At 38.5% G+C, this 265,044-nt stretch overlaps 1 protein-coding gene and 1 pseudogene across 3 annotated transcripts; both read left to right on the forward strand.

The window, feature by feature from the left end:
• The first annotated feature begins 18,257 nt into the window (after positions 1-18,257).
• LOC127633597 (pro-neuregulin-3, membrane-bound isoform-like) lies at positions 18,258-226,197 on the forward strand. Of its 3 annotated transcripts, XM_052112814.1 has the most exons (12): positions 18,258-20,084; positions 129,656-129,788; positions 191,010-191,083; positions 205,957-205,986; positions 208,974-209,076; positions 209,854-209,977; positions 215,623-215,735; positions 216,937-217,116; positions 220,941-221,011; positions 221,098-221,404; positions 221,483-221,545; positions 221,639-221,650. In XM_052112814.1, exons 1-11 carry the CDS (start codon positions 19,235-19,237, stop codon positions 221,526-221,528), a joined length of 2,031 nt encoding a protein of 676 aa, XP_051968774.1. In that variant the 5' UTR covers positions 18,258-19,234; the 3' UTR covers positions 221,529-221,545; positions 221,639-221,650. The 3 variants fall into 3 exon arrangements, with proteins under 3 accessions (XP_051968774.1, XP_051968772.1, XP_051968773.1); XM_052112812.1 differs by lacking the exons at positions 220,941-221,011; positions 221,098-221,404; positions 221,483-221,545; positions 221,639-221,650 and adding an exon at positions 225,100-226,197; XM_052112813.1 differs by lacking the exons at positions 220,941-221,011; positions 221,098-221,404; positions 221,483-221,545; positions 221,639-221,650 and adding an exon at positions 225,100-226,197 and having other exon boundaries at positions 205,960-205,986.
• Positions 226,198-245,367: 19,170 nt separating this feature from the next.
• LOC127633165 (SH2 domain-containing protein 4B-like) lies at positions 245,368-263,404 on the forward strand (annotated as a pseudogene).
• The last annotated feature ends 1,640 nt before the right edge of the window (positions 263,405-265,044 follow it).

A 265,044-nucleotide genomic window follows, 5' to 3' on the forward strand; every position in this document is an offset into this window, starting at 1 on the left:
TTACAGTATGAGGAATAAGGGAATTTTTCTTATTTTTGCTAATATGTGTAAGATTCCAATTAAGCCCAACAAGTGCTTTAGTAGAAAATTGTAAAAACATAATTTGTTTAGATACCATGAGCAAATAACTAAAATAATTCATTAAAATGAATAACTATACAAATAATACTCTTTGGCATGTCCAGCGCACCGGCAGCAGTCTCCCCGCCCCTGCACACCTTGGCACAAACATACTCAAACCCGGATGATTTCGACAGACCACGGGGACAAAACACCTCCCCCCCCTCCTCGACTGATCCGCCGGTGAGTATCAGGAGTCAGGTAAGTGCTTCGATGTTTCTCGACTCAGCACCGCCACAGGGCTCAAACACCATCAATGTGGCCTTCCTGGCTCTCCCCCGTCGCGATGCCCCACCCGCCAGTTCGTCTAACGAAATTGTTCCCCTGGTCCCCCTCATCCAGAGCTTGGACGTGTGGCTTGCACATTCAACCCATTACGATGGCTGACCCGGACTGTCCGACTTGGCTACACGATTCAGTACGACCTCAACACCACAGCAGATGCGCTGTCATGACAGGTCACCCGCAAAGGAGAGTGGAGACTCCACCCTCAGGTGGTTCAGCTAATCTGGAATCAATACGGGCAGGCACAGGTAGACCTGTTCGCCTCCCCGGAATCCTCCCATTGCCCGCTCTGGTACACCCTGACCAAGTCTCCCCTCGGAATAGACGCATTGGCACACAGCTGGCTCCCTGGACTACGCAAGTATGCGTTCCCCCCAGTGAACCTGCTTGCACAGACCCTGTGCGAGGGCAGGGAGGATGAGGAGCAGGTCACCCTAGTGGCGCCCTACTGGCCCACCCAGATTTGGTTCTCGGACCTCACGCTCTTCGCGTCAACCCTCCCTGGCAAATTCCCCTAAGGAAGGGCCTTCTTTCTCAGTGACGGGGCACCATCTGGCACCCGTGATCAGACCAAGGTGCCTGTATGCCTTGAAGTGCTGTTTGTTTGCTAAGTGGTGTTCTTCCTGACACAAAGATCCCCAGAGATGCGCAGTCGGCTCAGTGCTTTCCTTTCTGCAGGAGAGGTTGGAGGAATGGCAAGTGGTGAACCTGCAAGCGCAGCCCCAGGAGGAGGTAGACCCAGCCTTAGCGTTGCTGTGTCCGGTGTGTGCTTTACACATCTATTTGGATCGCACACATAGCTTTAGGATCTCCGAGCATCACTTTGTCTGCTTTGGTGGACAGCAGAAAGGAAGCACTGTCTCCAAACAGAGGATCGCCCACTGGATCATAGACGCCATAGCTGTTGCCTACCAGGCTCAGCATGTGCCGCCCCCTGCAGGGCTACAAGCCATTCCACCAGCAGTGTGGCAGCCTCCTGGGCTCTAACCTGATCTAGCTGACATTTGTAGAGCAGCGGGCTGGGCTACACACAACACATTTGTGAGATTCTACAATCTTCAGGTTGAGCCGGTCTCGTCCCGTGTCTTAGCAGGAACGAACAGGTAAGTCGCTTGCGCCTAGCACCTTTCACCTCCCTTGAGCTGAAGATGTGCGTTGTTGATTCCAGTAGTGTTCACAAATGTGTTCCCTGGTTGATATCCTCCTAGCCCTGCAGCAGATGAGTTGCTGGCAAACTGCATTTTCCTTTGGCAGAGTCCCTCTGCCCCAGTCTCCATGCTCGTAGAGCCTCCTCCCCCATTGGGCAGGACCTACCATGGGACTTCTCCATATAACATACTTCCGACTAGACTCGGCAAGACCATGTGATGTATTTCTACTTAATACCCCCCCACCCCCTCTCTCGGGGTGTGGTCTCCGTGGTGTCTTCCCCTTTGGGAGTGACACCCCCGACGTGGACACTGGTGTCCTGGTCGGTTAGAGAATGCTCTCTTTTTCTGGGGAGAAAAAGAAAAAAAGAGAGAAAAGAGGCACGACTAGGATAAGCCTGTCCCTATCCTTTGGGTAGTTGACTCATCCCCAAAAGAGCTGTTCTGCACTCACACTAGCGTCAGGGGAGGTTACGTGCCAGACCGGTGCACTGGCTATGCAGCACACAGCAGTCTGCCCGTCTCGCTCCGCCGATCAACGTAACCCAGTTCAGCTAGTTGTGGCGTTTTTGTAGGGGACCCTAGTGTCACTACATCAACAAAACGTTGAGTGAGTGACAGATTCTCTTTCAGATGAATTACTGCGCAAGCGAATCATGTTGGAATAAGTGTGTTAATGTTGGTTATACAATGTTGGTGTCTATAATACAAGCATTAAAATGTGTCGTTTTTCAAATGCTGAAGTAGAAGTGTTTTTATATCATAACATAGCAGTGTGTGAGTTATAGAGTGAAACATTTTTGTGATTTGTTTGACAGTGAATAAAACATACACTTTTTTGTAGTGTTCATTTCACCAGGAAGCTGCCGCGAAACGTAGAACACTGTGTGTAATGCTCAGTTAGCAAAACTGTATAGCAAAACTGTCATATTAACGCTCATTCAATGAGAATAGGTTTTATGTTAAGCTGGGATAGGAGACATTTTTTAAATTGTATATAATATTTTATAATATGTTTACAATAAAAACTGTTAATCATGAAACTGCCAAAACTGTTAATCATGACAACTTTTGTCTATTTCTATGTCAGACCCTTGGATGCAATTGATGCTGCTCAGCACAACTGTTCTTCCTGCTTCATTACTGGTGACAGATTTCACAGACACCACTCTCAGCACTCAGCATTGCCTTTTATTCATTTATAAAGTCCTAGTTCACAGACTACTGCATTATTTAACACATCTGTCTCATGGTGATACAAATTGTATCACTCTCACCCAGGAGCGGCAGCCTCTCAAGGTAATGTTTGGTGTCATTTTGGCAAACGTTTTTGCAGTCTTCATCTGCCACAGCTGTAAACTGAAGAGTGGCAAAAAAATTTAATAAAAATAAAAAGGATATATATAATTTCACAGTTACTTGTGTGTTACTGTCTCTCATTTTGTCCAATTCATAGTGGAGGTTGATGTCATTAGTTCACCCAAAATGAAAATTTTGTCATTATTTACTGGCCCTAATGTTGTTTCAAATCCGTATGATTTTTCTTCCCTAGAACACAGTGACAAGGTTATTTTAACCCTTTGAAGGAGGAAGCAGGAACTGCTGGTTCTCACACAAATTTAAAGAATGCTTTTCCGCTTCAACACAGTGCACGTACACGAACACACTGCTGCGTGCAACTCTCTCTCCCCTCCGGGGTCTGGATTGCCCTTTTAAATCTCTCTCTGCTCTTGCTGCAAACACAAAACAGCTCTTAGAGGTGATTTCTCACAGGTGACAATTCTTACCATACTCACTCTCTCTGCCTCGCTCTCCACAGATGCCGCGCAGCCATGCCCCCATCACCACAAACACAAAATTCAATATTACTCAGAATGTTAACCTTAGTCACCATTCACATTCAATTAATAAAAAATTAAAAAAACATACAAGGAAAGTGAATGGAGAATGAGGTAAACATTCAGCCTAACATCTCCTTTGGTGTTCCAGGAGAGAAAGAAAGTCATTCAAGTTTGGAATAAAAAGAGGGTGAGCAAATGGTGACAGAATTTTTATTTTTGAACGAACTATTCCTTTAACTTATAGTAGATCACAGATAAAGAAGTAACAATGGTCCGTTGAATTTAAGGGTTTCAGATTTTTTACATATGCTTGTGTGTGTGTTTGTGTGCTATGGCTCCCCTGGTATTTGTGTGTGTGGATGTTAGTAGAGGCGTGACACACACCAGGGATGCCCACTCTTGCGGTTTTGTTGTGGGCCTGCAGACACATGCATGTGTGAAATGTCTCTTTCCAATCTAATAATGCCAGCATGTTCAGTAACTGGGAGGCCTGCAAAGACAGACAGACAGACAGACAGACAGACAGACAGAGAGAGAGAGAGAGAGAGAGAGAGAGAGAGAAAGGTAGAGATAGGAGATGTGAGAAGTAAAAGCAGTGTTTTTTTTGTGTGTGTTCTAACAGGCTTTATGTGTTGGTGTGTATGCCTGTGTATTTTGGGACTGTGTACTCTGTCTCTGAGTTTGGGCTTGGGTTTTGTACATATATATCTTAACTTGTTTGTCAGGGTTTTATACACATTCTTGCCAGTCTAAATGGATCAGGGCACAGAGCATCCTCACCTGTAGTACAACCACTGAGCCATTAAATTAGTCTTTATGAAGCCACACTTTTAACTATCAAGCAGCCAAGAACCACCAACTGAATGTCTGTCTGACTGACATGTAATATAGCTTGCTTGGTTTTTATGTGCCATTTAGGGGCAGATTCATCTAGAAAAAATAAATGTATACTAAAATAATATATTGGTGTGAAAAACTGAAAAAAAAAAATAAAATAAATACATAAATAGTTGCACAGCAGTTTGGATCCGTGACCGGGTCAAAACACCAAATAAATTAGTGGTAAATTTGTGTTATAAATTAGATATACATTATTTAGCAAAAAGAGGAATTCAGTAAGGATGACTTAAACCCGGTAAAAGAGGCATTTATTAGAATGCACTGACAGTGCTGGTTCAGCACGCAATTCACTAAAGAATTTTGCAGATCAGGCAATGTCGCAAACACAATTTGCATGATGCAATTCTGATCTTTCGAGTCGGTTGTGAGTGATATATTGTGGAGGGTGCAGCAGACCCCCACGATCTGACTGTACAGCATAAATATTTTTATCATACTTAACGTGTGCTTGACTACACTATGCCTCTGGGTATGCCAGGTTACAACATTTGATCATTAATAGATTAATTATTGCTGCCATAAAAAATACAAAATGTATACAAAAATCTCTTTAAATGCTTTTTTTTTTTTACTTTACCGCCTTCTTTACTCAGGCAGTAAGAGTATGATGCTTATTGAACTGTTTATGTGTCTATTGTTTTGTGAATGATGCAGAATCTATAATTAGTCTAATTTATGTAGAATGGAGCGGTGTTTGAGCTCAAAAGAATGACAATGACTTTATTATTTAAGTCACCATTAATGAAATCAGTGCTATTGCAGCACTGATTGCAACTGATTAAACTAGATTGGGGGTGGTTAGTGAATAAGATGCACGTTTTTGTGCTGAAATACTACACGCAAAAGGGGCACATCAGTTTAGTGAATTCACTCCTTTGTATCTCTAAAAAATTTGAAGTACTAACCTGGCAAACCCAGTGACTATTTATTTCTCAGAACTGCTCATTATTTCAGCCCAATACATTGTAAACACCACTTTGCAGGCGGACTGCTGCACCCCCCTGCAAAGCAGCCAACCAATCAGATTAGAGGTGCTTATTTTTAGCCAGCTCTTGCCAGCTTTGTTTGTAGCATCAGATGCTCAGTGAATGGACAGAGACTTTTTATAATTTGTAATTGACAGCCTAAACACAAAAATCCATTAACACCACATATGAAAAAAATAAACCTCCCCATAAAACAAACAAACAAAAAAACAGAACAGCTTAAGCATATCTGAAGTTGTTTTCTCATTTACTGTTTACTGTGACAGTGCTGGTTTCTCAGGTCCATCAAGCTGTGTTTGATCAGTTGTGGATGTCTGCTCAGTATGCAGACACATACTGCTGTCTTCTTTCATAAATCTGTGCTTTCTAGCATTGCGGAACACCTTCTGGGAGAGAGATAATTTTTTGTTTCAGCTTTGATTTCATGAGGATAATCAGTCACTCCTCTTCCAGAATGTGTTTTCTTGTTGGTGTATATTTCAGTGTATACAACAGCAGTTGATATATATTTGCAATCTAAATTATTCAACCCCCCCTGACCAACAATACATTCTGGTGATGTGAATTAAAGCACATCAACTAAAACCTCATTAAACAGTCAAAGTAAGTTTTTAATACACATTTGAGTGGTTTTGAGTACAAACAGTTCAATTTACCCAAATTTTAAAATAAAAAATAAAAAATTCTCTCCACAAATGACATGTCAAAAATATTCAACCCCCAAAGTCAATAATTGTTGGAGCATCCTTTATCCTTAATAACAGCAAATAAATGTTTCAGATAAGTGTTCTCAGGCTTCTGACACCTCTCTATTAGAAGTTTTACACATTTCTCATGATCAAAAGCTTCCAGCTCATTGATATTCTTTGGTTTCTGTGCTGCCACTGCTTCCTTGAAATCCCAACAAAGGTTTGCAATGGGATTTTAATGATGGACTGAACGGGCCATTCAAGGACATTCCACGACCTAACCCTGAACCAGATTTAGGACAACTTGGATGTATCCTTGGTGTTATTGTCTTGCTGGAAAGTCCGGTGATCACTGAGCTTCAGTTTACACACTGAAGGCATTCTTCATGCCAAAATGGCCTGATACTTGAAATAATCCATGGAGTCAGTCACATAAGTAAGGATATCCGTTACCTGCAGCCACAAATCACCCCATAACAGGACAGACCCACCTCCATGCTTGACGGTGGGGATGGTGTCGTTCTTGTCATCACCTTGTCATCTTACTCCAGATGTACTGCTAACCCATGGGTCTAAAACTAATTTTCAACCTTCTTCCAGGACTCCACAGGTCTTTCCTAATTACTTCTTGAATATTCAGTCAACTGGAGTCAACATTTCCCTTGGTGAAGTTTTGCTTTCTTTCACACCCCAAGAAGGTTGCTGTTGTACCATATTTAAAAAAATTATGAATGGTGCTGCCAACTTTGTCTATTGGAAATTGAAGTGCCTTGGAAATGTACTTTTAGCCATGACCTTTCTTGTGTAATGAAATAATCTCCTCTATTAGCTTTTGAGTCAGCTTATATTGGAAACTTAATAAGTGCCATTGCAGATTGATGACTTCATTTTGTTTTATATAGTATACAGTATATAGATACATATATATATACTGTATATGTAAAGGACCATCTACTGACTTGCCAATTAACCTCTGAGCTAAAACATGAGGTTTCAAATTCGTTTGTTATGTGCAACTTTAAAATAAAACAAAGAAACACAATAACAAGTGAGCAAAGAAGATGTGTTTGAGATGTATGTTATTACCAGGTGTAAACAAAAATGTAACTTGACAACTTGTAATCAGATCCAAGTCAGGTCTTTTTACCAGTAGTAAAGAAGGCCTATGTATGTTTGGTCTCCTCTTTTTTTATATCCCTTCTATCTAAACTTTAATCTCTTTCTAGTAAAAGTGGGCATGCAGCAATCTTGTTTGTAGACTCTAGCCGGTGGACTGTACAATCATGATGCATTTGTAGTGTCCAGAACTGCCGGTTCAGTACCCAACAGGTCTACTTTCAAAATAATACAAATTCCACCTCATCTCTGCCAGACGTCCAGTGTCATGCCTCTGTGACCAGTTGGCTGGCGCAAGTGAGAGAGAGAAATAATCACACATTCAATACACTGCTAGTTATTAAAACGGCCTATTTGCATGAGGCTTTATTCCACTCAGGGAGAAAAAAAGTAATGCAGTGTAGAATAGCAATGATAAGATAATTCGTACTCAACATGCAGCCATATGAAAAAGTCATACCCACGAAGCAACCTTAAGCCAAATCTGAACTAAGAACCCTTTTCAGTAATGATGAATATATAATGATATCTCTTTGAACATTAAATAGCACTAATATTGAAGCACACTGCTCTGAGTATTACAGCGGCTTTAGTCGACGATCACAAATTTACCAGCTTCGCAGAGAAATAACTAAATCAAAACAAGGCACACAGAAATATTTACAAAAGTTAACAATGGTCATTAGATTGCAAAACTGTCTTCATGTTCATGAAATGATTCTCAAATGCATCTCATGAATAAAATTCTTCCTTGTTGTAGCTTTTTGAAAGATTGAATTATATTATGTCTCCTTTCAGATGTAAGGTTAATTTATACAAACATAACTGTTGCACACATCTGTTGTTTTGAAGAGTCATTTAACTTTCATGAACACCAGACAGAGTTGAGTGTTTATTTATGAATTTTATTATACCATTGTTACAATGTTGTGACAATGTCATTAAGTATAATTAGATTCTCTAAAGAAGTCTGCTGTTTGCACTCACACTTTCTGTCCCATTTCAAAGCCTACATATTGTCATGCACGCATGAGTGCAAACACGCACAGAAGTGCTAGGGCGGTACAGGGCATTTGCATTTCATAAATCCTGCATCTGAGTCACAATTAATTATACATTTAATTGTCTTCGTCGGGACCTCTCTGTTAAACTGTCTAATGTAGCAACACATCCTTTATTTCTCTTCTGTTTTTATTAAAATTGGCAGGGTCTGCAAATAGAGTAGGAGTCATCTTTGGGGCGCAAACAAAGGAACCAAATAGATGAGTAAATTGTACATACCTAAAGCTTCAGAGGATACAGCCTTAGAGATTCAATTGCTTTCTTTCTCATACAGCTTGCAATTTTTCTCCCAACCAAGATCTATAAGACTTGAAACAAAATTTCAATAGCTGAGTTGTTTGGCACAGTAGGGTAATAAACGTGGGTCACACTTTATATTTGGTGGCCTTACCTGCTATGTACAAATATTAAATACATACAAAACTATGCATTTACTGTGCAACTACATGTTGTTCTGCAAAATGTCCACATACTTGTAGATTTTGGGGTTAGGGTTATGGATAAAGTTAACCGTGTAAATACAAATGTACAGTAATTAAATGCAGGTATTTTAAGTGTAATTACAATGCAACAACATGTATGTATATAATAAGTACATTGTATCAAATGGTTAAGAACAAAGTAGTTAAGGCCACCTAATATAAAGTGATACTGTAAAAGATCCCAGTGTCATAAAGTGGAAGTTTTGGAGTAACACCGGATGTATTACAGCGAAATCAAAGAGAATTCTGCAGGATTATATGGCCAACCGAGTCAACTGCATCTAAATGAAAATCAGTGTTGTTGAGGCAGACAGAGCGAGAGAGAGAGAGAGAGAGAGAGAGAGAGAGAGAGAGAGAGAGAGGGGAAGAGAGAAAGAATGAAAGAGAATGGAGGGGCCAAGGGAGTGAGAGAAGAATGGGGGTTGGGGTCGACAATAGACTTTCTCAACTTGAAAGAAAAAATAGAGCTGCCTTTCAGTGTAATGTTTTCTGGGGAGGATCCATCCCTACAACTGTGGCCCCCAAAAAAAGTCAGGTCAGCTGAGCATTGATAAGTCAAACAGGGCCAGAACCGTGTGTGGGTAGCTGCTGGTCAAAGTAAAGAAAAGAAAAATGCTTTTTGTATTCTAATGGCAAAACCATGCATTATGTGTAACACAAAGCTGTCCACTCAAAATAATCTATCTATCTATCTATCTATCTATCTATCTATCTATCTATCTATCTATCTATCTATCTATCTATCTATCTATCTATCTATCTATCTATCTATCTATCTATCTATCTATCTATCTATCTATCTATCTATCTATCTGTCTGTCTGTCTGTCTGTCTGTCTGTCACAAATTTGCATATGAAAATGCCTGACCCCTGGTGGCGGAGTATTGTCAAAGCATGAAATGGCCCTGCAGCAGATTGTGTCCCCTCCTCCCTAATGTTTTCACTGGACATCTTTGCCTCACACAGCTCTCGCCAACACCAGCTGGGTCTCTCAGACTCTCCGAAGACCACAATCTGAGAGAGCCCATATCTGTTTCTGTTTGCTTCTCTGAATGCTCTGTACATCTGATTGTGTACACATTTTGGTGTGTTTATTTTGGACTGTGAGACACTCATTTGGAATAGCCAGGCTTTTCAAGTCTTAGGTCTTGTTTCGAACCTGGCATGGAGAGTTACCTCCTATATTTCACTCTCTCTCACTTGTTGTCTGATGCTGCAGTTGGAAAGCCCTTATTCAAAAGGGCTCCACTTCCTAAATTCAGTAGAGAGGTAATTCTTAGTGACAGATATCTATTACCAATGCTGTGGCAATCTGTCACTCAAAGCCGCCATGGTAACTGCACTCTCTGAAGATGCATTAGAGGTCCTCCCTGCCCGAACATGCTTTTGTGACATCATTAAGGAAAAGGGCTCTTGATTAAGAGGTTTGAAAGCAAATGGGAATCAGTGAACTTGTGAGAGAGCTCCAATCAGGGGTTATTCTTCCATTTAGCTAATAGAAAATCAAGACAATCTGATGCAAACTGTACATCAAAATATATGTATATGTTAATATATGGCCAGGGTCAGAAAAGTGACAATAGTGCCCCAGATATTTAAAGAAATCGTTCACCCAAAAATAAAATTTGACCATCATTAACTCAACTGCATGTGGTTCCAAAGGCATTTGACTTTCTTCTGTGGAACACAAAAGATGATGTTTGGCAGAATGATAGCCTCAGTCTGAGACTGACCAACATGCTGCTTCATATGTCCTTTTATGTTCTACAGAAGAAAGAAAATCATGAGAGTTTGGAGCATCATGAAGGTGAGTAAATTATGAAAAAAAAATAAATAAAAAAAATTTAAGTTAACTATCCCTTTAAAATGTGATGGTAATTATTGAATTCCTTAGTTGTTGTTTTTTAATCTGTTATATATAATGATTTTATGAGTTTATTTAGGGGTTTAGACACTGTAATTGCCTGTAATTAACTGATTAAGCTGACATAAATGGACAATACACTGTGTGTTATTCAGTATTTTAGAAAAAATGTCTTCATGAAGGAAAAACAAAAATGTCTCAATAAATAAAATATCGCCCCTTAATTAATTACAGGTTAAAGTTCATTTAAAGTTAATTTCTAAAATATCATTCATGTACTGTATTTAAAATTGCTTGTAACAATTAGGCATTAACAATAGTTTGAACCTACCAGAAGACTCCTTAACACAGAAATGAGAAACACATACTGTATGCACAAAAAAAGTATTGTTTCCTAGACTGTGCATTTTAAAACCTGTGCATTGTGTGGTGGTATTGAAACTTTATGGCTTCTAAAGCTTTTACAATGCTGTTCTCACCAACATGTTACTGAAAATATATTCTCTTTTTTTGTTGTGCATATGTAAATGTGTGGATATGTGCGAATGTGAGTGGATCTCAGTTCAATCTCGAGAATGATTGCAAAAAAGATTCTTCCTTTTAAGCAGATGGGATCAATTCCAATCTTCCTCCAGCAATAATGTTATCCTGGGAAGGCCCAACACAGTTATTTTTACACTGCGCTCTGTCGTTTTATATTGTATTTGTATTTTTTTTTTTTGAGTGCATTGATCCATTTCGTTTACATAATACAATGAGGAGATGATCCGCACTCTGATAGTAAACTGTTAATGTTTTTATTACGTGACTTAAAAGGGGAAATGGACACAGACGTTTTGGCGCACAGGCCTTCCTCAATGTGTAAAACGATCATTATATTCACCCTCTTTTTATATATACCACACCACATCTTTGTAGATTCATTACATGACTTTATGTGTTCAATCATGATTTGTCATATAGTATCAATTAAACAATCACCAGGTGCTAACAATAAAAGACACACAACTAACTCTCAATTCAATTTACAGACTCAAGATATAAGATGTATACAGATACATCCACAATATCACAACGTCAACACACAATGTTTGAGCGCTATTTCTATCGCCTAAATGATCAAATACACATAATAATTCCACAATGCCTGTCTTGATGAAGCATTAATGTAAACGCAGTCGGTTTGGTCTAAAGTGAACGTATGTTGTTGGACATATCAAACGTTGGACTTGAAGTGTACATGTAACCGAATTGAGAAATGTCTAGTAGGCTATGTCATATAAAGGATATTTATCAAATCACAATAACAAGGAAATGAGAAAACCACTCACTACTTTTGAATGAATAACTTGAGTAGCTTTAAAAGTATTAATGTAATATAATAAATGTAATAATATTATTTGTAATAATGTTGGTAGTTTTTTTTATAAAACCGACCCCTGATGTAGAGATTGTGTTAATTTGTATAATAAATTACCACTAAAGTAGAGATGATAAAATAATTTCTAATTATGCTTTGCCTTTATCATGTTTTTAATGCCTGATAGAAAAGTATCAACATTTGCAGAGCAATACTTCAGCAGCATATTTGTTTTGAACATGTTTTATGCACAACAATAACTCTCTCAGTCGGCAATACAGGAAATTTAGACCCTGCACTTAAACTGATTTTAATGTAATTGCTTCATGCATTATGATATTGTAAATAACTTTTTTTTTAAATTTCTGTAATCGTGTTGCCCTTTTATTTATATATTTTTTAAAATCAGATTAATGTAGTGTTTACAGTTTCATAGATAAGTGATGTCTTTTAAAAACTGTCAACCACAAACACCTATAAAATACCTATATTTTGTATTATTTCTGGCAAACAGCAGAAAGGGAATGTAAATTACGGTATGCGTGCTACATTTTTAAATTGCAGCATCGAGTTTTATTATAAAGGGGCATAGCTTTTGCAACTCAGTACTCATTACTCACTACTCATGAGTACTTTTAAATGAGATAAGTAAGAGTAAAAGATTGAGTAGTTTTTAGGACAGGTACTTTTACTCTACACAAACTACATTTTTTTATGAAAATACATTGTTTAATGATACGTTGGATGATAATATTTGCCAATGTTTATATATTACAGAGTTAATTGTATCGCTATTATCATTGTATGTTAATGTACAGTTTACTGACATTTTTGTCTTCTGTTTGGGGGTAGGTTTTTGTGCAAATAAAAGAGTGTTTCTATGTAATTTAATAATTGTATCTAAAGCATACCTTAACTGAGTTTCCGGATATCCCTGAATCTCTGAATCATTGTATAAGTAAATTGGCTTGCTCATTAAACTCACTGTTGGTATTACGAATGCATTGAAGTCTGTGAAGCTTTTCTTAAGGGGAGTTGGATGGTAACTACAGGTATCTGCTGTCAATATTGTATTTTTATCTGTTGCCTTACGATAGACGGTTGTATGTGATGACAAAAATTTTCATGCATTGTTATGGCCTGGCCACGCCCTCCTCCTTGTCACAGTAGTTTTTTTGGGAAGGCCCTTCCTGGGAATGCCTGCCATCAAGGTCATTGAATCCAAAGATAACTAAAAAAAATGACCAGTAAAAAGAGATTACACACTTGCAAAGAGTAATAAGATATTAACTCAACAGAGGAATGCATTTCTTTAATAGCTCACTCTTTGAATGTATTTTTCAAGAATTATAAGGAGCAATTCACTATTAAATATATATGAGATACCTCACAAATAAATGTTTAGATATAGAGTTTTCTGACACTGCTGTCTTTTACAATGATTATTCTAGTGGTGTTGGTTTTATTTACTTTGTAGAGGGGTAGAGAGATCCAATACATTGGAAATATTTTCTCATGCTGTTACACAGTCCATGTTGCTTTTACTGAGACACAAAAGGGTTCAATGTTGTTCTGTAAATAATGCCAGCTCTAAAGTAATGCTTCTTTAGGAGAATGGAGAATTTCTGTGCTATTGAATGCCTTATTGTCATGCTGTCATCTAGTGTTGAGGATAACACTGTGTTGCGTTATGTAAGATGTAAATATTTGCATCTTGCACATAAGAATCTGCTCCATTTGTGGAATTTTTGTCTCTCCTGATGTACCTGCCTTTTTCTTTCTGGCTTTTTCTAGCCCCATCAATCACTCTTTTGTTTTCCCTCGGTACTCTAGTTGAGAAAGATAAAGGCATCTATGTCTCTTTTAATCTTAGTTTCGCACTATATTCTATCTCACCCTCACCATTTCATCTTACCTTATTAGAAGAGGTGCTATATGAGGTCACCGCGCATTTAATTGTCCCTTGGCTGCAGAGTTGTTGTCCTCCCATGTCAATCTAGTGCTGTCAATCAGAGCATGAGAGTGTCCAAATACGCCCTAGGTAAGGCTCACGTTTGGTGTGTGTTTACAGTCTAGTGCCCCTCAGAGGAAAGGGCCTGATAAAGGCTATTATTGATTGTTTACAGAGGGATCTGCTTGAATGAGGGCTTTAACCTTTTGTGGGGCAAATGATAGGTGTCTGTGGTTGTGTGTACTTTATGTACTTTGTGGTATTCTCTTGTAGGGCGACCAGACATCCCAGTTTTCGAGGCGCATCCCAGTATAACAGCAATTTGCAATTTTTTTTAGATATGTCCCTGTTTTAGGATTTAGGGTTATTGACTTAAAGTTAAGGATCCTCAATGCCCTTCTAGTGACTATCTCTGTTGTTTGTGGTTTTGACAAGGATGATAATGGAGAGAAGGAATGCTATTGTAAAGTTTCTTTACAATAGAGGATTAAAGTGCCACCCACTTTTTCAGTCGTCTTGGTTACTGATTTTGTTTTTTACTTTATTCAATTTAGATTTAGATTACATAAAATTAAATAAATAAATAAATAAAAAACTGGAATAAAAATATGCTACTTATAACGAGAGTGAAAATATACATCATAAAACAGTATAATGTAAGCATACATTAATGGCAATATATGAAGCATGTTTGTTCACATTTGCTTACAGTTATAGAGCATGACCACACTGATTTTCTTTAAGAAAGTTATAAACATAACAAAATTATATCTATCAAATTTAGATTATATTAGAGATTGTGAGTCTGTTCCAAAACTTAGTGAGCTGCCTCCCTGTCTCCTGCCTACATAGGCAGCTCTCTTCTATGGCAGCATCCTTACTGAAATTATGCCTTATAAGAGACTTTGATTTGGAACACCCTACATATAGATGGCAGCTCCTTGCATCATTTAAAGTGCTCTCCTCACGAGCAGCACACAAGAGACTTGTGATTATAACATCTGATTTCAATACAGGTGACACAACAGAAACAACAAAATCTTCTATTGAGCATAAATATGCACAGCACGCACACATTTTTGGTAAAATAGTTGGTTTTGTGTTATTTTAAACTGTTATTATAGATACTTTTCAGTAGTTAATGAATTATAAGTATATCGATTATCCAAATTTATCTCGCTTTTTTCTGCCATCTTGGATTAATTTTTCCACGAGCTCATCGCGTTTCATTCTGGGATCGCCTACACAGGGAAGAATACATATTACGATACCTTAGAATTTGGCCAAAACAAGATATCTTAGAAGGTAGCAGAATTAAGATACCTAGCTTTTGGAACAGCCTTCACATCGGGAGCGTACCTATGATGTCTTAAAGTGCTGCCTCTGGAAGTTGCTAACTAGGTTTTTGAACAGACCCTGTTCGACTACAAAGGCAGCAACATTGTATTTCAACAATGTAATGTAATGATTATTCCATACTTGACATATTGTTTAACAAGCAGGGCTCAAGACCTGTGTGTAACTCTTAATACTCTATAGGGTTGTCAAGGTGCTTGACGAGAAGCTATAGATATCATCATTGTCACTCTTCTCATAATCTATTGAGATGGGCTAAATTAATTATATTTACAGATTCTCAACTTGTATTTAATTTATTTCACTGTCTAGGTCATCTCTAGACAGTTCAGTTTATCAGTGAGAGCAAGTTAGTCCTGGAATATGCTGCCTATTCACATAAGGGATTGTAAAACTTATCACTCATTCACTGGTACCTTAAAATCATGGTTAACATGCATTTTGAATGTAAGGTTAAAATCCACAGTAATACTAAGGTACGTGAAACCACTTTCAACTTTTTTCCCAAGACATAAATACTTGGTTTAGTATCATCAGTTTGTCTCTTATAAAAATACAAACTATCAGCTATACACTGTATATTGAAGTGAAGAAAGGAATCACTGAGCCATTGTGTAATACATGCCATCACTGCAGTTTTTTTTAAAGGTGGCATGTTGTTTAGTCTTTGCTTATACCATACATAAACCACAGTATATTGTGAAACATCTGCACCTAACATTCACTGCAAACAGTGGGCAAGTCATTGATATATAGAATGAACAAGAGAGGTCCGAAAATGGATCCCTGGGGTACATTGAAAGGCCGGTGATAGCTCTCTATTAACTTTACTTTCTGAACACTTGTGTCCAGGTATGATCCACTTATTTGCCTTGGGTAAAAAGTTGAACATTTACAGCTTCGTAAGAAGGACATTTGAACAACAATGTCTAAGGCCTTCCTTGATCTAGAAATCTGGCTCCAGCAAGTCTACCCTTATCCAATTTAGAAATAAAGGGTTAGTTCACCCAAAAATGAAAATGATCTCATGATTCAGAAGACATTAATTGATCGTCTGGAGTCATGTGGATTACTTTTATGCCATCTAAATGTGACTTTTGGACCATCAAACAGCCAGCTGCCTGATGGCACCCGTTTACTTGCATCGTAAGGACAAACAGAGCTGAAATGAACTTATAAAAATCTTATTTTTGGTTCTGCTTAAGAAGGAAAGTCATACATATCTGGGATGGCTTAAAGGTAAGTAAATCATGAGAAAATTTAGATTTTTGGGTGAACTAACAGTTTCTGTTGAGTGACTGACTCTAAAGCCACAATACTTGGGATGTAATCTAAAAGGGCTGCTGCTAAAATGATCGGTAAGTAGCTTTTCGATAACCTTCAAGACAACAGGCAATATACTGATTGTGCTACAGTTAATAGTTAGTTAATCTCTAATGGATGTCAATTTTAAAAAATTGGTAGGGATGTCTTCCATTCCTTTAGGAAAATTCCTCAATTTATAGACCTATTAATAATATTTTTATTTGGAACAAACAAACTTTTGCTAAATGTTTTTAGGAACATTGTATCTAGACATGATCCTGTCAATCTGTCAGTCTGGCTTTTTGTGTTACAGAGTCGAGGCATCATTGTTCTGTGTCTGTCTTGTGCCTCATTTCTGTCTTTGTGTAAGCACATGGCTTTGGTTGTTAGTTCCCTGTCATGCACTCCTTGGTTTGTCTAATGTTTCATGCTCAGAGCATGGTGTCTGGATCCTGACTTGTCCGGATTTGGACGCTCATGTTCTGTCTGTTATTGGTGCGATGTCATCTTATGTCACGTTTGTTTCTGTATTGTTGCATGTCTCTCATTCTTGCGTCATAGCCCCCTTCTTGTTTGCCCATTATTAGTTTATTTGTCTCACCTTCCCTGCTTGTTAACCTGTTTGTTTTCCTTCCCCATTTTAGTCTCCTTTTGTGTGCTGTCCAGTGACAGTTCGTCTTGTTTTATGTCCATTTTAGTGTTGAGTCTTATCGCTGTTTCTGTCGGTTCCAGACGGTTCTGGTCCTTTTTCATCTGCCCCAGTCCCGCTGCAGAGAGAGCCTGCATTGGACTGCTTTTTTTTTATTTTATATATATATATATATATTGGTTTTTGCCTTTTTGGTGCAATAAATCCTTTTTGTTTTTTCACTCTGCATTTGGGTCCTGCCTCTACTGATTCCTGACACAACATATATCTTTAGCATTTGATTGCCTGAGAAAACTTATTACCATCCCATCCTTGGTCTCAGATACATCCCAATCTCAAATACTTGTTGGCTGTAGGTAAAACATATTTTTTATCATAGTATTTTTCCCATTTATTCATTAAATCTGGTCACCCTACTCTTGCACCAATACACTGCAAGACTGAACTCCTCACTACATACCTGTCTTCACACTGTCCCTGGGGCACCTACAGATGTTTCTGTAAGACGTGGAGTCTATGGGTATTTTAACTACATTGCAAGAAATGCTCTTTTTTTTATAACTCCTGCTGGCAGAACTACTGCAGGAAATCTCTTGTTCTTTCTCTCTGCTCCTCCTTCCCTAGTTCTTTCTTCATTTTTCTTTTCATTACTTCCCCAGCCTCCCCCAAAATCGAGCCAGATCATTCATCATCAAAAACTCTTCCTTCTCTTCCCTGTCTTTTCACATGCAAGCACATGTAGAAGCACAGAAAAGTGGCTGTTTGTCAGTCTGGACTTATGTAGACAAAGAAGACAAAAAAGAAAAAAGTTGCTGCTCAAGAAATTTTAAGCTAGCATTAAAGCTAGCATCAGTCATACAATATCTCTGATACACACACTGCAGCCTCTAAGAAAGCAGAGATATCCATTTTCAGAGCAGCGTTCTCTCTCCTCCACCCCTCCCCTCTCTTTCTCTCTCTCCCCATCTCATGCTCACCCACTCACCTTCACTCTTCCTCCATCGCGCATTCTATCGCTTGCTCTCTCTCTCTCTCTCTCTCTCTCTCTCTCTCTCTCTCTCTCTCTCTCTCTCCTGCCTCACTTGTACTCTGTATGCCTGTTTTTCTGCCAAGGTCTGAGTCTTTCAGTGTGGGAATGCAGCAAGCTCGGAGACAGAACTGCCATTGAATTCTGCTGCACTGACGGATGTGAAGTAGAGGCTCGGATGTGCACTGACTGAAAGGGAGAACTAAGGGCAGGGAATGTGAAAAGGGATCAGATGGATTTAACCCTCGCAGCCATCTCTGCCTGATCACTGTGCATCATTCTCTTCTCGCCCAGCTGTTCTTTCCTGCAGTGTGGATTACCGGCTGCTTGAGTCAACTGAAGCACCGCTGGAGAAACAGTACGGAAGATCCGAGCTGCGTAGTTAGAGACAAAGTGCCGTGTCTGGGGAGAGAGAAAGACACAGTGCTGTCCCTTGAGTGGAGCTGTGCTTCTGCCGCTACCTGAGCTCCCCCCCACACACACACTCACACGCACATATACAGAGGCAGGGCTGCGCCAGACGCGACGACCGATGCGTTAATGCAGCTGTGAGAGAAGAAGATCTGCAGCAGGGAGCTGTCCTCGGTCCTCAAACATTCAAGGATTAACAAAAAATTATTTTGACTCCAGACAAATAACCGACGGATCTGCATCTCTGTTCGTAAACTTTGTTTTTGCTCTTTTTTTCCCCCCACCCTATATGGAGCATCTTGGGAATTACTATTGTTTTTATAGAAGCTGAACTAATCAGAGGCTTTTTTCCCAGAACATGCCTACCCCCCTAAACCCAGTCTTCTTTGGTTCCTGACTGAGTGCGTGTGTTTATGTGTAGGTGTGTGTGTGTGTGCGTGGACGTGACTATTTGTTTCTTTGGGCTTGGGTTTGTTGTACCATATTCTATAGAATTAATACTTACGTGTTCATGTAAAAGCTGATGTTTGCCATGCTATTTGTATGAGCAGTCCGTATTGCATGTATCTGTAGCTGTGGATGAGCGTTAAATGAATATTAATGAGATGCCTAGTCTTGGCTCCTTCCCCAGCCCCCTCCTCTGCTTGTGCTGCTTCCTGGCTGGGCCCTGAACTCCAGAAGCATGAGTGAGAGAACGGCACTAGGGGCCACCATGGAGACCATGATCCTGGAGGAGCCCGGGGCTGAACAAGCCTCCCCCCGGGCCCCAGGGCCCCTCCGCTGTGGTCCCTGTGCGGTGTGGCCCCGCCAGCAGACATGGCTTTGCGTAGTGCCCCTGATGATGGGCTTTGTAGGCCTGGGCCTCAGCCTGATGCTTCTTAAATGGATTGTAGTGGGCTCAGTGCAGGATTACATCCCAACTGACCTGGTGGATGCCAATCGCATCGGACAAGACCCCATTTTCCTATCTAAACCCAGTGCCCTTCCCAAAGGTCCCAATGGCTCCACATCTGCAATTTCCGTTGCACCCTCAGCGGCTCCTAGTTTGGCAACACGAGCAGCTGAGGGCACAGGTACAGTGCAAAGGACTCGGTTTGGGCAGTCCTCAAACCACACGGCCAGTAGCAGTAGCAGCAGTGGAGGAGGGGGTGGGGCACTAGGGGGAAGCTCGGGAAACAGAGCCCCACACCTGCATAACAGAGTGGGAACACGAGTGACCAACACCACCACAAGAGCCACCAGTCTTGACCCACCAGGTGGCAAGGAGGTAACGCCACGCAGTACCACTGTCCAAAAACCCAACGGGGAGGGTGGGAGCCGAAATGCATCTCCATCTGCACGGGCCGGGCCGCCAAGTATGACCACGAGTAAAACAATGACCATCTCGACAACAGGCACAACCACTACCCAAGCAGCCCAGCCAACCTCCACCATTGCATCTCCCTCCAAGCCCAGTCAGCGCTGGAATCATGGACGCTCCTCCAAAAGCCCTTCCACAAAGCCTACTCGTCCACATCATCGCTTCAGGACCCGTAAGTGTGATCATCTCAACATTTTGATTGTACACATGCATGGATGTGGGTCTGCATATATGCTAACGTGTAAGTGCTGTTCCAGTTTGTCTTTTTGTTTGTTATTAGCCTAAATTAAAATGACATGGTTTTACAGAACGTATTTATGCATTTTTTTTTGTAGTCTAAACCACTTGATGTAAGGGTAATAACACCCTTCACAAATTTTATGTGCATCAAGGAAGATACACATTCTAGCTCTTTGCTCAGTGTTACAAAAGAGGCAGTCAGGCAGTGTAATAGAGCTCGTGCTGCTGAGTTCATTAGTTCTGCATGGTAATGAGAAAGAACATAGGAGACAGTTTTCTATCTCTGCCTTTATCTGCTCTGGGTCATGTGGACAAAGGTCTGCTCACTTGCTTTATGTATTTCATATCGGTTTTCAGGAGAAATTACTCCCAGTGTTGCATCTTATTTTCTTCCTGTGGCATTAGCATGTTCTCCCATTTTAAGCAGGTCTAGGGTATTGTTAGAAAGAGAGATTGTGTTTGATACAGAGTTGGCCCACAGTTAACAGATGCACAAGGTGAGTGGGAAATAGAGATAGACAAATAGAAGGCAAAAGAGGAAGTGTAGAGCTAGAGAGGTTGCTGCTCTCGTCTTGTCAGTGGAGATCAGGTCGCAGGGTGGAGATTCCATTTAGATAAGTACAGATATGAGTACTGCTAAAGGTAAGACAGGTAGACTTGAGACAGTGGCTACACACTAAGACAATCACACTGAGAGTGTGTACACATAGATACACACACATGCACACTAGAGAAAAATGAAAATGAGAGAAAAAGAGAAGTGAACCTTGTTTGGGTAAGCCTTTTCCCAGATTATAAATATGTGAGCATTGCAATGTATGTGTTTGCGAGTATGTCAATGTACATCTTTATAATAATAATCTCTCTTAGTTCATTCATGAATCCTGTGAATTCATCTGAAACAGTGATACCCAGACAAAATCCTGGTTTGATTCATGTTAAATCAATGAGTGTAAAAATATACTTGTACTTTTTCTCAAAAATAGAACTAGGCCTTTATTTATGTGAGCTGCAGTGAGGAATTAGAATTAGTCTGCATGCTAATTTGATTTATTTTCTAATCAAATCCGTCAGCATCAATTAGACAGCGTGGAGTTTGAATGTCATCCAGTCCAGCGACTTTAAACAGCCCCTCAGAATGAGAAGACACTTACAGCGATAGCTTAAATGCATTTTCACATTACTGCTCCCACAGCTTTCCCAATAATTGTGTTTTGGAGATCACTGCAAGGTTTATGGCATAAGAATCATTGCAGTTAACCTTCCTTTGTGTGTTTTATGATGAAAACAGTCATAATCTGTGTATTTATGCCCTAGGGCAGCAATGTCATCACGGCTGACTTTTATTGAATTTAAAAAATGTTTTTACAGTTATGTGTGAATGTGTATACTTGATCCAACACCATAGTCAACAGTAAGAAAATAGCTTGTTTAAAGAGAAGCTAATTTATAATTTAATACCCCACGTTTTCTCTTTCTCGGTGTAGTCAATGTTCTGTAGCGCAGAGAAAAAGTTACCTGGTTCGAATGCGGATGAGGGGCAAAGATTGCCTTGAACCTAGGGCAAGAGAAGCAGAAGGCATGCATACTTTCAGAGTTCATGCAGACCACATGGCTGCATTTCTCATTTATTAATGTGTTGGCAGTGTCTGTGCTCCATCCTGTGACATGCCAATCAGAGATCACTGGACAGAGAGCTGAAGTCTTTATGACATTCCTGCATTAATGTGCTTCTGAACTGTGTACAGGGCTCTGCAAGGGTGTTGCATGCATTATTTTGTTCAAATTTAAATAACATAATATGAGACATTGATGAGATGGTTGAAGGTTAGATTTGGTTCTGCATCAAAGAAATAAGCCAGTTCAGTGTTGAAAAGACCAGCATATGTTGTGATTTGAATGCTGGTGAACTGGTGTCCCAACCAGGCTTTTTTAACTAGCTTAACCAACAAGACATCATTGGCAAACCATAATTTCTTGTGAGAAACATGGTTATACCTGTCCAGCTATGCTAGAACCAAACCAGCACCTGGAACAGCATGGAAATCCTAGCCTAAGCTGATCTTAACTGCATAAATAATTTTCTTACTCAGTATTTTGTCTTATTTTCCATTAAAAATATATAAACATCCATAGAACAAGATACATTTACTTGAGAAGCAAAATGGCATAATATATATATATATATATATATATATATATATATATATATATATATATATATATATACTTAAGTCTTGTTTTCAGAGAAATCTAATCAAATATAGTGTTGTTTTTCCTTAAAACATGGGAACAAATGTTTTCCCTTTGAATTAATAAATTTTTTCTTACCCCATTTAATTTTTTTTTCTTCTTCTTGTTTTAAGTGCAAAAAACTCAAAGCATTTTCTTAGATTTCTATGAAAACAAGCTCTACTATTCCCATTAATTTAACATTATTACCCACTAGACCAATAGAATGTGAATAGTTTGCTATTCACAGTAGCGCCAACAATGCAATATGGTACAACTGTGAATAAGGTCCATTTACAAAATGTTTTTAGCATTAAAACCTCACTATAATTTTTTTGATTTCTCTAAAACAAGACCTAAAATATTATGTCATTTAAATCTCAAGTAAATTGATTTTGTTGTAGAAGGATGTTTAGATATTTTTACTGGAAAATTAGAAAATGTTCAGTGTTTTTTATTTTTTTTATATCAGGATGTCATTGCTAAACCAAGCTGAATTAATTTTTCTGAAAATAAATGACCAATGGAAAAGAGTATTTGGCTGTAAGTTGGATTTTGAATATGCTCTGCAATGTTGTGTCGGGTAATGCATCACTGCATAATATAATACATGTCCGTTCCACCCCTGCTTGGACTTTTCTCTGAGGATATACAGGGTGAGCACATGATGAAATGCACTGGTAGTGGTCATGTGCAAACGCATTCATCTTTACAAATGCAAAATGATCTAATGTTTTGGTGGGATTTGTATGGTAATGCATTGGGAGAGACACTGTTGTATATTCCATAGGAACCCAATTGAATCAGCAAGACACTAACATAATTTTAAAATCACCCCAATGAGAGAGTATCTCTCATTCATATTGTATTCGCATTATTATCCCATTGTTCTGAAGGATGACATGCAGCCATCCATTAGCAGCAGCACTGAAATCTGAGCTGCTCATCTCTCTACCTTCTGAATGCATTTCTTCACCCTGACGCATAGCATCCTCCGCCTTTGCATTTCATACTCTAATATTATCCTTTATTTTCTTTCCTCCTCCATCTCATTCACTTGTTTCTCCTTCCTTCTCTTCCACTCTCTCTTTACTCTGTTCTCTTCTATCTCTGTCTTGCTCCATTCCTTTTCTCTCTCATTTTCTCTTCATGCCTGGTTTTTCTGGTTGTTATGATTGTCTCTGTCGGTGGGGGGGTTCTCAGGGGTCAAGCCTCATTAATTCCTGTGTGGCAGTGGGTGGCTGGGGCTCTAAATGCAGCTGGCTATCTGCCTTTGGGGGTGGGGAAGCTTCTTCTGTGACACGTCATTATGATTCCATGCAAACCTTTTGTGGCACAGACATAAGCCTGCATGGTTGAGCAGATTCTGTTAGGTATGAAACCAGGGGTGGATTGAGAAGAGAAACTGCTGTCCTTTTCTGCATATTGCTGCCCCCTTCGGCACATCGCGGCGCTGTTTTGTGGCCCGTTCTGCATAACGCTGCAGCTCATTTCAGCTTATCGTGGCTCAGGGTTCAGGGTTTCGTGGCCGGCGCAGTTCTCCCGATGGCCAGTCCACCCCTGATTGGACCCAAAGTGCGTCAGTCCACCGGGAAAATGCCCGGTATGCCAGATTACCAATCCAACCCTGTATGAAACAACAGCTGCATTGGGAGAGAGACAGGAAACAAGTCAGGCAAAAGCCAGGCAAAAGAAATAGCCAGAAAATCACCATCTAGCTGCTAAAATAGAAGGCTTTTCAGATCAAGGCAGAGACAGCACTGATGTGGTGATTAATCATTTTGAAATACTTACATGTAGTATACACTCAAGTGCTGTGCATGCCTCAACTCCTGCAGCTCCAGTGGGGAAGGTGTACCATAAAATCAAACACCGGGATTAATGGTAAAGAGACAGAAATCCATTTAGTGCCATCTCTAGGGAGGTCAGCCGGGCTTTAGCCTGGGTCAAGAGGAGCTTGTTCCAGCTGCTGCTGCCACACTGCTCTCCCCTGATACCAGCAACAGGATAGTCACACAATCTCAACCACCAATCACAAACCAGGAGATTTGGAGAGTGAGAGACAAACCTTCAGGAGAAACTTTTCACACTTCTTGGGTAGCTAATGATATCTCCCATGCCATTTTAAAATAAAGTACCATACTTAGTAGCTTTTATCTTCTAGATTGGATGACTTTTTATTCACAAGATGTGGCATGACATTTTCAATGCCATGATGTGTAGTTGCAGTAAGCAGCAGTGAAGGCCATCTTAGACTTCTTTAATGTCACTGTGTGAGTTACAGTATGTGGACAAAATGTCTGCTGGGAAGTGGGAAGAGTTTGGGGGACGGATGTTGTAGCAAAGAATGAAATATTAATGCATAGAAAGAAAAACATGTAGAACATATGAGGCAGGAAGTGTGAATAATTGATGAGGCCTCTTTTAAAAAGTGAAAGGAATTTAAAGGGAGCACCTTAATTGTATGGAAATATATGCCATTTTTAGTTACAATTATGCTAGGTAAAAAAAAAGCTCCACAACACTAGCTGAAGGACCATCAAGCCACTTTCTTTTTGTTTTTCTTCTTTTTTTTTGCCAGCAGAACACTGGTTTGGTTGACTTGTAGACTGAATTTTTAATTTTTTTTTCTAACTAACATCTCACCAAATTGATTTACCAAATAACCATTTTCTAATGGCTAATTATCTTATGAAAGTTTGGTACTCAAGTAAACTCATTTTGTTTTAAGGATGATGAGATATTCTTTCCCTGAAAAACAAGAATCAAAAATACTTTTTTCCCCTTTTTTTCTTTTGTTTTGCTGATCATGGTATGTGTAATGATGCAAGTTGACCAAGGAATTATTGCAGGTTAAGCACCCTGGTGGGGGCACCAGCAAATGCACAAGCATCCCATTATTAGGACTAGTTCCCAAAACACAACACATGCTGGTGACCAGCCATTTTGTTCTATTCAAGACAGTTAATGTGGAAATCAGATTGTTGTGAAGTAAACCCAGGCTGCAGCAAGCTATAATTAGTTCAGTACAGTGTCAATGCTCTGGCTCTTCCTGAAATCCTGTGCTGCACAATCATGACAACAGCATACGTCACACCAGCCCAAATTAATCTCATCCCATGAATCCACACATCTTATGTTGATCTTGTCATCTTTGGTCTCTTATTGCCTTTCCCACCATGATTCATCCATTCATCCATGGGCTGGAACATCTTGTTCTCTGACAAGTTATGACATGATCAGTGTTTTGGTAAGTTACTTTAAAAAAGTTATTAATTACTAACTACTAATTACATCTTCTACAGTGTAATAAGATTACTGTACTAATTACTCTGTCTGAAAAGTTATTACATTACTTATTACTAATTACTTTCTAAAACCCTTATCAACCTCGACCAGATGAAAAATACAAAGATATACATGAAACTGTTCTTTAAATTATTTCAAATAAATCATATAATTTAAAATAATTTATTCATGAACTGGCCAAATAATTTAAGGGGGCTGCATTAAATTAGAAAACATGTATTTTTACATTAGACGTTAAATTTAAATTTTAAATTCACTTTGTTTTATATACAATTGTTCTATAGTCTATACAGTATTTAAAACAATTACATCAGAAGTAACTGTCATTAAATTACTGAAAAATTAAGAGTAATCCCATACTTTACTTTTTACAATGAAAAAGTAATTTAATTACAGTAATTAATTACTTGGTAATGCATTACACCCAACACTGGACATGATATTATTGCATACTGCAATGGCAATGTAAAGGGGATTACAGCTCAGTTATTGCACATATCCTCTGCATTCAATGACGCTTATGCAAAGCAGAATGCAAGTTATCAGTTTGCCCTGGAATGGATAGATTAGCATAGATTTAAGTGAGATTTAGGGTTTCTCCAACTGCTGTTTTGGAACTCCCATGATATAGGAGGGTGAAAGTACTTAGAGAAGAATGTTGCCTGATGTGTTTATAGCTGGAGATTCCCCTTAATCCGGAACTCCTCTCCAGCTAGGTTTGGTGCGCTGGCCTGCTGGGAGTGCAGGTGCTGTCAGATGACTGCATTTTGATGGAGCTTTGCAGGCTCACTCTAGTGCTCTGCTTCACCCACCTAGACTGGAGAAAAATGGCTTGACCATTGCCAGGGCCATAGAAAGGACTTATGGGCCCCCTGACTGTAAATGCTCTTGGTCTGTTACCTCTTTTTAAGTAAAGTTCACACATGGGATTGGCCTGTTGGACTGTACATACTGGTGCTTCTGTGTGAGCGACCTGAGTCTGAACCCCGCTCAAGTCATTTTCTTATCCCAGCAATATTGCAATTTTAATTTTTCAATATTTCTCATCAATATTCTCTTATATATATTATTTTGTCTCTTCATTTCTGTTCTTCAGTGTTATTACTATACTTTTATCTTTATAATTGGTTTCAAGTGGCTTCTTTCTCTTTATTTTAGTTGCATTACATAAACTGATGTGCTCATGTTGTAGCTTTAGTATGTCAAATGTAATTTTAGCCAATGTTTTATTAATTGATTATAACATTTTAGCATGTTGCAGTTAACCTAAGTTTGACTAAATTGTTGTCACGGGATTGAGTAATGTAAAGGTTGTATCTTTCTTCCAGATTAGGATGTGGATCATAGAATTGGTAATCATTTCATCTTAAAACCAAAAATGCTTCTAAATTGCTTTAAAGATATGACACGATCAGTGCTTGGTAAATTACTCTAAAAACATTAGTAATTACTAACTACTCAAAAAACAAAACAAAAAAAAAAAACAACTAAAAAGTAATAAAAATAACGAAGTGGTCATTAAATCATATACATTTACAAACTTGAACTCAACTCGCCAGCCCCTATTGCTGTGACATACTGTATAATAATGTATAATAGCACAGTCCACACCAACAGGTGCAGAATTACAGATACAAGTTAATTACGAACATCAATACAACCATATATTTAAACATAAAACATAGCAATAATAATTTAAATTATTTAAATGACCTCTAGAGGGTTTGACATTTTTAAAATGGTTTGTTTAGTTAAACAGCTACGAAACACTTATCTCTTTTTTAACTAAATGCATTTTTCCATTAAAGTAAAAAGCTAGCTCTCATAAACAGTTTTTTTTTTTTTTTTTTTTTCATGTGATGTGAGAAAAAAAATCAAGGATTTGGAGGAGTGTTAAACCATCATTTTTCTTGACCTGGATTTTTCTTAACTTCTTTGTTACTGTGAACATAACTTGTTTAATTACAGATCTTTCTTAGAAACAAGGTTATACATTGTGCCTCTACAATGCTTCTGGCCTCCTCATTCTTTCTTCCTTTTCTTTGTTGGTGAACAGATTTGTGTATCTTTCTTGTATACGAAACTCACTCACCGCATGAACTTGCTTCACCAGTTCAGTCTCCGAATGGGCAGCAGAAATAGAACAATTTGTGGATGAGTTGTTTTTTTAGTGATGTAACATACATTAAATTAATTTTAATGGATTTTCAACAATCCTACTGGAATTGTTGTGTGCCCTTAGAATCGTTCCCATGTTTCATCTCGTTAGGGATGGCCTCTGACCGTTGCTTTGAAAATAGAATTTTCATCTGCTCAACCATGAATGTCTCTAACCTTGAGCTTATATCAAGTTATTCACTGAAGCCTCAAAAGGTCTTGCTTTTAACCAATTACAAATGATACGCAATCCAGATGGGGCGGCTCAGGTGGTAGAGTGGGTTGTCCACTAATCGCAGGGTTGGTGGTTTGATTCCCGGTCCACATGACTCCACATGCCGAAGTGTCCTTGGGCAAACACTAAACCCCAAGTTGCTCCCAATGACAGGCTAGTGCCTAGCATGGCAGCTCTGCCGTCATTGATATGTGTGTGTGTGTGTGTGTGCGTGAGTGGGTGAATGAGATGCAGTGTAAAGGGCTTTGAATACCTCTAAGGTTAAAAAGGCTCTATATAAGTGCAGACCATTTACCGGACTAAACTAAAAAGGGCATATGGAATATTCTCATCAATACTTTAAGCAGATATTTTTAATGAAGGATAATACATTCCCTCATATCCCTCATTTGCTTATAATTCAAAAAGGCTGGTAATTCTAAGCATTCATTTATGAATGGGCTTAATTTGTGTGGAAATAACTTTAGAATGTTTTTAAAAACACTAAAAATCACTCCTTTCTAGTCTCCCATCTGCCATGTTTACATCCCTCATCCTCATTCACTCCTTTCTCCCAGTAACAATCCATAACCCCAGCACACTGCGTTACGCCCCAAAACAAAGTTTGTACAACTCTTGAATAATGAGAGTGTGAAATATGATTCTCTGGGACTCGTAGTCGACTCAATCTTCAAGGCGGGCTCCTCAACCTGTCAGGCAACACTATAAACTAGGATACTCTGCTGAGGATCTTCTCCCACACCATCTCTCTCTTTCCATTTGATGTGAAATATTAAATCATTGATAGTTGAGTTACACACCAACAATCTCTTAAAGCACCTGTCAAAGGCAGACAGAAAGGAACGCCTGAACAGGGAAGGTGTTTGATCTTTTCAACATGCAACAAAGTGAATAAAAATAGCTCTGTAAAAATGCAGGATGATACGCTTTGATGCCAACACACTCCGAAGTGATGATGCTTTACCTGCAATCATTTGCTTGAGTATGACATGCAGTTTGTTCCTTTACCTGAATATACTGTACTTGTTGTTCAAATCACACTCAGTTACAAATTCATGTGTCTAGTATAATTTGTTCTTCCAGGTATGCAAAACAATCCTTGATTTATTCTCTACTGTATTGTTATTTTGGGTGCTTTAAAACAGTCAGCTTTTCTGTTCTTGAGCCAGTGTGCCCCCCCACCCCCAATTCTGTTCATCTTTTAAAGTGAAGTGAAATGTTTGCTCACAGTGGCATGGGTTTGGGGTTATTTAGGCTCGTTAATTCAGCGCACTTACTAACCTTTACTAGGCAGCCTACTGCAAAAATCTCTGCAAATGCATTTCCCTTCCCTTGTGGCACTGACGCAGATGTCATTACTTGATTTTAGACAGCAGATTTATTCTGCGGCCATTAGGTTCTTGCAAGCAGTGTACAGTATATGCAGATGTGTGTTTTAGTAGTGCCTATGTGTAGTTCATCGAAGTCCCTGAGGTATCAGATGCATCTGAATGTGATGTCCAGTATTATTTTCTACTAGATAAGCCTTTGCATAGACACTAACATATGCAAGAAGCAAACTCATATGCTTGCTCACCCTTTTAATGCATCTTGCAAAAATACATAAAAAAGTAGTTACATGGGAGATAAAATACAATTCTTTGTTCAAATTAAATTAAACAAAGTTCTAATTTTTCTTCTTAAAGGGATAGTTTATCACAAAATTAAAATCCTGTCATTATTTACTTACACTGCCATGTTGTTTTAAACCCCTATGACTTATTTCTTCCATGGAGCATGAACGATTTTGCAAGGGTATGATGCAAAATGATAATTTCAGTCACCATTTACTTTCACTTCTTGTTTTTCCATACAATTACAGACTATGGTGACTTAAGATGTCATTCTGCCTAAATTATTTTATTGCAATGCTTCTTTCATTTGACCTTGGTCAAGCATTAACACTTTGCATAAAACGTCTGACGTAGGTTGCATGGCCGAAATGTTGCAATAAAATACTGACTGTTTTTGCAAGCTATGGTAGTTTTTTCTTTCCCTTTCATAACAGTTCATGCTTAATGCACCATCCAGTCCCTTTAGCTATGGTTTATTAATTTACTTAAGCGTAATTCCAATTATTTTTAACCGTCACAAGAACACAGGAAACGTCTTTACCTTTGCCTAATTCCAAACGTATTAGGTCATTATAGGTTTGGTAACCGTTACATAGCTGAACCAGAGTTCATAAAGTACTACTTTTATAAGTGATGGCAGAATTCAAAGACTTCCCCTTTCACCTCGTCAAACATGCACATCTCTGTAAATATTTTGCTCTTTCCAACTCTCTCTGTGGCGTGGCTTAAGGCACGCTGTGCATACAGGCCCTTCAACATTAAATATGAGCACTTTGATCCCAGCGTGGCATACTGCTCTGTAGGAATATGATAAGATGCGCTCTAGCATGCAGTCTGAAGAAAAATTAAGGCTGGTGGCCTTTTCCACACTTGCCCTACCTCAGTGTGTGGGTTGGTGTGTGTGTGTGTGTGTTCCCTCCGGAACTCATTCAGCCATCTGGATGGGAGGACTGTTAATGTATCCTTTGTGAGTGGCACCCCTCCCTCCTTAGTGATGGAAAACACCACAGTGCAATTTGCCATCCATCCAACCCGGTCAGGCCAGTGAGCTTCAGAAGGGAATAATAAAGATTAAGGAGAGATATGGCTTGGAGATTTGAGTCACGCAAAAATGGATGATTTCCTCTCCTGGACTATGGCCTCCCTATTCAAAAGCAGTATCTATTTTTTTTATTAGACTGATAATTCAACTGAACGTTAAAAATCATTTACTCACCCTGATGTTATTCCAAACCTTTTTGACTTTCTTTCTTCCATGGAACACAAAAGGAGATCAGTCACCATTCACTTTCATTGCATCTTTTATTTAAAAAAATTAATTATTCATATAATGAAAGTGAATGGTGACCGAGGCTCTTCTGTGTTCCACAGAAGAAATACATTTACGGGTTTAGAACAACATCATGGTGTGTAAATGATGATTTTGATTTTGGATGAAATTTCCCCCTTAACCCTCATATTCTGTTGAGATTTACTTTACTATTGTAACGTCACTCTACTTTCTGATCCCAGAAACCTCAATACAAATAATAATTTCAAAATTAATTTCTCATTTTCTTAAACTTCTAATTTTCCATTCAAATTCTATTTCTAGATTTTACTTAGAATCAGTTCTCATAAGACTAGGAAACATCATGAAGCATCAATCCTTTTCTTAAATGTTAAGAATATATTTTTAGCTATCAAAAAGTCCTTGGGGTCTCTAGGAGCCCAAATAGAACATGAGGGTTTAAAAAATATTCTATTTCCTGTTCAGGAGCAGTACACATCTCTTCAAGGTGTGCTGTGATAGCTATACTCTAGATGTATGCGTGATATGATGTTTTCAGCATGGCAGTCACCACACTCTTTCAGCTGAGAGTGATCTGTGCAACACAGGTTGTGCGATGGATGATTTTGATCTGTCAGGGAGCTCGGTTTGTCCTGAGAGCAAAACAGCTTCAAGGTAGTGTGTTTATAATAGAGCAGTGGAGAGGTAAGGGCTCTGATGCCTGCCTATCCATGCTTAATGACAAAGGCCAGGCAAAGACATTTGTTTTAGAGTATTGTTAGAAGATTGGTTAGACTGCCTATACTTTTGTGTAGGACTGAGGGGAGTGAGATTTTGTGTGAAGAAAAGAGACTGTGTGTGTTTTACATGTTTAGCCAGGTAATATTGCTCAACATGTAATATTTTTAGCCAGCTGGAAATTACTTCAGAAGTTCAGAAAGTAAAAAAAAAAAGAAGAAAATACTGTTACACTATAGTTACAAATATTTTTCCACACTGTTTGTCACTAAATTAACACAGGCAATAATGATCATTTATTATTTTTATTTATATGCACCAACATAGCAATGCATAGTTATTAAAATCAATGATTATCTTCATATATTTTTCCTAAATCATAAAAAATGCTCCATAAGGACTTCAGTGAACATTCCTTAAGAGTGACGAAAATTAATCGTTGAATCAGAATTTTGATTCAGTTCATTGAAATGGTTCTATTTTACTTCCAAATAAAAAAATTATAATTGAAGTACCTCAGTAGATGGATGTAAAACTATATTAATATATAATGTAAAATAAAGTATTATTAAATAAATATAAAATTAAAAAAAAAATCTATTTTCTTTTCTCTCTACATTGTTATAACTCCCCTAAAGTTTACCTCAGAGATTCCCTTCTCACTCAGAGCACTCTTGCAGGTAGAGAGCGATGTGTGCTTTCATAGCAAGCATAACACTTTCTGTACCGTTTGTCCTATGGAGGGCATCTCATTTAAATAAAGCTAATTCTAAATTAAGGACACTCGGTCTCCACCATTTTCCTGTGGGTCTTACTGGGGAAATTAATGTGGGTGGGACTTCCGCCGGAAGCAATTCTATAGCATTCCGTAGCTCTGGCTGTAGTCATTTTAGACCTTGTTTACAGCTAGTAATAAGACGCGTTTCGGATTATCCAATCACAGAGTTAAGCGCTAAATATAGTTGTAAACGGGGTGCAAAATATTTTGTTATTGGATCACAAAACACATACAGAGGTAGTTAAAAACCACAAAGCATTTGAGGTTTAAAACGCCATCCTGATGCATCCTGGACAGGAGCAAAGCACCACCTCTCACCAGTCAATCACCCGCCGAACAAAAGTTTAAACTTATGTGGGGATTTAAAAGGAAATAACCATCCGATTGGGAAAACTTGAAAAAGCGATTACATACCCAAGTTTGACAACTTCCCGGCTCTTCCTCAGTGTGTCTGTCTGATTTGAACATGCAGGGTGACAAGTACAAGCACACATATCGGAAGCTGAACTAATACTGTACTCCACTAAAACAACTGATCATTTTCCTCGAAATGTTGCTTTTGCGCTTAGAATAAATCTCAACTGCATCTGGGAGAAACAGTGCACATTTGTTCCGCTACATATTTTGCACCATTTTGTGGCACATACTGCGTTCTGCTGCCTATAAAGGATGCCTAGCAACCAACCTAGCAACTGACTTTGTGATGAGACATACCTAATTTGTTAGCGCTTGGCATGTGGCAAATCAATTTAAATTGTTTCCCTAGGGTACAAAGCTTCCACAGTTGAAGATTTACCTGTTTGTTGCCTTTCAGGGCATGTACCTGCCATTTGCCATGATATCTGTTTATATGGGATATTGGCTAGCTCCATCAACCTAGAATCCAAAACTTTGCTTCTTTTGCTCTTTTCCTAAAACTCAAAAAATATCCACAATAGCCTAACATTATCCACAATGAAACACTATGCGAAACAGCAGCTGCAAAAATGTAGGGGTGACTGAGGCATTGATAAACATACATAGATGCCTCTTTGTCTAGTTCAGATATGTCAACCATGGCGCCATCTTGGAGCGGTCAACAAGAAGAAAATATATTAAATGCAAGTGAATGGAGAAGAAGCCTCAGTGCGCTGCATAAACTTATTTTGTGTGGAAACAGTTCATCTTGTAATAAAATGACTATGTATAGATTTCTATGGACAGAGGTGACAATAACTTGGTTTTAAGTAAAGTAAATGCTATATCAGCCGATTGTGGTCTCCCAAAGGTATTATGGCAGACTTCATTAAATGGAAGTCCAACTGACTATTAATGAGAAGTTAATATATTGATGCCTCAAAAATGTATAGAGTCGAAAAGCTGTTGTGTGTGTGTGTGTGTGTGTGTGTGTGTGTGTGCTTGTGTGTGTATAATGCATGTGTGTGTGAGTGTGTTTTTTGTCCAGATGCGGACAGCTGTGGATCTGGTGTCCTAGATAAGCCAGCACTCGACTCCTCCAGGGCTACAAGCAGTATGCCCTGCTTTAGGCCATGGCTTTGGGCTCTCTGTATCATCCCGCATTACAGATGCAGAGGAGCTTTAATCAGCGGGTATAAACTTAAAGTACACACGTGAGATGACCATGCTTACTGTTTATTAATCAGACAAACAGAGCAGACAATTCGCTTGTGATAAGACCATTGTTCCACCTTCTGCCCTCTCATTCAGTCACAAAAGCAATTGGGGAAGGCCTGGCCTAGAGGGAGACTCTGATAGGCAAACCCGACCTCTGAAGAGGAGCTCTGTGTGAGATTCCCGCTTTGTGTTCTCTGTCAGGACTATACGGTCAAAACATTGCTCTCAGGGCCTGCGGGAAAGGCAGATTAATGAAGGGGGCTTGAATATTTCATATAAAACGTATTAAAGCCTCACACTGCCTCCCTCTTTTTGCATCACTCTCGATGACTGCTACTGCAGGGTTTTGCCGACACAACCGTTGGAAGGGATGCCCCATTTCAAGACTCACACTTTTATTTGTCACATTCTCTTAACACTTCATTTGATCTCTCTGTTTTTTGTGCTGGACACCTTCTGCTTGATTTGTTTGTGTTTTAGCAAATGTATAATATAAAATAGCTATCTGACAGTGTGACACTCTTTTTCATCAGCATGAATTTCAGATTCATAAGCTGACAGTAAATACATGAAGGGATATTCATCTGTTTTGTTTCAATTTTACTTTGGACTGTTTCATCTACTCCAGTGGCTTAAGACTTGGCTACACAATAGACATGTGTGGAATCTGTGCTATATGATATGTTTACACCATGCCTGCAGTTTGTGAATCTAGTTTAAGAGGATTATGCCTGACAGCGCCCCTCCACATGCCTGCTTCTGTGAGGTCTGCTTAGCAGCGGATGACGCCTGAATGATGCATGTCGGGGAGGTGATGGCAATGTGGTGATATTAGACTGCTCGATTTCACCCCCTGCTGGCTAGGAGGAAAGTTTTAAGTGTTCTGATTGACACAGAGTGCACTGATAGAAATAGTTTAATTCACAAACTGTGCATATGCATGAATTTGTTTGTAAAACCTGTGCTTGATTTTTTTTTACATACTGTAGAAAAAAATGTATTGATCAATAAGTTAGAATTAAAGGAATAGTTCAACCAAAAATTTTAATTCTCTCATGATTTACTCACTCTCATGCCATCCCAGATATGTATGACTTTCTTTCTTCTGCAAACTTTCTTCAAATAGTTTTAGAAGAATATTTCAGAACTGTAGGACCTCACAATGCAAGTGAATATGTGCCAAAACTCCAAAAGCCACATAAGGGCAACATAAAAGCACTACAGACGACTCTGGTGGTTAAACCCATATCTTCTGAAGTTATATGATGGGTGTGGATGAGAAACAGATACATATTTAAGTCCTTTTGCCTTCACTTTCTTGTTCTTCTGTTTTTGGTTATTCAAATTCATCATTCATATCGCCCCCTATTGGGCAATGAGGTGAATTTATGTTTAAAAAATTACTTAAATATTGATCTGTTTCTCACCCACACTTATCATATCGTGATTGAATATATGGATTTAACCACTGGAGTTGTGTGTATTACTTTTATACTCCCATTATGTGAATTTTGGAGCTTCATAATGTTGGCACCCATTCACTTGCATTGTATGGACCCACAGAGCTAAAATATTCTTCTAAAAATCTTTTTTGTGTTTCGCAGAAGAAAGAAAGTCATGACAGAATTCAAATTTGTGGGTGAACTATCCCTTTAAGTTTAATAATTTTGAATGAACTGAAACTAAACACACTCAAATATGTCTCCAGTATACTGTATATATTATAAATAGAAAAATAATTAGAATTTGAAGAATTAAGTGAACCAACAATAAGTCTTATTTTAAATTCACAAAAATTAAGTGCATCATAATCTTGATCTGGCATAGATTGTGTATAGAAATGCAGCCGATCACGTGTAGTCTAGGTCCTTATAAAAGATGTTTATAGTCTATCAATTGGTTTCGAGAATAGCACACATGGATTTACTTGAAGATTGTGCTGCTTGTGTTCTCAAGCAAAGTTGCATCTTTAGAGATAGTAAGAATATGTTTGCAGAGAGTGACAAATGGCTGTACAGCAGAGGATGTACTGAAAGCTCTTATATGGAGATTGTTGCATGTTTAATGCAAAGTACTAACTGCAGGCACACTCTCCTTAATTTAAAATAATATGGAGTCATCAACATTAATAGAATGAGAAAAAATTTATTTATTTTTTGGCCTAAAAATGTGCGAGGACACATAAGTATGTACGCAAATTGAACACAATGTACATAATTTATGTCATGTTCTCTGTTGTCTTTTGTTTTTGTGCTTTTATGTTGAAGTTTAGTTTAGTTCCTGTTTCCTGTTTGGTTTTTGTAGTTTCATTTTATGATTTGTTCTGTGACGAAGGCAGGCAGAGAATGCGGATCTAAGTGCAGCTTTTATTAATAAAAACAGGAAAACTCAGGACAAAGAAAAACAAAGGAAACCTAGCACAGAGCATAACACATGCAAGAACTAACACTGCAAAAAGGGAAACCAAGGACTTAAATACATAAAGGAACAAACAAGGGAATGAGGAACACCTGGGGAAACAATCAGGGGATGAGAACTAATCAGGGGAAACCAATCATAAAATGAAACTACAAAGGACTACAAAAACCAAACAGGAAACAGGAACTAAACTACAACCTAAAAGCACAAAAACAAAAGACAACAGAGAACATGACAATTTATTCCAGTTAATCTTAATGATTCTGGTTCCTTTGCAGTTTGATTAACGATTCTATGAATACTTTTAAAGATATTTCTAAAATAAATATTTCTAAACAAAAAAATTCCATTCTTATTGAATTTACTGCCATCAGCAGTCTGTACCGTAACAAAATGATGATATAATCTTATATTTTCACACAGCAGATTCTTGCGAAAGTTGTTTACTCAGACTTTTGTTGAAAATACATTTTAATAATTTAGTCATTTTTATAAAATCCAAGTCAAATATGCGGATTGCGGATGGTCTACTGTGGCGAACTCTAATGGGAGCAGCCAAAAGAAGAACTCATTTTTATAAACATTTTATAAAATGACACTAATAATGTGTATCTTTACTCATTATCAGAAGTGGAAAGTAATGAATTACAACAACTCTCTTACATTTTTCACATTTTCTACCTTTTTTTAAGTATAAAAAAAAATAAAAGACATTCTTATGATTAAATATTAAGTATTCAACTTTGCTACAGTTATTTTTCACCACAATTACAACGTACAAACAAATACATAATTATTCAGAATTTTTGGGAGAGAAGAAATTTATAAGCACTAAATCAATTTATAAACTAAAACCCAGTGACGGAAGCCCGCAGGGCACAGCATCATGAACACAGCTTCTTGTATAAACTGACGCTGGTGTCCTCTCTTCTCTAGCGTCTCCAAGTCTTTCTGCCCTGTCACTATACAAGAACAGGTATACTGTGATCTTATGCATATTTCATTTTAATCTGTAAAGGTGCCATTCATGCAGGTAAGAATAAACCGTATGAACACGTTTAACCACTGATCAAATTTCACATTGTTTTAACTGTGCTAAACATTAAAACATTGTAGTTTGACATACAATATATGTGGGTAGCTCTTGTTTATTTGCTACTATATGACTAAAACAAACTTTTTAAATACCTTAGAAAGATACAATGCCAATAGTGTCAGAAATGAACGGGGGACTTGGGGCAAAAATGTCACCGAAATTAACAAAATTATTCAGAAATGTGAAATATGGAGACAAAAAATGCCCATGCAATGAGGTCCCCTGTTTTATTAATAATATCTGATATAGTTACAATTACATACAGTTCAATCTTTTGACACTTCACTGAACATAATTGTTTTTCCTGCTGTCCTGTACCTTACACATCACATGCACTGATGGGCTGTCCGTTTTTATTAATCCGCATCAGTTCGGTATTGTACTCCCGCATTAAATTCCGTAAACGTTCGCTCTTCTTGTTCGAAATAAACTGTCCTTGCGGGTAACACATGGTGCTCATGGTGCTGTACTGTACTTCCCTGCTCTGTGCTGCTGTTTATCTGTCTGAAAGCCTCACCCGCTAGAGGCCAAAGGTGCACAAAGGATGGATGTTATGTAAAGAAGCTATGAGACATCACAAAACATAATGTAACCAAATGCTACAATTTAATTAATAATAATATCTCAATATGTTAAATAACCATAATTTTAATTAAGACTTTATTATTACAACTGTAATTCAATAATAAATATGTAGAACTTTGAATTTTTGTGTTTGAAGAGGATACATTTCCTCCTCTATGATATTGCATTAAATTAGTTTTGTACAGTATGTTAACTTAATAGCCAAAATACTTGGACAAACATGAATGAGAATAAACCTGAAATTGGAATGTTTCAGTCACAATGCACATTATGAAGTTTAGTGACGATTTAGAGACATTTAAATGTTACAAATGGCTATTTCTATTTAAAGAAATGTTGTATTCTTAAAATGTTCTGTTTGTCCAAGAATCCTCTTGCAGCAATGCAGGTCTTTGGCATTTATAAGCAGCTAGTTTAGGACCTGTGTGGAGTCTGTTTCTCAATCTAGAGACTGTGATTTACTTGTTTTTTTGTTGTGCATCTGGTCGTCCACTTCCTTCTCTATCCTGGTTAGAGATTATTTTATCAATACAGTAATGCATGGAATGGAATAGCCTTAATTTATCTAAAACAATAGACTTTAGTACAAAATAGAATTTCAGGAGAAATGTGTAATTGCCTATTTTTAAAACCAAAACTTGACTTGCAAGTGTAAATCAACTTGTAAGAGATCTCAATACCTCAGCAAATGGGGAAAGCCCCCTCGGTATTGTGATTTCCGCATGGTAGCGCAACCATTTTTAATTGTTCTAATAATAAGAATATGTTCTTGAGTACCAAATTAGCACTTTAGAATGCTTACAGATACCACTTAAAACAATTATTTCCAAAGCGTAATAATAATTAGCAATTAATGATTTTGGCAGTAATTTTGATCAGTTTAATGCATCCTTGGCGAAAAGAAGCATGAATTTCTTTCACGAACAAAAATGTCTTTGTGTTCTAAAAATGGAAGCGTATATACTCTATATAATATAATTTTCATATAGTAACTTGTAACGTAATTACTTTAGTAGTTTTTTGGCAAACTACTTATTTACTCTTACTTGGGTCATAATATTTCTCAGTACATCTACTTGTACTCAAGTGAATTATTTCTTAAGTAGCAGTACTTTTACTTAAGTAAAAACAACCAGTACTCTTTCCACAACTGCTTTGTCATATTAACAACCATCAAGTAACTGTGGGATTTATGCTTCACAAGCCTTGTTAACATGTAGTGTTAACACACTAACAGTAAATGGTTAATTTCAAGTCTGACATGATGAAATAAATGGCTTGTGGTTCAGTAAATATTTCATTCAAGAACCGGCTGAAAAGAGTAATTATTTCAGGAAGTAGTGCTGTATGTTTTGCAGTGTAGATTCAAAGGAAATGGTTTATAAGAGTCATTAGTTCAAGAATCAGACTACACTGGCCACGCTGTTCTGCTCTGCCACAGAATGGTAGTTCAGGAAACACTGTCAGAGGATTTTAGTAAAGTTTTGTATCCATATTAGAGGAAGAAGGCATGTTCCTGATCCCCAACCCTAATTAATAGGTAGTGAGACCTAAAGTGATAACAGACCGGTCACTTTCACCCCCTGCAGGCTGGGAGGTACATTTGTATTGCTGTGATTCACACTCAGTACACTCATAGACAATAAGAGAATCAAAGAGTCCCAATCACAAAATGCACTCTCCCACTCATGTGTAATCTGGAGAGCACTTGTGCCATTTTGACCAGCACTCTTTTTTAGACATAAAGAAATGGCAGAGTCCACAGCATTCCTCTTAGTGCTGAGATCAAAGTGATATCTTCTCTCTAACACAGTGAATTAAATCACTCTTCACACTGCAAAGAATACCTTGCCAGCGTTAAAAGTGTTTTTAAGTCACGCTCATTCGATCTCTGGCAGGGGTAGCAGCTGCAGAGCTATGCCTTGGTTATGTTTTTCTCCTTGTTTGGGCTTATTCTTTATGCATACTGTTTAAAATGTCACTCTCCATTTACTGCTGGTCCTAAAAACTGGGGCTTTGTGCTGAGTAAAGTGTATCTTCTATCTTCCCATGTGTCTGCTGTTTTCGCTGTGTCCCTCTCAGTTACTCTTTTAGAGGGGATGTATCAGACCTCTTTCCACTCTGTATTCTGTCCTGTCTTGTATGACTTGCTCTTTTTATTCATCCCCCTCCACTTCATATGTCTGCCAGTGTCTCTTTCCTTGTCTCAGTGGTGTTACTGGTTTTATTAAGTTATTTCTCTTGCTCTTCATCTGCTCCCTATCTCTCACTCATTCCCTTGCTGCTCACTTCTGTAGGTAGGAACATCAGCCCAGTCTGAAACTACTGGCTCTTGTCTCTGGTTTAGGGGTTTTAAATGTATTTGATTTTTTGGTATTTGTCAAGGTTGCATGTAGTTAGTTGGGATGCAACAAATATTCAACTAGGTAAACTAAGCATTTGAACCCTCTGAGATCTTCCAAGCAAGTATTCGTAGTGGACAATAAGAACTCATTCCAAAGCTCTTTCATCCACTACAGGGGATTAATCTTCAGGTTGATTTGATCAGGTTCCTTATGTGATCAAGCCTAAAGTAAGCAAATGTCTTTTTTGGAAGGCAAAAGAGCCCTGCACAGCAGCTGACCTCATCACTGGATACCCTTTTGTTCACTTCCTGACTCTCAACCCTAAGACCTTGGTGTGAACGGCCACCGAATGTCTCAGGACCATCAAACTGGTTCTCTGGAGCAACTTAAACAAAGAAAGTGGTTGGGAAAATGAACAGTGCATATGTAAAACCATAAAGACACTTTTCTAACTGTGAACTTTAAACTATGCAAATGAGAGCAAGAAGGTTGGGCCACTCTGGGTCAAAAAGGTATAAAGCATCCTTACAACAGCCACAAATTTGTCTTGTTCTGAGTCTCTGAAGGAGGCAGGAACAGATTAGTTCTGCTCCACAAGAAACGATAGCAAGGGCAAGTTCGTAGTTGCCATACCAGAGAGAAACAACAGAGACAACCAACTAAAAGGTTAAGCTCTGGTGAGCAAACCTTTTCTCCAAGTTTCCTATGTCTGCGTATTCCAGATTGTTGAGGAAATTCTGTGCCAGAATCAGGGTTACCAGTCTGCGTGTTCCAGAGTGCAAAGGACCCTCGCGGTGCTTTGCTGTCCAGGGACCTTGTTATTAATTTATGTCAGTTTATTCTTTTCTAATGTTCTTTACGTTGCATAATATTATACCAAATGTTTTACAAATAACCTTAGAGTAATTTGTTTAATCAGAGATAAGGTCTTCACCTTATTAGTTTACAGAGAAACAGCAGTTTATCTGTCCAGATGATAATCCTCTGCCATAGATTTATCCATCTCAACCACTTGCATCTTTCCATCTTTATGGGGATAAAGGCTGACTGTGGAAGGTGGTGCGACGAGAGAGAGATCGTTTACGGTCATTTGACCACCATGTGTGTGTATAATCATGACCCGGCCCCGCCCTCCACCCTGCCACATAGATGTAGCTGGAATTTCTGAATGTGCTGCCAGGGACAAAATGCTCACTTCAGTGTCAGCTAAAAAGTGTGCAGAATATGATGCCAATGTCCTGTGGCCTACCCTCTCAGCTCAGTGGTTTACACAAAATACAAGAACTGTGCAGCTGGAGTAGTCAATGAAATCTGTTCTGACCCACTATATTCATGTGTCACTCTCTCACTCTGACCTGTTCTCCCTTACCACAGAATGTAAACATCGGGCCTGTTAGAAATTGAAAAGAAGACAAAGAGGAAGAAATCATCTTTTCCAATAGTTGTTAACATGAGGAGAGCTGTCTAATGGTGGTGGAGCTGAAACAATAGAACTCTGGAGTGCTTTGGCAGACAGGGAGCTGTCCAGTGCTGAAATCTGAGGCTTAGAATGGAGTGGTACTGCAGAAACTGCAGTGTTTGTGCTTTTGTATGTGTGTTTGTGTGGGTGAGAGAGAGAGATGAAGGGTGCAGAAGAGAGGTCAATGAGTTACATTGTTTCACATGGCCGAGTTCTACTTTAGAAGCCAATTATGCTGTTATTCCACAGACCGAGCAAGTGATTTTTCCTCCCTCTTCCGTCTGTGATAGCTGTACTGAAGAGTCGGTCCACTGTGAACAGTTCCAAAAAGCGTTCCACCATTCTATCAGAGCAAAAGCAGCCAGGGGACTGCTGCCAGGCGGTATGTTTGCGTGCTGTGTAAAAATGAACAAGTGTGAGCTCAGAACGAGACTCGGGTGTTCTCTGTTTGCAAGGACCATTTGTTACAATATCTGTGATATATATATTACAATCTTTGTGAGGTTGAAAGTTCATGATGGCGATAGCACTTTCAAACAGTGTCCTTGCAGTTTGTTCAGTGTACTGAACTTCTTGACAGGTTAAAATAATTGAAATTTATAAAGGAAATTGTTCCTGATTAATTAGGTTTCAACTTTGCGACTAATGCAATAGAAATATTTAGTCACACATGACTTCATCAAAATGTCATACTTATAGGGCAAATCTCACAAAACCCCAATTTTTCACAAATAATTTTCAGGACAGTTAGACAGTTACTCATATTTTACCCCCAAAATCACTGCACTGTGACAATAGGTGGTCATTATTATATTCTCATTACTGCATCATGAAGCAGTGGGTCTGTTCCAAACTTAGTGAGCTGCCTCACTGTCTCCTGCTACTTAGGCAGCTGTGTTCTATGACAGCATCCTAACTGAAATGCAGATTTATAAGAGACCGATTTGAAATGCTCCTCATTGGCAGCAATTCTACGCATCACTCAAATAGCACTGCTCATGCGCATGGAGACTCTGATATGATGCAATACTCTAATCAGCATAGATATACATAGCACACACATTTTGGGTAAAATAGTCAGTGTCTCTCTTATAATACTTTTCAGTATTAAATGGATTATAAGTATATTTACTGTATAATCCAAATGTATCATCATCTGCCATCTTTGATTATGGGAAGGATACATATGATGCTTCCTTAAAATGTAGCCAAAATTAGATATTTTAGGAGGCAGCATAACTAAAATACCTACCTTTTGGAACACTTTGATGTCTTATATTGCTACATCTGCAGGTAGCTCACTAGGTTTTGGAACAGACCCAAAGATATGTATTATTTAAATTGTAAAGTATTTATAAATCGTAACAGTACACCCTTAGTACTGCCTTTCGCAGATTTGAATAAAAAAATCTGTAACAGATCAAATAAATAATTATATAATGTGAAACAGTAAAGATAATCATCATTTAAAACTATGGTTAAAGTAAAAGTAAAACATCCAGATGTGATATGGTAATGATAAAAGTTTTAGTTAAAGATTACAGAAGTTTTATATTTGGGTGAACTACAGTACCCGTTTAACTTTTTTAAGATAATGAGCAGCATTGTAGACTAATTTTTCTCATAAAATGGCCTCACCAAGTATAACAGTACAAATGCTTGTGAAAGCTAATGGCTGTTCATGAATCTTTAAACACACTGAGGGATTCGAGGTAGAATGATGATGACCTCATCCTCAGCTTTATATGGGCGATCTTGTTGCCTGGTATAATGACTCGTGAATTAAGTCATCATAAACATTTTTATGTGGAATTACAAAAATGTCTTTGGATTTGAGGGTGTAAAAACACAGAATGCTGGTCCGTGTTGGTTGGGAGTTTAAGTGAATTATATAAACTCTTTGGTCTTTTTTTTTTTTTTAGCTCTTTTTTGTAGGTTTAATGGAGATTTTTTTTTATTTATTTTTTAAACAAAAGACAACTTTGACAATTTTATCCATGAAGTAAGAGTAACCAAATTTGGATAGTGGAGCTCAAATATTTTGTCTTGTGTTTGGTAATGTTTGAGTTCATATTGAAATAACTTTTGAAAGCACAGTGTAAAAATTGTATGTACAATCAACAGTAACTTACAGGCAACAAATAGCCAGCAAGCTGCTGTATTCCATACCACAGTAAAATTACTGTAACACTATTTACAGTAGTTTACAGCATACTTTATAAAGATTTACAGTATGTCCTGTACTGTACAATTACAGTAGTTGTTTGTATGATGTGTATTAAAATACAGTATATTAGCTGTATAATAAAATTAATTATGGTAATTGATTGAATGCTGAATTTTAAATTACAGTGTCCATACCATAGAACTAACTGCAATAAGCACCGTTTTAGCTTACAGAGTTAGAATAACTAACTTCTATTACAAGTTACAAAAGAATGAAACAATTGAGGCTTTTCATTTCACAAGAGACATTTATTTCACAATGACAACTCAAATATCACATGTTACATATAAAGGGAAATTATGGCTACACACATAAAAGTCAATTCAAAAGCTTCAATTTTAAGTTCACCAGATGTCCATATGACTGAAAGAACACTCCAATTATTTGCCTGTCCAGACCTAGAGAAAAAAAATTACAGAAATCAATTTATATCATGGAACTTCAGTCTTATTTTTATATCAACATGGCATTTAAGATATAAGGGAGAGAATACACTCTCAACAACCATACTGTGCAACATTCAGAAAGGACTGAGATAGAAGTTACTTACATATCGAATAAAATCCAGAGCAAATATTTACACATTATGTTTGTACATAACGTAACTTTATTTTAGATGGATGGGTCAAATAAAGTGGCCCGCATATATGCACAGCACATCAAAGTAAAAAAAAAGGGCCGTCCAATGAGTTGTGCACGTTCGACCGGTGTAAAAACAACATTTGTTCACAGACAAGGTCATTTGGTTACTTGTAGTACTTCAAAACTTGTAAGTGCTTACTGCAATACTAAACAGATTGGCTATTATAACTAATGCTAGTATCTGTTTGAGAACGTAAACTTTAATGTTACAAAGCTTCTTGTCGAAAATTACATGCAGATCTTTATTGTCAAATGATGAATGATTGAACAAAATTTATTATAAACTGATAAAAGATGTTTTGTGCAATTTTGATGCTGGTTCAGTCAAAAAGAAATTTTGCTTCTGCTCCTCTCAAGGCTGAAGTGATGAGGAGTCGACTGCAGGCTCAATGTTCATAGGTTGCCAGGTGCATTCCCATATAGTTCTACTTTACACTGTATGCGATTGCATGAGTAAATCCAATGCAGAGAAGACATATCCTAGGTTGCGTCTTTTTGATAATAAATAGATCTCTTAATAATACCACAAATCTCCTCTAAATTGTGTATGTACAGGTTTTAAATTGGGCCAGTCATTTAGGCTAGTTATCTTTGACTGTTTTGGGATGGGCAAAATGGTGGATGTCTTAAAAGCATGCAGGAACCACAAACAGGGAGCGGGAGATTGAAAATGTCTGTTAAAACAATCACTAGTTGATCCGTGCATGCTCTGAGAGCGCAGCCCGGAATGTTGTCTGACCCGCAGCTTTGCGAATATTCACCCGTTTGAGAGATCGGGTAACATCTGTAATAGACATTAAGTGAACTAATCTCTGCTGGGCACGGGAGTTCTCTCTGTGGAGGAGATTTTGTTTTCCTCAAAGCGATCATAAAATGCGTTTGTATTGTTTTGGTCGGCACAGCGTCTTCTATGCACTTCCTGATGAAACACGTTACAGAATCAGCGTAGACCTCGATGTCGTCATCAGAGGCGGACCGGAATATCTCCCAGTCCACGTGATCAAAACAGTCCTTTAGCATGGAATCTGATTGGTCCAACCAGCACTGGATCATTCTGAGGGTGGGAGATTCCTGTTTCAAATTCTGCCTGTAAGCTGGCAGAAGAAGATCGGAAGAGTGGTCAGATTTGCCGAAAGGTGGGCAGAGGAGGGATTTGTAAGTATTCCAGAAGGGAGAGTAGCAGTGATCTAAAACCAGTTACCCCCATGTGCTGCATGAGATATGTTGGTAGTATTTAGGTGAGATTGTTGTAAGATTGGCTTTGTTAAAGTCCCCTGTAATAATTAATGCGGCCTCAGGGTGCAGTTTCCTGCTCACTTCCTCTCCCATACATTTCCCTTAGTGCTTGCTCTGTGTCGGCTTGTGGAGGAATGTACACGGCTGTGATGACCACTGTGAATTCCCTTGGTAACCAGAATGGTCGAAACAGTAGTGTAAGGTATTCCAGACCAGGCGAGCAAAAAGTCTTGATAGAATGTACGTTCCTTCGATCGCACATGAATCGTTGATCATAAAACATACGCCCCCTCCTCTGCTTTTCCCAGAGAGAATTTTAGTTCTGCCGCGCGATGCACAGAGAACCCCGTAGGCTCAATTGCTGAGACTGGAACCTCATTAGACTTCCAAGTTTATGTAAGGCCAATTAAGAATGCTGGGTAGTGGAGGTCGGTTGGCATGTCGTTTGACCCTGATGAGGACACTGTCTCTCCTTCCCCTTTTTCGGCTGCGCTTTCATGTTTGCGGCCGCGCATTCCAAACTAAGGTCTCCACTGCTGTGTTTGTAAACAGAGCATCATTGGCATTGTGGAACTCAAAGCTTGGTTTCCGACATGTGAATGAGAAGACAATGTCCACAATAGTTTGTCTGTCATATACTGTACAATAACACTGACAACATCTAACACAAAAATAACATGAACTAAGAACATTAAAAATAAAAAAAACTGCTAAATTGTGTTGGAGATCGCAACACGGCTGCCATCCTCGGCGCCATCTTGGAACATCTTTTGCACTACTGTCAAAAAAAAGAAAATAATTTACAGTGCAGACTTTGGTATCTTGGCAAATCTGAGAAGAGTTTGAGATGCTGAGATCTGTAATTAAATTTGAGAGGAGACACATGAAATCTTTTTCTAATCTTTTTCTAAGGAGAAAAATCTAGTAAGCAAAAGACTTAAGCAAAAGTCTTCTTTTGCACTCCATTTAATCTCATTGCTGTCAAGGAAAATCAGTTGAGTTCTCATTTGTCCTGCTATGTGCGTGTGTGTGTGTGTGTGTGTCTTTAGCTCATTTGTTAGAGCATGGTACTTACTAGGGGTGTGCAACAAAGCCATAATCTGTATCTGTTACTTTGACAAAATTATCTGTATCCGGATAGAACCGGTTGTGGCCGTGGCTTAATCCGGAAGTGTGTCAAACTCTCTTACATTTAGGCTATAGCTTCTGTATATAAAGTATGCCTCGGATAGGCCTATTTAATAATAATAATTATTATTAATAATAATAATTATTATTATTTTCATTATTATATTATTTAATCGTAGTATTGATATATTCTTTATTTTTTCTCATCAGATGAAGCTGAATATGTAGGCAACATAAACTGTGGAATATGTTGTTAACTGTGGTTTCTCCTGGTATTTCAGACATTAAAATCTGTTGAAACTGAATTTTCATTTATGTCTGTGCAGTGTGCAATATAACAATGTTATTCTGGAGGCACGAGGTAAAATGCAAAGCACACAGTTTGCAGTGAATATTACAAATATGAATATTAAAAGAAATGAGAATAAATTAATATAGCTTACAAAATGAAAATAAATCTCTATCACTCAAGGCTCTTTGTGTTCAAATATTTTTGTAGATGATGTAATTAATTAGTTAAATTACATGTGCAGAATTAGTGAAATGCAGTGGAATACATTCAAGATCGAGCCTCTCTATATATTTAGGGAAAAATTTGCATGTTTTTTTATTTATTTTTTGCAATCCTGTGAATAAATCCTTACGTGTGAATTGAGTGAAACATTTGGAGTTAACGTGTTACAGATTAGATATTTCAAGAAGTGTAAAATGTATATGATATAGTTAATACTCTTGAGTCTTGACAAGCTTAGTTTTCTAAGATGCACACGATTAACGGAGGCCGTCTGCAAATGTGTCCATTCGATCTGAAATTGAAATCACACCATGGGCATTTTCATTCATAGGTTTACTCTTCAGTAATATTGGCTTCACAGACTCATCATTGCTTTGTAATTTTGTATGTTTATTAAAAATATCACTTTACGGGGGGCCTGGGTAGCTCAGCGAGTATGAATCCCATGACGTGCTGAGTGACTCCAGCCAGCAACCAAATTGGCCCGGTTGCTAGGGAGGGTAGAGTCACATGTGTTAACCTCCTCGTGGTCACTATAATGTGGTATAATGGCGTGAAGCCTGCACACGTGCTATGTCTCCACGGAAATGCGCTCAACAAGCCACATGATAAGATGCGCTACGCCACCACGAGGAACATTTTTAAAGAGCCAAGCAGAGATGAAATTGGGCAGAGAAGCAGGTGATGACTTTCATGAAGGCTACCTTAAAGTAATATCTTAAAAGTAGGGCTGTCGATTTAACGCATTAATTCAATTAAATGCGATTAATTTTATAAAAAATTATGCATTAAAAAATATACACAATTAATCATGTCCCCGGACCGTAATAAGGAATATTCCTGAGAAATTCAAGCTTTAAACACCAACTGATTTCTCCAGGGGGTAGTAAGCAAAACTTCAGCTGTATTGGCAATGCGCATTTTATACAGAGAACAAAACAACCCTTCAGCAGACAGCACAACACAAGGATACGTTCTTGCGTTCAAAGTACAGCCTGATGGAGTGCAAACCCGAGCTAAGGGATCATAAGATGTGTTCTTCCAAGTATTAAATTACATTTAACTTGACACAGCAACCTAGAAATGGTATGTTTATGCAACCAAAATGCAACCAAAGTGAGATGCTCAAAGTATCCGTCTGACCCAGGTGTACATTGACAGGTCCTTAGACCAATGTTTCCCAACCTTTTTCTGCCACGGCACACTTTTTACAATTAAAAAATCCCATGGCACACAACTATCCCACATTACCATTGTCGTTAGTTTTCCTTTTCAAGAATTTGTCCATATATTCCGTATGTCTTAGTAGCATGTTTACTCGTAATTTTTGAAAATCATGCAAAAAATGCAAGTAACATACTGTAGGTACGCTGTAAAATGAGGTCACAGGTGACAAGAGCGTAATTGGTAATGAAAAACTAACAAATTTGCATATTTTATTTTGTTGATTTGTTCTTGCAAATTAATTCTTTCAGCACCACATCAAATGTTTTATTTATTTATGTATTATTATTATTATTTATGTGTTTATTAACCATATTTTCATCAAATAGAATCGCAGCTGACTATAAGTCACTGGATCATAATTGCTTTTTAAGAAAAATAAAAACAGATAAGTCGCATTGACAGAGGTTGGATCTGTTTATAACACTCTTTACTTTCTACACTTTGCACAAATAAACAGCTTTTTGTCTGTGAGTAAAACAATACACCTGTTGTATTCTATTCGTTCAGTAATGTTAGCGGTTGTGGGTATTTCCGATATCTGCAACCATCTTCAAGTTTCAAGTTTCAAGTTTTATTGGTCGCATACATATCCATACAATGTACGACATGTAGTGAAATTCTTGGTGCGACTTTTTCTCTTTGCAATGTATTAATTATTCGGTTCACTTACTGAATGTTTTTTGATGAAGCGTCATTTTGTGGGCATACGAGGAGATGCATTTAACAGCGGACTAGAGATTGTTAGAGCAATAAGGTTATGATGGACATAATAATTAAACTGGTTGCATAAAATACTTCAATATTCAGAAAATATTCTGAATTGGCTAATTTAAAACACCTCTACCATCTCTATGTTTTCATCTGTTTTGGTGTGTGTATTTATAATGATTTCAGCATTATATATGGCTTTCTCAGCTAATATTTATATTTGCGATTAATTCGATTAATTAATCAGGACACCATGTAATTAATTTGATTAAACATTTTAGTCGATTGACAGCCCTACTTATAAGCACAAACCTGTGAACTGAAAAAGCCTCAGATACCTCTCAGAATCTCAAGCTCCTCTAGGCCCACTAACAGCCAATGATAGTCCACTCACTTGCAGCAAATGCAAAATAAATTATGTCAATTTAAGCACCAAGATTGGGTGCCTTTACTCGGCCTAAATTGAATCTCTATGTCTGAGAGTCTCTGGGTGGTTCTGCTCGGTAAACAAACATGGCCAGCCATTTCGTCTAATCTAGTATTAGCCCTGCCCGCTGTCTGATTGTTTGGGGCCACTAACTGCTAGACTTGCTTTGAAATGAGAGGTTGTTTTGTTACAAAAGGTTCACTTAAAGCACAAATTAGGGATTCAAACTGAAGTTGAGCTGCATTTGAAATTCTCCTACCATGAAATCTGTCAAAAGGAACAGAGCATTACCCATATGCTAGTACATGCATATGACACATTTTTCATACTCAAAACGGTCGAAACTCCCCCCCCAAAAAAGTATGGCACTGCTGCTCACCCAATCAATAGAGCCTGTCAATGACTTGAGTTAGGTCTCTGGGCTACATAGAAAGTTGAAAAGAAATGGAAAAATGGTGTTAGGGCAGATGCTAATGACACTCATGATGCTGTAATGGCAAGGGTGGTAATGATAATCACTAAGCAATTACAGCAGGTACTTGCAGAGGTTATGAGCCCATTCCAGCCTCTGCAACAGTGAAAGCTTACAAGGATAATGCACACAAAAATGATAATCCTGTCACCATTTACTCACTCTCATGTTTTTCCCAAATGCTATGACTTACTTTCCTCGTAGAACACAAAAGGAGATTGTAGGCATGGAAAAAAGATATGATGAAAGTGGACAGTGACTAAGGCTAACATACAGCCTCATGTCTCTTTTTGTGTTACAAGGGTTAGGAACAACACAATGGTGCATAAATGACAACATAATTTTCATCTCTATAAACTCCAAGGCTGGTGGTAGTAACAGGTGGAGAGAGGGCCGTTTTATATGGACTACTAATACAGAGCTATTTAATCTGCCAGTCTGGACACAGCTGTGCATTGTAATACTTAATCCACCTAGCCACGCATACATGCATGCACACACACTTAACCCCTACTGACACATGTACAAACACACTGGCACAAATGACAAATGCCACAGCCTTCATGATTACGGCTTATGTCACATTATCACATCTACCTTTATGGCTCATATGACATCTAAAACCATCACTACCAATTCCTCCACATGCTATTGAGTCAAAGTCACTCACTTGTTTGACTGATAATACCAGCTATTGTGTGGCAGCAATGGTAGAACATAATAGGGGCTTTGCTCTGGCTGATTGCTGTGTGTCGCTGTGCTTCAGTGGGCAGACATATCAAGGGTCCAGTGGTTCGTCCAACAAATCACATCCTTCACAACTCATTTCCATCCTGAAGTCCACCAAGCCTGGCAAGTGGATGGGGCCATGTGCGCTAATTCATCCTCTCCACTATGGGGAAGATTATACTTTATCTTAGTGCTGGGCCACCCTAGATTCCACAGCATCATTATGACACAGTAGCGTTTTAAAGCTAGACACAATCATAGTCTGATCCATTGTTTGTGTGCATTAGAGACTGAGCTGTAAAATTAGAATTATATCCAGAGAGACAACTCATTGGCAGGCAAGTGGAAATAACTTTTACAATTTAGCCAGTTTTGATCTCTTGATTGACAAGTTAATATCTTTCTCGCATTGTTTTGTAGATTGCCAGAAAGGCCTGTTTTCTCATAACATGTTGTTTCAGCGCTCCCCATGGAGGCTCTTAGCGCTCTAGCCCATCTAGTTTGGCAACATCTCAATGTTCTCTGTCTGTATAGTCAAACAAACAAGTCGTAGCCAGTGCTATAGCATTTAAAAAATCTGAAATTAACATCATCAATTCTGAATCAAAGTAATTGGTCAACATTTTCCAATGGCTGCCAACCATGTTAATATTAAAATTAACTTAATCAATTCTAAATCTATGTACTGTTCAATAAAAGTACACTGACTGCCAATCATGTCCATCAGAGCGCGGAAATGAACTCCTCACCTGAAGTCAGAAGTGAATGCATTTGACTGCATAGGAAAGCTATAGGCAGCTATATTGCTGCCATGCCTTTTCATAAGATAATGGTTTAAACTAAAGCGTTTTGAATGCACTGATCTTAGAACAGTTTGAAAGGCACCTTATTTTCATCCTATCACTGTATACAGCCCCCAGAAGTATCATTTTCCACCTTTTGGGCATGAGCATTGATTCCCAGTGGTGATTATGCAACTGGGTCGTGCAACTGGGTCCCAAAGTCCTCATACAAGTACAATGCGATTAATAATGTGCTCTCTTGTGACAAATCAATGACATTTTCAAATTGGCACATCAGATAAAACTACATAAGATAATTTAACCCTAAAATGATAGCCTGTTATCCTGATATGAGGACATTAAATGTCGGTTTAAATGAATTTTTAACTATGCATAGGGTAGAGGAAAACCAAAAATCCTCATATGAGGACACAGGGTTACACAAGTTTAAAGGAATATACTGGGTTCAATACAATTGAAGCTCAACCGACAGCATTTCCAGCATGATATTTATTATGACAAAACAAAAATATAGACTTATGCCCCCTTTTCTTTAAAAAAGCTAAAATCTGGGTTACAGCGAGGCAGTTACAAGTGAATAGGGACAATCACTAAACTTTATAATACTCACTGTTTCAAAAGTATATATATGTATATGTGTGTGTGTGTGTGTGTGTGTATGTATGTATGTACTGTATATACGTGTTAATATGATTTTTTTATAACTTCATTGTCATGATGATATAACACCATAAACCCCACAAAATGACAGTAGAAATGATGATTTTAACAACTCAAATAAAACAGGTTGTAACAGAAAAAACATTAAACACAGTAAGTGCTTTATTAAATTATAAACTCCGAATTTCTGCCTTTAAACCCTAAAATATTTGGCCTCATTGTCTTCCATTACACAGTAAATGCCTCACCTCAACCTTGTTTCGTTGTTGTTGTTTAAGAAAAGGAGGGACAAGTTTAAAATATTTTTGTGGTATTTAGCATTATATCAAGCATCCTGTCAATTTATATTTTCGATTTATAACACATTGAGAACTATTGCAAAGTCTGTGTTTGTTCTAGATAACAAATACAGACACATTAAAGCCTTTGCTGACAATAAAGAGAACAATCAACACAACAATGATTAACACAAGAGAGAAAGACACATACAGAGGGAGAGAGAAAAACATGGCTGAGGGCAGAAGTTCACATCAATCAGTTAAAATAAGCTCACAATATTGTATTCACGAAATGTCTGTGTCATTTTCAACTAAGTTTTCTCTAGTGCTGAACTTTTAATATTGCTTCCTGTACTTTGAAAAAATGTTTGATAGTGTGAAGACTTACTATCAACTGCCAATCCTCAGACTTGGAGAGGGTGTAGTCAACTTATTTCATAAGCAATGATACACTCATGCTGTCTTTTGTATCAGTTTCCATGTGTGAAAGAAAATCACCATACTCCATGTTCCTCACAAGCAGGATTGTGTACCATTCAGAATATATTTAAATACCTGGATAGGTATTGAATTTGTAAATTCCAGAAGAATCTTGAATTTGAACAGATTTTGAAGTGAGGTACAGTAGCAAATATAATGCAAAATTGTATAAAGGAGTATTTTGGCAAAAGAAAGTTGGAAGGAAATTCAAAGAAATTTGTTTAACTGCTGTAAGTGTATTACATATTTTATATTTCAATATTTTTCAGTATTTCTTTTTCAGCATTCCCAGAAACATTTAGTGATATTAGTAATCAATTTATTTCAAAAGCCACATATAAGAATTTGTGTATTTCATGTTTCAAAACTTAAAAACTTTCACTTTAAGACCATGGTGGGAGCAATAACCAAATGCTCTAATTACCCTAAAATCTTTCAAAGCCAAACAACATGAATCAGGCTTACAAAATGGAAACCTTAAACAGAATACCTAATAAGTTACCATTTGGTAGTCTTTGCTTTGGACTAATGCAAGTTTTGTTACTGTTGAATTTCTTTGAATTGTAATTCCTCAGTAAAATCTTGTTCCTGAATTTCCAATTCAGATTTAAAATCCCGTGGGGCATGGCCAATTCAATTCAAAGCCCAACTCGTGATTTAAAAAGGAGCCAATTCTTCAATTGTGAATTTTGTCCTACCCTGTTTATAAAGATGCCATGATCAAAGGCAGAGCAAGAGAGTTTGAAAGAGTTTCCATAGGTCTTTGTGTCCTGTCCTTTCGGGTGACAACCTGACCTTTTGTTGGGAATCTATAATTTCCTTCATGGAAAGGAAGCAGAGACATCTCAATCTCAATTCTCTCTGCTGCCGTTTCTATGACCAAGGTCTCCTCCATAATTACATTTCCTGTAGGGGTCACCGACACTTTGGTTTTTCTGAATTTGAGAGGAAGTCTGGCTAAAGAGCTCCCTTACTTCCTGAAGACATGAATACTGCATAATGATCTTATAGACTAGCCATTATATTTCTCAACTCAATGGATTTTATCATTTATACATGTCTATGTTTAATAAATTATTTGTTTGCATCACATTTTGTTTCTCTGCCTGGAGCCCTCAAACTAAATAACCTGCATTACAAATTCATAGTCAACTTGTTTCAAGTAAGGTCTGTTACAAAGACAAAGATCCTCTTTTGTTTAATTTTTCAAAACTTTACAGTAAACCCTGATGACACAATACCCCAGGAGCTTCATATTACCCATCAAAGTAACCACTCTTGCATGCTTATGCACTTATTTGTATGTCAGAGGGACAGCCTGGGGCTCTCAGAGATTTAGAGAGATTACTGTCACAGACTTCTGCCTGGTGATGTCACATATAATAATCTCTGATGTAACAGGAAAACTCCATTCGTACAGACAAGATACTGCCGTGAGGGCATACAGCCATATAATAGCCTAAGAACAGTGCATAAACTATATTGCAAGACATTCCGTAAATGAGGCAATGAGGTGAATCAACCCCACAAAATGCATATTTTATAGAAAAATATACCTACCACAGTTAACAAGGAAAGAAGTGCTCCTCTGACAGAATTATTCATATCGCTGACAACTCCCAACAGCCTGGCCTGTGTCCGTGTTTGACCCAAAATATTCTCTATGTTATCAGGGGTAAACCAGATTTGAAGTGCTTTTCCATGTCTGTGCTCTCAGATCTAAATAAGATGGAGATTGCTTATTTAGGGAACTTCCACAAACTGGAATGCCAGTTGGAGCGGTTGGAGACTGGGGGGATGCTGCGAGGAAAAATGACAGATGCAGTTGAGAACTAGTCTTCAAGTCTTCAAGTTATGATTGCTTTTCCAGGGATCAGACTACAGCATTGGGCAAGTTGGATTAAGGCTCTTAAAATCTGGAGATATGTTTGCATGTGATGTATTGAACATTTTTGTTGGGAATTCTGCTGATTTACACTTGTCACCAAAATAACGTTATCTAGCTGGCTAAACGTGCGGTCGCACTAGTCTCTGCACACCATTCACTCCAGGAATGCACCAGTACAAAGTTTGTTGCTGATACCGATATCTGATTATTTTGAAGAAAATCTGCTGATATCAAAATTTGACAGGAAATAATCAGCCTTGATCATCGGCTGTTTTTTAACAATCGGCTGATGTCTGATAGTGAAGATAATTGCTTTTATTGGCTGATACAGATGTTTGGCCGATACATCGGTGTCTCTAATTCACTCCTATTGAAACGTATCCAAATGCAGGACATGCAATCACAAGCTCACGCAAAGAAATTTCACTTTTCACTATGCACAAAAGTTCAGGTTTGGTGAACTCTGACCTGTGAATTCATATAACAAGAAGACATGTGACCAATAGAAGATCAAAACGTCACACACTTACCTCCTGGCTCAATAGAGAGAATACATATTTCAAAGCTGTATGTTTTTATTGCAGGCAAGGGAGTAGATAGATGTATAATTGATCAAAACCAGAAGCCTTTGAGAGTGACATCATATACTGTCAGTTGTGGTATTGAAAGACATTTTGCATGCTCAAAGCTTATCGTGACCGGCAACCGCAGCTTAAAAATATAAGGATAGAGTTTCTTTTGATAAAGTGAGAATGGCTTATAATAATCTTGAAAGCATCAGTTAGAATGTGTTCAGTTAGAATCAATCAGTAATGTTTTGCATTGTATGCCATCATTTTCCAGCAAAAGTGCATTTATGAATTAAGTTGTACATTACAAATACTTCAGGTATATTATGTATTTATTTATTTTTCTGGGACATAGGAAAATATATTGCAAAAAATTTAAGATTTGTTTTTGTGGTGGGGCTAGTGAAAATGTTTGCAGGGGGAGTAAAATCCAAAAAATTCTTACAGTGATGTTTGAAAGAGTTTGTGATTATTTGTGTGCTAGCACAGATATGTCTTTAGAATGGGAATTAGTCATGGTGATCTTCTGATGTGCACCTTTCTCTCGCTCTTCTACACATCTCTTGCCAGCATTTGAGTTGAAGCTCACAGGGGCAGGAAGGAATAGTCAGGGTGCATGAGCTTTAAAATCCTACCTTATGCAAATCCAGAGGGTCCTGGTGTCACTAGAGATCACAGGATGCAACTCTGGAAATTATTTAAAAGGAATTTGAAAGGTGAAATTAATGTTACATCTGCAATTCATGACCTTCTGAGGCAAGAAATTACATTTGATGTCCTGAAACAGCCGAGAAGCCATTGTCTATGAGTCAGGAGGTTCCATTTTCATCGCCCAAGGTAAACAGTCTGACTGTCATCATCTGCATTGTTAATCATGTTTGTGCAATTTTGTTTCCTGTGAAATGAAGTGATGTTTTTCTCCTTCAATTTCTGGAGCACTGTCTCTGAAGTAGAAAGCGCCTTCATTTCTTATCCCTATGTAATTATAATAATTTAGAGATACGGTGGCCCCAAAATGTATTTGGACACTTGTCAAACTTAAAATAAATGAACGTTTAACAAAGTATGATGAAACATCAAAATAAAATGAAAAAAAAAATTAAAATTTTCTTCTAAAGACAATTAGCACAGTTTCATAAAAATAAATGAAACAAGATATTGTTCATAATTGCAAAAAAGTATGTCTTTTTGATACACTTTCTGATTGTCAAAATGTGGCATATCCATACAGTAGTTAATGACATGAGCTTTACACTTTATGCAGAACTGACTTCATACATCCACTAAATATGACCTCCAGACCAGTTGTTTTTAAAAAAAAAACAATTCCTGAGAAAACGTCTAGCATAATTTGTTTGCAGATGCCATATTGATTTGATATTTTGTTATCTATGCATTGAAGTTAATTCATTTGAGTGTTCTATAGGCAATTCAGGCTGGTTTAGCATCCAGGGAGAATGTTAAATGCTATTGTTGACTGTATAATGAAACAATCTACAGTAAGTTAACTCCCTTAGCCTGATTAAAAGTGTTTCGTTTCATGGCTGGAAACACATTTCATCTGAAAGAGAAGGCCAATTAAAAGCTTGTTAGTCTGCCAGATTAGTTGCGTATGAGAGTATCGAGTGTTGGTAGCTACTGTATATCCCCTCTTCAATCCAATCACGAATTTGCATGGTTACCCAGAATGCAGTTGTGGCTTGTTTCCGATTCGGTGGAGTGCGGCAAAGTCATTTGACGTGACATTACATCAGAGTCATTCTGCTGTCCTCTGTCACTGGCCACTCTCCCTTTGGTCTAACTGGAGTGCTCAATGTGAACTCAGCCTTATGGTTTAAGTAAAGCATGTGGCTCTTTAAAAGGTTATGTAACTCTAAGTTTTGGAATTTAATGGAGTCCCTGTTGAGTTCAACCTCTGGAACTGCTCAGTAGGCCTTCAGAACACTATTAGTGATCCGTATGACAGTGCCATCAGCCATTTAAGATAGAGGATGTGTATGTGTGTATGAGTGTTGTTATGGGGGGTATTCTAGTTTATGTCAGCAAACAGCTCATTTAAGTATCTACAGTATATGGTAAGGTAAAGCTGAATAATGCATTTCCACCCTAAATAACCACTCAGAGATACAGGCAATTTTTCTATTGTAAGGAATAATGCCGCACACAACACTTTCACTTGCACTAAGAGTGAGTGGTGTCCATTGAAACGGCTGTTTATTTGCTCATGCTGTCAGTGCTGTTTAAGCACTACTCTAGCACTACTGATAGCGTGTTGCAACCTCCTAGACATGGTTTTAGGTCACATGGGAAGCTATAAGTAATTGTATTCACAAAAGCAATAGTTAATGAAATTCTGAGTTTGTATTTTTGCACAAAAATGTACATTGTAAGTCAACTGATGGTTAGGTTTAGAGTTGTGGTTTGGGGGGTGCATTCCTGTTGATTGTATTACATAATGTACGACACACTTTTGGAGCCACTCTGTGGACATTTCACCCGGAAACTGGATCTCACACATCCCTATACGTTTAACAACAATTCCAGCTTTGGCTACTGGGGGTCAGTGATTTGAATTTCGGCACGCACATACAGATTTCCACAGCAAAACATTTGACCTACTTTTTTCAGTGTGGTCAGTCTAATCAGGTAACAGTGAAAATGTGCCCAACTCAATTTGCATGCTGCAATTCCTTATCTTGCCGGTCGGTTATAAGGATGCAGCAGATCACCGTTATCTGGCCACGATTGTAGAAATGTGCCATACGTTGTTCCTGGCAGGCTACGCTACCTTACAGGTTACTGCATTATTACCATTATTACCATTATTATAGTTTTAGCATTTACCAGAAAATGACATACTCCGATTTAAATGACTGTAATACTTGAATACTTGGGACTACAGACCTCATTTTGATATTTTTTTTAAAGAAGAGACTTGGGAGATTATTGTGCAAGTGAAAACAGTTATTTAAGTTAATTATTTTTTATTTTTATAGAAGTTTAGGTTTGATGAAATTAAAATTCAATGCAATAAACTTTTATTTCCTTTATAAAGAATATATACAAATATATGTAGCAACCAAAAAAAATATCAAGTAAATAAATTATAAAATTATATATATCAGATATTGTCTAGGCGCAGTACCAAAAGTGGCCACAAGATTACATCAAAGATCCATTGTTGCAAAAATGAACAAAATTAATTTCAGAAAATTTATGAAATACTAAATTCAGAAACACCCCTCAAACCACATATGAGGACACACTATTTTATTGCAAAACACTATATAAGATTCATTACAGATTATTAGTATTATAATAACTTATAATTCATAATAATGCATGGTTACAATGTAAGTGTTGTTAGCAGTGGAAGCCAGTAACTATTCATATTTCTTAAAAACAAATAATATTTTTATGCCATAAAATTATAAAAGTTTGTTTATATCTGTAAACAGAATCATAAATGATCCGATCAGCCCATTCATTCACAAGGATGAGTGCCTGTGCTTGTAACTTTAGCTGCTCTCAATCCCAGCACCAAATATGCATTCCTGCTGGTTTAGTTCCTCATCCAAACTGCATGGAACTTATTCAAATGCCTCAAATCTATCCAAAAGTAATTTTTTTTGCATAGATCCATCAAAAGAAGCAGCAGAAGGTTATATTTTGGCTCCAATCGGTCATCAAAAACAGTAGAAATTGCATAGCCACACTAGGGTGACATCACTGTTTTGGAATGAACAAGGCCAACCCCTGTAACCAATAGAAACTTCATACCAATGGCTACATGACCTGTCAATCGAAACTTGAATAGCAATCAATCAGCTGGATCCTTTCACTGAAACAGCCAATGCACATTTTGGAGAGGCCATGGAGCCTTTGATCTGGTTTGATTGACAGTTCCGGCTGTGAATCACAAAGAGACTTGTGGGTGAGCTCAAACAAAGTGGGATTTTCACCAGAATAGCAGAGACCTTGATGCTGATTGATAAAATGAGCTTTATAATCAATATTTTATTGAATTGATACTATACAGTATATTACGTGATGATGCAAGCAAAGGATGATCAGTCGTAATTTTCTCTATTTTCGCTGTTTTGGATAAAATGGCTGTCTATTTTCAATCGTGAGCATTAACCATGAATTGTATGCTGGAATTGCCTGCCATCATACGATACAATCAAAACCAGAATATACAAAAGATAAGTAATACCTATCACGTCACATTTTTAAATCCACTCTTTCAGTATTTCAATGCATTACTGTTAATTCAGATCACAAAATAGCGGCATATTTCGAAGCTAGAGACATAAAAGAACGATATAAGGTTTGTTAATATTAATGTTGGATTTGATGGTAATATAGTCCATTAAACATAAAAAATGCTAAAAAGTCAAAATATGGGATGGTGCCAGTTAAGGGGTTGTGCTATTTCTATCTGATTGGTGTAGATTAATTCAGACTGATCCAGTTATATTAAACAATATTTTGACAATGTTTTTGTTACCACTTTTTAGGTTTTATGACAAAACATGTTTTACAGTACAGGTATGGCACTGAACTAAAACCACTCTCAGATGTTTTATACTTCTGCTCATCTTTAATAAATAGTTTAGCCTGAGCATGTACGGCTGCATGTTACTCTATGGAGGAGCAATTACTGTCAGTATGAACAGTAGAGTGCACCCCGTAAGCGTGTCCATACCGCTCTTTAATGTCATTTTTCACAGGCAGTGCATGATCCATAATTTAATATCTCAGCGAGTGACTGGGAGTGTTAGAGCACCTAGGTGGAGATGGTCTAAAAATCCCATTTAAAGTAGACTTTGTTCATTTGTGCATGTTCAAGTTTCCCTCACAGTAAGATTAATGGCAAGCTGAAAGATCTGAGTCAACATTTCTTTGTAATGTCAGCATACTTGATTAAGAATTCATTCTGAGGCTAAAATGTAATTTATTTTTAGAAAAGTGCTTGAACCGTTTGGCTAAACTATAGAGTGGTGGTGGCGTAGTGGCTAAAGCACAGGGGCTGTTAATCAGAAGGTCCTTGGTTCGAACCCTACAGTCACCACCATTGTGCCCTTGAGCAAGGCACTTATCTCCGGGTTGTTCTGGGGGGATTGTCCCTGTAATAATTGCACTGTAAGTCGCTTTGGATAAATGTAAATGTTTGAACAAATGTAACGTTTCAAACACACACAGTATTTTGTTGTCTTATTTATTTATGTATTGATATTCCTTTTACTTTTATTTACATTATGCTTTTCCTCTACGCAAATTACTGCAATTAGATTAATTTCAAACCATTTCACATTTAAGCTCCATTAAAACTTTAAAAAATTAGAAAGTTTCAAAGATTAAAGGTTGAAAATCTCAAATTGTCTTGCACTGATTTAATGTTATAATATTGATAATATACAGTATAACTTACATTGCATAATCAATTGCCACAGGTCCTCTTTCCTGCAAATATTTATGTTCTTAATTGTGATTGGCTTTTACTTTCTTGCATCTATTTAATGATTTTAAAGCGGCCAGTGTCCGAAACCAATGCATCTGCCTTGCTGACCAATCATACAATGACTTTACAGACAGTGTTGTAGTTTAAAAGCACTTTTAAGGTTTCAGACTGCCTTCCAAAGCACCTTAATGTCTATAGAATCATAGATCATGGAAGAAATGAATCATAAGTTGAAAAAAAGACAAAAAATGGACATTTATAAATGAATGTACTTCTTTCTACCGCTCTATCAGACGCCATTTTTATTCTGTCCACAAACCACTGAACTGCACATACAGAATTAGGGAATGTCATTGGCAGTGAAGGATACATCACTGCTGCCTCCTGTTGCAGACAGGACATTACCCAAACATTGAATTCAAACATGAAGCCAAAATGTTTCAGGATTTGGACAAACGGTGTAAATACCCAAAATAAGACCCGTGGTATGTGTCACGACAATGGCAAATTCATTTACACTGAATCATAGCCTATAACGTACGTTTTCCTGAAATTTTAATGCTATTCTTTTGCTGCCTTCCTAGCACTGTCATTTTCTTCAAGTAATTCAGATCTAGTCTGTTTTCCTTTTTTTCATATTGCAGTAATAAAAAGAAAGTGTGTTGTATTTTGAGAACAGACTTGATGGAGATCTCATATTTTCATATTTTCATCATACTGCTGTTTTTTTAAAGCCTTTCATAAAATGAACCTCCCCCAAGTGTTCTCTCAGCTCATCTGGTTCTTATTCTGTCAAGATGCCCAAATAGTCAATATTAAGTAATCACAATGTGTCATGGTGTGTGTTTGTCTGTGGATAATGAATGGACAGCCCTACTCACCCCAACATAGAGGAGACTTCATCTGTCACTCAAGCAGAAAGGGAAGGCAAGCAAGGGGGCTCCCAAGGGGTTGGGGTAAATCATTGAAGTGAAACTTTTTTTTTTTTTTCTGTCTAAATCAAATCAGCTGTTGGGACTTGAGGCTCCCTGAGTGGTAGTGGCATACATGTTGCCTGGTGTTATACAGCATGTTATGTTGCCCCTTTATTTAAATGTAATGGAGTGTCTTTCCTTCAGCATAACCAGATAGGGGACAACACGGCTGAGCCTTATTTTTTTGCAAACATCAGGGGGAAACTGTGTCTGTTTAACACATTAACCAGTGTTAAAGGAACTGTTCACCCAAAAAATGAAAATTCTCATTTACTCACCCTGAGGCCATCCCAGTTGTGTATGACTTTCTTTCTTTTAAAGAATGTCTCAGCTCTATCGGTCCATATAATGCTAGTGAATTGTGACCAAAACTTTGAAGCTCAAAAAAGCATATACAAGTAGCATAAAAGTAATCCAAATGTCTCCAGTGGTAAAATCCATGTCTTCAAAAGTGATGTAATAGGTGTGGGTGAGAAATGTATCAATATTTAAGTCATTTTTTACAAATCTCCACTTCACTTCCACATTTTTCTTTAGTTTTTTGGCGATTCACATTCTTTGTGCATATCGCCACCTACTGATCAGGGCTGGACTTAAATATTAAATATTGATCTGTCTCTCACCCACAGTTGTTGTACAACTACAGTATGTTGTAGTCATAGTTTTAGAGACTTTTGATGAACATGTCCTTTAAATATAGTCAAATTTTATCGTGTCATATTTATTCATTTTAGTCAGTTTAACTCTGTCTAAAATGGCAGATAATTTTATTCAACACAAATAACATATTTTAGTTGATTATAAAGTGCAATTTAAGTAAGTAAGAATTCAATTGCATTTTAGTAAGAATTTACCATGTATGAAACTCTGTTTCAATTTGACATGATCAAAAATACAAAATATGTAGTAAAAATGAATGAGTAACCAATAATGTGTTGTTTTAGTGTGGGGACCATTCACATGTCTTCGTGAAATTTAAAAAGATAACATTAAAATGTTTTAACGATCATATCACACAGTACTAATGCACCGCCCCCGCAACTGAATTAAAATTGTACAAACATGATTTCACATCAAGACATCGTCTTATGGATTCATGAGATTCATGATACTGAATAAAAATGCTAAAAGAACCTTACAGCTGAGCAGTATGTGTACATTTATCCACGTACTTATCCCTGATGTAGTGGCCAATGCTAAATGCACCACCTACTGCGCAAGTTAACCAAGTCTGACAGGTTTCCTCAGTTAATTATAATGTACAAATCAGCTGTTCTACCTCTCTGAGCATTGGCTGGCTTTGTGTGACTAATGATGACAATTCCATCAAAGAATCACTGACAGCAGATTCTACGCTGTCCCTCCCACCCACACAAACACACTCATGCATACACCTCCATGTTTGCAGGGAGGTAAAGCAGCCCACATTTGTTATATGTATCACCCAGATTCAGTTAAAGTGGCTAGCTGACTGACAATGTGCTGTGGGCAGCTTTGAGAAGCGTGACTGCCTGACAGCATCTTAGGTGTGCTTGGATAAGCAGCTTTGCGTGAATTGCTGCGACTGTGACCATGGGTGGAGTGTAGCGATGCTGTCACATGCTCTGTGTTTGCGAAAGACATGACAAATGTTGTTATACAGTATGTGCATGCAGGTACAGTATGTGTGTCTGTGTATGTGTGTTCCCTGTATGCTCAAATCACTGCACTGACTTCTGAAGTGTGTCAGCTGCATGCCATCATATAGAGAAGTGGAATTAGCATTGCCCTCCTTCCTCATGTTCTTAGTGAGATAAGAGAATCAGCAGACTTTTAAGTTTAAACAGTGGATTTGACACACTCACACATATACACACTACGGAAGCGTATTGCATTCACTTGAGAAAAAAAAATCTACTCTGTTTTTCTGAATTAACGACTTAATTATCTCAGAATTACGAGATAATTTTTCATGGAAAAAAGTTTTTGCTCTGTTTTTCTGAATTAACGACTTAATTATCTCAGAATTAGCCTACGAGATAATTTTTCATGGAAAAAAAGTTTTGCTCTGTTTTCTGAATTAACGACTTAATTATCTCAGAATTACGAGATAATTTTTCATTAAAAAATATTGAGATCCATCAAAATCCTGCCAGGAGCTCTATTTTAGCTGGATTGCATGGAAGTAAACATGTCCCGCCTTTCAAGTTTAATCCGGTTTTATTTTACTTTGGGTCTGAGACAATTTATAGAGATATATTTTAAACTTGGCCTTCAATACAAAGACATTACTGGCTTTGATCTTCCAAAGGACACTAATCAAGCAATAGACTTGTACGTGCATTTAACACGAGAACTACCGGAATTCTAGAACTACTAGAATGGCCATAGTGGTCATTCTGACCGTTCATACTAGACTGTACCAAATGTCATGTCATATTTACATTCGAAACTTCTATTGAGGTTTTAGAATGAAGCTTCTAATGTCTGTCGTCATATTTTATGGCGTCATCACCCTAAAAATGTATTGAATAAAATAGAATAATATAGATCAAATGGAGCGCCAAGCGAACGCAGATAGTCCTACATAATCTTTTTTTTTGTAATATATAATAGTGCTAGACTATATAAATACATAGGCCTATATATATTATATATTAGCTGCTAGACTGCCCGGAAGGTGCGTGCCTCGCTTTGTGTACCGCAAGTTTTTTCCACCACAGTGAAAATGTTTTCGAAAGTCTAAACGCCAACAAACATGGATTGAGGCGAAATATTTCGTTAGATAAAAACATGTTGTGAATTTTGGAAATTATTACATCTATCCTTTTTCAAAACATGTTGACTTTTGGACTTTACAACGCTCTGGAGTTATTGGAAATTGGAAACAATCCTATGCAGCCACCACTGGAATCAAAATCCATGAATAAATGAATCTGTTATATTAATAAAATGAATGTGAAAATGTATTAGTTCATCGACAACCACAGAACTTGCTATTGTAGCTAATTACAGATACAAATTTGATTATTTATATTAAATTATTATCTTTGTAAAATAAAAACAAATCAATACAATAGCTTATAAAAACATCACCAAAGTGTATTTCAATGCATAGTAAAAACCTAGACATGTATGAAACACATATAGGCCAAACCCAAAATGGCCAAAGCGGTTAATAAAGAATATGAACATTCGCTAAACTGTGGGAAAACTGATTTAGAAAGCAATATTTGTTTTACTGTGAGCAAAAATATCATGCTGTAAAACTATAATGAAAATAGTATGCTGTAAAATCATTATGAACGAATTCTCCTAAAAGTGGGCTCACTTGAACAAAAAAGGGGGCCCCCTTTTAGGAGAATAATTTAATATAAATAATCAAATTTGTAATAAAACCGGATTAAACTTGAAAGGCGGGACATGTTTACTTCATGCAACCTAGCTAAAATAGAGCTCCTGGCAGGATTTTGAGGGATCTCATTAATTCAGAAAAACAGAACAAAATATTTTTTTTTAATGAAAAATTATCTCGTAATTCTGAGATAATTAAGTCGTTAATTCAGAAAAACAGAGTAGATTTTTTTTTCTCCAATGAATGCAATACGCTTCCGTAGTGTTCCCTCTATTTTTATTTATTTATTTATTTTTTTTTTGCAAACAGTCATGAAAATTCCTACCACATGCCATTTCCACTACATCTCAAATTCTGTATTGTCATTATTAGAATACTGTAGTGGAAATGGTTAAATACATTTTGATGTTTGTTTTCTTTTATATATATATATATATATATATATATATATATATATATATATATATATATATATATATATATATATATATATTTTATATATAAAATACAAATAAAAACGAATTTGTCTTACTATGGCAAATTTCAAATTTAACAAATATATATCCTAAATACATAAATAATAATTATAAATTTCAAACATTTTGCATAATTTATCAAAATTACAGCTTGATTGAAATTTATGGCCAATAAAAAATACTTTGCTGACAATTAAACTTTACCTTGAATTTTCTTTGTTTTCCTCAAACAACACTTGTCTTATATTTCATCTCAAGAATGCTCTTAACTGACACTTTCATGTCATGTTTCACACTAACTTTTGATGATAATAATAATAATAATAATAATAATAATAATAATAATAATAATAATAGGGCCAAATTTGTTTGGTTTGGTAAAAACAATAACTGTGAAACTGTCATTATTTTTGAAAAGTGGATTGAAATAATTGTCTTAAAATAAATTTTTAGATAGTTTTATTATTTTCGGACTTCGTTTAGATTAAACATGTATTATTTATTATTATGTATATATTTATATTTCATAGTTTAATATTGAAAGTTCTTGTATGGGACAAGTCTAAAATGATAAAATCTGTATAACGGAATTGAAAATGTATCCAAAAATTATGATGACATGGTAAAAAGTTTCCTATTCAGTTTTAATGAGAAAAAAGTTGAAATCTGTTTATTTTAATAAAAAAATCAATCCCTGGGAGATGAAAATGTCCGGAGTTAAAGAAACACTCATATATATATACCGTATGTTTGTAAATAAACTGAAGTTAATTATTATGTTTTTACTTTATTTACAAATTCATTATATAAATAATGAAGTATATATGCTTAATAATATGCATTAGTAATCATTTGTATAACTATTGGTAATAATAATTATAAAAACACAACTCAAGATAACTTGTTTTGTCGAGATCACAAAGAATAGACTTAGCTTTCGAATGTGACACGTTGGTCTTGATATCTCAGAACTCTTTGTGAATAAATCCCTTTGTGAATTAATCAGCGCTGCATACTTCAATGCAAGATTTTACTTCCATACTGAGAATCAATGGATATGTGGATTGAGTCCAGTTGAACTTTTGCCCATTCATTTTGCTCCGCTTCAATCCAGCTTTTTCCTCACAGATTTTTGAGTTGTCCTTCTGCGTGGAGGTTTTATACAATTTTTTCTTTCCAAAGTGAATAGCTTAATATATTGTTTATGTGCAAGCTCCAAAAACAGGATTAACACAATATAAAAAAAAAATACCATGCTATACTGTACTTTGGCCCCCATTGATACCCAATGCACACATTGACTCGCTTACACCCACACTTCAAGTGGGAAACGTTTTTGTTATTAGGGCATTTATGCAATTGTCACCAATTTTTCACTCATTAAGTCTTTAATTTATTTCCAGTATTTCAATAAATTCATATTCAGCCTGATCTATTTTGTGTTTGTGAATGTGTGTTAAAGATTCTTTGACGTCAGGCTTTTTAATACCTGAGATATCTGAACATTTCAAATGAGCACTGTAATTTATAAGCGCTCAAGGTATCATCGCTTTATTCCTGAGAAGCAGTATTTATTTGACCCCTACATAATGCTAATAAGTAATAGCTTGTTCCCTTGAGTGGTGGTGCATTCCATCTGCAGGGGCGGATTAGTGCATTGTGCTGCAAGCAAGCCCCATCTCATTAACAAATACTGAGCCAATCCAGCATTGACTTCATTTGCCTGCATGTACCTCATGATGAGTGAGTACGGGTAGCTGTTACCTTAAAGATCTATGCCCAATTAATCTGAATCTATTGATCTCTTCAAAAACTTTAGAAGGGTTTGCTGTCTATTTCAGCTTATCGTGACCCATTCGGCCCAGTTTCGTGGCCGGCCCACCGGGAAAAGTCCCGGTTCTCCTTGTGGCCAGTCCGTCCCTGGGGTACACTGACTTAATAAAGAAAAAGTGTCAGGGTGGGGGAGTGGGAAAGACTCTATATTATTTTCCCACTATGTTAGAGAATGATGGTGTTGATGCCCAATCCTGATAATGAACTCCACTAGTTGGAATCCTTTAGGAGTGGGAGCCTCCCTATTCGTTCAGTGATGGCAAACAGAGATCCGTTTGGCGGCTATGACCCTTGAGTCAAGCCTATTAAATTATACAGCTGTACTGTGAATTAGCGTCTCTGAGCTGTCTTACAATAGCAATTAGCTTAGACTGATTACAGCAGTATTTGAAAGCAATAAACTTTTGTGTAGACATATAGCTGCAGTTCATTAATCTTGGACAATCTGCAATAGACTAATAGACAATAGACTGTTTTCTTTACACAAAACAAATGCAGTGACTCTTTTAGTTATTGACACGACTTCTCAATCAGCTATGACTTTGCTGTTCTTATTTATCTGCCACATTCTGTCTCTGGGGTAAATCTCTTCCACACTCTTTTATTTAAGCCAGCTTTGTCCCCCCACACCCGTCTTATTTGTCTGTGCCGGCTACCCACACATTTGAATACTTTCAAAAAGCAAGGGTGTTCTGCTCGAGCACGAAATGAAACCTGCATATAGTACTTCTGTATTCCATGTGCACCATGGGTAACTGGTTCTACTGACAAATGAGGCTGCTTTAGATTTTTGGCTTTTGAGGAATAGAATGCTGTCGTCTTCTTTTTGAAGACGCACACAGAAAATGAGAATAACGTTTCTGTGAATACATATATAAATATATTTATGCTGCATATGTATGTATGATTGAACACCATGAATATTGCACTTCCTTTCAGAATGTCTGGGAAGAATTTTGCTGGAATTAATTGTCTCTTTTAAAGCAAAGACTCTTGGTAGTGGATGGGGATTTGATAGCATAGCATTTAGGATCTGCAACAGACACAGAGGCTTCAAAGTCAAAGACAAGGCAGTATAGTTCTAGATGTTGTTACCATGCAGAGGGTGTCGTTTTTAAACCACAGTGGCACTGGCAAAGTGAATAGCTAGACATAGGGAAAAATTAAGAGCCATTTTCTCCCCAAATAAGATCTTTTGCATTTGTCAATGTTACAAGTCATTTCCGTGCTGCAATTTCAAATGATTACGGGGCCTCTCTCAAACAAAGACATGAAAGAGAAATAGGTTTGCAGCCTCAGCTTGCAATAGATAATGAAAATGTTATTAATAATCGATTATGGTATGAAATGATGATATGTGCTTGGATTTATTGGGGTGATGCGATGTTGCAGATACCTGTACATGATTCTTAGTAATAATGTGGATGTACATATAGTAGAGTTGAAATCTGTGTGCTGCATTTTCCCCTGATATTTTATGGCCTGCAAACAGAAATGTTCTTCACACTGTAAACAGATAGTACACCCATTCATTTAAATAAAAGTGAAGGGTGACAGAGGCTGTCGGTCCCTAACATTTCACCTTACATCTCCTTTTTTTGGATGCTTTTTTATCCCTTTAAGATAATAGATGTAATATCCGTCCTGAAAATGGATCAGACAAACAGTTTTGTCCCTCACCATATATAAATGTGTTATTTTCTTATTAAATATTGCATCACAGATAGCTGGAAACATGTGGAACAGCATATGTGTAATTTCATATTGTTTCCATCCATATTCCCATTTGCTCTTAAGCATCTAAATCAATAAGGAACATTGATTAAGTACGCTGTTGCATTTGGCTTAAAGTGTTCAAGGGATCAACTCAGGGTAGCAGAGAGGTTTTGCCCTGAAAAAGCCTGGCATGAAATATGAGTTTTTAATCAAATTGGGAGAAAATGTACAGTACACTTAGGTAGTGCTCTTCTCTGTGCTTGATTTTTAATATGAGATGCAGGCAATTATGTGTCTCATTTGATGAGTGGATTAAGAAGGGTAATTATTATGTCCATTTGCTAAATTGAAAAGGGGAGCATTGGGTTGGGCACTGGTGACCATTTTTTGTGCACTCCAGTGTGCTTCTTTAAAAAGTAAATTGTATGGTGTGCACTGCGTACTCGGAAACCATGGCGTGCTTGAGAGTCCAATAAAAGAAAATTATTGGCTTTCTCTCTAATTTCACTGCAAATGTCTTGCCGGGTAATATTAACAGAGATCAAGAGCTCTATAAACGAACTGCTGCTCTCTTGCTGCGGTGAGGTGGATTTGTCTTCAGCTCTTGTGCTATACAAAACCGAAACAGCAGTTGACAAAAGCGTTTCAAATATAAATTCAAAAGAACACCCCACACAACTTTAGACAATCACAAGATAATGAGGAGGACAGACAGTAATGGTGTGTGGTGCAGAGCCATGTCCTCATTCCCATCCCGTAATCATATTCTCCTCCCTTTTCCTCCCACTCCTCTTTTTGGAGCTTATTCTTTCCATCTGAGAGAGCGTGGGTCTGTTGTCAGCTGTCGGATTGAGCTGTGACAGGTTATGAAAAGCAACCTGTTTAAAAATGTAAGCTCTGGTACACAGCTGTGGAGTCTTGCGAATGGGGCACGAGAGGACACATGCTTTGTTGCAAAGCCCTACTTGCCATACCTGTCTGGGATCTCTTGTGTTGGTCTTTGTCTCTCACCTCCTCCTTTATCTTCTTCTGTCATCAGTCAAGTGTGTCAGCTCTGCAGTGCAGGGCCATGTCAGCACAGACTGGAGCATGTCATCAGACTGGGCATCACTACTGGCCAGATAAATTTGGAAACAGAAGAGCTGAAGAGTGAGAATATCAGAATTATGATGACAGGGTGGTGGTGGGTTATGAAAGAAAGAGAGGCAGAGTGAGAAAGATAAAAATGAATAATAGAGTCAGCTCTAGGGATCAAAGATTAAGCCTGTGGCCTTGGAGTAGAGGCCATGGTAAGCCCTGCCAGCTGCCACAAATGCAGGCGTACAGGGAGGCATCCATTTTCATGACACTGGGAGGCAGGACTGGATCCACCATTTCACCCCTCTTGGTCTGAAAACCATCCATCCCATGGTGAAAAGCATTCCCACAAGGAGGTCCAGGAGAAGTCCAGCTGTGGCCCCAGCTAGAGAAAGAGCTTGTTATGTAACTTAAGAGTTTTAGAATGGACCTTTCAAGCCATAGACAGGCTCTAATGACGGCACCACTGTTTCACTCAGAATTGAAAATTCTATCGTTATTTACTCGTTGCAACCCCATATTATGTTATATTTTTATTGTATGAATAAAGCTGTCAAACAATAAAAACAAAAAACAAACAAACATAAATGCACCATAAAAGTACATAAAATACATGCTCTGTGTTTAACTTTTTTCACTTTGCGTTCAGTTTAAAAATGGCAATTGAAACGTTGCATGCATGAAATATTATGACCATTGGTTCACAACCTAACATGATAACAAGCATGTGTCATAGCCAAACATCAATTTTAATATGCTGAATCATTAGTAAATTAATTGAATCAATTTCAATTAATTTACTCACCCTCTTGCCATCCCGGATGTGTATGACTGTCTTTTTTCTGGAGAACACAAATGAAGATTTTTAGAAAAATATTACAGCTCTGTTGGTCCATAAAATGTAAGTGAATGGCTGCCAACTTTTTGAAACTCACATAGCCATCATAAAAAAAAAACATATGACATTAGTGGATTAATTAATGTCTTCTGAAGCAAAATGCTAGGTGTGTGTAAGGAATAGATCAATATTTAAAAAAACGTTTTACTATAAAGTGCTTCCGGACAGTTATGGTTTGCTCATTGATGAGTTCAAACTGCCTCTTGCAAGGTGTAAGCTCTTAAGCCTCCTCTTCATAGATATTCATACATGGATAACTTATTAGCAGCTGTTCCTATGGACCTTGAAACTGTTCCCACAGTTTGTGCAGTGGTCTGAGCAAGGAGCTCGTTCTGAGGCATCTACTCCATTCACTTGCATTCAAAATGATTCGAACAGCTCTCCTTGTTGAACGTTCCAAGATGGCTCTGCAGTTGATGTATCCAAACCAGCCAAAAGAGGCTTCTTTTTATGATTATCTATGCTCCTCTATTGTAAACAGCACTTCCATTGTTTTTTCTGTATTTCACTCATCAATTCTCACATGAAATTGCCAACGCGCTTACAGTATGACACGTGAGAGGTAGCATGTATTCGACCCTCTGGAATTCTTTTGCATTTTTTTTTATTGTAATATTGATCTATTCCTTAGACCTTGCATTTAGCTTCAGAATACATTAATGAATCCACTGGAGTCATATGGATTACTTTTATGATGGCTATATGTGCTTTTTGGAGCTTCAAAATTTGGCACCATTCACTTGCATTTTATGGACCTGCAGATCTGAGATATTCTTCTAAAAATCTTTTTTGTGTTCTGCAGAAGAAAGTCATACACATCTTGGATGGCATGAGGGTAAGTAAATGATGAGAGAATTTTTGAGTTATTCCTTTAAGCGTTAGTCACCATTCACATTTGTTGCATTCTTTCCCAATAGAAGTGCATGGTGACTGAGGCTGTTAGTCTCTAACATTCCCTTTTTTTGCATTTAAAAGATTTAAAAACAGCACATCGACAAGTTTTGGCAGGTTTGACGTCATTAATGGAATAATTTCAGTCATTTGTAACCAGAAAAAAATAACAGTGCATATGTTTGAAATTACATGGGCATGATTAAATTACAATATAATCTTTATTTTTAGGTGAAATATTCCTTTAAGCATCTTAGTAGTTCGCTACATCCGGTGTGACACCACACGCAGAACTGCAGTGTTGCCTGCGGGTGTTCTTAGCTGCATCTTTTTTGGGAGTCAGGTGAGGGAAGCAGATGAGCGTTGATCCAACAGATTAACACGGTTTGTGGTGAGGAGAAATATTTCATGCACATTTCAAGTGCTTTATGGCAGGCTGAACGGCCCCCCATCCGCTGCTGACGCCACTTCATCAGCACACTCTCACCTTCACTCCCGATCTAAATTAAGTGTCTTAGTCAGCCTACACATTCATTAATCGCGCCCCCTCACACTGCGTCCCGTGACAGTTATCTGTCTGCTTCCTCTCTCTCGCTCTCTCTCTCCCTCTCTCTCTCACTCACTTTCTCCCTGCACTTCCTCCATGTTAATATCTCACCAGATGCCATACATTATTCCGATTTTTCTCTGTGTTTTAATCTCTTTTCTCTCCATCTCTCTGTCTCCTCTCTCTGAAATGTCACCTCATTTGCTTTGGCTGTGTGGTTATGTTAGGTAAAAGTCATTAGTTGGAAGCTCTACAGGGGGTAGTGGAAGTCTTTAATGAGTGTGTGGCAGTCATAAAGCCACGAGGGTATTTCTAAAGCTCATCTACAGTCTGAGCTTGGATCACAGGCAAAAAGGCTGACGTCCTCATCTGCACTGTTGGGTTTATGTATATTTTATTATGATTAATATTCATAAAATAAAGAAGAAATGTCACAGTGTAGTGCATAAAAAGTGAAAGTGTTTTTATCAATGTCTTTTATTTTGTAAATACTGACTGTCCGACTGCTCATTATCCAGCTTACTTACAAGACTACGTGCCAAATAAATAAATGGACATAAAACATGGATTTGAGTTAAAATTATTTTATTAGCTTACTTGTAGAGATCTCATAGTGATCCGAGAAGGATGAAAGATGACCATTCTGATATGTCTTAAGGCCTAGATGTGCAGTTGTTACTCAGAAATATAAGACTGCTAGATGGTGCCATTGACCAATCAGAATCAAGTATTCCAGAGACCTGTGTAATAAGCCTTGAAAGTGTATGGTGACTGAGACTGTCAGTAACAGTTCCTCTTGTTTTCCACAGAAAAAAGTCATGCATTTTTGAAACAACATGAGGGTGAGTAAATGATGACAGAATTTACATTTTTGGGTGAACTATCCCTATGGTTATTTTCAGTTTATTATAATTACTTTGGTAAGCCAACCTTTTTCATTCGGGACAAAAATCGATATTTGCCGACCAGGGGACATGTTGAATCTAGTGAGCATGCTCAAGAGGAAAAGAACTCTGTAAAACTCTACACAGAATAACTCCTCAGTGAAGCCAAATGCATGACGTGTACCTGTTTCTTTAGCTCAACTGATAGAGCACAACTTTAGCAATGTCAAGGTCATGGGTTCGATACCCAGGAAACACACATTCTGATGTATACCTTAATTGTAAGCTGCTTTGGACAAAAACATCTGCCAAACAAATAAAATACAAAAATTACGCTACCATTTCACCTAGAATCAATCACCAGATGCTGAAATACAAATAGCCTATTTAGTAGAGTTGTAAATGAAAGGTTGGGAGAAGCTTGCTCATCTGGTCCTGTCAGTCACTATCCAAGTACACATACTGTAAACAGCTGCTCGTTTCACTCATATGACTATTTTTCTGGCATCCCTTCACCACCCGAACTTCTCCTTTATTATAATCTCCCTATTCCCTACTATATATTAACAAAATTGTATAGACAGCAAGCCAAATACTGTACGTTTGCCCTACTGACCAATCTGTTTGCCTTTACCATTTCAAAAGACTAGATGGACATGTGAACTTGTCAGTTTATTGTGAAGTACTCATAACAGAATTGTCACCACAACCTTAATGTATTAATTTAAAAATATATATTTTAGCCAACTAGACATTTTATATGCTACAGACACTGTTTAAAGAAAGCAGTTTATGATTCCAGCAGTGGCTGGTTCCAGCAGTCTCCCAGTCAAAACTAACCTATTCACTTTGCCATGTGCTACAGGAGTCTGTGATCATTGCTCAGTTGTGGACTTGAACTGACTCACAGTCATGTACAACTGATGTACTGCTTGTGAAATGATGCAACTTAGAGACCATGGATAAAATGCTCTTTTATGGAGCCTGACTGGTTTGGATTTCCCAAGGATCACTGGTGTGGCAGACAAGTTTATCCAGCACTACTTGTCTAATTATGCTCTTCTTAAGGCTGAGTGTGGCAGAAGGCTGCATCCCTTGCATAGGTTCTGCAGCAATGTTACTTGGCTTTTTTCCAAGTGTCTCCGAAAGAAGCTCATAGAAAAGTCTTTGTGTGATTTTGGAACAAAATAAAAACACTAAATAAGCTAAAATGTACAAGAGGGCTTTTGAAGAGATTATTGGTACTGCTGAAGACAAAGCATACTACAAGACCGAAGCTTGTCACCCTTTGTTGTTTTTTTGTCGTTTTTTTAATCCCCTTTGAGAGCGAGAACCACTAATCGTGACCACGAGGAGGAGCTCCAAACTTGACTTGACTCTACCACCCATAGAAAGTGGGCCAATTTGGTTGCTTAGGAGACCTGGCTGGAGTCACTCAGCACACCCTGGATTCGTACTCGCGACTCCAGGGGTGGTAGTCAGCGTCAATACTCGCTGAGCTACCCAAGCCCCCCCTACTGTAAAGTGCAAAATTGTTTAAATCTGTGTTTACACACTGTTCCAACAAGTGAGAGAGCAGCAAGAAGCAACCTCCAATGAAATTGCGAAAAAGGGCAAGGCATTGCGAAGAGTGAAAAAACTACTTTCCGCCTATTTGCAAGAAATGTCTTATTCCATACTTTTTTCACATTCTGGCAAAATCGCAAGCCCTTGATCAATGTTTTTTGTTGACATTTTGTACAGAATCAGCTCTTGTGTTTTGTGCTATGTGTGCATGTTTTTATGAGAATATAACTAGTCTGGGAGGAGAATGATTTTGTAATTGACACTCATATTTTTTGTTTAGTCATGTAAAGTGACAAGAAGACAAGAAAACAGCACTGGGTGCTCATTGGTTGTTTGTGAGCTAACAAATAGATTGTTTTCTCCATGTAACCCTTCTACCAATGTATATGTGCTGTTATTAGTTTACCTTGCCACACCAATTGTCTTTAGCCTGTCAGTGTGTCTAAATCTCTTTCCTCCTCCTTTTGTTTTTGCTCAGTGCAAGGTAAAACATTACAGAATTTACTGCAGCTCCACAAATAATCATCCACTAAAAATGGAAGCTAAACCTTTCTTTTTCCATGCTCTTTGATGGCAGGTGTACTGTATCATCTGCACCATCTCTGACAGGTTGAAGGTCATCTGAATTGTTCTGGGTTTTTCAGAGAGTGTCTTGTCAGGAGTAGTGTCACAGCGGTGCCAGACCTCCTGGCCTCTGGATGGCTCATTGAAATAGAGCGATGTGTATCAGCCCTCGTGCTATAATCCATGATACATTTTTCTCCATGACACATTTCTGTGATCAGCCATCGATCTTCGTGTCAATCTGTGGTATCTATCAGCCTCAGGGAAGGATGAGCTTGCATCCTGCTCTAATCACTCACTCATGGAGGAGCACCACTTCTGGGGACAGGGATGGGGACAGGCAAAGGAAAGTGTTCATCTACATCACTTATTTATAGCCTTTATGGGACTGAGTTATATTCAGAATAACAATTTTTTTTCAGCCCCTCAAATTGTAACGAATGGCAGAAGAGATAGCGGGGCACAAGGAAGAAAGCACACCGGAGGTTTGAGAAAAAAATGCTGTACTTCTTAATGGAGGAGGAGAAATGTCACATATGTCAATAACTAAGAAATGCTCAAGGGCATATCCTAACAAACATTTTCATATTTTCAGTTCTCTTTGGCTCTTTTTATTCTCAGTGCATACTTCTCATATACACAAATCACTCTTGTGTACATTTATAGATGCGTACTATTGAATGTGAATTTCTGTACTACATGTAGACATTGGGATGGATGGATGGATGGATGGATGGATGGTTTACTGTATCTAATATATGGTGTGGACAATGTCTACATGTAGAAAACATAGAAATACCGATAGACGGACATACTCAATAAGTGGAAACAGCCCTATCCAAATGGGGACACATTGTCTGTACTGAATATACTGACGTATATTCTGCCTTCTGTATGTCGAGTAGCACTTTGGCACTAAACAATGCCACTTTATTTCCTAGGCAGTTAATATTCTCTCAGGAGCACTTTCATGGCTTGTCTACACAGTCATTGAACTCTGAAAGACATGAAAGAAATGTATATGTATGCAAGGGATTAAACCAAATCATAATGGAAAAAATAATGGTGGCATGCTTTATTTTTTGCATATTGCTGGAGGTAAAAATTACCTGACACATTGCATTTTGAGAGTTGTTTTTTTTTATTTTGAGTCTTAGCTGTGCTAGCAGACACATAGTCAAATGTAAAAGCAATAGTGTTAGGCCACAGTTTTATGTCTGGATCAAACAACAGAGGTGCCTAAATAAGCAACTGCAAAAACAACAAGCAATCTAAAAATGACATTTGTGTCAAGAGTCTCTTAGGTGAGTGGAGACATGTCAAGTTTAAACAGCGCACTTTACCCGGAGTGCTAATGTATGATTTTACTGGCAGTGAATGCACATAAAACAATGAGTGATACTAATGTTGTAAATGAGTGTTGCATGACCCTTGACACAGGATAGTTTTCCATTCACTGTGGCAGCAATGGATCTGCTGCTCGATCAATAGACAGACAGATGTATTTAATATCAAACATTAAAATGTAATAATATACCATGAACTGCATAGGCCAAACAATATGCAAAATTATTCATGTAACATAGGTTGAATAGGGAAATTGGCAATTTTGATTTCTAAACTGAATTTCAATGGTTTCATCCACTCGTAATCAATTAGCCTATTCATTGCTCTAGAACACATTGTGGTCGGCACATCCAATACCACATTTATCCTTAACTACAATTGAACCAGCATTTAATGTACTCTGGGTCGTATTTCTTTTCTTTAACTTTTCTCTTAGTTCGTGGTTTTCAAGGATGAGGGGAATGTCATGCAACCAGTCCATGGTGACATCTTTCTAATGTGGCTAGCTTCTACCAAGTGACGGATGCATTTGTGCCAAAATTCTGTAGTGATTGGATGCAAGTCCTTCGATGTTAACAACAACAGAATGGGCATCCTTTTTAAAAGCTGAAAAGCCTATTTATTTTGCTCTCCTAATTATGCGTGAAAATATAACCATATATTATCCACACATAATTAGGACAGCAAAATAAATCTTAAATAAATCAAGTTTCTATTTGTATTATTTATATTTATAATTATATTTTCCTTTTTGTTTGCAACCCTATCAGAAAAGACCTGCAAACAATTTTTGAGTTGCAACCTACCAGTTGAGAACAATTATTAGAAAACATAGTCCCGACCATGGAGGTACCCTTATTCAGATAGGGATAAGCATTGTGGGGCCTATAGATAAAGGTTTCATCCACATCTATGCCTGATCAGCAAACTACTGTGGGTCCCAGTGATAAGAGCTGGCAGGTGCTTGTCTGCACACTGGAGCAGGTTCCATCCAGTAAGCGTGTGTTTGCACATGTATGTGTTAATTAAACACTCTGACATTGTCAAGCAATGTCCATGGGCTGTTTTGCTAAGTTGACATATTTCCCCAACTGCAGGTTGACTTTGTCACCTGTTGTCAGATGTGTGTTTATAGTCCAGTTTGGCAACCATGTTGTATGTGTATGCAGGCATGTGTGGTAAAAGACTTGTTTCATCCCCAGTGCTGTGATTCTTGGCATACTGGCAGTGTGATCTCAGGCAGAGGTGCTCACAGTGGTCAAATGTCCCAGTGTACACAGATCCCTCTGAGCCACTGGCAGTCTCCACGGAAAACACACTGCATCCCAAAACTATCCCAAACTCACAGCGTTTGCCAGCAGCACCTGCAGCTGTTTGCACTGAGCACCATCAACACTTATTTATATTCTTATTATTATAGGTGTTAAAGTGATTCCTGCTAAATTTTGATGTAGTTTTTCAGCATTTTTCTAGATTTAGTTTAGTTATTCATTATCATTTTAAATGTCAAAACATTACACCACATGACATGAGAAACAAGTGTCACGTTGGGATGCTAGACAACTTGATCACTCTCATTACAGCTAATCAATGGAGCTGTGTAAAAACTTATCTTTTTGGCTATTAGCAAATTTGGCTATTAGCAAATAATATAGTCTGTTTCCTAAATTTGCAAGTGCCCATGTTTAGCCACTTTATCTTCATCATCCACTACTCACTCTGTGCTATTTTCACCAAAAGAAATAGAAAGCGAAACATAATGCAATCCTTATTATTCACAATGTGCCACGGTTGCTCCCTTGCCAACAGTGAATTTCACTCTATCCACTCCATCACTGTATAAATCATGTCATAAAATATCTTATCTTGGATAACGTCCTTCACTGACTTTGCATCAAAATCTTATTTCTGGCTACCCGTAGTCTCAGCAAACAACATACACCTGCTCGTAACATTAAAAAGTTGCTCTCCATGGCAACAGTTCCCTTCTATCTACCACTCGAGAATCCAATCCATCTTCATAATTTACCAGCACTGAAAAGATTTAGGTAGCATTATCTTGTTAGTGGGGAAGTGCTGGCTTGATGTAATGTATGATCATGCATGATAATCCAGCACTGTGTAATCACAAAGATTACACAGTTATGTTTTCATAAGCTAAACTAACAGTGAGATTGGAGCTTTTGTTGCTTGTGTCCATCAGATGGCCTCTAGATGCCATTATTGTAAGATCTCATCAGAATGAAAGGGTCTGCTGAGCCTCCCCTGATCCCTATTATCAAGATAGATCTGAAACAAATTGACCATACTTGTGATGCCATTCATGTCAATGATAAAGTTTACACTAGTGAAGATAAAAAGAGACCAGACTGGAAAGCCCATCGGAGACTTGAGGCCTGAATGGTCATTGTGTCTGCTCACACCCGGATATACCCAGACAAAGAGCGTCTCCATCCAGAACACTAAATTGGGCACAACACAGTACATTATGACATTCAGCAACAAACAGAGCCAGTGTGCCTCTATTCAGCTCTGAAAACCTTCCTCTTGCCATTCTCGCCTCCACCACTGTCACAACAACAATGGAGCCGTGGAAAGCCATCGCACGGCAATCTTCATAAACCGTTCTGCTCAATTGCAGTTTATTTCAAATGAATAAGAAAGCAATGAACGTTTATGGTTTATTATAAGTAATGGTATATTGTTTTATGGTGCATTGAGAGTGTACTTTATTAGAAACTTGTTAAAAATCCACAAAGTCAGCGTTGTGTTTTCGTTTGCCTTCAGTTGATTGGCAGTTTCATGATTTGAAACCGCGTCATTAATTTCGGCAGTGGAAGCCAAATGAGTTTGGGAAGTTGTGGCACAGATCTTGGAGGACCACGTGTTCGCCATGCACACTCCACCACCAGCAGCCATAGTAAATAAACACCCGTGCACTTCTGCAATTGTTTATGCCTTCATGTTCAAGATGTGCAAGGGAGAAGACAAACATGGCATGCTGGGATATTGGTGGCATGAAAACCCGTGCCCAAACGCTAATTGCAAACTCACCCTGAGTGGGCAGAGTGGTGATTAATGATGATTGTTTCTGTATTCAGCGTGTTCTCGTTATTGAGCTGGAGTTTCACATGAGTAACTCGGTGCATTGGAGAACAGAGCCAGGCTGCCAGATCTGCCTATAAGTCATCAGCCACCCGCTGCTTTGCATCTGCAGTGTGAGTGTGTGTGTGTTAGTTTGTGAACATGCTTATACTTTATATATAGATCTGTCTATCTATCTCCTGCTGGAGGCCTGGGCCTGTTCCTGGCCTTAAGGGAGACAGAGGATCTAGAACTGCGAAGGGCTGGCCGATTAGCCTCCTCCAAAGCCTGCTCTTGCTCACGGTCTGTCACCTTCCATTTTCAAACCTGGTGTAGAGAACGCAAGGGCAGGCAGAGGTGATGCGGGAAATAGATTAAGAGCCTCTCACCTTCCAACTCTGGCACTGGCAGGCTGGCAGGATTCATTTTCACATTCATTTTTAACCTCCAACTCTCCACTGCACCACCCCACCCCTTGCATCTCTGTCTCTTCCATCCTGCCCACAGGCCTTTAACCTGCCACGACTTCCTGCCCAAACATTGTGTCTCGACCTCAGAACATAGATCACTTAACAGAAATGTGTATGAGAGATCTTGTAAAACAGTACAAGAGACCTTCCTGCATGTGAATAATAGAGTGAGTTCCTGCCAGACAAAATCCAAAATCAACTTTTTGCCACACCTGCCAATAATGGGTAAATTAAGAACATTTATTGGCCTTAAAAGGTCCTCTTCTGTCCTCATTCTTCCATGAAACACAGAAGGAGACACTAGGCAGAATGACAATCTCAGTCACTATTCACTTTTATTGTATTGAAAAATCATGAAAGTGTATGTTGACTGATGATAACATTCTGTCAAACATCTCCCTTTGTATTCCACAGAAGAAAGAAATTCATACTGATTTGGAACAACATAAGAGAGAGTCAGAGATCATATAATGTTCATTTTTGGAATAACTATCCCTTTAAATATTTCTGGCAGGTCATGAAACTGTATTTTTTATGATTTTTTTGTTTATAATGTTGCAGTTCCCAATAAAGTTACCAGCCAACTGGCAAGTCATTCCATTTTATTTAATCGTCAAAGCCAATTTTTGCCTGCATTTGGTGTTTGGTGACTGTTAACTTTGGACCCTGCTGCCATCCTCTTTGTTTATAGAGGTAAAAATGGGCCATCCTTGCAAGCTGGTCTTCATATCTCTATTTAGTATGTACTCTTTCAATGTTGATCGGGGTTCAATTGAATGCGTGATTAGATACAGTTAATTAAGCAAACAAGCAAACTTTAAAAAGGAGGTTGCTGACAAGAATAAAGATAACCAAAAAAAGACCAAAAGAGACCAAAAAAGACTGAGGCAAGGCAAACACGATTATGCGGGAAGACTGAAGACGAGCACAATATGGCCAGATGTTTTGAATAGCTATTTATATCCAAGTGAGTGCACCAATCAAACAAGCACATGTAGAGAAAAAATATAGTGATGGAGATGCATGCCTTTGTGCTCCATTCTTCTGTCTCTGTGGGATTTAGTTCTACCTCTGAGCAAATTTAGGGAGGACCCGACTGTGCTTTACATAGCTTGGCTCATTCCCCTGCTGCCAGGCCAATGTTTCTGAAACATGTTCTAGGACCAACCCAGAGAAAAAGAAGTGTGACATTTTTTAATAAAAAAAAAAATAAAAAAAAAAAAAACACATTTTAACAAAGGTTAACATTTGACATTATTACTACTTAATTCTGCTTTCTAAAGATTGGTCAAAAATCATGAGGTTGATAATTTGATTATATATAAGCCATACATTGTACAAATCTACATATAGTTTTGTGTAAATATATACAGTATGTATATATAATAATAATAATTATTATTATTATTTCTAAGTGTTTATCTCACCTTCCTTGCAATGTACATCCTTTCCAAAATAGATTGTACCTGTGTTTGTACAGTGTAAAGCTCTGTACAAATAAAATGTAATTGAAAATGTTTCGCTTCAGGTATATACAGTAAATTAATGTTCTAATATTTAATAATTTATTTTGTCTATAACAATAGTGCAATAACAAAATAAAAGTCAGTTATTCAGTTTTGTAAATAAAATCTTGTTTCTACAGGATCACACTTACACTTCAGAAAAGGGATCTTCATATTTGGGGTTCCTTGGCAGCTAAAGTTTATAAACCCCTGAGCTAGAAATCTCTTTTTGAGTTCCATGCAAGAAAGAAAGTCATACATGTGTGGAACAATAAATAATAATTTAATTTTAATATTAAGGTAAACTATCCCTTTTAACATCTTTAGTGATGTATAATTATCACAGCTAAATATTTTTAATTTGATCAATGTTGTGTCGACTGAATTATTGGCATCAAGGTATACAAAAATGCAAACAATTTATCAGACTGCATAATATTTCTATCCCTCTCAGCCTCATTTTAATTTGCTTAAACTTAAATATGGCATCCCAACCTGTCTGTTGTTGGTGAAGAGAAGGGAATGTTGTTTCTGTTATTAAAGAGACCCTAGATGGGTGATTATAGGTTTACCCTAATGCGCCTGGTTGTTTCATGAGTAGCTGACTCAGTTAAATTCTCGTTTCTCATTAACACACTGACATACTATCTAAATGTGCAATCACATTCTCCTCAGTTTATTAAAGTGGTTAGGAAGTCACTTCTGCCCTGTGGGGACTGCTTGTAATTTTTCAACGAAAGGTCTAGTGAGAGATTCAACAAAAACATGTGACTTTCACTACCTCTCTGTCCTTATCTTTCCCCCATACTCAGTTTTTTATTCCTCTCTTATTTTTCCCGATTTCTGCCTTTTGTCTTCCTCTATTTTCCCTTCCCTTTTTCTCTCTCACTCCTCTCTACTGAGTCACCCATCATCTCATTTCAGTCTTCTCTTCACAAAAATGTAATCTCTTTTTTTCTGTCATTTTTTTCCTTTTATATATTTATCCTTCATAGCCTAAAATAGCAACCATTGCAGTTAGTGCATTTTCTTCCCCTGATAAATTTGTGTACCAAATAGCAGTCAAAGCTGATTGGCTGAGTTAGCTTCTGGTTGCAGTGTGGGAGCACTTGGCTTGATTGGCGATTTGCCAGAGGCTGTAATCACAGTTTACTGCGGTGTTACAAAAGACCCAAACACACTCATATCATGGCACTGAATACCAGTTGTCACACAAAATACATACCTACAGATGCATCGGATCAAAAACACAGCCAGGCCCTGATACATTTCATTGAGACATGCCTATTGACAGGGTTTTTCAGGGATATCAGGTAGTCACACTCACATCAGAAACAGGTGACAGCTGAATGTGAATATATATCTCTGGCACTACTGTCAGCACAATGTTAAATGTCATGGCAAAATCCATGGTTTGTCAGACTAGTGACTTTGTTTGGCAGGAGCGTAAAGATTGTTGATGGATTGGAATTATTTTCACCCACTACTGAGTACAAGAAAGCAGTGTTAAGAAAGGATCCACTAAGATGAGATATAACTGTCAAACACACACACAGATAGCTTCTCCTCCACTTCACCTTCCAAATACACACAAAAACACGCATGCATATTTATTTCCCTCTCCCACAGAAAAGGAGGCCCAGAGCTTGTGCCAATGGTACAATAATGGTTTGGATTATTTTAAGTTAACTGTACCAGGTAACCGATATACTGTCAAGAAGATAACGTGGCACCAAAAATATAGATACCTAAGCCAATCCTAAAAATTTCTGAAGGCCATTGCATATATATATATATATATATATATATATATATATATATATATATATATTAATCCAAAGGGCATGTATTTTAAATAAAGTTAGCAAAAGCACACTTTTCATTCTAAACATAAAAAAGAAGTTTATTGGGTTTTAAATTATAAAACAATAGAACTATTGTTCAGAATTTAGTCACAAAAATATTTGGACACTTTCAAATTGTCAGACATCGTATACTCGCTAAGAATCACCTTAATTTGTTTAAAAGTCATTGCAAAAATGGCTTAGATGCCCCTTGATTTGATGTTACAGTATATAATACAACAAAATGTATACCTTATTAGTGTGGCTTCAGTGCCCAAATTTGGGGCCACTTACCTATTGCTTTGTATTAAAACGTTTAAAATCAAGATTCACACAGCTACAGACACTTGACTGAAGAATCTTATTAAACATTAAATTTGGTTAAGAAAAATCAATTATAGGTGGATGTTCTTTTTAAATTAATTACATTTCATTCAAGGACTACTGAGGCGTAGCATTTGCCTGATGGATAGGGAGCACATTGTGTGAATGGTTATGAGAGACTGGTCAAACTGGTCATTTTCAAGCAGACCCACTTTGTGTTATCAGAACTGTATGGGTTTTTGTTCAAAATTCAAGGTGAACTAGACTAAAAACAGCACTCAGTTCTGAATTTATGAATTATTGTAAAAAATACTGCATATACAGTAGTTCCAGGCAGAACTAATTACAAACTGAATGGAAGGTCAAAAGAATGCAATTGCAGAATAAGTGTGACATACTAAATATCACTCTGAAGACTTCAAGCAGTATACCAGTTTTTTGTCAAGTCAAACTTCATTTGTGTTGTTTTTGCTGTGATAAAGATTATATATATGCCACTTAATGAAAAGAATACAATTCCTAATTAGTACATTTTTGAAATTTCAAAACCTGTGGTTTAATTAAAGTATCAGTATGGGAGAGCTATTTTAAAAGGACTTAGATTATGACTCAGCAAGGCTGCTCTTGTCAGCATCACAGCAGGTTGTTTCTTCTGCTGTGCACTGCAAAAGGAATTTACAAGTTGGGAAAAAGACGAGCACGTACTGTATTGTCCTGAAAATCCGGTGAGGATTTGGTTTGTTTTCATACAAAAGCCTCAAATCGGTACCTTTGGGAAGCAAAGTAATCCAGCTTAGTAAACACTGTTATTCTGTGGCTCAAGCAGCTGTTTCTGCTGATCTGGGACCTGTCCACAGAGGTGCTTCAGTTAACACTGACAGTAACTCTATCCTAGAATCTAGTGAGCTGCCTACGGAAGCTGCATTTTAAGGCATCATAGGTGCGCTTTTGACGTGACAGCTGTTCCAAAGGGTTACTAAGATACCTAATTTTGGCCACATTTTAAGGCAGCAATGGGTCCTATTGCATAATGTGACATGCTCATTGAAAAAAATGCAATCCAAGATGGCGGACAAGGCAAGAGAAATTTAAAATATAATTATAATTAAAATTCATTCTATACCAGAAACTACTAATAGTTCAAATTAATTAAAAATTTACATTTTTACCTAATGTTTGTGTGTGCTATGTATTTTTTATGCTTGTTAGGTCATTGATTTCACAGAGGTGCCATGTTTTGTCCCTCACAGGCTGATCATTAGCTTAGTAACATGCTAATTTTAAACTATTTTAGAGTTGCTGCTTATGTATACTGATAAAAAGACCAGCTTTACCAGTATGCAATTCTCATACTCTTCTATGTTGGTTAGTGCTGATTTGGTGCTGGTCTAGCTGGTGCACTAGCATAGCGATGCTGGTTAACCAGCATAGTCTTTCTGGTGAAGCTGGTTAAGCTAGTTAAGAAGCCTTTTGGGGACAGTAGCACACCAGCATCCCGTGCTGGTCTTTTCATCAGGGTAGATTGTTTTAAACTAGTCACTTATGTGGGTCTATCTCTGATTCTGTGACAGTCTTTGACATAGCAAACTCAACAGCTGACACTTCTCAGCCACTGTGCCCTGTGGTGCCACTTGTTCACTGGTCTCAAACCTGTCCAGTTTGGCCCCTAAAGGTGTCTTTGACTTGGAGCATGTTAGAACAGCCTGATCTGTTATGGTTCAGAGTCCTCTGTGACTGGATGCATGTCTATGTCAATGTGGCTGTCACTTTATTCCTGTTCCCAGGTCATTGGTACCAGTATCTCTTTGACTGTCAGTGCTGAGGTGTTTGACTGTGAATGCTCTGGTACAAAACTAATAGTTGTCTTGTCCAGGGTTGCCAGATGCCAGCAAGGTTTTCCAGCCCAAAACCTCGTCAAAAACCACGAGAATGCACAAAAAACCGCCCAAATTTGTTTTGGCTTGTTTCTCGCTATGGTTTCTCGTTTAAACACATGATAATCATTAACGAGTTTTAAAATTACCCATTGGTCCGTGTACTTTGCGTCCATTCGTTTTTCCTTTTTTAACCTGTAATCAAAAATTAACGGTTGTTGTATTTTTAAAACGCAAAGTTGGACACCAACATTTGAATTTCAACTGCAAATGCTGCAGTTAAAATATATATATATATATATATATATATATATATATATATATATATATATAGTATAATAAATAAAATAAATATATAATAAATATTTATTTTTATATAATAAATAAAAAATAAATCTTGACGTATTGTTTATGACTTTTTGCCCCTTTATCAAACATTTAAAATATTCACAAATTAATATGGAAAATGTCGATTTTACTGGTATTCTAAGGCCAAACCAGTGAGGAAATTATATTATATTTTTGCCGCAGTGCTGAATGAGAAGAGCCATGTCTCTGGAACAATACAGAGAGGTGATTTAGGCTGTGGGTGATTTTTAGGCTAATAATAATAATGACAATTATTAATGGCGTTTATAAATGAGTTCACTTAAGACAGTAATATGTGTATCATAAAATAATTTATTTTTATATAACTTAACATTTTACAGTTTTTGAAATGTTTTTGTTTTAGGCTTTCTTTTTTATATGTGAAGTTAAATATCTAAGCATTGTAGGCCTATATAAGGAAAATAAGTTTGTGAATATCGTTTCACCAGTCTAAAAACGAATGAAGAAGAAAGCACGTTTTTCATTATTCAATTAGGAGTTAAAAAAGGAAAAAGGAATGGACGCAAAAGTACATCGACCTTAGACTTAACCTATCCGTGTGTGACGTGAGCTGAAGGGAGGGAGTGTCTGTTGTGAGTTTAGGGGGCATGTTAGCCAGACCTGTAGTGTGTGTGTGTGTGTGTGTGTGTGTGTGTGTGTGTGCGTGTGTGTGTGTGTGTGAGTGAGTGAGAGCAGGCTACTGAACAAAGAGTCGCCGAAAGAAGGATCTGAAGTACCGATGTTTCGGGTACAAAAACCCGCCGAACTGATCCGAAACCAGCCCAATTTTTATCCACCCGCCCAAACCCATTTTTGCCTGCAAAAAAGATTGCAAAACCACCCAACTGGGCGGGTCTTGTCCTCTTTACACTTATGAGGAAAAAATAAATAAAGCAATAATCATATTTTAGCTTTAAACCATTTTAAGTTGGTTTACTGGTCTTAACTGGTCTAAACCACTTGAAGACCAGCTTGGCCAGGCTGTTAGACCAGCTTATACAATTTAAGACCAGTAAATTAGCTTAGGCTTTTTTCCAGCAGGGTATAGCTTATTTACACTTGGTATTAACATCAGTTAAATCCAGTGCCAAGTTGTGAATATGGTCCAAAACATTGACATAATCTGATCACTCAAACTATGTCAGAAAAGCATTTCACATTTTTATCACATTTGTATTGTAAACATCAAAGGCATCCTGGACAATATCCAAATACCACATTTTCAGCTATCAATCAACCATTGCACTAAACCAACGGCTTTAGGCTTTTAGTCAGGTCATAACACTGGCACAATGTGATTTGGCAAAGGACATTTTCCAGGACCAACATCTTTTATTGGTCGAAGTAATTTTCCTCTCAAAAAATAATTGTCAAGACACTATCCATAACGCTAAAATCTAACTGGTTGATAATGTTGTTCCAGGAGCCTGTCCTACTTGGTTAACTCACCCTACTTGGTTCCTCAGTATTATTCAGCCCAGAAGAGGATGAGTGATGTTTGGGTTGAATATACAGGCACTTACACACCCATGGACATGTTGTATATCCAATACCATGAACAACCAACTCATCATTGTTTCCTCCATGTGTCATGGATCTGCCAGACGGAAGACCTTCTTCCACGTCTCCTGGAAATATCAAATACTCCAAACACGTCACATTCTTCCTCTGAAATATTGAGACGAACAGACGATGTGCTCATGTATTATTTATTGTGTGTGTGTGTGTCAATTTGAGTGGGAGAGAAAGACCAAGAAAAGTAGATGATAAGAAAGACGAACCAAAGAGAGAAATGAAAGATAAAGAAACTCTGATTTCTTTTGTCTGGAGGTGAAAGTTGTAATTTGTACGAAGAGAAATAATAGTTATAGAGGTTAACCAAACTCCCTGAGGATGTAATTAAACATGTACCACACTTCTCCCCCATTTGCCCCTAAAGGTTAGAGTAATCAAAACTGCAATGATGATCATGAGGAGGAGGAAGAGATACGCTGCCTCCAGCCTTGTGTTGTTTGTGTTTAGAGCAACCTCACTGTCAGCCGCATAATGATGACTGCAGTGTGTAATAGCCAATCAGCGGCAATAAATGAGCATATTGTGTGCTGCAGAAAGCACACATGATTATGTGCATAAGTGCACAGACATGCTTTTTTCCTATTTTAGAGAGTTGAGTGGATGCATTCAGGTTCAGATTAGATTTTTGATTGTGCAATTGCTTGTGTGTACTCCACTTGTGTTTACAGCAGAAGATAAAGCTGATGCTTGTTAAATACTTTCTTCTGTCCTAGCTTAATATTCTGAGACAACAGTAAGTAACAATTTGTTCATTGAATTCCCTAAAAATCTACCTATTTTAGCTGTTTAGCACTATTAAAACTTTGCTGAGTTTGTTTGAGTGTCCCATTCAGCCCGACACAGCAATGGCGTGACTTTGGGGTGGGATTATCAGTTTATTTGAGCAACGGAAGATGAAGGGAGTATTCAAGAAAGCTGTTTGAAAGCATTTATTTATTATATAGTTATTTAGTTTCATTTGGTGACGTTAGTTAATCACATCAGCTTTAAGTTGCATATCCCCCATGAAAGTTATTAGACAGAAATACCTTATTTACATTAGCGGTCTCTAGTTCAATGGAGGACATGTTCTCATGACTATCCACCATCAAACATAGTTTCCAAACAAACCCATTTGCACTCTGTCCCTAAAGAGGATCATTGCTGTTTTTCCCTATCTGACTGTCGGGCATCTTATTCATCCATACTCCTGGGCCCCGGAGCTTTGCAAATGCTTGTTAAGTTAGGCTGAGCAAGAGCTTCATTTACTGCCAGTGAAAAGAGAGTAGAGGCTCCTTCACGCCTCATTGGATCTGTTTTCACTCGCTAATTTCCTGCCTCTGTTGGCTGTCCCATAGACATCTGGGCTGTGCCGTGTTCCCTGACACCTGTCATTCTTTCGCTCTGCTGTGGCAATGTGCATTCTTAAATCACGCCATGCTCTCTCCCACATAGGTGCTCGCATTCTTTTCAGAGCAATCACATCTCACCAGCATTGCAATTTAAGACTGCGTGCGTGGGCCACTGGATTATGATCTTATCTAGGTCCAGTGAGGAAGCAGTATTCATCGCTTTAACCCATATGGATGAGCAAAGAAACACCAAAGTAGAAAAAGAGACATTGATTTTCATCACTGTTAATTGAACAATTCTTATTTTATAATGGGCTATTGGCTAAGCTGTATCATTTCAATCATTGGAATATGTATGAATCTTTCTTTATATTTATTATGAGATATCTTATTATTAAAGGGACAGTTTGCCCAAAAATGAAAAATCTGTCATGATTTACTTACCATCATGATGTTTCAAACTCAAATTACTCTTTTTTTTTTTTTTTTTTTTTAAAGTGAAATGCAAAATGAGATGTTTGGCTGAACTACAGCCAAAGTCACAATTCACTTTCAGTTTATGGGAAAAATATGTGTGGATCGGGGGGGGGAGGGGCCGGTCGGAATATCGCGCGCCCGGTCCCCAATCAGCCTGATGAGGCGCGCGAGGGATAAAGGCGGCCGGTGACGATTGTTCAAGAGAGAGAGAATTACGGACATGTCCATCATGTGTGTTTGTGTTGTCTTTTAAGTTTTCCATTAAACTATGATTTATATCGTCAAGCCGGTTCTCGCCTCCTCCTTGCCCATCCTTCAACTGTGTTACATTGGTGCCAAAACCCGGGAAGGAGGAGGGATGCCCGTCGCAGAGTCCTCGACACTGCCGTCCACCCAGGGGAGCGCTGCTGCCATCTGCCGGGGGACGGAGTGGCCCGACCGCCCGGATGCGGGGTACGGCCGTCGTCCGCGGGGCAAGTGGGGACTGGATACCCCGACCGCCTGGAGCGAGGGAGCCGCTGCCGGGGGCGGAGGAGTGCCCTGCCGTCCCCAGAGACGCGGAGGGGTCGAGGGAAGACCGCCGTCCGCGAGGGGAGGAGGGAAGAAACTCTCCGACCGCCCGGGCGGTAGAGCCGCTGCCAGGGGCGGAGGAGTGTCCCCATTTGCCGCCAGAAAAGCGGAGGCGCGTTCTACCCGCTGGGGTCGGCGGTTTCACTCCGGTTCGCCCGGTGTTTGAGCGGCTGTCGTCCGCCTGAGTGTGGAGGAGTGTTCGAGGACCACGCGACGGTACATCAGAGAACCGGTGAGTGAGCTTTTTCTCTCTCCTCTCTCTCTCCCTGTCGCGCCGTGTTGGCCTTTTCCTCGCCTATTGTTTTTTTTGTTGTTGTTGTTGTTGTTGTTGTCTTCCCTCCTGTCTCCTCCCAGGGCGAGGAAGGCGGGGATGACCACGCGGGACGCTAAGATACACCCCGCCCCAGGGATAGGGGGTGTACGTCATGCCGGTGGCACCCGGCCTGAGATAACGCCGGGAGGAGTGTGGAGCGGAGGGGGGAGGGGCCGGTCGGAATATCGCGCGCCCGGTCCCCAATCAGCCTGATGAGGCGCGCGAGGGATAAAGGCGGCCGGTGACGATTGTTCGAGAGAGAGAGAATTACGGACATGTCCGTCATGTGTGTTTGTGTTGTCTTTTAAGTTTTCCATTAAACTATGATTTATATCGTCAAGCCGGTTCTTGCCTCCTCCTTGCCCATCCTTCAACTGTGTTACAATATGCAATGGAAGTTAATGGTGACTGAGGCTAACACTCTGCCTGACATCTAATTTTGGATTTCACATCATACGGGTTTGGAGTGCATTTTTTTTTTTTGGTGAACTATGCCTTAAACATTTTACCGCGTCAGAGTTCCTGTTAGGGAAAGTAATGCAGGACATGTAGAACTTTTTTTCTCTCCAAATTTGGAATTCCCAATTCCCACTACTTAGTAGGTCCCTCAATCTGGGTGGTGGAGCCTCAGTTGTCTCCACTTCTGAGACAGTCAATCCATGCATTTTATCACGTGGCTCGCTGTGCATGAAACCGTGGAGACTCACAGCACAGGAGGCTCATGCTACTCTCCGCGATCCATGCACAATTTACCACATGCCCCATTGAGAGCGAGAACCCCTAATCATGACCATAAGGAGGTTAACCCCATGTGACTTGACCCTCCCTAGCAACCGGGCCAATTTGTTTGCTTAGGAGACCTGGCTGGAGTCACTCAGCATGTCAAACTCACAACTCCAGGGGTGGTAGTCAGCGTCAATACTCACTGAGCTACCCAGGCCCCCCGCTCTTTGTTGTTTTAAGTCTATTGCTAGTCTGAAACAAAAAGCCTAAGTGCACAATTATTGTCCGACATCTTCTGAAGTGCCACATAAAAGGTGTCATCACGTGGCACCTGTTACTTTTATCAGTGCTGTTCAGGACAGATGAACTAATCACAGTGGTTTTTGATTACTGTATAAGGACTTTTTTAGTCATTCTCTGAAAATGGTGGATTACATGGGTGGATTTCCATTTGTATCTTAGGTAAAATTTTATAGATTTAAACAAGCTTGCAAAATGTCCCTACCAATTGTCAAACCAAACCTACGCCCTACAAGAAAATGTGCTTAGAGCAACTCTTACAGACTATTCAGTTGACGCTACAGCGAATATTGTGAAATTACAGTGTTCTTGAATAATGGAGGTTGGTGGGGAAGAACATTTTCCCCTCCAATGTTTACCTGAAAACCACTGGTTTTGATCCATTAGGATGAGCAAAAAGCACTGGTCCAAAAATCCCAGAGCTACAAATTCTGAAATAGTAATAAGTGGTACTAGATTATTGTATTATTGATATAATAGATTAATTACTTAGAGCCGTACGCATACATGACCTACAGAGACAAGGAAGGCACAAGGTTAGGATGGTCTCTGGAATTAAAGTGTCCTTCTCTGGTTGGATGAAGCTGTGAGAACGTTGGGGTTCAATATGAGATTGGACAGCAAAGTCCAACTCAGGTTTATCCTGCTGACAGGTTAATTATATGAATTGGCTGCGGTGGAGTGTAGCCTATCAGATAGAGACTAAAATGAAAGTAGGATCACGGGCGGCTGCTGCAGTGAGTTCAGCTGTGAACTGATGGCTGCAGTAAAGCCTGCTCACACCTGGCTTCACATTTCATTTTCTGCTATAAAGACAACTGGTTGGAGAGAAATAGATAGAGAGAAAGGTAGAAAGAGAGACATTTAAAGTGATATTTCACCCCAAAAAAAGAAAAGCTGTCATTGTTTACTCTCTCTCTCTCTCTCTCTCTCTCTCTCTCTCATGTTGTTCCTTTCACCATTCACTGTTGCCTACCCTGTATTTTGCCTCTGTCATCTGTTCCCCATGGACTACACTTCCCATAATTCCCTGCCCTCTTCACTGCCAACTGTCTTCTGTTGTCCTCACCTGTGTTTCATTTACTCATTAGTCTTTTTGTATATACACCCTGTTGGTTGCTTGTTCTTTGTCAGTTGTTGTACCTGAATTTGTTTTGACCTACTGTGTTTTCTCCTGTTTCTGTTTTTGTTTCCCATCGTGGATGTTTTATTTGTTCCTGTGTTTACCCGTTATTTTGTACTTCAGCTTTATCCAGCTCCTGAACTTCCTTCGTTACAGAACAACTGACCAAGAACAATCAACCAAAAGGGCATATATACAAAAAGACTAATGAGTAAATGAAACACAGGTTAGAACAATAGAAGACAGCTGGCAGTGATGAGGGCAGGGAATTATGGGAAGTGTAGTCCCAACACAGGGCAGACAAAAGTGAATGGTGACAGTTCCAAACCTGTATGACTTTCTTTCTTCATGGAACACAAAAGGAGATGTTAGGAAGAATGTTAGCCCTAGTCAACATTCACTTGTATAGAAAAAAAAGATGCTATAAAAGTGAATAGTGACTGAGACTCCCATTGTGTCAAACATCTCGTTTTGTGTTCCATGCAATGACTGAAAGACAATGGTGACAATTTAAATTTTTGGGTGAACTAGCCTTTTAAGTGAGCCACAAGAAGTGTGTGTGTGTACTGTAAGTGGGCATTTGTGTACAAGAGAAAATGAAAGAGAGAGCATAAACATAAGAGAGAAAATGAGATGGTGCTAGGCTCATTTGGTGATTATCATCTCTTGTCCCCAATGGATGAGAGAGAAACAAAACATTGCACAATGTAGGAAAACATGTCCTCTTCTTTAAATAATGCTGGAACCAATCAAGCCAAATGTCTTAAGCGTAATCCTTGAAATTGGTTCCCTGAGTGGGAATGAGATACTGCGTTGTAGAATTGGGAACACACCCTGAATGTCACGTTGTCTGAAGCCCATATACAATTACACCAATTTATTGACTGGTGGCACTTAAGCGACACCCCTAAGAAGCTACGTCACGGGCTTCATAAAGGTTCTCACTTTCGATTTTCTCACTCAGGGAGCCAGGGTTATGCTCCGCATAACCAAGATGTTCCCTTTCGTAGTCGCATTGGGAACGATATACATTCACACCATGCAAACAGTAGCAATTGCCCCTTTTTCAAAGAGCGAGTGAATTTCCCGATTCGCCTTATGCGGCTTTCTGGTGAGATGTTGCGAAAATCCCGAACGTGAATGCACCGGAGCTGCTGCAGTCTTTTATCTCTCTCTGTGAGAAAGCATCTGCTGGAATACGGCAGTCTGCTGTTTCACAGCGCAGACATTTTCCACCACCGACTGGACTGCATCACCAAACAGTCCGGATTGTGACACAGGGGCATTCATCAGGAAGGCTTTGTCCTTGTCATGAATATCTGTGAGGGTAAGCCACAGATAGCATTCTGCCACCACGAGGACCACCATATTCCGACCAATGGCACAAGCAATATGTTTGGTAGGCCTTAGCGCTAAATCAGAATTTCGTTGTAGGTCCATTATGGCCTCAGCATCCAGACCAGCTCCCTCATTCAAATCCCTCATAAAATGTGCCTGGAAGCCTTACAAAACCGCCAGCGTGTGCAAAGCTGAAACTGCCTGGCCCGTAGCCTGCTAGGCCTTGCTCATGCGAGGTAACTCTGCACGGCTTAAGGGGAAGGGTAGGCCTTTGATTTCCATGTGGTCACCGAAGAAGGAGAGAGATGGGCAGCCAGCATCTCTTCCATCGCCAGGACCTACACTACCATTCAAAAATGTAGGGTCACTTACTCATTCTTTATTATATATATATATATATACACTCACCTAAAGGATTATTAGGATCACCATACTAATACTGTGTTTGTCCCCCTTTCGCCTTCAGAACTGCCTTAATTCTACGTGGCATTGATTCAACAAGGTGCTGAAAGCATTCTTTAGAAATGTTAGCCCATATTGATAGGATAGCATCTTGCAGTTGATGGAGATTTGTGGGATGCACATCCAGGGCACGAAGCTCCCGTTCCACCACATCCCAAAGATGCTCTATTGGGTTGAGATCTGGTGACTGTGGGGGCCATTTTAGTACAGTGAACTCATTGTCATGTACAAGAAACCAATTTGAAATGATTCGAGCTTTGTGACATGGTGCATTATCCTGCTGGAAGTAGCCATCAGAGGATGGGTACATGGTGGCCATAAAGGGATGGACATGGTCAGAAACAATGCTCAGGTAGGCCGTGGCATTTAAACGATGTCCAATTGGCACTAAGGGGCCTAAAGTGTGCCAAGAAAACATCCCCAACACCATTACACCACCACCACCAGCCTGCACAGTGGTAACAAGGCATGATGGCTCCATGTTCTCATTCTGTTTACGTCAAAATTCTGACTCTACCATCTGAATGTCTCAATAGAAATCGAGACTCATCAGACCAGGCAACATTTTTCCAGTTTCAACTGTCCAATTTTGGTGAGCTCTTGCAAATTGTAGCCTCTTTTTCCTGTTTGTAGTGGAGATGAGTGGTACCCGGTGGGGTCTTCTGCTGTTGTAGCCCATCCGCTTCAAGGTTGTGCATGTTGTGGCTTCACAAATGCTTTGCTGCATACCTCGGTTATAACGAGTGGTTATTTCAGGCAAAGTTGCTCTTCTATCAGCTTGAATCAGTCGGCCCATTCTCCTCTGACCTCTAGCATCAACAAGGCATTTTCGCCCACAGGACTGCCACATACTGGATGTTTTTCCCTTTTTACACCATTCTTTGTAAACCCTAGAAATGGTTGTGCGTGAAAATTCCAGTAACTGAGCAGATTGTGAAATACTCAGACCAGCCTGTCTGGCACCAACAACCATGCCACGCTCAAAATTGCTTAAATCACCTTTCTTTCCCATTCTGACATTAAGTTTGGAGTTCAGGAGACTGTCTTGACCAGGACCACACCCTTAAATGCATTGAAGCAACTGCCATGTGATTGGTTGATTAGATAATTGCATTAATGAGAAATTGAACAGGTGTTCCTAAAAATCCTTTGTGAGTGTATATATATATATATATATATATATATATATATATATATATATATATATATATATATATATATATATATTTGTTCTTCACATTTTACAATAATAGTAAAGTCATCAAAACTATGGAATAATATAAATGGAAATATGGGAATTATGTTGTGACTAAAAAAAATCCTAAATAAATCAAAACTATGTTATAATTTAGCAACTTCAAAGTGGCCACACTTTGCCTAGATTTTGCAGAAATGTACTCTTGGCATTTTCTCAACCATCTTCTTGAGGTATGACCCTGGGATGCTTTTTAAACAGTATTGAAGGAGTTCCTATCTATATGCTGGGCACTTAGTGGCTGCTTTTCTTAATTATTTGGTCCAAGTCATCCATTTCAAAAACGTTTTATATATATATATATATATATATATATATATATATATATATATATATATATATATATATAATTTTAGTTTTATAATTAAATGAATTAATATGTTAGCACAATTATATTTTTGTCTACAAAATTAATTTAAAATATTTAAGCATATCCCTTAAGATCAAAAGGTTTTTAAGATTATTAGAAAAATTTCAGGCAAGTGACCCAACATTTTGAGCGGTAGTGTAAGTTTATTCATGGTCGGAAGCCCAACACACATTAGAAAAATCTGAGGCCACTTGATTCATAATCCTGGCAAGTAAGGTTATTCCCAGGACTTCGAAATATCATAATGGAGGTCCGGAGAAAAATTAAGCAGCCTACAAGGCGTTGCTGTGCATTGGCCCGCTAAAAAAACAGTCATCCAAGATCGATTTATGATCCTCCGACTGCACTTCATCTGGCCAATCCAGGTGCAATTTTTCCATTGCACGTGTACTAACCTCCAGCAATTCCACATAAGTCGCCGAAGGTGTGGAGATCTGGTGCTAGGAGGCAAGGTCTGGCCGCAGGTGAGATCCTCAGTCTGGCATCCTCATCCTCAGTGGAAGGAAACCGCGGTGCGGGCTGCAGGGCTAGGACGCAAATGCCCACATGTAAATTCCATGGGAGAATGTCTAGCCAAATCCGGGGAGAGTGACCGAGAGAACCATAGGTCGGCCTTCTGCTCAACTCCTATCTCCTCGGCGTCCGCACCGGCCTCACACGAGTCAAACGGCCAACACACGGCCTGCACCAGTACACGGCTTGACCAAATTTACAAATGAGGCGAGCCTTTCGTGGAGCATCTTATCATTCATCGAATCACACTGTGGGCAATCCGAACTCTCCAACATGGCCTACGCATGGTGAAAGCCCAGACAGGCAATGCACATGTCATGGGAATTCACACCGTCGATGAACTGCGTGTATGCAGGTAAGCACTTACTAAATTCCATCCTGCGTTGCCTCTCAAAGTGGAAAAAAAAAATTATCACTTTGACGTGAGTCATTAGTACAACACAGGCCAGACAAGATTGTGCACTGAAGAACAGAACATCTGACTCATTGGCGTGAAAGCAAGTGCCTTATGGAGCCAGTGGCGTAGCTCCTTTGGGGTGTCACTTAAGCAGCACCAGCCAATAAATTGATTGTATAAGGCTTCAGTCCACGTGACACTCAGGGCATTTTTCCAATGCAACTACACAGCTCGAGTTCCTATGAAAGAGAACCACAAAATAGAGAGCAATAATGGTGCATGTTTACCAAAATTTTAATGGATTTCAATTTTCCCACAACTATGAAAAGGTAATAAACGGTAAGACAAAGTGTTAAGCTTAATAGTGGTATGAATAGATCCATGCCAGATCACGTGACTGTTGTTATGGGTTCAAAAACCATTAGGCTGCTCTCCAGGCTTATATGAAATATGAAAAATACAAGGAGAAAAGAAATCACAGATGACAGCATATTGAAAGGAATGGGATGTGTAATTGAGGAACAGACCTAATTTTTCCAAAAAATTATTTGTTTGCTAGCAAACAGAGTGTAGGTGCAGCTATTTCATTTTGGCTGCAAGTGAACATATAGACATCTGAGCTAAGGTGGAATAGAAAAGCTCCACACAGAGCAAGATTAAGGCAACAGGAAGGGCTGTTTGTGCTGCTCTCCGTGCAAACTCATAGCTGGCATAATGCTGAAAAAAAGCAAACATCTACTTCAGGTGCGAGCTTTGAAAAAATGGAAGCCAATTAACTCGATTTGTCTCCTCGGGAATGGAAGGGGTGAGGCAGACACGCAATCTCCCCGACATATCTGTGCGTGTCACTCACACACCTCCCACCCCTGAACGGCTGTTTTCGTTCTAGTGCGGCGCTGGCTTGGCGAAAATCACAACATGCCTCAGAGCAGAACATTTCTGATAAATATGTCTAGTAGAGTGCTGCGCTCTGGAGGAAACCATTTTGAAAAACAGGTCCATCAGTCTAAAACAACGTTTTGTCTGTCAGGGCTAATGCTTTCAGATGTCCTTACGTGAAGTACTTTCTCTTTTTCTTTCTCGCTCACTTTCTTTCACTACTTCTCTCTCTCTCTTTATAACTACAGTTCAATTTGTGCAAAACAGATGTGGGTTGCCTTTGGCTATAATTTGCTCCCTTACTAACATGATTACAGCTTAAAAGTTGCATTTGTTATTTCTTTACCACTTGTGGCTCCAAAAGGATTTTGAAGCAGGACTTCATGTTTGGACAAACAATGGCAGATGTCAAACAAAAAATTATGACTGAATAAAGACTTTCCCCTGTTTGAGACTTTGAAAACAATAATTGTTTTTGCAATTCTGTGTTACGCTGCTAATGGTGCAAAAATTACACACTTTATCTTGAAATTTGTGTAAGAAGTGATCCACCCACAGATTGGAACAATATGTAAATGAATGGTGTTTCAGCATATATGTGTTTACTGTCTAATAAATCTTATCTCAGTCCTTCATAAAAAAAAAGATATGATAATCACTGCTACCCACTGCAAAAGAGCCATTTTACAAACATAGCTGATGCATATCAAATGAAGTATGTTATTAATGTGTGTGTCCGGGCGTGTGTTTGTTTTCCAGTGTATGTTTTCGGAAAGACATCCGTGTGCATTTGAGCAGAAAAATTGTGTTGGTTATTTTATGTGTTTGTAGAAGTGCATATGCACACAGGCTGTACCCCCACCTCCAGCTGGGCTTTTGCTCATAAATCACAGGCCTGTTGGTTAATGAAAATCTCAGGCAGGGGAAGAGTGCAGGGAGGAGGGAGGAGTGGTACTGAGAAAATGAGAACTGAAATGAGGCCATTCCTTTTTCTCCTCTCCTCTCCTCTTCTCTCCTCTCCTCTCCTCTCCTCTCCTCTCCTCTCCTCTCCCTTGGTTTTGCCTGGCAGCATCCCATATTTCTTTCTCTGCGGTTGGATGGATGTCACAGGTCTGCATACTAAGCAGGCTGTGAGCCTGGCACTTGGCAGGGCACAGAGGTTAAACAGGATCACACAAATCAACAGAGTCTGTGTCACTCACAGTCACCAGCACCCAGGGGCTCCATGATAGTTATTCCAAGGAGACTGAGAGCCTGACCCATCGCTTGTTTAGAGTGTGTCAGGATGATTGGATCAGCCAAGCTTGTGCAGGAGAAAAGCTGTGAAAGCTGCGATCTATCACAAAGAATACATTGCAGATAACATTTCCCAAGGGCAGGTGTGATGATCTATGCTCATATGCTTATTTCATGACAATTTTATTGTGGTGATTGCTAAGGGAAACATCACTATTGTTATTGCTCATATGTAGGGTTAGGCAAGGGCGGAGGTTTGGATTGAAAGTTGGTAGGGACATATTGCAAGGAGGACATTATTCAAAATGTTGATATTAAGAATGCGAGAAAGCGTAGTGTCTTTAGGCACAATATTTCCTCATAAAACAAGACTGTTTTTCTATTCTATTTCTATTTTTATAATTTTATGTTATGTATTTTATAGACAAAACATGTTTTCTTATAAAACATATATTGACTAAATGTATGCTATACATTATGTGTAGAAAATATTAAATATTAGTTCATTCTTGCACTGACATAGACGACTCATTTTGACAAGCTGCTTGCTCGACACTCTCACACATGCTGTCATTACAGTCACAATGTTAGTGGCTAATATTTTCTGCTCCCTATATGATATCTTTATAAACTTTATGGATAAATGCATTAAAATCATACTCAAAGTTAATTTGTATACCGAAAACTATTTATATATCGTACAGCCCCACTGGCCACCACTGAATTGGCCCTGACATTTTTAGTAGAGAGAATGAGTTATTCCAGCTTTTATTTCTTTCATCACATTCCCAGTGGGTCTAAAGTTTACATTTGGTAGCATTGCCTTTAAATTGTTTAACTTGGGTCAAACATTTTGGGTAGCCTTTCACAAGCTTCTCACAATAAGTTGCTGGAATTTTGGCCCATTCCTCCAGACGGAATTGGTGGAACTGAGTCAGGTTTCTAGGCCTCCTTGGTCACACACGCTCTTTCAGTTCTGCTCACAAATCTGATTGAGATCAGGGCTTTGTGATGGCCACTCTAATAACAAGTTACCAGAATATCATAGACAATTCGGGGTGAGCTCTTTTGACTTTTGGTTGATAGGCAACTATCTAGCAACAACCTAGAGCACCCTAGCAACCACATAGCAAAATACTAAAACCTTTTCATAGCACCCTGGCTGCCGAGCACTATAACATTATGGTAACGATTTTGCTCAAGTAAGCACCACTCACATTTTCTTCAAAATATGTAAAAACTTGCTCACTATATCTGCATTTCTCTAATCTGTGTCAGATAAGGGAAGATCCAAACCACCAGGGATGGTGTCCTCCAGAACCAGGGTTAAGAAACACTGACTAGATTTTAGAACAAAATTTTTACATTTTCTTAAGAACATGTGAGTGATCATCTGTGTTAAAGTCGCTTACATGATGTGAGGGTGTGCAGGTCGGATACAAAGTTGTTGCTATGCAGTTTCTAGCATCCTCACAAGCAAATAAACAGCAAGGACTGGATACAGTCATCTGGAGCAGAAGACGGGTCAGTGCGGTCACTTCTCTCATCAGGCCTCTGGTTTAGGGGTCAGTGGTTCCTAATGTGTGTCCTGTACATGCCCATTTGTGAGCCATATGCTAGGAGCAGAGCCAAGGGAAAGGAGGAATGATGGACAGGAAGAGAGAGAGATACTTTGAGACTGGCATGCATATACCCTGGTCTCCATCCTGCTTGCATGCATACTAAAACCAGGCCTCCTGCTAGCAGTACATCACACCCAGCTTGCTTCATCACTCGCACACTCAAACGTACTGCTGAGAGTACACCCTCCCTCACTGCCCACTTCTGAATCACATTTCATTATAGAGGGTAGTCGGGAAAAATAAGCGCTATTCTGATTTGTTCTGCACTCTAAGTGAAAATGAAGGGAGACAGAAAAATATAAATAACCATATCACACCTAAACTTGTGACATGCTGATCTGTTACCTTTTCACTCCAGTTTCTCCCCTCTGCTCTCTGTGTTTTTGTAGACAGGCAGAAGAGTATCACTTTATTCGAGATCTTTCTGAACAACTGTCTTCCAGTAACAGCAAGATGAGAAGCAGTGAAGTTTCTATAATTCAGATACTCTTGTAAAACTTTGTTTTTGTGATTTCAAACGTGTTTTTCTATTTTTGAGGCTTCCGATCTAGTTCATGTTGTTTGCTTTTGCATAGTAAATATTATTAATTTTAAACCTGATTTCCTGAATTCAAAAGAATACAGGTTAAAGGCGCACTCAGTAATTATGTGCTCATGTTGTCTTGGACATACAGTGACACCTGGTGTGGATGCAGTATCATTCAAAATCAATAGTTTTCAATTACAGATGCCATTGTAGAAATTCACTATTCACAATCAGCCATGATTAATTTAATCCAAGAGTGAAAGTATCCAATAACAAGACAGTTACTGAGATTAAGCGAGTAGTATTCAGCTAGTCATGTGATTCTAAAATGGCAGCCCCCATGAGGCGCCTCACCCCCATGTAGAATAAAACAGCTTTTAAAAGGTTACTGATATGACTAGTCATCTCATCTCATGTGAGTGGTCATGATTTTAAACATGTTTCAATTTCTTTAAGAGTAAAACTTTTTAATGGGGAAAAGATGCATCTTTAAGTTTATCACTATAGGACACGTTCCAGGATCAACATACTTGATTTTAGGGTTTGGGTTGGCGCTATGATTGGAACTTGAAAAAGCAGTAGGAATGTTGATCCAGTAAATCATGCTGATCCAGCAAAACATGTCCACCAACCATTCAGTTTTTAGGGGTAAGCTTAATGCTCTGATTGTTTCATGGGGATATTGTTTTAGGACCATTAAAGGATAATGATCCAGTAAATCATGATAAAATAGTGAAACATGTCTAGCAGCCAATCAGAATTTAGTGATAGGCTTATGGCTAGTGATGGGAATCGTAAGGAATTAAACGATTCTGATTACTATTAATGGTTCTGGTTCCTTAATGGTTCCATAAATGGTTATTTCAGAGCTTTTGAGGAGGAAATATTTTGAAATAATAAATGCAATTAATATTGGATTTACTGGTTCCTGTTACAAAATGATGAGATCATATTTAAATTTAAACAGATTATTCTAGCAAAAGCTTTTTACACAGACTAATTAAGATAGTTAATATATTTCTTTCATGTTTTTTTAATAAATACCACTGATTACAACACAGCTTATAATTTGTAGCTTTATCAACACATTACAGTAAGTACACAGCACAGTAAAACTTCTTGGTTCAATTAGAGTTGGACATCATGAAATGAATTACTTCAGGAAGTTGCTCACTAAAAAGATGCTGCTGACAAGAGTCATTTGTTCAGAAGCTATTGCAGTATGCTTTACTGTGTAGATTCAAAATGAATTCTTAGGAAATTGGAATACACTGGTTGCGCTTCTGATTCAATAGCATTTTGGTGTTTTGAATGATGGTAGCTCAGGAAACACTGGAGTATTTAAGTAAGATGTGTCTGCATCTGTAAAAGATTGTACTTTGTAGAATTGTTAATGGAATTGAAAGTCATGAACATCATTAGCTTTTGGCATGAATAAAAAAAGTGAAACGGTTCAGAATTAGAGGCGAGCTAGGGTTCCCAACCCTAAATATGACTATGATTGTTTCATAGGAATGCTGTTCCAGGACCAACAAAGGAATATGATCCAGTAAAAAATTGACCCTTTTGCAATGTTGCTCCACCCAACATGAAGTCAGACATTTTTAATTTTTTTTAAATGGCAGGCCCTGAACTTTTAAATACTCCTCCTATGGGGATTCATGTGACTGTCACTTTAGGCAACATTATGCCAAAACATTGAAGATGCTATATTGTGAACTGATTTTTGATATATTGAATGGTGTTGCCATGGCGAGGCAATAAATTCATGGAAAAAATGGGAAACAGGATGTATCTTCTGCGTTTATTGTGTTATTTATGTCAAAATTGATCTGCATGTTTGGCAATGGGGGCTGACCACATGGATATGTGGTCAGTGGGTCACGGTCATAGTGCCACCAACTGGAAACAGGAAGTGTGGCACTTACAACAGACTTTGAAATGGTCCTCTTACATTTACCTAAATCGCTTCAAAATTGTTTACAATAATGTAAAAATACCGTTGATGTAAAATAGTGAAAGGATTCTTGATATCTTGATATATATCTTGAGTATATTTGGGTGTATTTGACAAACTCTAACATTGTGTCCTTGAGCAATGCACTTAACTCCAGGTTGCTCCAGGGGGATTGTCCCTGTAATAAGTGCACTGTCACTTTAAATTAAAGTGTCTGCCAAATGCATAAATGTAAATATGTCTAATAACGCTTATGACATGAATGTGGCTATGGTGGGTCATGGTCATAGGGCCTCCAGCTGGCAACAATAGATGTTCAAGGTTATTCCAAAACTTGCCATAATTAGACATTTAATTTGCTACACACTTCAAAGTTGTTAACGATTATGTCTGAGCTGAAGGGAAGACATGGTGTCTTACTTGTTTGCATGTTTTCCGAAAGCCTCTGGATGGAAATGGACCCATGGTGCTTGGGCCTGTCATCGCCGCTTGCATCAATATTTTCTTTTGCTGTTGGAGCAAACTGAATAGCAAAAAAAAATGTCTGTGGTCTCCCATTCACCAGTTTACCCAGTTTACCCTGCTATCATTTACTTCCACATTCCAAACACAGAAATGTGTCAAGGGTCCATGCTGATCCAGTAAAGCATTTCTACCAATAAATCAGATTTTAGGGTCGGGGTTATGGTTAGCGGTTGGGCTATGATTGTTTTATAGGAATGTACTTCAGGACCAAGGATGTTGATGCAGCAAATCATGTTGTACCGTTTGTTTAATCAAGGGTCTTTGATATAGAGCAGAAGAATGCACTGGCTTCTCTTTATAGATGAATGTGAATTCATCGTACATTTTACATATTTCATCCCCCTTGTGAATTTAAAATAGAATTTATTTACCATTTCATATTTGAAATGGAGGAAGACAAAAGTGCAGCAAATAAAACTGCTAAATAAACTTTTGTCTGTGGGCAAATCGCTGGAGTTTTGCTTTTGTGCATTGACCCAAGCTTTTTGTAAAAATGATGCAGACCTCTCACCCCCAACCTTCACCAACCTCTTACTCTCTCACCCCCTCCCGTTTATGCTGGCTCTGCACATCCTCCTGTGTCTCAGCTTGTGGATAAATATTTAATTGGCTGTTAAATAAAGCTGCGCTTACAGTGAAGCTGACGGAGCTACACTTCCACTCCAGGACAGGATTTGAGGTGAGCGGGGGGTGTACAAGACAGGAGAGGCACGAGGACACCCAGCTCAAAGGAGACTCCCCTCCATCCTGGATTAGGCCTGCAGCTGTTCTCTTATCACCAAGGTTACTCTGGTCAATCATCCAGTGATGTCTGTGGAACATGTGCTCCCTTCTGCAGCCTGTTCAGAGCTCTCCCCAAGATGCTTGTGAAAAGTAATAGATCGCCTTTGATAAGGCTGCGCTACAGTAGCTTGTTTAGCTTATCAGTTACATTCACAGGAAAAGTCTGTTATCTACTATGTCTTCCGAGAGATGGCTCATTATAAATCCTCCTCTTATAGAGAAACATAAGACCATGCAGAAACATAAGTTGGCTGTGTTTGAGAGCGAGACAAAACGAGGTCGAGAAAGATAAGACAGTGGAAGATGATGTATAAGAATAGCAAGATATAAGGACCGAGATAGAGAAAGAGAAAGTGTGAGTTTAGGCATGCATCTTCGACACTAGATAATGAATACATGAATCTATTTGCCGTTCTGAGAGTGTAGGAGACAAAACGATTTGAGCAGATCAAATGATGAATAACTGGCCAAATCTGCAGTACATCAGGAGGCTTTGGGGAGGCTAAAGGGTCCTGGGTTTGTTGCCTGGCTAAGGGAGACCTCATAAAAAGACAATAGCATGTAATCTGGATCTCCATTGTACAATATTTTACTGCTCGTGTTCCTGCCGCAGAACATTTTAGCACATTGCAAGGATAATAGGCTGTAAAATACCAATTAATAGCTTTTTGTTTGACACATAGAACATCTTATTCTATTCATTTTTTACTGTAGATCTCCATACATCGATGCCTTCATGTGCTGTGCATTTAATGGAGATGTGTGTAATTTTTTCAATGTTAGAATACTTTCTTCTATCCCATCTTAAAATGCATAGAGAACTATATTGCCCTGCAAAGCCAAAATGCTGTATTTAGGCCAGGGGTCTGCAACATTTTTGACATGGAGTGCCATTTATTATTTCCCTGGTCAATGACTGTGCCATGTTTCAGAATGTAGGCTGTCATCTGCACAGCCTGACCGAAGCACAGTGGGTGCATTTACTCACGCTATTAACCGAACGTGAAACGCTGACGGCTTGTGATGCGTTAATGGCTTGCACGCACTGCACGAGTCTGTTGGGTACTGCAGTCTCATATCATTTTTACTTTTTGTTTAGCCTCCCATTCATCTCATGAAAACAAGCTGCATGATCATGAGTAAGGATTACATCAATATGTAGATTGGAATGAAGGTGCGGAATGTCATACGAATAAAGGTCTACTCTCTCACAGTTGCTGGCGTGCCAGTGATTACCCCTCCCCGGCATTGGCGCATGTGTCATAGGTTTGTGACCCCTGATCAAGGCTATACAATTTGTCAAAATTATTTTATGAAGAAATCAAAATCAACTGTGCTCAGATTCAGAAAACAGAGCGAAGCTATTTTATTATGCACATTTGGTTTGGAAAATGAAATGCTTTGATACCATATTTTCAGAGTTTCAGTGTTGACATAGTTACTGTGTTTTGTTTTTTTCTGGGAGAATAAGTAAGCCATTTGTAGGTTGATTTCAATAAAGCATAAAAATGCTGTGGCTCTGTGGCACTTTAAAAAAGTATTTTGGAAAAAAGAAGTGTTTGTTTAAGCATTCCAACCAGTCCATCATTAAAATGTTGGCTGAAGCAATGGCGTGAGTTCACAGGACTATCTGTTTGTCTGACCAATAGCAAATGGGGAGAGTGTTCAAGAAACCTGTTTGAAAACAGTCATTCGTTTTGCAATTCTGTTTGATGATGCTAGTGGCGCAGAGATTCCATTTTTCACATTTAAGAATCTTTCAAAGCCCATTTATACTACTAAATCTTTAAACTTTTTTCTTTGATAAAGCAGATCATTAGTAGGTCTTAGATGCATTATGACTGCATTCTGTGCTTCCATATTCATCACATTATGGACCACTTATTGTATTTGTCACATGTTCCACAAATAATGACGTTAATGGCTTTTAGAGTCTGCACCCACCTTGTTCCTTTAAAGCGTATGATCCACAGTAATATTCCCTTGCATGTCTATTTTTAAACCCAGTTGCTTTGCCAACAGCCGAGAAGAAAAAGACCCTTTTCCTTGACCGTTAGTCAAGACGTGAATTTCAGGCTTGGGTTATGAGACATTTGTGCACTGTAAAAAAAAAAAAAAAAAAACATAAAACAAATTAAACTGGCAGCTGTGGTTGCCAGAATAATTATGTAAAAAAATACAGTAAAAATATAAACAACTTTACAGAACAACCTTTACATTTTACAGTTTGAAACTTGTAATTTATATGAACAAGATGACACTGCAAAAAAATATTCTGTTCAATTTACAGTAAAAAAATGTCAAACTTCATATTTACCTTCTGAAACTGTACAGCTTTTTATTTTATAAGGTATTGTTAATCATCATAAAATTAATGAAGCGCACATGATGACATGAAGTCACTATCAACAATAGTGGCTCTTCCAATGATCAATAAATATGTAGAGACAGTGCTCAGTGTCACTCACACAAACACTAAACACCATCAGAGTAACACATGTAATTTAAATAAATAAATTTAAATAATGCAGTAAACATGAACTAAATTACATCACATATAAAATAGAACTCCCCTTTGTATGTAACTATACGAATAAATATAACTATTCCCATAAAATATAATAAAATATGATGGGTCATGCAAGGAATTGTTAGAATGCCCGATTATTGTTTTTACTGCAATTTTAACAATCGTTTATTCTAAAAAGTACATGTACTCGCTTGTTAACCATAATGTAAATGTTTACCAGTAACTTTAAAGGAAAATCATACATTTTACATATAAAAAAAATTAAATTTTTACAACATTTTATTGTAAACAATACTGTATTGTCTTTTTAAATATATTTAAAAATATTTACTGTATATTTTACAGTTAATATTCATTAATCAATTAATGTTTTATTTCTGTAGCATTTTTGGTGTTTTACCATTAAAATTACACAATTTGTTTTACAGTGTGTATTGTTTCCTGATTATGAATGGAAGACTAGTTCATAGATTATTTTTCAATGTTATGCATTTCAAAGTCATATATGGACTATCGTTGCGGAGGTTGTAAAAATACATAATTCCCCTTTTATAATTTACTAATGCATGTGAGACATTTTCCATAACTAGCGTTTGCTTTTAGCGCACTAAAACCCACTTTGATTATTTGAAGAGTTACCTTCTTGTCCTTGGTGTAGGGGGGCGGGCGGGGGGGGGGTGGGTCTTATAGATTAGAACAGTGGTTCTCAACCTGGGGGCCAGGAACCAATGGGGGTCAGATTAGAACATGCTACAGTTAAATCTAATTGTTACAATGTAAAAGAAGACAATGACCTTTTACTCAAATTGTTTTTCTGATAATATAATGAGCAATGAAAACATTTGCATTAAACTATAAAAGAGTTTAAAATTCTTCACTGTGCCATGAACAAGCATTTTCACTAGTGAATCCCACTGTATATTTGCTTTGCTTTGGATTTAGGTATGGTCTCAATTGTCCCTTCTTGAGTTATAAGTTACTTTAGACCTCTTACCCTGTGTCTGGCCAAGAGATCCATTGTGATGAAGTTGTTGCAAGCACAGCTTGAAAAATCACTGTAAAACTTAAATGGTTTGATATGTGAAGTTGCTTTGCTGGTGCTATGATCCATTATATGAGTTTTGCTTGCCTCATACATGCTGTCATCTGAAGTGCAGGAATATCTAAATGAAAAATGGAAAGCGTACTCCACTTAAAAAACAGAAAGAAAATGTTCATTTCATGGATGGCTCTTTGAACAGATTAAAATGTCCAACATTCGTGTCCACAAATTACTTTCGGTACTATCATATTTTACAAAAGCAGGCCCTCTAGCACTCTCTGCCTTCTTACATTTTGTAAGCAAATCTTCTTTTAAATCTTTACCGTAATTCAGAGGTGAAAGCTTTTAACTTGTTTAGCATAATGAAAATGCACAAAGGACAGTGTAAGAATACTCTCGCAAGACTAAAGGCATTAACAGATCTATATAATTACTGCATTAAATAACCTCACTGTGTTTCAGGTGATCATTGCTGCTCATCATTTATCTCTATATGTTCAGGTCTCCTCCATTTGTCCACATGAGTTTGTCTTTCTACAGGTTTGCCCACACATACATATCCAGAGCGATGGCTCCAAAGGTGTTTGCCATTGGTTGTGACTCATGAGTACGGATGGGAATTGTGAGGAATTTAAAGGAATATTCCAGGATCAATACAAGTTAAATAGTTCACACAGAAATTAAAATTATTTAATCATTAACACACCCTCATGCCATCCAAGATGTGTATGACTTTTCTTCAGCTGAACACAAATTAAGATTTTTAGAAGAATATCTCAGCTCTGTAGGCCCATACAGTCCAAATTCATCATGGTCCAAAACTTTTAAGTTCATTAAAGCTCATAAAGGCAGCATAAAAGTAATCCATATGACTCCAGTGGTTAAATCCATATCTTCAGAAGAAATATGATAGGTGTGGGTCAGAAACTATAAATCTCAACTTTCAAAAAGCCCTCCTAAACATGCTCCTCTCTCCTATATATTCTTCTTCTTTTGTATTTGGTGATTTGCATTCTTCTTGCATATCGTTATCGACTGGACAGGGAGGAAAATTTATAGTTTATCATCTGTTTCCCACACCTGTCATATGGCTTCTGAACACATTAATTTAATTACTTATGCCACTTATTACTACTTAATAACTTTGAGATTTTTTTGAAGTTTTGGACCCTCTTGACTTGCATTTTATGGACGAACAATGCTGAGATATTCTCCTAAAAATAAGTCTTCAGCAGAAGACAGAAAGTCATACACATCTGGAATGATTGAGAGTAAATGTTAATTCATGGATGAATTATTCCATCCACCAATCACTGAATCAACAGCATTTGGCAATGAGGGATGAGTCCTAACTATACTAAAAGCAATAAATTACAATTTATTTTGACCAGACTTGTTGTTTTGGAAGTATAAGTTTAATGACTTATTGTCATATGAACAATCAGTAAGTAATAACACGCCTTAACAAGTTTCCCAAGCCTTAAAGGGTTAGTTCACACAAAAATTAAAAAACTTTCTTCAGCTGAACACATTTGAAGAAAAATATCTTAGCTCAGAAGGTACTTAAAATGCAAGTCGATGGTGATTTTTCTTTTGAACCTCCAAAGATCACAGTCTGTCACAGTCAGTTGGCTAAATTAATGTCTTCTAAAGCGATATGATTGCTTTTGGTGCGAAAAGATCTATATATAAATACGTTTTAACTAAAATCCATCACTTCCGGTCTGCAGCGGTATGCACATGTGACACAATTGTGCTGGTATGTGAGACACGTGAGAACTGACGCACCTGCGATACACCTGCAAGAGTAGCACTGTTTACAACTGAGTAGGAGGAACAGTGTACAGAATCTTTGATGGATTTGGTTTAGATATGAATTTGTAACTTCTTTACTCACAATGGTGCATTTGCTTATCCTGGAACATGAGATTACGTCCGTAACATGCTGACGTAAATATGTCACACAAGAGATCGTGTGAACAGGGCACTCTTATTAAGTTTACCGGAAGCAATGATTTATAGTTAAAAAGTACTTAAATATTGATATTTTTTGCACCAAAAGTGATTATATCACTTTATAAGACATCAATTTAACTGCTGGAGTCCTATGGATTACTTTTATGTCGACTGTCTGTAATTTTTGGAGCTTCAAAGGTCTGATCATCATCCACTTGCATTTTAAGGACCTACTGAGCTAAGATATTGTTCTATTTTCTTCAAATGAGTTCTGCTGAAGAAAGAAAGTCATATACACCTGGGATATCATGAGGTGAGTAAATTATGCGCTGAAGAGCTGAGACAGGATCCTGACCATTTCAGTGGGTAGCTCAGCATTTTGGCAAGCGGAACACAACGTCTCGTTTCTTCCATCAGATAACTGAGGTTATGACAGTAACCAAGACTTTCCCTATCTGTCACTCACTTGACGTTGTGTCCATGTAGTGACACTAGAGGTCCCTATACGAAATGCCACAACCAGCTGAACTGTTTTACGTGAACTGGCGGTGCAGGTGAGGGCAGACCACTGTGTGACTCGTAGCAAGTGCACCCGGCCCCCACTTAACCTCCCCCAATGCCCCATGAGTGGCGTATGGCCCCTTGCACCCCGGGGACAGAACAAACTCATAATGGGTACAGGCCGTGCCAGTCGTGGCCTCTTCTCTTATTTTTTCTCCCACAAAAATGAAAATGAATCAGCTGGGGCCATATGCATCCATGTTGGGGGGTGTCCTTACCCTCTCTGACCTCAAGGGGAAAGACACCACGGAGAGGTGAGGTAACGTGTGGAGAATATGTCACATGGACTTACCTACTGGCAGTATCGCATGTTTTAAGAAGTCCTGCAGTAGGTCCTACCCGGCGGGGAGGATCTCTACAAACACTGCGACAGGAGGCAGAGGGATCTCTGCCCATGGCATTCGTGGATTTACCAACAGGGAAACGTACCGTGGAATATAAATCACAAGGGGTAACCACAGCTAGCAGCACATGTGGAGCACCTACCCCAGTACAGGGCACACTAGCACATGTACTGGGCTAATTCCTCTGCCGAATTAGCCTGCCACAGGGCTAGGGAGGAAAAACATCCTGGGTTCACTGTCTCGGGAACTCACATGGCGGATGAAAAGTGCACATCTTCCCCTCTGGGAGGAGGAAGGTGCTGTATGCAAGCGGTACACCCGGCACGCTCCCCTGCATACTTACCTGTTCGTACATGACAACACACAGGACAAAACCAGCTCAACCCAGAGATTATAAAATCTCATGAAGGTATTGGGTGTTGCCCAGCCCACTGCTCTACAGACACATAGCCCGGTCGGGGCCTCAAGACCACGTGAGAATATTCCAGACCGAACTGGCCAAGGGGAGTACCAGAGCAGGCAGTGGAAGGGTCCCGGGAAGCAAACAGGTGTACCTGAGCTGGTCTAAATCAGCTTAAGTCTCCACTCTCCCCTGAGCGTAACCTGCCATGACAGCGCATCCGCTGTGTGGTTGAGGTCGTCTGGGATGTGAGTGGCCCACAATGACTTCAGTCATGGCTGACTCCAGAGGAGGAGACAGCGGACGAGTTGCAGCATGCAACTACTGTCGCCTTGTTGTCCATCCGGACCAACACGTACTTCCCTGCAGAAATGGCAAAAGCCTCCGCAGGGACAGCAAACCCACCAGCAACTCGAGGCAGTTGATATGCCAATTTAGTCGTGGCACTGTCCAGGACCCCGCAACAGCATTCCCGTTGCACACGGCACCCCAGCCTAACTTGGAGGTGTCTGTCGTAACAATGATACACCTGGACAAGGGGACTCCTGCCTACAGAAATGAAAGGTCCTTCCAAGAGCTGAATATGTGGTGGCAGGTCGGTGTGATGGCCGCAGAGGATGCCATACGCTCCAGGAGCCTCTGAATCTGTTTCACTGAGACTGCCGTTCTCTGCCTGAATGATTTCAGGCAGTTCAGCACCGACTGTGATCTCTCGTTTGTGAGGCATGCTATCATAGAGACTGAGTCTAACTCCATCTAGAGAAAAGTGATGCTCTGAACCGGGGAGAGCTTGCTCTTTTCCCAGTTGACCCAAAGCCCCAACCGGCTGATGTGCCTGAGCTCCAGGTCCCTGTGCTCTAACAGATCTCGAGAGTGAGCTAGAATCAGCCCGTCATCGAGATAATTGAGGATGCAAATGATGGCCAGATACACCTGCTGTGTGACCCATGAAATGAGGAAACCACTTTTTCTTTGAAAATGTGGGTGCCGCAACCCCTCGGGTGTGCGCCGAAGTCAAATTCAAAGTAAACTAAAGATTCTCCTCCCGGCCCTTTATAACAGCCAACGGGTTTATTTCTCCCTGGGTCGTCCATCTCAGGGGTGCTTAGAGGCCATCCTGGGGCTCTTGGTGCCGGACCGTGAGATCGGGGGTGTCAACTTCCCGCAGGGGGACACCCTTGGTGACGAGCAGACGTGGGGTGGGACCTTTAGCCACACCGGGGCAGGATATGTTGGATAGCCTCTGTCTGCTTTTTTGACCGCTGAGAACTGCTGGGCAATGTCCTCGACGGTGTCGCCGAACAGGCCAGTCTGGGAGATTGGGGCTTCACATTTACATTTACATTTATGCATTTGGCAGATGCTTTTATCCAAAGCGACTTACAGTGCACATATTACAGGAACAATCCCCCCGGAACAACCTGGAGTTAAGTGCCTTGCTCAAGGACACAATTGTGGTGGCTGTGGGGATCGACCTTCTGATTAACAGTTATGTGCTTTAGCCCACTAGGCCACCACCACTCCTTAACCAGGTCATCATCCTTCATATTGACCTGGTTAAGCCACAGGTGGAAGCCCAGACGAGTCCTCCACTCCTCCGATGCTGCGATCGAGAGCTCATCCTGTTCTCAAGCCCCAAATGAGACATTAAACTCCCCCTGGGGTGAGCTACATGTCTCATTCCAGAACTTAACTGGGGCAAACGAGCTTACTGGGGAATGGGAGGTCAGTGTGCGATTACCTGGCGGAAGCACTCCCATCGGGGTCCCCAAATCACCCCCTGCACTAACCGACACGGACTCGTACCTGTTGGTAGAAGGACCGGGGCGGGAAGCGGCTGGAGTAGCTAAGAAGGAAAGCCAGGACCGCAACGTTGCCATGGTCATGCTCTCGCAGTGAGAGTATGAGCCATCCACGAATGCTGTCTCAGTGTTCTCTTTTATTATTAGAATATATACTCTCTTTTAGCTGTCAAAGCACCCAGAAGTGTTCTCTGCACTTATTCATGCACGAGGGGGAGAAATCACTGAAATGTGCCATATATCCAACAGCATACGCAGAGGTGAATGGATCAACAGTGGAATTTCATTAATGAATTCAATGAATGAACACCGCTCGGCTCCGGAGAAAACATCTGAATGAGTGGATGCGAGCCAGCTCCTTTTATGCCTTTATGTCCGGTGAAGTGGCATGCAAATTCCTCTCGCCAATTCCCATTGGCCTTTTCTCAATGATCAGAGGTGTTTGGGGCTCACAAGAGCAACCCCTAGTGTCACTACATCAACACAACTTTAAGTGAGTGACAGATAGGTAAACACTGAGTCAGTAAGTCATTAGACTAATTCAAACCAATAACTCATGAGTTTAAGAAGAACTTTGGAGTATTTTTGACTGATTCAAAGAACCTGCTCGCTAGAGTCAAGTGTTTGCAAATCGGACTAGACTTGTTGCGGATAAGGACATTGCATTACGAAGTTGTATTGTCTACATCAGACTGCAATCTCACAACTTAGCTAAAATATTTAGCAGCCCTGTCAATGAATAGAAGTGCTAGATACATTGTTCAGCAAGCATCTGTGGAGGAACGCAAGCATTCAAGAAAAGAGAATGCGGCTAAATGTCCTGGGGCGGAAATGGTTCCAGTTCCCAACCCTATAGTGAGTTGAGAGCAGTCTTATTGCTATATGTTGCCCCAAGGGCCTGTCATCCTGACCGGCGAAGGACAGGCATGCTGTTACTGTGTGACAGATGTCTGTGTGTACAGCCATCATGAGCATTCAGTAAACAGAGGCACTCGTAGTCCTCCGCCCACTTGACAGGAAAGGCACTTTTACATATATGTCCCCCACTAATTTCTATTTGTCCATGACAGGAGGCCCCACTGGGCACATGTGAAAGAAAGAGGCAAGGTGGGGGCTGTTAAAGGTCAACAAACTCTAAGGGCTTGTGTCATGGCCTGTGTGTAGTGAAATCCGCAGAGAAAAATCACTACATAGTTCAAATTCATTTAAATTAAAGGAATAGTTCACCCAAAAATTAAAATTCTGTCATTATTTAGTTGTTATTTTGTTCAGTGGAATGCAAAAGTAAAAATGAATCGTTTTATGCAGCCCTTGGCATACAACGATAGTTCATAGTGATCAGGTGCTTTCAAACTCCAAAAAAATCTAAAGAAAACATTAAAAAAAAATATTACATTTAAATAAAAAAACACTAAAGTATCAGAAAAGTAGTCCACTATGTTCCAAGTCTTCTGAAGCATGAGAGAGCTTTGTTGCTTACATGGACATGCAGAATTTAAGTCTGGCAGTTTGCATTTAGTTAATATGCACACGAGAACCAATGCATTTTGACATAAGTGCATGTCAGTGTGGCATTTTAAAATCTGGATGTGGAAGCCGGCTAGACATATACTTCAGAGAAAATGTGAAAATGAGAAAGACAGCGAATAACTTGTATTCCTCACAAAAAGCACATGTAACGTATGGCTTCAGAAGTCTTGAAATACTTTTTGTGTATTACTTAAATATAAAATATAACGGCATACTGGTTTGGAATGATATTAGGGTATGTAATGACTTCTTTTATTTTTGTGTGAACTATCCCTCTAATTCAGTATAACAAGATCCAGGATAGTTTCTTTCAACAACTTTTTTTTTCAGATATGGTTTCATAAGTAGTTTATTCTAATATATTGACATACATTATTCAAAATATACAACACAATACTCACTTTTTCAGGGCTTGTTTGATGTGTTGTCATCCTAGAAGCACGGTCAGACATGGACTCCCTGCCTCACGACTCCACTCAGGAGAGAGCAGCAGGGCAGTGAGCAGTGGTGCATGATGGGAAAGCTAAGCCCAGGGTTCCCAGAAGACCTTCTTGCTCTGTGTGTGTGCAGTGTTTGATGTGCAATGCAGTAAACAGCGCAGAAGTACTCTCCTCATTCTGGTGTCTCCCCAGAGATCAGCAGCTGCATAAGCACACTAATGAGCAGGGTGATTACGGGGAAGGTTTTCAGGAAAATGTTACAAATGTAAATGTGCATGGCTGTCTCCTGGTTTGTCTGAAAGCATGTGTGTTTTTACACATGGATATTCATGGATTGCCAGCTATATGGAGCTGATTAATAGAGATGTCGTTTTAATATTTAAAACCCATTTTCCTTTCATCTGCTCATTCTTTGGGGTATTGAGACTGAATGAAAAAACTGAATTCTTTATTATTTTCAGAGCTGAATTGTTGAAGTGCTACATTACATGCATTACATAATACATTATTTTGTAATCATGCAGAGTGGGCTATTGGAACAACACGCCTATGATTTGTTCTCACATTCAAAGCTACTTTAAACCACATTTTAATATTCTGTAAATACTATTTCGGAGGATCCCTGTTGTAAAGGCTGGCTCAGACCTGCATGAATTTCCATTCTTCTCTCAGCTTGTTTATGCTGGTTTGGTGCTGGTCAAGCTGGTAGGCCAGCATAGCCATGCTTTTAACATGCAAAAAATACTCGTCTATCAGTATGATATTTCTGGTGAAGTTGGTTGGCCAAGGAAGTCTTGCTGGTTATGCTAGTTAAAGAAAAATTTCACCCAAAAATGTACTCATCCTCATGTCATTACAAAACATTTATGAATATTCAAATAACCTAAAATGTAGTAATTTTTTGTGTGAAAATCTTGACATTATAGTTGCATGGATGTTCACAGGAGAACTTGCAAAACTAAAAAAAATAAAAAAACAGGCAAGCCTCTGTGAACTATCTTCTCTCATAAAGCTTATGAATCTGCAACTGAGTCAAGATTTTCACTGAAAAATGCCTTAAATTTCAGGTTGTTTCTCACTGAAACCAAAATCATATGCCTTTTGATCACTTGGGATATGACACACATGTCACACTTGGACTGTATGATACTTTTGGTCCTTTTTCAGCTTTAAATTAAGTCACTATCAAATGTCATTTTATTGTGAAGAAAAAGCAATTCATTTAAAAGCTGCACTTCTGTTCTGCATAAGAAAGTCATATGATTTTTTAAAGACATGAGAGTGCCAAATTATGACAGAACTATTTTCCTTGTCAAGTGTCTTCTTATCTAGCAGCTTAACTAGTTTGCTACCAGCATCCAAAAACAACATATGCTGGTGACTGTCAATGCTGATCTTTTCAACAGGGATGTGAAATCTTTCTGCTGAGTTTTTGGGCACATATTGCACACATTCACACACATTTATACCTTTTATATGGGGTCTTAAAGAGTGGACATATCCTTTTTGTCCAATAGCTCAACACTTACCCTTTTTTGGTTAAATAACCCAGAGGGATTTCTGATTACATTTTTAAGCTATGCAAGGCTATTTCAGGGAACTTATCAAGGGACTTGCTTGTGTAGATTGCCTTCGAGGAAAACAATTGCAAATTTTATAGTAACCGGGATGAATAAAATGTTATGACAAAACGTTCTGGGAATAACAAGAGCAGGGATTTATCACTAAATAACCAGAAGCTGAGCAATTATCATGTCATGCATGAGCTGGCTGCCCCTGGATGTGCAAAGAGCACTCTTGAATCCCACTGTGCAGATGCACACTGTGAATCCACTCCCATTTCCTGTGATGGTCTCAAGTTACATCGGCGTAGAGACCGAGTTGATGAGAAGAGTCTTGGTCAATCAAGTTTTGATGTATGGTTTTAATGTATGGTTGGTCGCAAAAAAAATAAAATAAAGGTTATTGTTAAGTCTACACCTACACAGCAAGACACCTTGATTTCAAACTTTAAACTTAAATTTATATTTATTGTAACTAAAAATTCAAATGAAACTGAAAAAAAAGAACTGCAATTAAAATGTGAGTTGTTCTTTCAACTGTAGGCTCAGAGTGGAATTGGCCTATATTGACTGAAAAACTCAGGTATGATTAAAACCAACTTAAGTCTGAACCCTTTATGCCCACAACCTGTTCTAGGCGAGACAAAATAACATTATGATCCACAGTGTCAAAAGCAGCACTCAGATCTAACAGTACTAGCGCTACAGAATCTCTGGAGTCGGTGCATAATAAAACATAATTTAAAACTTTTAAGAGAGCTGTCTCCATAGAATGAGATTTCTTAAATCCTGATTGAAACATATCAAAGATCTTGTTTTCAACCAAGAAACTCTGAAGTTGGTGGAGAATTACTTTCTACACTATTTTAGTTAAAAAAGAGAGGTTAGAAATGGGTCTAAAATTCGATAGAACTGCGGAATCAAGATAAGGCCTTTTAAGTCTGGGTTGTACCAAGGCATGCTTCAAGTAGTCAGCGACAACTCCTGGTTCAAGGCACTTATTAATCAAATGTAGAAGAGTAGGTCCAACAACATCAAACACTTAACATCTAAGGAAGAGCCATTGGGCTTTAGTTGGTTTACAACATCATGCAAGTGAGTAAGAGAGATAGTTGTAAACTGGCTAAAAAAACACCAGTATAATTTGATGGAACAGTGTTAGCAATGTTACTTATAACATTCTTTCTCAGCCCTGGAACTCAAACCATTTTCTGACGCCATTAACCGGCTTCTCTCCGCCCACATTCGCGGCCATATTCTCTGGCCGGAAATCTCACGTGACGTACTCTCCACGAGAGTCACGTCTGCCATTTCGTGCATGTCACTCCTCTCTCACGCACACACACACACACACACACACACACACACATACCGTCCTCTCATGTGTTATAGGCTTATTTTGGTTACCATATCTAATCACGTCACTGTTTAGTTTGTAGTTGAATGTCGGAAGTTTATTGACTGCATTGTATCGATTATTAATTGATATTATATTATAAGCTCACACATATAACACACATAGACGAACATAAAACCAGCTTGGTGAGTGAACTGTAACATAAAGTGAATGGAAATGATCTTTAACAGAGAACATTTAACTTTATGAAACTATAGACTATGCCCTGATACTTCATTTAGTATACCTTGATTTGCAATCGGTTTACCTGAAGTATTTAAATAAAACACCATCACTTTCTAGGCAAAGTCTGGAGATTTAATTGTGTTTCTTTGCGTATCCTTGCTTTGCATTGCTTTTGTTCTTTTGTTCTTTGGCTGGGTCTGTAGAAAGTCGTGGTTGTTACCCATCAATGTTTTGGACCTCTGTTCAGATTGTGGATGGTGGATAGTTTGGTGCTGGAATGATCAGGTGGGGCTTTGAAGCGAGGCCACCAGCAAGGGAGACCTGTGACTCCCCATCATGTGTAAAAGTCGTAGCTCATTGAAGAGCTCCTCTGAACTTTGTGTTCTGAGTTTTCCTGAACTCCACATTGTGTGGAACCTCGGCAGAGGGGCGCCGAAGTGACGCCAGCCACGGCAAAGACAAGAGCCAAGAGAGAGAGAGAGAGTTCATCCTAATTGCGGAGGTTTTGTTGAGTTGAGGTTGGCCGCACCCCAAAGGTGCCTTTAGCAAATGAGAAGTGTATTTTGAGGGGTCACATGGTCATTTCTGTCCTCCCATCAAGATAATTAATTTATGGCCCATTGTCCCTTTTCCCGCTCAAAAAGTGAAAATTTTAAACTTAACTGCACATAATCCTGAATATACTTCACGGCATCATTCTGGAATTTAAGAGACAATCAATTACATACCACATACTTGTATTTTCTTATATAATTACAGTTATAATTCAGTTATAATGCATGATAAAAACCTCCTACTAATTATTTTGTTAGTTTTAAACACAAATAATAACTTACACATTATGAAAAACATAATCTGGATGCATTTGCATTTGTCCATATTTTTAGTACAAGGATTATAGTATAATTTTACACATGGCTGTGTATTTGGATTTGAGTGAAATAAGAAAAGTCTAAAGTCCATGTCAAATGTTCATGAATTAAGCTTCAAACTGGTGAGCCAGAAACATGCCTCATGATTAGTATTATAATTTTAAGTGTAGAGAGTTCTGTCTTTGTTCTGTGATTTCACTGGTTTCCATGGTGACGGTGTTTTATGTATCTCTTGGAAAGTGTGTGTGCCAGTTGTGGGGTTTTTTTCTAGGAGTGTGTTCAGACAGACCTGCCATATGTATTTAAGACAGTTAAGATTTTCTAGATTTCAGAAATTCAGACTGACCGGCACCAGTCCGAATATCTTTATTGCTCAGGTGAATGTTAGTGTAGATTCTGTGTTTAAGTCATTCTGCGTAGAAGTGGTTAATTCATCTGCTCATAACATCCTACACTGTGCTGTGTCATGTAGGGTTTTATATGTAAATGATTAGTTTAAGAATCTTGTAAATCTTGTAAATTGTACAATAAATGTAGTATAAATGACAAATAATCAGATTAGAAATTTGATAAAAAATTATCCACCATTTAATATGTAATACAGTAGTCTCATTGTATCTGCTCACAACTTTAAGAAGGGAATTATGATTTATTCTGGGAATATAAAAAAAATTAAGGTTTACGTATGATCACTCTGCGGCCGTGCTGAGTTGATATGACATATCTGTTAACTCTTTAGAGTAATAAAGGAAAAACAAACCTTAACCCTCTGGGGTCGACGGATGCACCGGCGTGTCCTGCTGGATTTTTCCGTCATTACAGCGGAAACATTGTAAAATTCTCCGTCATTTTGGGGCATACAGATAAGTGTAAGACATCATTAGAGACTATAAAAGGTTTACTTTTATTTTTGTACACTCACAATAACAACAGAACCTTGTGCTTTTGTAAAATAAAGAATATAAAAAGGGTGAGCTGTAAGCAGTCTCTGGGTTCGCGAGCATATATCTGAAACACGTCGAAACACATCGAAAATGAACTGAAACTCAGCGAATACTTATCACACAAACATGAGACATGTCTAAAGAAAGTTTAAAATGTCTAATTTTAAATAAAACAAATTTCAAATTTAAAACAAATATTCTCCTGCAATGTAATTTGCATGAAACTAAGCCATGTACAGTTTTTACTGGCTCAGCTAATTATCTCTAATGTGATCACACCCACTAGCAGAGCGCACCATTAATACGCTAATGTGCTGAGACGATCAAATCAAATGGTAAACGCCCCCGACTGTGCCTTAAAAACAAAGTCATTAACTTTTCTGCACATTTGAAAGACAGCATGATACACAAGTGAAAAAACTCCTGGATAGTGACAAAGAGTAACAATTTTCCTCAGAAGAAGAGTCTGATGAACGTTTATATTTTGAAGAGAGACTTGATCCAGCCGAGCATACAATTTCGGACGAGTAAGTCATTTAGTTTTCATTAGTTGACATGCTATTTTATATAAACATGTACATATTTTACTAGTGGAACTGTTTCCAGACTTGCCAGCCAGGATTCAGAGTATTAACATTTGAAATATGTCCTAATAGGCAAGTTTTAGTTACATTTAAATGCTGTTTCAACTAAAGCAGGTATTTAAATTGTATGCTGTATGATATAAATATGATATGTAATATGATATAAAAATAATATGGATGTTTAGATTATATTTTAATGCTTTTGTGTTTATGCTGCCTCATTATCATAAACAAAGCTTGTGCCTGCAAATATGTGTTCAGGTTAAATTAGTAAAATGCACTTTAAATATGCCCATATTAGAAAATCACCATCTTATAATGATTTCTGAAGGATCATGTGACACTGAAGACTGCAATAATGATGCTGAAAATTCAGCTTTGATCACAAATGCATTTTAGAATATATTCAAATAGAAAACCGTTCTTTTAAATTGTAAAAATAGTTCAAAATAATCACTGTTTTTACTGTATTTTGGATCAAATAAATGCAGTCTTGGTGAGCAGAAGAGACTTCTTTTAAATGGTAGTGTAGGTCTAAAATTAAATAAAGTCTATATGTAAAGAAAATGTATAGTCAGATTACTTTTAACTTAAAACTTGATTTTGATCATTAAGTCTCCCCACATTCATTCTCTTTCTGACACATTCCTCATTGATAGGCCCAGGGGAGGGGTCTTTTGTCTCCTCAGATTGTGAATTACAATCAATATTCATGATAGTTCACACCTTACAAAAGTTCAATTACTATATTATTTCATATGAATGGGTGATCAGGATGGTTTTCACATCATTTTGTAGCAACAACTCTAGGCTACAAGATCCAGTTCTCAAAAGGCTTGCGGACAAATGTTTAATATGTGTTATATGGCCTTATTTCAATGACTTAAACATTTTGTTTTTTCAAAAACCATGCATAAACATTATTTTCTCAATAATGCAAACATGTACACACATGTTGCTCACATATTATTTTTGCCCAGTTTGTGCTGAATACAGTGTTATCAGACTTTAGCCATTAATGTGTTTTAAAGCAACTGAAAAAAGCACAAATGTCAAGGCATGTCAAAACTTCTCCAGGGCCCAAAACACCCTCAGACCCCAGAGGGTTAACATATCAGACACAATACATTTGCTCTGAATAAACGTTAACTAACTATTTCAACATGGATCATACAAGATTAAGAATCATAATCACCAATGTATCAGTTATAAAAGTGATTTCAAGTCATAACACATATTTTAATTGTTTCAACAGGCTATAATAATTTGTGTAAAATAATTTTTTACTATCAAAAATAGACTGGGCATTGTGCAGTGTAGAATAATGACAATATGTGATGTATTTTTCATATTGTTAGAGTTCATAATATATGTTCAGTTCAATTCATACGCTTACATACACTTAGGTTAAAGTAATTAAAACTAATTTTTGAACCACACAGATTTAATGTTAGCAAACTATAGTTTTGGCAAGCACATCTACTTTGTGCCTGACACAAGAATTAAAAAAAAAATAGTTTACAGACAGATTGTTTAACTTTTAACTGATTATATCACAATTCCAGTGCGTCACTGTAACTGTGCCTTAAAGCAGATTGGAAAAGAAGAAAATTATGAAACTAATTTAGACAATTAGCCAATTAGCTTCTGATTGGAGGTGTACTGAATTGGAGGTATACCTGTGGATGTATTTTTAGGTCTACCTTCAAACTCAATGCCTTTTTGCTTGACATCATCCAAGACCTCAAAATAAAAAAGGTGAACCTCCACAAGTCTGGTTCATCATTGGGAGCAATTTCCAAATGCCTGAAGGAACCACGTAAAGACTTGGAAATTGTGGTCTACTCACTTACTATATCAAGGTTAGACTATCGTAACTAATTGTACATTGGTCTGCCCAAACTGCGTTATCCCACCTACAGCTAGTTTAAAACACGGCAGCTTCCTGTGAAATTCCGGGTCAATTTAAAAATTCAGATTTTTGTCTACAAGGCACTCTCTGGTCTCACACCCCAATATATCAGTGATCTTCTACAAACGTACTCCCCCTACAGAGCGCTCAAGTCTTCTGATCAACTTCTATTGAGGGTTCTTCGTTGCAGCTATAGATCTAAGGGTGACCATGCCTATTCTGTGATAGGTCCTAATCTATGGAATAATCTCCCTTTCCATGTGAGGTCAGCTTCATCAGTAGCCATTTTTAAATCTTTAAAAATCACATTTTTATTCTGTAGCTTTTGAATAGATCATTGAATGGATAAATGGATAAATACATGGTTTTGTATTTAAATGTTTTAATTTAATTTATTATGTTTTATAATTTACTTTAAATATTTTTTTATATCACTCTGTAATTTTGTTTGTTTGATCTATTATATATTGAGCACTTTGGGTGCTTATATAAAAATGTGCTCTATAAATAAAGGTTGACTTGACTTGACACATTCATCTGTACAAACAAGAGTATGCAAATATAAACACCATGTGACCACACAGCCATCATGCCGCTCAGGAAGGAGATGCATTCTGTCTACTAGAGATGAACGTAGTTTGGAGTGAAAAGTGCAAATCAATTGCAGAACAACAGCAAAGCACCTTGTGAAGATGCTGGAGGAAACAGGTAAAAAGTATCTATATCCACATTAAAACGAGTCCTATATCAACATAACCTGAAAGACTGCTCAGCAAGGAAGAAGCATCTGCTCCAAAACTGCCATAAAAAACAGACTACAGTTTGCAAGTGCACATGGAAACAAACATCTTACTTGAAATGTCCTTCTAATGAAACAAAAATTGAACTGTTTGGCTTTAATCACCATCGTTATATTTGGAGGAAAAAGGGTGAGGCCTTTCCAACCGCGAAGCATGGGGTGGCAGCATCATGTTGTGGAGGTGCTTTGCTGCAGGAGGGACTGGTGCACTTCACAAAATAGATGGCATCATGAGAAAGGAAATTTATTTGGATATATTGAAGCAAAATCAGCCAGGAAGTTAAAGCTTGGTCGCAAATGGGTCATTGAAATGGACAATGACCCTAAGCAAACCTCCAAAATTGTGGCAAAATGGCTTAAGCACAACAAAGTCAAGGTATTGGAGTGGCCATCACAAAGCCCTGACCTCAATCCGATAGAAAATTTGTGGGCAGATCTGAAAAATCATGTGCGAGCAAGGAGGCCTACAAAACTGACTCAGTTACACCAGTTCTGTCTGGAGGAATGGGCCAAAATATTAGCAACTTATTGTGAGAAGCTTGTGGAAGGCTACCCAAAATGTTTGACCCAAATTAAACAATTTAAAGGCAATGCTACCAAATACTAACAAAGTGTATGTAAACTTCAGATCCCCTGGGAATGTGATGAAATAAATTAAAACATAAACAAATCATTCTATCTACTACTATTCTGACATTTCACATTCGTAAAATAGTGTTCCTAACTGACCTAAGACAGGGAATATTTTATATGATTAAATGCCTGGAATTGTGAAAAACTGAGTTTAAATGTATTTAGCTAAGGTGTATGTCAACTGTCTATGCATTTCTAAAACCCAAGAAAAGTTTATCTTGTGCCTTTGGAGAGGATGCACTTGTTTTGGTCCGGCTTAAGAGACTTTCCAAAAGTTCAGATACAGTGAGAGTCTGTTCAATATCTCTGTCTTGAACAATGTGTTTTAAGCATGTTATGGGTATAAAAGCTGACAGTCACACGATGGTCATTCGGTATATCATTTTAAGTGAACGGAACTCTTTGATTTCTGAAAACCCCAGGTTTTCATGGTCACTGTTCTTTCTCTGGAATGTGCTTGCCAGTTGTGGGGGTTTTTAGTAAAGTTTGGGTTTATCTGAACACCCTTACGTGTTTTGTGGCAGTTACATTGGCCAGATGCTGGTCAGCTCAGACTCCTAGTTGCCAGTATGAATTTCTAGCTTCTTAATGCTTTGAGGAATTTCCCGTTCTGTCCACTGGGGGTCGGAGAAGCGACTGTCGTCCGACTGAAAGTGTGGATGAGTGATCGAGGACCACGCGACGGCGCATCAGAGAACTGGAGAGGGTGGGGCCGGGCCGGAATGATGCATGCCTGGACCCCAATCAGCCTGATGAGGCGAGCCAGGGATAAAAGCGACCGGAGATGGCAGTTAGAGAGAGAGAGCTACAGGCAGCTGTCCTTCATATTTGTTTGTTATTTGAATTTTCTATTACATTTTGAGTCACACCTTCAAGCCAGTTCTCATCTCCTCCTTTACTTTCACATTTGTAAAACTTTGTATTTACAGACAAAGCCCATTGTGGCTAGAGGAAATCATTAATTCCCTGCAGACTTAATTAGGCACTATGGTGGGGGTCACCTCCCACATGCTCTGGATTTCCGTTCTGTCTCAATAATCTGTCAATATAACACAAGAGAATAAAGCAGGCATTGTGGGTGCTATGCTTCATTGCCGTCTCTGCAGGCATTCAACACGTTTGATTTAATAAACCCATCAATGATCACTCTTAAAATTAAGCTGATTGCTAATAGCTCTTCTGAATCCCAGAGCATCGATTGCAATGTTCATTAATTAATTGAGTACTTCCGCCACCCCCTCAAGAGTACACTTCACCGTGAATTTATTCTAAATAAAATAAAATATTTTCTAATATGGTTGTGTGTCATGGTTATTGTATTTAAGTTTATCTCAGACGAACTTGATTGCATAACATGTTTATGTGGACTAGTCCAGTGATACGTTATGTTCAATGATATGGAAATAAAACAAACAATGTATTGATTTCTATAGCCTCTTTTTGCATCAAATTATTTACTAATATGTCACAATAATGTAATGTCTTTATATTGTCTTCATCATTTTGGGAATTTTTAAAGAAAATATTTGTTAAATGCAATATATTGTGATTACTTGGATTAATCAATTAGAATATCAATGAATTAATTTGATTGAAAAATGTTTAATAGATTGGCAGCCCTAGTTAGTGCATGCTTAGGGATTCCTCGCCTGAGGTTGGCCTCGGGATTCTAGGTTATATGAGCACCTACATTAAAGCTGCAGTGGTGAGCGATCAGGTTCATAAGTTGCACTTGGTCACACAGTAAACACTGCTGATTGCTGATCGACTGGCCAGTCAGAAGCAGTACACCAGTCAGGTTTGAAATGCCACTCAGAGAAAAATTTGATTAATAATCTGCTGAACATAATCCTCCATTTTAACAACAAAATGTGCAGATCAATGGTAATTTGATCAATGCTTCTGCAATGATTTATACCATGTTATAAAACCCCAGTTTCTAAACACAGTTGGATATAAGGGTATGAAAAACCCATGGTGTTGCTGTCCGAGGGCCAGGATAAGGAAATCTCCACTTTTATTGTATTGTTTACAGTGGTAAAAAGTGGCTGTTGGCTACCGCGTGAATCTGTATAATGGAGTCATCCATCGCAGCTTTCTCAAACAAAAGCATCTTGGTTCTCTTTTTCCTCATTGCAACAATTTTCTGATCCGTCATCGTCTTCTGCACCAGTGACCTAAGATTTATCCATCAATACGTGAGAACAACAGATTGATTTGACCTTTCCCTTGTTACTGCAGGTGTCTGGCCCTATTTGGGTTGCCATGTTTTGTTTTGTTTTTCTCATCCTTTTAAGATTCATGTTAGGAAAGAACACACAAATGCCACCCACAAACAAGCAAACAGACAAAGTCCAAAATTATTATTTTATAATTATTATTAATACACATTTAAATAAAAATGAAAACTAACATAAGTGAAGAAACTGAAACTAAACTAAAATACATTTCACCCACTAAGATAATGTAAATATAACTACACATTTTGTTGTCAGTTCATTCAAGCATGACAAGCAATATAAGCAACCCTACTGATAACATATCCAAGCATTATAGCAGGTAAACAGCTTTGCCAAAGTGATAACAGATAAACATACATCTAGACTGCAATGATGCTGTCCTGAACTGCATGTGTTATTGAACTGAGATAAACAGCATAGTTAGGTTCTCCAGCTAGAACATGAGACAGCCGGCACTTCTTTCCTTTGTGTGCGAACATGACGTAATGATGCAAGGATGAACATCATAAACCAGCGATTTCATGCAAAATCGAACACGACAGCAAATAGAAGTTAAACAGGGTAAGGTAAGGACATTGTTTAGATCACTGATTGTTGATGTACTCAATCAATAATGGTAATTTGTTCATTTTTAACCAAAAAAGTGCAGCTTTTACTAAAAAGGAAATAAAAGTATTAATTTAAAATAAAAAAGAAATAAAAACAGTAATACTTACAATAAGAAGTCATGTAAAATGTAAAAATGTATTAGTATATGCTGAAATGAATACAAGTTATATAAAATGTTGTAAACGTATTGATAATTTTTACTTCATGTTAACTATTGCATTAACTAATGTTAATGAATACAACCTCATTGTAAAGTGTTATCATAAAAACTAAATTCAAAATTCAAAACTACAATAACCCTAAATGAGGCTCTCTTCTCTGCTGCCAGCTGTAAACTACAGATGTAGCTTTTGCTTGTTTAGAGTCATCTTTGCCACAGTTATGAAAGTCTGCTTTATTTCATCATGTGGCAGATGTCAGAGAGATTATGGGCAGTATGTATGTGAGTGTGCAAACCTTCAGTGTATTGTGTTTGTTGCTTATGGACATGCTTGGTGGTGGCATGATTGTGTAAACATGCTCCAGCTTGCGGCAGGTCCTGATATTCTATTATGAGTGACTGCTAACAAAACAGCAGATGTTTATGTCCATGTTGATCTATGTTATGAGTCAGATTAAAAGGTGCAGCTCTAATTGCCTGCAGTCTATGAGCAGCACTACCTGAGATCGTATTGTTGAATCACTGCTGCTATTTGAGCAGAGGAAAAACAGGAAGGTGCTAATGCAGGCAATTTAGTTTTGCTGATGTATAATGCTTCAGCCTTTATTAAGTTTGTTATTTTTGTTCATAAATTACACTAATTAAAACGAATCAAGTCAATGTAATGCAGTCCCATCGAGTGTTCATATGGTCTGAGTCATGTTACAAATCAGCATAAAAATGCATAAAAAAGCCACTCTAGTGCCTTATTTGTTGTTTTATCTGTTATCTAACATTTCATATAGCTATTTCATAATATTCCATTAGACTTATCAAATGATGAGTTTAGTATTGGTTTAGTTTGGACATTTGTATTCACTGTATTCATTTATTTATTTATTTTTTGTAAAATAATCTTTAAAAAAACAATTGTGAAGAAAACCATCCCAACTATTTTAAAACTTGAAACAGTGATGACAAATCTACCAGAGAGCTGTAAAAACAATTTTAATATTTATGCTTTAAAATTTCAAAAAAATATTCAAATTTCAAAAACAAAATGTAAAAATAGAACTTTAAACCTTTAGGTTTTTTATCTTGTTTTGTTTAAGATTACTCAATTTAATTTGATGGGATTTTTTAATACAATTAAAATGTGCAAATAAAAAAAACATGTGGGTAGTTACTGGCCAGTTATTTTGCTGATCTTTTATTGTGTAATGATGTCTTAAGCATTGTTTCAACCTACTTTTGTATTTGATGTTAATCTGATTTTATAGGTACTAACAGACATAGCTATTCAGACTGAGAATTAATTTCATTAAATTAAATTCATTCAACTGAGACATTTGATGCTGTGTGTTTTTATATGGTTTGTATTTGAATAGTTATAGTTAGTATAATATGCCCTCATAAAAGTAATAAAAATGCCCCTCTAAATCCATTCCAGGGGGCAAATATTAGGCTACCACTTAATAAAAAGTTCATTTCTGACACTGAATTGATTTGTCCGGAGATACCTTCTCATTATGTGAGGTTTATTATCTCTGACCACCTGTGTCATTAAACCCTGGTAGCCTATTTATAATATGTTCTAGAAATTTTTACAGGAGCTCATTCATAATCAGTGGAGTCATTGTGAAACCATCGTACTTGAACGTGTGATTCAATTAACAAATTCATGTCATACTGTTGAGAAATATCTTAAATGTAATTTTTTCACTGGAATGGACATTATGGAAATGGATGGATTATTACTGCTTGATACGTTTGATTAATCTCGTATAATCTTGATTAATCTCTTTCTGTCTCTCTCTGTCCCCCCTCATCCTTCTTGCACCCTCCCCCCCATGTCTCTTTCAAATGCAGTTGCCCCCACAACATCTACCGTAAGATCTGAATTCTTCAAGCCGTGCCAAGATAGTCAGGAGATGGCCTTCTGTTTGAATGAGGGGGAGTGCTTCATCATCGAAACAGTGGCAGGTGTACACAGACATTGCAGGTAAATCCATGTGTGCGTGCGTGTGTCAAAAAGATGAAGGCTATGTTCACACAGCAGTAGAATATGGTTTACACTACAGTGTTGGGGAGTAGTTAACTAAAAATAGTGTGGCTACTAACCTAACTAAATTTGTCAATAGCATAACAGTAGCTCAGCTATTGTCAAGATAGTGTAGCTTTTTCAGTAGTGAGCTACATTTTCCAATGAGTAGCGATGTAACGTCACAAAACGCTGCATTTGTCACATTGTACTGCAAAGGTGGCAATGGAGTAATCAAACACGCTAACCTAAAACTTTCCTCTCTCTCTCACGTAGCGCTGAAAAAACAAATCATTTAATAAATTCATTATTTCTGACAATTCATGTAAATAAACTGGTTTAAAAAAATGATTCCCTTATATTTAGCATTGTTGATGACTATAACAATAATAGGAAAGGGCTTGACTTTGGTTATTTATTCATACAAACAGTATTTATAGTATACTATGTTGCATGAACATTGCAATTCAAACTAGTTAATACTGATTTTGTGAACAGTCAAATTGTATTGTAGCACAAAACAGCTGTCTCTAACATCTATTCAATGAAAATGATAAACCCCAAGATCTGTTTTCTGTGGTTCTTTGCCAGAGTAGCTATTACTTAGTTTAATAATTCACTGGCATTTGCAAACACAACAAAGACTGTGATGGCTCCCTGCACTGGATTGGCTGAGTGTATGCTGAAAATCACTAAAATATGTAACTTAAATCAATCAAATGATGAGAGATGAAGGAGAAAGCTGTGCCAAATGATGTGGTCTATTCTAGATGTCTTTGCACATGCAATGACCATTTGAAAAGCCAACATTTCAAGGGTATAATTAGTACGCTGATCTGCCATGTTGGAATGGCTAAATGACTTAACCTGAAGAGTCTGATGCATTGAATTCTTACATGAGTGACTTTGATTGGAACAGATAATTGCAGGTTTCTTTGCTCAGAGATGCTGCTGCTTTAGGGCATGGTGGTACAGCAAATAAAATAATCTGTCATCAGCATACAGCCTGAACCGTAGAATGGTCCCAAGCCTCTGCGGATATGTGATGTTTCTCAGGGAAATATTTGTAAATCTGAGGGTTCTTTTTGTCCATGATCTGTGCTGGCAAATCAGCAGATGGAAACACCATAGATACATTGAAAAAATGTCCGCATTTGGTAACATAACTGCTTTGTTTGAAATCAGAAACATAATTTAATAAGAATGAATCAGTCCGACTACATTCAGTGTTCAAACGATATCAGCGATCTTGGGAAGTGAATTTGGCCTATCCTTTTTTAATCAAGTAACGTTGCAACTCTCTGGATGTATTAACATCAGAATGGTCTCATAACCAATCTGTATTTTTTTATTTAAAAAAAATTCTTATGGGGAATCACATAAAGGATTGTTTACCCCATATAAAAATCTTCATTTTCTCAACCTCATGTCTAACCCGTCCAAGCCCGTATTACTTTCTTTCTTCCCTGGAATACAACATTGCATATTTTTTCCGTACAATGTTAGTCATTCTGCCTAACATCTCCTTTTGTGTTGCACGAAAGGAAGAAAGTCATATGTGTTTGGAACAGCATGAGGGTGAGTAAATTATAAAAAAATGTATAAGAAAAGTTTTTTTTTTAAAGGTGCACTCAGTAACTTTTGTCTTGCTTGGAAGCATCATTTAAAATCAATAGTTTTCAGTTTCAGGTGTCATTGTAGAAATTTTGTATTCACAGTCAGCAATGATTTTTTTATCAATAAGTGAAAGTGTCAAATAACAGGATGGTTACTGAAATTAAGCAAGTAGTATTCGGCTGGTCATGTGATACTAACAAGGCAGCCCCCATGTGCATGTAGAATAAAACAGCTTTTATAAGATTACTGATATGACTGGAGTCTTCATTTTAATGTGAGTGGCCATGATTTCCCACATAAATTGCAAAATTACAGTTCATATCTTGAGAAATTAAAAATGTTTAATGAGGGAAAACGTACTGAGTGCATCTTTAACGGTTAGATCGTGTACAAATATATCCTTAAAGCAACAATTTGATGTTACCACTTTTTACAATGTAGGGAGATATCTGTCTGTTGTATCCCCTATCAGAGTTTCCGTTTAAAATCACCAACCCCCTATTAATTGCAACAGACCTGCCTACTGCTGCTCATCATTCAAATGTAATAATGTGTCTTTAAAATAACCACTGCAACCTCAGGCAAAAGGCTTAACACGTGGTATTGTTCAGTGTAGCTCAGCATTCGGTAAATGTAATCAAAGATTTTACCCAGATTATGCATTTATTTCTCTCCTTCATCTTCTCTTTTTGTCCTTTTTTCCATTTGGCCTTTAGTCAATCCAACTAATTGGATTGTTGTTCCCAGTCATTGCCATGGTAACAGATCTTTCCTTAGATGCACATAGATTGCATAGAGCCATGTCCAAATACTGCAGTAATTAAAACTATTTTTAATTTAATGTTCACAGCAAAGAACGGGTGTCTCCAATATCAGCTACTTTGTTCAATAGGGAATTGCTTTCCATCAACTTTATTACTTTTTTAAAAGAGAGAATGACGGCAATTTGTGGGTCGGTACATTTGATACTTTTTAAATAATTTTCAACTATTCATTTAATTCAATCTCATATCAAATCATACATGCAATTCAGTATATACAGTATCTCTCAAATCATACATGGTGCCTATGGCCCAGGTTTGAATTCAGTAACTTTAAATGTCATTGATTCTTGAGTATCTAGACAACAAATTTTATGATGTTCAACCTGTGCAATAGGTGCTGTATTTAATTTGAGAGTTGCATGATGTGATGGCCTAGTAAATAATACCAGAATTTTCATATTTGGGCAAACTATTCCCTCAACACATTTTTTTTATTCTGGTAAATGTGTAGAAGGAACATGGATAGAGATAGAAAGAAGATTTTTTTTTGTATTATAAACAGATAGTTTCTGTTTTACACAGAGGAAAAACTAACTAGTGGAATTGTTTGATGCACTTCATTGAAGACAGATGAATAGATGTAGAATGCAGAGCTAAAATCTTGTAAATCCACAAAGGGGTATTAAGGGATATGACTTGACAAAATGAATCGTATTACTGATGACGACATCCTCTTTTTAAAGTTTTCACTAAGCTGTCAGATCTCAAAATACATTGTTAATCCAGGAAGCTGTATTTCATAATTTCCTTTCCTCTGGCATAATGGAAGAATTCACTGCATTCACACTCTCTTGAACGCCCAAAAAATGTGTATCATCTTTTCAAGGTTTTCAAAAGTCTTGAAGAATCTTGAACCACATATACTGAGCAATAGTAAGACTGTATAATTATGGCATGGATAAATTCACTACAGTAATCTACAGTCATGAATACAAACATCATCCTACGCAATCTACCATGGCATTGTATCGGGTCGCTTGGTAGTATATAGACTGTATAAGGAGGAGGAGACAGACCACTCATAGACAAATAAATGTGGGATATCACAACATCAATCTGGTGTTTAAATGCCCAGTCAGTTTAACGACCAGCCACCTTTTTGATAGAGGCATCTCTCAATGTCTATCAATGGGCTATTACCAAGAATATGCAGGCGCATTAGCTGGAGCAGCCTCAAAATGTTCTATTTATTTCACAAATAGAAAGCCATGTTGCTGTCACTCGTCATGTGTCATGGCTGGTAAGGACAAAAACTTTGATTAACATGGAAAAGGTACCTTTTATTGCATGTCACGGGGTGTCTGGTTAGGAGACAGTGTTATTATAAGTGCTTTTCTAAGGACGCATTCATGTACACATGTGTCAGATGTCTCAATCTGGTTGCATCTCATATAAACATATAATTTTTAGGATGTTGTGTCAAGTTAACTGTAGATTGAAACGTAGAAATAAAAATACATCTTGAAACCCCTGCATTCAGAGTTGTTCTCTGCCCAGTTGTGTTTGAATGCAAAAACACATCCTCATTTATGGTGTCAGTAATTGTTTGTGACGAAGAGGAGGGCATGGTCGGACGTCCATCGTTACAGCCCAGCCACACCCTCCTCCTCGTCACAGTGTTGTTTGTTGTCTTTACTGCTGAGCATGCCTTTTCAGCTGGAGTTACGCTAACTGGCCCCTGCTGAACGAGACTCACAAAAACCTGAAGGTGAACATTAATTACTATGGTTCAGGGGCATGATTTATTGCGTTAATTTAGGCCCTAATCCAGATACTTTTTGGGGTGCACTGTATATAATTGAAACATAATCTTGAGGTTTCAGTCTTTAAATAGATAGGAGATTGTCCCATTCAAATAGATAGGAGCTGTACTTATATGTCTATTTCTTAGATAGAAAATAGCTGCCTGGGGATTTTGCCAAGTAAACTGACTTGCCTTAAGGGGACTTTGACATAGCTTAGTGTAACAAGGAAAAACTACAGTACAAACTATAGTCTATGGGTAAGCCGTACAATATTGATTTGTCAGGATAATGAATCAGATCACACAAAACAAATTCTGTTAGATTGTAAACACCATGTCAGGTGGCAGAAACTCTGGAGGCTAAATATGAATGCAGATGAAATGCCTGCTGCTGCTGTCCTTCCCTTTTGGATGCTCAGCTGGTATAAGGGATGAACATCTGTGGATGTTTCATTCTGGGGGTTTAAGTGGATTACTTACATAGTGGACAGCAGTGATGGAAAGAGTACTGAAAAATCATAATCAAGTAGAAGTACTGTTACTTCCCAAAACATGTAGTGTGAGTAGAGTAAAAGTAGCTGTCCTAAAAAACTACTCAAGTAAGAGTAAAAGAGTAGCTCAATTAAAAGTGCTCATGAGTAGTCAATATTGAGTGCTGAGTTGCAAAACCTATGGCCCATTATAATGAACACTGTATGCCAACTTTTAAAATACATCATGTATCTATGATAAACATTACATGAATCTGATTCCAAAGAATAAAATGGAGACATGATAACAGAAATGAAAATATTAAAAAGTTATTTGCAATACAGTGATCGCCATTTTAAATCGTAATGTAGGAAACAATTACATTAAAATCATATAAATGTTCCTTAATGCCAACAGAGCGTTATTGTTGTGCATAAAACATGTTCAAACAATGCAAGGAATGCAAAAAGTAGTTAATTACAGTAACGTGAGTATTTGTAATTCATTACTTTACACCACTGGTGGACAGGCAGTTCAGTGCTGTCTAACTGAAGCGTGCATGTTTAAACAAACACTTGTCTCTGTCTATTTGGATGAAAGGGCTTTTCCGTGTCAAGGGGGCAGGCTGCGGGAGGTGTGTGGTGGTCTGGCAATTCGATACCGCTCTAAATGTCAGGTTCAGCAGCTCTAGAACTGGGCAAGAAAGCTGAGACTAACACAGAGAGATTAAATGTAAGAGGGGAGTAGATATAGAGTATATGCTCTGTTCCAAAACCTAATTAGCTGCCCACAGAGGCAGCATTGTTAGGCAATATAAGCGGATCCAAAAGGTAAGTAATTTCAAGGGATTGTTCACCCAAAAAAATGAAAATTCTGCCATATCTTACTCATCCTTGTTTCAAACCTGTAGATGTTAAGCAGTATGTTAATTTCAGTCACTATAAAATGGAAGAGAATGGTGACTGAGGCTGTCATTCTGCATCTACATATCCTTTTGTGTTTAACATAGGAAAGAAATTTATGTGTGTTTGGAACAATATGAGTATATTATGCTTGTTGTTAGAGCCTTTCTCATGTCATCTGTAGTAAAGGGATAGTTCACCTAAAAAATTAAAATGATCTCTTTATTTCTTCTGCAGAACAAAAATAAAGATTTTTTAGAAGAATATCTCAGTTCTGTTGGTCCATACAATGAAAGTGAATGGTGACCAGATCTTGCCATATGCAAGGTGCACGCAGCCACTGGCTTCTGGTTGGGGCCCTGGCTGGATTGGCATATCAACTGCATTTTCCCCAGTGAAACGCATTTGCACAAGTCCTGTGCAAGGTCAGGGAGGTCATTCTCATGGCCCCCCACAGGCCCACTCGGACTTGGCTTTCGGATCTCACTTTCATCGCTTCAGCACCTCCCTGGTAATTTTCTCTGAGGAAGGTCCTTCCTTCTCAGGGACAGAGGACCCTCTGGCATCCACACCCAGACCTCTAGTACCTTCATGTCTTGCCTTTGGACAAGATGCGGAAGATCTAAATGGTCTACCAACAGCCGTTGTAGACACTGTGAATCTTGCCAGAGCTCTCTCTACCAGGCAGCTTTATGCCCTTGTTAGGAATGAAACTTGGATCTCGTTGTATTTTAGCACACAACACTTCTACCATCAAGAATTCCTCGGTCCCTTTCTGTGCATGCCCAGTTAAGTGCAGTCGGGGGTCTGCGGATCTGGAGACTTCATGAAGGGAGAAGAAAGAACGACAGTTGTTTCTATTCAATCTACTCAAAGTATAATACGGCAAGCATAATATTTATACCTTTCATATTACAAAGAACAACCAACAGCCAATAGTATAGTGATAGCAAGACTTGCAAGACAGCCAAGGACAATAAATGTTGACCGGTATAGCATGGGAACGGTAATCATATGAGGTCAAGCAGTCCTAGATATTTGTTATGTCCGACTGAGATATTTAGCTAAGGAAAAGGGTATGTGCTGGTTGGAGCGCAAAACATTCTGAAAGAGGATAAAACAAGAGAAACTAACAACATCTGTGAAGGTCATGGACTCTTTGTGCGTGTGGTGTGATTCTGTGATTCGCACACATACATTCAGAGTTAGATGTCAAACTAATGACAGCATGTACAATTTATATTTCTCACAGCCCTAAAGTGGCGCTTATTCGCAAATTGGTGTTCTTCCTGATCTGAAGACCCACAGAGCTGCGCAGTCGGTCAGTGCTCTCATTCCTGCAGGAGAGGCTGGAGGGACGGCTGTCCCCATCCACCTTGAAGGTTTATGTAGCCGCCATAGTGGCTCACCACAATGCAGTGGACGGTAAGTCATTAGGGAAGCACGACCTGATCATCAGACCCCCGGAGGCTGAACCCTCCTATGCCATACCTGTTCCCCTCATGGGTTGTCCTCTCTGGCCTTCGGGGAGCCCCATTTGAGCCACTAGACTCAGTCGAACTAAAGGCCCTCTCCTTGAACACGGCCCTCCTGGGGATCAGGGATCAGGTATTGAACCTGCAAAAGTAGCCCCGGGAGGAGGCAGACCCAGCCTTAGTGTTGCTGTGTTCGGTGCGTGCTTTCAGCACCTATTTGGATCACACGCAGAGCTTTAGACACTCTGAGCAGTGGACTGTGGAAAGGGAAAGCTGTCTCCAAACAGAGGCTTGCCCACTGGATCGTGAACGCCATTGCGTTGGCCTACCAGGCCGTGCCCGCCCCCTTCCTGGTTCGAGCACACTCTACAAGGAGTGTGGGATCCTCGTGGGCACTGGCCAATGGCACCTCTCTAGCAGACATCTGCAGAGTGGCGGGCTGGGCAACACCCAATGCCTTCGTGAGATTTTACAATCTCCAGGTTGAGCCGGTCTCGTCCTGTGGTTTGACAGGTCCAAACACGTAGAATTCGGTAATATATTGACAGCAGCTGCCCGGGTTTATCGATTGAGCATAGCACCTTTCCCCTCCCCTGAGGTGAAGACATGCGCTCTACTCCCCCAGTCCACAAGTCACGGACCCTGGGTGTCCTTCCTCCCCAGGCATCTGGCTCCGAACTCAGTGGAGGAAGTTCGCATCCAGACCCACCGCAGGCACCGAATTGCCTGCGCTGAAATCTGTGCTCCAAAGGTTCTGTTTATTCCAATATCCCCTGTGATGTATTTTCCGTGGTTCAGTCCCCCTGTTGGTGGACCTCACTTTGGAAGAGCTCCCTCTGCCCCCACGGTCACTGTGTTTGTAGAGCTCCTCCCTGTTGAGGCAGGACCTACCCCCACGCCACTTCTATGTGTGGCTGGTAAGCCCGTGTGACATATTTGCCACATGTCAACCTCCCCTGATGGTCAGGATGTGGTCTCCACGGGGTCTTTTCCCCCTGAAAGAATAGAATTGGAAAAGAACACCTTCCCAAATACGTGTTTTAGCGTTAGATGGCCCCAGCCGCATCTAATGCTCTATGAGGAGAAAACATAGAGAGAGAAAAGGCCGCGGCTGGCCACGGCATGCTCCCATGCTAGTTATGTTGCTTCCATCCCTCAGGGCTGTGGGGAACTATATGACATCTCTTGGGGCGTTGGGGAAGGTTATGTGCAGTTTGATGCACCTGCTGTTTTCGCACACAACAGCTTGCTTCCACCTGCCTCAGCAGTCCACGTAACAATTTTCAGTGTTGTGGCATTTTTAAATAGGGACCCCTAGTGTTACTACATCGACACAACGTTGAGTGAGTGACAGAAGGGGAATGTCTCGGTTACTGTTGTAACCTTCGTTACCTGATGGAGGGAGCGAGACCTTGTGTCCCTCTTGCCACAACACTGTACTAAGCCGATGAAAGGGCCGGTACCTTACTCTCGGCTCCTCAGCTCAAACCTGTATGTCCGGGGGAGGGGCATGCAAATTCTGTTTGCCAATTCTCATTGGCCTTTTCTCAAAGATAAGAGGTATCCGAGACTCTCAAGAGAGACCCCTAGTGTCACTACATCGGGACAACGTCTCGTTTCCTCCATCAGGGAATGGAGGTTACGACAGTAACCAAGACATTTCTTAAAATATGATAGGTGACTATGAATTTACACCTTTAACCAGCCCCAACTAGTAGATGGCTGAATGTGAAAGTGAATGTATAGATTTATCTTTAAAAAAGACTTAAATATTGATCTGTTTCTCACCCACTCCTATCATATCACTTCAGAAGACTTGGATTTAACAACTGGAGCCATATGTATTACTTTTATACTGCCTTTTGAACCTTCAAAGTTCTGGTCACAAGTCACTTGCATTTTGAGGACCAACAGAGCTGAAATATTATTTTAGGAATCTTTGTGTTTTGCAGAAGAAAGAAAGTCATACACATCTGGGATGGCATGAGGGTGAGTAAATGATGAGAGAATTTTCATTTTTGGGTGAACCATCCCTTTAATATAAAGTCTACTGTGAACTTTGCATGAGGGGCATTATTTGTATGGCACACACTATTTGGATAGAGTGTTCTAAATCAGTCACTTGTTCCATACCAGTTAGAATGCTGCCATAGAATGCAGTTCCTTATGTTGTTTTGAGGGTGGTCATGAAATGCCACCCACATAAAGAATCTTCAACTCATTGTGTTTTACTGCTGCGACTAAGTTGTCTTGGTTGAACCATACATTAACTGTTTCTTCATTTTATTGACATTTTTATTTATTTGTTGTCTGTTTTACTGTTGCTGAATTTATTATTGTATAGTGTCCATGATGGCAGATGGAGTGCTCTCTGAATTTAATTTGATTTGAATGGAAAGTAGTGAGGGTGCAAGTGATAGAAAGAGACAGGGTGAAGGAGCAAGGAGAGGGAGTATTTCTCCCCAGAGCGAGACGAGATGTCATCGAGAGAGCTTGACTTAATTAATCATACTAAGTGCACTAACAATGAGAGAAAAGGGGGATAAACAATCACATCAGATGGGCACTTTTGAGCAGGCCTTTAAGAACCCTGGGTGAAGGAGGTCAGAATTTATGCCGCTTAGTGATAAACCCTCTTAAGATTAACCAAGGACATTTTCTTCACATCTGCATGTATTTTACAACCTGTTATAAAGCAGAATGCAATGCAGTACTTTATCCATGGGTGGCCCATAAAGTGAACACTTCAGTTTTGTAATGTACAGTCTGATTATCTGCCTGGAAATTGTTGAGCTAGGAATTTCATTTCTATTTTGTACTGGATATCATGACATTACAGGGGTATAACTCCATTGACAAATGCTTCATAGTATTACTTTTTTGGTGTTTTTATTGGTTTAATTGAATTAAATAAAATTTTTCTTGTGAAACGTATGACACTTGTTACAGATTCTTGCTGGGTAAAGATCCTCTGAATTTTCTCTCTGTGTTTGTCTTTTGCAACGCAAAGTTAATGGAATATACATGAACTGCCTACTTAATTTACTTTTTCCTACATACATGTAGCCGATTGGGTGTAAATAAACACACAGGATATAACAATTATTTTTGTGGTTTTATTCTAACGGCTGTTGTATAAAAATAAAAAAATAAAATATAAATAAAGAAAATACAGAAACTGAAATACTGTAAAGTACAGTAGATGCTAATGTTAAATGAAAACACAAACAGGGCATAAGCCTACCCACATGCCTCAACATACTTAATACATGCTTATATCATTCACAGCACCCTATGCACCTAAGTACTTGCTCAAATCACTCAAAGCATTTAATGCATTTAAAACATGATTAAACACTCAGTATTTTAACACATGTTTAAATCACTCAATTCATTTTATGCATTTTTAACAAGGCTTTAATGACACATTTAACAGTTTAAAACAATATAAATTGGAAAACAATTCTGGGATATAAATAATTAAATGAGATATGATAAATACAAAATTTACAAACCCAGTCCTCACATGTGTGCACAAAATGTGATCAAACTCCACACATGGAATCCATATGTATCATTAAAAAATGATTCATAACAAACACTCAGTATTAAAAAACTCCAAAAAGTTGCCCCATTTCCCAAAAAACAAATCCAAGTTACCCAGTCTTCTAAATGACACTTCCTCAAAAGACGCTTCCTCCCCATCTCCGTGCACCACTACTGAAATGGGGGCGCTCCAGCTGGCCTCCATCCCCTTAAAATCATTTGACTGGCAATCATTACAATGGTCAGAACCCAAATTTCTATGTGTTTATTCCCCACATCGATGACCGCCCCATCGCCCAAACACTGGTCTGGGGCAAAATGAAATCCAAGGGCCTAATACGTCACACATAAAACTCTGAACCTTCAACCAAAATTCTTGGATCTTAACACACCACCAAAAACATGGGTTGTGTCTCCATCTTCTGATTGGCATCACCAGTAGGTGGGTGTGTCTTTAAGACCAAGCCTATACAGTCTAGAGGGGGTCCAATAGAATCTATGTAAAATCTTGAATTGCATAAGGTGCACCCTTGCATCTCTAGATACAGACTTGTTTTTTTTTTAGAATCCTAGCCTACACCCTCCAATACCAGGTTTAAATATTTCTGCCATAATCTCTTGATAGAAGTTAAAGCTCCGTCCCCCAGACGCTGATCCTAGCAGCAAGCAATACACTGATGCCTCATGACCTTTTCCAATAGCAGTAATCATCATTCCCAGAGTATCTGCCATTTTAGAGGGGTGTATGCTACTCATAAAAAAAACCTGTTCTGTACTATAAAAAAATTGTACAGAGCAGGTGGGGCAGCTATAAATACCTACAAAACTGAGATCTGGTAGTTGAATTTTGGAATAGAATTTATTTTAATAACATTAACCTTCCAAATCATAGATAAATGTAATGAAGCCCACCTGACCACATTGCTTGAAATGTTTTTTTTTTTTAAAGGGTCAAAATTAACTCTGTTACTGGGCAGTATGCTATTAGAGCAAAAGCTTCGAATTTAGACCAAATAACTCTGTATCCTTAGAATTTAGAAAATTAATAAATAATTCTGTGGAGGCAAGGCATAGATCTAGTAGGGTCAGAGACGAATAATAAAATATCATCAGTGTAAAGCAAAAGCTTATGTGCCACACCTCCAGCCACCACCCCTGGAAAATCATCCTCCTTTCTTATCGCAGCTGCTAATGGTGCCTGGGCAAGACAAAACAATAATAATGGGGAAAGAAGTCAACCCTGCCGCATGCCCCTATCCATTTTAAAATAATCAGAAATTAATACATTCGTTTGTACCGCCGCTACAGTGTCTATAAAGTAACTTAATACAACCAATAATAGTATTCCCAAACCCGTACATTTCCAAAATTGTAAAAAAATTATTCCATTCTACCATATCAAATGTCTTTTCGCCGTCAGATCAGAGTCTGATCATTCGCCATTGACCAGGTGATATTGATGAAACACCTAATGTTATCAGAAGAGCTAAGGCCCTGAAAAAACCCCACCTGATCTATGTGTATAAGAGATGTCATAACCTTAATTCATTGGTCAGCCAAAAATGTTGACAATATTTTAACGTCTCGCTGGATCAGGGAAATTGGACGGTGGCTCTTACACTCACTTGGATCTTTGTCTTTTTTAAGAATTAGGGTTTGCTTCATGGTTGGCGGAAGCTTTCCATTCTTTAATGATTCCATATAAACTTCTAGCATAAGTGGAGCTAGATCTGTAGCATAAGATCTAAAAAACTCCTGTAGGCAAGGCCTTAACTACCTCACCAAGCTCCTCCAAGGTTATCTCAGATTCAAGAGAATTTTAGAAAGTTCTAATGGTTCCACAAAGTTTCTAAAATCCTCATCAGTAGATGAAGACGTGGAACTATAGAGATCAAGATATAATTCTTTACAAGCATTATTAATTTTAATGGCCGAGGTAACTATTTCACCACCAGCAAATTTCACTGAGGGAATAGTAGAAAAAGACTCTTTCTGTTTTATATATCTAGCCAGAAGCTTTCCTGCCTTATCCCCCGACTCAAAGTATGACTGTCTTGCCCTGAATAACCAAAACTCCACCTTTTGCGACAAAATAGTGTTGTATCTGTATTTCAATCGGGTCAGTTCTCTGAGGCCATCAGACGACATTCGGCGCTTCAGCTCTGCCTTTGCACTTTTAATATTCTCTTCCAACTAGTTATTGTGCTTTGCATTTTTTGGTGAATGAGGCATACTGTATGATTTGTCCCCTAAGAACCGCCTTAAGTGCCTCCCAAACCACACCCACAGAGGATCAGTTTGTCTCCATATAAACATTGATTTCAGTGATTTAAAGCACTAACTATATGATTTTGTTTTCTCCATATGTGGCAGCACCTCTAAATTCACCAGGGCGTGATCTGAGACTAAATGTTTCCAACTGAACAATCAACAACAAATGAAATGAGGGACTTCGATATAAAAAAAATCGATTCTAGAATAAATCTTATGGACTGAGGAAATTAATTATAGTCCCTACCAGATGGGTACAGAAGTCTCCAAATATCTGTAAGACCAAGATTTTTACACATCCTGTGAAGCGTCAATGTTGCTCTAGGCAGAGGTGGGTAGTAATGCGTTACATTTAATTGAGTAACTTTTTGGGAAAAGTTTTACTTTTAGAGTAGGTTTAAAGTGGGTAATTTTTACTTTCACTCAAGTAAATTTCTAATTAATTTTTTTTACTTTTGCTTCTTTACAATGGGTGATGTTACTGTCGTTACACTACTGGGCTTAATTTGAATTAATGTGTAATTTATTGAGAGATTATTGAATGGGACTTTTACGAGAATGGAAGTTCACAGAGCTGGGGTACTGGAAATAAGGCATCTACTTCAGGCAGATTAACTGTATAAATCCATGTAAACATCCAAGTTAAGTGTAAATCACTGCCATTCACATGATCGACAACTGGAGCGCGAACAGACAGCATTTCTTCGCGTGCACAGCAAGGTGCACGGGGCGGGTGTGTGTGAGATGTGCGTTCCGTGAGGCAATCGTTGCAACGAAAGTAGCTGTGTCCGCAATCGTTCACACATTCACTATTTCCTATATAGTGAATGGCAGTTAGTGCAATATATCTCAGCAGTAGGTGAACGAAATTAGTGAATTCGGACGAGAGTGTCGGAGCTCTGGGGCTGGTGCAGAAACGAAATTTTGAAATTAATTTTAAAATACTTGGGCCTTACTTGTTATTCTTATTAAATACAGTAATATATTAATTCAATAAATCTTCATTCTGTTTGTCATTTTTAATATATACTGTTTGTGTTAATATAAAGAGTAAACAAACAGAACCAAACAAACAGAAATAAGAAAAACATGCGCATTAACCCTGCGCACGAAGCGCCAACTGGTGTCCATCCCTCTAAACTCAAACAGTCCATGTACACCCCGCAACAACTTTACAGTCAGATTGCTTAAGGTCTGTCTTTCGATACAAATTTTGTTAGACAGAGTTACACTACAGATAATCTATCAAACAAACTCCAGCCAATAGGCGGAATAAACACAAAGAATGTGTAGATTAATCCATATAGTGACAGTGGTCCTGAGTGCGTGTTATTCCACAAAACAAACTCAAGACGCTAGGCGGAACCAGCACAAAAGAAACAATAAGGTGCTCAGTTCCTCGAACTGTCAAGTGAATGTTCAGTGAGTCAAACCATTCGGCTACAATGTGAGTACCACTCACATTGTAAATAACTTACTCCATTGACTTTATGTAGGACATCGCATGCTGTGGACATGTAAATGTTTGCGGCCATCCTTAGCATCTATTCACAATTTGGCCAGGAACATCAGTGCAAAAGCAACCTTCCGTTTATGTAAGAGTTTCTTGCATTCCTTGAATCGATCACGTTTTTCTCTGAGAATTTCGTCTCCATGGCAGTGATCAATCGATGTATTACAGCAAGATACAGCAACGACCTTCATCAGCATTGCCGACATGTTTAACAATTCTCGAGAATTTCCCTCACTTCTCCGACCAAATCGCTTGGGTCCTCAGGGGCGTCAGCTTGAGCACGTAAGTGTCTTTTAATGTCTCCAGAGCCCGAGGATTTTGAATTCTTTGCATGTTGTCTTCCTAGAACAGTTATGGAACATGGTGTATCGAATCTCACCGGTTTATGACATGAAAAGTATTAAAACTAGCAAAGTGTGCAGATCTCGCCTTCCACATGTCCGAACCTCGCATGGCGTCACGTGACTCCCTCTACCCAAATCATTTTTAACCGATGAACAAAACTGGGAGCTCTCTTGCACAACAAATGTTCTCACATCTCTAACCAGCACACATGTGCCACACGAGGACTTCCGGAAAGCGGGTGTCACAAAACTCCGGTTCTACATCCAATTTATGACTAGAGTTAAATTACAAGAAATTTCTCCACTTGGCTTAATACAAAAAATGTATGATGTCTGTTTAAACAAGATTTAGCTTTATACCAAGAACTGTGCTCTTACACTTTTACTAAGCTTGAACCAAAAGCATTTTATCTCACATAAAACCACACCCCATTATTATATTGAAAAGCTGCCGGGGCCCGTGCATTTTAAGTCTAGGCCTTCAGTGCGATTCATGCCATTAATAAAACACAGTTTCACAATCAATAAGACACCGTATCATACATTACGTGGCAGTCAACAAATAATACCAATTAACATTTTAAAAACATGTCCACGCATCGAAAGGTCTAATACCAAGAAAAAGTGAAAATGTGAAAATCAGTCCTTCTTTCCTGTTTAATTAATGAATCATACGTTCATGCCTTTTAAATCGATAAGGATCTCTTTCTCAATGGAAATAACAGCAGTGATGACAGCCGTCTCATCGGCAAGGTTTCGCGCTCTTCGCTTTCAAATTACGTACATCACTTAAAGCATGTTTGTGTCACTCAAGGCCAGCTAGAAGGCCTGGATTAGGACATATCCTAATGACCACACCCACAAAGAACAAGTAAATCAATCTGATTGGCTGATGAATCTGACAATCTGACTTTATTTGCCTATTTACTGCAGTGTTAAGGGAGCCTGTGGAAATTCTGAAGGCCTTATATACTAGGCATGTTACACCAGCAGAGAAGGCTTTGCTGGCCCTGAGAAATCGCCACTGATGAAAAGAAATGGTTACAATATACAACAATTAGCTTCTGTCTCTAATCTGATTAGACAAGTGGTATTCCAAGAGTGCTATTATTTAGTAGACACGCTTTAATGTTTGTATCACTCTGCTTGTCTGTGTTTATGGCATTCCAGATAGACTGTTAGTCTGTGCATTGCTCGGCAACATTCAGCTTGATACAGAGCACAACAGACTTGGTCACAATGTTATAAAGTAATTTATTTTCTCCATGGGCAAATTACTATTTTTAAGAGTAACTTCTAATGTACACCTTTAAAGGCAGGCCTACTGTAAGCTCAGAGTTTGATAATCATTAAAGAAAATTGTAATAGCAGAATTTCGGGTGAACAGCTTCACTGCATTATTCAGCAAGAAGAAGATCCAGCAATCAGGGAATCATGGCCAACAAAGTTTGTCAAAAGGCTGTGACAATTGTGAATGACGCAATAAAGATGGTCTCCCCTACACGCTTAAACTGCATATGTATGTTCAAGTATATATTCAAATATTCTGCAATAAGCTTAAAATTTTATGTTTCTATAATTATAATCAACAGTTTCAATAGTTTTATATTTACATTTTATCCAAAGCTATTTATGCATTCAAGGTATACAGTGTATCAGCTTGTGTGTAACCTATGATATTGGTGTTACTAGAGCAACATGCTCTACCAGTTGAGCTACAGGAACAAATCTACCCTTCTTAAAAAAAAATCAATAATTTATAATTTTTCTATAGTTTTTAATTCTATTGCATCATTCATGTTTCATGGGATTGTGGTTTTGGTTCATGGCTTACATTTTTATGAAATTCCTTTGGAAAAAAGAAATGGGAAAAATACCAAGATGGCTGAAAAAGTTGGCAGGAACTGTTGTGCTCTATTGCTTTGACTTGTTTGTAACTGTTTTCATTAGCAGAGCAAACACAGACAAAACAGCTGACCATATTGTGTCTAAAATGTTAGTTCGTCTTTAAATTCTTGTTGATGTCTAAAAGCACTATCACACTTGCAATCATGGCATTGTACTAAATTCAGCACAAAAGCACTCTAGCTCGTGTTATATTGCTTAAATATGGTATTTCCAACCATTTCTGCTTAAGTAAAATGTCCTGTTTACTAAGACTTATGACTGCAAGCTCATTAATTTTTTGGGGCACTTGTTTTATGCCTCAGTGGATACTTGTGACTCAAAGGCTCAACTGATGCATGTTGACATCATCATTAACTCTAATTAATGCAATTCACAATGCACAATGAGTCAATGGCATTGTCTCATCATCTCACTGACTTTCATAATTAGTGAGAAATCAACAATCAGCACCTGCAACAGAAGCAAAGTGACACAAGCTTTGCGACATGCATACACACACTCTCAGTCAACCGCATGCATTTTCTCTTGTGTACAAAGTCGCAGAAACAAATATCCAAACTGTGATGTGATTCCAGAGGTGTAGAGGTGTATTGTATCTAATTGTTCTTCTAATCACAAATTCATAATAAAAGCTGTGATTTAGAAGGTGAGAGAGAGAGAGAGAGAGAGAGAGAGAGAGAGAGATAGTGGGAAAGGGAGGTGGGGCAGAGAGGAAGATGCAAAGTATTTTTTGACAAGTCGTCCCTTTCAAGTCTGAAGGTTTGATGTGCTAATTACATGCAAATATATGCAAACAAGCCTGCTTGGTCCCCAAATACTGGCAGAATGTGTGAGGCAGAATTGCAGTCAGAGTAACGGAGCATTTTGGCTAAAAATAATCAAAGTAAAGAGGAAGTTGTGGTTTCACATTAGGCTATTTGAAAAAATGCATTTTAGGTACAATGGGAGCATATTCCATAAAGAGCATATCCTCTGTGATTCACTGGCCTATTAAACTTCCTGTAGTAGCTGCCCATCTTCTGGTAGTATGTACTACTGTATGTGTCTGAAATATGCTGCCAGCATTAGGGTGAAGATCATCAATGTCACATATGTGTTTACAAATGACATCTTGTGTATATTTACAGTGTGAAATGATCTCACGTCACATAATTGTATGATCTGTCACAGCCGGTGTGGTGTGCCTGTGTTTTTTTTAGTCTCTGTTGAAGAGATAGGATTCCCTGCTATGGAGTGACACGTAAAGGTTTGTATGGAATCAGATTGGACTTGTTTCTCATTTCCTCTCACAATTCAAAATATGGAAGGGGACAAGATGAGAGGCCACGTTATTTTGGCTAAATAATCACATGTGCTTATTACATTGTTGTGGTTGTTTCGGAAAGCACCAGTACAGTCTGTCTTCTAAGCCTGACAGTGTCCACACAGCCTCCAATTGATTTAGAATATCACTCTGAGGACAATATATTCCTGAAACGAATGAGTCTCATCAAAATTCTACAGCAAACAATGTGTTTTCTTTTTCTCAAATCTTTCTCTTTTCAGTTTTCGGCTCGCCAACCAGAAAAATAATGTTATCCTCTTTTTGTCTTGAAAGGCTCCCTGCAAGTGGCAGAGGCAGCATCAATTTCTATTTGGTAATGAACTGTTCACACTAATGTGTGCTTTGAAGCAAGAAATGCAAAAATTTTGGGTAGCTCAATGAGCTTTACAGTGAGGTGAATGAGATGAGACATTAGAGGTGTGATAAGATGTTAGTCAGAGCCGAAGAAAAGATGCACTATTGCCGACTGGCACTGAACCTGGAAAGAACTATTTAATTGAGACTAAAGAGATGGTTTATGCCTATGTTTGCTCTACCTTAGCATATATAATTTGTCTCTTGTAAATTAGTGTCTTTTGCAAAATCACAGTTTATCCCCAATCCTTGAATGCATTCTTTTCTATTATTTGCAGTGGCCCATTTAGAGCAGGCAGAATTAGCCATGTTAAATCTTTATGTTTTAGAGTGTGCATTGTTCCAAATCTGGAGGATTGTAAAAAGTTTTCCTAATCCAATGCTTTTGCAATTGAAACACAGAGAAACAGCCTTTGGCACACACAGTCCATTACTGAACATGAATTGAACAAAAGAAGATTATGGATAGCACATGGAAATGCTAATTATTTCTTTCCGCTAGCCATCTAGAAAAAATTGTCCTGGGAACACAATAAACAAATCACTGGTTTTTCTTTGTTATGTTTTTCCAAGATGTGAAATATTTAATGCTTTAGCCCAAGCAAAATCATAGATCTCCAAATGCTTAAAATCCCAGCTCTGTGGCTGTTTTCATAAAGGTAGCCTGCAAACAAAGCAGAAAGTGAACAATCATGGTTTTCACTCACTTGGGAAAATTTTACCCCTTTTATTGGCTTAACACAGCTAAAATGTAGTGGTAAAACCACCTAATATCAATGCTAGTCTTAAAGTCGGGAGCTTTTGTTTCTACGGGTCTTGATCCATAGATGGTCATTAATGCTGAATTATGTTGAGACACTGGATCGACGTAGAGGGTAAATGTGGAGATTTTAGTGGTGGCACAGAGTTACTTTATTACTGCCTATTAGCAACAGTGTCTCCCATTATGGAGCGGTAAGACTGGGATCGATTCAAGATAGGGAGTATGTCTTGAACACAGAGGCGTGTAATTCTCACAGTAAATCTGCATGGGCCTATGTGCTCTGTAAACATTTATGGGGAGAGCATTCTTCATTTGACAGAAATCACAGAGGTAATATTTTCACCTCCCAGGTCAGTAGAGCTTTTCAGAAGTTTCCAGCCTACATATAAATGTCACTTGTGTCTGTAAAATCTGGTGTGTTTGTGTAAGTGCCTGGCCCACTCTATTGATCTGTGCTGATGGCTTTGCTGTCTTGATTTCCTCTTTGTTGGATGACACCTGTAATTTCCATAGGCTTTAAAAGAAAGGAACAACTCCTAAAGAAAAAAGAATGATCATTTTCAGAACTTAGTGGTTCCAGGGGGAGTGTTTCATTTGTAGTGTGGAGCTGAGTTCCATTTCATCAAAAAGAAGAGGCAGGAAATCACTGGTAATATGTCACTTAGTAAAATGTCAGTTGAGTTTTAATTCCAGGTTAAAAGCATGGTTATATGTACCTTCTTATGGCAAATTTGTGGGCAGAGAAGGCGGATGCGACACGATTACACGGGAGGTCGGTATGTTGTTTCCGATACTTCCGATACCCTAGGATCGGCCGCATTATGCCGAATTACTGACAAGCGTCATCTTCTATCAGACTTCCGGTTCCATCCAGGTTTCCTCTGGGGAGCTCCAGTATGTTTACCTTCCCCTGTTGCATACCTGGTTTCGGATAGGTTGAAACTGGAAGTAATTGTGTTCACACTATCAGTGACATGCGTGATTTGGAGGTTGCATTTTTCCCTGTAACATTAAATTTTTACTTCACTTATGGTTAGGTTTGTGATTTAAGTTGGGGATTTCAGTTTACAAAGCATGCATTCCTCTTTACTGTATTACATCCTGTACAGTTGAAAACAACTTGTTTTGGCACCACTCTGTAGACATTACACAGTATAATATGTCCATTCGCCCAACATCACTTACCGCTTTGGGCACTGGGGGGCAGTGTTTTATATTTTAGTAATCACAGACAGATTTTTTTTAAAGAGAAGTCCACCTACTGTTTCCGATTACACTGTGAGATCTGTCTGAAAGAAACTCACTGCTAAAATTATTTCCTTGTCCATTGTGAATATTCACCATGTGTACAAAACACTACCCACACAGAAGTCACTGCCAAACAAAGCAAATTCCTACTGTTCAATGCGTCAAATTCATGTGCCAGAGTTCAACAAACTTGAACCCCAAGCTAAATTTGAATAGAGAAATTAATTGCCGCCGGAAGTCCATTCAGGCGAAATTCCTGATTGCACAGATTCCTATGGAGATGACCGATGACCCGTGGAATTTCACTGTGCAAAGGTAAGGATTGGCAGGCCTAGATGAACAAGCTCCTCCCCAACTTATGTGTGGAACTTTATTTTTTTTTTAAAACAGGAAATATTAAGGCTCATAGCCAAATGTTCTCATCCAGCGAAAGAGATATAAGTACCAAAGTGACTACCAAAAAAATGGCCAATATCACATAAAATTATTACAGAAATAGTTCAAGTACTGTAAGATGGAGGTAAGAGTTGGATAGAGTGTGACTGTGTGTGTGTGGGCAGCAGTGTTGTAGTCAAATCACTAGATCTTGAGTCAGAGTCCTCACTACTAAAGTTGAGTCCAAGTCAACAATATTGTATCCGAGTCGAGCATACAAGTATGAGTTACAAGTCATTGTCTGTGTCATAAAATAAGCACCAAAAAATTGCCATTTAAAGTTTATTGGCACACACACGCACGCACACACATTCCTCTAATTCCTCATTCTATCTATCTATCCAGCCATCCATCCATCTATCACAATGTTGTATATAGGCTTATACAATAATCAAGAAAATAAAAAATGAGATGTCAGAAAAATCTGGTATTGTCCTCTAGTGTTATTTTATCAAAATTCATTATAATTCGGGCGTTGGAGCAATTCACATGATTTTTCAGGGATGGATGGATGTTTGTTCTTTTAACAATGGGATTACTTAACAGTTTTAGTACACATTTGTGATAAACTTGCATCACATTAACCAGTCTCCATCTCTATGTAATACTGCACCTGTCATAAACCCATGAACGCACGTCAACATAACCTTATGTTCCCATTATAATTATAACTCGTAATAACGATTTACGGTTTTGTTCCACATATTTTCCAATATTCTACGTATGTGCTGCCACATAGATTCTGAAAAATCCTTTATGCATTGTAGACAAACTTGTGCAGGCAAGTTTTTTACTGAGGTGAAAGTTTTGAGAGGACTTGAGTCGCAACGTGCTCGTTGTTTATGGTTTCTGTCATTTGAAATGCTCATGTCTCTTACATTGTCAGTGAGCATCAGAATATCATTTTTACAGTATGACTTTAACCATGTATTATGCACCACCGACCAAATGGCGAGTTGATTCCTCAAACTACAATATTCTCCCTCGCTATACCACATCTACAGAGGCAATATATTTGTATGAATAAACAGAGGCACAGTTATTTTGTGTTATTATAGAATTGCGAGTACACATGACATGTTTTAAGTGGCACAAGCACTCTCTGAATGAGAGCAGGGAGATTTGAGAGTGCGTGTCCAGTTTGAGTGAAAGCAAAGGAAATCCGTTGTGTGAGCTCAGAGACCTGCAACCGGCACATGGCATGACATGCGTGTGATCTCAAGCTATAAAAGGGCAGAACTCAAAAGTTAACGGTTGTAACAAGTTCTCTCCTTCAAGTCAGAATACACCCAATCCTCGAGTGCCAGTCCAAGTCATTAGTGTTCAAGTCTGAGACGAGTACCAGTCACAAGTCATCAATACCAGACTCGAGTACTACAACACTGATGGGCAGGACAATCTCATAAGGGAAATGTTGCTGTAGGGCCTTTTATTCTGCACCAAAATGTCGCTCTTGTGACATTCTCACCCCGGTTCGAAAGATTTCATCAAAGCCTCTGCAAACTTTGTTTATAAATATTTTATTTAACATACTACAAATATCATATAAATATGTTTTTGCCTCTAACCCAACAATTACAGCATATATATCTGCAAAAAGTACATTTTGTTTGAAGTATGCTAGCATTTAGATGACTTTAAAGCTAACACATATGGACAAAAAAGCCACAAAACTCTCACTTTGATTTCACGGGGTCTTGAAAGCTTTGTTTTTTATGGAATAAAAACGTACATTTCATCACACAAAGCTATCGCATGGCTTTAGAAGACTTGGAACATAGCGCATTCTGTAGAATCAACAATGTTTCATTTTCTCTTATTGTAACTAATAATAAACAATACTTTTCAACACTTCTTTATCTTGGTTAACGTTCATTTCAACAAATGCTAATATATTTTTAAAATGTAAAGTTGTGTATGCCCTAAAATGGTTGAGCCTGCGGTAAAGTAATGGAATCCTTCTAAACAAGTTGAATATGGCACCAGAGTGACATTTGAATATGGTAGAAGAATGATGTTCTGGTGGTGCTGGATAAAAGTAGTATGGAGGAGTATGGAAGAAGACTGGAAGAATAACACAATTTCAAAAGGAGAACATACTGCACAAGGCTATCTCCATTGTCAGAGTAAGGTCAAAAGAGGAGTGTGTTTCCTGATTGTGTTACCATCTCCTGAGAGTTGATTACCTAATTCTGTGACGTTAAGAGCATTGGGTGAAAAAAAAAATGCATCATCTACCAGGATTCTGGGACCCTTTGGGACATTTTTGTGGTACAGGCAGACTGTTCAACAAGGTTTTCCCTTGCAGAAAGCAACTTTTAGTTTTGTATCTGGTTCCATCCAGGTTTCCTCTGGGGAGTCTCTTTGCATCTTTCCATGATTCAAAAAGATGTGCTTGGCGTACAAGGGGATGCAATGGAAGGATGACAGATGAGGCGAGAGTGTCTCTATGGTTTGTCACAATTGCGGGACATGCTCAGTTTCTCATGCTTAAGCAGAGAGTAAATCCTCCATACTGGATCCATCAGATTATATAAAGTCTCATCTTTGCCTTTCACCCATGGTTATGCAATAAAGTGCTTTGGATGGCTTCGCCATTCCATGTGTCCCTGTCTGTTTTTGCTACTCCTTGTCTCTTCCTGTCGCTCTCTGACTCCTTTTCTCTGTCTCAGTATGTCCCACTATGTCTGGCACCGGGAAAGCAGGGTAATGTGGCCTTGATGAATGACGATGTAATGTATGATGCATGACTGTTGCGTGGTGTTGTTAAATGAAAGCTGCAGTAATACCAGGAGTGCAATATGCATAAGTAAAACTGGTCCATTGGCGTACAGTGCTTTATTCCTGATTGACACTTCATTATTTTTGCCAATGAGCTGTCACGGCACCACCAAATCACTGGACAGCTGTCATAGATTTAATCATGTGCATGTTAATTACTTGGACCTTTCTGAAGAAAAAGCGAATGAAAAAATATTTTGAAACATGAGATCAAACACTGTATTTGGCAAGCTAACTAGTAATACTATATATCTGCAGTAGATAAAGTTTGAGTTTTGAGGCAGCATCTCATTTGTTTCCCTTGAGCGCATAGCATTTTCATTGTGTGAATGTAAAATATTTACAAGTCATGTAGCACTTTGCTGATTACCATGTCAATGAGAAAATGTCCACCTATTGTGTTTGCAACTTATCTGCAAATCGACCTAAATGGATCAAGAATGTGGAAATGTATTTATTATGGACTAATTTCAAAGTAAACATGAAATGATCTGTGATTGAGCCAGTCTTTAGTGACCACTCGGTTTGTTAAATTAAAGGTGCGCTTCTGTTCCTGCGACCTTCATGACACCTGCAGTATTTACAGAGGATTTGTTGACTAATGGCCCAAAAGATGGTGACTATTAAAAATAATGGCTGAACAACAGTTAGTGGAAAGAAAGACAAGAAGCACGAAATAGGCTTGTTACTGTATTATTTTGTTGGTTTGAAAAAGCCAGCATACTGTTATTCTGCAGATATGATTAGGGTTTATCCAACATCCCTAAACCAAGACCAAAATTATCAGTTTTATTTATTAACTGTTACTCCTCCAAGAGCTTTCAGTACAGTACTTCACTGTAGCGAATCAGCTCTATGAAATATTAATAATCAATCATAACTTGTTATAATCGATTATGAATATTTGGATCAGTTAATCGGGTTAACTTGATGTAGCTACATTAACATTACAACCAAATACTCGGTTCATCCCATGAACACTCAATATTGGTTATTAATTAATTAATAGAAATGTACATTTCCGGGGCATGGGAAATGTCTTTCTTACTAAGTATTAAGAGCAAGTAGTCAAAATCTATGATTAGTGACTTTAGATATGAGCTTGAGACACAGACAACTTTACATGTGACATGAACAAGACTTTATTAACTAGACTAAACATTTAAACTACTCTAACATACATATACATACATTCATACAGTTTACCAAGGGAAAGAGGGCTGAAGCAGAATACAGGAAGGCAAGAAGTTATAGCATTGTTTGAAGTTCAGCAGATCAACAGCCTGAGCAAACCATCATATTAGTTCTGACACGCCCTTTTTAGAAAGGGGTTAAGGATACTTAATGTATCAAATAATGAGACTAAGTTTGATACTTGCATGTCCCATTTGAATTAAACTGTCCTGATGCAATTTGTTGATGCTCCAGTTGATCTCTGATGATGTTGTCTTGATGAGAGAGAACCAGTGAGAGTCAGAGGATCTTGGTGAATGGACAGACAAGGCCGTAGCCTGGCACACGCTTGGGAGTCCTTGGGGGCCTACTAGTTCAGCATCATCTTCATTAGGACTTCTCCGGAAGGCCCAAGAGAGTAAGAGAGCACAAGGCTCAGAGAACCAGAAAGCAAGAGATAAGAGACAAGAGAGTGAAGAGATAAGAGAGCGAGAGGAAGTGGGCGCAGCAATTTTATACCCTTAGAAAACATGTCCCACCTCTCATTGGCTCGACCAATAAGAAGGGTTTGAGTTCTAGGCGGGAATTTGGTTTATTGCTCTTTGTTGTAAAATTGCCCATTGCATGTGCAAGAAAGAAAATAGGAAATATACTTGTAATACTAATATGTTGTTGTTATCGACATATCATGTACACAGTCATTTCAATCTTCAAAATACCAAGTTATAGAGACCAAATATGCCACACATATGATTTCGGTTAACCATAGTATGCAACGTCTGAAACATTAACCCATTAGAGTTTGCAAGAAACATAGATCAAGCAACATTTAAGGGAAATTGTGAGATGGCACATTAGATACATGTCAATATTTTTATCACATGGATTATATGTATATAGCATATATAGGATTAAAAGGTGTCATTTCTCCTTCTCAGTAAGAAAGCAGTGAGCTTCAGCAGTCTGAGCATTCCTTTGGGGGGGTCGTAAAAGTCCCCTTTCTTTGGGCAGGAGAATGATTCCTTTGTTCCGTCACGGCTCATTTGCATGTTTCTTATGACCGGGTCTGGCTTTGGTTTGAATAACTCAAAAGATGGTAATACATCGCGTAATATCATTCTACAGAGATCTTATATTCGAATTCAGCTCGGACAAATCGTAAGGTTTAATTTGATACCAAGAAACGTGTGTTTAGTACACTTAAAAAGGGAATATACACTGAGGCTATTAAATATGAGGCCTCAGAGTTTAAAACACACAACGAAACAGTTCTAACGAGTTTGATATACCTCAGAAATACACAACATACAGGGATTACACGTATTTCATTAGCAATATGCAGTTCTGTGTTTAACTGAAAAACACACACACACACATTTTTACGTTCAAAGTTTCCCCCTTCCTGTCCACACGATAAGCACGTGGTGAGCATGCGGATGTCACATGCGGTTCTCTGTCAATAGTTCATTGTCTCTTTGTCAATACATTTATTGTGCTTGTGGAGACTAGTTGGCGCTATTTCAGTAATTAGGGGAGTTTCAACAGTAAGTTCTTGTTTGTTCGGAACCTGCCGAGTTAATGATTCCTTCATTGATTCCCCCAGTCGCTACATTCACCAAACTTGGCACAGACCTTCAGACTGTTCTTACTTCAGCCATGTCCACACCATGATTGTTTTCTTATACTAAAACAGTTATGTATTCCTGTTTTTGTGCTTTTATGTTGAAATTCTTGTTTATTTCCCACTTACCTGTTTCCTGTTTGTTTTGTAGTCCATTAGTAGTTTTATTTTATGATTGGGTCTCCCTGATTGTTTCCCCAGGTGTTCCTTGTTTTCCCTTGTGTATTTAAGCCCTTGTTTCCCCTGGTTATTTTCCCAGTCTTGGCATGTATTGTTTATTCTTGGTTCCTTGTGTTTTGGTTTTCTTTTTATTCTGAGTTAACATGTTTATTTTTATGTTAATAAAGCTGTGTTTAGATCCTCATTCCTCACCTGCCTTGTCACAAAAACTATTTATATAAAAAAACAATTGTAAACAGAAAAAAATAAAAATAAATTGCAAATAAATGAAAAACTAAACATAACTGTTATTGAAAAACTAACTGAAATAAAATGATAATCAAAACTAAATTAAATGAATGTTTTTGTAAACATTGATCAGTGTTTATATTTGATTCCTGAGGGGACACAGGCAAAAACACAGGCAACAATTTGTTTATAAATATAGATTATTATACTTTTATTAAAATCATTATAAATTACCTACATGCACTACATTGTTCAAATATTTCCCAAAGACGCAACCTGTAAACGAAGTAAAAACGTTGCCAGGAGGAAAACATTATGGAAAGATGAAAGATCCGTCATCATCTTCTCCCACTTTATGCACCTAATAAAACTACTCATTTATCAAATTTTTTGTGCTTGCACCTCTGTACTCTTTGCAAACTTTCACACAATAGACATATTTATATTCTAGACATTTTGATACAAACATAATTATGATCACTATTGGGACACACAGTTTGTCTTGCGCATACACAAGTGTCTATCTCACTCATGTCTGACTGGCAAGTTTCTGAAAACTAAACTGAAGGTACTACAGATCGCAGAAGACCTACCACTTCTCTGGTATTCATGTTTGATGCCCATGTTGCATTTGTGAGCTTCAATGTTGATTAAATTCCACTGTACAAAGATTTCAAATGACTTTATGTTTCTCATTACTCCTGTTTCATTTAGGGAGGTCTGAGACCCCCTTTGGAAAAGTACCATCAATAATGAAAAAGCCTGTGCTGGTAGATCTCAACGTGGGAAGCAGCTGAATTTGAAATCGTATTTCCAAAGGTCTGAGGTTTGGGCGACTAGTTCATATGAATAAAAGAAATGCAAAAGCACACTTTTCACATAACAATGTTTCATATAACATCTGGGTCTCTATATTCGTAAGCGTTCAAACGCATCGCTACGCACAATGACCATGCACAATATCTTATCCAATTTTCGTGAGAGCGCTAATTCTAATCGCAATTTTTGTGCCAGAGCAAAGTGCAAGTTAGCGTGTGTGGGAGTGTGTCATGTGTTAATCAAGGTTAACATTTAATATGTTTAATTCGCTATTTTCCTGAGAAATAGGTTGTTTCGCTAAAATGTTTGAGAACCGTGTCTTAACTCAGTGCAAAGTTTAAATTCAGTTCCTGCATTTGCAGTTTGGTGATTCCTCCAGCAGGTGGTAATAAAGTGTCCAAACTCTGAAAATAAAGTGGAACATCAAATTATGTCTCTGATGATCAGAATTGTTGCCGTTTTATATAAAACAAAAATATATGAGATTTGTGTTTTCTATAGGTCATGTTATATTTTTCAGTTATTATTATTATGTTTAAATTTACATTTGTATTTATGGTCTAATATGTAGGCCTAAATTTAATTTTCCTCCTGTTGTCATAGAGTGATTTTTATTTCACTGCAAAACAGGTAGGTGGAAGAAGTTGGATAGAGTAAAATGTTTGCAATTTTTAGGCTATGATTTTTTTACCACTTCGTTGTTTTTATTATATTTTCATTTCGTTTGAAGTGTTATTTCAATTTAGAAACATGTTTGGTTTAATATTTTTAAATTCAAAATCATCCAGTAGAAATGAAGTGCGTGCCGATACAATCGTTTATGCTAGCCATGATTTGTGTGTCAGTAGATGAAACATCAAAACTAGTTTTAACTTTCAGACAATGATCTGTCAAGCCATAAAAGTTTATCTTGACAATGTTTAGCTATCTAGTTGTAGTTAATAATTTTGAAACAAGGTAAAAAAATGCTAAAAATACCTAAACTTGAGGATTTTTCCTAGAAAGTTCCTGTAGCTGGTCAAGCCTGGCAATAGCAACACACAAACTGACCAAATGTATGCTGCTATGGATTGAGAAAACATTGGCTTGTTGATAGTCCCAAGTGTAAGGTAAATGGTGTTCCATTTTTAACCTGGTTACCGTGGAAACATCAAATGGATCTAAAACATGAATTTACAGTGGACTAAAAAAAAAACACACACACAAAAATAATTTTCTTCCTCATTCCCAAAGTCCACCACATACCACTGATCTGAATGCACAGAGCTGGAAAGGTTTGATTTTGTGGTATCGAGTTACATGATGCAGAACGATGGGTGGAACTTTCCAATGGCTATTTAAATCAATAATGCACTTAGGCTTGCTTTGCTTTTCTCTGCAGAGGATTTGCACTATAAGAAGCCATTCAAGGCTATCTCATTAAGTAAAACTTCCTCTCTTGCTGCCTGTCCATGCAGTAATGCTGTTCACCAATAATAGGCTTGAGTCATGAGAAAACATGTTCTGTTTGCTAATTTGTGAGTAAGTTTGAGAAATTACTGTATGTCTGTCCATAGAAGGCACACAGAGATTACAACAGAAGACAGCATGGCTAAAAAACATACAAACAAACAAACAGAAAAATGCCAGATGGAGCTGAGCAAAGGATAAAGATTAATCTTTTCAAAAGATGATATGCCTAGCTCATATGCACTTTCTCACTCTCTGTCTTTGAGTGATGTTCAAGATTTGAAACTGCTCTCCATAGGAACAACTGGTGAGTCTAAGAAGAGCATTGGGATGTGTCCTGTAAAAATCATATGGCACTGTACTGTTGTCTTACTCTGTGGTGACAACAGCTCTCCCTGAACATTATCCCTAACTGATGCTCCAGACACAAGGAAGTTCAGTGGCAATGTTTAAACATTGATGCGTTCTCCAACAATATCTCAGTCTGATCTGGAAATGCTGCAGCATTGAATAATTCAGTGTGGCCATCGTGCACTGAAGCAGGGGGGCGGGAGCAAAGGTGAAGAGACCATGATTGGCATGCCTGACTCAGTTCCGCTCTTGCAGGCTCCTTCCTTCCTTCTTTGCAAGGCTTCCCTCCTTCCGTGCCCAAGGCCCAAATTACTAAAAGCCAGTCGTTTTTAATGAGACCGAGCCTGCAAGGCAACATGTCCATTAATCAATGGCTCTTGCTGAATAGGTACAGCTCCAGAAGCCATGTTGGTGTAAACAGGAAATTACTATCAGAGGGAAGTTGTTGCTGTCTAGTCTTTTAGCAAATATGACAAAGCTATTACAAATGAGACCTTGCCTTGCAAAAGATTACATTATGGTGCGGTTTGCTGAATTATTAGCCATTATAGACTACTTGTCAGTCTGGAAGGCCTCGTTTTGTTCGGAGAGAGCTGTGTTTTGCAGCTAAAGGGGTACTTTACCCAAAAATGTCATTATTTACTGACCCTAATGTTGCTCCAAACCTGTAAAATTTTATTTTTTCTTTGTTATAAAAAACAAAATATTTCAGGTGAAATATTAGCTTCAGGCACCATTCACTTTCATTGTATGGAAAAAAAGATGAATGGTTATCTGTGCTAGAAATTTACTTTAACATAAAGGGGAAATAATTACCCCCTGGATTTGATTTGCAGCTGCATTTGTTTATGTTTATATGGTTGGTGTTTTTTTTTCTAAATGTTTAAATTATATACTGTATGCATCATTCTTTTATTCAAATACTTATTTAAACCAATTCCTTAACTTAAGTTCCCTATCTTAATAATTAGATACTTACCTACTACCCCATAACATCAAATCATAATTAATGTGGTACTGTGTATAACTAGATTCAGAATTGCATATTAAGAACAATTTCAGATTTTACAAATAACATTTTAAAACAGAGGATCTCACTACTGGTAGTTTTTGCTCCCACATTTTGAATTTTGGGCGTATTTCATTTATTTCATTTCATTTATTTATGCATTTGGCAGATGCTTTTATCCAAAGTGACTTACAGAGCCCTTATTACAGGGACAATCCCCCTGGAACAACCTGGAGTTAAGTGCCTTGCTCAAGGACACAATGGTGGTGGCTGTGGGGTTCAAACCAGTGTCCTTCTGATTACCAGATTACCAGTTATGCGCTTAGACCACTACACCACCACCACTCACATCACATCACACACCACTTTTCTGGGCATTCTTGCCCCAAATCCCCCTTAATTTCTGAGCCTGATTTTGACTTAGGCTAACATTCTGTCTAACATGTTTGAACCTAAATGAGGGTGAGTAATTGATGACAGAATTAAACATTTTGGGTGAACTATCCCTTTTATATTTATTTTTTGTTTTCTCCCCTTTTCTACCTATTTGGAATGCCCAATTCCCAATGCGCTCTAAGTCCTCCTGGTGGCGTAGTGACTTGCCTCAATCCGTGTGGCGGAGGATGAATCTCAGTTGCCACTGCGTCTGAGACCAACAATCCGTGCATCTTATCTCGTGGCTTGTTGAGCGCATTACCGCGGAGATGTAGCGCATGTGGAGGCTTTGCGCTATTTTCTGCGGCATCCACACACAACTCACCACGTGCCCCACTGAGAGCAAGAACCACATTATAGCAACCATTAAAAGGTTAATCCAGTGTGACTCTACCCTCCCTAGCAACCGGGCAAATTTGGTTGCTTAGGAGGCCTGGCTGGTGTCACTCAGCACGCTCTGGATTTGAACTCACGACTCCAGGGGTGGTAGTCAGCATCAATACTCGCTGAGCTACCCTGTTCCCCGGGTGAAATATCCCTTTAAGTTTGCATTCATAATTTGATGTAGAGTACTTGTGAATATGCATAACATCCACAAGTACAGCAAGGAGGATTTCCATCTCGATTTGTTTGTGTGTTTTCCTCTGTCACTGCTCTGTATCCATGATAATGTTGGCCTATTTAACTTTTCTCACTATACATGCTTGTGGGCAGAACGATGTTTTGAGCCGACAGAATTAGCCATAGTATAAGCTTGATTTGCTTGCATGTCATTAAGATAACTTAGCTCGTAAATAATAGCCCTGCTGCCTAAACAAGGTTTAATCTACTTTCATGGGTCCAATCAGCAGGTCTAAATCTGTGCTAAGGATCCATAGTTTGTTCTTATTAATCTGATCATTAGCAAACTCTTAGACACAACACAGCTAATTTTCATAAAGCTAATCTTCATTCCTCACGCCGCTACAAAATAGCGGGGGGATTAATCCCATCGTTCACTTCCTTGACCATCCCTCACCCCACGAAGAGTTATCAATAATCATACTCCCACATTAAGCCTGCTTTTTTCAATCTGTAGCTGAAAATAAAGCTGTTGGTAATCACAACAGTTAACTGTTGTAATTACAAGAGTGGATGGGCAGAGTACAGGCTTTAATATAGCCAGCATATATATACCCACTCAGCTCTGCTCCCCTGTCAATCTTGCCTTCTAATGACCTTATTCAGCATGTGTAATTAACACCATGTTGCCTGGCTGATCATCTCTTCAGAGGCACACACAGTTTGGGCATAACAGGAAACTGGATGGCTGGCAGACACTGGAAATAGAGTAACTGGAGACATTTTTGTCAATACTTCATATCCTGTATCACAGTTCAGCAGCATATAATTTAGGTAACCAGGTCGAAGGGTGCTCAGGATAAATCCTGGAAAAAGCTTCGCCCTAGAATGAAGATGCAAAGGGTACTGCTGATTTTGAAGGGAGGTCTATATTGACCAGTGCTAGGTCAACATGATTACAAAGTAATTATGTTGAATAACGTTCATATATACATATGATAGCTATGTGATGCTAAAGGGCATGTGTCCCCTAACTTGTCATTGTAAGAGAGAAACTGAGTGTGAGTGGTGCTGAGTGTACAGCTTAGGTGCAACAATTGTTGAGGAGCAATTACAGACATTATTTTACCGTTGAGCAGAAAAAAAAACAAGTTTTCTGTATATAAAGTTTTTTTTTTTAAGTAACTTAAAAGTAAAGTCATTTACAATGTCATTACTTTTTCCATGAAGTAATAAGCCGCATACGTCATCGACTGTCTCATTTCAGAAAAGTGAGTAGGACACTTCGAATGCAGCCTTCAAATGTGACCTTCTTTCACAGGAATTCGGAGGATGCATGAGGTGTATCCTTCGTGGGTGCTCACAACCCACAATTCTTTGCTTTAATGAAATGCCTAAGATAAATTATGCCAATTTGCCCATAAATGTGATGTTCAAATGCAAAGATTGTTAATTCCTAAGTTGAAGTACCTCAGTAGATTGGGTGCAGAGTATATAATATGTATAATTCTATTAATATATCATTAAAATAAAGTATTAGAATAAAAGTACACCTGTAAAATCTATTTTCTTTTCTATTTACATCATTATAACTCTCCTAAAATGTACCTCTTGCATTCCCTTCCAAAGGGACTTTGTTCAATTCTCACTCAAAGCGCTCGCGATAGTTAAAGAGTGGTGTGCTGTCATAGCAACCATGTTATGTTCCATTTCCGTTTTTCCTATGAAGGCCATTCAAAGGATGCGTCCTACCTAACACGCAGCATTCAAAATGAGACACAGCTAGTGTTTACGTCAAAATCAAATTGTACTTTGTGCATTAAAGTATTTGGTAATCTGTAGATTACTATTTTAGTAACTTGCCAAACACTGATGGTAATAGATGTTCACATCTTCAAAGAATTGTCCACTAAGAATTCAGGACTCAAAAGATTTTGAAGAATGACTCAGTCTGTAGAAAGTGAAGTATTGGATGGACATGCAGGAACTGCAAGATATTGGAACTGAGAAGGAAATTTTCTTTTGAGGACTCGCCTAAGGCAATTGGAACTGCTGTTATTGAAACTACGAATGTGAAACCTGGAATCAGCAGTGCTGTGTCTATCAATAAAGTACTATGGAGACTGAGGCTCCCCTTTCCAATGTTAAAAGGGTCATGTCGTGAAAAATCAAAAGTTCTTTGATCTATTGAAATAAAAGAGTACTATGTAAATATACTGTAAGTTTCAGAGCTCCAAACCTCTTACCCAGGGGACAACCTATTGAATCTAAGTAGCAGAAATGGCTCTTTCTGAAATGGGGAAAAGTTCTCCTAACTTAACACTGCCAGCGGTGAAGAGGGTGTTAAAAACTAAATTATGCTTTTGGTGCAAGAAACCTTGACCAAACATTACATGAGGAAAATAAAATGATAAAATCATTATGATATGATCACTTTAAAGGGAAACCTTTATATATTTATTTACATTTGAATTCATTGGTTTTGCTATATAAATGATTAACTGCTCTAAATGATGAAAAAATATACTGTCGATGTACTTATACTGATTTTTAGGCTTAAAACACTGCTTTAATATCAGTGTCAAATATAATCCTACCTGAACTATTTTAGAAGCTTGTGTCACTACTCTGTCTACAGTGTTGACTTGGTCACTTAAATTAAAATATTTAAAATTCAATGTAATAATCTTAAAAAAAAACATGGAAAAGTGAATATTGTTTATAAAATTAGATGATTTTTGGCTTGTGGTTGTGCATGAGACATTGTTGGCCATTCTGAAAAAAAATTACATTAAAGACATCCAGGATTGAAAACTTGAAAACTGATTTGCTGAATTAAAATGCAGATGTGACATATGAGTGGTAGACGCCCCCCCGTCACAACCTGGAAACCCTGAAAAACGGGTTATCAATCCTGTCAAGAACAAAGATTTTTTTTATGCAGAGTATGACAGCTTACGGCAGAAATTTGTATTCTGCGGCTGTTCATCAAGAGATCCTCATTTGTTGCATGTACAGATTGGCAATGATGTGGTGGGCGAAGACACATATGAGCAAACAATTCTCAGTTTTTGATTGTGTGGTACATGCGTGTATTTGTGTTACATTGGGAGGCCTTGCCGCTTTCAAAGCATTGATACATTTATTATTTTGTTAAACCTAGCTGAGGTCTGAGCACCTCATTAGACCAAGGCTTTGAGCAGAGGCTCAGCAAAGAATTAATCTGCAATGAGAGTCATGCTAAATTATGCCTTTTTCCATGCTTTGTATTTCACGTCTCTTTCCTTTGCTTTTCACAGAGAGACCAATAACACACGCATCTCAGACTTGCCCGCCACCGCTTGCCATGTACTCGTCTGTTTTTAATCAATCAGTCATAGATTCTCTGTGGCGATACTGGAACTTGACCTTGCCCCTGCTTTAAATTAATGCCTGAAAGGATCTGGAAATGTGTTGGAGGAATTGGGCAAGGGCACATCCGTTAGAGCATGTCCACAGAAGGGCAGACTGAGTCACCGTCACCTCTGTGCCGTTAATGAGCAACCTGTGTGTCTCTTCTCTCAGTGCGTGTGTATACACTGTAAAATGTGAAAATTTGCAGCTATTAAAAATGAAAATTTTCCATAATTTATCCACCATCATGTGTTCCAAGGCCTTAAGTCTTTTCTGTAAAATGCAAAAGGAGATGTTAGGCAAAATGTTAGCCTATGTAATCATTCAGAATATAAAATTAAAAAAAAAACAAGAAAGTGAATGTTGACTGAGGCTAACATTCTGCCAAATATCTCCTTTTGTTTTCCAGAGAAGTCCTACAAGTCCTATTTATTTATTTATTCATGTATTGGTGTAATCTAATGTAGTTGATTCAATCACATAAAATAGTACATTTCAGTCAAAGATCTTTGTCAGGCATTTTTAAAAATAATTTGAACAACCAGCATATTTCAAATATAAACTAGCTGTAAATATACATATAAACTTTCAAATATAATTTTTTATCCAATGGCATAGAAGGTGATAACCTAACATGTAGTCTACATGTTAACAACTTGTAAAGTGCCTCGTGCTTGAACTGCAGAAAGTAAAAATAAATATCCCAGGTATAAATCCAGAGAAAGGTTCACCTGGAACACGATCTGATTGGTTAATTTATATTTTTAAATGTTTTTAAAATGCCTGAAGGTCTTTAAACGAAACATGATTTAATAAAGATTTGCAAGCAAAGACAGAGTGCGTGACTTTTTCTGTTTATTAAATTTTATTGACTGTGCCTTAACTGCCTGAGACCACCCAGCTGTGTGCGAGAGAGATTCATTAGGTTACATGGCCATTTCTTTTTTAAAGTGTGCATCCTGAGTCGAGAGAGACAAACAAAGAGAGCCGAAGCAGTGCTTGTTTCAAAGAAAGGCCTTTTGCAAACTCCAGTCTGTGGGCAGTTGCTAATGGTAGTCTTGTGTTTGTTTACCCCTGTTTACCAAGAATCTGCATCAGGGTCTTCAGGGAAAAGCCACGCACTTGGAAATCACGGGAAGTCACAATGAGGAAAGGTATTAAAACATGCAGAGGAAGAGAATTACCACAAAACAGAGATAGAGCCAAACAGTCTGGAAGATAGAGCAAAAGAAGCAGTGCTTAAGAGTTTAAGGGAATTGAACTAATAGCTGAAATAGCTGGGAACACCTTAACAAAGACAAACAGTCAGGGTGAGATGGCTTGCAGGAATAATACAAGAGTGTCTAGATGTGATCTTATTGAAAGTATTGTGCTTTCTCCTCGGTAATTACCTATTAAAACTTCTTTATACTAATTCTGATCAGGCATTAGATTTTATGGTAATAAACGTCATAGGTGGGAGTCATTTGGATAACAGACATCTCCCGTTGCTCTTTAATGGAAAACAGACATGTTCTTTTTGGGGGTTATACAACTCTCGGGGAAAAACACTCTGACATGAAAAGAGGGCAATGGGGGATTTCCTTTATCTGTACACCTTGTTGTGATCAGATTATCTTCACCGCTTGATGTGGAAATTGGTTACAGCTAGAAGGAGGTCACCTACCTATCACATAAAATTCCATTGGCACAGTGATTTAATGCTCGAATCACGCGCACAAACATGTTCGCAGAAGCGGGTCACATATTCTGGCTAATCTTGATTATGTTTCCTACTCATGATATGTATTTGTTTTCTGAGTGCAATCAGATTTGATTTTCACAGACTGCTTCTCATTTTCAGAAGCCGCCAGTGATTAGGATTCTATCCTATGTTCTTAGCTGGTTTATAAGCAAGCTCTGAACGGAGTGACCTGATTGGAAATGCATACTTAAGCAGTTTGGGATCAAACAAATTTATTAGGCGGAACAGCGTTGCCCCCAGCCTGTGAAACCTGCAATTTGGAGATGGTGGGAGAGGGAGATTTTTCCTATGCTCATTATACATGAGCCCAGAATTATGGTGTTCTTCATACATACAGTGTAAGCGTCTGCATGCACATTTTGCACTTTATAAAAATCTTAGTAGTTCCTTTAATATGTGTGAGAAGTCAGAATAAGATGAAAGGAGGCCCTAGTCTCCTATCTAAATCCCTGTCTAATATATAATCTATTTATTACTTTACGTTTTGTTTTGTTTTGTTTTGTTTTGTTTTGTTTTGTTTTGTTTTGCCCCAAAAAGTATTTGGACACTGAGGCCACACTTAAAAATGTACCTTATGTCTTGGCATTATATAATCACATTTTAAAGGATATGGCATTTAATTTAAAGAAGACAGCACAAGCACACTTTTCAAGCACAACATTAAAAAAACTTTGTTAGGAATTTTGGATGATAAAACAAAAAATATTCAGCTCAAAATAAAGTAGAATATGTCCATAGTTAAAGGGGTCAGGTCATGAGAAATCAAATTTCTCTTGATATTTTGACATATAAGAGGTCTTTCTACTTAAAAAAAAACATACTGTAAATTTCAGAACTCAAAACTTAATCCTCAATGCCTACTGTGGCCTCACTATTCACTAACACCAAAGGGAATTATTTTTGTATATAAGCATGCACTACACAGACGTTTTTGACTGTTGTCATGTATCTCAGACTGCTTTTAAAAGATGCGGTTTCATCAGCTCCTGTGCCTCTTGTTGTTTTGTGCTTAAACAGCTCAACAAACTGTTCTTTCGCCCAACTGTGCTATTTTTAATTGAGTTTGTATGTAAACACACACTACAGTAGATGGATGTCTTTAACTATTTTGATGTGGTTCTGGCAATGTGCACCTCAGTGCAGGATCATACTGGAAACTGGATGTGTGTGCATCTTCATTGTGCTTTGGACTATATATGTGTCATTTTGAATGTGTCTTAGCATATATCAGCATGGACTGCTTGTTCTGTCAACTGATATCAGGGTGGATTGCTTGTGAACCAGTCATGAACGATTCAAGCTTTGCCAAGGAATTGTCAGGATTGAAGGATATTGGGCAGTTAAAAACACTATTGGACCTCATAAATAATGCAAGTTAACTGTTCCATTAATTATTATTTCAAATGTCATGACTGTTTGATTAGTTTATGATGCTGACACGCTGTATACACCATGCGCATCAATTGATACGACTCAACAGCTTGAAGCCGTCTACACAGGGTTTCGAAACTGTTTATTTGTATTATTCGCAGTACAAGCGTCAGCGCAAAGCGGTTTACTGTTGGTGTGACGCCGCAACAGATGCTTCCATGGTAGACAGCATCATTGATTATAATGGGTTCTATAGTTTTTGGATGAGACACGCCTCTCGTGTTCGGTGTAGACAGGGTGTGAGTGTTCACTGTTGTGCTTGAGATGAACACTTTAATATATTTGGATGCAATGTGTTGGATGTGCGCTATGTGTAAACCCTGATGTTTAGTTTTATAATATTGTGGGGTTGTTCATTCTCTTCCGATTGAGTTTAAAAAATAGCTGATTTTGTGGGGCTGCACGATGTTAGCCAATCAGAACAGTAGGCGTTTAAACTTAACTTTAAAGTAGCTGAGGTAAAATCCAAGTGTTTAGACAGATGGCCAGAGATAGGGTGGAAAATTATCATGTATTACTAAATTATGACTGTTTTGGTGAAATAAAATGTTACTAACAACATCAGTGGACCTCAGAGAAGATCATAAAACTATTTAAAAAAAGATTATTTCATGACCCCTTTAATACGATAAATTACACCAGTGGTTTCTCTGCTCTGTGTTCAAGGGAACTTAAAAGGAACTGACCTCACACTTCCACTAAAATTGATCTTAAGGCCAGTTAGCTAAAATAAACTTCAAAAGGCTTAGATGAGTGACATTCTGAGAAAACGTTTGGCATCATTTGTTTGCAGATTCCACTTGATTTTATTTTTTGTTATCTAATTCAATTCAATTAATAATTTTTTCTGTTCTGTCTTGGTGTCTAAAAGTGTCCAAATAAATGGCCCACACTATATATTACTGTCACTTGTCAGCTCACCTCACACATTTACTACTGAGCTGGAAAATAGTTAATGTTAAAATAAAAGGGAAAGTTATTGAGAGCTACTTCAGAGAAGCACGTTTAAAATGCACTGAACCAATACATTGCTGGAACTCGATTTGGTTTAATAGAGCAATGGCACGCTTTGAATTAAAAGTGCTGGCCATCGGACTTGGGGCAAATTAACATAATGTTTTCACTTGAACTTTAAAGGATGGTTTAATTATGTTTTAATGAAACGCAATGTTGCCTGTCTGTCCGATTGCCAGTGGCCAGATGCTCTAATCATTTTTTTTTTTTTTTTTTTTTACAATCTGAGACCAGACAATGACAGAACAGATGAGTTTAGAGATGTTTCAATGCTGTCCCTGCTGAAAAGAGCTTAAACCAGCCTTATATGGTAGGCTAGTCTTAGCTGGTCTAGAATGGGTTTGCTGGATTTAGAAGGATTTGGGGCAGTTGTCAGCTGGTCAGACTGAGAAACCAGGAAGACCAGCTAAAGACAGCTTAGCCAGGAATCAAGACCAGCTTATATCCGGCTTATACTGGTTTAAGCTGTTATTTTTTCAGCAGAGGCAACTCAGCTGTTGGGAAATACCTGTCAAGAGCCTTCGGATTTTAAACCATTTACAGCAGATATTAAATAAAATTCTCCACCTTTTTGCATCACCAATAAATCCTTAAACAAAATATAGTCAATTGACGGTAAGCCCTTGCATGTAGAATTAATTATATTACCTGTGATCATGACCTAGGCCTAGAATTTGGGATAACATAATTAATTAGGTTTTTAATAAGGATTAGCATGTCAGGGTTCCAGTGCATTTCAATGCTATCCTACCACACATACAAATCCTATTTTTGCTTTATTTGTTATATTCGTTGGTGTGATGGCAGTGTGGAGACAAACTGTTCCCTCTGGTGTTGAGATGAGTTTACTCTGTGTTGGGGCATTACCTCTCTGTCACATCCGGCCCAGGAATGCAGAGGAAATGAACAGTGAAAATGAAACACCATGTCACCCAGCCTACAAATAAGATGCTAAAAAAAAGTAGCCATTATCAAAGAATAATATGGTGAGAAGTGTCTTACAGCACCTAAGTGAAAACTTTCACTTCAAGGGCGACAGTGGTCCTCCATCTGGTTGTGTAAATTCAAACCATTTTGAAGCAAAATCCTTCTTTTTAACACAGCGTGTAACGACTTCAAGGAAATTTTGCACTTAAAATGAGTATTTTTAGTATGTTAGGAGACCCTAATTCCAATCTAATACAGTGCATTCAGAAAGTATTCAGACCCCTTTTCATATTTTGTAATGTTGCAGCCTTATGCTAAAATGCTTTAAATTATGTATTTTTTTCATATCAATCTACACTCCATAATTCCCCATAATGACAAAGCAAAAACTAAATTTTTGTTAACTTTGCAAATTGATTAAAAAGAAAAAAGCCTTTACAATGACACAAGAAATTTAGCTCAGGTGCATCCCATTTCTCTGGATCATCTGTGAGATGTTTCTACACTTTGGTGTCCACCTGTGACAAATTCAATTGATTTGACATTATTTGGAAAGGCACACACCTGTCTATATAAGGTTTCCTAGTTGAAAATGCATATCAGAGCAAAAACCAAGCCATGAGGTCAAAGGAACTGACTGCAGAGCTCAGAGACTTGATTGTGTCGTGGCACAGATATGGGAAGGCTACAAAAACAATTTCAGCTGCATTGAAGGTTCCCAAGAGCACAGTGGCCTCCATAATTCTTAAATGGAAGAAGTTTGGAACAAACAGGACTCTTCCTAGAGCTGGCCCCTGGCCGTACTAAACAATCTGGGAGAAGGGCCTTGGTAAGAGAGGTAACCAAGAGCCCGATGGTCACTCTGGTTGAGCTCAAGAGATCATGTGTGGAGATGGGAGAAACATGCAGAAGGACAACCATCACTGCAACTGTGACTGGGCGGAGGGCGGGGCCGGTTCTTGAGTCTACACACCCGGTCCCTTATCAGGCTAATTAAGCATATGAGAGGGATAAAGGCCGACTGCGGAAGGTGGTGTGATGAGAGAGAGATTGTTTATGGTCAGCTGACTGTCGTGTGTGTTTGTGTCTTTTTGTTCATTTTTATATTAAATCTATTATTTATATTGTCAAGCCGGTTCTCGCCTCCTCCTTTCCATTAATCACTTTACAGCAACACTCCACCGATCATGGCTTTATGGCAGAGTGGCCAGATGGAAACCTCTCCTCAGTTCAAGACACACAAAAAACACCTAAAGGACTCTCAGACTGTGAGAAACATGATTCTCTCGGCTAAAGGAACAAAGATTGAACTGTTTGGACTTAATTCCAAGTATCATGTCTGGAGGAAACCAGGCACCATTCATCACCTGCGCAATACCATCCCAATGGTGAAACAACATGGTCATGGTAGCATCATGCTGTGGGGGTGTTATTCAGCAGCAGGGACTGGTCAGGGTTGAAGGAAAGATGAACGCAGCAAAATACAGATATATTCGTAATGAAAACCTGATCGAGTGCTCAGGACCTCAGACTGGGCCGAATGTTCACCTTCCAACAGGACAATGACCCTAAGCACACAGCCAAGACAACACAAGTGTGGTTTAGGGACAACTCTGAATATCCTTGAGTGGTCCAGCCTGAGCCCAGACTTGAACCCAAATGAACATCTCTGGAGAGACCTGAAAATGACTAGACATGGGTTAACCCTAACCCATGTCTACCAACTGTCCCCTTACAACCTGACAGAGCTTGAGAGGATCTGCAGAGAAGAATAGCAGAAAATCCCAAAATCCAGGTGTGCAAAGCTTGTCGCATCATACCCAAGACTTGAGGCTGTAATCACTTTTTTATTTGTAATAAATTTGCAAAGTTATCAAAAATCTGGGTTTTGCTGTGTCATTATGTGGTATGGAGTGCAGATTGATGTGACTTTTCTTTTATAATTTATTGCACTATAGCATAAGGTGTCTGAATATACAATATTTATTTTTATAATAAACTATACAAAATTGTTACATAACTAAGCTGATTCCCATGCTTTTCTTTGTATGTAAAGGAGTTGCTTTTTGCATTTTGATAACTCCTCATGACACATCTGTAGTATTATATGCTGCTCTGGAAAATGTGACATTTTTCCTCACCTATAATTCATGTTTTTAAAGAGAATGAAGAGGCATATTTACTTGATCTGATATTATTATCCACAGACAGAATGCAGATGTCAGCCAACATCTATAACAATGGTCTGAAGCAAAAGATATCCAGAGATGTGACAATAACAGTGTTATAATAAAAGTGAGATGATAACACAAATAAACTGCTCTTTGGCAAGAAGAATCTATAGCACAATTACAAATGAAAAAAGTGTCACTGAAGCAAATAGGGCTTGAAAAACTACCACCCAATTTACTGTTTTTTGCAACCTTATAGATTTACGCTTTGCTGACATTGATGCATATGTGCTTACAATTCTTGTAAACACCAATATTTTCATATTTATTCATTGGCATGTTCACAGAATACAGGTTTGTTAAACTTAGGAAAACTGTGAATTGCTATTGATTGAATTCTGATGTAATTCTCTCAAAAGCCTGTCCTATTTATCTTGTGGGTCATGGTAGAGATGTACAGTACATCCCATGCTCTCAATATGCTCTGTGCACAAATATATATGACCCGTGGCGTGCATATTACACTTCATATTGTACCGCAAGAATTTTGCAGTGAATTATGGGTGGCACAAAGGCAGGTTATGGATTTTAGCTTCTCCTGAGCTCTTTAAGATCACAGTCTCTCTTCTCAAAAGCCTGTTCATGACACATAGCTGTGGTGCTCAGAAGAGATTTCTGACAAGTCTCCCACTTTAGTCTCTGCTGCAGCTGTGGCTTGTCGGGTTTAAGATGGCCGCCCTTCACTTTCAGTCCAGGGAGGTGGAGGAGAGAAAACCTGGCACATCTCTTTGAGGGAGGACCTTAATCAATCACTAGCAGATCTACAAAGTGACCTAAATATGGCAAATAGCCACTCATGTGTGAGGCAACCCTACAATTTCTGTTTGTGTGTGGGTGTGTGCATGTGTGTGTATTGGTTTCACTATATTTGTGAGTGCTACATTTTTGTGTCCTCTCTAGTGGGCTCCTGAAATGCCCTCACTAGTAGGTTTTCAACAAGTTTTTTTATATTAGTGAGGACATTTAAAAAAATGTGGCACTCAAAAATATAGTGAAACGAGTACATCGGCAAATCATGTTATAGCTTTAAATGATTTTTTTTTTTATTAACTGATATGCATAGGTTTCTGTGAGGGTTAGGGTTAGGGGTAGGGAATAGAAAATCTCATTAGCCTGTTATGAAATCAATGAATGTCTAAGATGTCCTCACTTATATAGTGAAAAAAACATGAAAAAAACTCTGTGTGTGTGTGTGTATGTTTGTGTTTTTTAACACTCATGTTCTGTTTGAGGTCTGAGAGACACTAAGGCCATTTTAATAGTGCATTAAATGGATAGTTTACCCAAAAATGAACTATCCCTCTTGTCATGTATTCCTCCTCATACCATTCCAGATGTGTATGTCTTTCTTCTGCAGAACACAAACAAAGATAAAAGTAATCTATAAGACTCCAGTGGTTAAATCCATATCTTCTCAAGCAATATGATAGGCGTGGGTGACAATTTTTTTAAAAACATTTTAAGTCAGTTTTTACCATAACTTATCCTGCCTGCCCAGTAGGGGACAATATGCACGAAGAATGCAAATCAACAAAAACATAAATTTAGACTTAAATATTGATATTTTTCTCACACACACCTATATCATGCCTGATCACATGGATTTAACGATTGGAGTCTTATGGATTACTTTTATGCTGTGTTTATGTGCATTTTGGAGCTTCAAACTTTTGGCACCCATTCACTTGCATTGAATGGACCTACAGACCTGAAATATATTTGGGTGACCTATACCTTCAAATCTCTTTTATACAGTAGATTATAATCAAGGTTTTAATAGAAAAACTACTTTTTAGTGTACTCCATGACTTTTCCTAATCTTACAAAAAAAAACAAATTTTAATAAATAAATGTATAATTTTAACTCTATGAGGGTTAATGTTAGCATACATTTGCCCTTTTATATTTTTGTGTGTGTGCATGGCATGCTAGTGATTTCTCCCTCTGAGCACACTCTCATCTGCAATTATTTTAGCTCAGTCATCCTGAATACCACTGACAGGATTAACATTGCCCAGGCAAATGTCAGAATCACAAATGTCGCTCAGAAAGGCAACATTGGCTTTATTTACCAAAAACAATTTTAAAATGCCAGAGAGTGTCCGATTTTTGGCAGCAAGGTCACACGAAAACACTATGCAGTTGGCCAGATGAATAGAAGCACAGAAGCACTGAGCCAGCGGTGGAAAATGTGGGGATTGTTTGATCATGCAAAGATGAGAATGCTAATGGATGCCAAAATCCAGCGCTGAAGCTCTTGTGTTCTGTCATGCAAGAGCAAGCACAGTGCCTCTGAACGGCAGGTTTGTTAGCAGTGCCGGGGAAATGCTGTCCGATGTGATCGGCAGACCTGCCTCATTGCCACAGTGATATTTTTTATTATAGCGTGTTGTAGTGTAGTGGCAAGCAATCTGCTTTATCTTTATCCTCATCCTCAATATATTTAGGTAAATTTGCAGGCCAAGGCTTTTAATGCCTTCACGTACTTCTCGCAACATCCTACTTTCACTCATGAAGAGATAATGAGTTTCACGTTTAAGTACTTTGTGGTTGGAAAGAATGGGGAGCATGGAAGACGATAGTAGAATTTCTGTCCAACACATGCTCATTCCTTTGTGTAAAAAGTGTATAATATGCAACAGTTACAAATATACATTAATGTAACTACAACAATGTAGCTGTGATTTGAAAAAAATTATTACCTACTTTTCCACCAGGTTGAAAGGTTATCAGGCATCCCAACTTGATTACTCAGGTTTTAAAACTCTGAAGTTCCCTGTTGTAATTACGATTTAAGTGGCCATTCATGTACAAATTCCAAGTTGGAAACTCATATTTAGGATCATTCTGATTATAAGACAGTATTAATGCACAGATTTTGTCTTTTGAGACATATCCAATTGTTTTCTTGTCCAGTCTATTTATTGTCACTTAAAGGAATGTTCCGGGTTTAATACAAATTAAGCACAATCGACAGCATTTGTGGCCAACTCACCGGACCCCTCGGTTCTCGCGATGGCCAGTCCTCCTCTGATTGGCCCCAAAGTGCGCCAGTCCACTAGGAAAATGCCCGGTATGTCAGATTACCATGATTTTAGTATGATAAAATTACTCACAAACCTTTTCTGTGTAAAGTTATAGCAAATTTTACAACTTTGTTGCCATGATGATGTAATGCTGTAAAAAATTATATTTAAACAACTTTACAGCTCAAATAATACATGAGTTTTAACAATTATTTTATAAAATAATGAGCTTGATATTTCTGCCTTTAAACCCTCTTAATATTGGCCACAATCACTTTTATTGGCCACATTCACTTCCATTGTAAGTGCCTCACTGTAACCTCAAGTTTTTTACTTTTTTTACAGAAAAAGAGGGATAGGTTGAAATAAATTTTTGTGGTAATCATTATTATGCCACACATGCTGGTACTTGAGCTTAACTTGTATTGAACCCGGAACATTCTTTTAAGACAGATCCAACTCTTTACATTAATGACCCATTAAAACATACTAGGCTGACAGTCATCACTGTCTAGCATTGATTCAACTTTTTGTTGTACATGAACACCAACAAATATGTCTTTATTTCATTTTATTTGTTCTTGTTCTCAGAAATATCAGAAAAGAATCACAAGAATTCAATAAATGTTTCAAAAGAGAAGACGACTCGCTCCATGATTCCCTGGTAGGAATTTTGTGTATTAAAGAACGTTACATGAGTGGCAAGTGATGATTTCCTACTAGATATAGCCTATATGATGCCTAACATTTACCATATTTTACATCACCGATTAAGGGGATTAGTCTGGATAAGCCTGTATTCAGAAAAAAATGTAAATAAAAAATTGGAATCCCCAAAAGAATACATCTAGTGAGAATTTTCCAGTGAATTTTCCATTCTCTGCTAGAAATATTGGCAGTGCTTGCCCTTGCCAGTTATTACATTGCATTATTTACATTTCACTAATTCAGCACAGTAATTTGATTAAACAATAATTAACATTCATGTCCTTCATATTATGTAAAACATTTGCACACAAAATCAGCCTAGAGAGTATAGCACAAACGTATATGAGTCAATGACGTCCGGTGCTTTCAACCATTTGCATATTTACACTGATATATTTTGTTTGCTTAAAGAAAAAGTCTCCTCACTGTAAAATGCGTGCATGATTGTTTTCTTCTTTTTTTTCCGCAAAAACATTTAAACATGCACAAATATAATTCCAGTGCAGTGGATTTTAATGAAAGACATTGCCACATAATGTGAGTGTTTAGACTTTGGTGTTTTTGCTTTTTGCATGCATGCAAAAAGATTTGATCTCCACCAGATATCTGAGGGGGAAAAAATAATTTGTTGACTTTGTAAATGTGGCCTTAGTTTGTTTGATTTTCATACCTTCCTAATTAATGTACCAGAAGCTTAAAAGTGGAGCTTTGGCTTGTTTAATTGGCAAACATACTTCTAACCAGCCAACCACAGATGGAAGCACATTTCTAGGAAATAAAAGTGCAAAACAAAATAAAAAATAAAAAAATGCTCAAAACACAGCTCAAATATGACAGGCATCACTCTGAGTGATCTTAAAATCAGCTTGTCTTGCTCGATACTGGCATTATCACCAGAGTAGCAGCCACGTGAAAGAGTAAAAGTGTTTCCATGCCATTAATGTTCCTAACTGAACCAAGATCCATCTCATCCAGCCCCAGGATATTTTTCACTCTTCTGCATATTCTGCACATCACAAGCTGTGCAGTGGCGGTTAAGACTATTTCCCTCAAACCTTTCGCTCCCTGTCACCCCAGGTTAAGCATGTCACTTTAGTTCAGGCACTGCAGTAGTGCTGTGCCGCTGTGAATAGCACTTGTGGGGATGCGAAGACGCTTGGCTGCGCTGCTAAAGCTTGGTGAATGTGCTCTAAAACACCAGAGTATGGAGCTGTCACTAAACTCAAAAGAACTTTTTGAGGACACTTCAGGGTGTCCACATTTTTAAGACCCAAAATGGTTCTTGTTGACATGGTAAACATATGTCAGAGATTTCACGTGAACTGCCTGTCCTGCTTAGCAGCAGAATAAAAAAAAAGTTGACTACACAGTTTGTTGTGGCATTCTAGAGTGCCCTTTGGTAATATAAAACTAAAAATCACAACTCAGTTTGTGTCATCAGTTTTAAACAGTCTGACACTTTGAATTATCAGCCACCTGTTAATGTCAGCCAAGCTGGCCTTGTTAGCAGCTTGCGGAGCTTACAAGAGGTTGTTGTTGACATATTGTTAGCATATTGGGCTTCACTATAAAACCTGTAATTTCGTTGAATGCTTCCCTAAGGACGTTTGGCATGTTTGAAGACATTGTTCCGTCCTTGTGTGATGAGAGAAAACACATACAATAGAAAAGAAATATTGACTCAGAGCAAATGTTCTGTAATTTTTGTTTAAAGTAAAAGTCAATAGAAGTCCATCACATAGATAAGTTGACTGCTGATAAAGCATGTGTGTACTTCCTGAAGGAAAAGATAAGGTGTGCATTTAATTAGGATGTCAATATGGTCAAAATATCCAAAACAGAGATCTATGAAATCTTGATATACATCTAATAATAATCTTTACTTTAATAAAATTAACAATTAATAGAAAACTCACTCTGTTCCCATGAATATATATATATATATATATATATATATATATATATATATATATATATATATATATATATATATATATATCGTATGCAGAGTGCACATCAACTTGTAATGAGTTGTCAATCAAAGGAATTGATTTTGAAAAGGCGCACCTGAAATAAATCTCTGTGCAACGATTTTCCCTTTAAACACTCTCAGTGCAAAGCTTCAATGGATTCTGAGGCTTCAACATTCACTCATTAGCAACAATGCCTATCTCCTTTATTCTCTAATGTGTTTCCGTGGTTTCATAAAATTTGTTGAGTGCTAAGCTCACAAACATGGCAAGTTACCATGGTGAACATTACCACAGAGATATAAATCCTGGGATCCTATGCATGTCTCATCTGCACAATGATTCTATCATTGTCCACCTCTATCCTCCCTTACAGGGGAATAGCAAATTAAATAAAATGGCATGATGAATACATCAAAGCGACTTGATTAAAAAGGATGGGATTAACCAGAGTCTATATATAAAAAGTGAGAGTCTGAGGAATGATAGGAAAGACAATATCACAATTTAACGGAATTACACTTATTGCCCTGACTGCAGAAGGGCCATGTAAATTATATTAAGAAGGATAAGCTTTTAAACACCTCTGAGACAGACTGCCGCACTCACAGCCTTCATTGGATTATCTCACCATATCTGATGAAAAATTTGATTTCCATGTTTTTTATTGTGAAGAGACATGTACCTAAGCCAGAATTGTCTGTGCGTGAGCACATGTGCTGGCTTGCGTAAAACGACACGTCGCAATGTGTCTGCGTAGGTGTACAATTGAGATGATCTTTGTGAACATATGCGCACTTTCGCCTGCCAGCTCACACCAACACCTACCTGAAAAAAATTCATCATCGTTGACCTAAGCACAATCCCAGCAATCTGATTTGTAACAATATCTGAATTTTTTCTTACTGAAACCTCATTAAATGGTCTCTAGCTATCTGACAGGGACAGTTTGGTGTTGTGTGCACAAGAACAAAACCCTTGTTTATTTATTGAACTGTGATCACCCCTTAATCAGAGCCGCACAAAACAGCACCTGTGCTGTGTCTGAACTGTGAAATTCAGTCATATGTTAGAGTGAAGATGCACTTCAATTTGTGTAACTGATAGGCAGTAGCAATTTTAACCACCACGCACCACCCCGGTAGGAACTACTTGAAGTGACATGTTGTTCTGGGTACATGCGTGAACACACAGTTGTTGGTGCTCTCAGAGCGGTTCATGTTAGAAGCTGCCGGGTTCAGGTCAGTAGGACTTTGTGATTGTAATTTATGAAAAAATATATAAGCCTTCCGAACTTGTTTCACTCACACACTCAGATTAGGGTTGTGCCGATGGACGATATCATCGTCCATCGTGATGGCTGACCAACATCACGATGTAGAGCCACCATCATGATGCCACGCCCCCTTTTGCGAGTCTTGCTAGTGTGACTCACTAATCCTAGTCTCTTCTATAGTTAACCTAAAAACTTTGCAGGGATTGCTCTGTAAATTAAATTGAGAATATAACTAATGCATATATGCTATTTTAAATACTGTAGTATATGCCAGAGACGTGACGTGTTAATCTGTGAAAATACCGTGTCAGGCAGGCTACACAAATATTGATTGTTAGCTTTGTCTTTTTTTTACATGTCTTACACTGTACATTTAGATTAAAATATTTTATGTTGTAGGCTACAAGAAAATAGCCTTTATTAATTAATTATTAGTAGTTGTAGTGTCTCAGAAAATCTTGCTCATTGTCACATACTCTTGTATACACTGAAGCGGCAGTTTAAGATAAACCCAGACCAGCAAACGTCAAATAACTTTTGTCTGAAAAATTTCCTTGGCCATAAATCCATAATGTCAAATCAAATGAAAGAAACAAGTTGAATATGAATAACACACATTTATTAAAACATAGAAGAACAACAAATAAAACAAGAAAACGGGAACAACACTCAGACCGAAACTCGGCATTAACATTTCACTTATAATTAGCAGCACAATTAACTTCAGCACAGGCTACAAAATAAATTATGTTATTGAAATATTGTAAAGTGGTCATATGAACTACACAAATGAACGTTTAAAAAATAATATGCAAAATCGAATAGCTCCGCAACGGATGGCGAAAAATGCGTAAAGAAGTCTAATATCTTTCACCATAGACCATGTTTAAATGTCGATGTTTCTGGACAGAAATACCATATTCACTTTATCTGGTTTTAATAAGCTGCGGATTGGAGTAACTACACTACCCGCTGTGCCGAAGACCCGCTCTGATGGAGTATTGGTAGCACATATGCACAGATATTTCCGTGCTAATCTTGCCATGAACGGAAACCTTTTGTCGTTCGTTTTCCACCAAGTCAGCGGTCTCTTCCCATCAATGGCCATTTCCTGCAGGTACATGGTCATTTCTGCTCGACCTTTGCTCATCAGTGAGCGTGGCTGTGGCTGCTCTCTTCGCAAGAAGGCTGCCCAAAGACAACTTTTTTTTCTTAGGCGCAATATATTAAAAAGCCCGGATGAGTAGGCTACTAATTAGTTGGGCTTGTAAAATAATGAAATTATAGTTTTTCAGTAGAAAAAAATATCTATGTAAAGAGATATATTAAAATAAAAAGTGCTTAAAAGTGCACAACTCTTAAGTGGAAGAAATATTTTTCCCCCTTACGTGCAACCTATTGGAAAGCTCGGATGAGTCAGTTGGGATAGTAGAATAACGAAATTATAGTTTTTAAGTGGAAAATAGTATTTATGTAAAGAGATATATTAAAATAAAAAGTGCACAACTCTTCTTAAGTGAAAGCTAAAAAAAAATGCTTCACGTGTCGTGCAACCTACTGATAAAGCGCCGACGAGTCATTAGTTGGGTTAGTAAAATAACGAAATTATAATTTGTCATATAATTTTTGAAAATTATATGAAATTATATAACCCCGCCCCGCCCCACCGACGATATCATCGTCCATCGCGATGTTTTACTGTCAACATCGTCAACTGCCAATTTAGGGGACATCGCCCAACCCTAACTCAGATACGCGTGAAAGGATGTGTTAAGCAGCGCTCACACCAAAAAATGTTTTGGGTGCGTCTGCTCTATCGTTTTCCTATGTAAATGTGCTAGACAAGCATCCATGACTGCTGCAATGCGTCTCGCTGTTTCTTCAGTATCTCATGCAGTGACCGGCACATTGTTAGCAAAAAGGCATGTTGAGACACCTGCGTTCTGTTTCATTTGTTGTGCTGCATGGGTCTTTAGGTGTCACAAAGATTTAACGTTCAGGTTGCAAAGAGGTGACTATTACAATAAGTAACATTATTCGACATTTTTCTGCACCAAGAAAAGTTTCAGCGCTTGTTAAAAGGCAATGATCCCCCCCCCCCAAAAAAATACAGCCTTTTGCAACATGGTGAACAATACACTGCACCGTAAGAATATAAGATCCAGGTAAAATTAAATAAGACAGGAATATAATACTAATGTATAAATCCTCATAGTAATAATAACAATACTGTATCATGTTATAATGACAAACTGGATGACAATAAATACTGTAATTGATGGGTTATAATATTAATACATTCCAACTAAATTCCAAAATGTTACTGGGTGAAGTAGTAGTTTTGCACACCCTGTTCACAAATAGTTTTATTTTATTTTTTTTGTAAAAATATATGTAGGTGAATATAGCTTTTTTTACCTGTGGAAACGGCTTATAGGATGAATTTTAAATTATGATTTAAAATCAATTTTATGTCATTTTTTAAGCAAAAATGTTCTAAATGGGGCCCCGGGTTGGTCGGTTGCTTGGGACCTCAGAAATCGTAAACCCGCCCATGCTGATAGGCATAGATTTTCCGGTGTTTAGAAAGGAGTGCATCCGTTTTATCCGACTTATCCAGTGTGTGCAAGTGTTGTGCACACATGCCTGTGTATGTTTATACATCGAACCTGTGAAAAACCCAGTGATTTTAATGTAAAAAATATGTTATGGTTGCTCTTCAAAGAGTTAATACTGGATAAGTGGTTTCTGAAATTGATAAATACAATTTAAATTAAATCAATAACTGAGTCGTTCTAATGTCTGCATTGCATCACAGAACATATGGTAAATAGTAGAGATGCACCGATCGACCGGCCAGGGACCAGAATTAGCCGATTTTCCGCATGCTCGGCCAGACCGGTGATCGGCCGGTCAGCCTCACGTCTTACCGATTCCAAGCCGGTCCATTTTGTTGCCAGCGGTGCAGGCAATAACGTCACAGCCGCATGTAAACATGTCATTGCCGTGGAAGATCATCACTGTGAGTGAAGAAGACATAAAGTTCGAAATGTGTAATAATTGTAAGGCCAAAGTAAACCATGGGGGGACCACCACAATAACTTTCGGATCAACAAACCTAATTAGATATTTATAACACCATCACCCAGCTGAAAATGCCCATTTTAAAAAAGAAGCTAAAAAGTGAAAGCGGCTAAATCTAGCCAGAGCTCAGAGCCAGTCACAAGTCAGCAGCCTCTCCTATCATTCCTTGGTTTGAGCAGCGAAAAGACCAAAGCAATTACGAGGAAAATGATGGAATTCATGGCCCTGGATGACCAGCTGTTCTCCATAGTTGAGGACAGACGCTTCAGAAATCTGATACATTTCCTCGATACAGAGTAGGAGGTACTTTCCGACGTCGCGTTGCCCGAGTTGTTTAATCTTGTGTCATGTAACACACGCAGCCTGTTATCTGTCACCATTTGGGTACACAAATCCAGGAGGGGGAAGTGGGGTGCTGGATGGCAGAGGCAGGCTAAATACATACAAATTGTCCCGTTGTGATTTAACGTAATTTTTCCCACCGTGTCCGATATTAAAATCAGTGCGACACATATTGCAAAAGGCATGGGCATTGTCGATATGGCTTCGGGATATGAAATTCAATTCTTCCATCCAGCTGTTGTTAAATGTACATGTATATTTTGTTTTTTTCACCGGAGCACCAGCTGAGTCTTCTCCTCCCATCTACCAGTGATGCTTGATTTAACATCCCGCGTCTACTGCCTGTACAGGTATCAATAGCGCAACTGTGTTGTAGGTTGCCAGATTGTGGTCATAAATTATTTGTAATGTGTATGATGTGTCGATTATGCGAGTAGGATGAGTTTCATTCAAGATCTGGCAACTGGACCACCTTGGAATAATATATTGATGTGATTATTCATATAACGTGGTTTGGGCCATACAAATTACGGGAGTTTTTTTTGGAGAAATAACAAAACGGGAGACTCCCGGGAAAAACGGGAGTGTTGACAGGTATGCAAGCCGTTCCCGAAGCAGTGCTCAGTTTTACAACTGATATTTGTACATCTAACGTAAGTTGAGCGTATTGGACACTTCAGTATTTCAGATCTTTGGAATTGTTTTGTTAGACGAGTAATAAAGAGAAAAAGGTCCATTTATAAAAATAGTGGAAAATGACATCTCTTATATAAAGCAACTCATTTGCAGTTAATTGTTATTTCTACCTCTTTCTAGTCACAGAGCACTTTATTTTGAGAGTTGTTTAAGCGAGAGAAGATCCTGTAACTTAGTGCAGTTTGGGGGAAATTGTAATGTTTAATAATTAATTTTATTATGAAAATAAAATTTTGCATTGAAGAAAGGTAGATTTTGTTTGTATATGTGGTCAATAATAGTTCTTAGAAAGAAAAAGTAGTTCTCGGAATTGGAAAAAATTGGTATCGGCAGGTCACACTTGCAAAAAATCAGAAATCGAAATCAGCCAAGCATCTCTAGTAAATAGTAATTGAACTGAAAATGACAGAATAGCTATCTGCTTTATACACGTCAGAACAAAAGTACTGTTTAAGGTACAAGGACATCACTGGGGTGGTGCCCTTGTTATGGGTACGTATTTACATCCTTAAGGAGACAAAAGGGAACTTTTTTCCCAGAGTAACAAAACATATAAATGTACTTTTAATAGTTCCCCTAAATTATATATTTTAATGGATCAGAATATTTATTAGAGAATAGGTCCCTTTGAGGGTGCACACCAGTGATGGCCCATGAACCTAAAAGTGAACCAAAAATTGTAATTCTCTCATCATTCACTCGCCCTCATGTTATCCCAGATGTGTTTAACTTTCTTTCTTCCACAGAACACAAATTATGATTTTTAGGAGAATATTTCAGCTCTTTAGGGCCATACAATACAAGTGAATAGGTGCCAAACTTTTGATAATGGCGGCGCGGCGTGATCGAGCGTTCGTCCAGAGAGAGAGAAAGTGTTAAGGGTGCACACACCTGAGCACTATAATGTATAACACCTGTTTCTTATTGCCGTAAGGACTGGGGAAAGTGATAAAAAGGTACCATGCCAGAGACAAGGGAGCGAGAGCTACCCGTCTGAAAGAGACTATCTTGAGTTTAAGCTAAAGAGGGTTCTACTGAAAAGCCTCTTTGAGTTGTTTATTAAAGTTATTCCTTTGAAGTTTTCTGTGTCCTCCTTTCGCTCCCTTCCTTGAACGTAGGCATCATAAAAGTAATCCATAATACTCCAGTGTTTTAATCCATATCTTCAGAAGTGATATGATAGATGTGGGTGAGAAACAGATCAATATTTAAGTCCTTTTATGCTAGAAATTATTCTCCTTGCCCAGTAGGCGGTGATATGCATGAAGAATTTGAATCACCAGAAACACAAGAAAAAGACTGTGTAAGTGAAAGTTTAAATGGAGATTGACTAAGCAGGCAGAAGAATTATAGAAAAAAAGGACTTTCTGTTTCTCACCCACACCTATCTTATCACTTCTGAAGATATGGTTTTAACCACAGGAGTCATATGGAGTACTTTTATGCTGCCTTATGTGATTTTTGGAGCTTCAAAATTTTGACACCCTTTCACTTGCATTATATTGACCAAAAGAGCTGTGAAATTCTTCTAAAATCTTTATTTGAGTTCAGTAGATGAAAGAAAGTCATACACATCTGGGATGTCATAAGGGTCAGTAAATGATGAGATAATTTTCATTTTGGGGTGAACTATTCCTTTAAACAGACCCTTTTTTTGAGGGTGTAAACAATCACGTAATATAGCACAACATGCCCATGTTACAAGTACACAGCAACATTAATGTGATTTAGAGTTTGAGTTATTACACATGGAATCCAGAGCATTAACATTGTATCTTAATTAAGTACATATATTCATGACAAATTCTGAACCAACGTGACTTATTTTGGTGGTCTATGGTTTAAAATAGTTCCTCTGTATAGATTTGTACTCTGAGGTCATATATATATATATATATATATATATATATATATATATATATATATATATATCACCAGTATATATATATATATATATATATATATATATATATATATATATATATATATATATATATATATATATATATATATATATATATATATACTATACTATATATACTAAAAAATATATATATATTATTTATTTATTTTTGAAGTTGTCGTGTCAAGCCAGTCGGAATAGAGCACAAATGTCTGGTCCTTGAATTAAAATCCCATCTATTTTCTCTATAGATTAATTTATTTTTAATGATAACGTAGCAACCTTGAGTGAGAGAGACCAATCATGAGCTCTGAGGTTGCAAAGTGATGGTATAAGCTTCTGCTGAAGCCATCAGTCCAAGTTATCTCATTATTTAAAAAAAAAAAAAAAATTTAAATCAAGTTTAATAGAGTTACTCCAGCAAAGAACTTCACTACATATGATCCTGAATGGAAAGATCCACCCATCTGAGAATTATGGCATACAAGTCGTGGCATAACTCGGCATCAATGTCCCACTCCAATAACACACTGTAAATGATGCAATCAAGTCGGTCTCCCTATACACTCTCAATCTACTTATATATTTGTAGATATCAGATTATTCAGCAAAAAAAGAATCATTTTTAATTCAATTGCATCATTTGCAATGCTTAGTGTTGGGGTCGAGTCCACCTTAGTCGAGTCCAAGTCAAGTCCAAGGCTTTAAACAATCAAGTCCGAGTCCCAAATGCATTGCAAGCTTAAGTTGATCATAGAGACTATTGGCGGCAATCAGAGAATGTGAGCGGAGCTGAGCAAGTGTGGAGCGTTGATAATTCCACCTGAGCGGAGAGTGCCTTTTTGAAGATACCGCTCAGTCAACTCAGGTCGCTCAGTGCTGCTCTCTCAACCCGGAATGCGCTTTGTGATATGCTGGTTTAGGATTCTGCTAAATAAGCAATAGGCCTGAGATTATGTAGCTCTAACATTGTTTTAGTGAAGTTGCAAACCTTATAACCTCAATAAATGCAAAGTATTAATCAAAGCTAAGAATGAAGAAGTCAAAAGGGAGTGTGGAGAGACCATGAGAATTAGCAAATATTCCTTTTGGAATGCATCACATTGCCATGAGAGCAACAGGATGTGCTACGCGATGTAGTGCAGCAAAATGTTAGCTAGTAGGCTATTCGATAATAAATGAATAGATAAGTAATGTATCTTGTTGTTTTGCCATCATGTTAGTGCAGCTGCCAGCTAGAAGCAAGCCCGGTTCCCTCCCTCAATTGAATACTGTATGTAAGCTTAATAATACTGTGTAATGGCAAAGCAGATTTCCTTGAATCCTGGCAAACATACACACACACAACCAATAAACATGTATGATCTTGCAGATCAGTGTGTCCTAATTTGCATGCTGAGCATTCTGTTTTCATGCCTCTATTGTACAATTGATCATTTGATTAGTATATATTTCCGCTCTCATATTCTCGAATTTCATAACAAATTTATCTCACTTAATTGACCAGCTTTCGATTTCTGCTTCGGGATAAAGTGGCACATAAATGCTGGTCAGTTTCCCAAAGCCAAATCCACACCTTAAGGATAAGCAAAATGTAAAAAACATTATTCTAGATTAGTGACATGAATGCAATCATGTGCAGAGAAAAATAAGCTAGAAATGATTGTACATTAGAAAAAAAAACTTTTCTTAAATGAAGGCAGTGTAATTTGTGAATTAATTCATTTTTTTTTTCTTTTAGGATCATTAAACATGATTTCATCTAATATATATATATTGGACAAATATGCAGGACAAATATATTTTATTTGTTAAATCCATGGTTAAACCTTGCTGTACATATAAAGAGCGCATGCACAAGACATGATTGTTTGATGCATATAAAGTCCAGATTCACTTTATAATGCTTTAAAAATATAAAGTAACAAAAAAGGGGGCACATGGTATATACTAATATAATAATTATTATATAAATAACCACAGTCCTTTAGATTGCATAAGATTCGTACATATAAAATTAATAAAGCAACAACATTCACTGGTCTTTTCTGTATAACTTAATACACCCTTTAAAACTGAACACAAAATTAGGATGATAAATTGCTCTTTTTAATTTATAGATCAAAATCTGAAACCTATTAATGTACACAATCTGCAGTATTTTCATTCCGTGGAGACAACTGAAAAACAATTATGAATTTCACTTTTACCTGCAATATTTTTCTTGGTATCAGTCCATGTTTTCATTATTGCAATGAAGGACTCCAACAAACTTTAAAGTTGAATAGATTGTAGTTTTCTGTGTCGGTTGTATCACTTGGGTCCAGTTTAAATTTGCGTGTAGGCCTATGCGAGTTTCCGTGCCAACACACATATGTTTTATCACTTGTAGAGGCATGACTGATGACTTGTTTAAAGTAAATAAAGATAATTTAGAACTGAATTTTTTAAGGCATTATTTTAAGATGTGCAATGCCTTATGTGCTAACAGAGAAATATTTGACTGATTACAAATGATAACGGGATTTGAGCAAACATTGTTTTACCGTGAGCGTGAGTGGTACTTGAGCAGAGAGTGTGTCTGGGCCGTGAGCGGTTGAGCGGAGTGCACTTGCATGGAGCGGGTTATTGAGCGGAGTGTCACACCGCTCCACTTTGCTCACATGCTCTGGCGCCAATGGTTTCTACGATCTACTTAGGCATACAATACTTTTGGGAAACACTGCCCTGGTTAGTTTGGTTCATGGCTTAGAACTCTTTTATAAATTTGTTTATAAAATCCCTTTGGAATGGGAAAATATTCTCTGCAGAGACAAAGGCTGAAAAAGTGATGTTGCGCTCTATTCTCAAACAAACAGAGCAGTGTTTTAATATGGCCACACTTTTTTAAGGGAGACAACCCTAGTAATGGCTTATTTATAGATGTATCGGTAGGTTAAGGTGGCATAGTAGAGAGTATTTTAACATTGAAAGAAAGGACACACTTCCCCTTTAATTAACAAAGTAGCTGTTAGTCAATTGGTTAGTCTTGTTCCTTGCCTTGGCCTCCTTCAGTGGAAATATATTCTGTCTCTCTCTCTCTCTCTCTCTCTCTCTCTTGCTATAATTTAACCAACAGGGGCAGAATCAATGATGCCAAGGAACATGTCCTTGAATGATAATGAAAACTCATGTAGAATTTTCTAGATGTAGAAATTCTACGTTACATTTTTGTTTAATCTGAAGGCACCTAGAATATCATAAAAACCTAGTGAGCAACCTTGCTGCCTACTGCCTACATCCTAACCGTCATGGAACCTAATAAGTGACCAATTGTGTGTGCTCTACATACATAGCAACTGCACACAAAATGTGCTTAGGAAGGAATTGATTTAGAGATGCAACTATTTTTATCGATTCATTTCAGTATTACAAGAAAAGTATGTTAATTTATAATCAACATTTTTCTCACCTCTTCCACCATATAGGATTTCACTGAGCTTGCGGTCTCTGCAAAGGATACAAATGATGCAACTTTAGAATTTGGCTAAAACTATGTATCTTAGGAGGCAGCATAATTAAGTTGCCTACCTTTTGCAACACCCTTCACGTTGGGAGCATGCCTATTATGTTTAAATTGCAGCCCTTATTGGCAGCTCACTAGGTTTTGGAAGAGAGCAATACACACTCATTGATTTTCCCCATCATTTTCCTTTCCTCTAATACCATGTAAACAATGGCGCATGAGACCATTTGTCAGTCTGTTTTCTCTTCATACTCAGAAAAGCAGTACAGTAACATCTTCCATAAATAGGGGGAAAGTGGAGAAACAAACAAACAGACTGCCGACAGACACGGCCGTCATTCTGCCGTCAATGCGTGAGTCAGTGTTAACTAGGCGGTGAGGTAACAAAGCACTAAAGGAGAGCCAGAAGATGAAACCAAACAACATCATCCTCACCTACCTCTGTGACTGTAATTACAGTCTAACCATGTTTTTCCCTCTCAGCAATCATTCTTGATTCTGTTCCCTTTCTCTTTCACAAAAACCTCAGATACGCTTCCCTAAGCTAGACAGGGCACAGACATACAGACAGGAATGAGTCTAGGCAGCTGTCGTGCTAGAGCCAAAATAGCTTGCAAAAGAAACAACAGTGATTTAGTCACCACCTTCATTCTGTTAAAGGAATAGTTCACCTAAAAATGAAAATTCGGTTCCAAACCCATATGACCTTTTTTACCTTGGAACCCAAAATCCAGCTTTTTGCCATATAATGAAAGTGAATGGTGACTCTGTGCTGTCAAGCTCCAAAAAGGACCACAAATCCATACAATTATAGAAAATGTAGTCACTATGATTCGTACTCTATATTCCAAGTCTTCTGCATCCATAAAATACCGAGTGATGAACAGTTTGAACTTTAATTTGTTATCCACTCTCAAATAAAATCATTCATGAACTGCCAAAGGCAGCGCCCAAATCAAATATTGTGACTAGAACTCAGGTTTTAAATCATGACTTTTGGTCACAAGACATGCAAGAACGAGTGACATTTGATGTTACAGTATTGTTGATCAACCTACGCCATGATAGCCATTTTTGATTTGGCACTCAAAACAGGAGTTGATCAATGGCTTGATCTGAGAGTAAATCTTTCACACACAAAGTGTTGTGTGGCTTATGAAGACTTACAATGTGACACATAAGTCAGTTAAACTAAATTTATTGTCGTTTTATGAGAGTTTTTTTTGTGTCTTTTTTGGGCTAAACATCCCAGAGTCATCATTCTCTTTCATTACATGGCAAAAAGTGACGATTCTTCAAATTTGTTGGTTTGTGTTCAATGGGAGAAAGAATGTCATACAAACTGGAGTGAACAATGTTAGAATTACATTTTTTTAGGGTTTATTCTAAAGGTTATCAGCCTGCATGCTTGTTTTTCTTTTGTGTAGCATCATTATCATGGTGTCTTGTCAAATTTATGTAAGCATTCTGTGCAAAGGAGTGAAGCGATCATAGAGGCAGATGTCAGAATTGGGCAATTTTCTGGCAAGATTTTGCAGAATAAAAAGCACAATGCTTCTAGTAAATGGAGATATGCCTGTTCCAAACATTTGAGGTTTGTTTTATTTACGATCATAAACAGAGAGACAGTTATCTTATGACTTTCTTTCTTTGTGGAACTTTGGAGATGTAAAGCAGATAAAGCATGTTAATTTCAGTCACCATTTAATGCAATTGCATTTTATTTCCATACAATGACAGTGAATAATGACTGAGGCGAACATTCTGCCTAACATAGTCATTTGTATGCTAAATGAGGGAGTGTGAGTTGATAGACAGACAGACAGACAGACAGACAAACAGACAGAGATAGATATATAGATAGTAAGAACTCCCCTGTTTCACATATATCTCACAGTAAGAGTGTAGTCAAATGCCTCCCTCTTTTCCATGCAGTGCCATAGCTCAACGGGGATATGACATTAACGTCAAGTCTGTGTTATCTGTGAAAGTGCAGGCACCACTGAGCACTGTCCAGACCCGCCCAGTTATCCCTATTTTCCCTCTCTTCTCTTCTTTTCTATATCACCCCTCCCTGCTTTGCTTCCTCTTCAGATTTCTCTTCTCTTTTGACTTATAACATTTCTGTGTATTCAGATATCCAGTGCTGAGTCTATCTTCATCTCTCTGTTAATGATGGCTGGACACATGGACACAATGTTATAATGATTGTTTATAAATGCCAAATCTGGGTATTTGAGAGGTCAAGCAATGACAGCAATGTCCTGCAGCTTGACATGATATATTTCATTTATAGCATGTCACATTTTTGCTTATGATTTGTGTATATATACAGTATATATATATATATATATATATATATATATATATATATATATATATATATATATATATACACATAAACAGTATACACACACATATTTTAAGCAAAAATATTAATGTTGAAAGAAATGTCAATTTGTCAACTACTCAAATACAAATATGGATTTACATGCCCAAACACATACAATCCATACATGTATTATAGACTCACAGGTAATTTCTCTTTCTGTAATGACATTTTTAACATTCTCTCTCTTTTTGCAGGTGTAAAGAGGGTTATCGTGGACTTCGTTGTGACCAGTTTGTCCCGAAGACAGACTCTATCCTATCTGACCCAAGTATGTATTCTTGCCTTTTGTATATACTGTATATACACCATCAGCCACAATATTAAAACCACCTGCATAATATTTGTAGGTCCCCCTCGTGCCACCAAAACAGCACCAATCTGCATCCCAGAATAGCATTCTGAGATGTTATCCTTCTCACCACAATTGTACAGAGTGGTCATCTGAGTTACCGTAGACATTGTCAGTTCGAACCAGTCTGGCCATTCTCTGTTGACCTCTCTCATCAACAAGGCATTTCCATCTGCAGAACTGCCACTCACTGGATGTTTTTTTTTTTTTGCCACCATTCTGGGTAAATCCTAGAGACTGATGTGCATAAAAATACCAGGAGATCAGCAGTTACATACATTTTCAAACCAGCCCGTCTGGCACCAACAATCATCCATGCGATTATCTAATCAGCCAATTGTGTGGAAGCAGTGCATAAAATCATATAGATACGGGTCAGGAGCTTCATTTAATGTTCACAGCAACCATCAGAATGGGGATGGGGAAATGTTGGTGCCAGATGGGCTGGTTTGAGTATTTCACGCACAATACTCTCTAGAATTTACCCTGAATGGTAAATTCTAGGTAACAAAAAAACAAAAAACATCCAGTGAGGGGCAGTTCTGTGGACAGAAATGCCTTGTTGATGAGAGAGGTCAACAGAGAATGGCCAGACTGGTTTGATCTGACAAAGTCTGCAGTAACTCAGATAACCACTCTGTACAATTGTGGTGAGCACTGTTTTGGTGGAACGAGGGAGGCCTACACAATATTAAGCAGTTGGATTTAATGTTGTGGCTGATCAGTATATATATATATATATATATATATATATATATATATATATATATATATATATATATATATATATATATATATATATATATATATATATACATACACTGTATATATACGGGGTTGGGGAGTAACGGAAAACATGTAATGGGATCACATATTTCAAATACAAAATATAAGTAACTGTATTCCACTACAATTACAATTTAAATAATTGTTAATCAGAATACAGTTACATTCAAAATGTATTTTGATTACTGAAGAGATTACTTTGCATTTTATTGTCATTTGTTTAATTTAATATTTAGTCTATTCAGTTGGAAAAAAAAAAAATCCACATAGGAGGAGCTTTTGAAAACCACTGTCTTATATGAGCTTAATAGAGTAGCTTGATCTTGTTACTACAGCTTATCAAAATACAGTTAGAAACGCTTTAACAGATGAAACATAAATCCAATAAATACATGATTACATGCCTTGTCAATGTTTTTTTTTTATGTGGTTATGGTATAAGAAAAGCTAAACAATGTAGTCTTTATTATCATATAGAAAGCTACAAATAATATATTTTCTGCCTCATTCTATGAACAGAAGCTACATACGATCAGAAAAAGATGTGGTTGTGAACACTGTGTGGGGTTTTGAAGTTTGAAGCAGCAAAAATAGTTAACCTTGTGTAAATTGTCATGTGAACATTTAGCTTTATGCTAAGCTAAAATGCTATTACTTTATTTACTTGTTTATAGTCAAAAGTAGTGAAAAAATCTACCAGTGCAGAAGAAGTAATCCAACGTATTTAGATTACATTACTGACCTTGAGTAATCCAACGGAATATGTTGCCACCACCCTACAATTCCACACTTTCATGAAAATCAGCAAGAATATGCATATGCTTTTTTCTTTATAGGAAAGCAGATCTCGAATTGTGTTTAGTCTCACAAATATAGTGCATAAACTGTTCAAAATGTATTGTCTACAACAAAATGCAAGTTAATAATTTAGCTGATTCTGACAAGGTACTGAACAACAACAAAATGTTATCAAGTGACCATTTTTCAAGAAGAGTAGCACATTTCACCTGCTGTTAGAGAAAGCTCAGAGTCCTGGAATGAAAGTAATTGCTTTGCTAATTTTAGGTTGATGATAAAATCATTAGCCATTCCTGTGTTAGATGAGCCTCAGTATATTAGTGGTTTGGAGAGTGGCTCACAGGTTAAAAAGGGACACTTAGCTGTAAAGTGGAATAGAAGTAGCCAGTAAAGTTCATGGTTACTGAAAAAGCGGTCAACAAGGGACATTGCTTTCTTAGTCTTGGAGAGATTTGTGAAATTCTGGTCTGCCACCATTCATGCTGGTCAACAATCTATTGTATGATTGAACACAACATGGTTTAAAGCCCTCTTAAAGGCTTGGCACATAAACCCTTTTTTTTCCTTGTGAGTCAGCTTTACAAGAGATATTATACAGAAATGAAAGCACTGTGGGAAGGAGAAATGTATGAAGGCAGGGAAGATGGAAGAGAGAGGAAGGGAGAGACGAGGAAAAAGAGCTGTCCAGCGCAAGATAAATCTGAGGCTAGGCTGTTTCTCTGAATGGCTTATGTTGTATGAATTGTCTTTCTTTTATGGAATGATCTATCACAGCGAGTGAGATGGCAACCTAAACTCCCATTTAGTGCTGTTTGAGTTGCCGACTCCATTGAGTGGATGGTAATGGGATCTTGCCGTAGCCTTTCTGCCAGGGTCCACTTTGTGTCCCAGATACTCCTCTTTCATATCTGATTTTCTCAATGAGTGCATTCACATCCCGTTATCCATCATACCTGGAGATAGAGTCCTCTTCTCAGCAGTGCCGCCATCTTCTTCAAGGCTACACTTACATAATCCTGCTGTTATTGCCTCCTCTACCCTATTGTTGATACTGTTCAAGTAAATAAAGCAATTTTATACCACTGCTGTTGCAAATCCGGTAAATGTGGGTGAAGACTTCAGTATCTGTATTTAAATAATATTTTGTATATAGAATATGCTGCCTGTTTTTTAGGCCATTATGAATTTTTACATTGTGACATTATTTTCATGACAGTTATTAAAAAAAAATATCCTAATTCTCATTACCACAATATGAAGATATTATATGTTATTTAAATTGTAAAGTATTTTTACATCATAGTAGTTCTCCCTTGGTACTTCCTTTCACAAATTTTAATAAAAAGTAAAATCATTTAAATTAACGAGACTGGAGCCGGTGTGCAAGTCAATGCATATTAATGAGAAACAATGTCTAACATCTGCAAGCTTTCCGATCAGAAGTGATCATTCCTATGCCCTATTCCCTTCAAAGACAATTACCCTCTATTTTGAGATTTTCAGATGGCTGAAAGCTGAAAAAGGTCATTCACAACTCACTTTGTAAGTAATAATTTAATTTCTGTTTGGAAAGACCCTACAGCATGGATTGTGCTCCCTTTAAAGTGCCTTGTGCATATTTCATCAGCACAGTTGAGAACACAGCCATATCTGCTGAACAGATGTAGGGGGAGGGTGCGTTTTCATTCTAACAAGCATTTGAATAGACAAGGTTTCTCAACCTCTATGTGACATGGATGTTCCTGAGTCTTTTTAGCTGGAAGAGAGAAACTTCAGAGTTCAAATGCTTATATCTTCTAAACAAGCATTTTGTCAATGTTTGAAAGCACACCAGCATATAGATGATCTTAAAGCTAATAGACATGGACTCAAAGCATCAAAACTTACATTTTGACTTCACGGGGTCTTTATAGGTGCACTCAGTAACTTTACAATTACAATTCATGTCATTAGAAGTTAAACTTTTTTAATGAGGATAAACTTTCTGAGTGCACCTTTAAATATGACCAGGACATTTTCTTGACTGGTTTCATGAGAATCACCCACCAGCATCCCACACAAACATATGTTGGTCTTTTCAAAAGGCTTTGGAGTGGCCCGCATGAAGGGAAATCATTGCTGAATATCTTAAGTAAAATTACACCATTTGCTACTTATTTTTTTATAGCCCATTATGCTTTCTGTGTATCTATATTCCATCCTGTTGAGACCAATGTTTGTTTTTCAACTGTGCTGGTTTGAGCCTGATGTGTGTGGCCCGGTGCATCTTTATTCACCAAAACCACCAAATCATCCACAAATCACCCCCCGGGGGTGGCTTGGCTTTATTTGCCACCTAGTCTTTTGTCCCCAGAGCTTTTTCAGAATCTATCTATGCTCAACACACTAGCACAAATGATCCGTCAACCATCGTTTTTGTCTCCATATCGACTGCCACATAAGAGATGCTCCAAAGTGCCTTGCCCCTGCCTCTCCCCCGCTCCCTAGCAGAGAGGAAAACACTGCAGGTCACCATCTATAGAAACCCCACTGCTCAATACGAGGAATGTTTACTTTCTCTCAACTATTTTGTCTGCAGTGTGTGAGAACAGGCCTTAAAGTGGAAGTGTGTCTTTTTGATCAATCAATCTATCTGTCTGTCGGTCAGTTGGCCTGTCTGTCTGTCTGTCTACTCACCTTCATGTGGAATACAAAAGTAGATGTTAGCTAGTGAATGGTTACTGAGAATAACTAACTGCCTAATATCTATTTTTTGTTCCACAGAAGATAGAAAGTCAAATAAGTTTGGAACAATATGAGGGTGAGTAAACCATGACAGATCATACATTTTTGTGTGAACTATCCCTTTAAGCTGTGATTGGAGAACGTATTTTAACATGGAAAAATTACACACTTCAGGGTGTTTAATAACTAGGTGTTTATTTGGTGGAGCAGTTTTCAGGGGTCGTGGATAAACTGTGGTTGAGCTGGTGACTTGAGGAATTTCACAACAGGCTTGCTCAGGGGACAGCGGATCCTCTCATTTGGGTATTTATCTCTCGAGCATTAGGCGATGTAAGTAAGCTGCACTAAGGAGCTTTTGTCTATTGCTCCAAATAAAAGAAGGATTAGAAGTGGGAATCATTTTTGCAGTTGTTCCACTCAGTCTCTGTGTGGCTGACGTTGATTTAGTGCCACGTGTCTGGTGCTGTCCCATTCCTCCAGAACAGTGCAAATGTCTCCCAAGGGTGACGGGGCGATGGATGGGAGCCTGTGGTTTATGGTAGCCGTACATCAGGACCTTCCTGCCAAGACTCGAAGAATGCATGCATGTCCGTGCTTAATGAATTTGTGTGTGTGGCTCATGACAGCACAGCGATTATGACTGGATAAATGTGGCAGTTATTGTGGGCAATCAGAGGTAGTAATGGTCTGAATGGATTTGCAATGCTGGCAGTAAGGAAATGGCTCTGGATTGTCGCCTGGCCTTTTTGTCTTACAGAGCTGTGTTCTGCTTTTTAAAAATCATACAAAATTCCACAACACACTACAAATTCAATAGACCCAGGGGAGAGACACTGTGCAAAATCTCAGGTAGGAGTATTACCAATGATTCTGATTTACATTAACATTTTAAAACAACCTTTGAGCAATTACACATACTTCATTGTGCCCGCACTTTGGTTAGATTGCCAGTAAACAAGGGTTTTGTTCCAATTCACCATGCATTTGAATAATAAATAACAATTGTTAAGACTGTGCCTGCTTCCAAATATTTGTACTTACCTGCTACACAGTATGCAAAAATCATCTAAAAACATTATATGAGTAAGATGTCAGAATACTCAGTATTCATGGTACAGAGGGCAAAATATTCCTATTATGATGGACTGCATCTGCTGAGATTCTGAAGTGTGCAACTTGGGGATACTTTGCTGTCACATAAGCCCACTGAAACTAAAGCCCTGTTCACACATGCAGCACTTGCAGCGACAAATCGACATGATCCATTTTCAATGAGAGCTGGTGACTTCTGGCGACATGAGCAATAGCAACCATTGCTGACTATATGTGGTCCAGCGACTTCAGAAAGTGAACTTTATGGAAATGAGGAGTAACTTTCGTTAACAAATACCAATGGAGAGAAATTTCACTATTCCGTATGATTTGTCTGCAACCACATACATTTATATAATAAAAAATGATGTGTGGAAATAAATTATAGACTGAGTCAGGCACAGTCTAGTGCCTTGAAAAGTGCAGATTTCTTTGGCCTGTTGATGTACACTGGCATCCACAAGTTTGAATAATGTATAGATTTTGCTGTTATGGAAAGAAATTGGTAATTTTATTCACCAAAGTGGCATTCAACTGATCACAATGTATAGTCAGGACATTAATAACGTGAAAAATGACAGTTTGTCCAGATACACAGGTGACATTTCACCCCACGCTTTCTGTAGCACTTGCCATAGATGTGGCTGACTTGTCGGGCACTTCTCACACACCTTACGGTCTTGCTGATCTCACAAAATCTCTATGGGGTTAAGGTCCATAACCCTATTTTCCAATTATCTGTTGTCCAATGTCTGTTTTTCTTTGCCCACACTAACCTTTTCTTTTTGTTTTTCTGTTTCAAAAGTGGCTTTTCTTTGCAATTCTTCCCTTAAGGCCTGCACACCTGAGTCTTCTCTTTACTGTTTTACATTAAACTGGTGTTTAGCAGGTAGAATTCAATGAAGCTATCAGCTGAGGACATGTGAGGCATCTATTTCTCAAACTAGAGACTCTTATGTACTTATCTTCTTGTTTAGTTGTACATCTGACCTTCCACATCTCTTTCTGTCCTTGTTAGAGCCAGTTGTCTTTTGACTTTGAAGACTGTAGTGTACACCACACTTCTGTATGAAATCTCAGTTTTTTGGCATGTTCAAGCATTGTATAGCCTTCATTCCTCAAAACAATGACTGACTGATGAGTTTCTGGAGAAAGATGTTTCTTTTTTGCCATTTTTGACCTAATATTGACCTTAAGACATGCCAGTCTATTGCATACTGTGGCAACTCAAAAAGAAACACAAAGACAATGTTAAGCTTAATTTAACAAACCAAATAGCTTTCAACTGTGTTTGAAATAATGGCAAGTGATTTTCTTGTACTAAATTATCATTTTAGCATGATTACTCAAGGATAAGGTGTTGAAGTGGTGGCTGCTGGAAATGGGGCCTGACAAGATTTGATCAAAAATAACTTTTTTCAAATAGCTATTTTTACATCAGTAATGTCCTGAATATACTTTGTTATCAGTTTAATGCCACTTTAGTGAATTAAAGTACCAATTTCCTTCCAAAACAGCTAAATCAGTATATTATTCAAAATGTTTGGCCTCCAGTGTATTTCCTACTAAAACATGAAGTTGAACAGCTCATTCCTTTTTTAACAATAGCCAATAGGCTTTAGTTTATACCATAGCCCATAAAATACATTCCCCCTGTACACCATTCTACTGCTAGAGAGTGAAATTGGTACAGAAACTGAGGAGCGATCTCAATACAGTGTCTAACCGCTTTTTAGCTGAATTGATAACCGAACAATGATACTGCCCACGTTACTACACAACCAGCCCACACACAAACACAACCTATTGCAATCTTTGCGTTCAACAGTTTGATTTGTACATTGATAGATCATTCATCTTGTTAATGATATAATGCAACAAGCACTGCTGCATTTTATACAAAACCTTTCTCGCCTTCAGAATTTTTATTTGTAGCGGCAATAAAACGAATTCATTGTCAAATTAGAATGATATAATTTTACCAGTAATATTTCTCATCTGAGATCAGATTTTTAAAAGATATTACCAAACGTGTAGTCCACCTATTATATCACAGTGACAGCAGTAGGAACACCCATTAACAACAAACGTTACTGTACATGGACTAGGGACATCAAGCAATACTGTCACTGCACGTGTGAATGGAATGTTAGCAGCCATCAGGCTCAAAATGTTTAATCAAAAATGGTGGAAAACACTTTTAAATTGTAAACCGTAAAATTGTACAACAATTGTTCAACAATACCTGAGTAAATTGTTTGTATGGTTATTGTTACTATGTCATATATCAAAAACAAATGTCAAAGGACAATGCCTACATGGCAAATGTTCAAGAATGAAATTACACTACACACCTGTGTATACCTATAAATTGTACTTCATCGGGGGTCAAGAAGTAAACAAAAAAAAATAATAATCTTTAAAGAAATCTAGATTAAAACACATGTATCATGTTGGTAGAAATATAATATTTAATGTACAACATTTTATAAAAAAAATATATATTGAATTACATTAAAAATGTAATGTGGTTTAACCATGGAGTAAAAGGTAGTTAAATAGTTATATTGAAAGCACTACAACTACATTTTTCCTTGTGAATTTAATTGTTTTTTGAAAATGTAATTTCAAATTAGATGATTGCAACATGTTCCAAAAAGTTGGGACAGTCGAGTGTTTACCACTGTGAAACATCACCATTTCTTCTAATAAAACACATTAAGCATTTGGTTTCTGAAGAAAGTGGAATTTTCCCCCATCCATTATTGTCTTTAGCTGCACAATTGTACGGGGTCTTAATTGCCATATGGTGTGCTTCATAATGCGCCACACATTCTCAATTGGAGACAGTTCAGGATTTCAGGCAGGCCAATTTAGTACCCACACTTTATGCTTACAAAGCCATACACTTGTAATCCGGGCAGTATGTGGTTTGAAGTTGTCCTGCTGGAAAATGCAGGGACATCCCTGGGAAAGACAGTGTTGTATGGCAATATATGTTGCTCCAAAATTAGTACATATCTGTATGCATTCATGGCATTCTCACAGATGTGTGAGATAACCATGCCATGTGCACTGACACCCCTGGGCCATACAGACACTGGCTTTTGGACCTGATGCTAATAACAGCTTGGATGGCCCTTAGAAGTCAGCAGCGCTTCTGGACAGTGTTGATGTAGGGCTTCTGCTTTGCATAGTAGGGTTAACTTGCAATTGTGGATGCAGCTGCAAGTGGTGTTGACTAAAAAACATTTACTAAAGTTATCCCAAGCCATGTTTATGATATCCATTACAGATGAATGCCATTTTTTAAGACAATGATGTCTGAGGGATGAGAGATGATGCACATTCAGAAGTGGTTTTCGTCTTGCTCTTTATGCACAGAGATTTGACCGGATTCCTTAAAATCTTTTAACTATATTGTGCACTGTAGAGGGTAAAATGCCAAAAATCCTTCCAATTTGTCTTTGGGCAACATTGTTCTCAACATGCTGGATTATTTGCTGAAGCATTTGTTGGCAAATTGACAAGTCTCTAATGATCCTTGCTCTTCAAGGTCTAGGCTGTTTTGGAGGCTCCCTATATACTATCAGGGTTGGGAGTATCGTTTTCCTGTAAATAAATATCTAAAAATCCTTAAAACAAGATCAATTTGTTGTTTTAGAAACAACACTGCATAAGATATTTAGGTTTTTCATAGAATGTATTTTTAACATGTGTATTTTGTCTTACTGTACTGGCAGAGTTACTTTACTGCAGCAGACCAGTGCTGAAGAAGTAATCCAAAGCATTTAGAATACGTTACAGACCTTGAGAAATCTAACGGAATATGTTACAAATAACAATTTCAAGTTTATAAGTTTTAATACTGTAATATTTTTAATTCAGAACTCATTGGAAAGACAAGGTTTTATGTATTTATATTTAGCCCTTCTAATAAATAATCTTTATTCTATACATTTCATAGAACAAAATTATGATTGCACCCACCCCCATTTACAGTTCCTTCAGTCTATGAATATTAATCTTATTTATAAAATGACAGTCCATAGTCTCAATATGTAGGTAATGTCTGCCAATTAATAGCTTAAGCAATTATTCACTCGTTATTCTTCTGCACTGTACTCTACGTTTAAATACACACATTTCCAGACTTGTTCATTCTCTTTATTATCTGAAAATATAAATGAGACATGCTGTCATTTAATAATAATAATAATTCCTGACGTTTTTTATATAGTACTTTTCTAGGCACTCTATATAGTATAGGGAGAATCTCCTCAACCACCACCAGAATGCCCACCACACACTAGGTATTGGAGGAGAGGAGAGTGGTGTAGCCAATTCAGGGATGGAGATTATTAGGAGGCCATGATAGATAGGGGTCAATTGGGGTTATACCCCCTACTCTTTACAAGAAGTGTCTTGGTTTTTTTAATGACAACAAAGAGTCAGGATCTTGATTTAACATCTTTTTCGAAAGATAGTGCTTTTTGTTTTTTTTACAGTATAGTGTCATCATCATTTTTATACTGAGGCATTAAGTCCCACATAGACCACAGGGTGAGCACCATCTGCTGGCCTCCCTAATACCACTTCCAGCAACAACCTTGGTTTTCCCCAGGAGGTCCCCCATCCAGGTGCAGGCCAGGCTCAACCTTGCTTAGCTTTCATTAAGCAACCAGGTAAGAGCTGCAGGGTGATGGCTGCTAGAATAAATCAGCCACAGTGCCTTTATTTAGCTGGTGGTCTGGTGATTCAATGAAAAGATGTATCTTTCTGATGCTTAGCCTCCTCTAATCCATCAGAAGCTGAACATGGACCATTTCTAAATTAAAATTTTCAATAAATTTTTTTAAATGACACACTTTCAATAGGGACCTTTTACAGCTTCCTATTAACAAGGAAGATATGAGTTACTTTTCCCTAATGCTGAGATCATGAACATTTATAATGGATAATCAGACACATGATCTCCAATTAAAACAACATAATTTCATTCACTACCAAGTTGCTGGAGGCAGATGTGCCCTCCTGTACATGAGAATGCCCAGCCATGGCCTTTTAGGGGACAAGACAACAAGCAAGGTTTAATGCAACATCAAATAAGAAAAGAACATAATGGACATGTAAATACATAGACTATCATTTAATTACCAAAAAAGCCTTCATCAGCCAACTAACAAAGGGCAATTCATAAATGTAAACTTCTGCAGTTAATCCAGGATGGTCTTCAAAGACATTAGTCATTAATCTTAAAGTTATTAAACTTAAAGTTTATTATATATTAAAAAATATATATTATTATTATTATTTATTTATTTAAGCAATGAACCTTAACGTTTACATAATTTACTCATTTAAAACCATTACATGCACTGTACATAAATAACACATATTTGCATTATAGTCATGTTGTTTAGCCAAGTTTATTTTTCTCCATTAACCAACATCTTATGTTTTTTTGTGTTCCTTGCCACAGTCACCTTCAGTTGGCTCACCGGGGTTATAAATACAATTATTTTTAAATTTCTATACACAATTTACAATCATATTTAATCAAACTACACAATAATTACTCTAAGACATTACATTTCAATGTTTTTGTTAATGCATGATTTCCTGTAAAGCTGCTTTGAAACTATGTGTGTAGTGAAAAGCGCAATACACATAAAAATGAATTGACTTGACATGTAAATCCTTTCATTGTCCACCTCTGTTACAGCTTATCTTCCTTTTATAATGCACATGAATAATCATGTGTGGCCTACTGAAAAACATTAAATCTATGGAAAATGATGACAACTGTGAGAGATCCTACAATTGAAAGAGGGTCTATTAATATAATGACACCATCAGTAACTAAGTTTTTAGAAACCCCAAACGGGTACATCAAATGGTATTAAAAATAAAGGAAATACATTCAGTTCACATGACATACAATAAAATAAAATTAGCATGCACAGACCTTGGTAAATACCAGTAAAATGAATCTTAAAATAAAATAGATAATAAACCTATAAGAATATGAATGTTAATAATTATATGAAGTTCAGTGCAAACAAATAACATAACGATAGACCTATTAAACGTTAATGTAGGCGAGAGAGGTCTATTATTAATGTTGAATTAAACTTTTACATGTACTGTAAAACTTCAAATTCACGCAATTATTTAGTATAATTTCTATCAAGCAAACTCTCAGTCTTAAACCAATGTAGCTCCTATCGCTATTACAAGTGAAGATTAAATAATGCTCGACTGCAGTCATTAAAACTTTCTGAGTTCACTGTGAACGCACACAAACTCTGAGTTTCAAAGTCACGTTTGAGTAATCTAACCCCGTGCTGTTGTTCTGGAACACATATACCGCGAGTAAGCAAGTTTTTAGGTTATTCAACCGAGAGGTCAGGTTTCATGTCACAGTAAGTTAACCTTGCTTTCTGGAATACCCCTCAGGTATTAACCCCTGTAGATAAATGTAAAATACAATTGCCCAAATGGGTGTTTTGTGAAATGTGTTTGGGGGGTACTTGCTTTTTTGATTAACCCCCCACCCCCACAGGAATCTACGCCCCTGCAATTTGCCAATACAGATATTAAGTATCATGCACTCTATTTCTTTAGTCTATAAAAAAAATTCGGAACTCATCAAATGTTAAGACAGGTGGCAAGACGCCATCAATATTTACTATTACAATGTTTAGCCTTGATATTACAATTTTACATTAATATAAAAAATTACTCATTACAACATTTTAGCTATAGCACATTTTATGAAAAAATGAGTGGCATTTTATTTAAATGCAATCACTTACATGAAAACGAATACATTATTTACAGTAATCGCCTCATAGACGCAGTAACTTAGCTAAAGCAGTGTGTGGCATTATTGCACTTCTAATTGTGCATTTTGCACCGCTTCTTCTGTTAATGCAAAACGCCTATAGGCTACAAACAAGAAGCAGCAAGATTGCAAGCAAAGCCTGCCGTCAACCACATCCCGTCTAAACCGCCTTAAGACTTCCATCCTTGCTTCCTCATTAAGAACTGCAGCCCGGCCTACTATTTCTATTCCATTTCTTCCACGAGAGAAAAAAGAAATTACGGCTCATTATTTTCCCACAGATCATGTTTAAAGTACTACATGAATATATGCAGAAACCCCTGGTGTTGGAAAAAAATTTGCCTGCTATGTGACAATTCATCATTTGACATTTCTGCTTTTTTTTTTTTTTTACTGTGTCCACTAAAAGAATCCTTCTAGAGCAAGCCGCAGTCTATGTAAAAAGCTTAGACCACCTCTGTCAGAAAAGCAATTAAGTATGAGGGTATCATTTGAATTTAAATTAGAATATATTACAGTGGCGTGAAAAACGGGACAATTCAAATAAAAACAGCAGGAATAGTCTTCTTTTTTATCAGGACCAGCCTTTTGAGGCTTTGGTGGGATAGGAGAGAGAGAGAGAGAGAGAGAGAGAGAGAGAGAGAGAGAGAAAGAGAGACAGAGAGACTGCATTGAGATTTGCTTGTGCAGGGCTTGACAAGGGAAGATGTCCTTAAGGAGGAGGCATATTGTTTAAAGGCTCCAGACGAATTAATACAATCTTGGAACTTGCAAACTTGCATTTTAATTGAATTAATTAATTAATACTTGGACACCTCTGACGATTTAGTGCTGTGGATGGAATTTTCAGATGGTCCCTTACAAGCGCTATTAAAAAGAACCTGGCAGCTCCAGTTTCAGTTCTACTTAATGTGGATTATACGTGCTAGAGTAAATGTAAGTGTAAGTTCAGTTACATTTCTAGCACAATTTCCCACATTATTATCATGAAACCTGATCTGGATCTGATTTTCTTTCTTATTGAATGCACCTGAGCCCAACTTGTTAGAGATCGCTCTTATTTGTCAAGCATTCGTTATAAAATATTTTTTTTTATGTGTATATGTCAGGTTTTTATTTCTGGAACAATATACAGTGCACACTTACGTTATTCATAATGAGGTGTTTTTTTCCACTGTCTTTAATGTTTTTGCACTGTACAATGCAGAAGACAAATGTAGTACAACATGTTTGCAAAACAATGAAGTGATAAACCGTGCACAGGAACAGATGTAAAATAACAGGTATGAGGAAACAGCAGCTAGCGTTATACAGGGCCACACCACACCTGCAATAGCAAATGTATTATGAATACACTTAAAAACATAAAATTGGAACCCTTATAAACCACTCCACTAAAACCCAAATCAATGCCTTACCTTCAGTGAGAAAAGCTCTTATACACCAAGTTCACCACTTCAACCTAATAATATATACAGATTAATATTGGTGATGTAGGGTACAGGCGCAATAATAAAAAGCAAATGCGAAACTAACCAGGAGAGAGAGACCAAAGCTGCAGAGTTGATCCTGCTGCGAGACGCACTAAATAGTTTACAGGGTAGATAACAAACACATCTTCCTCTTTATGAACACCATTTAACAATCAAATACTCAACATGCGGCGCACCAATCACAAGGGAGTGGCACACATGTGCTCAATAATGCAGAATTGAGCTTGATATTAGCAACCCGCATTCACTAGTGAATTTAAAAATGTGCTTAAAAATTATTTAAAAATTCTTGAAGGAAATGGTGTCCATATGCAAGAACTTTACATGCTGATTATAGACTACTGATTGATTTCTAACACAAAATACTGATGAAGAATTTTACTGGATTAGTCATTCTAAAGAACAGCATGGCAATATGGCTTAAAGTTTATGGGTAAACCCATAATGTTATGGTGTATTGACAAATTGAAACATTTGTCATGAGCCTGTTTGTTTATATATTTTTACATTTTAAATGTTTACTCAAAATGGGTGAATCTTTGGATGTCTTTAAAAAAATTGCATGTCAGCAAATATTAATACTGCAAATTATGTTAGGGGACAATTAAGGTATAATACAGTTGGCCCCCTACAAGCATACCCAGCCCCACCCTGGCCCCCCAGACAAAATGTTCTAGAACCGCCCCTGTATAGTTGACTTCGAGGCATTTCCAAAGCCCATCCCTGACTCCATCAAGCAGCTCTAGGGGATCATATTCAGTCTTCAGGCAGCTAACAGGCCTTTATATTCTTGCATTATAAACTACTTCACCATCTTCAATATTGTGGCTGCTTGTATCTTGGGTAATCAAGTAAGAGATGTTTTTGTTGTTGAATCATTGTGCTGCAAATCTTTTTTCTCTTGAAACAGTGAGCTGTTTTAGTTGACACAAAACAAGACTTGCTTTTCATGCATGGTTATTATCGGGGTGATTGAATATGTTTTTGTTCCCCCTCTTGCTCTTTCTGTTCCTCTACTTAACTATTTTTCTCATTTCTTTCTCTCCCTGAAGCAGCAGATGAGCTTGGTATTGAGTTCATGGGTAAGTAAAGGAAATCGATATTTTTGTATCTATTTCTTTACCATACACTTTCATTTTTCCCTCATTCACACACATACACAGGCATATCTTCTGCTTTTTGACCAACGTTAATATATACAAACACACATGATGCTCTCTGTTCCTCAGAAACCCAATGTTCTTTAGTCTCCATGGAAACAGAGACTAAGGAATGTGTTCTAAAGGCACAGGGCAACATCTGTATGAGCGATGCGGTCTGTTTGGCTTTAGCAGTTTGTGCGCATACAGTTTGTGCGTGTGAAACTGCTTGTGCTATATTGCGTATGTTGATGTGTGTGTGTGTGCGCTGTTAATTACTATGAAGCCCCAAGGTGTGCTCCTTGCTGATGTGTCACGTTGCATAGTGAGAGTCTGGGGATTAGAAATATCACACAGCCGGCGGCTAAATAGCTGCCTTTAGCCTAACAAAACCACAGTATCTACAGACTTAAAGCAGTGTCAACAAACAGGGGCCCAAAAAACTGCTGTGAAAATTGATTTCTTCTGCATTCACACAACCTGGCCCTACCATCGCCTCTCATGCTTTTGACAACTGAAAGCATTTATTTAAGTGAACGAGTGAATCCTGTGAATTTTTCCATTAGTCGTGCTTCACACACTTGCTTGAAGATTTCCTCAAACTCTGTCAGAGAGGGAGGCATAGTTAAAGTGGAACAGATATGCATTTCTGCCTCTCAGAAATGACTGCTTCAGTGATTTTAATCTGGATGCGGCATGAGTCCAGTTGTGGCCGTTACCGTGTGTTTGTTCGTGGGGGGGTAATTTGCATGAATGGACACCTCTGTGCATTTGTGGAGTGTGAGGGCATTTCAGTCATGGGTGGGTGTTTGTGAGTGAGTGAGTGAGTGAGTGAGTGAGTGAGTGAGTGAGTGAGTGTAGATTCTACTCCAAGACAGGGTTGTATGTCCTGGGATAAAAATTGTCTTTCTGTGCTCATATTTTATCACAGGGGAAATCTACAGCGGAGAAAGGAAATCTCTAGAATATGTACATTGCAGGGTTGGGAAAAATTCAGAATGTAAAAGATTAGGTCACTCAAAAATAAAAAAATATTGTTGTCATTTACTCACAGTCATGTTGTTCCAAACCTGTACGACTTTCTTCTGTGGAACATGAGAAGTGATGATGCTGTTCTTTTCTCCATACAATGAAAGTGAATAGTAATGGAGGCTAGCATACTGCCTAGCTCCTTTTGTGTTCCATGGAGTAAAGAAAGCCACACAGGTTTGGAACAAAAAAGTGAATAAATAGTGACAGATTTTATTAATTTTCATTTAAATTTGAATTGAATTAGCCACACCCAACAGGATGCAAAGCATGCAGTAAAATAAAATATTCATCCACCATGGTACATTTATGGTAAATTTATTTGATAAAGTGTATGTGAATGAGCTAAAATACATTTCTATAGGTGGCATCAAAAACATTGATTATCTAAAGTTTCTGGAAATAATCCATATACTGTGTGCATGATTCCATTTTTATGGGTAGAATAAATCATACTGTAAAAATAAATGTGCTATTAAAATATACACTTACTGCAATTTTGAGAATTTCTTGGAATTTAATTCAAATTGTTAACACTTTATAATGATGTTGTATTTGCTGTCATTTGTTTAATACATTACTAACAATGAAAAATACTTTTGCAGCTCTTACTTATCTTGGTTAATGTTAATTTCAACATATGCTAATACATTTTTACAAATTAAATGTTGTAAACATTAACATTAATTTACAAATGTATTTTCATTAATTAAAAGAATAATTCACTCATTATTTAGATGTGTATGGCTTTCTTTCTTCAGCAGAACACAAACAAAGATTTTTAGGAGAATATTTCAGCTCTGTTGGTCCTCACAATGCATGTGAATGGTGGCCAGAAGTCAGATGGTCCAAAGAGGACATAAAGGCAGCTTAAATGCAATCCATACGCCTCCAGTGGTTAAATCCATATATTCTGAAGTGATATGATAGATTTGTGTGAGAAACAGATCAATATTTAATTCCTTTTTTTTACCCATCTGACTTCTGCTCACCATTCACATGCATTGTGAGGACCAACAGAGCTGAAATATTGTTCTAAAAGTCTTTGTTTGTGTTCAGCAGAAGAAAAACAGTTATACGAATCTGAGCGTGAGTAAATTAGAGAATTAAAAAAATTTTGTGAACCATCCCTTTAACATTAACCGAGATTTATACATTCTGTAATAAATATAATGTTCATTGTAAGTTTATCATGATACATGTTAACAATGATTACTGATGTTAACAAATAAAACCTTGTTGTAAAGTGTTACCATTCCATTTTTATTCTACCTCTTTATATTAAAATTTGAATTACAATTCTGTATCTTATCTCAATTCATCATGAAATCACATTCAGGAAGTGACCTGGAATTTAAATGCATTCTCAGTTCAAAATTCCATGGATAACCAGCTTCACCATAAAGACCATGCTGGTCGATCTGCTTAACCAGCTACGTTTTTCTGGTGGGCAGCATGGTCGTGCCTGGATGCTCTTTTCAGCAGTGACAGCCGATGTTGACATTAGTTCTGGTTAAACAGATCATTAGCCACATTCTGTTTGTATATACTTCAAGCACACCTCAAGCCAGCTAGACCCATGACACACATGACTGCATGCCCATACACTAACAGATCCCTGCATGTTTCTCTTCTCTGTCTGAGATCTTCATATCAAAAGTGTTTTTGCATGTTTTCATTCTAGTGCACAAGAGTTATATATGCTGAAATGGCTGATTAGTTTAGGAGACAATGCCTTAGCAACCATCTCTAAAAATCCTTACTCTGTTGTGTTGGGAAAATTTCCATTATGGTTGCGGCATTGAATATTTACAAGAATCTTTTGTTTAGTAAATACTGGCATAGCAATGACTGTGAGGAAAGCCAGAAGATAAGTGTGTACTTTCCCTGAATCTTTTCAGAGAGTGGAGAAACCTATCAAAGACAGATTCTGTCCATCTTCAGCATAGCCGTGGGGATCAGCTTGCTGGGAGTGGCTTGCATGGCTCTTTACTGCAAAAACAAGTGAGTCCAAACCATCCTTGGAATAACATTGTTGGAACATATGGTAGTAACATGTTTGAGGTTTTTTTGCTTTTGGGAAGAGAATCCTGAGAATTGTCATTTTAGGTTCAAATATATGGAGGCTAAAATTGGGTGATTTATTTATTTACTAATTTATGTTTTATTTTTTTCAAAGGTGTATGTTAAATGTGAATGTTTTTTATTTTATTATTATGATATTTTTTTGTATAAAATCTAGTCCTTTTTAAATAAACCCATTTAATGTAGTGCCTCATTTATTCATTTATTAATTTCTTTAATTTTGACCATTTTAATCTTGGGTTTATTTATTTTTTCATAATTTAAATGTATTTCAGTATTTATTTATTTATTTATTCCTTTTGTATATTTCTGTACTAATTTTTTTATTACTTCATCCATTCATTTTCATACCTGTTTCTCCATAAAAATGTATATTTAAGACAAAGTGTAATTCTTAGGTTTTGTACCTGGTCACCATTTCTAATCTGTTCATCATTTTTAATCATGTCTTGCCTTCACTACATAAATATTATAAATCATTTTTTTAAATTGCAAATATTCAACTTATTTTCTCAATTATTACGTAGTCATGTATAATAAAATAAAGCATGTATAATTATTCTAAAATAATTAGTAAAATGTTGCTTTAGAAATAAAATAAAATTGCTTTAAGAAAATGGAAGATAGCATGTCAAACCACAGAACATGTAAATTTCCCCAAAGTATTTCACATAACTCTCCATTAACACTTTACAGGAGGCAAAGAGAGAAGCATCGGGCCCATCTGACTGAAATCCGCAACTTGACGGATGTGCATGTTCCAATGTGCCTCATGTCTAAATCCAGCCCCAGAACTGAGAGCGCTCTCCAGCTTAAAAAGGTGACATCTCCCAGATGCCGTTTGTTTATGGCTCTCAGCGCAAATTTGCATGATGTCCACATTTGTGCTGACAGTGCACATAATGATTGTTTGTTCAAGAAAACCTACATCTCCGCATCCATGCATACCAAATATATATACGTTTATGTTTGTAAATCAAGCCACCCACATTTGCCATGATGGAGATTCAAATAAAGTCCCTTGTGCATAACAGTCACCAGTAATGAATACAATTGGCCAGCAGGTAGCTGGAGGAATGATGCCCTTTACGGCTGTACTGTTTCCCACCTGCTCCGAAGATCTCTTAAGCTGACAGGAATAACACTGCATGCAGCTCAGGGAGTAAACACTGCATCTATCTGATGCAGCAGTCAAAGGCTGCCAGCAAACTAGAAGCTGAAAAACCACATGAATAGAGTTGCATTATCAAACCTGGAAGATCAGTCTTTCTGTCTGCTGCCACTGAGCAGTTTGCATCTTGCACACAGATGTTAGCACCTCATGTTCCCATGTGCATGTTCCAATGTGTTGGGTCCAAAGAAAATGAGTAATCAAGCCAATTATTCCCTAAGGTTTACATTTGCATTTCCCTGGCAGATGCTTTCATACCAAAGCAATCTATGAAAGCACATACAATATGAGGATAAAGAGGAATTACTTATCAATGTCACACTTGCCAGTCCAAGCATGTAGAGTAAGTTTTTAATTGGACCAGTTGTATAATCCTTACCAAAATCTGCTGAGCTGACATCAAAAGAAAATATTTAAGAAGAGCCTGTGGGGGGGAAAGTTATCTTCTGAAGCTCCAGTCTTAAAGACCCTATGATTGTAGCTTCTATATCTATATGCTAGCGTACTCCTAAAGGTTGACAAAATTAACTTTTAGCTGATATACACATTTGAAATGAATAGTCATTCTCATCTTGCTCTTACTCGTGTTCAGCCAAATACTCCATAGAATGAGAATATCCCTCCCCAATACCATTTACTTCTGAGTAGCCATTAGCAAATTGGCCCTGTCCCAAATGGCACACTTGATGTGGACTTGCGATCTCGTGGCCTTCATTTGCACGTTCACACGAAGTCCACAAGACCGTAGGGTGTCCCATTTGACATTTTAGCACTAAGAAGTGTGTTCACAAGTGCCCCCTTTGTGTCTTCAATGCCGACTTTGGCTGAGCCCGCATCAGTGTAAGCTCCACAGCGGACTACTACCCAACAGTCCCCGCTGCTGATCCTCTCGACAAATCTCAGATGATTGGAGTTTCCGAGCTGTAAAAAATACCAAGACAGGAGAGACAACTTCCTTGCACATACCTGTAGCTTATATGTTTTGACATAGCAATGTTTGGTCTAACAGTGATATTTATACCTGAAGAAGTGTGGCTTTGTGTGTGTTTTATAATGATTTTTGCGGTGGATGTTTATTTGTTCGCTAAATATAAAAAATTATGGGGTTTTGTCATTGTTTATGCTGCACTTTGTTTTTCAGAGTTTCTTGATTCAAATGTCTAATGATTCATTTATATGTCAGTGTGCTGCTTGGAATTATGGAAAATCAATATTGAAAAAATTACTGAAAATAATTTTTCAAATAATAATTTGTGAAACTGCATGTACTGTATATGATAAGCGTAATGTATGAAAATGCCGTTATCTGATTTGGGTCTTGAACTCTGTCCTAAATGCACACTTTATTACTCGCTTACGTCAACAATGTCTGGACTCACAGGAGGACTGCAATTTCTTAGGTTATAATGTCCCACCCCAACTTCCTGATTCAGTAGGAAATAGGTCAAAACTGGAAAGAAAACTGTGAAACTAGTGATTTCATGGGGTCTTTAACATTTGTTAAATTTTAACATTTGTCAGATTTTATTTCTGCAAAGAGAATGTTTTTACAATTAAAGAGGCAGCTGCTGTTCTAGTTAACTTCTTCAGTGTTTTCTCACCCTGCTGAGGCAATGAAAGGGTGGTCAGAAATCATCCAATTTTCTTGCTGGAAAGAAGAACAATGCTAACAGGTCCCCAAGGAAGCAGCAGTGTTAGAAGGACATGCTTTTTCTGCTGTAAGGCCCCAAACTAGTTTAAAGTCAAACCCAATCAATTTAATGACGTTCCACAGGACTGGAAGAGGGAGGGAGATTTCCACTAACTGGTTCACAGTTGCCTTTAAAGCTCAGGCTGCATTGGGGGCATGGAACACTTATTGCAGACTGCTCTCCGAAAACTAGGCTATAATAAGATAATGCTTTTAATTTTAAGAAGGAAAAAGGATTGAAAAAAAATACTGTAGGAATGAATCAATGTAATATCGTCTGCGAATAATAACCGCCGTGGAAGAGCTGGGGACGAGTGTGTCTTGCTTAATCTGCAGTTCAATGTTAAGTCAATTAAAGTGGATTTCCCTCACTGAGGGCCTGTGTATCACTGAGTGAAAATCTATATACTGACTCTCTTAGGAGTTGATGATCCCTTTATTTCGCATTTGGTACCGCACATGCATTGTCCTCTACCTGTGTGTTTCCTGTTGATAAAAACATCTTAAACCATTCTGAAATGGTTTGCTGGTCTTTGCTAATCTCCCAGCCTGGCTGGGCTGGTCTGTTTGCTGGTTTTAGGGCTGTTCTGGGCACTTGTCAGACTGGGAGACCAGCTGACCAACCAGCTAAACTGCTAAACCAGCTGAGGACCAGCTGTCCAAGATGGGAGACGATCTAGATAGGGTTGGGTTTGATTCCACCTTAGTCGAGTCCAAGTCAAGTCGAGTCTTTAAACAATCGAGTCCGAGTCGAGTCCCAATCCAAAAGGGGCCGAGTCGAGTGCAAGACCGAGTCCTAGTCCAAATGAATCTGTTCATGAATCTGAATTTAAATTGTAACTGTAAACTCAACATCAATATATTAACCTTATTTTAACTTTCACAACAAAAAAAACCACAACTGTCAATATAAATGTAACAAAAACACCTCTTTATTTTATGATTAGTTTCCTGCTGGACAAACGTCAAAGTGGTTTCCGAATGAAAGCATATGCTTTAGGCCTATGAAGACTGTCTTTCAGCACACTTCTTATTGTGTTCTGTTGACATTTCAGTTATTTGTTGCTTTTTCCCCTCCACTCAAACATAAAATAAAGAACGTGAAAGCTGTGTTAGTCATTACAACCAGAGTTATTATTGTTTCTAATTTTTTATTTTTTTTTTATTTCTACTTCATTTTCAATTTGTCCTTTCAATTTAGTTTACTTTTATCTAAAATGATCCCTATCTAAAGAAATAATATATACTGCGATTTGTTTTTGTCTTTATCTGCCGACTGGTTTGGGAAAATAATCAAGTCAACACAGTAGTAATTAGTACGTGCTGAGATGTTACATCTCACGACTTGACTGCAAATGCAACATCCAAATACACTGGTAAAGCCCACTGCTAATATTAGGGCAATTTAACATGGGTATCATAAAAATGTGTTTAGTTCTACCTTGAAGAAGCTATTTGACAACAGATACTCACATACTGTATATTCCACAAGACAAAATGGTAGCTGAATTTAAACAAAAGATTTGGTTCAAAAGATTACATTCCTTTGATTCTTAAAGGATTGGTTCACCCAAAAAATGAAAATTCAGTCATTGTTAACTTACCCCTGTGTTGTTATAACTCCATATGATTTTCTGTTTTTTCTTAACACAAAGGGAGAAATTATGAAAAAAATTGTGCTCAGTGATGTTGCACAATGGCAGTTTATGGTGACCACTTCTTCAAGCTTCAAAAGGATGCGAAAGTATAATTCAGAAGTCTTAAAAAATTATTGTATGCAACTCATGTCTTTTTTGTGAAGGAATACAATAAAGTTTGATGAGAAACAAACTGAAATCGGATGTTTTATTAAGTGAAAGTCTTCACCAACCTAATCATTTTATAAAAGCACTTATATTAATTCTTCTGTTAAAACTCTTGTATTATTTGAGCTGTAAATTTGTTTAAATAGTCGTGTTTGCATTTGTTTTAGGGCTTGTTGAAATTACATCATCATGGCAAAGAAGTTGTTAAGTTGTTCAAATTTTTTTGCGGTTATCAATATTATGCTACAAATGCTGTCGATTGAGCTTAACTTTTATTGAGCCCGGAATATTCCTTCTGAAGTCTGTATGTGAAACTTGTCTGATTTAACTCCGTGCTCATGGGTAAAATGAACATTCAGAAAACACCCGCTTACATTTACACGTGTTGAGCAAAGACACGGATTTGCTTCTTTCAGCTCGTTGTTGAAAACATATTTTTGCAATATTTTGCACATTTGCACTGACTGACAGGATGACAGAGTGTGAGCTCTAAGCACATGACGTCATTGCTATGGTAACCAGATACATTTCAGCTGATTTGCTGAAGACAAAATGAATCAACATCAAATGAACGTGACGCAACTAAATAGATTTTTTTCTCTGCAAACGATATCAGAGATAATAGCGAGAAGGACAATGAGATTTAATTTAAGAAGAAAAAATTCAGTGACCCTACTAAAAACCGGTACTGTCCTGTGTAATAAACTGGGATCTGGTCACACAATCTATAATTACATTCTAAACAAAACATTTCACTGCCCAAAATAACTTTATATTTCATTGTGCATTTTATGGTGGAAAAAACATAATATATTTTAAGCAGCTCGGCAATGCTTTTAAAATAGAAAAACAATGAATAGGTGCTGTTTATCTTTTTAAAGTTGAAGTCTGTTTTAGCAATAACAATTTTTTGTCCCCTGATTATTTAAAAGTTACAGTTAATTCATCAAGGAATAGTTTAAGTTGACAACACTGCATGGACCACAAAAGACTACAGATGCCTACATGTGTGGATACATTACACCTAAAAAGACTTAATAGCCCAATATTAATAATATTTTTGGGAATTTGTATATGTTGTTTTAGTAAACTGTGAGAGACATGATGTGGGTGACTTGACTTAATGAAATTTCGAGCACCGTCTTGGCTGCACAAATGCCACATGTGATTTTCCCAGTTGTCAGGTCTCGTGCCGTGCAAAACTGCCTTTTAGTTTCTAGTACATTGGCTACATACCTGTCTTTTATGTGTTCGTTGTGCCAGCCACCTCTGTAATCTATGTCTATCTCCATTGTAACATTCAAGAGTATTGGTTGACTGAGTGTGCCACCCTGCAGGTGTGTTTGCTCAACAGGGTGAAACAAACTCTGGCTATATCTATGACATCAGGGGGTGTTACAACAGACAGAGTGTCCATTTATTTTAGATTTGTTGTTTTTATTTATTTTATTTTATTAATTGCATCACAAATCAAATGCCATGGACTCGGCTGGACTCTGGAAAAAATCCAGTCCCAAAGGCTCGAGTCAGAGTCAGATCTGAGTAAAAATGCATCTGAGAATTAAAATTGGACTTGTGACTCAGATTTGAGTCCAAACTCAAGTACCCCAACTGGTTTAAGATTTCTTTTTTCAGCAGGGTACTAATAGTACTAAAGGTTGTGGGTGTGTGCCAGATGATATGCTGTAATACAAAACAAGAGCAATCATATATAGATTAAATGAAAATCAGTGGGGTCAGCCACTGTATAGCTCTATTACCCTGCCATAATAACTCTTATTTCCTGTTTGTCACTACAGAGCAGAAGAGCTCATGGTTCCTCCACTCAGCAGGCATCCGGCGTAGTGCTCAGCAGCTCTAAAGTCTCCCTACCGAATCATAATCGCAGTCTCTCCATGGGGAAGCATTGCAGGTACTTTGCCAGAGCTTCACTTCTATTATAAAACTCTGACACTCTGTTCCTCTACCCAGAAGTGACAGCAGCCGAGGAAGAAATTTAATCAACTCTCAATATGGCACCATATGTTAACATAAAAATAAGCAGCACTTAAAGGAATTATAATAGTTGTAATTGGTAACAATAATGGTAATTAGTATTTCTGAATTACAGCCAAATCATTGCAGGATATTTCCATAATTATGATTTACAAGTATTAATTGATAGAAATAATCTAAAAATGGGGCATGGAATTTGTTATCCATAATTCCAGCATTTGAGCAGTGTGCTTACCTGCAGGCTACTTTGTATAATACAGTGGTTCTTAAATTGATTTGGTCAGGCCCCTATGAAACAACTTTCATGTAATAATAAACAACTGTGATTGGCCCATCCCGGCCTGCGCTGTGAAAAGTAACATGTACCACGTTTCAGTGACAAGACTGAGGGATGATAGGATGGTGATTGGCTGTCCAGGTTCCAAAAGCACCATATAAGTCATCCTTAACGCTTGTGCCTTATATTTCAATACTTCTGAAGCCATTCGATAGTGTTGTGTGAGGGACCAACTGAAATATTAGTGTTAATTCATTGTTTCCCCCATTGGAAACTGGCATGCTAGACTTCTTTGTTAACATAAGCACAGCTAAGACCATACCTTACACTCACTAAATGCTTTGTTCAGTTCGTGCTGCGGTGCCTGCCAAACGTTTAAACAAACAGGAGAAAAGGCAGAGGTGAAGAAATTGCACACATTGGCTCATGGGTGTATCTATAGTGTTGTGTGAGGGATCGACCAAAATATTCGTGTTAATTCATCGTTTACCCCATTTGAAACTGGCGTGTGAGACATCTTTGTTTACATAAGCACATCAAGAACGCACCTGACACTGCTTTTTGCCTTTTGCGCTGTGGTGCCTGCTGAAAGTTTAAACAAGGCAGGAGAAAAGGCAGAGGTGAAGATTGGTTCTTGGGTGTATTGTCACTATTTTTGCTGAATGTGTGAAAGTGATTTGAGAACGGGTCAGTCTTCTGTGCCCCCTTTACAATACCTTCCCTCCCCCACCACACAGGGCGTGACCCACACTTTGAGAACCAGTGGTATAATTGCTTTGAAAACATCTGTGATCATTCTGTTTTCACTTTGGAAGCATTTTGTGTGTGTTTGTGTCTACAGAAGCTGCTCCCTATCATCAAGCCCCTCCCTAAAACAAAAGGTAACCAATTATCGAGCTGTCTCAAAGTGGACTCCGCCCATCTCTAGAGCAGGCTATCATTTGAGTGCAGGATCTAGAGATTCTAGTCATTCCTACAAACATCTCCAAGAGGTGGAGATGATGCCAGAATCTTTGAGAAGGTGAGCAAATTAAAAGTGTTTATGAACTAATAACCTGACATTTTACTCGTGATTTGTGTGAAAGGGAATACAAATCATTGTTGTTTTAGATCCTTTAGTGTTCATTTTACCAAGAAAGTGCTGCAATACGTACAGAGCCACTTAAAAATGTTTTTGCACAAATGTAAGTACAGTAATGTGATTCTGCCAGACCAGGTTGAAAATCCCTGTCTTCCATTTTAACATTGGTCATCAAACTAATATTCCCACCCCATTCTCACACCATTGGTTGGGATGGTTGGGATGGCTACAAAAAAAAACCGCAATGTTTTGATGGTGCCACAAGAGTTTACTAAGTTTAATGCATACCTCTTTGACTTCTTATAGTTCTAAGAGGAAAGTATGTAGGAGAACATTTTTAACAATGAAAAATTACACCACCTTTACAGAAAAGTATAATTATTTTATAGAACTTTTCCAGAGCCAAGTGAGAATTCCAAGAAATATATCATATGGAGTTCAAATAGCAAAACTGGATTTCATTGAATGAGCACATGACATAAATAATATCCTTTAAGTATGGGCTATTTAGAATATGTAAGTAGCACTTACTCTTGAATTTTCAAAAGAGGTTCTCATTACCCTGCCAACTTGATCCAGCTTCACAGTGACTTGTAGACTCAGCTCACTGCCAAAATCTCTCTATTTGACCTATTTCCATAATTTACATTCTTAAACAGTGCTTTGAGCTCTGAGACTCTTTTAAGGGGATGTGATAATGCACATATATACTATCAGGCTCGCTGGAGGGGGTATTTCTTTTTCTCAGTGTGTCAGAATCAGGGATTTCTGTTTTGATAAGTCTGCTTGATTAACCCAGCTTTTGGTTAATTCATTAAAGCACAAACAGTGGGTCATCCCTCAATAGGGAGCCACAGTATTCAGCTATAGTTATTATTGTTTTTGATTTATTAAATATTAAAAAGCCTCCCTCAACCATTCTCAAGCCAGTCTTGGCCAGCCCAGGGAGAGCTGGGCTGAACTGACCTATTTCTAGACTTAGCAGCCTTAAAACAACCAACACCATCCCCGAACCTCTCTCTTGTTGCCATGGAGACACATTCCAGTCTAATGGAACAAGAAGTGAGGAAAGGGGAGAGAAAGAGTGATGGGCATGCATGTAGAGCTTGTTGATCCCCTCACGATGACAGCAGGATCCCCACAGAATGTTGCATAAAAACCTCTGACAATTAACATATTAACCTGTCTGAGATGAAATAAGGATTGAAACCACATGTGCCATTAGTGCATTTAAATTTAGATATTGTTTTGATTTGTTCAGATCTGGATTAACCTGCAGCTAGAATACACTTTAATAGCCATGCACTGTGATATAGGGCTCAATTTTTTAAGCTCTGTTATTTAACAGTCTTTGATGTCAGACAGTATCAAGGAATCAATGGAGTGGATTTTGGGGAAGTGACAAAACATGTCATTTGTATGTGTCAGTACCCCTGAGGATTTTATACTTGACTTTAAACAACAGTTAATTTGATTTAATCTAATGCGACTGGACAAGCGGCGTTCCAAGAGTGCTGATATTTTAGTATCACTGCACAAAAGTGTGCCACAACTGGCCATATTGTGTCTAATATGTAAGTTACTTAATGTTAACTTTTTTTTTTGGTTTGTTTAACTTTATATGAAAACAATATCACACTCACAAACACTTGTACAGATTTGATGTTCTTGCTGTTCTGTATTTAAATGTCAAAGGTTAAGATTGGAGGAGGATAACCGTGCCAAGGAGTTATAGTTAGTGGCACTGCGATACAGTGCTTGAGATATAAAAGCCTACAGGTTTTCCTATGATTTTTTCTTCTGACAAACCTTAGATAACCCCTTCAAATCTTTCAGTCACATCTGAGTGCATTATTCAGCTCTACTGTCCCAGCAAAAACTCTTTATCTGTCACTGTAAGGTGAGCTGGGTTTGATAAGCAGCCTCTACCTGCAGATCAAAACCAAGGCAAATAAAGTAGTATGGTCTTCATACACTCATACATCCAGGTAAGGCATATGCAGACTTTGATAGCAATGGCTCAAATCTATGATGAGCCTGTCATGAGAGGGAGAGAGCTCTGAGTTAAAGTTACTGCTGCTACAGCCATACAGCCCATGTAGAGGAATATAAATTATTACACAGAGATCCTAAATTTCCACTACCTATAAATTATTTTATCACTGCTGTGATTGTTTTTTAAATAAAAGTTTTTTCCCAATGTTCTCCATGGCTGAGAACTTTCTCATAATGCCCAATAACTAAAGAAGTGTAATGTTCAATATGGTGGCTGTTGGAATGGTCTTTCAGTTAAAGGCATATTTGACCCAAAAATGAAAATTCTGTTACTATTCACTCACCCTAATGTCACTCCAAATCTATATGGCATTCTATCTTCCGTGGAACACACAAGGATCTTTATTTATCTTTACATGTCTTTTTACCCTATAATCAAAGGGAATAGTGATCGTCAAGCTTTATAATGTACAAAAAACGCCACAGAATCTTTAAATCATTATTCATTTTCAAATCAAATCAAAACAAATCTGGCTATGTTCACATTCACCCTCATAACGCCATAGCAATGTGATTAAGGCAATACTGCGATAAAACTGCTCGTGAACAGAATATTGCGATTGTGATATTACGATTATGCTAATAATCAGAGTAATAATAATCGCAGTAAGATATGTGGAGTACTCCTATTTTAATTGCTTTATACTGGGATGTAAGCGCGTTAATCGCATTTCTTCCACTCTGACCAAAGTGCTGCAGACGGATGATGTTACACTGAAGCACAGGTTCAAAAACATCACAAAACAACAGCTGCACTTACTTCTCGGCTTCATGCGAAACCACAGTTTTCCAGCAGTGGTGCTCCTCAACTGCAGAATCTAGAGCCCCACGGCAAAAGAAAACATATTTTCCCGAGTTGTAAAGGTCCGTTTGCAGTCTAAGTTGAAAGCTGGTGAGATAAAAAAGAAAGTTTACCACAAAAAAATGGCAAGTACATCTTTCAAATTAGTCTATCTTCACGGGCGGGCCACAACAATATCCACCACGTGTATTCCGATTGAAACACGTGACTCATATGAATTGATTCATTTTAGTGAAACAAAACAGTCATAGCAACCAGTGTAATACAACAAACAAATGACTCTTATGAACCGATTCTTATTAGTGCATCAAAACAGACAGCACATCCGGAGGGCTGTTTCACAAAAGCAGAATTTAGAAATCCAGGATAAGAGATAAAGCTGGGCTTGACCTAGTGTGATCAGTGCATCCTAGCTTTATCAGTTTCACAAAGGCCAAACCAGGCTCAGGAGGAGCGGCTATGTCAAGCCAGGTGTAAGTAATTCAGATAAGTGGGTGTCAACAGCTTTCTTCAAGAGACCACACGGTCCATCACAGATTCATTGATGCTACAATGGATAAGTTGCGTGCGCCATACTTCACAGCAAATGAGCAACATCTTTTAATGGAGACTTACGACGAATTGAAGCACATCATACTCAGAAAAGGAAACACTGCCGCTATTATAAAGGAGCGAGAAAGGGCATGGCAAACAATAGCGGATCGACTGAATGCGTAAGTAGCTACTGAAAACGTCATAATTATACATTCAAGGAGTTACTTGTCATTTGCTCAAATGAACAACTGTAAACTTAAAAATGAACAGTGGAAGTCAATGTTGTATGACACAATGTTGTCATGTGTGAATCTGACCGCTGATTAATTTATGTTACTCTTTTTTGTTACACATCCTATCAATATTTATACAGAACAAACATGACTGGACCAAAGAGGACCTGGCAACTGGTCAAGATCAAATATAAGAACATTTTGCAGACTGGTAAGTGTCTGATAAAATATTGACTATAATGTATAAATGACTTAGAAGGTGCCTGCTCACATATTTTATTCTCTTACTTATTTTAGCTGTTAAAAAAAAGGCTTGTGTGTCTGGCACAGGGGGTGGCCCACCATCCCCAGAATTCACGCCAGCAGAAGAGCTGGCCCTCGATATAAACAAAGGGAGGCCTGTTTTAGAAGGTATCCAGGGGGGGACAGCCACTGACTCTGTCCCACCCATGGAAACTTCCCCCTTCATACACGGTACATTATTCCACTACTGCATATGCAACGTAATCAAACATTTTTGTAGATATGGACTGACTGACATTGTCTTGCAGTATCTGCCAACACACTTTCTCTTGTGGAGCTACCCGAGGATAACATTAATCCAGTGAGTATTATTCATTAAAGGCATATAGGCTAGGCACCTGTCAACAATAGATTAATATGAGTTTGGTTAATGTGGCAGGGTGAAAGAACTTCTGCAGCAGACGATGAGGAGACTCTGTCAGTAGACTCAAGAAGGCTGGAGGTATCATGTCACTCTTGTGGAAATACTTTAATTTAATTCATAATGGAAAAGAAGTCACTGATGTGATGCTCATAGAAAATACCATATTTATAGCAGGACTCAGATGGTGTACCGCCTGAGAGCCAATCTGGGAACATAGTAAGTATTAACTGAACATTTACATTTACTCATTTGGCAGATGCTTGTATACAAAGCAACTGACATTTGAGGAACAACATACAAACAATAGTAAAGTAAGAGATCTATGAGTAACAATAGATATGAGCGCTAAATACTTGTAAGAGCTACTAACACATAGGCCTACGGCATCAATGGGATAAATACCTAGGTGAAGCAGTAAGATTGAACAAATAGTGCAATCAAGACAACAGGACATCTTACCATGCACAATTCATGCCCTTCTAATTGATATGTGTCTTACAGGATTCAAAAACTGAGGTCTGTACAGCATACACTTAAAAAAACAAATTGAATTGGCAGACATACAAATCACATATCACAAAAGAAAACTGCAGGAATTGGACCTAGATATGGAAATCAAAAGAAAGACACTAAAGAAACTGGACTTGGAAATCCAGAAACTACAAAAAGAAGTAAGTTATGTTTCAATGCACGCTGTAAGCATGACTGTAGGCTCCTGCACAACTTATTAATCATTCTTTTTTCTCTCCCAAGCTCTCGGCAGACAAGTGACCTCATTAAAAGAAAAACATTGTGACATCCTCACCTTTGTTGAATACACGAAAAAGCAAAAAATCAACTGAAATAGTTAACAACGTATTGGTCTCTGATCAGTCTGCCATTGACATTATCTGGAAATATTGCCGGATTGTCCCAGTCCATCTCCAAGGCCACTCTAGGAGCCCTTTCCTTCCTGAGACAGGCAATGTTGTGAAGGACAGCGCATGCAACAGTGATATCACAGGCCCTGTCTGGGGTGACCCTCAGGTGGTGAAGGCACTGGAAACGGGACTTAAGAAGGCCAAATGCCATTTCTATTCGGGCCCTTGTTCTTGCATGGCCAAGATTATATGTGCGTTGTGCTGCTGTCTGGGGGTCTGCAAAGGGTGTAAGTAAAAATGTCTGACAGGCATAACCCTTGTCTCCCAGCAGCACACCAGAGAATTCACCTGAGAACACAAAGTGTTATGGTTACATCAACGTAGAGTAAAACCTTTGACAATGTCATGATGGTCAAGATGCTCATCCAAACAAATTGGGTGGCTTACCTTGTGATAGTCGCTGGTTAATTGCAGAGGCCCGAAAGACTCGGGAGTCATGGACTGAGCCAGGCCACTTTGCCTCGACATTGCTGAAGATGAAGTCAGCATCACAGATCATCTGAAGCAATAAGTGTTGAGGTCATTTAATACACATAATAAATGTATGTAGTTGATAGTAGGTCTAATCATAACCCACTCTTACCTGAACATTGATACTATGAAAGGATTTTCTGTTAAAAAAATCACCTTCATGTGCACCAGAGGGGCGTTTTATCCTAATGTGTGTGCAGTCCAGCGCACCAATAACATTAGGGAATCCTGTATCAAAAAAGGAAAGAAAAGTATTCCACCTGTTCTAAAGTTTCTTTTGTGATATGTAGCCTAATTCATGTTACCTGCAATGTTGTAGAATCCCTCCTTGATATAGTTCATTCTTCTGTGGCCGGGAAGGTTATGAAGATGTGCGTATATCCTTTTAATGCCAAATACACACTTCTGACGGTGCGGCAAATAGTGGCTTTGCTAAGATTTTCAGCATCTCCTACTGCATATAGGAACATACCACTAGCGAAAAATCTGAGCCCAATACAGATCATCTGTGAAATGGTCAAGGCATGGCTCCGTGCGGTGCGGTGCGGTGCTGAATTTTGGGACCCAACAGTCTGCACAGGTAGCGGATGCCATCCCCAGAAAAGCGGTAACGCTCTTGCAGGTAATTGTCAGGAAAAGCCAATGGGTCAGACCTGTCCCGAAACACTCTTTCACGTCTGAAAGCCCTTCTCAATATAAGTGCTTCATCATCTACGATGTCATCCAAAAATGGGCATGCCATTGTAAAGGACGAAACATGTGTTTAGAGCTACTTATATTGCCTGACTTGATTGACAACACTTTTGCTTCTTTATCAGCCATTTCTCTAATTCCCTCATCACATACAATAGCCTATTAAAGACCTATCTGTCAAACTTAGAACAACAGCAGTCTTCAAAAACACAATTGAACAGTAACAATGCCCATATGGATAATTATTATTATAGTTAATAATGGTAGGCTACCATCATAATGTTACAATAATAATAGTACTTGACTGAATGCCAATATGTATCTGAGGTATTTTAATGCAGGCTGATAAAAATTGCGCTGAACACATAGATGACAAAACGGAATAACTGACAAAACACATTGGTTTCTGATCGGCGTGACCACTGACTGAACAGATAAGGCACCAGGATTGACTAAGCCTGGCTGTTAGCCTGGTCTGGAGCAGGCTAGCTGCACAGAATAAATCGCCATGGTAACTTATGTGCTACTGCTTTCATGAAACCGAGTCCTGGCTTAATTCAGCCAGGATATCTGGAAAATCCCGGCTTAATCCGCTATCTTGGTTTTGTGAAACAGCCCTCAGTGTAGTCGAAAATGACTCTTATTAACCAATTATGACTCATTTTCCTAATGCCAAACTGTATTTAAAGATGCATATTTGCAACAAGATATATATATATATATATACTTGTTTTAGTAATATTTCATACAAATAAAAAAACATTAAACATTAAAACATCACATTTGTCAGTGAATAATTAGAGTATTGGCATGTAGCATGTAAACTGGATTGAAGAGGTCTGCCCAAATCATGTAAACATCTTAAACTAATTTTTCCTGATACTCTGATTATTGCAATAATCTGAGTATTGATGTACATATAAATGTAGCCATTGATCAACTTCTTTATGCGGTGTCCAAATCAAATATGATCAACATCAATAACATACTATAAACTGCATTGGTTATTGTGTGTCTCATGACCAAACGTCATGATGTTATGACTCAAGAACTAATGAGGTTTGATGTTACTGACATAGTTTCCATATTTAATTTGGGTGCTACATGCAGGTGTTCATCGGTGATTTGTTTTGAGATTAACGACAAATGCTGGTCTTTTCATCACACAAAATGATTGTATGACTTTAGCTTCTTTTACTGTGGTTTTGTGGTGTTTTTTGTCTTTTATGTCACTATTCCAAAAGTCATAAGGATAATGAAAATAATGACAGAATTTCCATTTTTGGTTGATTTATTCCCTTAAAAGAGCCAATTGCTATTTTGATAGAGGTCTTGCCTGTTTTTTCACTCTAGAATTTGAATGTGCACAAGCAGTACCAACCTGAAAATAGACATTTGTTCTCAAATAAGTGATTTGAGCTACAAAATCAACATTTCTGATGTCAGATTTTATTGCTGATTTGAAATGTATAACTGAAATATAATAATGACATAATGTAATGGAATATAAGAGGTTTTCCCACTCTGTCTCTCTTTGGGATGCTCTAGGTGCCAGTCTCACTCGGATAGCAATCAGCAAAGCCGTTCAAATTCCAATACACAAATTGTGATCTCCACCCATACCGGAGGAATGATGGGCTATACTGATGTTCCATGCACTCGTCTTGACCAGAGAGCAGCCTTTCCTCCCCCTTCTATCCGAGCCCACTCTGTACCCATAATCCCCTCTGTTCAGGGACCTGAGTTTGGGGAGGGGCCTGGAGAAGGGGGCGGGAGTAAGCTGCCTATTAGAGGTAGGGTTTCTACCAGCTGCAACCTAATAACTCCTGAGACTGAGGTGGAGTCAGTGGCAAATTCCAGGCAAACACATGCCAGCTCCTCTGCGACAGTGCAGGAGCCACAGACACTAACTTGCTCTGAGTCTGCACTGATGTCAAGGGGCCAAATCAAACACAAAAGCCTTGTCACCTACACGACAGCCTTGGGGTCAGGCATGGGCTCCCAAAGAGCAAAGACTGTAATTTCTATGACTGTATTGGGAACAGGGTTGAAAACCACTCAACACGCCGCCAGCCTTCTGTCTAAGGCTGCTGGAGGACAGGGGAGCGAGCATGTTCATCCCACATTTGGAGCACCGTCAGGACAGGAACAGGGTGATGGTTTACAAACACAATTTTTGGGAAAAGAGAAAGACAGTTGCTTTTCCAATGGGATTAGAGATGTGGCCTGCCTCACATATCCCAAGAGCTGATTGGATAAATGCAAAGATCACTTTGGAGGCTTTATCATATTGGGGTGGGATTTCCCAGTTTGTGCTGACCAACCATCAAGAGACTTTCTGTTGGAACTATTTTACTGCATTGTGGACTACAGTGAAAACTACAAAGACAAGACTTTAAAACACTGAATAACTGACGACACAATGTGAATAAATAATGAGAGAATGACGACCACGGTTGGAATGTTGATTTAAAGAGATACTGAAAAAGGATTTATATGCCACTATTTAACAAAAGCTTCAATTTAGAAACCAAATAGCGTTTCATCTCAATGTTGTTTCTCTACTGTAAAGAAGAAAAATATAATAGATGTCAAAACTATATGTATGTCATATATTCCATGTATATGACATGCCAAGTGATGAAAATAAAGATGCAAAACATGTAATGCAGAAGCTTTTTTCCCCCAATAACTCTGCTGTTCTATTTTATTCTATTCAAAATATTAGATAGTATTTTCCCATTCTGATACTGTAGCATACAGCAACACTGATCAAGGTTGTGCTTCATGCTTCTCACACCTTCCATTTTTAGCAAAGAGCTTTGTAAGCATCACAGTCAGGTAGGAGCAACTTTTGCCTAAAATGATCCAATGAATTGAGAGAAACGGTCAGAGTCACCGTCTGTCTCCATGGCAACAGGGATCGATGGAGTCGGATGCGGCAGTCCTCTATCCAACAAGACCATCAACGGATATAATCATTTACTTGTTTATCTCCTGTAAAAGTAGCTCTTGCTAATTAAGCCCAGACTCATTATTTTGAAACTGCAAAAGAGGAAAAAAGTTTCCTTAACTAGCTGATTTTTTTCCCTTCAGGTGAGGGTGTTTTTCCACAGAATTAATCAGCAAAAAGATTAAAGCACGTTGTCATTGAAGTCTCGCATCATGTTTACCTCAAAGAGGGCAATGTGGGGGGAGTCGTACCCCTAAAGCTTTATGAATTATTATGAATTATCAGGGTCATTTTCTGAGAATAAATACAGAGGTGAAAAGAGATTATTTATAACCCACATTTAAAACTGGCTGTCTGTACACCCATTGATTCCTTCCACTTGAGCCCTGAAGAAGCGATGTTGTGGTAGTGTTTTAATTAATTCCAAGACAAACATATTTGCTTTGTTCTTCCATGCACCATGTCTCTCCACAGATCTTATGTGAGCCATTGGCTTTGAAACTCGTAATGAGTGATCCTTTCATTTTGTGAGAACATTACACATGTTCATCAAACAGCTTAATAGTCAATCTCAAGTCAATCTTTGCTCCTGAGGGAAGGAGCTGTGAAAGCACTAATGTTATGTACAAAGAGCTGGAGTATTTTGTCCTATGTGAATCTGAAGAATGCAGCAGCCCTGCTCGATTGCATCTGTCTGGTTTTCTGAAGAGCAGACCTATTTCTCCACCATAGTGATATTATTAATAAAGGCAGGAAGCTTCTTCATGCAGACTGCTAGCATTAGAGAGAGAGAGTGCACAACGGGGGCTAGACCAACAGATGCTGGTGGGAAATGTGCAGTGCTGAAGAGACAGCACAGTAAATGCAGACGCAATGAGGGCAGAGCCGAGGAGTAAAATGTGTCTGTCACCTGGAATGAGCTGCAGTATCTTTTAATACTATTTTCACAGCAGCATATCATTGGTTTGCCTAGTTAAATTGTTTTATTTGTTTGAAGACGTTGCCTCTTTTAAAATAATTTGTATTCTCTAGACAGTAAGCTCTGCCCTAGAATAAAACTTCAGTGGAAAAAAAAGAAAATCTGTGTAAATGTATAATTTTATGACAAGTGATAATGAAAACACTTTCAGAATCTAAATCACAGCCCAAAACAAATAAAAGACGCTTTCTGATGGATGACTAGTTTTTTCATTATTCAAATAGATAATAGATTCATGAATACTGAGAATACAGTGATTCAGTAGATAAACAGATTGCTCATTTTAATAGGCAGGTTCTGAAAATTCCTCTCATGTTTAGAAAAACAAAATGTTATGTTTGAAATGGTATACAGGGAAATCCACTGCAAATTCTCCAGTGAAGACACAATAAATAAATGAGCCAATAAATAGTAAATCCAGTCAAGATCTAATCTGGGGTGAAATTGAGCATATATTGCAAATAAATCTGTCTTCTCTGCAAACAGTAAGTAAAACTAAAAAAATAAAAAGTTCATATTTGTATCAGTGCATTTTGTCTTTATGGTGATTATCAGTTAAATTTCACATGCAAAAATAATTCAAATGTCATAGTTTATATTGTTTTGGATATTACTGGCCATGTAAACCCAGGCTTTGTTTACAGAATATTGTTTATGCAGTGAAGTGTATGGTTGACTATCAGCATTTCCTGGAGGGACTTAATAACTCAAAGGGTTCTTCATAAAGAAGGAAAGGCAGAGAGAACAACAGACTGACTCTGAATTCCCACCAGGTGAGACAAATTCTCTGAGACTGTGAGGCTGACTGCATACAGAGGGAAACTTGTGAGTTTCTCCCTACAGGTCTGTCACTATCTACATCACAGTGGTGGATCAGTTAAACATACAAGTACTTGATGTTAAAGTTATAAAGCTGTCATTCACAAGAAGTAAAAATTTTCATATTTATTGTTATTGTCATTGCATATAAGTCGTTTGAGGAGCCCAGCACAATGTAACTGAAAATAGCAGTAGACCCAACCACATTGTTTATCCCTGCAGAAAAAAGGCATTGTTTAAGGTGCAAAGCCATACCTGGCATGGTAACTTGTTTTGGGTACGTATACCCATAAGGAGGCACAAAGGTGTTCCCAGATGGGAAAAAAACCTAATGGTAACTTAGGGTACAATTATGTACAATTGTGTACCCAAAACAAATCAAAACAAGTTACTGTGTACATTTTAACTAGAGGTACAAAAAAGGTACCACAGTATTGATTGCCCTTAAACAGCACTTTTTTCTGATAATGTGCCTTGCCGATTACAAACACACATTTTGTTTGTATCATGGTGAGGTCTTTTCATTAACTTCTATTGTTTTAATTCTACTGTTGGTGGTGTTTTGTTTCCCCTAACCTTTACACAGATGTTTCAACATTTTCAAAATTTTAGTAAAAGGTGACCAGGGCTCATTGTCACACTGGGAAGTTGTCACAAGGGCTAAATCTTAGTAACAATAACACTGGGAGTCAAAAGTCCTAAGTCTGAAATGTGCATTTTCTTTAGCAGAGGATTTGTATGTTGGTTTAAAACAGCTAGATCAAAATCAAAAACCTTTTAAATTTCATTAGTTATGTGTGCGCATGTTATGTGTAACTGAAAAGACAGTTTTCTACATACCAGGATTAGTGACAAAGCTTAGGCTGTCAATATCATGAGAATATGCTTTTAAAACAATGGTTTACTGTAAGCCATTCATCCAGCAACACAGATTTAATAAACAACAGATGCAACAAATTCAATGAATCTGTGTAGCTCCCCAGTACAAACGGATTTTCAGACCAATGAATCGGTTTATTTCAGAAATATCACAAACCTCTGCATCATAAAGACCTCACACTGGTATCAACCATTCCTATGTCAAAATTCACACAAACCACCCTCAGACCCCCTAAAACGAACCATGTGTGAAAATCCTTCACGTAACCACACATATTTTCCATTTCTTATGCACACATCTGCCTTATCAGATCAGAGATAAGTATTATGGTTTTTGGCTTTGTGACGCTTCTCCCCACTGATGTCGGTGTGATTTTTGAATTTGTGTACAGCAGAAATGATAAGAGCAATGAGATTATGCTTATGAGCTTAATTAGAAAGATGATATCTAATTTCACATGCAAATACCATTATAGGAAATCATGAGCTCAGAGAAGGAGCTGCATGTAGGACTGAAGAGAGGCTAAATAAAATGTGGACCGAGTCTCAGTGGATGTCTCTAAAAATCAGTCGAAGAAATATAAAATTATTTGTAAATTAATAGATGTCATTATTTGTCAAGGCTTGGAATATTCTGTTTGCCAAGGATATAATACATTTCAAATTTCAAACAAATTTAATGATACAGTATTTGCCAAGGTCACTATAAAGCATTACAAACGGGAAATTACTTTAATAGTTGTTTCCTACAGCCCTTAAAATGTACAATCATCAGGTATTTTGCTATCCTCATTGTTGAATATGGCGATCAATCACAAAAATATATATTATACACAAAAACATATAATTATCTAAATAAAAAATAAAATGCAAAAATAATATAAATAAAATCGAATATAAAAAATAAATAAATTACAAAGAAACTGCAACTGCTATTCTTTTTTATAAATTGACCGTCTAAATAAATTATTTGTAATAAGAGCAGAAAATGGACATTATCTATATGAATAAACAACACAATCTGACAAGATCAGTTTTACAGTTTTTGCACACTGCGTGAAATCTTCAATAATTTCCACATGCCAAACTCTTGGTCACATTTTTGTAAAAGCTTTATAAATAAAGTTATCTAAATATGGTTTTGCCAAATAAATTTTAAAGCAACTAGAGGCATCACCTCTGGCTAAACCACATTGGATTTGCATCTTCAGAATAAGAATAATCTTTATTGCCAAGTATTCTTACACATACAAGGAATTTGTCTTGGTGACAGGAGCTTCTAGTGCACAACAATACAAAACAGCAACAAGACATAGAAAATAATACAACATGATTAAAAATTGAATAAAAATGAATTTAATGGAAAATAAAGTATATATAGAATACACAATAAGACAATATATACATACAGTACATACATATATACAGACATACATACGCACACACACACATACATACATACACACATACATACATGCATACATACATACATACATACATACACACACACACACACACACACACACACACATACATAAATATACATACTCAAACTTAATGCAAATCTAAATACAAATCTGTTATACACAGTGCAAGGGAATGTAATGACAGAAGAGGTTGGATGTGTTGGAAAAATATAAAAAGACTAGACTGTGAATTGCACATGATTATTGCTCAATGGGGCAGATTTAACTGTTCAAGACATGGATAGCCTAAGGGAAAAAACTGTTTCTGTGCCTGACAGTTGTGGTGCTTAGTGCTCTGAAGCATCGGCCGGAAGGCAACAGTTCAAAAAGTTAGTGGGCTGGGTGAGTGCGGTCCAGAGTGATTTTACAGCCTTTTTCCTCACTCTGGAAGCATGTAGTTCTTGAAGGAAGGGCAGGGGGCAACCAATAATCCTGTCAGCAGTCTGAACTGTCCTTTGTAGCCTTCTGATGTCTGATTTCGTAGCTGAACCAAACCAGACAGTTATTGAATTTCAGAGGACAGACTCACTGACTCCTGAGTAGAACTGTATATACCTGTGGCAGGTTGAACTTCCTCATCTGGCGAAGGAAGTACAACCTCAGCTGGGCCTTTTTCACAATGGAGTCAATGTGGGTCTCCCACTTCAGGTCCTGTGAGATGGTAGTGCCCAGGAACCTGAATGACTCTACTGCTGCCACAGTGTTGTGCTGCCTCATGAAAATTTCGTGGAGCAAATTATCATCCCAATTACTGTAAATTAATTTGTTTACTGGTTCCATGGTATGTTCATACTGTGAGGAGGTCTCAGTTCCCCAAAAAAAACAGCCATGGCTCTCTTTTCGATTGTTTGAGCCGATTTATCTGCTTTATTGGAAGAGAGAGCAAAAATGTGCATGTAAAGAGACTGAGTAAAAAACATGCATCTAGTTGATGGAGCAGCCCATAATCTTTAGCATACTGCAACGATTAACACTAGCAATACATTTTTATGATGCATGAATTAACAGAAGTGAGAAAAATTAAGGAGAGAGCAAATGTGATTGGAGGACAAAAACAAAGACAGAGGGAGTAGAGAGAGAAAAGGTAAAAAAAAAAAAAAAAAAAAAAAGGGAATGCGAGACAGTAAGAAACAGACAAAATAATTTCTGTAGATGTGAGTCAGCCAATTGGAAGATTTCCCATTGTGGGGTCATGGGGTCATCACATCTTAAACTTAATCTGTTGACCTCTCAGTCTCCTGACCATAAAAGTATTTGTTTAGGTACCCTTGCACCGGAGTTCAATGTTTCATTTGGATATACTCCATATAAACTAAAACATTTATTATATTGTTCGATTTAATCCATTATTCCCTATTTACTATGAGGAATAAACACTTTCAAATTAAAAGGTTAAAGCAATGTTTTTAAATCACACCCACTCATTCATAGTCATCCATCCATGCAGAATGAATAAAAATTTACTGCATTAAATAGCAATCTTGAACAGTGTTGTGTAGGGTGAAGTGCTTTGAAATCGGTTCTCGAGTGTGCTGTGTGCAGCTACTTATTATAGGACAGTGAGGGAGTACTATATCACCATTAGTAACCTCTGATACCAAAAAGAGGATTTCACCCCCACTGATACTTTAAAGCCAGGCAATGCTAGTAAGCTAGATGAGTATCCACATGGCTCTGTTATTCCAAAGGGCTGTATTCTCACAATTAAATACAAAGCATTATGCAAGCTCAGATAAAGGCTGTTTCAAAGCCTAGTGAGCTGCCAAGCTGCCTACTTCCTAAATAGACAGCTGCCTCCTAAGGGGCCATTCACAAAGAAAACCTTTTGAGTCCATCTGCACAGTTTTTAAGAGTTTTTCTAAGTAAACCAGTAGCAACCGGTGCTTTTCAAAAGTTCAAAAGCTGCTCAAGCCACTCAAAACAGGGAAATTGCTGTTTTTGAAGAAAGAAAAAAAAAGAGACAAGTTGTCCTATGATGAAAGCTTAAAGCATCAATGCATTGGATTGCAAATAACTGTGCTTGTTTGGTGGACCGGAGATACACTCTTGTCAGCGGTGCTTATACATTTCATATGCTGTCAATCCCTGGTCATTTGTAGCGGAGTACCGCCTATTTAAGAGCTCAACCAAACATCATACATAAAAGCCAGGCTTCCAGACTGGACACAAATACACTGATTGAAATCTCAATGTTTAATAGGCAATCCAATGCACATCCAATGCAAAAAAAGCATTCATAGAATGGACCCATAGACTACCATAGAAGCACCCGTTTGGGCAAAACCTGAAATGAAGGGTTTCAAGCCTTTCGTCCAATGAACATAGGTATCTGTCACTGTCACTGATGAACAGCTTCAATATGGTCAAGTAGAAAACAGCAAATTAAATAGAAAGCGTGACACCGATATAACAAATTTTACACTTTTATTAGCTAAAAAAAAAGAATCCACACTCCTTTTCTCAATTTCTTTACATTTTATTTAATGTCTTTATTTTATGATATACACAATATTTTATTAGCTTTAATGTTGAAATGTATAAATAATTATATGTAATTTATATATGAATTATTTGCCCTTTATTAAAGAGATAGTTCACCCCAAAATTTCATTTCTATTATCATTTACTCACCCTCATGCCATCCCAGATATGTATGACTTTTTTCTTCATCAGAGCATAAACAAAGATTTTTATAATAATATCTCAGCTCTGTAGGTCCATATAATGCAAGTGGGTGGTGATCAGCACTTTCAAGCTCCAAAAAGCATAGACAGTCATAGTAAAATAAATCCATATGACTCCAGTGGTTAAATCAATGTCTTCTGAAGTGATACAATCACTTTGGGTGAGAAACAGATCAATGTATAAGTCGTTTTCCCTTTAATAGTTTACTTCCGGTCACTCTCCAATGCAATATTGCCATGAGGGGAATTAGTTCAAGCTGGCTCTCATATCATGTGAGCACGCTGGCATGTTCAAATGAAAGCAAAACCATTAAGCTTGTGAACAGTATTCTCTTGTAAACAAATCGAGCAGCACTTCCGGATGTATAGCATCAGTACTCGTGTGAACATGCCAATGTTCTTACGTCAATCGAGAGGCAGCATGCACCGCTTCCCCTCATAGACGCGCATTGAAAAGTGACCAAAAGTAAACCATTTTAATGAAAATGTCTTAAATATTGATCTGTTTCACCCCCAAAGCAATCATATCACTTTAGAAGACATGGATTTAACCAATGGAGTTGATGGATTAATTTTTCAATAACTGTGTCTGAGTTTTACAGGGCTGATCACCATCCCCTTGCATTGTATGGACCTACAGAGCTGAAATATTCTTCTAAAAACCTCTGTTTATTTTCTGCTGCAGAAAGAACGTCATACACATCTGAGATGGGATGAGGGTGAGTAAATTCATTTTTAGGTGAACTATTCCTTTAAACTCATCAATGTCATGTTTCTTAAGAAATTTTAAGGGAAGCTGTAATGTAGTCTTAAAACAATAGCCACAAATGTAAGCTTCTTTCACTGTTGCATTATGTCTCACTGTTTCGAGTCTCATGTAGGTGTGCCACGTTTTATGATGTGCGTCTAGTTAAAAGAATTCCACTTTTTGTCTAGAATTTATATAATGCAATAATGTGTTCTGTCTGCACTTTCCCTAAGGCAGCATGCTAACACCATTAAACTTCATAAGTGGCTGATTTGGACAACATAGGCAGCATTTCCAAATATCACACAAATAGCACTCAGCACAGGAGACTTGACTTGTAATTTAATTCAGTAGAGGAGAGACCCTTTAAAAATATATTTAATTATAGTCAACATTTCTATCGCCTTACCCACCATCTCAGAATAATTTTTTTAGAAGGCAGCATAATAATGTTGCTATTTTGGAACAGCCTTCACTTTGGGAGTTCGCCTATGATCCTTTCCCTGCATCTCACTATAGATTTGGAACAGTGCAATATACTTTATGAATGCAACAATTCAACATCTTACATATTTGTGCCAGTATGTTGTCAATAATTAGGTGCCTTAACACAGAACACTTCACAGGCAGAAGTTTTTTTTTTTTTTTCAAACTGCTCCCCAAGCTGAGAGCAAGCTCTCTGCCTCTGTAGTCCAAGCTTTAATACAACAGTAATTTGTCATAAATGGCAGTTTCCTTGGCCCCACCAGGCTTTGGATCTTCTCTGGAGTCTAGACAGCAATCTAAGATGGCCGCCTGCCCCCACAACAAGCGTGCAAATTACTCGAAATGCAGTCGGCGACACTGACCCTGCTGCGCGATGTCCCGTTTTGCTCTGCCTGGCAACGTGCCAATTTCCAGGTGCTGCAATTTCCACTTCAATCAGAGACCAATCTCTCTTTCTCATTCACACACACACACACACACACACACACACACACACACACACACACACACACACACACTTCTCGTCTTGCTTAATTATTCTAATTAACATCAACACAACAACAATCATAAAGAATCCTTGTCCAGAAACACAACCGTGCGGAGACTACAGAGAGATGTTTCTGTTTATACAAATCAGACATTATATCTGCTTCAATTAACAAAGTATAAAAAAAAGCACAAGGGGGAAAAGTTGCTCCCTTTTTGGGAGAACCCTTTGAAGAGTCCAATTTGTGATTTCACCAGACAGAAACCATCTGTAACACAAATACACGCACACACAGTAGAAGAGCATATCTCAATATTGGTCCTGGGGGACCCCAACACTGCGTATTTTGGATTTATATGAACATTCCCTTTGGTAAGAATTTATAAAGGGGCTCATTAATAACACATAAATCATTTAAAAATGCATTATAAATCAACATGCATAAGGGCAACTTTCATCCAGTACTTGCCAAATAGTGAACATTTTAACATGCATGTTATAAATGCTTAATAAATACACTTATTTACGGTCAGGGCCATAGCAAGGTATTCTGGGGCCCCTTTCCTATAAAAAAAATAAATAATGTTTAAAATTTGTTGTGGGAACCCCCTGGACCTGTGGCCCCCTAGAATCGTTACCACCTTTCACCCCACTAGCTATCGACCTGCTTCCGTTTATCAAAAACATAAAAGGACCTAATTCATGATTTGTCACAATGTAGCAAAAATAAACTAATATAGTGAGATTAAAACGATAGATTATGTCATTTTGCTACAGTCTGCTTTGATTTTATTACAATACCGTTTATTGTCTTGACTCACTTGCTAATTTCAAAAGAATGGTTTTACCTATTCCTAGTTACCTAAAGTTCTCTGCAAAAACTTTTTCAGGTTTTTATGCACATTCAAAGCATATATCATATAATAAAGCCTGTTGATCATTAAACCATACTGAACATTTACATACAGATTTCTAATGTTGTTAAATCCTTAAAGGTGCAGTGTGTAAGATTCAGAAAACCTTGTTATTAATGACACCTGTGGCCATTATGTGAACTGCAGCCAGCTACCTGTTGCTCATGCTTGCACACAATTCATAGGGACGTGATTGAGCGAGCATCCAAAACAATGATGTAACGTACAAGGAGACAACGTGATTTTCCAGCATCATGCTGACAGATGAGGTAGTATAATCAAAATGACATAGTTATGATTGTTTTACTACAATCTTTGAGACTGTATATTATTTTTGACTCTCCAGTGCTGGAACAGAACTAAAACAAAGTGAGGATATAGGTCTGGCTACGCAAGACTGTAGTTTGAAGTAATCACTTTTCTTTGCATGATTTATTGACTGTATTATACAATAGCCTATGTCAGCGTTAGCTAGCTAGCCAGCTTTATCAATAGCTGTTAGTTAAATTTGGTGGATGATGACAGTAGCTGTTTATAAAATAGACTGTACATTATAAAAATTTTGACACAATTCAGTATTGATGTGATTCCATCACAATTGTCATTTTGATATATCGATGCACTCTTGTTTTATAATAGATTGTATATATTTTCTGTATAACCAAGTTACGTTACACCAATGAATGGGTCTTTTTGCATTATCTTTGTGTAGCTCATTGTCTAACATTCATTTCATGTGTTATAGTTGTTTACCTTGCCGAATAATTACAGATAAACATTGTTTATGACAGTTAATGTGCAGGCAAGAACAAGTTAGCTAAAATTACACAGATCAATCCTTATGGCACTATATTTCACATGCTTTGCAGTTATGTAAGCTTACCAGTCCAATAAGAAGAATGTCAATTCAGGGTCGGTTTTTATCCCCAAAACCGAACGAAAGTCCCTCCAGGAATCAAATGCCCTGCCGATGTTCACTCTAGTTTTCCATGATCACATTTCCACCTAGCCAAAAGGGCTTACTCTGAGTTAGTGTAGGAGAGTCGGTATTGTGCTGAATTTCATCTCTAAGATAACGTTACCTAGTGTTGTCGCAGTTGAATAACAGAAGAGAAGCACTGAGGCAAGTCTTTTGGGAGCGCACATGAACGTCACATCCTTTGGATTTTCCTGACAAAACCAACCAACTCCCTTCACATGTAAATCAGTCTACAGGCTTTAATAGGCAACCTAGGAAGTCCGGGAAGGGCTCATTTTTTTAAGTTGCATAACAAGCCGTTCACACATTGGCCAAAAAAATAAACTTACGTTGCATCTTTAAAAAATGCTTAATATGTGTCCACTTTACATTAAGGTACATTTTCATAGGTTTGAATGTTGAATATAAGTGTTATGCATTTATAAATGAATTATTAGTCATTAAGGAACCTCTTTAGAATGCCTTAAAGGGGACATTCATGTAAAGTGCTACCTGGATTTTTTCTTTTCATCTGACACACGCATTTCAGGTCTTGGAGACTCTACTTAATAGCAAATCACAAGAACCTGGTGTGTTAGACAGGGGAGACATTTAAAATTTCCAGTGCATTTATTTAGGCTGAATACAGGCAAAGTTGGGACAGCTGGTAAACTGGGACAACTAGGTTTTTTTTATTTAACATATCTCATTTTCCTTTGTATAGTAGGGATCTTAAACTATTTAAAATGGTATTATGTGAGGGGCTGAGCCATTTGGTATCATATTGTAAAGCAATATCAATGACAAATTATCAGAGGTTTTCCCACTTTACCTGTACAAACCCTAAAAGACAATTTCCTTCACACCTGAGCTTTTGGGGTTATTCACGAACTGTCAATGGATAGATACAAATTAAAATAAGCTCATTCACAACCTGTTTATACTCTGACGGATATTCTGAATTCACACAAAGCCCCACGGTACGTTGAAGTAAGGTGAATTCCTTGAATGCACTGTAAGTCACTTTGGAGAAAAAACTAATCTGTCAAAAGAATACATGTAAATGCACAAATGGGCACACAGATACAAATACATTTAGGCAGAAAAAAGGCACAAACAAACAGCTCAGAATCAAATACGCATCAAGTCAGAGACATAGCCAACACATTCAATGCAACGTTGTATAATGTCTTTATGGGCCTCAAGGGAACAATGAACCACACAGTCCTGTTTCAATATGCACAAATGCACATGAAAAGGTGTGAAAAGCAACACAAATATCATTGCCAGTGTCGCATTCAAATCTGCTGCATAAGTTCAATCAGCAGAACAATACAACAAGATCAAAGCTCACAAACACGCGCACACACACACTCTCTCTCTATCTGGCCATAAATCAAAGGTTTGAAAATTGAGAGCTAGATAGTGAGGTATAAAGAAAGGAATGCCATTTTGAGTGACAGAGCAGTAAAAGGCGGCTGTGCGATGCTCCCCTGGCCTGTCCACTTTGATGAGACCTGTTTGTGTGGGGTGAGCCGTGCGTCTGCAAAGAAACATCGCTGGAGAGGTCATTCCAAGGGTTATGTTTGCATTGTCACACATTATCACAGACATACACACAAACTGAAATGCACACAGTGTGTTTGTCACTCTGTGTCAGTGTCAGTGGCATTTATTTCCTCCTGCTGGGGTCCGACTCAGCAGAGTCGAGAAGAATAGCAGAAGGACACAGAGGGTTATCCAGAAGCTGGCGACAGAAGAGAGGCCTTTCAAAAGATAATACAACAAATGATAACGCTGTGTGAGAAAACACTCTGTGAATGACAGACAAAAAAGAGTTTCACATTTTAGTGCCTTTGTTCACAAAATTGTGATTCATCTAAACTGATTGTTCTTCTCAGTTTTTGTGGTCAAGTGTGGGAAACAGAGCTTCTGTATTCTGCCAAGAGCAACACACTTGAAAAAGAAACATCACTCTAGCTACTTATATCCAGTACAACCAAACGTCACTACAGACTTAACTCATCCCAAGGCTAAAATAATAAAAATGACACAATGACCACATTGCAATAATTATTATATTATTATTTTTCCCTTTTTTGCAGAATGTCAGAGCAATTATTTTTCTTTATAATTAAAGTGGACAGAAAACTGTCAATACAAGTTGTGCACTTTATTCCATGTCTTTGAATCCTCATGATTGCTTTGTGCATTTTTGGACTCTTCAACCAGAAGAGACGTCTGACTGACATGTAAGTTGATCAATTTTAGTTCGTATCAGAAGGGGAACTCTGAGCAAAATCAATGGCTAGTGAGACCTTTATGAGATTGCCTTACCCAGTGAATGTTGTCACCTGCAATGTTTGGCCTGTGACAAACTAGATGAAGTGATGTTGAAAAATACCTTTTCTCCACCACCATCTCATGGGTCAAAATCAAAATCGTCCAAATCAGTAAATAATAAAATACAATTCACAGTCATAAACTTGGAGGGCACTACCACAACCTTCGCAGCAGCCACATAAAAATATTTATCAGTGTCACAGTGACTGTCTCTGTCGATCTCTTTGACTGCTTGTCTGCTTCTGTCTATCTGCCTGAGTCAGGTGATGATGTCTCCTGTTAAATTTGCAATGACAGCGTAAGTCAGTTTTTACACCTTTCCCCACCGATGGCTGCAAAAAATATCCATCTATATGCTGCTTCCATCGAGACACAGCTGGCGTGGATGACAGCACCTGACAGAGGCTTCCTCAGGAGATGACCTGCAGGAGGCGAGAGGCGACGTGTCCTTTGAGGTACAGAGGAGAAAAGCAGCGGGGTTCTGTGATGCCAAAAAACTGATTCACACTCTGAGAAATGAAGGTTTAGCTTCAGCTATTTACTGGCTCTTCACATTATGTGCTTGTGAGGTATGTGTGACCTTTACAGTGTAAATGAGATCTGAATATGGAATTAGAGGCATCAAGCCAAGCACAGTGTGACCAGGGCTGTGGAAATATGATTCAAGTTGGGGGTGCTGTAGCGGGAGGTGCATTTTTGCATGTACATGGGTTTTTGAGGGCCGTATGTAGCACTGGCACAGAAAAAAAGACTTTACTAAATACACAGTGTGAAGTGGTTGTTCTGAAAATCGATTTTATAACTTTAACACGTTTCAGAAAACATAATTTTTTTTTATTCCATACATAACGTCACCTTATAATATAACATAAGCTACTACTGTATATTAATGTAAAAATCGCTATTAACGGACAAGTGCAGTCATTCTACTTTTCTGAGATTTATTCTTGACCATACAACAGGTAACACGCAACACGTCAAGATGAAGATTACGAACAATTCTCTCTCAAAATATTTCCCTCACTTCACTGTCACTGAACCCCTCGGAAGGGCGGCTTTCCCAGTGCCGCCGCTCCCTATATGCATATTACACAGTCTGCGTAGGGCACCGACACACTAGACGGGCACCATCTTACACTACGTGGGCACCAGAAACTCCAGCGGCTGCCCTTACTCGTATGTTATATGTTATTCAAGGAGCAGGTAGCAGTCATGGAACACAGACTTTCGACTCATGCTCACACTTTCACCTTGCGCTCACACCACGCCTTGCAACTTTTGCACCTAGCACATAATAACACTGGCACATAATATTTAAACATGCTCCAATATCAATCAAATGCATGCCAGTTTTGTAACTACTTGCCTATACCCACATTTTAGGATCAAAAGTCCAAACTACACAGCATACATTTTTGCAGCAAGACAAGAGCATCGCCTTTCAGTGTAATCTTAAATGGTACTGACAACTGTTAATATTAAACTGCTTGGCAGTAGCTTATAATAAAACAAATGTGTTACCATGAGATGCTACAATAGCTAAAATAGTCCAAACGGGGCTTGGTGTTCTGGGATTTATGTGATGAAGGCCCTCATTATTTATAAATAATTATGACACAATTAAGTGTTGTAAATAATTTCTCAAGTGTCAAGACTTCCTCAAGCATACAGTTTTTAGGAAAACATATCCAAAATGGTTTAATGCATTTCTAAAAATTAAAAAAGACTGAAAAAAGAAAAGAACAAGCACAATCTCTCACCAGACTCTCTCACCTACTTTCTGCGGCCCTGAGTGTAACTACTGTGTGTATATGATTACTTTCCCAAGCTTTTTTTTTATGCAGTTTCATTCCCGGGTCAAATTGACATGCCATGTCCAATTGTCTGTATCACATTTGTCTCTCATTTTCCTGTATTTTCATTTCCTGAACAGTCTAAGCAGTTCTCATTACCACTCAGAGGAAGAAGCTACCGGATGGGGATCATGCAGGTTGGACCAATTCTGGCTGCGGTAATTATGTTTTGAGAGGGAGGCAAGGGTACGCCTTATGTAGTGATGATGAGTCTTAGCAACCCACTGTGGTTGCATTGAGAAACAGTGGCCTCTAGTGGTCAATGCTGGACACAGCAAGCCCAGTCTTATCAACAGCGAAAGAGACATAAGAGTGGATGGAGATAGGTCACTCAAATATAAATGAATGTGAGAAATCAAAACACTAAAGTTTATGGCTGTACTACCACCTTACAAGGAGACAACTATCTTTTTGACAGAGTCATTGCAACACTTGCCAGCTGTTTTTTTTAGAATGTGCATGCACATTAGCTCATCTGAAAAGTACTTTTTTGGTGTGGTTTTATTATTTATTTATTGTCACGTTTTATTCCTGACTTGAAATATGTTACTGAAATGTAATCTGGACCAGTTATGAAGATTTCAATCATTCAAAAAGATAGAAGCGGTACTAGCATGCAGGGCCATAGCTAGTGGGGCGAAAGATGGTAATGATTCTAGTGGCCCAAAGGTACTGGGGCTCAGAATTCCCTTCTACGGCCCTGCTAGCACGAATGGAAATTTCTGTCCAGAGGCATTACCAATCTGGCTGCGATTGAACTGACTTGCCTTAAAGGGACTTTGAAAGCAAGAGGTCAGAATTTCGCTGGTTTAGCATGGTAGTAAATGCTCTAACTACACCATTGTTGTGGCAAAAAGCATCATTTTAAAGCCATTCAAAATTAGCCAGGTATTTTGACAAAATTGTAGCTAGATGTTTTGCCATTGACGATTTTTTTGAAGGGCTCTTAAAAGCATGAAATTAACTTTCTTTTCCCTGTCTGTTCTCTGATGTAATAGCTCAGGAGAACCGCTAGTGAGACGCTTGGTGCTGTGCGCATTCTTGAGCCATCAGCCAATTAGTGTTGCCATGACATCATTTTCCTGGCTCCAGACTGGAATTTACAGCTCAAGTGATTATCTCAAAAACTTCTGTGCCCAGAACTGAGTGCCTCTTAGCATATATGGCAACAAGCAGGATGCTAAAGTTCTCTACAGGTATTTGATCACAGTGATTCTGTCAATAAGTCAATCTTCACTCACATTATAACAAGTGCCCAAATCTTACACTAAAGGTTGCATTAAAAACATTAAATGACAGTAAAGACCAAACAGGTCCACCATACAGTATGTGATTGTGCAGCATTAAACGTATACATGCAACCATCAATCTGCCAACATTAAATAAATAGCAAATAAATACATCCCAAGATGACTCTGTCAACATGTGGATGGATGTGAGATGCACAGCAATCAAATGTTGTAAATTATTTAATGGCCTCTCATCAAAACCTCCCAGCCTTCCAGTTTGTGCTGCAGTATAGAATCAAACAGCATCTCCACTGTCTTTAAGGACCAATTTGCCTTGACAGGTTGTCAAATGAAGACACGCACTCCTGTTTTATTAAGTAGCTCTGACATGCACATACAGCACATATCTTTGATAATGTTGAGCACTGCAGTAGCAATTTTCAAAGCCACTGCTTTCTGCATAATGGAAGCAAGGCCCTTTCAGGTCACAAGTCCACAGGGATGATTGGAATGCCGTTGTGGGTTTAAATGGAAAGCAAACTCACAAAGTGCTTGTTGTTCAAAGGGAAAGGCTAAATGACATAATTAGTCACAATCTCTGCCCAAATTCGCCCACCACAAATTAGCTGTGTTATTGTAAACACAGAGCTTGGACAGGCTTGACAGGGTTTGTTTTTGATTAATCACATTTGATAACAAATCTGACTGTTAGACATGATTATTATATCAATGGGATAGTTAGCATTTGTTTCAGAGTTTGCATGAGTCTTTTTGACAGGCTTCAACAGACGTGAAAATATTAGTCTTTGAATATGAAATTCCCTCAAATAATTAGATTTTGACAATTATCAAGTGCATTAAAGGAATAGTTCATCCAAAAAAAAAAAACAATTGTCATCATTTACTCACCCTCATGTTCTTCAAAACCTGTATGACTTTTTCTTTGAGACTCAAATGGAGATGTTAGCCCAGATTACAGCCTCAGTCACCATTAACTTTTACTGTATGAAAAAAAAATTAAAAGATGCCATTGAATTTTTGGGTAAACTATCCCTTTAATTTATTTATGTCACGTTTATTCCCACTGTCTCTCTGTTCTGGTGTCTCTCTCTCTTTCTCTGTTCCCCTTGGCTAACAGTGACTAGGATGAATAGGTGACACAAGAATAATAGCCAAGAGAGAGAAGAGTAATTATGAGGTCATGGGGTCTTTATGCAGAACATGAAAGGGCCCGTGTAGAAATCAGGAGGGGACAAGAGGTGGAGAGAGAGAGAGAGAGAGAGAGAGAGAGAGAGAGAGAGAAACCTGCACAACATTTTAAAATAGCACATGGAACAATATAAGATAAATAATTCACAGAAAATATATGAAAAATAAGATCACAGGCACATGTGATGTAATGTTAAACGCTACAATGCTGTTTATTACATGATTTATTAGTATGTAATTACTTTGTAATTAAGACAGCACAGTAAGGTCACCAAAAAGCCCATTTAGGTTGTGTTCAGTGGTCATTAAAAGTGTATAGTGTGTCAAGCCGAGACGTGGTGGGTTATTGTCTTCTATGCACAAGGACTATGTGATGACTGGGGTAAAAGAGCGGGGCATGAGTGGGTTCGCACCATCTGCTAGTGCAGCGCAATGGCAATATGAGTCACAGAGATAAGATTACACTATGTAAAGGTAGGGAGAAAGGGACAGGTCAAATAACATGCAGATACACACATGCACTTACACACTCATTTACCTACACTCATATAGTACATAATGTACAGTATATGCCAATTCAGATCACAATCAGTAGCAGATTCCAGTCATTTTTTAACCTGTGAAAATAATAAGAACTGAATACGCACCTTCATAGATAGTGTTTAAAACTGTCATGCACAGGCTGCAGTGTCATAAACACCTGAAATGTAAGGTGGGGCTAAAAGTTAGCAGCAGAGAGAGAACGTTCTTCAAGAGCTGGGAAACAGTACAGGAGGGAGAACTAAATATAAGGGACATGTGAAGTATAAAACAGGCAAACAAAGAGATCTTAAAGGGGTCATATAATGCTATTTTTGTACAAGTTAATATGAATCTTTAGGGTCTAAATGAAAACTTTGTAATATACTTTTATAAAAAATTCTCATTAGTATTTTAAGAAAACACGAATTTTACCTGCTCAAAAACAGCTCTGTTTTCAGCACGCCGTTTCAGTGCATATGACTTTAAATGATAATGAGCTTTGGTCACCCCGCCCCTTCTTAGCAAAACCAGCTTTATACTGACCCTCGTTTATAAAGCAGTCTGGTGAAAAATGATTCGCGCAAACATGAACGCATTGACGTTGCTCATGGGGAATATTCCCATCGTAAACAAAATTCAGCCACTGCGTCTTCAGCGGTTCAGATTTAGGAACATCAAAATGACTGCTGTGTTCGTTATTACACCGAAGAACAGAACACCACAATTAAATCGCTTAGGCGCCATTCTGCTCCAGTGTATCAACAATGATGACGGACTATGATTGACAGCTCGCTCACGAGCGAGGGCGGGTCTGTGTTGAAACACTGCTGTCAATCAACAATCCTGGGAGGGGCGTCCGACCGTGTGACGTCACACGGTCGAACGGCTCGATTTGAGGCAGGGGAAAATATATAAGGAGATTAAAACAAAAACACTGGATGGATTTTTATCATAATAGGATGGTTGGGTACAGGCACAGCCAACACACATTTCAGTACAATCAACTTGAAAAAGTGCATGTACCATTATATGACCCCTTTAAAAAAAAAAAATGACTTCGAGTAGTTATGCCACACTAAAAAAAAAAAAGGCTTAAGATCTGCTCTGCATTACTCAGGGCACATCTTGGGCCTTCCTCGGTCAGTGAAGACCATCCTGTAAAGGAGTCAGACACTTTGGATTACAGTCTGTATTGTCTAGGCAAAGGTATTCAGATCAGAAGACTTGGGAGGGAAATAAACCTGATGATCTTTCTTTACATCTGTCCATCACAGGATCACTGTCAAGATGATGCAGCAGATTGTACAGGAATTGTACATTGAGCCTGACCTGCTGGCTGAGCTCAACGAGGAACAGAAACAGATCCTCTTCTATAAGATTAGAGAGGAGCAGGTGCGACGCTGGAATGAGAGGGAGAGCAGAGACCCCAGACCAGCTGTGCACAAGAAGAGTGAGTTCACAGTTAATTTTGTTCAACTTGTTATAATGAATTAATCATGCTTAAAGTGTTGTATTTATATGCAGTGGCTCCAAAAAGAATTTGGACCCTTAAGTTACACAAAAAAAATTATAAATGTCATTGCATTAAATAACAAAATATGTGCCATTAATTTTAAAGAAGGATATCACAAGCATATTTTACATGTAAAGCATTATACAAAGAAGTTTGTTCAGGTTTAAATAATGAAACAAAACTTTACTTTTCAAAATCAAGACTTAAGTATTTAGACATTTTCTGGTTGTCAAACTTAGTCAAATATGTCCTTACTTATGTAATGAACTACACCTTACTTCATACATCCATTAAAAATCACCTTGAGACCAGTTAGATAAAAGTAATTGAAAAAAATAAAAGTGAAGTTAAGTGAAGTTATAATAGAAGTTAGTTCTCAAATGCAGAATTTGTTTGCAGATACCATTTGATTTGATATTTTGTTTATATAATGCAATACAATTCATACACTTCAAGTGTGGCTTAAGTAGCAAAAAGTATCTGAATATTTTTGAGGTCACCGTATAATGCAAAATGAAGACATATTTGCATACAAATTGTTTTACAAGACAAGTCTTTTTCATAATTTGACCTGGTGAAGTAATTGCTTGCATATAAATGGTATTATTTTGCCATTTAAAGTAGTTGTGACATACAATGTGACATTCACAGCCTCTGAGAAAACTATTTCCTCAGATACTGTGAGAGAAAGAGTGAAAACATGGCTGATTCTCAATGTGCGTTCTTACGTTCTCATGGACTTGTTCTATGTCATCGTCCTCTGCCAAAGTTCGATTCCAATCCAGAAGTACCCAGAAAGCCGGATGTGTCCTTGATGTGTCAAGGATGCATTGGATGTAGTGATGGGTCGTTCATGAACGATTCGTTAATTTTGAACAAATCTTTTATGTGACTAAGAAGAACAATTAGTCTCAGAGAGTGATTCGTTAAATTTGTGTTGGCCACGCATGAGCATTGTGCAGTATCTGGAGTGGTGGTGGTGTAGTGGTCTAAGCACATAACTGGTAATCTGGTAATCAGAAGGATGCTGGTTCGAGCCCCACAGCCACCACCATTGTGTCCTTGAGCAAGGCACTTAACTCCAGGTTGCTCCAGGGGGATTGTCCCTGTAATAAGGGCTCTATAAGTCGCTTTGGATAAAAGCATCAGCCAAATGCATAAATGTCTGAAAATTGTGCAACCTCCTTTCGTTTGTTATGTGGAAATCGCATAAGCGCTGTACAGGAAACAGAAATTATTAATTCACCTTTCAACTCTTTTGGTCCGAGTCATTCGTTCTTTTGTCACGTGACAGCCTTGTATGTCATGCATTGCTCACACAGGAAACAGAAATTATTAGTTCACCTCTTGAGTCTTCTGGTCCAAGTCGTTCGTTCTTTTGTCACGTGAAGATTCCATAGGTGAACTAATCTTTCTGTTTCTCATAATTTGTCCTTGGCTGCATTTAAATTTTTCATTATTGGGACTATAATCAAAGTTTGCATAAGTAGATGTGTTGGGGGGGATTTTGCTATTGAAAATTTTACATTTTCATTTAATTCTGCTCAAATGAATGAAATGACTTTAATAAAGATTTGTTCATTTTGCTAAACGAGACTCAAAGATCCAAGTCAGTAAAATGATCCAATCTTCCCATCACTAATTGGATGGTGACTTGTGGGAAAGATCTCGGTATAGGTGGCAGACAAAGGACATTTATCATTTAGTTTAGTTTTTTCCTCAAGAGTTTCCCGCTGTAAGCTTGTGAATGTCTGACTGCTCGTGAGACTCGTTATACTCAGTCAACATTTGTTGTTTTTTGAGCATCATTTTAATACAGTAATAAACATGGAGAAACCAAGTGTTTACAGACTTTATTCTTTTAACGTGTCACTAGTCCTGCAAAACTTCACTGGTGTGACTATATTAATGCTGTCACTGGTGTGAGTCCAGTAGTTCTCTCATTGGATTCAAATGTTCTGTGACACTTAATTGGGCAACAGGAAGATGCGTTCTACGTCCTCCTGTCCTTCCAAGTTCATTCTTCCAAAGCAGCTTGGCAAGACTGATGGTCTTCATAAAAACACAAGTCCGTTCTCTGCATTCTTAGAATTAAGAAACACCCCATGTGTCTGAATCAGCTCCCTATGTCATGAAGGCATTCACTAAAGTACAGGGGTTTCAGTACAGCGACGCACAAGGGGCGTGGCCATGACATAAAACAAATGCGCATTATAGTGCCTTCTTTCCGCGGGCGTTTCATATTTTCATCGCGGGCTTTTCATAACAGCGACAGCAAACTGATGGAACAGCCATGGAGAATCTAAGACAAAATAGGGAAATCGGTAAATGTTTTTGTTGATGCAAATTTTGAATTAGGAGAACGCCTACACTACCACGTCACATTTTTACGCTGTACTGAAACCCCTGGAAATAAGTGACTGCCATGTCATGAATGAGTATAACAGAAGTCTTTCTAGCAAGTCAGTTAACTGTCAGCCATCTTTGGAATGCTTATGACAGTATATTTCTAGTCATGGCAGTGCAGCTCCTATCTAGTTGAATGGGAAAACACTGAAATTTCAAAAATGGTTGGTCAAGATTATGATAAACTGTCCTTATTGTACCTTATTAGGTAATGAAATGTATAATGAAATTAGTCGTATTTGACAACCATTATAAATTAGATAAATGACAAATAACTAGATTATTCTCCACCATTAATATCATAATACAACATAATACAACGTCTCACATATTTAGGTACAGCTTTGAAGCTAAACCTTTTAGAAACAGGGATAAGATTATTTCTCAAACTATACCACAGTCAATCATCTTTGAATACTGACAAACTTTATTGCTATTAAACATAAATCTAATCTAACACATATATACATGAGACAGGTTGGTGAAAAGAGTGACAGAATGTGAAATAAATTATCAATACCGTGAATATGAACTTCATGGAGTCTGTAGACAATGCCTTATGGACCATTTAACCTTATTTGAGTCTACATCGATTTGCTATCAGATTACTCAAAGTATTTAACTAATACACCAGCACTTTGAGCACAATATTGGAGATGTACTCGAGCGAAAGTTTGTTCTGTCGATGTTTTGGATGTCTGTAAGATCAGAAGGTCATTGTCTGTATGAATGATGAGGTTGGCTTTGAAGCGAGGCCTTCTATGAACCATAGAGATTGAGAGGCTTCCTCTGGACTTCGAGTCACGAGCTCCCTTGGACCTCACATGGCATGGATCTGGTTCGGATGAGATCCCGAGAAGACCACGAGGGAAGAGTCAGAGTGAAGACTGAGCAGTCCAAAGAGCAGGAGAGACGAGCTGTGAGGGAAGATGACAAGAGAAGAGACTGTAGAGAGCGTGTTCTTCCTGTTTGGAAACATTTGAACTGAAATTGGCTGCATCTCCAAAGGTGTCCTGCGCCAATCAGTCACATGGTCAACTAGGCTGTCTTTTCTGACAGTTGATTTTTGGTCCTTTGTTTCAGATTCTTTTACAAAATTCCCACTCAAAATAGTACATATTTATTCATGAACTTTTATATCTTGAGAATGGTACGAGAGACATGATATTCGTTGTCATCAGCTTCCTTCATGTAACCAAGCGAGTTTTTACATACTAAACATTCTTTCATTAATATTGTACGTGGAAATAGCAAAACATTATTTGTCAGTTATACAAGTTACCACAGTTCAAAGCAATTGTCAGAATTACAATTCCTAGCAAGCCTAGGAATTGTATAAATTGTGGATTTAAATGCATTCTGTACATTTTAGAAGGTTAAATCGGTAAAGTACTGTGACTTTGTTTAGAATGTTCCTGGATTAAGATGAAATGTGTTAGTATTCAAATCGTCGAAACCTTTCAAAGAGAAGTCTGCTTTAACTCTGTGTGGAGGTTCAGAAGGTCATTCTGAGGGGCCTTTCTGCGTGGTGGCATAGTGGGCTAATGCACACAACTGTTAATCAGAAGGTCATTGGTTCGAACCCCATAGCTACCACCACTGTGTCCTTGACCAAGGCACTTAACTCCAGGTTGCTCTGGGGGGATTGTCCCTGTAATAAGTGCACTGTAAGTCTCTTTGTATAAAAGCATCTGCCAAATGCATAAATGTAAAATGTTGTTTCAATTCTTCTGCATGTATAATACTACACAGCAATAAAATTTGGACACTGGAATCATAAATTGTGCTTCTTTACCTCATATTATGCTAAAGAACACAATTTTTCCAGCTTTTATAGCTAATATGCATGCGCGTTCTCAAGCTGATTGACAGGCGATATCTGTATCTAAACGATGATTGGCTCTTTTATCTGTAATGTGGGACATCACTTCTACATCCGTTGTGCACTTAGAGCTCCTTGTTTGTGCATTCTAATTTCTCCAATTAATTTTAATAGAAGTGGCCCATCTCTGCTAAATTGTCTTTGGTATATCTTACTGAGTAACTTTAAGCAGTTTCTAAAGGCCTTTTGTGGGTTTGTTTATATTTGAATTTTTGACTGTGTGGAGTTTGAATTAACGAGCATTCCATTAGCCCATTTGAATATTCTGTCAGTATCTATGCTATATTTTCAGATTTTAGTCGGTTAGAAAAGACATATAGCATTCTGTAACACAGTTAAAGGATGGGCAAGAAGGAGGCGAGAACCGGCTTTTCAATATAAATAATATTTTAATGAGAAACTTAAAAGACAACATAAACACACACATGACGGACATGTCTGTAAACGATCTCTCTCTCCCGCACGATACACTGCAGTCGACCTTTAAACCTCAGATGATTGATTAGCCTAATACGGTGTGTGTATGATCACGACCCGTCCCCACCCTCCGCCCTGCCACACATTCTATTCCAGAACAGTCTGAAGGTATATGCTGAGTTTGTTGGCTGTAGACCAAAAGCTCTAGGAGTTAGTGTTAAAAATTTTGGCATCATTTTAATATTTTGGAAGAAAAAATAAAATAAAATAAAATAAAACAGTTTGTAGAATACCAGTATGTTGGCTTCACCAAAAAAAAAATATATTGGTCAACCACTAATGTGAATATTGGCCCCTCAATATCTTTGGTGGTTCCAACCATAGTTACATAATCTTGGCAAGTGAAAAATTATTTATGATTGAATAAAAGAGTTTCACTGATTGAATCTTTGCAATGACAGGTAATGTCCTCTTGTTTTCAAATGCACTTTCATTATCTAGTTGCGTTGTCATGTTCCTGCACAGTGCAAATTAAAATTATTTTGTCTTCATCTTATCTGAATATGCTCTGATATGTCTGGAAAATGGATGGAATTTATTAATTTATTTATTGCTTTCTATTATCAAACTTTCTCCCTATCGTGTCTCTGCCCACGTGACCACAGATGCATTCAGTGGGCTGGATGGCGAGGGATGGGTGTGGGTAATGGGGGAAGTACTTGGGGACAAGCCCTTTGAAGACACTATGGAGGAGTTGATGCAGGCCCAGAAAGAGGCACAGTAACTCCGGTGAGAGAACTGTGGGACAGGGGTCAAGGGGAGGCTGTGAGAGACTAGAAATGTTAAGATTTGGTAAAGAGTGAAAGATGCAATTCAGCTAAAGATTGAGAGAAAGTAATAATGATAGAAGTACAGAGAGATGGAAAGTGCATCACTCATCCCCTGCTGAATTTCCTGAGGCGTGTGAAGGAGGCAGAGATTGAAAAGAAGTTTCGAGATGCCATGGTGAAGGAAAAGGCTCACTTCATGGCTGAGAAATGGAGGAAGGAGACAAATGACAGAAAGGCAGCCAAGCAGGAAGAAGAGGAAGATTGTATTAGAGAGGAGCTAAGGTGGGTCTAAATGGTGTGCCAGTTCTTTTGAATCTGACAAAACAAAAAAGTAAACAGCAACCACAAAACGCTGCCCACTTCGGCATATCGCAGCGCAGTTTTGTGACCCGTTCTGCATAACGCGGCGGCTCATTTCAGCTTAGTCCCGGTTCTCCCAATGGCCAGTCCTCCCTTGAGTGGCCCAAAAGTGCCCAGTATGCCAGATTACCAATCCAGCCCTGAGTATAACCAAGGAAAACATTACTTTGTTTGCATTTTGATTTCATTTTACTAATTCTTAATTGTTGTTCCACTATATTATTTTTTGTGTGCTTTAAATGTGTTTGTAAATCTGATGCCATATTGTTCACCTCCTGTACCATGAATATTGAGTTTTCTGACATTCTACTCATTTGCCGCACTGCTTTTTGCATACTATGAATTTTTTAAAAGTTGGCAACCCTGCAGAATGTAGATAGCGATCTCTGAGAAAAAAGGCCAACATTTGTACATCTGATCTGTAATGGAGTTGAGAGTGCTAAGGTCTGGGTTAATGACACTGCTTACCAAATAAATCATTAAGATTGCATGTTTACTGACACTGAAAATGGGAAAACTAAAGGAATCTAAAGCGAAAACCTCTGTGCCTTTGTGCTAACCAAGGTGATTCATTTTCTTTTTTTCTCATGAATTTGAGGAGGAAGAGAGACTGAGAGGCGAGGAAGAAATCTGCCAAACGAAGGAGTGGAGAGCAAAGGAGCTGTACATCTCTCTGAAGCAGGAGGAAAAGAGGAGCGAACACAATGACAAAGAATGCCAGGACCAGTGTAAGCGAAACCGAGGGAATAGGAAAGAAAATGAGTAGATGGGCTGCTCTAATATAAAGCAGCTTATTTCTACTCAAATCTTTCTCTGCTTCCCACAGTTCAACGCTCCAAGGCGGCAGATAAGGACATGAAATGCAAGGCACAGTGGGCTAGAGATGAAAACAAGTGCCAGTCTCTGCAGGCTATCGAGAAGGGTCTGGTGGCTGGGCTCAGTAAACTGTTTCATATGACACGTCTGAACAGCTCGGGTCACAACTGTTGCCACAGCACAGACATCGAACATCAGGCCCTTCCAGCTAAGACCAGCCATTCAACAGCAGACGGTGATGGCCCACTTGCTTCAGTCCATTACCGACGCAGACAAAACCGTCATTATAGCAGCCCAGTGACACAGTCGCTCACAGAATGGTAAAATCATTGATCAAATCAATAAGTAGTGATAAATTATCTAGGCCATTCCCCATGTATTTATTTCCTTGTCCAAATATTGAGGCTTCATTAATGTAAATGTATGGATACAAGCAACTCCTGCTGCCCAGGCTACATTATACTTTCTGCCCCAAATGTTTTTACCTTCTGGCTTAAAAGCTGTTTTACTCAATATTCTGATGTGGTTCCAGAGCATGAGCATATTAATGTGCAATTTTCTCCTATTTCCATTCAGCCCAGATTGGATTTGTCCACCCAGGCCAAACACTCGTGAATCTATCATCTGCTGGTTTAAAAAGGAAAGAGGCTGAGGCAGCAACTCCGTCACACCCTGGTTCCATGGTGGGGACAGCTAAAACAATAGACTATTTTCTTTTTTGCACAATAGCTCTTTTTGCATAACGGCCCTTTCATATGACTTGCTTAAAAAAAAAAAAAAAAAAAAAAAAGAGTCATACACCGCTCTGACCTCCACATGAAAAGCATTCATTCATTCAATGGAAGGGTGAATTTACCACATTTCTTCTACAGCAAGAAATCAAGAAGTGTCCACAGTAGACAATAAAAACATGTATTTGAACTTAAAATAGAAGTTCTAAGTCCTGCCATTTGCTTTGATACATAAAAAAAGTATTCGTCTGGCTTTACTAATTAAAAAGGAGCAGAACAAATCTTACTACGCTTATGTGAATGTCACATATACTGTTTGTCACATTCACTTCAATTTGACAAATTAGGTAATAATGCATTTATGAACAATTTTCACAAATTTCTTCTGCTTGAATTTCAAAAAGTCCTGACTGACAAGAATTCAAACAATTTTACCATCTCGGGATGAAATTGGTGATTTTTTTTTACATATACAGTATATACTGTATGTAGCCGGTGGGTTGAAAATAATCACCACAGAACACAAAAATATATTTTGGGGGTTTTATTCTGATGGCTGTATATTGTATTTAAAAAAAAAAAAAGAAAGAAGAATAAGAATGGTAAATTTAGCCAAATGAAGCACTGTAGAATAAAAAACGGTAATAAAATAAGGTACAATGAAATAAGGTAGAGGTCAGTTTTCATATGTGTGCACCAAACATGGTCAAACTCCACGCATACAATCCATAAGCATCCCAAAGAATTCTCAACCGATGAACAAAACGAATCGGTTACCTAACGTAACCTCGGTTCTCTCTAGATGAGGGAACGAGTATTGCGTAAGCTAGCTTACGCTACGGGAAAGATTCATCTTTTCTGAGATATTGAAGCCAAAAAATTATCCTTAATTTTGTATCATTTGTCAACGCAGTGCAGCAACTGCAGACCTTGAGCGGGCTAGCTAGCGAGCTCATTGGTTGCTCTGCGGCAACTGCTGCAGCCTATAGATCGAACTTGAGCGAACTCGCGTCCAATGAAAGGCGTCCATGAGCTTACTGCATCAAAGCCCGCCAAAATGGGCGTGGCTAGAGTGCATATAAGCGTAGTTCGTAGGCTGGAACCCTGGTTTTCACTGAATGAAGCGAAAGTCGCTCGTGGCGCGAAAGCACGGCCGGCTACGCAATACTCGTTCCCTCATCTAGAGAGAACCGAGGTTACGTTAGGTAACCGATTCGTTCTCTTACGAGAGGTTCTCTTGTATTGCGTAAGCTAGCTTACGCTCACGGAACCCATTGTCAACGCCGTGCGCGCCAAGCATCCACTGCATGAGCCCCGGGGTGGGGGACCCGGGGAGCCCTTGTGAGTGGGGAAATAATATTTGGCCGGCAAGAGTGCGGGCCAGTGTGTGTGTAATACATAAGCACATAGTGGGAAGGGAACGACAGAGCGGCGGTGCCGGTCTGTGTGGAATGAGTCCCATCAGTGCAGCTCACCAGGGGAGCTGTAGCGTATTAAACCGCTAGTAGTTTTGCCTGCATGGCGGGCACTTCCAGATTGTGGAGGGGGAAGCCCAGCCCGCTGCCACACATATGTCGTGAATGGAAATCCCGCTGGACCATGCCTCTAGTGGAGTGAGCCCTAATGCCCAACGGGCATGGCAGGTCTTTTGATGCGTATGCGGCAGCAATAGCGTCCACTATCCATCTAGACAGTGTCTGTTTCGAGGCGGCGAGACCTTTGGTGCGCCCTCCGAACGAAACGAAAAGCTGCTCAGAGCGTCTGAAAGAGGCGGAGCGCGCAGTACACAATCTCAGTGCTCTGACTGGGCAAAGGAGATTGGCGTCGCGTTCGTTATCGGATGCTGGCAGCGCCGATAGGGAAATGACCTGTGCTCTGAGTACCGATCACCTTGGGAACATAGCCGTGTCTAGGCTTTAAAATGACCTTGGAGTCACTTGGTCCAAACTCAAGACACGCAGCGCTGACAGACAGCGCGTGAAGGTCTCCCACACGTTTGACTGATGACAGGGCAGTCAGAAAAACGGTTTTGAGTCAAAGGTATTTCAAATCCATGGATTGAAGCGGTTCGAAAGGGGGGGCTTTCATAGTTTCGAGAACTATAGAAAGATCCCAGATAGGAACCGATGGGGGGCGCGGGGGGTTCATCCTTCTAGCTCCCTTGAGGAAGCGGATGACCAGCTCGTTTTTTTCCCAGTGACTGGCCGTGCAGGGGTTCGGCGAATGCCTCGACGGCCGCCACATACACTGAGCATGGATGGGGATCTGCCCTTATCCAGCAGCTCTTGTAAAAACACGAGCAGCAACGACACCCCACATGTCCGTGGGTCCAGGTCTCTGTCGGTGCACCATTTTGAAAACACAGACCATTTTGACGCATAGAGTCTTCTCGTGGAAGGGGCTCTAGCGTGTATGATGGTGTTTATTACCCCTTCTGGCAGAGCGACGGGTAGTCGTTGATCACCCACGTGTGCAGCCGCCGGTGCTCTGGGTGGGGATGCCAGATCGTGCCGCGAGCTTGAGAGAGGAGATCTGCTCTCACTGGGATGGGCCACGGCGCTGTCAGTGACAGCTGCGTAAGCTCCGGGAACCATGTCTGATTCTCCCAACGCAGGGCTATGAGGAGCACCGAGTGACGCGTTTCCCTGATCCTCTGCATTACCTGTGGCAATAGCGAGACGGGAGGGAAGGCGTAAAGCGGGCGGTTGGGCCAGTCCTGGGCCAGTGCGTCCTCGCTTTGAGAAAAATATTGGGCAGTGAGAGTTCTCTTCTGACGCAAAGAGGTCTATCTCTGCTCTGCCGAATATGCGCCATAACTTCTGGACTGTTTGAGCGTGCAGGGACCATTCCCCTGGAGGAATATTGTCTCTGGACAGTCTGTCTGGGCCGTCGTTCAGGTGGCCTGGCACGTGCGTCGCCCTCAGTGAGCACAGGTGGCACTGGGACCAACTCAGTATGCATTTCGTCAGATGGAAGAGGTTCCTGGATCTGACACCGCCCTGACGGTTTAGGTAGGATACCACAGATCTGTTGTCCGAACGGACCAGGACGTGGTGACCCTGAATGACCGGGAGAAAGCGCACAAGCACGTACTCGACCGCTATCATTTCCAGACAATTTATGTGAAGGAGCTTTTCCTGAACTGACCATAGGCCAAAAACCGGAGAGCTCTCGCAGACCGCGCCCCAACCCGTGTTGGATGCGTCTGTCGAGATGACTTTTCGGCGAGATACAGCTCCCATCGTCACTCCCCGCTGATACCATTCGGCCACTGTCCAGGGCTGCAGAGCTGAAATACAGGTCTGAGTCACCTTGATCGGCTGGCGGCCTGTGGCCCAAGCCCGGCGAGACGCGCGGTGTTTAGCCAATGCTGAAGCGGGCGCATGCGCAGTAAACCCAGCTGAAGTACTGCTGCGGCTGAGGCCATGTAATCTAGCACTCTCTGAAATTTTTTCAGAGGCGTGAGGCTGTTCATCTGAAAGGAAGCGGCTAGTCGCTGAACACGGCGCGCGCGCTGTGTAGATAAGCGAGCCGTCATTGCCACTGAGTCTAGTTCTATTCCAAGGAAGGAAATTGCCTGACTGGGCTGTAGTGAGCTCTTGGTCCAATTGACTGCAAGACCCAAACTGTTCAGATGGCTGAGGAGAACTGTTCTGTGAGACAGCAGCTCCGTATGTGACTGTGCCATAATCAGCCAGTCGTCCAAATAGTTCAGAATTCGCAAGCCCTGACTCCACATGGGTGCGAGCGCCGCATCCATGCACTTCGTGAAAGTACGGGGTGCTAAAGACAGGCCGAACGGAAGGACGGTGTATTGATAAACCTGGCCGCCGGCTGAATCTCAAGAATGGCCTGTGACGGGATTTATCTGAATCTGAAAGTAGGCATCTTTCAGATCGAGAGAGATAAACCAGTCCCCCTGGTGCATATGCGCGAGGAGTTTCCTGATTGTAAGCATTTTGAACGGTCTTTTTGCAAGCACCTTGTTCAAACCCCTGAGATCTAATATTGGTCTGAGGCCGCCGTCTTTCTTGGGAACAAGAAAATAACGGCTGTAAAACCCCGACTCAGCTCAGCGAAGGCGGCACTTCTCTATGGCCCTTTTGCACAGAAGGTTTGCTATTTCTGAACGAAGCATGCAGGCTGCTTCCATGTTCACAATAGTTTCGAGCCAGCTCTGAAGCAGGGAGGGCGGCGATCGAACTGTAGCAAATAGCCCTGTTTTATTGTGCTTAACACCCATTTGGATATCCCTGGGATAGCTTCCCACGCTTTGAAGCGTAACGCTAGAGGGTGAATGGCCAAATCGCCCTGATTGCTGCACACAGCCGCTGAACAGAATGTGTGAGCCGCTTACTGTGCTTATGCATGACTGCTCGCAGACAGCAGGGACAGGCTGTTCTGTGAGTGACTTCCCGATTGAGGTGAATGGGGAAAGAGTCACATCTGTTAAGTGATGCGCGAGCATAGTCACGGGCACGGGACTTACATACAGAGAAGTGTTTGCTGGCCGTGTGACAGAGCGGGCAGAGAATGGGCGCCATGACGTATTCGTGAGCGCGTTTATTGACTCTAACACTCGAGCGGGCTGTGTCCGCTTTATGTGAGTGGGCTCTGATCGGGACACAGGAAGTGTAATGCTTGTGTGTAGAGGTGAACACTGGATTGTGGGCACATTTTCTACACATAAGGCATGTTTGCTTTTTACAAGATTTCTTTGGGTCGCCGTGAAAACGGCGTTTGAGTGCAGGCAAGCGGGCAGTATCACCAGCTTGTTGGCTGCTGAATCCACCACTGTATTAGCCTGAGAGAGGGGGACTGACAGGGGGCGAAGCTTTGACGGTGGTCCGGCCGCGGCGGGACTGAGCCGTCGTTTTTTTCAACAAGGCTAGGAGGACTTCGGTTGCTCAGGTTTCAGCGCAACCTTAGACCGAGGCCCGCGGGGGGGCGGCGGTCTGCGCCGGCTGTCTGAGCGCGATCGAGGGCGGCCGCCCTGTCGACGCTGAGAAGTCTGACTTTGTTGAGCTGGGCGCTGTGAAGAGGCTCGTGCAGGAGGCTGGTCACGTGGGCGGCCTGCAGAGGAGCTTAGCGACGCGGCAGGAAGAGGTTCATGGCTTGGGTGGCTTTCTGGACTTCTGAAAAGCGGTCAACAATGCCACTCACCGCGGAGCCGAAGAGACCGGTCGGAGAGAGCGGTGCGTTGAGGAACGTGGAGCGCTCTGCTTCTCCCATGTCAGCTAGCGTTAGCCACAGGTGTCTCTCGGTCACAGTCAGCGAGGCCATGCACTTCCCTAGAGCTTGGGGCTGCAGCTTTGGTGGCGCGAAGGGCGAGGTCCGTCTTCTTAGATCTGTAACAGCCTCTGGGTGCCTGCCTTTCTCATCCCACTCCCGAAGAAGGTCCGCTTGGAGGATCTGTAAGACGGCCATGGAGTGCAGAGCAGATGCGGCTTGGCCGGCGGCGAATAGGCGCGCCAACATAGGCGGAAGTCGCTCTGCAGGCCATAGACGGGAGCACTGGCTTAGACCGCCATCTCGCGGAGGGCGGGCAAAGGTGTGCTGCTACCGAATCCTCGACCAGGGGGATGGAGGAGTAGCCCTTCTCGGTGGCGCCGTCCACCGAGCGAGAGGGGTGGAGACGTGGGAACGGATCCTGACCGAGAAAGGCGCTGCTCCACGACTTTGCAAGCTCAGTGTGGAGTCCCGGCAGGAAGGGAGCGGCCCGGCCGCGGGTGTTGCTGCGGCGACGGCTCTGAAGAAAGCTGCCGTTGAGTCTGTTGGGAGCCTGCTCAGGGGGCGGTGACCACTCGAGCCCGAGGCGGTCGACGGCCTGTGTGAGGAGGCGTGTTAGTTCCCCTTCGACTCCGGCGCGGGTCCTGCTGGATTCCTGGGCCGAGGAGGCGGCGTGGGAGCCTGACCACTCCTCGCTGTCCGAAGCCATGATGGAACAGCCCTTATCCTCCGCCTCGTCCTCCAAGATGGCCGCAGTGCGGCCGCTGGGCGGCAACTGTGCGTCCCGGGGGGGCGGGGAGGGTTAGAGCGATGCTCAAGGGAGAGGCTCCGGCGAGGCAGTCGCTTCTATCACCGGTTCTGGCAGCCTTTGGGAGCGCCGCTTTTTCCTGCGCGGCGGAACGGAAGGCGACGCGGCGGCTTCGGTTCTGAGCGCTTCGAGTCGAGCCCGCAGGGTCGACATCGGAAGCTCCTCGCAGAGGTCGCATCCGCCTTCAGCGAGGGCGAGCTCTGCATGCCCCAGTCCCAGGCAGAGAGCGCAGATGATGTGGCGGTCTCCAGCGCTGAGAGGGGCACGGCATGAAGCGCAAGTGGTGCGAGGCATGATAAAAAAGACGCTCGTTACTCTTTTGTGAAGTTCGTTAAGAACTAGCTTGCTCTAAAAAAGGATAAGTCGCCAGATGGCTGAAGGTGGCGGAGACGGCCGGCTTCTTCGAGCGCTGTCCAAGCTTGCTAGATGCCCCTCGAACGGCGACGCGGCTTCCAGTTCAGAGATGCGAAGAGCTTCGCTGAAGAGATGAAAATCAGGGTTCCAGCCTACGAACTACGCTTATATGCACTCTAGCCACGGCCATTTTCCGGGCTTTGATGCAGTAAGTGCGCGGATGCCTCTCATTGGACGCGAGTTTGCCCAAGTTAGTCTATAGGCTGCAGCAGTTGCCGCAGAGCAACCAATGAGCTCGCTAGCTAGCCCGCTCAAGGTCTGCAGTTGCTGCACTGCGTTGACAAATGATACAAAATTAAGGATAATTTTTTGGCTTCAATATCTCAGAAAAGATGAATCTTTCCCGTAGCATAAGCTAGCTTACGCAATACGAGAGAACCTCTCGTAAGAGAACTAGGAGCTCTCCTGCACCGCATATGCTCTTAGGTCTCCAGCACTAGAGAGTGCTGGAAAGCAGGCATTGCAAAACACTCCGGTCTTAAAGGGGCCACGTCCAATTATTACATTAAATTTCTCCACTTGGCTACATATAAAAAAAAATTCAGGGAAAAATACATTTATTAATCAAGATTAATATGTCTACAGCAATACAGAAAGAATGGCATGGTTATAAAACTGTTACCATATATGAAAAACATCAATCCTGATTTCAGGTTTCATAATATTAGATAGATTTAATAGATTTTCCCTCATTTAACAATAACTATATAGATTATAACTTAAGATTTATAAGTTGATCGATTCCTGAGTGAAACTCAAAACATAATTTTTTTTCCAAACAGTTGAATGAAAATCTGACAGTATGAAGATAATGTACTCAGTCCAATCACAAATTTTCTGTCTGAATCTTTCAAGAAAAAGCAAGTTTTTCCATTATTTCTTTATTGTGTATTGTCATAAATTTTGCAGAGATATGAGATAAGGGAGTGGATCAAAGAGCTGCTTTAATGAAACTAAGCAAACACAAGAAACACTGGAATGCAAACACGAGAATTCAAAAACCAGGAACACAACCATTTCTGCATTTATAGGACAATAATGACAAAGACAAGGAAAACATGAGGACCTTATATAGCCTACATAAAGGCTAATTGGATGAACAAGACACACCAGTGAGTAATCAAGGTAAACAGAACATTGCTTCAAAGTGAAAGACCAACCTCCTAGTGACCTCTATTGGCCATTAGGGGAAAGTCCCTACATGACATAGCCCCCCACCATTTTCCCCCGTGGTCTCCTGCTCCTTGCCCACCCAAGGCACCCGGGGATGCAGAAGGCTCAGTAGTAAAGGCAGCTGAGGACTCAGAAGTCAGTGTTAGTTAGTTTTAAGCTAAAGACTCGAGCTGTGAGGTCTGAATCTCCTAAACTGGGACCACCGTGATTGAGACCACATAGGCTGGGACCACCAAGGTTGAAACCACCGGGACCACCAAGGCTGGGAAGACTGAAGAAGGGAACAGAGGGGCCTCCATTGTCAAGATCTCCATGATCTTTGTAGTGGAGATCTTCAGGACCCCCGAGAAGGGGGCTACTTCCTTCTCTTAGAGCCCACCACCTCCAGTGAGAGAGTGCTGGTTACTGCCATACCTCACTGTGTAGGAGGAAAATGTGAGCCTCAATGCATAATCTATATTGTTCACCAAAGAGAGCTTACATTTACCTCCTGGCAAACAGGACTTTACAGGTTTGTTGAGCCCAAACGTGATATCAACGTCAGCCCTTCAGCTCAACGTCATTCCAGCTAACACAGCTCGCCAATGCAGAAAAAAATTCAGTATATCCATCAATAGAGTTCATGCCTGCCAAAGAGACAGGAGTTCAAAAGCCACTAGATCCATATTATCTGTCAGTTCTTCTATAATGTGTGTGGAGATACAAGATCAAATTAAACAATCTAAACACAAGAACAAAAAAACAGTAACTCAACCATTTCAGCTTATAAAAGGACAAGAACTGACAAAGGCAAGGAGAACATGAGGGCATTATATACACAAAGGCTAATTGGGTAAATGAGTCACACCAGATTCAGACAGGCAGACTCGATAATTCACAGCTTGTTCCAGGTTGATTGGAGCCACAAAAAGTGGCCTGTGTTTGGACATTGATAAGATTAGAGTGTCTGAGTGATGCTATTTGACCATGCCACATGAGAGCAGTGCCAGCGCCCCTCTAAGATCACAACACCTGCACTTCCTGGTACTCTCACTGCATATCTCTCTCCACCTGTCTGTCACTCCACCTCATGCTGTCTCTGGCTTTTCCTCAATCACCATTTGTCTTTCTCACAGTCACCTCTCTGCTCTCTATAAATCTGCAGGAACAATATCATGGCAGGAATCAGACGCTCTGCTGATGAATGCCACGGAGGGCTGTTTCCTGGTCAGAGTGAATGAGAGGATCTGGGGGTACATGGTGTCCTATCACACCACCTCCGGCTTCAAGCATTCCCTCATCGACGCCTTGGGTGATTATTACAGCTTCTTAGGCATTGACCAGAACCTGCACGCCACTTTAGCTGACCTCATCGACTTTTAAAGGTAAGCTCAGAATGTTAAGTCTAAATTTAAGACATTCCTCCCTTTCAATTCATGATTTGAAATTTGTATTGAATTGGCCTCACTCCACTGATGTTGACCAGAACTGGAATGAAAGTAAGAGGAATTTTTTGAACCGAGTGATTTTCAACAAATCACTCAACAGAAGACTTTCATGTCATTGCGACAAAACTAATTTTGGGGTATATTTGACTTACAATTAAATATATATTGCAATGTACAGGGTAGTGGTGGCTCAGCGGTTAAGGCTCTGGGTTTGTGACCAGAAGGCCAGAGGTTCAAGCCCCAGCACTGCCAAGATGCCACCGTTGGGCCCTTGACCAAGGCCCTTGACCCTATCTGCTCAAAGGGCACCGTGTCATGGCTGACCCTTACACTGTATAATGTGTGACAAACAAAAGGCTTCTTCGTATGTAAATTAAATGCAAATTTCTATAGGTAGCATTTCAAACAGATACATTTATTTGTCTGTCTATGAGGCCTAGAACACAGACTTCAAAAAATTTAGGAAATTAAAATTCTATCATTTACTCACCCTGATGTCACTCCAAATCCATTTGACTTTCAGCATAACACACAAAAAAAGCTCTAATTTAACTGTCTGGTTGGCTGAATTCAATACAATGGCAGTTCTTTAACGCTTAAGAAAGCATACAAAAGTATCTTAAAAGTAGTCCATGTGACACCTGCGTCATAAATGCAAAGACTTCTGAAGGCATACAATTACTTTGAATGATGAACAGACTGCAAATTAAGTTATTGATTCTCAAATCAAATCCATACACAGCACTGAAATCCAAAATGGCAGGTACTGTACGTTGTTAACTTAAAACCTCATTGGTTCTTCCATGTCTCACATCATACAGTATTATGAATTTAAATTAAGTTACATTTTACTGCAATTCAGCATCCTGTTTCCTACCTCAGTCCAAATTCAGCAATTAAATTGGAATTTGATTTGTCTTCTCAACTTAATTCGGAATGGCGCAAAACCCTCCTAGACAATTTGTCTCGTTACTCCAAAACTTTTTGCTGGAACCTTTTTCTGCTCTCCGAATAGTAGTCTACACGTGTAATATGGCTGACAAACATGCTCACAGGGCAGTCACAGAACCCATGGGGCATGAGTAACCTAGATGTGGCGAGCACACCTGTCCTTCCATCTGTGCATTTGATGGAGAGAATTAATTAGGTTGCTAATGTCTGGCTGAGACTGTCTGTCCCAGAACTGATGTTGACGTATTTGGCTGATGATCTGCTTTTCTTCCAGGAGGTGGTGATCGTCACTTCCGCCGGAGAACTACTCCAGAACTCTTGCAAGCCAAGAAGCTCCACAGCTGACTATGGAGGGCCTTTTCTCTGATGTGTTGCCTGGTCTTTGCTGAATAAAAAAACATTCTGTCAAAATGGCAGTTAAAAGAGCTTCACTTTAAAGATTGAAGAGCCCAAATGTATAATAAAAGTAGTCTATGCGGCTAGAGCATCATACTCTAGATCTTCTGAAGGCATACAATGGCTTTCTTTTGGTGCAAAACAACTGAAACACAAACCCCTGTGAACTAGCTTCTCTTGTAGTGCTCATGAATGCACAATGGATGTCAAGATTTTCATTGAAAAATTACATTTCAAATTGTTTCTCATCAAGACCTAATGTATGCTATCAGAAGACTTGGAATATGATGTAGAAGACGTTTACATTTATGCATTTGGCAGACGCTTTTATCCAAAGCGAGCACTTATTACAGGGACAATTCCCCCGGAGCAACTTGGAGTTGAGTGCCTTGCTCTAGGACACAATGGTGGTGGCTGTGGGGACAGAAACAGCGACCAGTTATGTGGTTTAGAACACTACACCACCACTCCACTGTATTAGAAGTATGGATTGGGATGTTTCTGTAATAACATAAATATCAATACTACCACCATTAACAAAAACAATAAAAGCAATAACAAAAACATGCATTATTTACATTAACATATAGAACAATCTAATATATATATATTTATACTTGCACCAGCTAAGCAAGTGCTATTGACATTAAATGGCGACGCAGACATATTTCCCATTAATCCAGGTATTTTATACCTCCTTGTTCGTACGCAGCAAAAGATGAAACGTCTATGGATATGCTTGTGTTCTCGCTCTCAAACACTCACACATGAGTATTAATGGAACACTGTAGTGTGACCGCCCCTTAAGCTTCAAGCTGCACACATTGATGAAGCGCATCACAGTGAATAAAGTTTCAAGTGCTAGTCTTTTCGTCAGTTTCACTGATTTCCAATTCACAGACAGATAATGTGCCCCAGGGGCGTCGGACTGGGGGGGTAAAGGGTACCGAGTACCCAGGGCCCGAGGCAGGGGGGGCCCCTTAGAAGTCAGTTTTCTATACATACATATTTGGTACGGGGGCCCAGCAAGATGGTTTGTACCCAGGGCCCAAAATTTGGTGCTATGCCCCTGATGTGCCCCACTATGATTCTGCCCGTTCCATGTCCCGGAGTATAAACATCACCACCTCAGTTAGCTCTCTGCCTTCCCGCACTTTCACACAGAGTATCGGAGGATCAGGTTTCTGTGAAGTGCATGGCTGACCTTGCTAATCTGCACATTGTTCAAAGGGAAGGAGCTATTTCAGCTAGTGACACTGACAAAGCCCTGACAAACACGACTTTACAGGGGTGTGCAGGGTGACAGGCAGAGAAACCGTTATAAAAGTCAACGGTAAAACAACATGGGGAAAGCAGTTTCAGTTTACCTGTATATTTCCAGTCAAGAAAGTGTTTCCGATTGCAATCAGCTATTGATAAGACTGGTGTGCATTTACGTGTGTGTATCTTAGGGGAATGGAAAATGAGATGCATATCGATACACCGGCAAGCCAATGACAGTTAGAAAACTGAACAAAGCCATCATCCTGGACTCAAAGTTTTCCTGTCAAATGGCAAAAACGCTAGAGAAAGTAAAATAATACAGGCATTAAACTGACCCAATAATCTTCA

The sequence above is a fragment of the Xyrauchen texanus genome, chromosome 40 (genome assembly GCF_025860055.1).
Source record: "Xyrauchen texanus isolate HMW12.3.18 chromosome 40, RBS_HiC_50CHRs, whole genome shotgun sequence".
In the NCBI taxonomy this organism is placed as follows: Eukaryota; Metazoa; Chordata; class Actinopteri; order Cypriniformes; family Catostomidae; genus Xyrauchen; species Xyrauchen texanus.

Coding starts and splice junctions, on each gene's coding strand:
- LOC127633597 (XM_052112812.1), top strand. CDS start 19,235: ATGAGTGAGAGAACGGCACTAGGGGCCACCATGGAGACCATGATCCTG. Junction 20,085..129,655: donor ACATCATCGCTTCAGGACCC/GTAAGTGTGATC, acceptor TTTCAAATGCAG/TTGCCCCCACAACATCTACC. Junction 215,736..216,936: donor TCCATGGGGAAGCATTGCAG/GTACTTTGCCAG, acceptor TTGTGTCTACAG/AAGCTGCTCCCTATCATCAA.